At 29.0% G+C, this 225,979-nt stretch overlaps 18 protein-coding genes and 1 pseudogene across 18 annotated transcripts; 8 read left to right on the top strand and 11 right to left on the bottom strand.

The window, feature by feature from the left end:
- The first annotated feature begins 40,314 nt into the window (after nt 1-40,314).
- Nucleotides 40,315-41,825, top strand: LOC145751475 (eukaryotic translation initiation factor 2 subunit 3-like). Its single transcript, XM_082567642.1, has one exon. The coding sequence runs from the start codon at nt 40,409-40,411 to the stop codon at nt 41,810-41,812; it is 1,404 nt and encodes a 467-aa protein (XP_082423768.1). The 5' UTR covers nt 40,315-40,408; the 3' UTR covers nt 41,813-41,825.
- A 412-nt stretch (nt 41,826-42,237) lies between these two features.
- LOC145751483 (uncharacterized) lies at nt 42,238-43,890 on the top strand. Its single transcript, XM_082567655.1, has 4 exons — nt 42,238-42,534; nt 42,630-42,781; nt 42,872-43,048; nt 43,169-43,890. The coding sequence occupies exons 1-4, from the start codon at nt 42,292-42,294 to the stop codon at nt 43,272-43,274; spliced, it is 678 nt and encodes a 225-aa protein (XP_082423781.1). The 5' UTR covers nt 42,238-42,291; the 3' UTR covers nt 43,275-43,890.
- A 910-nt stretch (nt 43,891-44,800) lies between these two features.
- Nucleotides 44,801-51,072, bottom strand: LOC145761592 (uncharacterized). The gene is made up of 11 exons (XM_082574593.1): nt 50,944-51,072; nt 50,609-50,774; nt 47,613-47,743; nt 47,267-47,426; nt 46,896-47,074; nt 46,604-46,718; nt 46,434-46,514; nt 46,036-46,269; nt 45,828-45,965; nt 45,486-45,715; nt 44,801-45,349 (listed from the first exon to the last, which is right to left on the bottom strand). Exons 1-11 carry the CDS (start codon nt 50,975-50,977, stop codon nt 45,327-45,329), a joined length of 1,491 nt encoding a protein of 496 aa, XP_082430719.1. The 5' UTR covers nt 50,978-51,072; the 3' UTR covers nt 44,801-45,326.
- A 4,686-nt stretch (nt 51,073-55,758) lies between these two features.
- LOC145760038 (uncharacterized) lies at nt 55,759-68,130 on the bottom strand. The gene is made up of 9 exons (XM_082573905.1): nt 67,915-68,130; nt 66,695-66,759; nt 61,192-61,333; nt 59,794-59,882; nt 59,544-59,661; nt 58,930-59,024; nt 58,398-58,492; nt 56,609-56,745; nt 55,759-56,450 (listed from the first exon to the last, which is right to left on the bottom strand). Exons 1-9 carry the CDS (start codon nt 68,036-68,038, stop codon nt 55,960-55,962), a joined length of 1,356 nt encoding a protein of 451 aa, XP_082430031.1. The 5' UTR covers nt 68,039-68,130; the 3' UTR covers nt 55,759-55,959.
- An 840-nt stretch (nt 68,131-68,970) lies between these two features.
- On the top strand, nt 68,971-73,821 carry LOC145745577 (CAAX prenyl protease 1 homolog). The gene is made up of 12 exons (XM_082563696.1): nt 68,971-69,082; nt 69,279-69,425; nt 69,650-69,736; nt 70,143-70,259; nt 70,410-70,562; nt 70,791-70,932; nt 71,190-71,311; nt 71,625-71,679; nt 71,875-72,002; nt 72,300-72,443; nt 72,552-72,668; nt 72,740-73,821. The coding sequence occupies exons 1-12, from the start codon at nt 69,005-69,007 to the stop codon at nt 72,851-72,853; spliced, it is 1,404 nt and encodes a 467-aa protein (XP_082419822.1). The 5' UTR covers nt 68,971-69,004; the 3' UTR covers nt 72,854-73,821.
- A 6,509-nt stretch (nt 73,822-80,330) lies between these two features.
- LOC145763601 (layilin-like) lies at nt 80,331-82,522 on the bottom strand. The gene is made up of 6 exons (XM_082575086.1): nt 82,345-82,522; nt 81,847-82,254; nt 81,635-81,682; nt 81,212-81,377; nt 80,914-81,050; nt 80,331-80,635 (listed from the first exon to the last, which is right to left on the bottom strand). Exons 1-6 carry the CDS (start codon nt 82,418-82,420, stop codon nt 80,556-80,558), a joined length of 915 nt encoding a protein of 304 aa, XP_082431212.1. The 5' UTR covers nt 82,421-82,522; the 3' UTR covers nt 80,331-80,555.
- Nucleotides 82,523-88,607: 6,085 nt separating this feature from the next.
- Nucleotides 88,608-93,796, top strand: LOC145751752 (uncharacterized). The gene is made up of 12 exons (XM_082567889.1): nt 88,608-88,761; nt 89,049-89,229; nt 89,373-89,502; nt 89,674-89,776; nt 89,955-90,113; nt 90,312-90,528; nt 90,649-90,811; nt 91,167-91,305; nt 91,485-91,725; nt 92,072-92,205; nt 92,317-92,552; nt 92,660-93,796. The coding sequence occupies exons 1-12, from the start codon at nt 88,608-88,610 to the stop codon at nt 92,948-92,950; spliced, it is 2,148 nt and encodes a 715-aa protein (XP_082424015.1). The 3' UTR covers nt 92,951-93,796.
- Nucleotides 93,797-94,787: 991 nt separating this feature from the next.
- On the top strand, nt 94,788-101,007 carry LOC145760726 (uncharacterized). Its single transcript, XM_082574535.1, has 20 exons — nt 94,788-94,869; nt 95,240-95,362; nt 95,704-95,837; nt 96,383-96,549; nt 96,853-96,956; nt 97,080-97,362; nt 97,434-97,468; nt 97,545-97,659; nt 97,747-97,862; nt 98,039-98,243; nt 98,350-98,563; nt 98,649-98,889; nt 99,012-99,128; nt 99,223-99,600; nt 99,724-99,867; nt 99,943-100,150; nt 100,236-100,345; nt 100,418-100,488; nt 100,566-100,755; nt 100,910-101,007. Exons 1-20 carry the CDS (start codon nt 94,788-94,790, stop codon nt 101,005-101,007), a joined length of 3,135 nt encoding a protein of 1,044 aa, XP_082430661.1.
- An 873-nt stretch (nt 101,008-101,880) lies between these two features.
- Nucleotides 101,881-115,352, top strand: LOC145752345 (uncharacterized). The gene is made up of 30 exons (XM_082568620.1): nt 101,881-102,129; nt 102,225-102,267; nt 102,449-102,505; nt 103,008-103,079; nt 103,477-103,663; nt 103,960-104,075; nt 105,164-105,282; nt 105,598-105,712; nt 106,218-106,306; nt 106,444-106,686; nt 106,925-107,001; nt 107,288-107,385; nt 107,701-107,929; nt 108,566-108,727; nt 108,944-109,171; nt 109,272-109,339; nt 109,579-109,720; nt 109,888-110,178; nt 110,336-110,515; nt 110,939-111,020; nt 111,205-111,259; nt 111,351-111,401; nt 111,729-111,804; nt 112,035-112,153; nt 112,285-112,344; nt 112,517-112,592; nt 112,730-112,863; nt 113,036-113,253; nt 113,486-113,673; nt 113,920-115,352. The coding sequence occupies exons 1-30, from the start codon at nt 102,086-102,088 to the stop codon at nt 113,970-113,972; spliced, it is 3,672 nt and encodes a 1,223-aa protein (XP_082424746.1). The 5' UTR covers nt 101,881-102,085; the 3' UTR covers nt 113,973-115,352.
- A 127-nt stretch (nt 115,353-115,479) lies between these two features.
- Nucleotides 115,480-118,786, bottom strand: LOC145755462 (deoxynucleotidyltransferase terminal-interacting protein 1-like). The gene is made up of 14 exons (XM_082571703.1): nt 118,516-118,786; nt 118,153-118,329; nt 117,977-118,066; nt 117,783-117,900; nt 117,624-117,703; nt 117,488-117,547; nt 117,307-117,402; nt 117,181-117,239; nt 117,040-117,100; nt 116,908-116,979; nt 116,779-116,831; nt 116,474-116,604; nt 116,290-116,383; nt 115,480-116,182 (listed from the first exon to the last, which is right to left on the bottom strand). Exons 1-14 carry the CDS (start codon nt 118,618-118,620, stop codon nt 115,996-115,998), a joined length of 1,383 nt encoding a protein of 460 aa, XP_082427829.1. The 5' UTR covers nt 118,621-118,786; the 3' UTR covers nt 115,480-115,995.
- A 776-nt stretch (nt 118,787-119,562) lies between these two features.
- On the top strand, nt 119,563-126,075 carry LOC145754802 (dnaJ homolog subfamily C member 16-like). Its single transcript, XM_082570930.1, has 14 exons — nt 119,563-119,866; nt 120,229-120,352; nt 120,572-120,745; nt 121,120-121,304; nt 121,726-121,861; nt 122,125-122,252; nt 122,602-122,738; nt 122,946-123,147; nt 123,329-123,517; nt 123,878-124,026; nt 124,278-124,439; nt 124,674-124,823; nt 124,964-125,064; nt 125,262-126,075. Exons 1-14 carry the CDS (start codon nt 119,639-119,641, stop codon nt 125,690-125,692), a joined length of 2,496 nt encoding a protein of 831 aa, XP_082427056.1. The 5' UTR covers nt 119,563-119,638; the 3' UTR covers nt 125,693-126,075.
- Nucleotides 126,076-126,636: 561 nt separating this feature from the next.
- LOC145753859 (alkaline ceramidase 2-like) lies at nt 126,637-129,563 on the top strand. Its single transcript, XM_082570377.1, has 6 exons — nt 126,637-126,826; nt 127,030-127,144; nt 127,333-127,474; nt 127,891-128,028; nt 128,181-128,306; nt 128,491-129,563. Exons 1-6 carry the CDS (start codon nt 126,722-126,724, stop codon nt 128,672-128,674), a joined length of 810 nt encoding a protein of 269 aa, XP_082426503.1. The 5' UTR covers nt 126,637-126,721; the 3' UTR covers nt 128,675-129,563.
- Nucleotides 129,564-137,932: 8,369 nt separating this feature from the next.
- Nucleotides 137,933-140,256, bottom strand: LOC145760580 (uncharacterized). The gene is made up of 9 exons (XM_082574522.1): nt 140,114-140,256; nt 139,831-139,934; nt 139,607-139,770; nt 139,396-139,521; nt 139,236-139,329; nt 138,989-139,110; nt 138,575-138,678; nt 138,257-138,437; nt 137,933-138,119 (listed from the first exon to the last, which is right to left on the bottom strand). The coding sequence occupies exons 1-9, from the start codon at nt 140,254-140,256 to the stop codon at nt 137,949-137,951; spliced, it is 1,209 nt and encodes a 402-aa protein (XP_082430648.1). The 3' UTR covers nt 137,933-137,948.
- Nucleotides 140,257-140,459: 203 nt separating this feature from the next.
- Nucleotides 140,460-144,919, bottom strand: LOC145763888 (serine/threonine-protein kinase PLK1-like). The gene is made up of 11 exons (XM_082575440.1): nt 144,689-144,919; nt 144,473-144,622; nt 144,067-144,192; nt 143,719-143,906; nt 143,403-143,531; nt 143,061-143,239; nt 142,636-142,794; nt 142,451-142,528; nt 142,052-142,257; nt 141,764-141,895; nt 140,460-141,564 (listed from the first exon to the last, which is right to left on the bottom strand). Exons 1-11 carry the CDS (start codon nt 144,857-144,859, stop codon nt 141,358-141,360), a joined length of 1,725 nt encoding a protein of 574 aa, XP_082431566.1. The 5' UTR covers nt 144,860-144,919; the 3' UTR covers nt 140,460-141,357.
- A 993-nt stretch (nt 144,920-145,912) lies between these two features.
- Nucleotides 145,913-152,537, bottom strand: LOC145745117 (forkhead box protein K1-like). Its single transcript, XM_082563115.1, has 13 exons — nt 152,119-152,537; nt 151,526-151,619; nt 151,139-151,362; nt 150,826-150,931; nt 150,504-150,587; nt 150,053-150,154; nt 149,620-149,822; nt 148,940-149,074; nt 148,388-148,590; nt 148,169-148,246; nt 147,767-148,015; nt 147,422-147,502; nt 145,913-147,300 (listed from the first exon to the last, which is right to left on the bottom strand). Exons 1-13 carry the CDS (start codon nt 152,469-152,471, stop codon nt 147,287-147,289), a joined length of 1,926 nt encoding a protein of 641 aa, XP_082419241.1. The 5' UTR covers nt 152,472-152,537; the 3' UTR covers nt 145,913-147,286.
- A 1,170-nt stretch (nt 152,538-153,707) lies between these two features.
- LOC145763403 (cytochrome P450 1A1-like) lies at nt 153,708-157,034 on the bottom strand. Its single transcript, XM_082574843.1, has 9 exons — nt 156,721-157,034; nt 156,403-156,554; nt 156,132-156,234; nt 155,780-155,889; nt 155,440-155,564; nt 155,191-155,324; nt 154,563-154,707; nt 154,330-154,490; nt 153,708-154,244 (listed from the first exon to the last, which is right to left on the bottom strand). The coding sequence occupies exons 1-9, from the start codon at nt 156,985-156,987 to the stop codon at nt 153,915-153,917; spliced, it is 1,527 nt and encodes a 508-aa protein (XP_082430969.1). The 5' UTR covers nt 156,988-157,034; the 3' UTR covers nt 153,708-153,914.
- Nucleotides 157,035-157,322: 288 nt separating this feature from the next.
- LOC145761180 (aquaporin-8-like) lies at nt 157,323-159,411 on the bottom strand. The gene is made up of 5 exons (XM_082574565.1): nt 159,146-159,411; nt 158,901-159,027; nt 158,363-158,550; nt 157,947-158,081; nt 157,323-157,807 (listed from the first exon to the last, which is right to left on the bottom strand). Exons 1-5 carry the CDS (start codon nt 159,346-159,348, stop codon nt 157,699-157,701), a joined length of 762 nt encoding a protein of 253 aa, XP_082430691.1. The 5' UTR covers nt 159,349-159,411; the 3' UTR covers nt 157,323-157,698.
- Nucleotides 159,412-162,057: 2,646 nt separating this feature from the next.
- LOC145760489 (uncharacterized) lies at nt 162,058-200,286 on the bottom strand. Its single transcript, XM_082574428.1, has 75 exons — nt 200,151-200,286; nt 199,756-199,989; nt 199,376-199,522; nt 198,788-198,956; nt 198,202-198,387; nt 197,805-197,964; nt 196,908-197,133; nt 196,487-196,703; nt 195,892-196,062; nt 195,452-195,658; nt 195,136-195,282; nt 194,767-194,915; nt 194,161-194,297; nt 193,801-193,976; nt 193,338-193,529; nt 193,124-193,245; nt 192,460-192,787; nt 192,117-192,272; nt 191,708-191,930; nt 191,119-191,367; nt 190,399-190,580; nt 189,829-189,981; nt 189,290-189,448; nt 188,728-188,863; nt 188,342-188,446; nt 188,053-188,147; nt 187,748-187,903; nt 187,226-187,460; nt 186,693-186,808; nt 185,947-186,185; nt 185,397-185,554; nt 185,106-185,242; nt 184,454-184,701; nt 183,954-184,092; nt 183,327-183,662; nt 183,039-183,101; nt 182,484-182,727; nt 182,107-182,230; nt 181,714-181,867; nt 180,970-181,173; nt 180,340-180,531; nt 179,992-180,125; nt 179,160-179,584; nt 178,836-178,954; nt 178,323-178,508; nt 177,903-178,091; nt 177,177-177,392; nt 176,433-176,595; nt 175,871-176,042; nt 175,313-175,421; nt 174,873-175,061; nt 174,097-174,288; nt 173,436-173,609; nt 173,023-173,243; nt 172,702-172,801; nt 172,330-172,467; nt 171,751-171,857; nt 171,377-171,485; nt 170,969-171,133; nt 170,429-170,647; nt 169,838-169,934; nt 169,498-169,650; nt 169,084-169,217; nt 168,537-168,737; nt 168,118-168,185; nt 167,757-167,969; nt 166,933-167,150; nt 166,591-166,694; nt 166,264-166,404; nt 165,769-165,909; nt 165,245-165,485; nt 164,391-164,580; nt 163,016-163,160; nt 162,583-162,737; nt 162,058-162,287 (listed from the first exon to the last, which is right to left on the bottom strand). Exons 2-75 carry the CDS (start codon nt 199,987-199,989, stop codon nt 162,081-162,083), a joined length of 12,906 nt encoding a protein of 4,301 aa, XP_082430554.1. The 5' UTR covers nt 200,151-200,286; the 3' UTR covers nt 162,058-162,080.
- Nucleotides 200,287-201,288: 1,002 nt separating this feature from the next.
- Nucleotides 201,289-203,003, bottom strand: LOC145757243 (uncharacterized; annotated as a pseudogene).
- Between the last annotated feature and the right edge of the window lie 22,976 nt (nt 203,004-225,979).

Below are 225,979 nucleotides of genomic sequence, written 5' to 3'. Positions count from 1 at the left end.
CGAACCATAATAAATATGAACTTTTGTATATTTAAACCTAATTTTAACAAGCGAACACGCACTTATTGATATTGTAATATAAAAGTAAACTAAATTTAAAAGCAAAATACCGATCTTAATTTTTTAGTAATCAAACAAGTATTAAAATATAATAATAACAAAACAATTAAAATAAAAATTTTACACATTTTTTACTTATATTTTAACATTTTACTTAAATTTTCAACCAATATTTTTTACTTTAATGGACAGCAAATAGGACGATTTTTGACGGCGACCAGAACGCTATTAAATTATTAAAGCGTTAAACTCACATTGATTCATTATTTTATAAAAAACAAAAATAATGATTAAACGATATTTAGATAGAGTTAAATCTTCATTTTAAATAGCAACATACAAAATAATAATACCAACAACATATTAAAATTTCAGCAAATTTAATCTTTAAATTTTAATAATAAAATATATTAATTAGTAATTAGTGATAATTAAATGTCGTTAATAGGAGGTTTGCGATTCGTTGGGATAATAACAAACATACTAAAAATTCAGAACTTTTAGTTTTAAAGAACAAAAGTTATCGTCTTTCAAAATTCGTCAAATAAGAATAAAAACAACTAGATTTATTTGATAAATAAAATATGGTTCAAAATTGTTTGATTCTTTTTAATGAATATAATTTATTTAGTAGGTTTATTAATTAAATTATAAATTTAAATATGAACTTTTTTATATTTAAACCTAATTTTAACAAGCGAACACGCACTCATTGATATTGTAATATAAAAGTAAACTAAATTTAAAAGCAAAATACCGATCTTAATTTTTAGTAATCAAACAAGTATTAAAATATAATAATAACAAAACAATTAAAACAAAAATTTTACACATTTTTTACTTATATTTTAACATTTTACTTAAATTTTCAACCAATATTTTTTACTTTAATGGACAGCGAAAAGGACGATTTTTGACGGCGACCAGAACGCTATTAAATTATTCAAGCGTTAAACTCACACTGATTCATTATTTTATAAAAAAAACAAAAATAATGATTAAACGATATTTAGCTAGAGTTAAATCTTCATTTTAAATAGCAACATACAAAATAATAATACCAACAACATATTTAAATTTCAGCAAATTTATTCTTTAAATTTTAATAATAAAATATATTAATTAGTAATTAGTGATAATTAAATGTCGTTAATAGGAGGTTTGCGATTCGTTGGGATAATAACAAACATACTAAAAATTTAGAACTTTTAGTTTTAAAGAACAAAAGTTATCGTCTTTCAAAATTCGTCAAATAAGAATAAAAACAATAATAACTAGATTTATTTGATAAATAAAATATGGTTCGAAATTGTTTGATTCTTTTTTATAAATATAATTTATTTAGTAGGTTTATTAATTAAATTATAAATTTAAATATGAATTTTTTTATATTTAAACCTAATTTTAACAAGCGAACACGCACTCATTGATATTGTAATATGAAAGTAAACTAAATTTAAATGCAAAATACCAATCTTAATTTTTTAGTAATCAAACAAGTATTAAAATATAATAATAACAAAACAATTAAAACAAAAATTTTACACATTTTTTACTTATATTTTAACATTTTACTTAAATTTTCAACCAATATTTTTTACTTTAATGGACAGCGAAAAGGACGATTTTTGACGGCGACCAGAACGCTATTAAATTATTCAAGCGTTAAACTCACACTGATTCATTATTTTATAAAAAAAACAAAAATAATGATTAAACGATATTTAGCTAGAGTTAAATCTTCATTTTAAATAGCAACATACAAAATAATAATACCAACAACATATTGAAATTTCAGCAAATTTAATCTTTAAATTTTAATAATAAAATATATTAATTAGTAATTAGTGATAATTAAATGTCGTTAATAGGAGGTTTGCGATTCGTTGGGATAATAACAAACATACTAAAAATTTAGAACTTTTAGTTTTAAAGAACAAAAGTTATCGTCTTTCAAAATTTGTCAAATAAGAATAAAAACAACTAGATTTATTTGATAAATAAAATATGGTTCGAAATTATTTGATTATTTTTAACATAAATTTTTATAAATAAAAAAAGATATGCATAAACATTAACTAAGAATATTACAAACCTTTGATTTTTAATAAACAAACAAGCATTTATATATATAATACAAACAAAAACTATTATTTAACCCAGTTTTAAATTGGTGATATTAGGATATAAATTAAATTTTCAACCAATATTTTTTACTTTAATAGACAGCGAAAAGGACGGCGACCAGAACGCTATTAAATTATTCAAGCATTAAACTTACACCGATTCGTTATTTTATAAAAAAAAAATAAAATAATGATTAAACGATATTTAGCTAGAGTTAAATCTTCATTTTAAATAGCAACATACAAAATAATAATACCAACAACATATTAAAATTTCAGAAAATTTAATCTTTAAATTTTAATAATGAAATATATTAATTAGTAATTAGTGACATTTAAATGTCGTAAATAGGAGGTTTGCAATTCGTTGGGATAATAACAAACATACTAAAAATTTAGAACTTTTACTTTTAAAGAACAAAAGTTATCGTCTTTCAAAATTCGGTCAAATAAGAATAAAAACAATAACTAGAACAATGGAAATAAAACTAGTCCAGACCCGCGACCTTAAAATTAAGTTAGACCCTAGAACAATAGAAATAAAACTAGTCCAGTCCCGCGACCCTAAAAATAAGAAAAGATAAAACTTATTAAACAAAGAAAAAATAGAGCATAACCAACGCGATAAAAATTCGTTAAACCAACACAAAATTCCAATTTATGTATTAAACTTTATAATATAATTATCGAATAAATGTTCTTTACACAATATTATAGAGATTTTATAAAATTTATCATTTGTATCATGATTTTAAATCAATAAAAATGTAAAACCAAATATTGATTTGATTTTTAATAAAAAACAAGCAATTAATATTTATTATAAACAACCAAAAATTAATTTTTATACCGTTTTTGAGTAGAAACTTTTACACACATTTAACTTAGATTTTTATATTTTACTTATACTTTCAACCAATACTTCTTACTTCAACTCAGACAGCGAAAAAGACGATATTTGACGGCGACCAGAACGCTATTAAATCATTCAAGCGTTAAACTCACTCTGATCCATTATTTTATAAATAAACCCAAAATAATTAAACGATAATTAGCTAAAGTTAAATATTTATTTTAAACAGCAACATACAAAATAATAATAATAATAGCAACAACATATTAAAATTTCAGAAAATTTAACATTTAAATTTTAATAATAAAATATATTAATTAGTAATTAGTGATAATTAAATGTCGTAAATAGGAGGTTTGCGATTCGTTGGGATAATAACAAACATACTAAAAATTTAGAACTTTTAGATTTAAAGAACAAAAGTTATCGTCTTTCAAAATTCTGACTAGAAAGAATAAAAACAATAATAATAATAATAATAATAATAATGATAAATAAAATATGGTTCGAAATTTTTTGATTATTTTTAACATAAATTTTTATAAATAAAAAAAGATATGCATAAACATTAACTAAGAATATTACATATCTTCGAATAAACAAACAAGCATTTATATATACTATACACACAAAAACTAATATTTAACGCAGTTTTAAGTTGTTTATATCAGGATATAGATGATACCAAATTTTAAATTCCTATTTTAATCAACAAACAAGCATTTAAATATAATAAACAAACAAGAATTAATTTTTATTTCATTTTCAAGTTATAAATATTATAACATATAACTGACCAAAATTAAAAAATCTAATAACAATCATTAAATTTAAATAAACAAACACCTATTTATTAGTAATTAGTGTTAAAAATTAAAATTTTAATTTATTTTTGAGTTACTAATATCATAATATACAATTGACAAAAATTTAAAAAATTAACAACAACCTTTAAATTTAAATAAACAAACACTTAATAATTAGTATTTAGTGATTAAAAATTAAAATTTTAATTCAGTTTTGAGTTACTAATATCATGATATACAATTGACCAAGATTTGAAAAATTAATAACAACCTTTAAATTTTAATAAAGAAACACCTTTTAATTAGTAATTAGTGATAAAAATTAAAATTTTAATTTATTTTTGAGTTACTGATATCATGATATACAATTGACCAAGATTTAAAAAATAAATAACAAACTTTAAATTTTAATAAATAAACACCTATTATTAAGTAATTAGTGATAAAAATTAAAATTTTAATTTATTTTTGAGTTAGTAATATCATAATATACAATTGACCAAGATTTAAAAAATTAATAACAACCATTAAATTTTAATAAACAAACACCTATTAATTAGTAATTAGTGATAATTAAATGTCGTAAATAGGAGGTTTGCGATTCGTTGGGATAATAACAAACATACTAAAAATTTAGAACTTTTAGTTTTAAAGAACAAAAGTTATCGTCTTTCAAAATTCTGACTAGAAAGAATAAAAACAATAATAATAATAATAACTAGATTTATTTGATAAATAAAATATGGTTCGAAAATATTTGATTTTTTTTAACATAAATTTTTATAAATAAAAAAAGATATGCATAAACATTAACTAAGAATATCACGAACCTTTGATTTTTAATAAACAAACAAGCATTAAAAATATAATACAAACAAAAACTAATATTTAACCCAGTTTTAAGTTGGTGATATTAGGATATAAATTATAGTAAGTTTTAAATTCTTAAAATTGATTTTTATTAAATAAACAAGCATTTAAATATGATAAATAAACGAAAATTATTTTTCTAATATGTTTTTTAATTACTTATATTATAAAATACATCATACCAAATTTTTAATGCTTAAAGTCGAACTTTTTTAATGAACAAACCAGCATTCAAATATAAAAAACAAAAAAGAATTATTTTTTAATTCATTTTCGAATTATAAATATTATAAGATAAAACCGACCAAAATTTAAAAACCCAATAACAATCTTTAAATTTAAATAAACAAACACCTATTAATTAGTAATTAGTGACAAAAATTAAAATTTAATTCGTTTTTGAGTTACTAATATCATGATATACAATTGACAAAAATTTAAAAAATTAATAACATTCTTTAAATTTTAATAAACAAACACCTATTATTAAGTTATTAGTGATAAAAATTAAAATTTTAATTTATTTTTGAGTTAGTAATATCATAATATACAATTGACCAAGATTTAAAAAATTAATAACAACCTTTAAATTTTAATAAACAAACACCTATTAATTAGTAATTAGTGATAATTAAATGTCATAAATAGGAGGTTTGCGATTCGTTGGGATAATAACAAACATACTAAAATTTTAGAACTTTTAGTTTTAAAGAACAAAAGTTATCGTCTTTCAAAATTCTGACTAGAAAGAATAAAAACAATAATAATAATAATAATAAATACACTGACAATAACAATATGTTTCGAAATCTATGATTTCGAACCATAATAATAATAATAAATACACTGACAATAACAATATGTTTCGAAATCTAAGATTTCGAACCATAATAAATACACTGACAATAACAATATGTTTCGAAATCTAAGATTTCGAACCATAATAATAATAATAACTAGATTTATTTGATAAATAAAATATGGTTCGAAATCGTTTGATTCTTTTTCATAAATATAATTTATTTAGTAGGTTTATTAATTAAATTATAAATTTAAATATGAACTTTTTTATATTTAAACCTAATTTTAACAAGCGAACACGCACTCATTGATATTGTAATATAAAAGTAAACTAAATTTAAAAGCAAAATACAGATCTTAATTTTTAGTAATCAAACAAGTATTAAAATATAATAATAACAAAACAATTAAAACAAAAATTTTACACATTTTTTACTTATATTTTAACATTTTACTTAAATTTTCAACCATTATTTTTTACTTTAATGGACAGCGAAAAGGACGATTTTTGACGGCGACCAGAACGCTATTAAATTATTCACGCGTTAAACTCACACTGATTCATTATTTTATAAAAAACAAAAATAATGATTAAACGATATTTAGCTAGAGTTAAATCTTCATTTTAAATAGCAACATACAAAATAATAATACCAGCAACATATTAAAATTTCAGAAATTTTAATCTTTTAATTTTAATAATAAAATATATTAATTAGTAATTAGTGATAATTAAAAGTTGTAAATAGGAGGTTTGCGATTTGTTGGGATAATAACAAACATACTAAAAATTTAGAACTTTTAGTTTTAAAGAACAAAAGTTATCGTCTTTCAAAATTCTGACTAGAAAGAATAAAAACAATAATAATAATAATAATAATAATAATAAATACACTGACGATAACAATATGTTTCGAAATCTAAGATTTCGAACCATAATAATAAATATAATGACAATAACAATATGTTTCGAAATCTAAGATTTCGAACCATAATAAGTTTGATTTGCTTTTGATAGAATTATATTATTTGTTATTTCAGAAGAAGCAGAATCCTGGCATAAATTCAATGATGTTGAATATTATTTTAACATGATTGGAAATAACCATGATCAAGCCAAGCAAGCTTGTTCTGACAAAGGAGCTGAATTGGCCATGATAAAAACAAGTGACGATAATGATTTTCTCTCAAACATTGCTGCAACTATTAATTGTAAGTTAATACCAATCTTAGTCTTCTTTAAAGATTTATTTGCTTCAGATAGGTGATAAAATATTTTTACAAAAAGTAATATTTTTTTGAGAACATGAATTTTTTTTAGAATTTTATATTGGTTAACAAAAATGCCTTAACTTAATGTGAATTAAATATTTATTACTATATAACAAACATGCAAAAGCTATGGTAGGTTTTAAAAATTTTTCTTCTGATGCTTTTTTTTCTCCTGATGACTTGTAGTTTTTAAAGTAGGTATTTTTAATTAAATAAGGTATTTTATATTAAATATAATTTATTTAAAAGTGTTGTTTTTTTTAATTTTTTAAGCTGGAAAGACAAGCTTTTACATTGGTCTTACTCTTGCTGGCTCCTCATTTGTTTGGAATGATGCGACTTCTGTGGACGAGACTTTTCAAAATTGGGGATCAGGCGAACCAAACAACATGTAATACCTATAATTTATTTATATTTAATGGCTTAAAAAGTTATTTTTACAAAAAATATAAATTTAAACTAATTTTAATACATGAATAAAGGCTAGGTAATGAAAACTGTGTACGCACCCTTCCTGACCCTACAATGCCTTGGAGAGATTACCCATGTAGTTATACATACCCTTCCATATGCCAAAGAGAAGCAATTGATAGTAAGTGTTGTTTAAAGTATTGCCATAATTTAAACATTACAAATAGCAATATGCATATTTTGGTTTAAATTTAACTGCATGTATGCTGTCATCTCCAAAATGGTATCAGTATTTACTTTGGCATGATCAAATCTGTTTACTTAAGCTGCGTAATACTACTAGGTTATAAATATTAATATGACAAAAGCAGCTTGAGATGTGGCGTATTTGGCTCCTTTAAATATGTTGTAAAAAAATTACCTTAAAAAAACTTACAAAATTTTTATAGAAGATCAATGTCATGATGATCAAGGAGGACCTATCAGTGGAGATCCATTCGAGAATCCTAATGACTGCACAACGTTTTACCAGGTAACTATGGTGCACAATTGAAATTTTAACCATTTTTTTCACTTTTTTTTTTATTTGTTTGTTAGTGTTCAAATGGAATTTTAACTTCACAGAATTGTCCCTCTGGTTTGTTTTTTAATCCAGATCTTAAAGTTTGTGATTACCCTGAAAACGTTCCCGGATGTGAAACAGGTAATTTTAATATTTTACATGATATATATTTTTTTATGAAAAGGTTTAAAATCATTTTATTTTTTTATACTGTTTTAATTAGATGTTTGTGCAGTCTTTAATTAACAAATTTAATATTCTTTATGATAAGAGAAAATAACTGTTGTTTGTATAAAATTTAAAACGGTTTTTGTTGAAAATTATTTTTTGTTTAATATACCAATTAGTTTACTTTAATATGTTATTGCAAATTAAATTAATTACAGCTGTTAAATCAAAATCTAGAAGTCAAAAATCAGGTAAAAATTTTTAAAAATGGTTAATAAATATAAATACTTGTAATATGAATACTTAAATAAAACGATTATTTAAAATTTTTTTGGCTTATATTCTATAGTTACTGAATATATTTAGATTTATGTATTGAAAATGGAAAACCTGCAACCGGGCTTTCATTTGCAAAACCCACTGATTGCTCAAAGTTTAATCGGGTAACGTCTAGGGATGGGCCAATCGAATCCGAGTCCGAGTACTCGGCCCGAGTACTAAGCATATTTTAATACTCGTGCTCGTCGAGCATTTTTTAGTACTCGGACGCCAAGTAATGATTTTTCATTTAAGATCGAATACGATTTACTAAATATAAAAAAACATGAGGTTTGCCTTTTTCTAATAATTTTTAATCTACTCTCAATTATATCACGTTATTTAAGCAACAATTGCGCAACGAATACACTTTTTACTACACTTTTTTTACTAAATTTTACGCATAATAAATTTGAGACTTATACATTTTCGTTTGGACTTAAAATGATATTGCTACCAGCGGTAAGTAGTTTTGCCAACGTTTTAACACTTTATAATCCATAAATACATGTTTTTTGGCAAATTTTGCAGTTTTAAAATTATGCGGGAAAGATTCTCGTGAACAGTTATATACGTTTAAAGACGTCATAACCGAGTACTCGAACTCGGCCGAGTATCGCGACAAAATACTCGGGCTCGTCGAATCCAAGTAATTTGGATTTCAGCCCATCTTAGTAATGTCCTTTTATATTTCCTATTTTATTAAATTGCAACTAGAAGATTTTTGCAAAGTTGTAAATGTAGTTTTTAATACAGGTAACACATTTAAAATGAAGAATTTTTTTACCATTGCCTAATCTTTTGTGCCCAATTTTTATAATTTACGATAACTACATATTTATTATGTAAATAAATTATTTAGTGTTCCAAAGGTGACCTAATAGAACAAAGCTGTCCTGAAGGCCTGGTGTTTAATCCAGACATAAAAGTGTGCGACTTTTCTTGTAATGTACCAGGATGTTAATTTGAAACTGTTTTTGATCCCCAAGCCTTTCCAATGACAACGATTTTTGCCATCTGTTAACTAATGACTTTTCCATTACTTAACAGATATACTTTTTTTATTTTTATCTTTATATTTACTATACTTATTACTTAAAATACAGGGCTTTTGTTAGATGCAACAACTATTCTCAAAGTTATAATATTTTTAATTTTTTTTGTTATAAGTCTAGCGCTTTGTAGGCATAGTAAAAACGGTCATGTTTGATATGAAAACAATAAAAGCCTTAATAAAAGCTGTCATATTTGGTATGACATAATTGTATAATTGGTTTTTTGAAATTACTTTAAAGTGATAATTAGTCCAAACGTAAAATCTAAAGTTCACCTAATTTTGTCATTTTAGCCCAATGACGACAAAGTTTGCCTTAAAAAGATTTTTTTAATTCATATTTTATTTTTTGTGAAAGATTAACTTTTAATCTTAATGTCAGAATACTGTTATTGCAGCCAATTTTTTAAATAATTTGAATCTGCGATCCAGTCTCGAGTAATAGTTAAGTTATTTAGTTGTTTTTGGCCTACTCATAAATGCCAAAGTTGCACACGACAAAACTTTTTACACGATTTAAAAGTCAAAGATCAGTCATACCTTCGTGCGGGTGTGCTATAAAATATAAATCATAAGTTAAATGTGCAGCATTAATAATGCTTTCCATTACCATTCGGCCAAAGTCGTGAAAAACAAATTACGTTGGTATTTTAAAACGTGAAATTACTTTTGGGAAAGGTACTTTTTTATTCATCTATCACACAACTGTCAAAGTTTATGTCAAAATGTGTCAAGATTTTAATAACTAATTTATACAACGTGAGTGAAAAAACTTGACTTTTTTGCATAAAAAAAGATTTAAATAGTTATAGTTAAAGACACTAACTATCAATTCTAACTTTTTTTGCCAAAATATTTATTATAAATAATGGCTGCTTTACCCCCAAAAAACTACAAAACCGCAACAGTTTAACAATATGTTAAATTTAACAATGTTAAAGTTTTTGTTTTTTGTGTTGTTTTGTTTTCCGTTGTTAGCAAAAGCTTCATATAGAGGTAAGTTGTATTGAAGTATCATAGCGTTTTAATGTTTAAATGTAATTAGCCAAAACAGTTTTTAATTGTTTTGTTTTAACAATAAGGACAATATTTTTCTTAAATTTTCTGTTAATAGGGATTTTGTTAGAAACAAATTTAATTCTAAAAATTTATTTTTTGAAATGAAATAATAAAAAGTGAACAAGATATTTAAAAATAATAAAAAACAATACTTTTTATTGAAAAAATATCGTTTATCACTTTAAAGTTTTTTGCTTTAACAACGTAAAATTTTCGATTTATGCAATAGCTTTCAAAATTGAACATTTTGCAAAATATATGTTATTTTAAATAAATTTTTAATGAAAACGCGCTTTAATTATTTGTTTGACAATTAATTGGCTTTTACAGTTTTCCGACATCGGGTTGGCCTAAAACGATCACTATAATTAAGTCATACCTTTGGCTTTTAAAAGCTCGCGGTTTTAAAAATTTATTTTTACAAAATTGATAAGCTAAACGAAAGGGTAATAAAAAAATATTTTTTTTAAATATTATTAGGAAAATGGCAAAAAACTTGAACTTAATTTTTTTTATTATGATTTTATGCAAAATGAAAAGTTTAAAAACACTTCCTAATTTCGTCGCCTAGTCCAACCGCTAAAGTTTTGGGAATGCTTAAAGGTTAAAAAAAGTATTTGTTTCTGCATATTTTTCGCAAAAAAGATTATGTTCAACTTGCTTAAAATTTTTTTTAAGAACATTTTTTATTTTAACGCGAAAAAATTATTCTTTTGGCTATACAGCGGAAGTTTCTTACAAGGAAGCTAAAAATTAATATCTTCCTTTGCCCGAAACTATTGCTTGTGTGGTCAAAAAAAACATCGGGGGAGTTCAGGATTAAAATATTAAAATAATATTTTTTTTACCTCAAATTTTGTTTACTTTTTACTTTAATAAACAATACCCCTTTATAATTCGTTGAGTGTGATTACCTTGAAATTAAAAAAACTTGTCACGTAATTGGACTCGATTTTGTATTATTACAGAAAGTGCATCAGCACTTTCGTTTTTTGTTTTGCTGGAGCGATATTCAACCCAAAATAAAAATCTAACTTTTCCATTGGTTTCGGTTTTAATAATTGGAGCTAACGCGTGCTTTGATGGCTTTTTCGATCAACAGTAGGGTTTTTTTTTTTTTTTTTTTTAATAAACCAAATTAATAAATATTGTTATTTAACTTTTACTGTTTAAAAAAGTTGAAATGCTTTTGCAACCTGGTAGCCTTTTACATGAGCTTTCAAAAATTCGTAGTTATATTTTGATTTTTCATTTAGGTGTTAGAAGTGCAGATGGTTGGTATGATTTGGGAGATTCTCAATATTTTATGGGAACCAGCAAGCAACTTACGTATGAGCAAGTAGTACAAGAATGGGATGCAATGAATGCTGTTCTTGCCATGCCCAAAACCAAAGATGTCAATGATTTTTTTATAGAAAAAATGAGGGCTAACAGTTAGTTTGTTAATTAATATTGTATAATAAATAAAAGTATGACAATCAAAGGGACAGCCTAGGGTTTATTTATTTGTTTGTTTTTTTGAAATTTTATCATGTTTAATTTTTTTAATATTTCAAATATAAGATCCATCTAATGGGGGATACAGTTATTACATTGGACTTACAAGAATAGCACCAGGCAATGATGAGTCTTCATTTCAATGGGCTGATTTACGTATTTTAACCAACAGTCAAGACTTTTGGGAAGATGGTGAACCAGATAATGCTGGTGGATATGATAATTGTGTTCAGATGCTTTATTATAATTATGGATGGGCAGATCGAGGTTGTAGTTCTAAACTTTTTTATACTTGTCAAAGAAGTAAAGAAGGTAAATAGATTCAGCTTTAAGAATATTAATTTGCCAGTGGATTTAAATTATTACAGCAACATATATAATATATTTTAATTTTAAATATTTTTTGAAACTTTTTTTTACAAGCAAATTTTCTAAATATTGTGTTTGTTGTTAAGTCACCTGCATGAATAATGGTCAACCAGTTAGTGGAGATCCATTTGAAAAACCTGGTGATTGCACACATTTTTATCAGGTGCTAATCCTCAAAATTTACTAAATATTTATGTATGCCTCTTTTTTATTACAAAATAGATAAAAACTTCATACAAATAATGTTAACAAGTTACAGAAAAATACAGAGTTAAATACTGTTTTTATTAACATACATTATATTTGTTTAGTGTTCAAATGGAAATCTTAATATACTGGAGTGCCCACCCACCTTAGTTTTTAACCCTGATGTAAAAGTTTGTGATTTTCCAGAAAATGTTCCATACTGTGCAGATGGTCAGCATTTACTTTGTTTAAATTTATACAGATATAGTTAGCTTTTTTATTTGGATAAGTACTTAAAAATTAATTTTGTTTGCAGCTGTTGGTTCTCGTAAATCAGGTAAATCGAGAAATGTAGGTTCAGGAAGAAGACGAAATGGTATGTCAAATATAAAAACACTTATATTGAAAATATGATATTACTTTTTAAAAAAATCTGTAATGGTATTACATGCGCCAAACTAAATTTTACATTAAATTTTACAAAAATTAGATCTAACTTTGTGGGTAAATGAATATTATATATGTTTTGCAGTAAGAACAGAGGAGTGGCATGAGCATAGTGGTTTTGAATATTTTTTTAATCAAAACCTGCAAGATTATAATCAATCTAAGAAAGCTTGTATAAATAAAGGAGGTGATTTGACCATGATTAAAATGATGTCAGTGATTTCCTTCTATCAAAGATGTCAGTGATTTCCTTCTATCATCTCTTGGTGGTAAGTTTATTTAATTTAAATTCAAATTTTAATTTTTAGGATTACTTATTTTGTTTATAATTAAGTTTACATATTTTGTTTATAATTTTGCAGTAAAATTCAATTTTACAAAAATAGTTTGTGATATTAAAATAATTTATGATATCGACTTTAAAATTTAATTTTAGCACAAGGCATTTTTTTATAGCTTAGTTAATCAGGTCTAAATAAAACTAACTTTTTTTTGTTATGTTATACTTAGACATTGTGGGAAATCTATATTTTGGTCTTACGCGTAGATGGACTGGTGCCCCCAATCGGAATTCTTCATTCGAGTGGAATGATGGAACTAATTTGGAAACTACTTTCACAAATTGGTATTATTGGGAGCCAAACAACGTGTAAGTATATTTTATTCCATAAATTAAATTTCTTTTTGCTTTTAAACCTCTTTTCAAGACTGAAACGAAATGTTAAAAATATGTTTATTTCTTAGGATGTATTATGAAAATTGTGTTCTTGCTCATCCTGATATGACATGGTTTGATGATCCATGTGATACTTCTTACTTCTCTATATGCGAAAGACCAGTAACTGATAGTATGTGTTGTTGAAAGTGTAATAGGCATTATACTTATGCTGTGCAATATCTTAAATAAATGTTCCCATTCTTAAATGTACTTGAGCACAAAACATTAATAATTACATTTTTGCAAAATAAAATAACCTCACCTTGAAGGCATATGTATTTAGTTTTTTTATGGGTTGACTTAACAAAGTCAAAAATTACTGATTATCGACCTGCTTTGGTGTGGTGTTAAAATCGAAGAGTATAGAAAGTTATTTTTTAATACCTGACAACATCTCAATAAATGTTATTTTTGTAGAAAATTCGTGCATCGATGATGATGGCAAACCCATAAGTGGAAATCCATTTGAGAATCCTTATGACTGCATAACATTTTACCAGGTAGATATGGTGCTTTATTGTAATTAACGTATATTTTATCTATTTTTTAATATTAATTAACATATGCAGTGTTCAAATGGAGTCCTTAACACACTGAATTGCCCACCAGGTTTAGTTTTTAATCCTGATCAAAAAGTTTGTGATTTTCCTGCAAATGTTCCAGACTGTGTTCCACGTTAGTTAAATTATTTTTTGTAAATCATACTAAATATTTAAAATAAAAAAAGAGAAAACTATGAAAATTAATTATATAGAAATCCTAAAAAATTATTTATATGACTTTTTAACAAAATTGATTAATAGCTGTTTCATCAAAGTCCAGAAGACAAAGACCAACGTAGCAGAGAGGTAGTTAGTGTTAACTTTATTTCCTTTTTTATATGCCCCTATAAAAAATAAAAGTAACAAAAGCTTTGTGATTTTCCTGCATATGTTCCGACTGTGTTCCAGGTTAGTTAAATTATTTTTTGTAAATTGTACTAAGTATTTTATATTTTATTCAGAAAATGTTCGACATTGTTTGTTAATGCCTAGTTTGGTTTTATATAGCCTATTTAATTATTACAAATTTTTTACAGCTGTTTCTTCAAGATCTAGAAGTCGAAGACGAGGAGGGGCATGTAAGAAATAAATAATAAAAAAATATTACATTAGGATGCAGTTGTAAAAAAATGTTTTAACTATAACATTATAATAAATTTAACAGGGTCGTTTATAAATTTCAATCTTGATAACATTTATGTTAATAATAATTATTTGTTGCAAAAATATTTCGCCTTTTAATTTAGGTGTTAGAGATGATGATGATTGGTATGATTTGGGAGATTCTCAATATTTTATAGGAACCAGCAAGCAAATTACATATGAGCAAGTAGTACAAGAATGTGATGCAATGAATGCTGTTCCTGCCATGCCCAAAACCAAAGATGTCAATGACTTTTTTATAGAAAAAATGAAGGCCAATAGTAAGAACAACAGTTTTTGTTTGTTAAATAAATGAATGTTTAATTTTAATTATAATTTGTTAATGGACCTTTTTAAATTAAAATATATTTTAAACCTGTTTTTTGCATTTGGAACATAAGATCCATCAAATGGAGGTTACAGTTACTACATTGGACTAACAAGAATAGCACCAGGCAATGATGAGTCTTCATTCCAATGGGCTGATTTACGAGCCTTAACCAACAGTCAAGACTTTTGGGAAGATGGTGAACCAGATAATGCTGGTGGATATGATAATTGTGTTCAGATGCTTTATAGTCAGTATGGATGGGGAGATCGAGGTTGTAGTTCTAAACTTTTCTATACTTGTCAAAGGAGTAAAGAAGGTAAATCGATTTTAACAAAAAAAAAACTAAATTTACTGATTGATGTTGTATATAATACAAATTTTATCTTTTTTAATTTAAATAATTTTTGTGATAATAGCATTTTAAGATCAAAATTTTTAAAATATTTTGTTTGTTGTTAAGTTACTTGCATGGATGATAACCAGTTAGTGGAGACCCATTTGAAAAACCTGGTGATTGCACACACTTTTATCAGATGTGATTTCACAAATTACTATTTCACAACCAAGCTTTTTTATTTTGTTTAATACCGTTAAATACTGCCATATAGCGCTTTTTTTTACAAGATAAAATAAGAACTGTAAACAAAAAATGTTTAACCTGTTGTTACAAGGAAATTAAAAGTTGGTGATTTAAATTTTTTCTGGTTACATTATTTTTGTTTAGTGTTTGAATGGAAATCTCTATACACTTGAATGCCCATCTGGTTTAGTTTTTAACCGAAATCTTAGATTTCGAAACATATTGTTATTGTCAGTATTATTATTATTCTTCCGATTAATCTTTTCCAGTGTCTTATAAGCCGTAAAATTTAATACCTCAAAAATGGATTTAATATTTAATTTTAGTTTGTTTATTATATTTATATGCTTGTTTGTTTATTAAAATTTAAAGTTTGATATTAAACATTCAATATTTAATATAGTGTATTTTATAATATTAGTAAATTAAAAACATATTTAAAAAATAATTTTCGTTTGTTTATTATATTTAAATGCTTGTTTATTTATTAAAAATCAAATATCGATTTTAGGCATTTAAAACTTTGTGTAATGTATATTTTGATATCAACAACTTAAAACTTGGTTAAGAAATTAATTTTTGTTTGTTAAGTATATTTAATTACTTGCTTGTTGATTAAAAAAATAAAGATTGATATTTTGAAACTTTTAAAATAATTTTGTTCTGAAGTTTTCTTAATTCAATAATTTAATACGTTTTTAGTCTAATAATTAATTACGTAATATTAGATTTATTAATTTAGTTAATATTCATAATTAAGTAATGTTTATGCATAATTTTATTTATTAATAAAGATTAATTTTAAAAAGGATCAAATGATTTCGAACCATATTTTATTTATCAAATAAATCTAGTTATTTTTATTCTTACTAATCCGAATTTTGAAATCGAATTACTTTTGATTTTGTGTATATAAATTTTTAAATTTTAGTATGTTGTTTATTATCATATTTTTGTTCCAATCCTTCTATTTTGATGATTTAAATATTATTAATTAGTTATTAATAGGTGTTTGTTTATTAAAATTTAGAGATCGTTATTAAGTTTTCAAATTTTGGTCAGTTATATATCATAATATTAATAACTCGAAAATGGATTAAACATTTAATTTTTATTTGTTTATTATATTTAAATTCTTGTTTGTTTATTAAAAAATTAAGTTTGATATTAAGCATTCAAAATTTAATATAATGTATTTTATAATATTAGTAATTAAAATACATACATGTTTAAAAAATAATTTTTGTTTGTTTATTTTAATAAAAATCAATTTTAGGAATTTAAAATTTAGTATAATGTATATCCTGATATTAATAAAATAAAACTGGGTTGAAAAATTAATTTTATTTGTATGATATATTTAAATGCTTGTTTGTTTATTAAAAATCAAAGATATGTAATATTCTTAGTTAAGGTGTATGCATATCTTTTTTCATTTAATAAAATTTATGCTAAACATAATCAAATAATTTCGAACCATATTTTATTTATCAAATAAATCTAGTTTTTATTTTTATTCTTACTAATCCGAATTTTGAAATCGAATAACTTTTGATTTTGTGTATGTAAATCTCTAAAATTTAAGTATGTTGTTTATTATCATTTCGTGTTCCAATCCTCCTATTTTGATAATTTGAATATATCACTAATTACTAATTAATAGGTGTTTATTTATTAAAATTTAGGAATTGTTATTAGGTTTTTAAATTTTGGTCAGGTATATATTATAATATGAATAAGTCAAAAATGGATTAAAAATTTAATTTTTGTTTGTTTATTATATTTAAATTCTTGTTTCTTTATTAAAAATTAAAGTTTGATATTAGCAATTAAAATTTAGTATAATGTAATTTATAATATTAGTAATTAAAATACATATTTAAAAAAGAATTTTTGTTTGTTTATCATATTTAAATGCTTGTTTATTTATTAAAAATCAAATATCAATTTTAGGCATTTAAAACTTGTGTAATGTATATTCTGATATCAACAACTTAAAACTGGGTTAAAAAATTAATTTTTGTTTGTTAAGTATATTTAATTACTTTTGTTGATTAAAAAATTAAATATTGATATTTTAAAACTTTTAAAATATTCTTGAATCCAATAATTTAATACGTTTTCAGTTTAATAATTAGGTACGTAATATTATATTTATTTATATAGTTAATATTCATAATTAGGTAATGTTTATGCATAATTTTATTTATTAATAAAGATTAATTTTAAAAAGGATCAAATGATTTCGAACCATATTTTATTTATCAAATAAATATAGTTATTTATTCTTACTAGTCCCAATTTTGAAAGAAGATAACTTTTGTTGCTTAGAGTTTAAAAGTCTGAAATTTTAGTATGTTGTATAAAATCATAATGTTTTTCAGGCTTCCTATTTACAAAATTTAATAATCACTAATTACTAATTAAAGGGTGTTTCTTTATTAAAATTTAAAGATTGTTATAAATTTTTCAAATTTTGGTCAATTGTATATCATGATACCAGTAACTCAAAAATAAATTAAAATTTTAATTTTTATCACTAATTACTAATTAATAGGTGTTTGTTTATTAAAATTTAAAGGTTGTTATTAATTTTTTAAATCTTGTTTTGTTTAATATTTTAAAAACAAAACTGAACTTTTTTTATATTGGTAAATATACGTTTAAATGTGTTTTTGTTAGAGCTTTAAATTGTTAAAGATTATTTGTATTATATTTTGTTTTAATTGACCATTTTTTTTATAAAAACTTGTTTTAATAATATTTTTTTAAATATGTAACAGCTGTATCGTCAACATCAAGAAGTCAAGGTCGAGGAAGGAGATGTAAGAGATAACTAACATATTATTCTTTAAATAGTATAGTATAAAAGTATATTATTTAAATATATTGAACTTATTTGTTACCCAATACTAATAATTAACTATTTTTTACATTTTTTATATTGTAGGTTAGGTAAGTCCCTAGTTGATAGTTAAACGGTTTTGGACCCCTAAGCTTTTCCCATGACAACGAATTTTGCCATCTATTATCTAATGATTATTTCATTATTTAACAGATATGTTTTATTTTTTCTCATAACATATTTTTATTACGTAATTATAAAAATAATTTTATTCAAATTCTTGATACAAATATTATTATATTTATAATTTAATTTTTTTTATATTTCGAATTTTAGTAGGCCTACTTATAAAATCTTTTTTCTTGTGTTATGACAACAATTTTTAAAATAAAAATCATGGGTGTCACTTACATATTAGTTATGCTTTTTACATGCTGTTAAGTTGTATGTGTACTAGGTCAACCATTTTTTTAATAAGCTCAGCTTTTGATGTGAAAAAAGTAAATTGTACTTAGCCAAAAGGTTGTAATATAAAATTCGTGTAGTTTAGTATTTTGACCAAGGAAATGGTGTTTTGGTAGTCCAAACTACCTTACTGTGATCGAAGTTATGAAAAATTTGACCTACAAATGGTTCATTCCAAAGTTAATAGATAATGGTGCAACTCGGAATATTGCGCATCGCAATAAAAGATTTTTTAGTTTAAATTTTTCTAGAATAATTTAGTAACTCTGTAAAAACACTATATAAATACGGCTCACTATAATTTATTGAATTTATATTAAATAAAGTTGTCAACCACAAAGACATTTTTGGGATCGCTGAAAAACGTGGTATAGGCTATTAATGTTAACAAAAACCGATTACTAATAAATAAACGCGAATAAAAGTATACAGTACTTGGGATCAAAACGTATATAAATTTTTGTATAGTTTTAAAACTTTGCTCTAATTAAGCAATTCTTTAAATATCGCATAACCTATAGCTTTTAAATTGGACTTTCACGTAACAAAAAAATATTTTTACTTCGCCGTTAAATGTTATATTAATTTCGTTTGTTACTTTCTTTGTATAAATAAAACTCTTAACACTATCAAAAAAACGTGAAAAAATAGTAAAAAAAGAAAAACCATTGCGTTATTTAACACTAAAAGTTTTTCGGTGTCAACTAAGTGCGCTTTATATTCGACTGAAATATTTTCCGCCAATCAGAAAGTTAAGCCAAAAAACATTGGTGCTTTAAACACTAAATGTTTATTTTGCAAAACACGGCTTTAGCATCACAAATTTAAAATTCTTGCTGTTCATGGAAAGAAAAAATCGCCTTACGCAAATAATATGAAAACAAAAATTAGAAATTTTTAGCTTAAAAAACACGCTAAATTTGCTTTTAATAGGTGCAAATTACCTTACTTTAAAATAGTTTTTTATCTAATTATGCAAAGTGAAAATTGAGCAAACAGTTAAATGAAACTGTTGATGAAAACGTTATAGTTAATTACAAAAAAAATTATTGTACAAAATTTTTATCATGTTACCATAGCTTAAAGTTACGTTTACATAAATATTGTGTAAATATAAGACATAATTTAAATTTTGTCGTTAAACTTTTTAAACTGATTATTGTTTTCATTTTCAATGAATTCTTTTTAATTAATTGTTTTTATTTTTAATAAATTTTCTTATTACGTAAACATTATTACTATAAAAAAACATTATTACTATATTTTTTTATCGCGTATAAAAATTTGGACCTTGGAATATTTAATTCGAACAACCAGTTTACAACAATTATAAAAATTTTGTAATATTTTTATGTCTTACCTCTAATTTTTTTAAAAATTTTAATTAACAACCGAAAAAAAAAATACAGAAACCCCATCCTTTCCTGTAAAAATATTATTGAAAATAATTGTATTTAGGTAGAATTAACGCTTTGTAGCTATAATAAAAATGTTTGATAAAATAAATTCACAAGGGTATTTAAAATTACTAAAACTGACAATAAATCTAGTCTTAAAATTTTGCAGTTTATTTAATTTTGTGATTTTTAGCCTAGTGACCACAACGTTTAATTTAAAAGAAAGCTTTTTTAGTTCAAACCCTTTGTGAAATATCAACTTTTAATCTTAATGTCAGAATACTGATATTGCAGCCAATTTTTCAGCTCATTTGTTTTTGCAATGTAGTCTTGAATAAGAGTTACTGTGTTTAGTTTTGTTTTTAAAATTTTTCATAAATGCTAAATTGGCACACTATTGACATGATTTAAAAGTCATAAATCAATCGTCTTTACTTCGTGCAAGTTTGCTATAAAATATAAATCATAAGTTAAACGTGCAGCATTAATAATGCTTGTTAAGACCATTGGCCAAAATCGTGAAAAAACAAATTATTTTGCTATTTTAAATTCGTGAAACTGCTTCCAGTCAAAATATAATTTTAAGTCAACTATTAGATAACTGCCCAATTATATGTCAAAATGAGTCAAGATTTTTATGATTAATTACACAACGTGTCTTGAAAATTTTAACTTTTTTACATAAAAAAAAGATTTAAACAGTTCGTTAAAGAGATTAACTTTCAATGTTCACTTTTTGCTAAAATATTTTATATAAATAATGGCTGTTTTTACCTAACAAAACTACAAAACCGCAACAATTTAACAAGAGAAATTCTGTTAAATTTAACAATGTTAAAGTTTTTGTTTCTTGTGTTGTTTTGCTTTCCGTTGATGGCAAAAGCTTCATGTAGAGGTAAGTTGTATTAATATATCATAGCGTTTTAATATAATAGCCAAAGTTTTTTATTTTTTTTTATTAGGGTGAAAATAGAACACTAAATAAAAATATTGATGATGTAAAAATGAAAATACGGGTTTCCAGCATTAATAAAATACAATTAATTAACAGATAGATTTTCTTTTTTTAACGTAATTTTCTTTTATTTTACTTAAAAATGTCTTATTTAAACAAAATATTATACAGAAATTGTAATAAAGATTTTTACATAAAAATAACAAAACATTTTTTTGTGCGAAAATGTATAAAAAAAACGTTATTGAGCTTTAAATTGTTAGGAGTTCGGTTCTAAAATTATTTTTCTTAAACAACGTAAAATTTTTGATGGACGCTGTATTCGTCAATTTTGAACATTTTGTAGCAAGGGATTTTATTTTAAACTAAATTTGTTACATATCATGCTTTACTTACATTTTTTACTGGACAATCGATTGGCTTTTACAGTCTTCCGACATTCAATAGTGTTTAAAAGTTTTTAAAGGCAAGTCCTACTTTCGTCTTTTAAAGTCGCGTAATTTCAAATTAAATTTTTACAAGTTTTAAGAGTTATAGGTAATAAAAATCATCTAATTTGTTACATAGTTAACAAAAAATTGATTTTCTGTTATCAGGATTTTCACACAAAACCAAAAATTAAAATACTTCCTTATTTCGTCGCTTCACTGTAAATCAAAGTTTTAGGGGATGTAAATCTAAAAACATCAAAATATATTTATTTCTGCACATTTTTTACAAAAAAATTTAATTTAGTTTGATTTAAATATTATCTAAAACATTGTCTATATTTACTCAAACTATTTTATTATGCTGAGCCAATTTCTATGCTGAGCAAACTTTACGGACGAGCTAAAAAAAATTTGGCGCCGAAAAAACAACATCGAGGCCGTTCAGACAAAAAATATTAAAACATTGTTTTTTTTCATTTTTTTATTTGAACTTTTTTTATAAATCCTTGATTTATAAAATTATTTCATACCAAAGCCTTTATATTTTAAAAATAAAAAAGTTAGTTTAATCATAATTTAAATAATATTTATTTGTTGGTTTAACCATAATCTTAAATGTATTTATTTTGTTTAATAAAGCTGTTAGAGATGATGATGAGTGGTATGATTTGGGAGATTCTCAATATTTTATAGGAACCAACAAGCAAATTGTATATGAGCAAGTAGTTCAAGAATGTGCTGCAATGAATGCTATTCCTGCTATGCCCAAAACCAAAGATGTCAATGACTTTTTTATAGAAAAAATGAAGGCTAACAGTAAGTACAACAGTTGTTGTTTGTTTAATTAATAAATGTTTATTTATCTATAATTTTTTAATCGACTTTTGTTTTTTTTATAGATTTCTAAATCTATTTTTTTAAATTTAAGATCCATCTAATGGAGGTTACAGTTACTACATTGGTCTTACAAGAATAGCACCAGGCAATGATGAGTCTTCATTTCAATGGGCTGATCTACGGGATTTAACCAACAGTCAAGACTTTTGGGAAGATGGTGAACCAGATAATGCTGGTGGATATGATAATTGTGTTCAGATGCTTTATAAAGATTATGGATGGGCAGATCGAGGTTGTAGTTCTAAACTTCACTATACTTGTCAAAGAAGTAAAGAAGGTAAATTAATTTTAACAAATAAAGCTAACTTAGCCACTGATTCGGCATATTTCATCAAATTAAACTTTTTTCAATTGAAATAATTTTGTAATAATAGTTTTTGTAATTAAAATTTCTTAAATATTGTGTTTGTTGTTAAGTTACTTGCAGGGATGATAATGGACACATAGTTAGTGGAGATCCATTTGAAAAACCTGGTGATTGCACACATTTTTATCAGGTGTGAATTTTTGAAATTACTATTTTATACACAAGCTTTAGAGTTTGTTTAAAACTATTTAACATTTATGTTATAAGAAGTAGAATAAAAACTGTAAACAAAATGTGGTTATTAAAAATTTAAAGTTGAGAATTTAGTTTATTCTGGTTACATCATTTATGTTTAGTGTTCAGATGGAATTCTTGACATATTGGAGTGCCCACCTACTTTAGTATTCAACGAAAATTTAAAAGTTTGTGATTTTCCAGAAAATGTTCAACGTTGTGAAGACGGCGAGTTTTGTTTTGTTTAATAGTAAATACATAAAACAGGATTTTTTATATTTAAATGTATGTTTAACTATCTTTTTCTTGTGTTTTGAATTCCTAAAGAATAAGTTAGTTAAGAAACTCCATTGAACTGACATTTTTTTATGAATACTTGTTTTCAAAATATTGATTTATACCAAATTGTTTACAGCTGTAACATCTAAATCAAGAAATCGAAGGGAAGGACCTGGATGTAAGAATTTTAAACGCTATAAAAAAAAATTATAAAAAAAAGAATTTCAATTTAAAACATTTGTAGGATAACAATGTTTTACCTATAACATTATGAAAGTGCTTTAAATTTTAAAAACAGGGTTTTATAAACTACCATTCTAATACTTATTATGCCTATGATACTTTTTAGAAAAATATTTCAAATTTTAATTTAGCTGTTAGAGGTGAAGATGTTTGGTATGATTTGGGAGATTCTCAATATTTTATCGGAACCAGCAAACAAATTGTATATGAGCAAGTAGTTCAAGAATGTGATGCAATGAATGCTGTTCCTGCCATGCCCAAAACCAAAGATGTCAATAACTTTTTTATAGAAAAAATGAAGGCTAACAGTAAATACAACAGTTGTTGTTTGTTTAATTAATAAATATTTATTTATCTATAATTTTTTAATCGACTTTTGTTTTTTTTATAGATTTCTAAATCTATTTTTTGCATTTAAAATTTAAGATCCATCTAATGGAGGTTACAGTTACTACATCGGTCTTACAAGAATAGCACCAGGCAATGATGAGTCTTCATTTCAATGGGCTGATCTACGGGATTTAACCAACAGTCGAGACTTTTGGGAAGATGGTGAACCAGATAATGCTGGTGGATATGATAATTGTGTTCAGATGCTTTATAAAGATTATGGATGGGCAGATCGAGGTTGTAGTTCTAAACTTCACTATACTTGTCAAAGAAGTAAAGAAGGTAAATTAATTTTAACAAATAAAGCTAACTTAGCCACTGATTCGGCATATTTCATCAAATTAAACTTTTTTCAATTGAAATAATTTTGTAATAATAGTTTTTGTAATTAAAATTTTTTAAATATTGTGTTTGTTGTTAAGTTACTTGCAGGGATGATAATGGACACATAGTTAGTGGAGATCCATTTGAAAAACCTGGTGATTGCACACATTTTTATCAGGTGTGGATTTTTGAAATTACTATTTTATACCCAAGCTTTAGAGTTTGTTTAAAACTATTTAATAGTTATGTTATAAGAAGTAGAATAAAAACTGTAAACAAAAATGTGGTTATTAAAAATTTAAAGTTGAGAATTTAGTTTATTCTGGTTACATCATTTATGTTTAGTGTTCAGATGGAATTCTTGACATATTGGAGTGCCCACCCACCTTAGTTTTTAACCCTAATATAAAAGTTTGTGATTTTCCAGAAAATGTTAAACAGTGTGAAAACGGTGAGTTTTTGATTCGTAGGAAATTTATATTATAACTAGCTAATTTGTATTTAAGTTAAGCATTTTTGTGCTTTTAGCACTTTAAGATTAATGAGCTTACATAGTTTTATTCAATGGACCAGTCTCAAGTTAATAGTTTATTTTTTGTTGAAATGTTTGGTTTTTAATAAAAAAAAATTTACAGCTGTTTCGTCAGAATGTAGAAGTCGAAGACGTGGAAGTGCAGGTCTGTATTAAATAATGTAACGTATATCGTCTCTGCCGCTTATCCATACTATAACCTCGCAAAAAGTTTGGCATATAATATTTATTAACACAACACAACAACTTCACACAACCGTTCAGGAGATTGTTAACAAAGCAACTCCATAAAACATAACTTAAAATCTTAAAACCTTAAATTGCGCTAAACAGTGACGCTTTTATTAGCGGGTCCAAACAGCTAATTAACCCAAAGGCGAAGTAAATGGTGCGAATAGTTGAGGACAAACTAAGTGATAACGCCATTCGTTACAATACAATATATATATTCAATTTATTTTAAAGCAACAATGTTAAAAGCATTTTAGGATAACTTATATTTAAACGAAAATTTTAATTAAATATTTTGCACCATTATTTTATATAGCGGGGCGAAACCATTAAAGAATACCAAATATATTTGTGATTCGAGTGATAATTAAAAATTTTAAAAAATTACAGCTGGTCAGGGCACTGATGATTGGTTCGAATTCAAAGGTAATCAGTATTATTTATCTTCTTCAATTACTAAATATGACTCAGCGGTCCAACAATGTGCTGCAATGGATGCGGTTCTTGCCATGCCTAAAACCAGTGATGTTGATGACTTTTTAACTGAGGAAATGAAGGCAAATAGTAAGTAAATAAGTTACTTAATGTAATTTTAAATATTATTTTTGTTTTGTAAAGTTTTATAAAAATAAATAAATATTAAAAAATGTTGAAATATTTTAGACCCATCCAGTGGAGGATTCAGCTATTACATTGGACTAACAAGAATAGCTCCAAGCAATGATGATTCTTCTTTTGTATGGGCTGATCTTCGTGATTTAACAAACAGTCAACAATTTTGGAGATCTGGCGAACCAGATAATGATGGTGGAAATGAAAACTGTGTTCAAAAGCTTTACAGCGATTATAAATGGGCAGATCGCGGTTGTTTAAGTGGTGTAAGATTTGCTTGCCAAAGAAGTATCGAAGGTAACCTGCTTAATATTAATGAAAAGGTTAAAATATAACTATTTACCTTACATTTTATTTTAAAGTTACTTGCATGGATAATGGACAACCAGTTAGTGGGGACCCATTTGAAAAACCCGGTGATTGCGCACACTTTTACCAGGTACCATTATAAATTTTACTCTAATTTTGTTTAAACTTGAACACTGTATTGTTTTTCAATAATCTGTCTTATTTTTGATATAGTGTTCGAATGGAGCTCTTATTACAAAAGATTGTCCATCTGGTTTAGTTTTTAACCCGGAACTGAAAGTTTGTGATTATCCAGAAAATGTTCCACATTGTGAAGATGGTGAGTATTGAATATTTATTTGTTTAAATATACATTTAAATAGCTTTTTTATTTTGATGGGTGAATTTTTTGTTTGCAGCCCTTGGTTCATGTAAATCAGGTAGATCAAGAAATGTAGGTTCAGGAAGAAGACGCAATGGTATGTCAAATTGTATTAAACAAGATTATGTAAAAAACTTGAAAAAAAACACTTTTAAATGGAATTGTTGTTCATCGGCCAAATCTTTCAAATATTTCTAATAAAAAAAATGCAATTTTTTTAACCTTAATTTTTACAAAAAAAATTTAGTCTTAACTTTTGTGGTTAAATGGATAATATATAATTTTTTTTGCAGTAAAATCAGAGGAGTGGCATGAGCATAATGGTGTTGAATATTTTTTCAATCAAAACCCGCAAAATTATGAACAATCTAAGCAAGCTTGTATAGATAAAGGAGGTGATTTGGCCATGATTAAAACCAAAGATGTCAGTGATTTCCTTCTATCAACCATTAGTGGTGAATATATTTAGATTAATTTAAATTTGGAATCATTAGGATAATTTTTTTATATAATTAAATTTTATTTATTTTAATACTAAAATCCAGTTTTAGAAAATAATTTGTAAGATTAAAATCATTTACTAAAAGCAATTTTAAATCATTTAATTTATTTAAAATATTTTAACATATTACAGTCAAAGTAAATTTCACGCAAATAGGTTGTAATATCAAAATAATTTATTTTGAATTTTTATTTTAAAATTTTATTTGAGCACAAAATTTAATATTTAAAAACAAGTTTTGTGTTTAGTAAGTCTAAAAAAATAACTATAACATTATTATATGTTTAGGTGAAAAAACACTGCGATATATAGGTCTTACTCGCACCTCAAGTGGTGCTCCAAATCAGGATTCTTCATTTGTTTGGGATGATGGAACTTCTTTGACATCTACTTTCACAAATTGGAATGGGGGTGAACCTAATAATGTGTAAGTATACTATGAATCTCTACTAACATACCACTTTTAAAGTTTTTTACATGGCTGATATGTTTTGACAAATAAATATTGTATTGTAGAAATGGCAATGAAGACTGTGTTCTTGCTAATTACGGTTTGAGATGGATTGATAATCCATGCAGTTATAAATACCTCTCTATCTGCGAAAGACCAGCAGTTAATAGTAAGTGTAATTGGAAGTACAAAAAGCATTAAACTTGATCTGTACAATATTCTGAATAAGTGTTCCTATTTGGATTTTACATTAGCACATAAAATCACCGAACAATTTTATTGCAAATAAAGTAGCCTAAACTTTAAGGGCTTCTTTGTATTGCATGTTTTGCCTAACAAAGTTATATTCTTAAATGTTGTCCTGTGTTGGTGCTTAAATCCAATATCCAAATATCTATGTATACTTTTTTGAAGAAAATCCATGCATTGATGAAAATGGAAATCCTATAAGTGGAGATCCATTTGAAAACCCTGATGACTGCACAACGTTTTACCAGGTACATATAGTGCCTTTTAATAATTATTAAAAAAACTTTTATTTTAACTCTGTTTTTTATTTAATAAATATGTAGTGTAGCAATGGAATTTTGATTCTTCATGAATGTCCCTCTGGTTTAGTTTTTAATCCTGATCTTGAAGTTTGTGATTTTCCTGAAAATGTTCCAGACTGCATTCCACGTTAGTAAATTTATTTTTGTTTTAAATTAAACATAGTTTTTTAATTTAAAAAAATTATTTCTAACATACTTAATTAACAGCTGTTTCATCAAAGTACAGAAGACGAAGACCAACGCGGCAAAGAAGTGGTTAAGTTTGAACTTTTTTTTTTCTTTTTATGCCCATATTAAAATTAGTATAACAAAAACTAAATTAGCATAACAAAAAAATTAGCGTGACAAAAACTAAAATTGCATTTTTTAGTTTTAATATATCTGTCATTCTTTGTCTGCTGTTTTTGTTTTTTTTAAATAAAGTAAATTTATATTTTAACTAAATGGACAAATGTTTATTGTTTTTTTAATAAATACTTTACATACATAAAAGTTTTATTTTAAATTTTATCTTTAACAGCTGTTTCATCAAGATCCAGAAGTCAAAGACGAGGAACTGCATGTAAGTAATAAATTATGCATGTATTTTAAGAAGCTATACATATTTAAAAATGGTAGTACAACTAATTATTTAACAAATTTTAAAAATTGAATATTTTGTTATTTGTACCTTTTATGTATTGTAAGAAATCCTTAAAGATTAAAGAATATCTAATATGTTGTTAATTTTTTAAATTTGACAACAATGTTAAATAAATTACAGGTAGTCAGGACAGCGATGGCTGGTTTGAATTCAATAATAATCAGTATTATTTATCTTCTTCAACTACTAAATATGACTCAGCAGTTCAACAATGTGCTGCAATGAATGCGGTTCTTGCCATGCCCAAAACCAGTGATGTTAATGACTTTTTAACTGAGAAAATGAAGGCAAATAGTAAGTAAATGTGTTACTCAATGTAAGTTTAAAAATTATCTTTGTTTTGTAAAGTTTTATAAAAATAAATAAATATTAAAAAATTTTGAAATATTTTTAGACCCATCCGGTGGAGGATTCAGCTATTACATTGGACTAACAAGAATAGCTCCAAGCAATGATGAATCTTCTTTTGTATGGGCTGATCTTCGTGATTTAACAAACAGTCAACAATTTTGGAGATCTGGCCAACCAGATAATGCTGGTGGAAGTGAAAATTGTGTTCAAAAGCTTTACAGCGACTATAAATGGGCAGATCGCGGTTGTTTAAGTGGAGTAAGATTTGCTTGCCAAAGAAGTATCGAAGGTAACGTGATAAATATTAATAAACTAAAATTTTGATGAATGTAATTTTATATTTGCTTTTGTTTAAAATGTGTTAGCTTAATTTTTTTTTAAATTAGTCTGTTTTTATAATATAACATTTAAAAAAAATTGTTTATAAAGTTACTTGCATGGATAATGGACAACCAGTCAGTGGAGACCCATTTGAAAAACCTGGTGATTGCACACATTTTTATCAGGTGTGTGAAATTACTATGCTATAACTTTGTTTATACTTGAACACTGTATTGGTTTTTACTAACCTGTATTATTTTTTGATAGTGTTCAAATGGAGCTCTTATTACAAAAGATTGTCCATCTGGTTTAGTTTTTAACCCTGAACTGAAAGTTTGTGATTTTCCAGAAAATGTTCCACATTGTGAAAATGGTGAGCTTTTAATTTGTTTTATATTTATTTTTTATAAATTTTATATCGCTTTAGTTTTCTTTTATATCAAGTAGTTTTGCTAAATTTACCATTTTTTTATACATATTTGTTTTCAAATTTTTATTTTTTGAATATTTTACAGCTGTTTCATCGAGATCTAGAAGTCGGGGACGCAGAAGCAAATGTTATTAAACGGTATATATTTCTCAAGTGAAGTATACACAAATAGATATATTTTATATAAAAACATCTTTAACTATTTTTTTACTAAATTTTACCAATTAACATTTGTTTTATGTTGTAGGTTAGATGTACGTTCTAAGTTGATAAATAAACGGTTTTGACCCTTAAGCCTTTTCTCTTGACAACGAATTTTGCCATCTGATATCTAATGATTATTTCATTATTTTACAGATTTGTTTTATATTTTTTTTCATTACATTGTTCATTAATCATCATGATACTATTATTTAATTCTTGTTACAAATATTACAATGTTAATTATACGGTTAAATTCTGATAACTTTTTTACATTTCGAATTTAAGTGTTTATAGAATTTCGTTTCTCCTGTTTCAACAACAATTTATGAAATAAAAATCATTGGTGTCACTTACATGTTAGTTATATTTAAAAGCCTTATCTGTTATATGCTGTTAGGTTGTATGTTTACTAGGTCAACTATTTTTAATAATAAGCACATTTTTGTGATGTAAAAGTAGTAAATAGTACTTAATGCCTTCTTCAAAGGGGTATAATATTATATCCCTTGGGTTGTAAAGCTGAAACCAAGATCCTGTAAACCAGGGTTCGGCAACCTTTTTCGCACTGCGGACCGATTTAAAACTGGAATCTTTTTCGCGGACCAGTCTTAAAAAACAAATTTTTTTGCATTTTCGGGTGAAAGAAATCAATCAGTTTAGCTAATAATGATGTTTTAAGAGCAGGAAATAAGTTTAAAGCAATTTATTCCTGCATTTAATCGATAATAAACATTTTTAAATGTTTCTACGACTAAGTAAGCTTACAAATCAAAAAGAAAAGATGTTTCTGTTTCTCAGCATTAAACCTGGAAAAAAATACGGCCGGGTAACCTCCTGCTCACGAACCGGCATGATGTATCTAAAAGTTAATAAATAAGATTGCAACACAAGACAAATCTCACCATAACACGTGGTTTTAAGCCTTATTTGTTACATGATGTTAGGGTGTACGTTAACGTTGGATTATTTTTAAAATTTGTAATTATGTTAATTTTTTTAAATAATGGACACTGTTTTTAATATGAAAGGAGTAAGTGATAAGCACCTTTGCAAAAATGTTGTAATATTAAAGTTGTAGTTTGTGGAGTTTAATGTTATGTACCTTGCGTGATAATGCTACTAGTCGGAACTACTTAACTATAGTTAATTCAATGGAAACAAATATCATTAAAGAGGAACTCAATAGAAAAATAAGGCTAGCTTATATGTTTTTTTGAACTGTCCTGTATTTAAAATTTAAATTAAAAATATTTTTGGACCTATACTAAGCCTGATTCGGTGTTTTGAACTTCGACGGCAAACCCTTTATGACGTCAGCTGGTTTGTACCTGAATTTGTTAGCTATACGTTATGGTGCAATCATAAGCTTTTTTAAAGTCGTAAAAACAGTGATGGGAGTAGTGTTGTTTTACAAGAAACTAGCTTATCTGTTCGTGTATAATTTAAAAACACTGCCAACTGAATAAGAGAGTCTAAGTTGCAAAGAAATTTTAAATTTTAAACACGCTTTTATAAGAACATTGTTTTTTTAGAACCCTTTATTCAATGTAGTTTGCCAATGGAAATATACTAAAAGTTGATAAGCGAATTTTGTGAAAATCAACAAATAATTTGGCCAGTTTTATTATAGTTTATACATACAAACACACAGTGGCATATACTAATTTCCTTTAACAACTAAACGCGGAATCACAAAGTTAGGCATAAAAACTTTTTACTGCATCTAAACGAATAAAAACCGTTTGCAATGTTGAACTATCCTTGGGGAAGCTTAAAAATGTTTTAATATTAGTTTAACTTTTCTAGAAAACTCGTACGACTTCAAAACAGCTTATGACCGCATGATAACGTATAGCTAACAAATTTGCGTACAACCCGCTGACGTCATAAAGGGTTTGCCGTCGAAATTCAAAACATCGAATCAGGCTTATTACAGACACAAAACTATTTTTAAATACAGTTTTAAACTCAGTACAGTTCAAAAAAACATATTTGCCTTTTTTTCTGTTGAGTTTTCCTTTAAGCGGTAAAGTTAAAAGTTTAACACGTCAAAGTATCGAAAGAAAAAAATAATAATTGATTACGGTAAAAAATATATAATTTATGATTAGGCATAAATTTGTGCATATTGTTACATAACATTAGGCTTAACGTAAAAAGAATGGTATTACCAATCAAAAATCGTGAAAAACCAACCACACTGCTATTTTAAAACGTGAACTGAATGCTACAACGGTTTATTTTCTGGTAATTAGATATGTAACTGTCTAAGCTTTTGTCAAAATGTGACATGATATTAAATAAAATTAAAAGTTTTACACACCAAAAACTAACCAGGGAAATATTAAAATGTCATTAAATGCGGACAAAGATGGGCAAAAATGCATCGAGCAATTACAAAGGTTAATTGTTATTTTATAACTCAGATAAAAGGTTAACTAAACTTTAAAGTCCTGTTAAATATACATAATTAAGCCACTAAAATTAAAATTAACGACTTCCATCATTTATCCTTGGAATGCACATATTAAACTACCAAGAGAACTAGAAATAGATCGGATCGTAGGTTAAAATAAAAGTTTACTTCCCAGAAAAAAGCTTTCGACACGATGCAAGCTAACAATAAATTTGTGCTTGTTTTTCATATGTCATTGAGCTAAACGTGATAAGTAACCTACATTGTAAAATACAAACTACTTAGGTAGTAAAACGTGAACCAAATTTTAGAAAAAAGTTTTTTTTTCGGGTTAATAGTTCTTTAACTGTCTATAAACGTTTGATTAATTGTGGCTTGACGTATAAAATAGTTAATTTATGTAAGGTTATGTAAATGTTTCTTTGAAATAAATAAAACCTTTTAAATTTCATTTTTCTGCCAAAATATTTCTTATAAATAATGCCTGTTTTAAACCAAATTAACAACATATCAAAACACAACACTGTAAATTTTGCAAATTACAACAATGTTGAAGTTTTTGTTTATTGTATTGTTTTGCATCCCGTTGATAACAAATGCTAGGCGTGGACGTAAGTTTTATATTTTTTGATGTTTGATGTACTACTCTACTGTTAGTAATTATATTTTATTTGTTTTATTGTAACAATAAATACCCTAATAACAAGACAAGTTCAGTTTTAAGTATCTAGAAAAAGGTTTGTTATATTATTTTTACTGTAAACCAAATTTTATTGTTATTATGAAAAAATTCAATCCTTAGCCTAAACATAATTTTTGACATTTTAATTTGACATTTTAAATAGAGTATTTAGTCTTAAATTGCAGTTGCATGTAAAATTTATCCTGGGCTAAGATTTTATATTTATATAAGTAGCATTTTTTATTCTAATAAGTACGTAATTTTTTTTGTTCTCATAAATCAGGTGGATCCAGGAACTTAGGTTCAGGAAGAGGACGAAATGGTATGTCAAATATAAAAACACTTGTTTAAAATAATGCAATAAAAAACTTTTACATTTTTAAAAAACTTTGCAATGTAATAGGTATGTATATTTTTCAAATAAATATTTAAATAAATTGAAATCATGTTAAAATTTAAATTTGCAAAAATAAAGTAAGCCTGACCATTGTGGGCAAATATTGAAATAAATATCAAATTTATATTGTAGTAAGGACAGAGACTTGGTATGAGTATAATGGTGTTGAATACTTTTATAATAAAATCCGGAAAAGTTATAAACAATCTAAGCAAGCTTGTATAGATAAAGGAGGAGATTTGGCCATGGTTAAAACCAAAGATGTCAGTGATTTCCTTAAATCAACCATGAGTGGCAAGTTAATTTAATTCATTTTAATTTTAAATGTGTAGGATTATTTTTTTTTATAAAATTATTGTTAACATAAAATTAAAATTATCGAAGAAATATCTAGTTTTAAGATAAAATCTGTTTAAAATAATTTACTTCAATACTATTCCAAAATTTAAATTTAGCACAGAGGCATATTTTTGTATTAGCTTAAGATTAATATTGTAGGTGAAAAGGCATCGCAATATATTGGTCTTACTCGCATCTCTCATGGTGCCCCAAATCAGGATTCTTCATTTGTTTGGAATGATGGAACTTCTTTGACATCTACTTTTACAAATTGGTATAAAGGGGAACCAAATAATGTGTAAGAATTTTAAATTTTTCCACCTACCCACCTTAACATAAATTTTTTTTTTAGTAGAATAATAAACCAGTTTTGAAAAATATGTTGTTTTTAATTGTAGGTATCATGATGAGAATTGTGTTGTTGCTCATCCTGATATGACATGGTTTGATGATCCATGCGACAACTTTTACTTCTCTATCTGTGAAAGACCAGTTGCTGATAGTAAGTGTTGGTAAAATGGCAATAAGCTTTATACTAATGCTGTGCAATATCCTAAGTTGATGTTACTGTTTATGATTATATCTTAGCACGTAAATATAAATGACAGTTTGTTGCAAAGTAGACTAATTTTTAAAGGATTTTCTCTATACAGTTTTTTGCTGGGTAAAATTAACAAAGTCATAATTATGAATTATTGTTCTGTGTTGGTGCTAAAATTTATGTACTTAAAACTAATCACAGTTTTAAAAAAATACAATATTTGGTAATATTTATTTGATTCTACTTGATATAGAAAATCCATGTATTGATGATCAAGGAAATCCTATAAGTGGAGATCCATTTGAAAATCTTGATGATTGTACAAAGTTTTATCAGGTGATCATATTGTTAATTTAATATTTAACCGCTGTTTTGTACAAACATAAATGTTTAATTTCTTTTTAATAGTGTTCAAATGGAGAATTAACTACACATGACTGCCCCTCTGGTTTAGTTTTTAATCCAGATCTTAAAGTTTGTGATTTTCCTGAAAATGTTCCTGGGTGTGAAACAGGTAACTTCAATTTTTTTTAACTAAATGGAAATAATTTAAATTTGAATATAGAACTTCACAAAACAGTTGTTTTTTTGATGGAGTAGCTTTACTCATTAAAATGCAATAAATTTTTACTTGTAAAACAAAATTGTTATAACTTCTGTGTAAAGTAAATTAACATAATTTTTGTTTTTCAGCTGTTTCATCAAGATCTAGAAATCAAAGACCAACAAAAGGAAGAAAAGGTTTGTTACACTATTTTTACTGTTAACCAAATTCCATTCTTAATATAAAATAAACAAATTCTGAGCCTCAAATTAAAAAAACATTTGACATTCAAACAATGTGACATAGTTCCTGTTTTAATATTATTAGACTAACGTTATTGCCTGATCACTCACAAACTAATTGGTTTTAAAAGAATGCTTTTGGGATTACATATAATAAATCCACTGCACTAAAGAACCAGTGATAATAAAGCAAAATACTAATTATGATCTTAATTTTGCATTTTACCACCATGTTTAACTACATAGCAGCTTTAAGATATGATGTTTAAAATATATATCTTTAGTTAATATTATGTATTTATACTGATAGCATTTTTTATTTTAATATGATTGGATTTGGTGTTTAGCTGTTGGTTCTTTTAAATCTAGTAAATCCAGAAATTTAGGTTAAGAAAAAAAGAAAAAATAATATGCCAAAACTTTTACATTTATGCATTTTTAATTGCCATAAAAAAATTTAGTATAAGGGATGTCCATATGTTTATATATTTCACAAAATATTTTTAAGCCATTAGTAAACCCCTAACTTAATATTCCAAATATCAAATATTTAAATAAATTGCCCCCACCTATCTAAACATTATTTGTTTGCAAAAATTAAGTAAGCCTAACCTCTGTCAGTATATAAATAGTATATTTGTATTGCAGTAAGGACAGAGACTTGGTATGAGTATAATGGTGTTGAATACTTTTATAATGAAAATAAGAAAAATTATAAACAATCCAAGCAAGCTTGTATAGATAAAGGAGGAGATTTGGCCATGGTTAAAACCAAAGATGTCAGTGATTTCCTTAAATCAACTGGCAAGTTCATTTAATTCAAATATACTTTAATTATGTGTTTTTTTTTAAAGAATTATTGTTATCATAAAATTTAAAATTATGAAAGAAAAATCAGGTTTTAAAATAATAACTTTTTAAAATAATTTACTAAACTTTTAAATAATCTAAAATAAAAACTTTTTAAAATAATTTACTAAATACTATTCTTAAGTTCAAATTTAAAACAGGAGCATTTTATGTAATAACTTAGGGTTATTATTATAGGTGAAAAGGGAAACCAATTTATTGGTCTCACTCGCATCTCTTATGGTGCCCCAAATCAGGATTCTTCATTTGTTTGGAATGATGGAACTTCTTTGACATCTACTTTTACAAATTGGTATAAAGGGGAACCAAATAATGTGTAAGAATTTTAAATTTTTCCACCTACCCACCTTAACATTTAATTTTTTTTTAGTAGAATAATAAACCAGTTTTGAAAAATATGTTGTTTTTAAATGTAGGTATCACGATGAGGATTGTGTTGTTGCTCATCCTGATATGACATGGTTTGATGATCCATGCGACAACCTTTACTTCTCTATCTGTGAAAGACCAGTTGCTGATAGTAAGTATTGTTAAAATGGCAATAAGCTTTATACTAATGTCAGCCAACATTCTAAAGCGATGTTTTAAATTCTGATTACATCTAGCACATAAACAACCTGAAAACTGTTGTAAGTTGAGCAACTATTTGAGGGATTTTCTGTACATAGTTTCTAGTTATCGGTTGTTGCCTTTTGTTGGTGCTAAAATTTATGTATACAAAGTTGATTACAGTTTAAAAAAATACAGTGTTTGGTAATATCTATATGATTACAGGGAACGAAATAACGGGTCGCTATTCGCTAAAAGCGAATCGTTTTTTAAAATTAGCGAATCGTTTTTTACAAATATATTAGAAATAGCGAATCAACAAAAAAAGGTTCAGGCAGTGATAAAACTCTCGTGTATATTTTTACGATCTATTTTACACCGGTTTCACACTAATTTAATTACATCATCATAATCCTGCGTAAATGTAGGTTACTATAGGGCATTTAATAACAATAACTTTCCATGTTTTGGCAATGCGTAAATTTCGCTCCCGAGATCGTTCAGTTGTTGCGCAATTTTTTAAATGCATAACACAGCCTTAAAAGAATTAAAAATGTCTCGTTTTTCGTGCAAAATTTTCTTAACGATTGTTTAACAATACGTTACATTTTAAAAATGCCATGACTTGAACCTAATAACTAGATTTATTTGATAAATAAAATATGGTTCGAAATTATTTGATTATGTTTAGCATAAATTTTTATTAATAAAAAAAAGATGCATACACCTTAACTAAGAATAGTACATATTTTTGATTTTTAATGAACAAACAAGCATTTAAATATATTATACAAATAAAATTAATTTTCCAACCCAGTTTTATGTTGTTAATATCAGGATATACATTATAGTAAATTTTAAATTCCTAAAATTGATTTTTGATTTTTAATAAATAAACAAGCATTTAAATAAAATAAACAACTAAAAATTATTTTTTAAACATGTATTTTAATTACAAATATTATAAAATACATTTTATTAAATTTTAAATGCCTATTATCAAACTTTTATTTTTAATAAACGAACAAGAATTTAAATACAATAAACAAACAAAAATTAAATTTTTAATCCATTTTCGAGTTATTAATATTATAATATATAACTGACCAAAATTTGAAAACTTAATAACGATCTCTAAATTTTAATAAACAAACACCTATTAATTACTAATTAATAATATTTAAATTATCAAAATAGGAGGATTGAAACACAATATGATAATAAACAACATACTAAAATTTTAAAAATTTATATACACAAAATCAAAAGTTATTCGATTTCAAAATTCGGATTAGTAAGAATAAAAATAAAAATAATAATAAATATACGGACAATAACAATATGTTTCGAAATCTAAGATTTCGAACCATAATTACTCTAAAAATGCGACCTCATTTTTAGCGAATCGTTTTTTAAACGTTAATTCGTACCCTGGATTAAACTTTGTGTAGATGATCCATGTATTGATGATCAAGGAAATCCTATTAGTGGAGAACCATTTGAAAATCCTGATGATTGTACAAAGTTTTATCAGGTGATTATATTGTTATTTAATATTTGACTAATATTTCATGTAAATTAAAATGTTAATTTCTTTTTAATAGTGTTCAAATGGGATATTAACTACGCACGATTGTCCCTCTGGTTTAGTTTTTAATCCAGATCTTAAAGTTTGTGATCAACCTGAAAATGTTCCTGGGTGTGAAACAGGTAATTTTAATGTTTTTTTAACAATGCAGTTATAATTTATTTTTTCTAAATTGTAAAAATTCTTATAAAAGTTATTTGTTTGTTTTGGGTGTTGGATACTCTCTAAACTGCAATCATATTTTACTTATATAAAGAATGTGTTGTCATTAGCTATATCCTATGCCATTACTATATCCGTCATGATAATTTCTATAAATAAACAAAATTGTTGTTTTTTAGCTGTTTCATCTAGATCCAGAAGTCGCCAACCACCAAAAGGAAGAAAATGTTTGTTACTTTGCTTTTATTGCTGATGAGATTTATTACCAAACTTTACTACTGTTTATAAATTAAATTATATTTTACAATAAATTTTTTTTAAATATTTTATTTGTGTTATAGATGTTGGTTCTGGACAGTCTAAATCATGCTCAACTTCAGCCCCAAGATTTGATGGTAAGTATAAAATATAATTTTTTTTTATAAAATTGAATATTAAATTATTCCAACATACTTATGTTATAATTCAGATACATGTATGGTAAATGGCCAACCAATTAGTGGGCCTCCTTTTCCAAATCCTACAGACTGCAACAAATTTTATCAGGTAACTTACTTGTTTAATCAAAAAAATTATTGTAAAACTTATAAGGCCCCATTTGAATACATGTTATGAACATTTTAAATGAAAAACTTGTAATAAGTATGTATTATTTTTCGATACTGTAAGATTAATGTTTAGAATAAGCCTACATGCACAAAAATAATGCATCATGTTTTTAGTGTTCCAATGGCTACCTCACAGAACAAAGCTGTCCTGCAGGTCTGGTGTTTAATCCAGCCCTACAAGTGTGCGACTATCCCTGTAATGTACCAGGATGTTAACTTGAAACTATTTTTACCGAAGCTTTTCTGATGACAACGATTTTTGCCATCTGTTAAACAATAATTATGTTATTACTTAACAGGTTCTTTTATTTCTTTTTCACCCTGTCACATTTTATTAGACTCAACTTATATTTAGACTGTTTTCTCATTATTTCTATTATCTTAGGTTTAATATGTTTTTTAGTCATAAACTATTGAAATCAGAATAATACTTTAATTTTTCCAACAAAAATTTAACTTTAAAAATAAGATGATTTTTTGTCTGAATATTTTTTGAACCAGAAATTCTTTCTCTATAATATATATTTTCAGTAAAACCATTCAGCAATCTAGCTACAAACAACATTTTGTAAGTCAACTTACAATATTTATGGTTAAACATCACCTTCAACAGTAAATACCCTAATATTTTAATAAATAAAGCATTGGTGTCACTTAAAACTTTTGTTATTATTTGATAAGTAATAACTAAATTAAATTATTTTAGACATGATTTTACAAGAAAAAACTTTTGCCTGTAGTGATAATCTCTAGTTAAGAATTTAACTTCACGTAGTTTTAAATCACAACATTGCAGCGATTTGAAAGAAAACAAGTTATTTTTGTTTATGCGCTTTCGCTTCATGGTAAATCCAATAATGTGCAATTGGAATTTTGTTGGCTAAGATTTTGTTTAACTAAAAAGAGGTGCTTGATTTAATTAGAGTTAGGCCAAACTTTATAGATATGAAAAAAGGTAGTTAAGATTATTGGCGTTAAAACCTGTACAGTCTTCGAAAGAAATATCAACATGTGCTTGGGACTCGCACCTTAGAAACTTACCTAACAAGGTTAGTTTGGGCTTATTAGTTTAGTTTTATATGCTCGCACACGCACAAACGGATTTTTGCGACAATTTTTTTACACATATTAAATGAATTTATTAAAAAAATTAAAAAATTATTATTTTTTTTAGGTACATTACCGTCACGGCCTTTTTTTGATTAAAAAGATTCTGTGTCTTTGTCCACAAAAATCTTGGAAACTCTGAACATGATGCAATCACTAAAAACAGATTTTACGTTTAGCACGTTTAATATATGTGCATACTGCATACTACAGGAATATAAGCTTCAATAAGATGTAATAGACAGTGTTTTTTTGTGAAATGGCGTGGTTCAAAAAGGTTTTTAGACAATTAAAACCTTCTTTGTAAGACATGCCTTTTTCTGTAAAAAGTTATTTTTGTAAACATTTTTTATTTTGGTGAAATAGTTGTAAACTTGATTTTATATTTTTGGAAGTTTTACAGTCAATAAGTATTTAATTCAGAAAATGGTAATGGAAATTACAGAACCCAACACAGGTCAACCTCATTTGGCAAAGCAGGATATTTCAAAGCTGAATTTAGAAGAACTAACACCTTTAACACCTGAAGTAATAAGTCGTCAAGCTACTATTAACATTGGGACAATTGGTCATGTAGCCCATGGAAAATCAACGGTTGTTAAAGCAATTTCTGGTGTTCACACTGTTCGATTTAAAAATGAACTGGAAAGAAATATTACAATTAAACTTGGGTATGCAAATGCTAAGATCTACAAAGCTGATGGCCCACGTCCTGAATGTTACTGTGCTTGTAGTAGCAACAAAGAAGATGAGTTTAAAGCCGATTTTCCTGGTGCCAATGGTCCATTTAAATTAGTTCGCCATGTATCATTTGTTGATTGCCCTGGCCACGACATTCTGATGGCAACCATGTTGAATGGCGCTGCTGTCATGGATGCAGCACTACTTTTAATTGCTGGAAACGAGACCTGTCCACAACCTCAAACTTCAGAACATCTTGCTGCAATTGAAATTATGAAGTTAAAGCACATTATTATTCTTCAGAATAAAATTGATTTGGTTACGCAACAACAAGCCAAGGAGCAATATCAACAAATTTTAAAATTTGTTCAGGGAACAGTTGCAGAAGGATCATCAATAATTCCCATATCTGCTCAATTAAAATACAATATTGAGGTTGTTTGTGAGTACATTGTAAAAAAAATTCCTATTCCATTACGTGACTTTACATCTAAACCAAGATTGATTGTAATACGTTCTTTTGATGTAAACAAACCAGGATGTGAGGTCGATGACTTAAAGGGTGGAGTTGCTGGAGGAAGTATTCTTAAGGGGGTACTTAAAATAGGTCAAGAAATTGAAATTCGTCCTGGAATTGTTGCTAAGGACAGTGAAGGAAAGCTACAGGTTAGACCTATTCTTTCAAAGATTGTTTCCCTTTTTGCCGAGCACAATGACCTTCAGTATGCTGTTCCTGGCGGCCTTATTGGAGCTGGTACTAAAATAGATCCGACCTTATGTCGAGCAGATCGTATGGTTGGCCATGTGCTTGGTGAAGTTAAGTCACTTCCAGATATATTTACAGAAATCGAAATTTCTTACTTTCTTTTGAGAAGATTGCTTGGAGTTAAAACTGAAGGTGACAAAAAAGGTGCCAAGGTGCAAAAACTTACCAAAAATGAGGTTTTAATGGTAAATATTGGATCATTGTCTACTGGAGGAAGGGTGTTAGCGATTAAAGCTGATCTTGCAAAGGTAATGCTGACAAACCCGGTCTGTACAGAAGTTGGAGAAAAGATTGCTTTAAGCAGGAGAGTCGAAAAGCATTGGAGGTTAATTGGATGGGGACAAATAAGACGCGGATATGTAATTAAACCTGTTAGCAATTAAGCTGGTGTTTTTTTATGGTGTTTTGCAAGTCATTTGACCAAAGAAGATTAAGTATTCATGGTATATACAAAGAACATCTTTTTAATTAAAAAAATTTAATTTTAGTTGGGATAATAAATTTTTTTATAAACAGAATAAGAAAAAAGGAGAATTATGTTTTTTTAACAGATGACCTGTTTTAACAATCATAACAAACTTTAGATTGTTTAATAGATTTTCTTCTGTTTATGTTCTAATCTGTAGTTTTTATTTTAACAAATTTTAATTTAACAAATTGTACAAAACCAGAAATTTAAACTTTCATAGATACTTTTACAACAGCTAATTTAAAAAGTTACATTGTGTATATAAATTAAAAAAATATTCTTTAATATACACTTGTTACTATAAATAAAATTAACTGGCATTCGTTTAACATGAAAATCTAGAAAATTTTAAGATAGGATTTTTTAAATTTGTTTTAATATACCAACGAAAACATGGCTAATTTGCAAGCTTATGTTGCTGAGCAAAATTCAAAAAAACAAAATAACATGGCTTCATTCATTTCGTCGAGTAGTGCTGCTTCCGACAATGAGTCTGATTCCGCCGGACTTCTTTCATGGGTCCCATCTTCTGTCAACATATCCATGCCATCTGTTTTTGGCAAAGAAACCGAAAAAAATGAAGCATCATCTACTTGGTTTACTGAAGCTAAAAAAGACCCCATGTGCCCTGCTTTGGTATGTAGCATTTTTTTCTAGTTGTTTATTAAGTTTAATATTATTTGTTATATTTAAAAAAAACTTTTGATAGTTAATTCATGCTACTTTTTAAGTCACGAAAGCAGCGTCTTTTTGGGTTTGCTGGTTGTATTGCCGGAGGTCTGTTTTGTTTTGGTTTAGCAAGTATGTATGCCCCTTTCTTGCTGTTAAAGGCTAGAAAATTTGCACTTCTCTACAGCATGGGAAGTTTGTTTATGATTAACAGGTAAAATTTTTAAAATTGTAACATAAAAAAACTTAGTTAAATTATATTAAATTTATTTTACAAAACTGTTCCTTTGGAATATTTGGATAGTTTTTCTTTTTTGTGGGGCCCATGGAATCATACAAAACATTTAATGACAAAAGAAAGACTCCCATTCACGATAGCTTATTTCGGCTCACTATTTGCAACTCTTTATTTTGCAATGTGGCTAAAAAGTTCAACATTAACAGCTATTGCTGCCATTGTTCAAATAATTGCTTTAGTTTGGTAAGTACTGCCGTTAACCTACTATTGTCTATATATAATATCATAAACAAATGATTATGTAACATTACTTACATTTGTCCTTTTATCTTCTAATGCTTGTATGTTAATTGTTTTCTTTAGGTATCTTGTAAGTTATATTCCTGGTGGGCAAACTGGGCTTATGTTTATATCCCGACTTTTTACCAGTGCCGTCAGCAAAACAGTAAGCAATACTTTGCCAACATAAAGATTCAACCAATGAATAACCATTCAACTTAGGTGCTTTTGTGTTTACATATTTAAATATATTTTTGCTATAACAATTACCTTATTCTGTGGTAAACTTACCAAGGGAAAAACGGCATTGCGGTATATCGATATGTGATTATTAAAAAAGCGAGTGGTTGTTTTTACACACGTTTTCCATTGAAGCATTATTTTTGTTTTGTTCTTTTGGCATTTAAAATTGCTTATCCTAAAACCCGTCAAAAAAACTTTCAACTATTAGGTTAAGAATATAACTTACCACTGAGTTTACCTAAAATGTTTGTGCAAAAAAGTACCGTCAGTCAATTATATTTTATGTTCTCCTATGTTTTAAGATTGAGTAAATATTTGGGTTTTAAGTGTAATTTAACGATTTGCTAAATCTAGAAGCTAGTTTTTATTGTATTTTTTGCACATCGGCACTGCTCGCTATTGTGCAGGCACAATTTTATCAACTTCCGTGCAATAGTAACAAAGGTGGGTAAACACCTTTTGTTATTTGTTTCAAGTTATGTAAACTAATATTTACATGAATTTGTATGTTCTGTGTTATATTTTCTTATTAAATCTAAAATGCCTTTCTTGCTAAAATTATATTAAAGTCAGTAAACGTTAAGTGTTTTCAATTGTTGACTAGAAAATACCATGCTTTCTGCGATAATTTGCCATCATTTGAATGCGCAAGATGGCGCTACTGGGTAGGTTTGGATCTTAAATGTAATTGTGTTAATGAGGAAAGGCGGTAGAATTGGTATGGCCTGTCAAGCTTTAACCGAGTTATATAATGGTCATGGCGCTTTCGGACCAAATAGTTTATTATTTAAGCCGACAGTTCAAAGCACACCCTTGCCCCCCAAAATATAAGTTCCACCAGCGAAAGATATGTAAAAACTACCTTTTAAGTTATTTGTTACCAGAACACAAACATGTTCACTTATTATTTATTAAACTGGTTAACCACCGGTTAATTATGTATTGCAGATAGCATTTGAGTATCTGGGCGAAGTTAATGTAAAGGTGTAACTTTAGATACACCTGTTTTTCTTTTCTGATTTAAGTTTGATTAGATTAAAATCAAACTTAGATTTGTCTGTATTGTAATCTTTTTTATTACAATTGTGTCATTGCGCTATCACAACTCAGTGTGCGTCACTACCTTTATATCAGATTTACTTTGTTTCATGCACTCAATTTGTGAGCAACATTAACACTTAGATCTTCACTCAGTAAACAAGTAAAATACCTGTTTGGTTTACAGTTAATTGAAAGATTTTACGCTAAATTAAAATTTTTTTGCTTTGGTTTACTGCTATTGTCAATCACAAGAATGGCAAAGTAATTACACTCTTTGTAATCGGCTGTTAGCTATCTTAACGTCATATCTTCAATTTATCCCCATAAAAGGTGAAAGTGATAAAAACTTCCAACAATGGCCTAGATAACATAACTTAATTACTACAGTTTTTAGCTTTTAGGTAAACCCGTAATAGTATAAAAATGTTGATCTAAAACATAAATTTTAATCTCAAATTCTATCACCATGTACGCACATACGACAATAAAATAAAAAAGATAAAAGCACAAAAAAGGAAGATGAGGGAACGATAAATTAAATTCGCAAATGTACAATGCAATAAAAAACCACTAACCAGATACTGTATTAAATGTAATTAAAAATCCATTTAAAAAAATCAGTAAAACGATATGTAAAAAATAGTAGACGATAACTTAAAAAATAAGTAACCACGGCAGGCGAGATAAATTATGTTGAAATGACGTCATAAAGCCTTGAACTTAACAGCGACTTTGCTATTCGGAGCGAAATTTTTGAACACAATGAAGTCAAACAAACTAGGACCAAACGTTTGTTCGTTTGCAAAATAGAAGAATGAACCTCTTGTGTTTTGCTAATTTTATATCTTTTTCTTTGATGCTTGACAGCACAGGTAAACAAAAGGGCTGATCCCCTTGTTTAATAATACACCAATGGTTTTTAATAGGTATTTGAAATGACGTTCTTATAGTTTGTAAATTAGACAAGGTAATCGGGATAATCTAAACACAAATAATATACATAATGCAACTAAAAATTAGCCATGCTTTTTTTTGTTAGTAACCTTAACTACAGAAAGATTTTAAAATTTTTTTCACGTGTTTAATGAATTAAAATAAATTCAAAATGTTTTATTACCTCCTTCAGTAAACTCATACAAAAAATTGTATTGCGTTCCAATTCCTAATTGTGCGTTGGTAGGAAAAGTAAATGCTTTTGGCATGAGTTCCTTAGGCCACCACAACAACGGCAAGTGATTTTGTCCAGTGAAAAATCTATTGAAAAAACGTAGTGGGGTACTAGATGTGCCTAATTCACTTGGCGGGGTTGAAAATTCAGCCCGGGATACAACTTCGTCTTGGTACAACCTTAGAGACAAATTAAAAGTTTAAAAATCAAAGTAGAAAAACTCTTTTAATTTAAAATCTTGTACCAAAATGATATTCCACGAATTTAAGAACATTTTTAAATTGCTTTCACCTGTCTGCTCGGCACAATTCTTTTAAAATATCATCAGTGAATCTGGCAAAATTTGTTGTATTTCGCACATGTATTGTTACGTCATGCGATGATGACGTATTTAACAAATTGGGTCCCATGCGTATTACATGAACATTTCTGTAAATATTAAATGTTTGGTAAATTGGGTTACATTTTAGCCCTATCTGAATGTGAAGTGCTATAGTACCTATCACGTAAACGTTTTAGCGCTGGTGCAACGTCATCAGCACTATCACCCGTAGTAAGAGCAACAACTACAGGAGTATGAAAGGGTCGGATCACTACGTCATCACCTTCACGATCAAATATATTTTCTGACAAGTAATTTAATGCTCTACCGGTGTACCTTCGATGTTTTGGGTAAGTAAAGATTCGATTTACATGTCTGATACCTCGACGAAAAACTCTTACATTTGGATATCTGTTAATATGATACAATGGTTATAGAACAAACTGTTACGGCAATTACTCAGAAATTTATAAAACGTATTCTACCACTTAGACTTTCTTACATAATTTAAACCACTTTAGGGGGCAAATATTGGTATTACATTGGACTTATTATATTTTACACTTATATATAACCTGTTAAGTTTGACTGAAACTTGCGTTCTTTCGTGGAATTGCACAAAAGCGATTCGAATACCTGATATTCCAAACTTGATTCTACGAAAAGGATTTGGTTTTAATTAAGTTTAACAATAGATACTACACATTTTAATCTCAGATATGTTGTTGTATATAGTAATTCTTACCGGTGAGTCACTCGACTGACAACAGATATCATAGATTCGAATTCCGCCTTGGTGGTTTCACCGCTTGTGTCAGCTAGAAACACAACATCAGCATGTGCTCGAGGAGGGCAGACATCTATACATAAAAAAGAAACAAATTTTAGTTATCAAATAATTTTTTAGTAAAAATCAAACAGAAGTTCGAAAATTATTTGTTGAGGTTGGCATTAGTGCCAACTGCAAATATAAATTGTATATGAGCAAAGATTCGTCGGGGTTATATGCTCACTTAACATTACAAACTGTAACTTACGTTCTGTAAGTAAACTTTTGTGATTGTAAACTCCATTATTGTATCTTCTTGGGCAGTACGGCTGAAAGTTTGTTTCAAGTTCGACCATAAATTCGATCATTTGCGACAAAGGTCTTGTTTCGAATGAGCAATGATGCAAAAGACTTCTGTAAAGACACATCTTGGCTTCGTTGTAGTCTCTAAGAATAATAATTTATTTAAAAAACTTTGCTGTTGTTATTAAAATAAACAGAATGTGGTATAATCTTGTTGATATAAAGTGCTGACTTTAGACCGAATGTCAAAGTATTTGTATTTTCTATGGTGTACATCTATAAACAATCTTAAGTATTATTAACACAATGCTGTATAAGAAAAATGATATTAACTACCTGCATAACCTCCAGAGTGAAGAATTGGATCTGAAGGCAAATTGATATGACGTCACACAATCTCTTGTAATGTGAGCATACAGGGGATTACAATTCGTTCCATCGTAAATATATTCAGGAATATCTAAGCCTCCGTTTTCACACCACAATTTCTCGTCGCCTAAGTTAACAAAATTAAAATAAAATCAAAATATTCGAGGTACACATTAAAACAATTTTTAAATGGAAAAAAATCGCAATATAAAAATAAATGAAACGATGCCTGAAAATAAAAGTTTATCTTATACAAATCCAATACTAAGTGCTAAAAACTGGTTAAAAAAACTGTTGTTTAATATTAACTTACCAAAGAATTTTATAAAATTGTTATGAACCAGCAATCGGTTTATGGGGCCAATAATTCTTCCCAAAGTAGATCCATCCATACAGCTATCAAATGCTCCCACCATACAACTCCGTAATTCAATATACAATGCTCTAAAACATGTGAATATGTTGTTAGAAAACATATTTATTTTTTTATTAGTTAGTAATGTATTTTTAAAATTAGGATAGCCAATATTTGTTAGAGTATTATTTACGAGAGTCAATCTACAAAATTTGTTTTTCCCGAATCTTTTATGTAAATTAAGTTTAAACTGTCCAGAATAATTGAATCGGTTTGACTCTCCGTTAATTTTCGGACTTTTTCTTGCGTGCCACATTCAAATTAAATGCGTATCATTTACATAATAAATATCTGATAACGAAAATTGGCTCAAATTTACTAAAAATTTCGGAAATGTAACATTAATTTTATTGTTTCAATTGTATTCATAAGACAATTGGGTTTATTGTTTTAACCCTTAGCGAATTTATTTTTGTCAAAATGGGGTAAATTCAAGAAAACAACAATTGAATTATTGTAAACAACAAACCTACGCAAAGTTAAAAATATCTGACGTTTTTACATAACGTTTTACCAAAATAAAATATTTTGAGGTTTTTTGCCAATTTAAATTTCTTGATAACACAAACAATAAAAGCAATGTCATTGCAAGAAATCATTAACTACACAATGGATGTAAACATAGTAACGTAATGTTCTATATTATATTTAAATTACCGCATTATCACCGGAGAAAAGAATAAGTCGATTGTTGTGGTCGAACTTATAATTTTGCGTTAGAATACAAAAGTGAACCTTTTAGTGTTTCAATTTGATGTAAGTGCAGGGCTAGATGCTACTTAACCGCAACTTAATATCTGATTTAGGACTCAATAATAAAGGGGCGTTTGTGCGGAGCTTCATTATGTCGCAAGAGCTTTTTCTATACGAACACGTGGGTCTAAATCCGGCGCTGTTTTATAACTGTGCAATGCATTATTCGAATCTTTAATCTGATTATTTATGCGGTTTATTATGGCAAATCGATTAAGCTTCTAAATCAAGTTTGTCGTTAAACATAAGATGTCGTCACTTTGACAATTGACAATTGTCGTCAATTTTGATGCTACCTGGAATTGGTAATATGAAAGTTTTTTGCTGTTTAAAAACAGAGCTTAGCGACTTTGCATTGTTAATATTATTAAATTCATCTGTTTATATTACTCTCTTTATATTTTAAATATTTATGATAAATAAAATTTTGGTTTTTGATTCGTTTTTTTTTTTTTATTTTTTAATAAAAATAATTAAATAAATTTTTTTTGTAAGAAAAAAATATGTTTTAATACTGTTCACGTATAAAGTTAATATGTATATTTTCAACATTAATAGACAGAAAATTAGTTCATTAAAAAAATTTTAAAGTTCGCAAAAAAAACTCAAAAAATGCTTTATTCGATTAAAAAATAAGGCAAACCAAAAAACCACTCGTTTTTTTGTTATTTTTTTTTTTGTTAAACGTTTTAAACCAAAGCAATTTTAAATATTTTGTTAATACCAAGTGGGTAAGTTATACGTAGAAGGGATATTTACTGGTAACAAACACTGTATACAAGTTATGAATTTAAGATTGACATTGCCACTGTGGATGACCTTGCTTTGTGGTAGTACTGAATAGAAACTTAGCATAATGTTTATACCTGAAATTGATCCCAAAACAAATTGATTGAACCCGATTTCATAGAGACTTGCGATTTTTGGGTAAAAAGATTATGGTATTGTTTTAAAGTTTACGCATAACATTTTGAGTGTTAAAATTTGATGTGCCAGCGTTTCGATCGATGCGGATTTTAATCTGTTTAATCTTAATCCGTAAATTAAATATTTTCAAAAAATAAAAACGGTGCGAAATTCCACATATTTTAGGGGACGAGACCTTCGTTATATCGTGTTGTGTTTGTTTATTCAATTCGTATATGGCATTATTTAAGGCATTTCGAAGGTCGGTTTTCTTAGATTATACCAAACAAAGTATGTTTTAAAGCAAACTTCTATTGACGAACTGAAGCCTACGAGGTTTAATAACTACGGATTAAAGTGTTAGGTTATTGTCTTAAAGCGTGTGGGGAAAGTTTTGATCATTAGATTTGGGCCGCAGAGTGATAAACATTAAACAACGTATCGTCATCTGTGCCTTAAGGCCCTAGCGTTGAAATGCCCGCCTATTATATTGCAATAATGTTCTTTGTTTGGCAATTGTTTGAACAAAAAGATTAAAATCTGTGATTCTTGAACGACGAAACTACTTTAGCTACACTGTATATCAGAAAGATACTGCCACTTACCGTTTATCTTATATAGGAGTTAGCCTAAATTTTTGTAAATTTTGTACCAAAAAATTATTTGTTTCGATTAATAAAATTAATTTAATATTTGGTTAAAAAACTTAAAGAAAATTTATAAAATTGACCGTCATTTAAAAAATATTTATTTATTAAAAAATCATTTTATTTTTTTTTAATATGCAAAAAACATTGCTTTAAATCCATTTTTGTTTAACAAAAAAAATAACTTTGTTTTTATTATTTTTTAAAAATTATAATTTATTTAAAAAAAACATCCCATGAATCATCTAAAAACGCCCAAATTACATAGCCGACTTAAATTGGAATATTTATGTGTAATCTTTTATACATTTCCTTCTTTATTCGTGGATTTATTTTTAACTTTTTACATTTTGATCTTATATGTGTTATTTTTTTAAAATAGGTAAAAACAAATTTATTTTAAAAATACATCAAATATATAAATATTCGCATATTATAAATTAGATTTAAAATTTTTTATTGACACGCAATTTAATAATTTGAGTAATTTTTTATGAAGTGTTTTTAAGTTGTTTTTTATTTAAACGATTTTTTAAATGTTTGCAATTTTTTCTAAAAATTTTAAAAATTAATTTAAAAAAAGTATACCTGCAATTAGGAGCTCTCTGTAGCCCAACTCTGACATTTTTAAAGAAATCTCGAGAGCAGTTTTCAGTTTTTGCGTAATACTCGCTCCCGGTACATTTTCCCACAAAAAACTTCAACCCATGGGGCTGTTCGCCCTTTGCGGTGTTTATTAGGCAGGCAAATATTGCTGAACAATATTTAAAAAATCAAAAAGATATTTTTAACTGTCTTCACGTAAATGCAAAATTTTTAAAACAAAGTTTAAATTAATTTATTGTTGTAAACAATTTTTTTAGAAGTTTATTATTTATTTTTATTTTTAAGAATATATTTAACCACAAAAACACATTACTTACCGAACAACGTACAACATATCGATAGTCGGATCATTTTGAACAGAATATCCGTGAAATATCCAAATTACTCTCGAGTTCAAAAGTCTTTTTAACGAATGTCTTACTGTATAAAATGTCCCTGTATTTATCTACTGCGCAAAATACGAAGCAAAGGCTGGTACGGAGGCGAAGATAAAAAAAAATCGCTTTTTTCTTGCCTATTGGCTAAATACGCCATTTTTAAATTGTCTGCGGCTGCTTTGTTATACTAGTCGATTGGAATACAATTTATGTCTATATTTGTGGTTTAAACTCATTGTAACTCTTAAGTGCCATAATTAATTGTTCATTTTCTATTTTAAGACAGACATTACGTAACGGTAAGTAGAACTGGCATAGTAAATGTAAATATAGCCATGGCACGCCTTTTTAAACGGCCAGACGATTACTAGACGTTTTACGCACATCTTTCCGACGCTTTTACTATTACGTTATTTTATAATGACAAATGCATATTTTTAGTGTTTCAAATTTCTGATGTTAAATTTAACTTAAAATTTTTTTTTTACATTAAGCAAGTCAAAGACAGCATTGTGTTGATTACGTAATGTTAAATATACATATATATTTATTAAGGTTTACGTGCCTGTATTTTCAAAAAAGCTTGAATTTTTAGTTATAAATTAAATGGTTGGTATATTAATATAAATTTTTTTTTTTTGAATAAGATCTTAAAATGTCCGTTAAAATTTTTTTTTTCCGAAAAGTCCCAAATTATTTAAATGAGACCTAAATGACCTCTATCTTGATTTTAAATAATCGCGTGCCAGGCAAGACGCATTACTGACCGTTTAAAACAAAGAAAGCTCAAATTGCCACGCCAAATATGCCTTAAAATCCTGCACTGCTACATTTGTGGTCGTAATTCGAAGAAAACTTGATTTGCAAATCGATCTTTGGTGGATTAAATTCGAAATCCAGTAAGTTGTTTTGATATTGGTGTCAACAACAACATAAACATTAAGAAAAGCTGCAAGTTTATAAATTTGTGGTGACGGCGTAAAGAATTTTGATCCAGTTTTGTGTTTAAGACAACAGATTGATATTTGTGAAAAATTAAGAGTAAACAAATATTAATTCAGGCGATTAAATCGGTAGTAATTAATCGCTTTTTAAAAACTTAAATTTTAAAGCTTATATCTTTTTTTTTACATTTTTTTTGTGAAAATAAATTTAAAAATTCACTAAACTTTCTTTTGTTTAGATTACGTTTAAAATAATAAAAATAAAACTGCTCGCTCAACTTTACGTTTTTTATTAAAGAACAAGACAACAAAAACTGTTTAAAAACATACAAGTAAACACAAGAAAGAACAAAAGATTCGTAACCATTGGCTACAAAAGTAAAATAACTCATTAATTACCACAATTCCCTAAAAAAATGCAAAAAAAAATCACTAAAGAAAGAGAATTATTTACAACAGTTTTATACATACCTGCCTTAAATCCTACACTTTAAAGGTAACAGTGTCATTACTGATTTCTAAAAATGAGTTTTTATATTAGTGTTTTAATAACAATCAAAATATAGTATTTTGGGCCTACTGTTTTGTATGCTTCTTTTAAAATATTTGTTTATTTTGTTTTAAGATGTTTAAAAAATGCTTAATTATTTTAAAATGCATATTATCTTAACCTGAGCAGGGTCGGTGTTTCTTTTTTACTGTCTTAGAATACCGTTGCACTAAAATTACAACACCACAACCGAACAACATTATTCCATTTGCTAAGGAACCCACAATCAATGTTAATGTCAAATATGAAGCCTGTTCTGACTTATGATGCAATTCTGCTAAAACGCATATTATAGTGTTTTGAAAAACATTTAACAATGGGTATAGGGTAATGTGGTTTATTTAATTAACAAGTAAGCAAGTTAATTAAATGTAAAAAAATGTAATCTAAAGTTAAAAAAAAACTTAGACACCATTAGTTAAATGAAAATATTTTTATTAATTGAGTTTTTTGAATAAGTGGTACAAAACTATAATCTTACTTGCCAAGCTTGTAGTTTGTGGAGGTAACTTCATACTAATACTGCAATGATGATTGTTAATGTTATACTCTATAACATTTGAGTTACACAATGATGTTGTGCAGCAGCATAAAGCTTGAGGACCTATATACATAAACTACAAATTATTCCAGCTTATACCAAAAAAGCTTTAAAGGACCCAAAGATTAATATTTATGACACATCATTTAGAACTTGCTTACCAAAAGGGCATTCTGATTCTTTTTCTGTGTAGGTTGAAACACAATCTGTTTCTTGGCAGGTTAGATGATATTGTGATGGCGAATCTCCCCTGCTGGGCTGGCATCCTGTATAGTTAATACGCATTAGTTTTACATTTTAAAGTGTTTAGCAAAATACACACACAAAAAAGATCTAGTTTGTATTGTTTGTAATAATATTTAGCATTTTGTTGAAAAATGGGTACAAATTACTTATACAGGATCGTGGTGTGATCAGAACATTTTCTACACTGTGAGGTTCTGGGTTCGATCCCTAGTGATCGCGTGCTGTATAGCACTTGAGTAAGGCGCTATAAACGGTATAAATTCCTGCTAAGGGTGATTATAATCTATAATATCCCAAACTGCCACAGGCAACTCGACACTGGGTCGGGATAATTGTTGTTACTCTATGTTTACGTCGCGCATTCGACCTTCTCACATTGTGGATAAAGATATATACAAAAAAATTGTCGATTGCCATTATTTAGTCCATAAGCAAAATATTAACCAAATGTAAAAAGTAAAATTTGTGGTAAAGTAAAACCAAATATGATTTATACAAATTCAAATGAAAAAAACAGCGTGTATACAAAAATTTTATTAGTATACCTTGTTTGATAATTAGAACCTCAGATCCAGGATACGACTGTAGCCAGGTTGTTTCGCAGACCTATAATGAAAAATTAGGGATAATCTTTTTATCCGATCCATCATATTTGTGAAATTAATAATACATTTAAGGCAAAACTAGAAAAATGTGTTGACAGATTAAAATAATATTACATAAAACAAGTTATTCTGTAAGCTGTTAAGTAGTTAATTACCTTTAACCCAGTACAAATTTCCGTCTCGTTTGTAGGAGAATAACCATGGTTGTAAGACTTTATCGGATTAAATTTTGATTTCCAACAACGAAACTCTTTGGAATTCTCGGAAAATACAATTTGAAGAAAACAAGAAAAAACGAACAGATTCGATATACACCACCAACTTTCTAAATTATCATAATAAAACTATTGTTAGTTTAAATATTAAGACATACATTAAACAAAAGCAGAAACGGCAAGTTTCTTTTAGGTTGTCCAGTAGCGTGGTGCCGGTTATGCCAGCGGACCACATGTCATAAGGTTTCGGGTTTAAACCGAACCGTTGCCATTTTATTTGTCCTTAAGCAGATAGCTTGAAAAGCGTCCCAACACCACACTTTTATTAAATAAAAATACATAAATCTGTCATTTCAACGTGATGGAAAGAAATTATTAAAAAAGAAGTTTTTTTAATTTTTTTTTGGAAAAAGTTTTTACATGTATAAAATAAAAAAAAACTATTGTGTTTTAAATTATTATATACCTTAGTACGTCCCACCTTTCAACAAAACAAAAATAAAGCTTACCTGGTTTATTATTGTAAAATTCCATTGCTGTATTTAAAATTCTTGTCAGCTAAGGTAGCTTGTAACCTGACAATTCTGTTTTCGAAACTATACACACTGTTATACGATATTTAAAACTGCTTTTTGTATACAGAACTGTTTTTATTATGCTCTTACTGATACGACAATCACTTACTCCCAAATTTTTGATAAACAGATTTTGAGCTTTCTAAATGCCTCCCTAGTAAGCACAGGTGGTCGCGGCCTCTTACGAAATCTAAAACAAAAACGTTGAAAAAAAATGTAAAAAAAACAAAATCAAAATATATATCTAAAAGTTAATATAGTTATTTGTAAAAATGGCGTTACATAAGCACTATTTGTTAAAATTAGGTTTTGTTGTTTTTCGGTTAACTAGAATGATTAAAGTTCGACGCTTCTTGGAAATGAACTTCAAAATTGTTTTGTTTGCAAAATGGCGAGGTGTTTTCCAACACCAGTAATCCAAGTTCAAAATCAAAATAACACAAGTATCGTTATATTTTCCCACGGCATTTTACAGCTTGTCTAACTTTCGCATATTGGTTTTATGTTAGTGTGGTCACTTTAAAGACATAGTGACTGACATATTTTTAGCATGTGACAAAACTGCTCTTTTGTGGAACATGTAATGATCTTGTGATGTGTACGTGCACTATTGCATATGTTGGGAGATTGCTAGAAATCACATTTAGGGCTATATTTACAGTACTTTGTTCTTTATTGAAGGAACTCTTAATTTAGTATTATTAAATTACGGTATTAAAACACAAAAAAAAATCAAAATAATTTTATTTGTTGCGACATATAGATGTTTAATAAACCATTAGTGGGAGTATAAAAAATCTGTTATCATTTTATTTCCCAGCTGTAAATTAATAATAAAAAAATTGACATTTTTCTGGTAATTTATCACCCAACAAATGATGTAATGAAACGACCTTCCCACTTTTTCTTCGCGATTAAATTTCGATCAGAATTCTGAGGAAACGCGTTATCTGTGCAAGTTATTAAGGGAGTAACTTTTTGAATTTTAAATCATAGCAGATAAGAGAATATTTGACTAATAAAATTTCTACGTTTTTATTAATAAAAAAATGATAAACTACAGTAAACTATTGGCAAAAAGCAAAAAATTACAGTATTTAATACTTATATACAAAAAATAAAATAACGTAAATTACAGAAATTTAACTAAATTAATTATTACTAAAAAAACATATAAAAATATTTTTGTACTTAAAGTAATGTTTGTGTTAAAAAATTCAATAAAATTGCCTACAATAATAATGGTTTATCTAAGAAATGTCCAAACCAAAATAAAACCATTAATAGTATTTTTGTAACTCGATTTTTACTTCCGCTAGGGCGCACTCTAGAGTCAAATCAGCAAGGTTAACAGCCACTTTTTCTATTTTATCGTTAAAAAGTAAGCGAGATTTAGTATACCGAAAATTTTCGTTTTTGTTTGGATTGACATTTTCGAACATTGTCTGCTTATCTTCATCAACTTTGACGTCATATGCAGCGTCAGTTGAGCATGACGACCGCCTTTCACAGCGCAACGTTTCAGACGTTGTTTCAACTTCAGCCACGTGTTTTACGATTCCAACACGGTCGCAGTGTGCCACCTTGTGATCAGAAATAGTTTGTCCTCGCGAGCGATGGGATTTTATTTTCTTGGTCGATTTAATTTTCTTTTTAGGCTTTTCAGGGGTATTTGCTGCAAGGTTAGATATGGTTTTTTTCTCAACAGCAGTGTTGTTAACGTTATTTAGATTTGTTAGCTGGCCTTGCAGTACTTCATCACCACTTGCATCTAAACATTAAAATAAATACTTGTAAAAAAACTAAAAAAATAAAACACAATTTATCACGACGATTTTTTAGAAATTAAACTTTATAAAAATTCATAAAAGCAATTCTAATCAATAGCACACAGGATCCGAGGTTTAAAATAAAAATATAGGTTTTTACCTTCTATGTCACTACCCTCGTTTTGACCGTTTGGTTTTATTTCTTTAGATTGCGGAGCGTTTTGATCCCGAAAAAAGACCGATAGTTTGGAAGGTTGAAACGAAGTTGTTCGTTTCCACGAGTGCTTTTCACAAAAACTTGAATACAAATTATGTTCGTTAAAATATTTTAAATATATGTAGCCAAAAGGCACATTTACATATACAAATTAAAATCCTATGAATAAATTAAAAGCGGGAATTTTTTTTTGTTTTTTTAAGAGCTGTTTAATCGTTAGAAATACACAAAAGAAGTCAAAAGTGGTAGACAATGTTTGATTACATTTAAAAGCGTAAAGTCTACGAGAACAAAAAAGTCAACTCATAGAAATGTAACAAGCCTTAAGTCATTACACTTTTGAATCCCACCGTACGGTATTTTATGTGAAATAAATCCACAAAGCCCATAATCAACCTTAATTTGACATACACAAGGTAAATAGGCACCAACAACGTAATCCCAAAACAACATAACGTACCATTATCCAGCTATAGTGATTTAAAAGATAACATAGGATTGTATATATAAAAAAGGGAAACCAATTTTTTCTATATAAATTTGTGTGAGTTATTTTTGTGTTATTTTAAATAAGGACGCAAAAAATTATATGAAAAAGAAGGGTGATCTCTTATTGCCCTTTCTTAGTAACGCGGTTTAAAATTATATAAAAATATGTTTTAATACTGTAAAGGCATATACAGGTTTGTCAATTAACATTTCGTATACATGGTAAAGTCAAATTAGATTATAAAATAGTGAAACAACATTAACTGTTATAACAAAATTTAAGGTATTCATAAGGTCCACCTAATCTAATTTTCAAGCTACGTTAAAATAGAACGGAACTGGTAAACATGGTGCGATCCGGACTTAATTAAACGCGCCACTGGTAGTCAGTAGGCCTTTCCTATATTGCTTAGCCTAGATACCCCCAAACGCCGACCATTCAATTTCAATCCAGCGTATAAAGAAAGTAGCTTTTATCCAGTTATTTTTACACCTGGTGCCGATACGGTGGATGACATTGTAAAAAGACCGCGTGGCCTGCCGATCCCCCGCCCTTGTTTTCAATTAATGCGTCACAATACAAAACAATATTAAAAAAATCGTAAATATATGACGATGCTGCTAAAAGTTTGCTACATTTTTCGGCTAATAAAAAAATGCAAATATTGGGTTAAATTTTTTTTTCTGAGTTTTTAAAAAAATTAAAAATTTGGATAAATGTAATATTTTTTTTTTAATTTTGGATGATAGACGCATAAATGAAAGAAGCTAGATATAGAATAATTCTTCCATATTAAAAGAGTTACCCTTTGTAGGTTATTACTGTAAAGTTTTATTATCATGCAATACTTAATGTCACTCATGACCCAAAACGAAGAAATTTAAATATGACATTTTTTGTATATGCCAAATATTTTACACCTACACACTTAATGGGGTTTTATAATCCAATAGCATGTAAACTACCACCCTAGTAAAACCCTAGCTTAACTTAGTGACCTTAAATAATTGTGCATATGCAATGCTTATATAAGCGAAGTAAAATGAAACATTTTTGGATTTCCGAGATTTCCGAGTTCAATTTACACAACCCAAAAATCTTAATTTAAAAATTTTTACGTTATTTTTTATAAGCCTGTTATTTGTCAAGGCAAAATTATTTATTTAGTCTGTAGTCACCATAGCACAAATAAGGCTGAAAATTCACGACGCGAAGCAGCAGTAAGCTAGCGTGAAGCGTTACCTCTTACATGTTCCTTCCAGCCACGTGTCTATTGACCTGAAATGATATTTCATACTGTGGTAACTCGTGCTCGTAAACTTGTACGAATCAAATATCTAGAAATATGAACAATGGGTTTTTAAATTTTGTGAGTACGTTGTAAGATTAAAGTAACACGCGATTTAAGTTAAGGTTAGCTTTTATTGCCAGGACCCTTAAAATCAGATATTTTCGAAAAACTTTTTTTTAGGTTGATAATGAAACATGGATTTACAATAAAGAATTCATGTTGTGCTTTATTTTAACTCCTTTAGATTTATCAGACCTACTATCTTCACATAAATAATACATCCACGTGTATATTAAATTATACAATAATATCTATGAAAAATATAATGAACTGGTCACAAAGGATAATTATGTGCTTTATTATTATTACCAAAGCGCAAATTAGCCTATGGAATATAGTAATATAATTTATGGTTACGGTGATATTTATTATACATTGATGACGCGCCAGTTTATGAGAACCGTTGGCATAGCAGTTACTAACCTGTACTTTTCCTTTGTGCCAACGAGCTCCTATCGTCTTCACACCATCACCTGCCCACACCTCCACGTGGACAATATTGTGAAATTGCTTTTTGCCTGAAATCGCAAAATTAAGGTTACCCAGGTTATATTAAGTCACACGTACATAGTAATATAAATATTCCGTCTAACATTGGCTTTGGATTCCATAGGCCGTTGCTCAAGCATAAATAACAACCCGATTTTAATTAAATCGTGTATAAATAATATAAAATTTTGCAATAAAAAGCAAAAGGGTGTAACACAATTTTTATTTACTTGAGAGGGTGGATATTTTAAAATAAATTCTGCTACGTAATGGATTCAGAAATTGGCTCCAAACAGGATACAAAAAAATAAACTTGTTAGAATTGGCACAATACTGTTTACTACAATCTGTGACCTTTTAACAGTCGGGGTCAGACATATATTCCCCGGTATTACCGTAAAATAAAAAAAAATCCATCTGACATTTGATTTTATGTGAAATTTGAACTGTCTTTTTTCACAACATAAAATTTAGCATTACGAGCTCCTTTTTAAAAAAATACTTTACACTTGGGTGCTATATAGCCTTTAACAACAAGTAACGCCTACTCTTTTCGTTGAAGTATTCTCCAGAAATAAACACGAGGTCGCCAGGCCTCATTTTCGCTTCACTATTCACCACTAGGGGCAGTGTGTCGTACATGTAAGCCTGATTCCATGGCCCTATCTTGATATAAAAAAATCAGATTTTTGTTAAAAATTAAAATGTAATTTGTGGGTGACAGTGGTTTAACATAGTATTTTGTGACATGTGGAATTTTTTTTACATTTATGTTAATTTGTTTTTATTTTATCCAACCTTAAAACGAAAGTCTTTATGCAAATCTCGTAAAACTCGACGTATCAACCCACAACAATCAAGAAATAAATGAGAATTGTATTCTAAAGCTAAAAAGAAAAAAGAAAAAGTTTTTGTTAAAATGTAAGACTTCCCACCTGCTGAACAGTTATAAAAACTTATGAATATAATACAGGAATAATATAAAAGTCATTGAGGATCTCGTGCATTTTTTCCTAATTTATGACGTCACGTGGGAATATGGGAATAGAGTGCATTGCACATGACGTTCGTAAATAACTTTATAATGACGGTGTTTAACTGAAATAACACCTTCCACGCGGCAGCGAATCACTGGACCGACGCATTTCTCTTGAGAACCTTACTTAACCCGAGCCCAAACTTGATTGACAGCTTGAAGCTCCGCCCACGCGTCGGGGAAGCGGCGCAATTTTCAAATTAATGCGGAAATTAGCCAGGGACGTAATCTGATGCCATGGTTTAAGGCGAACTCCTTTTTCAAGCTTCTAGCAACGAAAACGACTTAGTCAAGTGAATGTGTTCTAAATAATAAGTCTGTAACCCGGCTTGCGAAGATAAAGAGAGGGAAGCATTGAAAACGTTCTTAAAAATATATTTAAAAACCAAAACGAGTCTAACACAATTGTAAGCACGTAAGAAATAGTTAAACGCAGTACAAATTCGCCTGATACCGCCTTTTAAAAATAGTGGAGATAAAAAAAAGATTTGAAAATGGATGATTGTCAAAGTGGCATGTATTTGCATCATCTTACTTCCTTCCCTGATTACGGTGCCATGTGTGCAGCATATACATACGAGCACTCTGTTTTCCTACATAGCTATATTACAAAAGAGAAAGAATTCGAAATAAATGGTAGAGTTACAGAACCCAACTAACAGTAAAAATCACGTTTTTTCCTTTACCCCAACTGACTTAGTTTTTAACTTTCATGACCTATCTAAGTACCGATGTGGTGTAAGAGTTCTGTTTCACGAAAAAAAAATTTACATTATTGTCTTTTTGGCTATGGCGTCATTGTAACAACGTGTTTAACAATGCTTTTCGGTTGTTATACCAACGTAAACAAATTTTCGTTTTTAGATTTTAAGTAAATTTATTGATTGGTCATTCATAAATGGGAACGTTAAAAAATATTTTTAAAATTATAGATTAGTTTTTTTTTAACTTACAAAAACAGTAATTTTTACAAGAATTAAAAACATATGGTAGTTTCCAACAATAAAAAATTAATTTTAACATTTTTTCTCTAAAATTTATCACCTTAATTAAATACTGTTAAAATTATTAATAACTTAAATAAGTTTTTTGTAACATAATTAGTATTAAATAGTTGATTTTTTGGTTTTATTTTACTATAACTACACTTTTTCACTTACTTCCGGGTTGATGGTACTTTTTCTTATACGGAACACCCCTGTATTTCTTACACTGCATCAAAAACTTCTTGCGTAATAAGTTCATCCGCACGGGGTCGCTTTCTTTCGGAGTGATCTCGTTTTGAGATGCTCTTAATTCAGCCTAAGAAAATTTGTCGATATTTAAAAAAATATGTTTTAAATAGAAAAGCAAAAGAAGCGAAACACATTTTATTTTGAAAATATCATAAATATTAATTAAACATTTGAGTTAAATAGAAAAATCGATTTTGGGATTAAAGAAATCAACCTTTTCCTAACAAAAACTGTGTTTGCCAGCAATAAATACAGCAAAGCAAAATCGTATTGTATATACAAGCAAACAGGCCATTTACGATCGGTCTATGAAAACAAATAAAGCACCGAAAAGGCCCTAATTGTAATCCGGGTTCAGTTTCCGAGATTTCTCCATTCAAAGGTAAACTAGGTCGGGTTTCTTTTTATTGCGTTTGGTTTCTCGGTAAATATAATGGCTCGATATGGCCACGGGGTGGATTTGTCACAGGTAAATAAAAAATTACGTCACTTTACTTTCTTGATTAGGAACAGGGTATTCAAATCGGTAAAATAAATATAATCTAATCAGTTAATTTTTTTTTAGGCCCAAGTTTGCTGTAACCACGAACACCAAGTCTTAATTAATATTATTTCATGCAAAAATTAAAAAAAATCATAATTTGATTGGTTAGGATGATAGGTGCGGGTTAAACAATATCGTAGTCGAGCAGACCGATCACGTGACATGCAAATCCGGGAAGTTCCCAGATTTTCTTGTCACGTGGTCTGAACGGTAGGATGTCGCTTACACGTCCGCATGGGTTAAGTTTGCCAGTTAAATCACTTCAAAACTATGACACAACACTACAGTAAGTTTTCTAGCATCAGCTATTTGTATAACGCAAGCTTACTAATACACATTTAAATTTTTAGGGCAAATCTACAATACACTTTTAACGGCAAACATATGCCAGAAATTAGTTTAACTACAGAACTGTATAAAAGTTGATGAAGTGGCATAGCTGACCGCATCTTTACCAGACAGTGTTAGAAAATGAACCTACAGTTCAACTCTACAGCACTATGTCATAAAGATTAGGCAAACTACCAAACAATATTTTAAAACTTCGGTATTTAGAAATTTAGCCACTGGTGCACTACCTGTTCTCCTTAGCAAGACTAAAAGACTTGCCATGACGTGTGTTTGTCATATAAAGAGCCACAAATTCACCGTGGCAAATCAAAACAATTGCTCTGCACAGGGTTTATATCCGGGCGTTCGCATAAGCCACGAGTAAGACAAGCAACTTACCGTATAACAACATTACGCCGGGCCCAAAACTAACAGTCGTGATACAGGTGCGCGCAAAAGCAAGCCAGGTTTGTATTAGCTAGCATAGTCAGCGAGGCGTTGAATGAGGTCTTACGAAGCGAGGCTTTTTGTCACGTATCGCATTTTGAGCGGCATGGTAGCGACAGATCCAAGCACAAAGGGGTCAAGCGCTATCCCTGTCATCCATAGTAATGGTAAGTAATGAAAGGAAACCTAAAATCTCTTACAGTAAAATAGAAGCCTAATCGTTGATTTTAAACGTTGAAATACAACTCATACTATTTACCTTACAGCTTTTCTGTCTACATATTGATCGCAATAGCACCAAAATGAAACTGTTTGAGAAACATAAATGTCGCCTTTTTATATCGTCCTTTAATAACCTGTTAAAAATCGAAAGCTGTGAAATAAAAGGTTATCGCTCTAGTTATTGATCGCCCCTTATTTTACATTTGCCGAGTACCAATAGTTAAATACAGGTAACGCTCAATTCACACACTAATTAAGGCATACACAAACGGCCATGGGTATTAACTCATCATAGACATCGAATAAAGGAGCATCTTTCGCATAACCAACATCTGGTTTAACTCGAAATTTAATAAATTTTCGCAACAAAGAAGTCGGCAATTTACTTGTATTTATGGGTTCGCTTGATTAGGGGTGTTCGAACCAAGACAACAGGATACTGGTGACGTACTGGGGATATTATTCACGCTAGCTTAGTCTAAATCGGTACCTATACGACGACGTGGCACCGCCATGCGCACGATATATTTCGCCGTTTTATTGTTCCCGGTTTGCGCGCCAAAATGTCGTTCACTATTATCTTACTACACGCGTGACCTAACCTGAATTCGCGTTGCTATGGCAATTTCATCATACCATTTTAAAATTGGAAATTTTGGAGGTGCTCTATTTAAACAAAGACAAAAGCAACGCCACACAGTCCTAGTTACTGGAAATCCCCAATTTTTAACTTGTTCTCACCAAGTTGGTTATAACTTACGACACTTAATATGTTAAGAAAAAAAGTTATTCATGAAATGTATACGATTGAAGATATGATGTGCAGTCATTATAAAAGAATATCTGCCCCTAGGCTAAATCACCACGTCTGTCTAAAAACATTTCCCTTAACAAAGTAAGATCCCTACCACATTGTCTATACGACTTGACTTAACCTTTGCGTACACTGTCAAATTTGACTAAACATAAGCCGCAAAAATGTACATAAAATAACCGCAAAAATTTCTAAAAACTAAACTAACTGGGTTTAAACTAACAGTTTAGTATAACGAATAATTGTTACATACTTAATCAAAACAAAATTTAAAATTTAACGTTTTACTGGTTTAAATTGATGCGCACATAACTAATGTGTAACATTTTAAGTTATTTTTTTTATTTGCCCTAAATATTGCTGATAGTGCCGAACTTAAAATCATCATTACCAGGCAGTATTAGATGCGATACATTCTACGCTCCAAAACTTCCAGGTAAGATGTATTCAAGGACGGTCCAATAACCACACACAAAAAACCTTGCTTTTTTCCCTTTCTTTACACAGACCCGAAAAACGGTGATACGGAAAGGTAAACTAGATTTTCGCGCAATTTTTTGTGTGGAGGTTAGGAGAAAATAAAACTCGTGTATATTTCTTGGCTAAAATATGTTAAAAAGGTTATTTTAAGGCATAGGCACGCCCAAATTTCACTCGTCTTAATAAAAACAAAAAAAAAAAAAAAAAACCGTCTACGATCTGCGTAAGCAATTTAAGCTGACGTCACGAGGTTTTAAATTGATCGGACGGGGCAGAGGTTTATATTAAAATTGCTTGAATAACGGAGACGCGCGCTTTTGTCGAGGGAAAACAAAGTGGAACTTATGCAAACAAATCCATGGCAGGAAAGCCCACATAAACGGATAAAGGTAGATTATTATAGGTTCACAAAAAAACAGCAACGATTTCAATATAATAAAATTTGGCCAAACGTAAAATCTCTTACGTCTTTACATTTTACATAACCTGACCACTTTTGGAATTATATGCGCTATAAATAATATTGTTTTTTTTAATATTGGTTAATTTATAAACACTCTAACATGACTAAAAATACACAATTAATTTTTACTTATTTTTTAAATAACTAAACTGTAGGACTAAAATTTATTTTCTGTGATATTAAAATAAATTGATTTTTATGTTTCTATAATAAAATAATAATACAAACACTGTTCCATTCGCTAATTATTAAAAAAATACTTAAAATTGCATCTAATAGTTTTGTTCTGAATACATAAAAAAATAAATCTTCGTATTTTGTTTGCTTATCTGATAGGTACTGCAAATTGTAAACACACGCAACCTATAATTATTCGACCCTCTCAAAAGGCGGCTGATACACAAAACTGGCAAACTACTAAAACATAAAACCTCGTGTTGACCACGTGCTTCTATTGCCTGCGTAATAGTATGTTTACTGAAGCGGCCAGTCTCTCGAAATACGTATTTTCTCTTTTGTAAGGGCCCGCGCAAACCAACACACACTAGGTATTCGAGAGAGAATGCGGAACAATACATCCATTCTTAACAGCTTAAACGGCCTAGCGATACTCCAATGGAAAAACCTTGCGCGGTAAATAACGTCGAATCTACCGAATGGTGTCAAATTGCGTTGGATTACCATACCGCTTTTAAAAATAACCACGCCGCCTTAAGTTAAGTAAGGACGAGTTTTTGTAACGTAATACCTGCTAAAAAAAGCGTTAAGCTCGTTATTTTATAAATTGCACGGGGCTATTACGCGCTATGTTGCAGCGTAATGACGTTAATCGCAGTATTTTAACGTAAGTTGACATAACACACACCACTGAAAATAACCGAGTGTGGTTTTACACTTAAAACTCGCTCTATATAACCACGGTATCCAACCAAACACAAAAATTAAATCAGACTGGCAGGCAACGAAACTAAGGTTGCCAATCAACCGAGGCAATGGCCTTCTACAGATCAATCTAATTAACAGGCCAGCCATTTTTCAATTTGGGAAAGCGTTTACCAAATTACCGGGTCCAGGTGGTAACGGTCTCAGGAAAACAGACAAAGTTGCTAAGTAAACAAACAATACGAACACGGTAAAAAGGTTTTATATCCGGGATACAGGCCTTGCGACCACGAGTACCCTCGATTTAATATAAAAGGTGCGATACAGGAAATACGAAAATCACCGTCGCTATAATATGTACACCACAAAAGCAATGACTCCCAATTAGACTAACGAATTTCTAACTTTTAGTTCAATTCCATTCATCCCAAGCATTTTGGTTAAATAATTTTATTGGATCGTGTAACATGAGGCGGGGAAGTTTGTAAGGTCGCAGAAATTCGATATTTTAATACGTAACTCGGCGCGACCAAACAACCTTGATGACGTACAAGAATAAAAATAGCCATCGAACAATTTTTAATGTTTTCTGGCTCTATAGCTAACGTACAAATTCTTACTGCCTTACTGAAAGCGTTTAAATTCTGCACTTATGTCAAATTTCTAAATATTTAAATCCTTACATCTTTTAATTATCTTACTTGTTGGCATGCATTCATCTATAATATTTAAATTAGATAAAATAAGCATAGCATAATACTCTGATAATGTCTCTTATAACCATTAACGAATTTATGGCGGGAATATAAGTAAGCAACAACAAGGTTTTAATGTTTGCCAAGGGCGACCTAATCGTTTTTTAATGACCATCATCACCTTAAAGCAAGACCAAATAGTTTATTTACTATGTCGGTAAAGAAATTATAAACCTACTTCTACTCTACTCTAATGTTAATAAAGCATCACACATATAACTAGGTTAGATTTTTAAAGAACAATTTTTTTTAATACAACATGAGAATTAAAATTTTTTTTAAGAAATATATTTTTTTAAACCTTGTTATTTTTGCCATATACTGTAAATACATTTTTGTCAATTCGTTTATTAAAAAAAATTAAATCCAACATAATTATGCACATAAAACAGTCACAAAAATACAATTTTACAAAAAAAATCAAAAATGCATAAAAGAAATTAAAAATTTTCAATAAATTTGGTCTTTTATTAACTTCTTATTTTTAGTACCTGTTTTAATCGACGAAAATTATTAAATGCATCTTGTAATGATGTTGACGACTGCTTAACATCACCTAAAAAGTTTTAAAAAAAATTAATTTAATTTTTTTAATATTTATTAAATTCAATTTGGATGTTTTTATTAAATTTGCAATATGGTAATTACTTCATTTTAGAATTGTTTTTTTTTTTCCTTATAAAAAATGTTGATATTAAATCTAATTCAATAGTAAACTAGATTTATTTGATAAATAAAATATGGTTCGAAATTATTTAATTATGTTTAGCATAAATTGTTATAAAAAAAAAAATATGCTTACACCTTAACTAAGAATATAACATATCTTTGATTTTTAATAAACAAACAACCATTTAAATATATTATACAAATAAAATGAATTTTTCAACCCAATTTAATGTTGTTAATATCAGGATATACATTATACTTAATTTTAAATTCCTAAAATTGATTTTTGATTTTTAATAAATAAGCAAGCATTTAAATAAAATAAACAAACAAAAATTATTTTTTAAACATGTATTTTAATTACTAATATCATAAAATACATTATATTAAATTTTAAATGCCTTATATCAAACTTTTATTTTTAATAAACAAACAAGAATTTAAATATAATAAACAAACAAAAATTAAATTTTTAATCGATTTTCGAGTTATTAATATTATGATATATAACTGACCAAAATTTGAAAACTTAATAACGATCTCTAAATTTTAATAAACAAACACCTATTAATTACTAATTAATAATATTTAAATTATCAAAATAGGAGGATTGGAACACAATATGATAATAAACAAATTTTTCTAAAATTTTAAAAATTTATATACACAAAATCAAAAGTTATTCGATTTCAAAATTCGGATTAGTAAGAATAAAAATAAAAATAATAATAAATATACGGACAATAACAATATGTTTCGAAATCTAAGATTTCGAACCATAAATATTAGTAGTTCATATTAACGCGAGCCCAAAATGACAGCATTGGTGAGCTTTTTAGTTTTATATAGAAATGTTTCTTTGTTTTAATATTATTTAAATATATTAAAAACCAAGGGAAACTAAGGATTGGATCACTGTACCAAATGTTGTTAAGTTCTTGGTTTGTTAAGTTGGGGTTCCCACAACCACCACAAGAATAAATATGAAAAAATATTTGAATAAACATAAAATTGCTACATGAACAGGTGAAATCAAAATTACCTTCTTCTTCAACAAAAAAGGCAGAATTGTAATTTTCTGTCATTTCAGTTTCTTTTGAACATGAATCCTTTCTCCTTAATTTTCTTTTTTTTCCATTTTTAGATTTTTCAATTTTTTTTCCCATAATGAATGTATTCCATTGTCATAAAAGTCAAATCTGACTTTAAATGATACTTAATGCTTAAGTCAGTAAGTAATTTATTATACTACTCTATAATAAAATCTAAATAAAGCCAAATGTTGATACAAATAACCTAACGATAGTGCAAAAGAAACGTTATCACCAAAACAAAAAAAGTTTCATAACAATCAACAATAGCTTTAGATGCTTAGTAATAGCAGTCACGTGATTCAACATTTCGCGGCAAAGTTCAAGTTAGTTTATATAACGATTAAATTAGTATAACTACTTGGTAAATTAATATTAGTTTTTGCCAAGATTTTTAGTCACATTTTATTTTTTATAACTGCCTTAATTATTGGTACCTGGAGGCAGGTAAATATTTGAAGGATAAATATTTTATTACGTACTGATCACTAAGAGGCAGTGTTAAAACAAAACCGAAAAATCCCACGTGTAAACACCGAAGTATTTACTTTAATATAAAGTATTTTAGATTTTGTTTAAGTTAAAATGATTTTTTTTTATAATTTTACTATAAGTTCATTACTTAAATTAAGTAAATTTTTAAAAAACTAAATGTTTTACCTGTCAGCTGGTTATAAACTTATTTTTTACTTCTTGACTGGGTATCTAAATTTTTGGCTCATTTTTCCTCTAGCGGCACAGTTAAGTTTTAGGTTGTTAGTTTAAAACTAAAAATAAAACAAGAAACATTAATCCTCAACTGCTCAATATTGTTTTAAAAGCAGATTAAGGATATTTGGATATAAGCAAGGTTATTAAAAATAAATGGTTGATAGTCAGATAGTTAAATAATACATTGTTATTTAAATAAAATGGTAGACGGAAACATACATGGTTCTTTACTGACAGATTGATATTTTAATTTTATGGAATGTAAGCCACTACTAACCCTCCAATTCTTTTTTTGTAGGTTAATTGCTAATATTTAGTAAATAAGTTATTATGGTTGATGTGTTTGCAGCAGTTTTGGGATTTTCTTGGATTGTTTATTTTTGGGAATCTTATCTTGGAAGTCGACAAGTAAGATCAAATGTTTTTCATTTTAATAAATAAATTGCATTTTTTTTATTAGTTTTTTATTTTCTGTTTTGCAGTTTCGATTTTTGAATAGCTGTTTTTGTTCTGATGTTAAAAAAAGTTATATTGACTATTTTGTCTATTTTTGTTTGTTGTGTCATTATAATTTTTTTAATAAATAAACGAAAATCATATTCAGCGAAAAATCTATAAAACTATTAATCAACCACCACCAGAGTTAAAATCAGTGTTTGACGATGAAACTTTTGAAAAGGCTCGTAAATATGCATTAGATACCAGCAACTTTGGGTTTTGGAAGGGTTTATATTCCCAGTTGGAAAGCACTGTAAGTAGTTTTAAAAACACATAACAAGGCCAATTAACAAACAAAGTAAAGTCATATTTCCATTTTTGTAGTTTTTAAAAGAATAAATATATAATGACATTTTTCTAAAGCAATTTTTTTCCTAAAACTTTTTATTTATTTTTTTTATGCAAAAATTTCTTATAATAAATGCAATTAGATTTTTATTGATTTATTTTACAATAAAACATTGTTTGGTGTTCTAGATGATTTTATGGTATGGTGGTTTGCCTTTCTTATGGATGATTTCAGGCCAGATTCTTAACCGATTGAATTACGGGAGTGAATACGAAGTGAGTAGTAGTAGTTTTATTTAATCATTTTTTAACTTTAATTGTTATTTTTTAAATAAATGCTCACTCATCTGAGTAAATAAAATTATTGTAAACTGGGTTTATAAATGGGTGAATAAAATTGTAAACTGGGTATATATATAAAATATATATATATATATATAAACATTATTTAATTCTGGATAATGTTTTTTTTATAAATGACACGGGTCTATTAGAGCTTTTTTGCAGCGTAATGACGTTAATCGCGGTATTGTCATTTTTTAATTTGGGAAAGCGTTTACCAAATTATCGGATCCAGGGGGGGACAGTCTCAAAAATCTTTGTAAAAAATAAATGCACTCAAATGTATTTTTTTTGGTTTGTAACATAGTCTCTATATCAAACAAAATATATTTTTTTGTAGATTTTGCAGTCGCTTATATTCGTATTGCTTGGAAATATTTATGGTTTAATAACTGATCTTCCTTGGTCACTTTATTCAACATTCGTAGTGGAAGAAAAACATGGTTTTAATAAAATGGTAAAGTAAAATCCTTTTCTAAAAAATTTGCTAATCTTAATATTTAGTGTTTACTGGTAAATTTCAAACATAATTTATGTACTCGAAATAAAGTCTTCTATAAACAGTATACACATGTATATATAAATATCCTAATTATTTTTGTTTTAGACTTTAGGGTTTTTCTTCAAGGACCTTGCAAAACAAACTCTAGTGTCACAACTTATAACACTGCCTCTAATGGCCATAGTGATCTATGTTGTCCAAGCTGGCGGGGAATACTTTTTTGTTTATGCTTGGCTTGTTGTTTTTATTATTTCTATGGTAAGTTTGAATAGTAAAACTTGGCAATGTAATCGTATAAGTATATATATATATATATATTTTAATAAACAATTGTAAATATTTTTGTATACACAGAAAGTAATTGAAATGATGTGATAAACTATGTATTGGTGCTGTTAAAAGTGACCTTGTCCAACTTAACAAACAAAAGACTAGTTTGTAAATGAAGATTATTAATTAAACATATTATTTTCAATTTATTTTTAGATATTGATGCACGTTTACCCAGAATATATTGCACCGTTGTTTGACAAATACAGTCCACTACCCGATGGTGAACTTAAAACTAAGATTGAGGAGCTTGCTCAATCTCTCAACTTTCCTTTAAAGAAACTTTACGTAGTTGAAGGTTAAAAATTTATTTAATTTTTTTAAATTTCCAAATAAATAAATAATTTTTTGTAAATATTATGTTCTTATTTTGTGTTTATTAATTGTTAGTATCTTTCGGGTAGTAGTTCCTAAACCTTAAAGTAAAAATAAAAAACACCTAACTGCCTTTTAAATAGTTAATTTACTAAAAGTATTTAGACATTATTTAACGCTATGCTTCAGTTTATACGATTTGCCAAAAAAAATTATATAACATTATTGCTATTATTTAAGGTTCAAAAAGATCGGCTCACAGTAATGCATACATGTATGGGTTCCACAAAAACAAGAGAATTGTTTTGTTTGATACTTTGTTAGAGGACTACACTCCTGTTGGAAGAACTGAAGATAAAGAAGTAAGCATTTAATGCAGAAACTTTTTTAATTCTAATTTTTTGTTATATATATAAATTTATTATTTTGATTAATCTTCAATGTTAGTAAGTTGCACTTGCATGTTTGTTATTAGAAAAAATAATTTTCTAGATAGTTCATGTTTAACCTTGCAGTTTTGTTGTTTAATTAGCCCTAGTCAGTTTTATAACCTAATTGACTTTCTTGCTTGTAAGGTTCTGACGATGCCTTTTATTCTTAAAAGTAATTGGCTTAAAATTAAAAAATAGTAAAAAAAATTGTTTTTGTTTGAAATTCTTATATATATTTTTTTAGTGTAAAGCTGAAGATAAAACGAAAGAAGAAACTCAAAATGAGAAAGTAACGGAAGGTGGAATATTTTATTTTTTGTTTCGATATTTTGAAAAATTTTTTATTTCTGTTTTACATTAAAATAAGGAATACCACTTTCTTTTATTTAACAAAAAAAATTCATTTTATTATAAATTTTTAGTAGTTTTTTATAATTCAAAAGCATCATTTTAAACCTTACTTAAAGTACCTTAACATTTCGATTTGAATTTAGAAACTAAAGAAGAAAAACCAAAAGAGAAGACGATAGGATGCAACACTGAAGAAGTAGTAGCTGTTTTGGGTCATGAACTTGGCCACTGGAAGTTTTCGCACATGGTTAAAAACCTTGCCGTCATGCAAGTAAGATACAAAGTTTGTTTTATTTCAATATGGTTAAAGCAATCGTTTCAGCTGTTCAGGATAAACTTTTTTTTTATTAATTTTAAAAATTATCTGGGTTTTAAATGTGGAAGTCCTACCTATAAATTCACTTATTTAAGCATAATATGATTTTAATATATATTCTTGATGTGTGTTTAAAAATTTTAAAACTTGGTACTTTAAAATAATATTATTTTAATATTAAATAAATACCTCAGTTTAAAATTTTGTTATAAAAGTTGTAAAGTTTTAAGATGAAAATTCTTGTTTCTTCAGGCCAGCATTTTCTTCTCGTTTTTTGTATTTGGAAAGTTAATGTACAACAAAGGAATTTTTTCTGCATTTGGATTTGTGGATGAACAACCAATCTTAATTCGTCTTTTTATTGTTTTTAGTTTTATTTTTTCCCCAATCAATGAGGTAATGTTAGTTTTATCACATTATTTTATTATTTTACATACAAAGTACACAACGAACTAAAAAATAGTCGTTATTAAATTTTTTTTTTGATTGAACTATGATATATAGGTTGAAGCTTTTTTGATGAAAATATGCAGCAGAAGATTTGAATTTCAGGCTGATGAATTTGCTGTTAATCTTGGCAAGCGAGAAAAACTTAAATCAGCTTTGCTGAAACTTTTTAAGGTAAAGCATTATTTCAAAATTTTTTTTCAAACTATCAAGGAGTTTAACATCTTGATTTTTGTACTTTTTAGGATAACTTAAGTTTCCCTGTGGCAGATTGGCTTTATTCTACTTGTAATTTTTCTCACCCCCCTTTACTTGAGAGATTACGGGCAATGGAAAAGTTTAAATCAAAGAAAGAGTAATTTTTGTAGCAAAGTCCTCGATTTTTTATCTTATATTTTAAATATTATGGTAACTTAAATCCTTGTAGTTGTTAATTCTCTATCTAACGTTCGGATTTTTAAGCCATTTAATAATTCTTCAAAATTCACCTAAACTTTCGTTAAAATTAGCGAAATTTTTAATTCATTGAAACTGTTTATATTGGATGTCAAGTCAAAAATCAGAAATTTTTAATTTTTTTTGAGAGTGGGATTATTGGGTGTCAAGTGTTTTAATGTGTGTCACATGGAAAGGTTTAAAGTAAGTTTTTAAATTGATAAATTTGTATTAAATTGACTGTTTTTTGTAGTACTTTAGTATATAGACTCCGTTGCTTCTGTTGTTGTTTTAAATATCGGTAATAATATAAATTCTGGTCAGTTTTTTTTTATTAAAAACCACAAATTTTAATCTAAACCAAACCCGAATTTTGTAATTCAAACATGCAAAGTATTACATGTCCAATTTGATTAAATGCAAACCACATTATTGCACGTTAAGGGGGATGTTGTGCCTTAATTCATCTAGTGTTTGACTTAAAACAAAATTTAAGTTTCAACAAATTAAAATACTAATTATATATGTATGTTTCGTGCAGAAAAGTAAGACAATAATATTTTATTATAATTGGAAATTTTATTTTTTTCGCGTTAACAAAGAGGTTGCATTACATTCAATACAGATGAAAAATTTTTTTTAGAGGAACAATTTGTGAACTCGCATAAATCTAATTCTATTTACAAATAATTATTTAAGATTCAAATTTTTAAAACGTTACATAGTAAAAACGAACTAATGTTAATTTCCTCTTCTTAAAGTACTCTTCTAAAATATTTACAAAAAAGATAATTTTAATATATTTTGTTGAACTTGCACGTTATATTTGTTGACTTTGGTTTTCATAACGTTTGCCTTAAGCCTTAAATAACAAATCAAAGAAACCCTTGGACCGAGTTGTTTGATAATTTGATCGGTTTTATTAGTTTGAATAGTTATTTTCAACCGTTTGTCGTCAATAAGCAAACACGAAAAAGAAACTGTTTATTGCTGGCCTTGCTCACTCATTACATCAAGCAAAAACTGATAATGTTCCTGAAAAATAAAATTGATATTTTACTAGTCGAACTTTAGTATAAGCAAATAAAGTATTTAAGATGATTAATTGTTACCCTTGAGTTTGCTGATAATGGCATGTCTTTTCTGATTTGATGAACTATGTTAATGACTTGTATTGCGTTATTGTTTCGATTGTTATTAAGTCTGTACACTAGACTTAGTAAACACAAAAATGTTCCTGTTCTAGCCATGTCAACTCTAAAAAAATAGCAATGTTTTTTGCACAAGTCTATAAATAATTACAAGCAGGCAGATAAACTATTTTTATTACTTTTAATGAAAATTACTTATTTTATAGATTGATTCATGGAATTTATAGGTTTCATGGCACAATAAATTTTTAGGTATAACTTTGTTAATGTTTGACGCATTTCATTTCCAAGTAACTTACCCACAGTGCACCAGTATAGAATTGTTTTCCGAGTCGTAGCTTCTATCTAGATGATTAAGAAATTTATTAACCTGACTTATACTTTCTGGAGCTTGATTCGCAGGCCAAACGTTTAACTGAAGTTGTACAATGGGAATCTTCAAAGGGAAATTTGCATTATTAATAAAGTTTTTAAGCCCTTTTTTGCAATAGCATAACTTGTTTTTTTTTGCTTTACCTCTTTGCCGTCACAATTAACACGAAATGATCTTTTTGTCATAAAGTTTAAATTTTCTTCGTTTGTCATTCGTACCGTTATGTCACCGTAATACTTTTTATCCCCAATTTTTTCCGGCCAATAATTAACACAGTTTATCTTAAATAAACAAAATAATATTCTTAAAAAATCCGAGTAGTAACAAAAAGTTATATTGATTGTCTTGTTTATTTTAGGAATATATTTTATTTTATATCGGGTTTATAAAGGTAAACAACACTAATACCACTCCATTTTCCTGTGGATTTGATAACATAACTATCACACTGCTTTGGTAATGCACAATGCACCGCCAGAAGTTGTCAATCGTTTCCCACATAGTAGGTCCTTTTACTGCCAGTACTTTTTTGTATCCACCACAATTCTATTAAACATAAAACACATTATCAGTATTACTGTATTTAAATAAAGTAGGCCCTAACTACTTCATATAATCAACTCACGACTTAACGACTTACTGAAATTGAGCTGCCCTTGTATTTTCTTTTAGGCTGTCCTTTACGTGCTGGTGGAAGTTGTAATGTCGTTTCGGCCCCTTTAAGAATAATAAGGAAATTTTTAAAAGTAGTTTGTCATACATGTTCTGTTTTAGTTGTATTTAGATAATTTAGTAAGGGTGATGCAATAGATTTAGGTTGTTACTAGAGCGTTTTTGGTTCCATGTTACGTTAATATACTCCAAAGATTCTAATGCTTGCAGTTCACCAGTTATTCCATTGGTATTGTCATTAAGTAAAAACCATTCAGCAATTAGTTTATGCAGAAAAATGTATTCGTCCTGTTAAATAAAATCTGTCTTTATTTGCTGTTTGGTTTGTAAAAAAATTGATTGGATTTTTTAGATAACTAGGATATTCCTAACAGTTTATCAGGAAAAGGTATGCTTTCACTTACGTCATTGGATATCAGCTCTTCAGATTGTTTGCGAACAATCAAAGTAGTCTCAAACACGTTTGCAGATTGACTTTCGTGTGCAACAAACAGAGACTTGTACATTGCAATAAAACAACCAGTTTGCTCGATGCAATTTCTAAATAAGCAACAACCGTGAGTAAATAAATACGAAATATACAAATAAAAGTTTTGTCAATTAGTTTTGATAAAATGCAGCCAGGAAATAAGCCTAATACCTTGCTTGGATAGCAACAAAACTGTTTGGTTCTCTAACGTTTTCGCAAGTACCCATTATTTTATATAGAAAACCGGTAAAGTCTTCCGATGCCATTATTGTTCTGATATCTTCTTTTTCTGTCCACTGGAAATGTGTTACTTTGGCGGTTTCCTTAAAATAATTAAAAAGGTGTAAAACTCTTCAAAGCCTTATTTTTCCTAGATACAAAAGATTTTAAAAATGTTTTGACTGCTATAAACTATTTTTACTTTAAAAAAAAGAACAAAATTTAAAAAAGTTTTTTTCAAAAAGATTTTGATACCAACCGCTTCATATTCATTTCTTTCGGAAACTTCAAAAACATTTTTTACAAAATTAACATCAACTGATTGGGTTAAGTTTTTGACCATTATCTCTCCGTACTCGTGTATTTTACCAAGTTTAGGATACCACTTAAAACAATGTAACATTTATATATTTGCTTTGCAACTGTGTTATTGATAAATCAACACTGGTTAATAAAAGTTCTTCGAATTCAGGGTTAATATTTAACAGAAAACTTCTCCAATAAACAAACTTTAAACGCGTATAGGCTTTAACATAATTTTTAAATAAAAAATTTATTCCTGTCTTTTTACGTTTTGTTGTTCTGTAGTTAAACAGAAATCTACAATAATTTTGCAGCCTTCACTGTGAATCGCCGTCCAGTATTCCTTAGACGTTCTTAGGGTGGGATAGTCAAATGTAATAAACTGTTCAACAAATAACTGTTTTAGTAATATTATTCAAGTAATTGAACGGTTTAAGAAAGTTTGTTTGTGCTTACCCCAACTATATTTCTATCATTTGTTTGAGCTTGTGCATCGGGGTCTGATAACTTGATAACGTTTGTTTTCACTAAATTACAAAAAAAGTTATAGTGTTTGCAATTTTTAGCACTTTTGTTATCAAATTTTTATAAATACAATAATTAAATTAAATACATGAGGTAAACAGGGATATTTAAATTAACTTACGCTCGCCCTGCTCGTCATAAGCTGTATTAATGTAGGCTGGCTGATTCGCACCTACTGTAGCAGTAATATTCTACGAAAAGATAAATTTTACTAACTGTAATTTAAAACTACCTTCTTAAAAAAATAATAATTTAAAATAGTTTTTGATTTAAAAGAACAAACATTTTTTTTGCTAAATTTAATTTTATCAGAGATTTTTTTAAATTAACAATTTTTACCCGAAATTGATTTCTCCATTCTTGGTAATCATTTCTCTGAAAATCTTTGCATTTTTGTATTAATATGGGGGCGGTCAATTTATACTTTTCAATGTTTTCTTCGATAATTATATCAGTGTATTCGTTTTCCATTTCAAAGTCTTCGAATGAGTTTTCATTTTGATTTTTTACTGAAGCAGGCCTAGGTTCTATTTATTTTTAAAAGGATTTTTTTTTGAAATATAAAATTAGATATAATTTTTAAAAAAATGATGTATATTAAAAAAAATTATTTTTGACATTTAAACGCGCTCATCATGTTTAGGAGATAATTTTTAATACAAGTAATAAAATACCTCGGACGTAAGGATTGTGACTTCTCTGTCTTGGATTTTCATTTTTTCTAGAATTCGGTCTAAAATTATTTTTGTTTTTACCCTTACATTTTTCGTAGTTAATTTTTTTTTAATTTTTTTCTCATTTTAGCATTTTTTATATTTAAAGAAAATTGTCAGTTGTATTTCATAATATAATTTAATTAATTTTTAAAGGACGCTCTTCTATAAAAAAAATCACCAAACCTTCTCTTTTTACAATAGCAATAAACTATCAGCAAAACTATAATAAGTAACAATAGAAATCCACCAACTCCTATAACTATGTAATGCCAGAGTTTCAAATCTAAGTGAAATAAATTTGAGTTAGTCTGCAACCATTTAAAACTCAGGAGTACGTAAATGAAATGAATTGTTAAAGTATACTTGAAATTTAGGTTGTTTCATTAGTGAATGATAACTAGCTCTGTTCGTTTATTTGTTATTCGATTAAATTCACACCTGTTACTAGGGTATCGCAGTTAGAACCCATAAATTCCCCCGGACATGCACATTCATACGAAGTATCGTTTGCTGTACAGGTTCCATTATTTTTACAAGGTTCATTATAACAACCGTCTAAAATAATCAAGTTTTTTTGAATCGTAAAAAATTTGAGCTTCGTAATGCTAAGGATTTTAAATTCTAAGAAAACTCTAAAACATTTGGAAAAGGTAAATTTACTTTCACTTTAAAGTGAAAGTTTTTAAGTTTTTATTTTTTGTTTACAGTACGATATATAAAAATGTGTCCCATAAATATTATAAAAAATACATTTGAGTAGATATTAAACTTAAATAATTAAAATGAGTCAAAAGTCACCTTTTTTGGTACAGTTTTTCTCCCCATAATATCCATCACTACAATTACATCTAAACGTATCGTTAACGTTTTCACATATTCCATTTTCGCATAGACCAGGATTTATATCGCAGTTATCTAAACACAGTGTTAATATATACTTTGTGTTGTTAAAGACAAATTTTTGAGTTAAAAAAAATAAATTTGTAACCCAGCTTTTGAAGGTGGCATTTTAGGTTCATTTGGATTTATAATTCTTGTTTTATTTTGAAATCTTTTAATAATTAATCTTGCGAAATTTAAATAATAAGTTATAAAACGTTTGACATTCTAAAGGTAAATACAAAGTCCGCTTTAAAGTGAAAGTAGTTAAATTGCTAACCTTCGTTTGCCAAATATAATACAAAGTTTTATAAAAACTGTAAAACATAATTTTAATAAAAATTCGACTTTTAATATCAATTCAAACAAGTTAATAGATTTTACTGAAACAGAAATAAACCTTTTGTGCAGTTCTTCTCCCCAGAATACCCGTTGTCACAGTTACAATTATATGTATCGTTTAAGTTCACACATTCGCCATTTTCACATTCAGAGTTTATATTGCAGTAATCTAAACAATAACATAGAAGTTAACAATTGCGTTACTCTAAATAATTTTGTTAAATATGTATTCGTTAGAAAACTGGGTCGTGGTTCAAGGTGCTATACCGCTTTTTTAGCCAAGTCAAACCTAGTCTTATATCATATATTTTATCCTGAAATAGAAAAGACATAAAAAGAAGTCAAAATAACGGAAGTTACTTTTTCTAAATAACAAATATTTATAGCTTTTTTAGATGTATAACATGCAATTTAACCTGTTTCATTGCAAAATTTTCCAGTTGTGTTAAACGGGCATTCACAAGTGTAATTGGCCAACCCAACTTTACATTCTTGATAAATTTCGCAAGGAGCATCCGCACAAACATCTAACAATTTATACTTTTTTTAAATTTAATTTAACATTTTGACTTGTTTATAATAAATGCTGCTAATCTAATAGTAAACTAAATTAGATTTAATAGTAAAACCTTTCTGACAAATGAAGGATTTAAATTCCCAATCTGTTTGGGGTTCGTCGATCCAATAACCAAGCGTGTTGGTTGTTACATTTCGAAAATCTATAAATTCCTTTAATGAATTGACTATAATTCCGTGTTCTTGGGTACCGCAGTCATTTGGTTCACTTGAATACCAATTTGAATATCCAGTTGAAGAGCAATTAAAATTACACATAGATCGATCTATGCACGGTATTTCAGTTCCATCAAGCCAGTACCATTTATTAGTAGTTTTGTTTAAATACCCCCCAACCCAGAAACCATATGGATATCCATTAGTTACGTTTGTTGTGTTTTCTTGGTCTGCCCATATTTTAAGTTGATCATAAATAACAGATTGTGTTTCTTTGTTCTTAACGATAGCCAAACTTGCATTGTCGTTTTCGCATTCTTGTTGCGATTCATTAAACATTAAAGATACTCTGTAGAACTTTAGAAAAATTCCATTATGGAATATTGTCGCGTTTGGAACTGCAAAAATAGTAAAAAAATGTTATAGTTTTGAATAATAAACTTAACAGTAGCCTAATTGATATTTTACAAAGTGGATGTTGCGGTAAGACTAACATACGTAACCTATCCTTGTATTTATTCCTAATACTTATAGATTGACGAATGATCTTAGGTTTTATGTAATTGAACTATATATAAAACTACCTTGTTGGCAATATCCTTGAAAAATAAATATCCAAAAAATACAGAAGGCCAGTGCAAGCACATTAAACGACAACTTCATTGTAGATCGAAAATATTTAAAATTTTACCAAAAAATACTTTTAGATTTGCATTATATCTGTAAATGTAAAATTCAGTAATATTATTTATTTATATTTCTAACTTTCTTTTATTAGGCACTGATTATTGAAGTTGTTGATTATCCTTTGATTAATCTCTATAACTAATATGCCTTAACAACCTCAATCTCTGGCTGGCATTCATTATTAAATCAATTTTATTTTCATCGAGCAACAGGTAAGTGTGTTTGCAAAGTGGTGTTGTTTAAACAAATGGTGATATTGCGCGACTGAATTTACTGCCTCATTAAACGGTCGTTTGAAACATGAATTTTTTATTTACATATAAAGAACGCGAGATGGATATATTTATAGCAAAAAAGTTAAAAACAATAACTTACAAATTGATGATGATATTATATATATAGTAAAAAACCAAATTTAACTTTGTCAGCAACAACATAAAATTTTAGAAAAGATAAAGTTTTCTTAAAGTTAAAGTTTTAACTCTAAAGTCAACACCAAAATTAAAATCGTAAACTTATTTAAAAATTCAGTGGTAACAATCAATAATCAACGTTCATTTAATTTTGTTCTGTGAAATTTATTTCGATATACCCACCATCTTGTTTCCATTCTACTTCTTCGTAGTGCGGCTCGTCTGCTAAAGAAAGTAATTTAAATTTATAATCTTATTGTTTGGTGTCTACTGAAATCACCTAATAAAAATATATTCTGAACCCGTAAATGTTTACTAGTCTCGTTATTATATTTAAAAGGCTTTAGAAATTATCATTCAGTCAATACATTTTATAGACTGATACTGCACGTAAACTATTTTGATCACTTATTTTGGCTAAAAAACGGATTCGCTTAATTTGATTTAAAACAAATGAAAAAATATTTACAGAAAAATTATTTATAAAAATAGGTTATCTTTACCAATCATTTTTGGTGCAGCTCTTGGATTGTTGCGTGCTACATTAGCGCTTACATATGTTCTGTTGTCATTAGTTATAGATTGTCGTGAAGTAATATTTCTCCATGCCGTTGTAAATGAAGAATTGTTTTGCGTGTAACTAAAAAGAAACTGTATTTAAATAAAGTAAAACAGGAATTCGCCGATACATTATTATAAAAGTTAAAGGGGATTTTCCAGAGCAAAGTTGAGGTAAGCGGGGGTTAAAAAATACTTATTCTAGGTAAATGACGTTTTTTTATTCCTATTTTGCTAACTTACTAGGTTTGTAGTTTTTTAACCCCAATGAATGTTAAGATAAGTAAGAACGTTGCTGTAATAACCCCAATTGCAATGAACACCGTGTTAAATTGGGGACTTGCTTCGGCTGTTGTGAAAAATGTTGTTTCAGGTAAAGAAGGAGTAGCGATTGTGGTTTCTGGCATAACTGTGACGTAATAATGGCATGTTGATAATCAAGTTTAAAATAAAAGACACTCATTTTTTATATTCTACTTATAAAGTGACATATATTAAATCATACAAATAGTAAACAATACTTTAAATTTAAATTTGGGTGGCATTTACTTGCTCCAAAGCGTAAAAAGTGACTACGATAGCAACTTAAACGGGGCTATAAAATAACATCTATCTCCTGTTTATTTAGCCCAGGGTAAGGTTAAAATAAAGTTACAAATGTCTTACCCATACTGAGGGTTTCGTTTTGTATTGGGGAACAGTCCGAACAGATTTCTAAAATAAACACAATAATATTTTAAGTGAAACAGCATGAAAATTAAAACGGGTTTATTAAAAAATGTGTAATATTTGAATTTTAATTATTTGGAAATTTATCAAAAAATAAAAATTTATTTTCAAAAACAAACTTTAAAACAAAAGTATTGTATTTTTATTACCTTTTTCGCAAATGTAGTAGTTGTTCATATAACAATTTTCGTCATACCATTTGCCGAACGCTCCAAGTTTAGAGCCTGCAGTTGAAAACCCGATGTAAAGGCAATACGTAAAAAACTTGAGTCCGTTAGGCTGGCGATTCGCCCAATTCCTATAAACAAGCGGCCTGCCATTGGGCCAATACCAGTTATTAGAGAACCTTTGTCGAAAAGCACCAGTCCAAAAACCAAAATTCGTGTTTGAAGTTATTTGCATTTTTCTTAGTTGGTTTTCAATAGTTAACTGTTTTTCTGGGTTATCTATTGACGCCAGTATGTATCCATCTTTGTGACATAAATTCTGTGCATCTTCATTATCAACTAATTGTAGGTGAAATATTATTTTCATGTTGTCAAAGAATATCGTTTTATCTAAAATCAGTAATAAAAAAATAATAAATATAAAAACATAATTCATATAGAAACATAATTCAAATAAATTTTAAATAAAAAAAAACTTACCTGTTTTGTTGGCTAACGTATTGTAGTTTGCCACCAAACTAAGCAGTAAAACAATCGCAATCAGAAACTTAGTCATTTTCAAAATTCAAATTTGATATTAAATAATCTTGCTATCGAATATAACTTATAAAAATTTCGTGTAATATTTTACAAATACCATTTTTTCGAGTTAAATGTATAGCTTGGTCTTCGTTGGAAAAAAACATATTTTTATATAACTTTCCACTAAAGTGTATCGGATATTACACGTCCATTTAAACGAAATGAGTCAATGTTATTTTAACATAAAATTCAATTATTGCAACCTAGGTTATTTTTAAATTCTGAACAAAACTATGCATAAGTGGAAAAGCCACTGAAAAAAGTGTTGAACAAAATTTATTAAAAAGCTGTCCATTATCATCATAAAAAACTTATCACGTTTAGGTGTTATTAATTTCGCCTAATTTAAAAAATCATTTTTTTTAGCTTTTTCAATATCGCAATTTGAAAAATTAGTTTAAGTTTTTACGTGTGCGGCTGCGATAATTCATGGAATCCCACGCACAAATAATACCAATAAATATATAAAAATTGTCTATTTAGGGCTGTTGTGTCATGGCCTTATATTTATACTTGCATTTTTTAAAGATTGGCACTGTTTAAACGTTGTTAACAAATAGCTACCGCAGTTAACATTCTGTTTTAAAACAAAACCTGAAAATCATTTTTAAACGGTGGTTTTACTTTATATATCGACTATTTTTATGTCACAGGTATTATAAAAAAGGTGTTTATACCTAAACTTTAATTTTTCACAAATGACATGGGAAAAACAGATGGTATTTCAATTTACATTTTATCAACAAAAAACCACACATACACACGTTTAGTTATTTACAATATTTGAATCTTATATATGCAAAAAACACTCAGAAACGCCATTAACAAGTACAATTTTTTAAATAAAGAATTTTAATATACGTTTAAATGAACTGTCAAAATATACATTGAATACACAGTGAATTGCAATTGAATAGGCTTTTGTAACTACTCGATTGTTGCTGCAACAGAGTCGTAAAATGAAGTTGGGCAACATTGGTCAACCCGGACCACAGTGCATGGTTTATCGAACATGTTAATCCAAGAATACAAGTAACTGTCGTGCATATCTCTGTTCAAATCGGCCGTGGTAACATGTTTTGTATCTGCTTGCTGCAATCATAGGAGTTATAAGGCAATTTGCATATATTTAAATCAAGTTTTTTTTATTTACTTTGATACATTATTAAATATAATTGCCCGATACTTAATCCGCTAATTGGGCTTGGCTCAACAGAAGGTTATACTAAGTATAGCGGCTTACTCAAGGGCGCTACAACATGGAAGCAGCAAAAATCAAAAAAATGGTACTAGTATTAAGCCTAGAGTTTTAACCACCACATCAATACATCCACCAAAAGGTTTGCTTAAAAGTATTAACAGAATGACTTGTTAACTCACCAGTTCTACGCCGGCATAAACAGCAGACAAGCAATTGGGCTTTCGCTTAAATTTTTCCAACACACGTACGGTTCCTTTACATATCTTTCCTTTTTCCGTGAAAACCAAAACCTAATATAAAAATAAAGTTAAAATTTATACAGATACAATTAACAGCCCATTATATGCAAAACGCTGGCAACAAACATTGTTTTTTTTTTTACTTTTGCGCTGACATTGATCCCCATAAAGCTCTGCAAGTGAGGTGTAGGTGGGCAATCGTCTTCTGAACTTGAATCACTGTCATCATTACTGTTTAAGTAACTGCTTTCAATTCCAGACAAAACCTCGTATGAAGTATCAGTGTATTCCGAAGAGTTGCTATCGTTCGAATCACTCTCAAATTCGCTGCTGTCTGAGTCTGAATCTGTTGAACTATCGTCATTGGGCGTCAGTTCTTCCATGCTATCTTCACTCTTAGTTTAAAGTTTAAATGTTTACCTTATTACCTTATATTGGGCCCAATTTTTTATTTTTGTTAAACTGCATGCGAGAACGGTAAACTAACTTACCGAAAACGACTCATCTACTCGTACATTAATCTTAAAGCATTTTGATTTTTGACATGGCTTGTTGTTTATTTTACTTTTTTCTTTGCAGCATCCAGCAGAGCTTTTTCCCGATGTCGGTTCCTTCGCTTTTGCCCGATTTACTTTACCTGTAGCTACTTGCTTGTTGTCGTTGATGTCCCTTGATTTAAGCTGTACCTTTTTAGAGAGGGCTGGTAATGCTTGTTTTGCTTTAGCATTTTTTGCAGCTGTGCTTATACTCTTAGGGGTCTTGACTTTTGGTGCAGCGGTTTTTACTTTAGGTGTAGGAGGCTTTGCATTCGTCTTTTTTGATGTAGTTGGCTTTAAAGAAGTGGCTTTTGACTTGCTGATCTAAATAATAACATGTTTGTTAATTAACACGCATAAATCTTTTTTTATCACGAAAATGTACATGTATTCATATAAATATGATGCATTAAGGTTTGCTATCAAATTAGCTTTGACTTTTATTTTCGATAACGTTGCAATTACTACATTACTAGTATTCTGTTCTTTACTTTACTGTCCTTAAGCATTTGTAGCAAGCTAACGATCATGAAATTCTCAGGAATTTCTCGTAATCCCTTTCTTGGAATGGTTGTTTTTTTCCGACAAATTGCACATTTTATAGAATTTTCCTTGGACGCTTTGAGACAACCTTTTATCACAACACAAAATATTTTTTTCATAATCAAAAATGGTAACAGTTTAATGTATAATTGTTTTACTTTAAAAAATAGTTTCACCTTCTAAGCATTTATGACAGAACGAATGCTGGCAGTTTAGAACTCGTGGTTTGGTAAATTGATCGCAGCATATTGAACACTGCAGGTAGTTTTGTTCTAGTTTGGTCTCAATCGATGCCATACTGGAAACTGAAAATTAATTAACAAAAGAAAACAAAAATAAACTTATAAATTAACGTCTTGTCGCAATTGCTTACATTTTAGAAATGGATTTCACAAGTTACATTTTTTCTGTTAAAAAGCTGGAATTTGGCTAATCATCCGACCTTCGTTTTTGCCTTGAGTGTTGTGTTAATTGGCGTTTTCGCTTCAATCAGTTCCTTAAATTTTCAAGTGTAAACTTCCAACCATGTAAAATTTACAGTTTAAAGTTACGCTATACCACATACATAAGTAACTTGTTTATGGTTAGCCTAGTTGTTAATTAAATCAACTTTAAATACATAACGTATATAGTTGCGTGTTTGATCGGAATAGGTTTTATATTTTCAAGTGCTGACTACAAACGTAAAACATTTATTAAAATATTCCTCGCATTGAAACTCTATGATGTTTCTATTAACAAAGGTGTGTTATAACATTATTACATGCACAATATGGCCTATTTCTTTCAATAAGTGATTTGTTATTTTATTTTTTATTTTTTTTCTATATTACCTTAAGGTGATAGGTTTTATATTTTTTATTGGGGAAGGATCGTGCTGTTATAGCGTGTTTTAAGCTATCCGTAAACGCCGGGCTCAAGGGCGAATAGTGGGACGTTGGTGAGGCTCGAACCCGAAACATTTCGGCTCGTAGTCCGACGCCATGACCGGTTCGCCACACTGCCGGACAGATTTGTTTTTTTAGCAATAAAATGTTTTACTTAACAGACATAAAAACGACGGGTGTTGTGTTAAAAATCTACTTATTGCAATGTATATTTTATAGTTATCAAAGTTATTTAGATACTGCTTCGATCACATCCTTTTTATTCAACTGATCGTTTAATTTTAACAATAGGATTAGAATTCCTTAAAAGAGGTTAGTTTCTTGTAATCGGAAACGTTTAACTAGAAATCTATTTCCAGTTGGAAATTGGTGCATACCTTCGTTCATTGTGAACATAAATTGTTGCTTAGTGACTTGAATAGGTAATATAGTATGCGGCCGGGTGTACCAGTAAACCGATAGTAGTCGTACCGGTGCGATAAAAATGCCTTGAATTAAAACAATGAGAACCATACCAAATAAAAAGTAATGGGCATTGTCTAAGTTAACAATGTACCACATGTTTTCTACCATTATTCGTTTTTAAAAGGCTCATTATTTAACTTTTATTCCCAACAATAAACAACTATTTTTTTTTTCTAATGCAAAAAAATACTTTCTAAGTTTCATAATAACTGTAATATCGACATTGTATATATGTCAACCTTATGATTTTAGGTTATTTTTGTCAGATAAATTTTATGGTAAGGATTTTGTCTACAATAAACAACGACACACAAATAACAGAACACACGAGATCTCCAATTTCAAATGTATTGTTTTATTTAACCATTGTTAAATGATTTGACAGCTAAGGTCGAGATGTCAAATTAATTACAATGAAACTAAGCAATAGTTTCTTTTTCTTTAGTCAGTTGCAGAATCAAGAAATAAGGTTTAAAACAATAAAAAGAAATAGAAAAATTTTTGTTTTTTTGCAGTTGAAGAAAAGCTTACAATCCAAGCTTAGTTCTTCGCCAATGACGTCTCTTGGCATTGTATCTAAAAAAAATAAAAATAGCAATAATTTTACAATGCAGCAATTCCAACAAATCAGAAATTAAAATATACTAAACTTAGTGGTGCAAGTAATAGGGGAAATATGTAAAACAAACTATATGGTAATATAAATTATTTTTGCAGAGAAGAAAATTTAATTTTTATTTAGAGATCTGGGCTAAAGGTCATGGGGAATTTATAATTACCCATTTTAACTCATAAAATTATCAGATATACAGGTTATCACTTAAAGTTTAAGGTATCAAGGAAGTTGCTATGAGATATGCATTTTCTGATTTATGTGACTAACTTTAAAACTATTTTAAAATTAGTTTAATAATTCCAGCACAAAATTAACCCATATATACCAAAAATAATAACAATAATTGACAATATAAAATAAGAGGTGACAAATATATATATCAAGAGTATATATTTATACAAAAATATTTAACATTTTCTTGTTAAGTTTACAAATTACAGAAACACATCACCATACCTTATTTTATTTCCAGTCTTCATTCGAACCCATTGTGGAATTGGTCGATTCTGGTTTTGTTTTTTGGCCAAATGCCTTTTAATGCGAAAGGACTTATTCGGTGCCTGAAAATAATAAGTTCATATTTTACAATTGAGTTAAATTTGTTTGCGAGTTAGGTTTGTTAAAAATAGCAATTACAAAATTTTTTAGAACGGTCTATTACTTTTATTTAAATGGTTAAATTTTAATAAAAACGTAAGCTTTCATTTATATTTTTGTTTACATGTGTTTTGTTGTTAAATGGTTTATTAGGTTTATCCAAATAAATCCGTTAAGTTTGACTTCGCATACATAATTTTCGAAACTAAATCACCTAATGGTAATGTTGGTAATGTGTTTTATTTAAGAAAAATAGTTATATTAATGCTAATAAGATTAAAAATGTTGTTTTCTTACCATTTTCTTAGCCTATACGTCTACTCTGCCAAGAAAATCGAAAAGATAGAATTAGACTCAGAACAGACAGTGATAAAATTATCAGCTGTTTTATTTTATTTGATTTCTATAGTAACTTTTTTTTAGTAAATGTTAAAATAATACATATAGCAATAAAAGCAAACACAAATTAAACTAAAAAACTTACATTTACGTTACTTTTAATAACTAATATAAAAAAGAGTATAACTGATATTAATATCGGAATACCTTTAAAATATAATGATTGGGGAATCCCCGAATAACATAGTTGTTCATTGACACTTGATACACGTTGAAGTGTGTAAACTATCAACCAATGGGATTCGTTCATTTCGATCACGTGTTAGTTGCCCGGAAATTTTAAACGCTATTTTTGAATTTAAATGGAATTTTGACGTTCACGATAATATCTGAATGTTTTTAAATATGAAGGGCCACAGTCGGTTGCCCGATCGCTAGAGCGTTGTCATAACTGAACGTATAGTATAGAAATAAAGTGCATTGTATTAATTCATATTAATTGGTTTTTAAAATATGTTTTTAAATAAAACTTAAACATTGAAAAATCACAGAAATATGTAGAAGAATATACAATTTCAATAATTAACATTAAATTAGATAGATTTAATTTTATTAATAACTATTTTAAATAAATTTTTTAAGAATTTAGGCTGCTAAGGTGTTATTAAAAATTTACCATTTTAAAAATGAGATAAATTTAATATAAATAATTAAATAAATTTAAAAAAAAAATAGAATATGGATTTTGAAGAGCCAGATTTGGAGGATTTAATTCAAAGTGATTTAAGATCAGAAATGAACAAAATTTTGAATCAATCTGATAATGATCACAAAAATGCTGCTTCAACAAATTGTTTAACAATTTCTTCCCAGTCTTGTCCTCATACTACCGGTAAGAAAAACAAGTATATAATTTTTTTTTATATTTAGTTAGGTTTTTTGGGCATCAAGTAAAGAAATAAAAAGATGTACAATTTGAATTCTAATAATTTGGCAAAGAAAAAATGTCAAAATTAATTATTTATTTAATATTACGTTTGGGATAAAACTATTTTTTACTATTTTCTTATATTATTTGTATACATAGTTTTATAAATACCCTTAAAATTGCATGTTAAAATAATTTTTTGTTTTATATAATTTGGTGTTAAATTATTTTTGAGTTTTTTTTTTTCATAGAATCTGAACTTGAAAAAGTAATGAACAGTATTGATTCAATGGTGAAAAAAGAACCAATCAATAAGGAATACAATGAAATAAACAACACATTTCCACCAATATGTGGACCTTCCAGATTACAAATTATTTATCAACCCAATCAAACTGAAATATCTAAACCAAATAATCCCGGGGAAATAAGGTTCATTTTAATTTTATTCTATAATTTTTTTTCGTAATCATAGTTTTAGAAGTTTTTAAGAAATTTTATGTTTAAAAATTCTTTTCCATTTTTACTAGATAATACTTTTTTATGATTTATTATTTTTTCTATTTTTTTTGCAGTGGATGTTTTTCTGTTAAGCAATACCCAAATGTTGAGGCAAGTGAAAACTTGCCTGTAGAGTGTTTGGTGCATAAATCAGAACAAAACGATTTGTCGAACTTATCTTGGTTAACTACAGTTGACGTTCAAGTGGGTCAATATTTAAAAATAAAATTAATAAAAAAAATTTATGATATATTTTTGTGATCAATTAACAATTTTTAATTTATTATCTTTTTAAAACATAACCTTTCGGTCGTTTATGTAAATTTTAAATTATTTATCGGAATCTAATTTATTATAATTTTAAATGTTTTTTAGCAAGCCTTGCAACGAGGGCCTGCTACTGCTGGTGCACCACCTTCAAACATTTCCGAGCAATTTCAAGTTATGAACCAGCTAAACAATCAAACTGTTCCAGGTGGTAAGTAAACAACAAGAACTAATATAAAGATTTCTTAATAGTTTAGTTAACTATTAACTCTATTCAGTAAATGATCAATCATTATTGATTAAGTACCGGTAATTTTTTTAAATTTTTTTTTATAATTTTTAAAGATGATAACATTTACTATCTGTACATGCTCGTCTGTTTTATTTAGGAATGACTGAACTTTTAAATAGTCCTACCACAACATTGTCTTTTCCAATTTCAAACAAAGACAACATACAAACAATCAACCAAACAGCAATTTTAGTGACCAATGATACAAGAGTTCAAACACGTTATACTCCAATCCAGCCAAACCCAAACGTTGATGGTAAAACTTGATTTTGTTGGTTCTAATTCATAAATTATATCCAAGTTCTTTTTTGTTATATTGTAGGCTATTTTATGTTTAATTGCATTAATTTTTGGGGTCAAGTTGCTTTAAAGTTGTTTTATTTAAAACTCTAAAGAATAAACTTGTTAAAATTATTACTTTTTTGGAGTAATCTAACTTTTAACATTATTTTAGTTCATCAAAGATATATGTTACACCAGCAAGGTGGTCATAATGCCCATCCCCAACAAATGAATCATATGGGTCCACATAGATATGGCCCACATGGGGGTTACCATGCTTACCCCCCTCCTCCATATGGTTCCCCAGCTTATATGCATGAAGGTTATCATCACAGTAGATTTCATAACCAAGGTCAAAAAGTTTTTCCAAAACCAGTTTATTCCTATAGGTAAGTTGGTTTTGGTTAAATACAAAAATTACAAAATGTTAATAAAATTCTGTGTTAATTGGATTTTTTAACAGATTTAGCCTTTTATTCAAGATGCTTAAAACTTTTTTTTAATTACAGTTGCTTGATTGCTATGTCTTTAAAGAACAGCAAAACTGGTTGTCTACCAGTGTCAGATATTTACAGTTTTATGATGGAAAACTTCCCTTATTTTAAGACAGCGCCAGATGGATGGAAAAATTCAGTTCGCCACAACTTGTCATTAAACAAATGTTTTGAAAAGGTATTAATTTAAACTTGGTCATTGTTATAACCAGTCGATAGCTTGTCTCAAGGTCAGAATTTTAATTGTCAAAAAAAGGGTTGCAACTCTGTACTAATATTTGCCAACAATAAATACCCAAACAGCAGTTTTAATTATTTTGTAGGTCTAAATTTGAACATACATATAAGCACATTATATATAAATAGTTATGCAATGATTTGTAATAATTCAACAATATTTTTTTTTCTTTTAATTATAGAAAAAATTTCTATGTAGTTTAAAATCATGATCGGGATGAATTATTAAGCAGTTTATTATATTATTTTTTTGCCTGAAATATTTTGTATTTAAAAATCTCAAACAATTTTTCAAGGTTGAAAAACCTAATGGGACTCAAAGAAAAGGATGTTTGTGGGCTCTTAATCCAGCAAAAATTGGAAAGATGGAGGAAGAGGTTCAGAAATGGAAGAGAAAAGATCCAGATGCGATTAGAAAAAGCATGGCCAATCCTGGTAAAAAAACTGATTTATATAATTTTTTGTTAAACTTTCTTTTTAATTTGGTATTTGTGAGTATTTTTTAATTTATAGTAGAGGTAGATAACTTAGAAGGGAAAATTCTGCTGCAAAGCCTTGTCATGTTAAAAACTATTTTTTTTAAGTAATCCAAAATAAAATAAATTTTTTTGCAGAGGAATTTGATCGGGAGATGGAAGAGTTGAGAAGATCAGATGAGGAAGCAGCAAGACGAAGAATGTTAAGTATGTCTGGTCATGGTTTATCAATGATACCTTCACCTCAAAGTGGATATTACCCCAATTATCCCCGACATCACATGCATGGGTCTCACACCAGACACATTCATCCAGGGGGGTCAACGTCGCTTCCCACAACCCCACAACATTATCACCCCCAACATAATACTCCTTACAGGTAACTGTTTTAAAATTAAATACTTTTTTTTATACTAATGTGTGTGTTTTAAACTGAAAGTCATAAAAATGTTATTTATGTAACCTGCTGTTATAGTTAACTATCTAACCACAGTATAGTAAGGAGTTTTAAACACTTGTTACCATGTTACCTGGAGACAAGAGTCCGATCTTTCTTGTTTTCTTGCTGTAGCACCCTTAAGAAAGGCACATTAAATGGTATTCACTTCTGTTTAGTTAAAATCGAATTATATCCCAAGCTGCAAAAGTCTACTGCAGACTAAGTCCTACTAAAATTAAAGACCAAACGTGTAAATAAAGTAAAATATCTCATTACAATCTTGCAGACATGCGATGACACCTGGCCAACGTATAGCTTCAAATAGTTCGTCCACTTACCATGCATTAAGTGGAAACAATTGTCGACAACCTCGCCAATTATTTGGTTCATCAACTCCCGAAAACCATAACTACCCGATAGGTAACAATTTACAAGAATACATTGTTGATAAAATTTAATAAATGATTTATTGTCAAAAGTGTTTTAGAATTGGTTTTCTGAGCGATATTTTTAATAAATTTTTTTTTACAGGTATGCCCGATATAAGTAGCACTCCTAACTCTGCACAAACTTCCACAGGTTTTACCCCCATACCTTCTCTAGCTACCCTTCTTAAGCACTCGTCCGTGTCTTCTACGTTATCAACTACGTCATCATCTGGTAGTTCCGGATTGTTTGGTTCACTCGCTGACAATATTTCGGGCTCGGGTCATGACCTTCATGACATTGATCTTGATTCAAGTTTGGTTGATCTTTCTGTGTTGCAGGTAAACTTAATTTTATCACTTTAAAAAAAGATTTTGATTTTGGACTTAGGCAAAACTTGGTAATTTTTATTTATTGACAATTCAAAAATTTTGCTTTAAAATGTTAGGGATCTTTGTGGGATGACGCCGCATCCGTTCTGGCTCCTCAGAACAATCATCATCTTGGAGGAGGCGGTGGAGGAGACGCATCTTCCTCGGACACTTTTGACGAAAGAGGAGGACACACGATGTCCTCCTTGTTGGAGTCTCCACCATCAATTCGCATTATCGAGCAAGCTGCGACAGTGCCCGATAATCCAGTTTCACAAGGTGATGTTTTCGGACCACCTGGAGCAAGGTTTGGTGCTAACGAAATGTCTTATTTTGGAAATAATACTAAAACAGTGATGTTACATTAAAACATTATAAAAATAAACATTTCTAGGTATTTATTAAAAAACATATTTTTTTTCCATTTTTAAAGTTTTTTCCTAAAAAATTATTGTTTAAAACTTATTTATCTAACTACAAATAATTCAAGATTTTTTTTTTCACGAAAGCATTTTTTTTCAGACTTGGTTTAAAACTTGCCATATTATAATGCGACTTTATACATAGTTTAATAAAGGTCGCTTTGCTGCTTTTTTGTTAAGTTTAGGGTTATTTTGCTACCTATAAACAAGTGTTTATGCTTTTAAATTCTGTTAAGTAAAGCTTTCTCTTACGCTAGCTACTGCGTATTCAACAACTGCTAAAAATATTTTTTTAATTTTTTGGACTTATGGTATAACTATGTATCATGGTATTTACTTTAAATGATTTTAAAATTTCAGTTCAAAGCACATGCTGCAGAATTTTTTAATTTTTGCTTCTATTTTATGTTTAATTTTGCTTTTAAATTTGTTTTTAATTATCATGTTCCACGTACAGGCTGTTTGGTTATAAGTATTTAAATGAACGTTGCAATATGTATCATCTGTTTGTTTTTTTTAATAATTGTTTTGAAACTAAATTTTTTACTTTTTTTTATGTATAAATTTTATTTGAACTGTAATTTTTTATTTTTTAAGCTATCTCATAATTATGTATCTTTGGACGTTCACTGTGTATTTTTAGTCTGCAAGTCCACTGTGCTTAACAGAGCCAATTTTTTAGACTTATTCAGGTCACTTTATAGACCAAAAGTTTAATTAACATAAGTGCATTACATTTTGTTAAGATTAGAAAATTTATTTTTTTTACAGATTTTAATATATATTCTTAATTTTGCACCCTTAATTTTTTTATCTCATCTAGAAAGCAATTAATGTTAGTTTAATGTTTTTTTCTTGTTTTTTGGTACTTATACTAAAAAGCGAAACTTTTTTTTTATCAACAAATATATATTTTATTAAATATTTATGTATTAGTTCTTTATAAAATTTTGAAGCCATATTATAAAGTACTGTGCACGAATTAGCTCTTTATTTTGTATACTTGTTTTTTTTTACTTAAAAATTCAAATTTGAATATAGTTATTTGTACTGGTTGTTAACTCTTTTATATATATTTAACGCTGCTTTAAATATGGTTTATAAATTGATTTAAATATTGTTTAGCCAAATTGTGCCTATTAACGTAATATTTAGGGTTGATGTATTTTTAAAAATATATATGAAACTGTTAAAATTATGTTGTTTTTTTTCCAAAAAAAAATCAAAGACTATAGTTGGGTTATTTAAACTTTATTTTTCAAAATAAAAACAATAAACACTAAAATGAAAAAAAATTCATTTGGGAAAAATGAGTCAAACAGCGTTAAAAATACGAACACAAACAATAGCCTTACCAAAACGTAAACATAACGATTAGTAATTCATGAAGTGACGCAGTTTAAATGATGATAATAGAAAAAAGTGCGACCGTACCGTCACATACACAAATCCGGTAAAACGTGTACATACAATTTAACTATTACATAATTGAATAACAACGGATAAACAGTAGGCATACTGCTGTAACAACGAAAAGTTATGTAGTTGACTCTAGGTCAAAAACGACTTATAGAGAGGTTGGTAAAAAAGCTGCGCGTGGTTTCGTTTAAAGCGATTATTGCTTGAAATTCCACGCTTGTTGAAACACGTGGTGAATTTTTCAGTGAAGTCGTAGAGCTGTTTTTTTATATCATTTATTTGGTCACAGCTAGGTTAAGGTTGTAAGATACTCGTTTCATTTTAATTATTATTATTATTTCAATTTAATTTTTTTTTTTTATCGATGAATTCGATTTTCTCTAATTTCAACTTACGAAGAGCATTAGCATGGTGTGGCATTCTTTTAATACTTGCTAGAAAATCAGGTATGTGTTATCTAAAGTTTAGGTAATGTAAACTTCTGGTTTAAGTGATAACATAGGTTTTTTAATGTACTTAAAATAGCACATATCTACTAAAATTAAACCTCAAAAAAAAAAATTTATATCAAAATTACCGAACTGTTTTTTGAGCAAAAATCATTTGACTTAAAACAAAAAGGTCGATTACGCTAGTTTACCAAATGACATTTTCTAACCCCAACTTGTCCCAACCCTCCGGAAAATGACATTTAATTTAAAAAAATGTTGATATAAAATCTTAGCAAAATGTAGTTTAGTAATTTTAGTTCATTTTTTGTTCATGTTGGCTGATATCTAAAGGTAGTTGATTTTGATAAGTATTTTGTTAATTTAGCGAGCGAGTCGCAAAATGTTTGGACATGTGCCGACGGGTTACAAGTTATATCAAAATCTTACAGATGTGATGAAGTCGTTGATTGTGAGGATCGATCAGATGAAGGAATCGCAAACGGATGTGGTGAGTGTATTTAGTTTTTTCTCAAAAAGTGCAAAAACTGGAAATTTATCCAGGACAATCTATTGGATAATGACCATGTCCCTAATGCAATGGAAAAGTTTTATTAAGACTTTGCAGTAACAAAAAATGTAAATCAAGTATCAATTTTATAAAATATTTTACTGGTAATATTCTAAATGTTAAATGTATTTGGCTTACTAAAAACACGTGTATAGAACATTCAAGAAATACAATAAACTCCTTTTATTTTTTTGCCTTTTAAAGCAGTTACAAGGTAATTGGTTGTCTGATTTGATAAAGTTTTTAAAAGTATAAAATATAAAATTTTTGCATGTTTTTAGAACCTAGAGATTGCTACACATATGAATTTACATGTGACAACAACGAGTGTGTATCACAGGGACTTGTATGCAACGGAGAAGCAGACTGTGGAGGTGGGGACGACTCGGACGAAAAAATGTGCCAAAGGCCACCGGTTAGTATAAATCGCTTTTATTTGATCAAAAACCATTTTACTGAATGGACGTTTGACCGAAATCTGTATGCCCCAAAACACAAATTTGGCGACTATCAGGCAATGCATGTTGACATCAGCTTTCCTCTATATTCTTTCTGTTTCTTAATTTCCTAAAAAAAGGTTGACATATATTTTAGTAAAATGTGATTTTAAAAATTTTTTTTTTTGGGGGGGGATGTCAATTCGGTTAAATGTTTTCGGTAATATGGGTTGATGATACTAGTTACCCGAAGATTTTATAGAAACTTTGTTTTAAATTCAATTTAAGCTGACAATGTTTAATGGTAATGATGTGTAATGCGGTATAGTAAATTTGACTAATAATTTCGATTTAAAATGTAAAAAACCTTGCTAACGATGTTAACGTACAGCATAACATTTGTTAACTATCTGACTCAATGTAAACATGATTTTTTATTTTTCAAGTTATTTAGATATACCTACTTTGCATGATTATCAATATTCAAAATTAAATTTGCTTTGGTATTTTAAATTCTTTTTAGGTTATCATTTTTGACGAAATTCACGGTGTAGGCGATTCTTTCACATGCCTAGACGGCAAGCGTATCCCTAAACTATATGTTTGCGACGGAGAGTTGGATTGTGATGATAATTCTGACGAGTTTAATTGCTCTAAAATTTTTCAGGAATGTCCAGAAAATACCGTAAGGTAAAAAAAGACCAAGTTAATCAACATTTTAAATATGCAAGACTGTTTTGGAACTTTCCATCGCATTTTGATGATCTAGAATACATTTTTTCTTGCTCTTAATTTGTATAGGCTATACGAAATCTAAGACCCTGGTTTTGGCGGTAATGGTAGTACTAAGGCTAATAATTAAAAAAGCCCTAAAACTAATGGTAATAGCGGTATTATGCATTGCAGATTTAAAAGATGTCCTATAACATTATTGTTTTAAAATTTAATTTTTGTAGTTGTTTAAACTAACTTTGGTCTTTGGTAATATTTTAGATGTAATTCTTCTGGCGAATGTATTGAACCTCAATGGAAATGTGATGGCGACAGAGATTGTGATGACAATGAAGATGAATTGAACTGTGGTGTGCAAAAGCCGAGTACGTGGTTGTGTTATCACCAGTTGTATATATATATATGTGTTATTACAATTTAAATTGGCAAGGCATGTAAAGATTAAATTATAAGCCTTGGTAATAAAAAACAAATGCTTGAACGTTTAGAGACAAAATCTTTAAATTCAAATTCTGGAACAAAGCCTTGTGGCATTGACGAGTTTTCCTGCCAAGAAACCTGCCTTAAAGTTTCAAAAGCTTGCGATGGAGTATTTGATTGCCAAGACGGGAGTGACGAAAGTTATCTGTGTCACTTTAATGCCTGTCGCTTAAGAAATAATGCAAGCTTGTGGCCAGATTTTTTGCAGTTCCGAACACACTTGTTGGTGTGTGATCACGCTTGTGGTAATACACCAGAAGGGCCTAGATGTTATTGCTTTGACGGATATAGGTAAGGTAAAATTTTACCTACTTTAAATGTTAAAAAAAAAAATCTTTACAGTTACTTTTTTGGTTTTTCAGTCTTGCAGATAACGGCTACACTTGCAGACTAAAAGGTGATTTTAAATATAAAGTAATTTATTTAATACACTTTGTTTAATATTGATAGCACTTGTTAATATATTTTTTTAGGCAATTTTTCATCTTCCGTGTTGTTTGCTGCTGACAACGAAATTCGAAGTCGTTCGCAGAGTCATCACAACATACATTATGACGTCATAGTTAAAACTACAAATCCAAATGCTAGGTAAACGTTTTACAGTAGTTTAACAGTTTACGTTTATGCCCACAGACCCTTAAAGGTTTTATAACATACGATCTAATAATGTTACAGCATAGTTTCGCTGGACTATGATTTAAAAACAGACTCATTGGTCTGGGTGGATTCTAATGCAGGTGTAATACAAATATTCCAAAGCGATTGGGAAAGTCCAAAAGTGTTTTTAAAAGGTAAAACATAAAACTTACTATATTTTTTCCAATTAACTTCCAAAATAATTCAAACTTTTTTTTAAACAAAAATGGGCAACTAACGAAATAATATCTTAAAAAACTTAATATATTAACTACAAAAACGAAGTACATTTTTTGAAGATCGCCAAATTTATTTTATGTATAATTTATAGTTAAGGGTATAAAAAGTATGAAACTTGATTGGATGTCAAGAAATATATATCTTGGATATTTTCCACCTGGGTCCACAAGTGGGAAAATTGGCGTCGTAAGCTTTTCGGAAGATTCTAGAAAACAAAAAGCTGATTTAGCTTCTATCTGTGACGTCATCGCCGATCTAAACATTCCTGTTTCTATAACAATTTATTTTCAAAAACGGTAATTTAATAATCGTGAAAATTGCAACTTGAGAATTAAAATCTATATTTTAAAAACAAATTTAAATATATTTCTGTATTTGAGTATAACAAGTTTCATCGTACAGAAAAATAATCTTTGTGGAGCAAGATAGTACATTGCAATCTTCTAAAATAAGAATGTCGAACATGGATGGTTCTTCTTTACGCAACGTTGTTCAGTCTGAAAACTCGATCAACTGTGTCGACGTCGATCAAACCACTGATGTTTTGTACTGGACCGAATCCAATTTAAAAATGGGCAGCATAAAAATGATGTCGTTAGATAGTAGAACGATAAGGGTAAATTATGGCTTATAAACCTTTGAAAGCTTTTTTTAAAGGATATTTGTTTGCCTGTAGTTTTTAACAATATGTGTTACTGTAGGTTTTGCTATCGACTAAACTAAATAATGCATTTGTGCGATTTCCATTCTCGTTGACTGTATTTGAGGACGTGCTGTACTACACTGATCAAGCAACAAAGGAAATATGGGCTGTGGATTCTGTGACCGGCAAATCTGCTTTTGATCACAGATTGCATCAACCTTTAATAAAAACTCCCGCGACCAAAAACCTGCTTGCAGTAACAATCTCTCACCCAGTAATGCAATTAAATGGAAATCAAGGTAAATATCTTGTTTAGAGCTGTCGTGAATACGCAACTTAACTAATTTCCTTTATTAAACTTCAAATTTAAAGTTGGATCTTTTATAACAAATAATCGAGATCAACCTAATGCTTTTTACAGGACCAAGTGAATGTTTTTCAAAGGGATGTAGTCATGTGTGTGTTCTCTTACCATTTAGTTCAACTTGCCTTTGTCCCCCATTCTCAAAACTTTCAACTGATAGAAAAACGTGTAATGGTAAAGAAATTAAATAAAATCTAAATTTTGCCATAATTAACCTGAATTAGTTAATTTTTTTTAAAACATTTATCTTTGATTTTCTTTTTTACAGTTTTGCCAATTTCAACTACAACAACCATTGTACCATCTTTGGAGAACATCACGTTAGCCTTTACAAAAGAAAAAAATGATATAACTACCACAGAAAATTTTAATGATTTAAAACCAGGAACAACTAGTTCTTTAACAAACACAGTTCATACTTTTGCATACAATCAATTTAGTGAAAATACGGCAACGATGGCAACTACATCATTAGCCAAAACGCATTTGACAACAAAACCGAAAAAATATTTCGCAAAGTTAGCTGCATGCAACAAACCAATTGCAAGCTTAACCAATAGCTTTATAATTAACAGCTTTGTGGCTTCTTTATATCCTAATGGACAGGTTCTTCATCTTAGATGTCATGACGGGTGGCATGTTAAAGGTGACTTGTAATTGATTGTTTTTATTTCTATAAATGTAACTATCGCAAAATAGATAAGTTGAAAGGATGTTCTAAAGTTATAATAACACCATTAGACTACAACTAAACATTTATATGTAAAAGGCGATGTTTCTCGTTACGATTATCTTCTAACTTGTGACGACCTCGGCGTCTGGCAACCTTCGGACGAAGTGCGCTGCATTCCTTATACTTGCAATAAACTAAACTGTGGACCTCATGGAACATGCGTTAATGATTTAAACATAAGTACGCTATCTGATTTTAAACATTTTGTAATTGTGAAGCTTTCAAACTCGTACTTTTATTGTTTATTATGTGCAGAAACATCATGGTGCAAATGCAAAAACGGTGACCTAACCACCTCAACTTGTCCAAATTACTTAGTTAAAACGCTTGTAACAGTCAACAATTCTACAAAGGTATCCCTTCCTTATACAAAATATCGGCTCGTGGGAAAACTAGTGGCAATTGTAATAGCAATGATTGTTATTATCTGCATATGCTTTTATCTATTTCGAAAATACTACAGGTAGGAACCATTATGTGTAAATAGCGAGATAGTGTTTGTGTGTTAAAATGTCAGTTTAAAGTAAATTAAAATGTTGTTATTCCAGGAGGTCGCCAGGTACAACAGTGAATCTGCATTATCTTGCTGGAAAACAAAAAGATGGACAGGTTAAAAGGTTGGCCACTATTACTGAAGAAGACGAAAAAAAGATTAAAGGTTACTGTTTGAAAATTTAAATTAGGTTTTGTAAACCTGTTACTTTCTAATAAAACCTTTTGATATGTTTAGGTAACAATAATTGCTTTGCTAATCCCAATTACAGTTCTCCCCATGTGAATAAGAAGGGTTACAAAAGCTTTGTAAGTATTTTTTTTAACCAACTACTATAAAAGGCTACGAATTAACTAAACACAGTTTGATTACTGAACTTTTGTAGACAACAAAGCTAACTAGTTCGCGTGACAGTGGGTTCGATCGGTCAAGTTCTTCCAGTTCTGACGACTGTTCCAACTCGGACCCGTCGGTTATACGTTCAAGTTCTGGCAGTGTAAAAAATACAGTTAACACCATCAAAATTGTTGATAATAGCAACGACGAATATCTTGGAAGTGTTGAAGTTCTAGAAGGTAAAAAACGGATTTATTCTCAGTTACGTTATCATTATAAAGGCTAAAATAAACCATTTTGTTTTGTTTGCCAAAGTTAGTTTCTAAAATTATATATCAGTGTGATAATTTAATCACATAACTATTTTTTTAACTTTTAATATTATTTTTTTAGCTGCGCCCTTGCAGCACACCAGTTTTCGCCAGAAGTTTTCTAACATGTTTTATATGAGGAAAACCGAGAGTCGAGAACACATGATTACAAGCCCTTAAACTGTTCCTAAGCCTAATAAATTATATTTATAAACTGTATGTTTTGTATTCAAATTTCTTATGTCGTAGTCAAATTACAACTTCCGCTGTTATCATTTTGAAAAAGATTTGTAAAAGGATTCGTATAAAGTTTCAGACTGTTTTACAGCCATTATTTTTTGATCATTGAGTTAGGCAAGCCATTTAACAAAACAATGATTTATTTTTTTAATAAAACGGGCAGATTGAAACACACCATTTTTTTTAATTTAAACGAAAATTAAAATAACATTAAGTAAAATATATTTTTGTGTTGTTTATGGTTAACTATTACATTTTAACTGTTCGAAACAGTGGCCGATTTTTTTACAAACAAGTGGTTACGTTTTATATAATAACCAATGACAAACCTCCAATGTAGTAAGGGTAAATAAGTGCCACCGCAAAATGCAAACCCTGTTGCCGTTTAGTCAAATTAATTTTAGGTAATATTTTTTTTCGGTTTGCGGTTTGGCAAAGAGTTAAAAATACAATGTCAGAAAGCACAGACAAAAAATGTGATTCGAAATAAAATGATGAAACCGGTAAATTGCATACTCGTATTCAAACATTTATTTAGTTTTAACAATATTGATATTTTGTCTGTCGTGTCCAGACGTTTCGTTTAAAAACAAAACAGGCAGAAATACACACAATACTACTGAGTTAGGAAAGTTTAGTTTGCTGTCTGCTTGTTATTCAGTAACATACTTTTTGAGTTAGCTGCTTCTGCTTGGGTTATAATTATTTCTTATTTCAGATTTTAGTGTTAATGCAGCCGTTTTTGGCTTTTAGTCTGTCAGTCTGTTAGTCTATTAGTATCAATCACTTAATAACTTTTGTTTAACAGGTAAACCTACATTCTAGTTTACTAGTTGGGTAAACCTGTTTAATAAACTGATAAACAAGCTTTTAATAGTCATAGTTTGCTTAACATTGACAAAAAGACAAGTTATCGATTTTAAATGGTATTTTATTGTCAAGTTCCTGGCATAAAGAACCACAGAATATTTTATCAACAATCATTTTATTATTATTTTGATAAAATATAAATTATTTTATGATGTCGAGTGGTGGAAAAAATCGGAAAAATAAGCCTGCTAGGTAATTACCTAATTAAGTATTTTTGTGTTTAACACCACATTTATGTGCATTTTGTTTTATGTGCTTTTAACATGTTATGAAACAATTATTCTTAGATCCGGCAGCAGGACCAAACCAAGTAGCCAGAATTCAATTGCTGTAAGTTAATAAATTTCCACATTATTTTTAATTGCAAACAACGCTAAAAAATGAAAAACACCCAAAAGCCAAATTTCTTTAACTAAGTTTACCTATGTCTAATAAGGGCATATTAAAATTGATTTTATTTTTTTGTTACCTAATTACGGTAATGTTTATTAAAATTTTTTTTTGTTATTAGGCATGTGATGGTGTTTATGGAAATCCAAGATTGGTACATTCACTGATAAGCCTTGTGGTAAAAAAACATTTCTTCACTCATTATAATAAAAATACTAAATTTAGATTAAGAGGTTCCATGATTTTGTATTAGTAGGATACATCTGTTAAGTAGCGTAAGAATTAATTTATTTTATTTTTAAATGTCTGAAGTTTAGTTGCTAGGTGAAGTCAAAACACCCAGGGCAACCTGTACTTGTTAAATTTAGTTATAAAAAAAAATTGCTGCCTGTAGCAGTTTTGAATGGTTTTAAATAAAAGTACTTTAATTTCATAATGTATTTTTTTAAAAGTGATATTTTTTATATCCTACCTTTTTTGCGACATTATCTTTTAACACTGTTTTGCTTTTTATATTAAATATTTTTCAAAGTGCCACACTATTAACCTAAAACACTTTACAAGACATAATGTAAGACTTTTTTAGGGGCACAATATTCTCAGAATAAATAAATAACCAATTAAAACTTTTCATTTTCTTCGGTATTTACATAATTTTATTGTTGTTGTCTTACTTTCAGGGATCAAAATGTACAACTCAAGTAAAAAATGGAGGAATTTATAATGGGATTTTTCACACTTTTAGTCCAAATGTGAGTTTTGATTTCAAGCTGTGCTTAGTTATTGATTTCTAACAGTTGTTTTATTTGTGTAATATTTAAGTAATACTTTTGTATGATTAAGAAGCTGTTTTATTAAACATTAAAATGACATTAAATTATCTAAATTGGACTATTTTCTTTTATTTTTAAATATGGAATAAATATTTAACAATCGTAATAAAAAAAAGTGTTTTAAAACCCCAAAATTATATGCAAATTGTTTAATAATTTATTTACTAAGAGTAAATACAAAATTTTTAGTAAAGCATAAAAGGTCTTTTTTCCTTTGTTCAAGTTCCTATATTTGCTCTTAGTCATTTCGTACACAAATCTAACAATATTTCAGTTTTCAACATATCAAATATTACATAATTGTGAATGTATGTAGATGGATTTTGTATTGGGTGCTGCTCACAAAATCGAAATGCAAGAAAACGAAGCTGAACCAGCATCAATTTATTCTGTTAAGCCAGTCAGTATTCCAGAAAAAGAAAGAATTGTGGACCAACTTATTTTTAAATCGAAAGATGTGGTTTGTGCTATATTACATGATGTCGATTTAAATTATGCAAAAGGTAAGGTTGCTGAGGTAGACCAATAAATAAATAAAGTTTTTGTAATTTAACCGTAAGTGAAGCTTGGGCAATTTTTTTTTATAATTAATTTAAAAAAAATTTCAATAGAAGTAAATTTTGGAATTTTTGAGAATTTTTTATGTATATTTATTTTTTTTGAACTCTAGTTATTTTAAATGTCAGAAAAACTTTATTTTAATAAACCTAACATAAAATCTTTGAATAAAAAACTTTAAATAAAAAAAAATTTATTTTAATAAAGTATAGTTATCATATCAGCGTTTATTTTTTTGTAGCTCCAGTAAAGTCAAATGGTGACACCAATGAGTTACGAACAAATGGTTCGTCAGAAACCAAACATCTTGAACTTTGGGATGGTGGTGGTGATTCTGTGGAAATTGGCGGATTAGAGGTAATTTTTTTTGATATTAACTTAAATTTTGGTAGAGCGCGCCAGCTGAGGGGCCTATATGTTAGTTGCCAGTTACGACCATTGTATTGCATTAAATAGAATGCACCCCCTAGGGCAGGCAATTCACCAGTCTAAAAGTAATGAAGTTTAATCTATCCTGATGGTTATATGTTATTTATAGACCCAAAAATAAAAAATAAACTGTTGTTTGTGGTGCTTAGGTCGAAGTGCTACACACAAATGTTTTTTTTAACCATGTTATGTCAAGCGATTTGAAAGTGGCCAACTAAAAAGTAAAATTCAACCCATAAGGCTTTTCTAGTTACTTTAAATGTTAGTGGTAGGTAATAGATGTGGGAATACAGATTACCACAGAGATTGTTTGGTATTTGTATTTGTAAGTATGTGGTTAGAAGTTAACCTTTCAAAAACCTTGCTTTTTGATGTGATTATAAAGCTTTAAAGAAATTATTTTTCAATAGTTTATTCTAATTTATGATTTATTCAAATCTATTTATTGGTTTTTAATCATTATATTAACTGTATAGTTGCTTAGCAAATATGTAACTTCAATGCTTTTCTACAAATTGTATATACCTGTATAACTTTATAAATAGTTTCACATACTTTTATTTATAATTAAATGCTGAGTAATGAAAATTAGAAATAAAAAAAGTATAGTCTACAAATCTTGTGAACGAATTAAGGAGTGGGTTCTACACAGCTGCAACTTTATTAAATTAAAATTTTGTTTACCAAATTTCACTTATTTTAATAAAGTGCCTAATAAGATGCAGCTGTATAAAACCACGAAGAAAGAATTACCAAAACATATATTGCCATAAATTAAAGTTCAAAATTATATTTTTAAAAATTATCAAATTAGACTTTTTCTTTTATGTATTCTTGTCAAATGCGCCTTGCCTTTTAATTGTTGTAATATAGTTAATGAATGGCAAAATGGCATTTTTTATTATTTTGAAGGCCTTTTAATTAGACATCGTCCTCTAACCTTCATTTTTTACAGATTTAATAAGTCAATTGGATGTTTTTAATTTTTTTTATTGTAATTGTCAATTTCTTTTCAGGATGACTTAAAAGGAACAGGTAATGGAACTAATGGATGGGCAGCTGAAGATATGTTTAAACTCAACACAGATAAATATGGAGTCAAATCAAGTTACGATCCTAATTTGCCTGAATATACGTTAGTTTTTAATTAAATATTAGGAACAATTTCTAAAACAGGTTTAAAATTCTGTACAGTATTTTCTGTATTTGTTTAATAGTCATGTTGCTACATATTGAAACTTGCACCAGGAAAAAATTAAATTATTTTTATAAAACTGTGAGATGTTTGTTTTAGAGGTCTTTTGTTTTTCTAAAACCGTTTGTACCAAGAAGTAATAACACTCTCTTTTCATTCTTTACTTAATTTGGTCTTTAGTAATTTTTTGTTTGTATTAACCATATTAAGTAGCAATAGTTACATAAATTTTTTTAAATATTTCAAATACTCTAGTACAAAATTGGAAGATGAGGATACTAAAGAATATGCCGAGAAATTAGCACGAGCAGATAAACTTGCTAATGAAATTGAGAAATCCTCAAGCTATCAATCTAACATTAACATGGAGGTAATTTTATTTAAGATTTGTTGATAATTTTAATTTATTTGCATATATTTATATTTATACCAGGGTTATTTAAAATTTGCCATTTAAAATGGTATTTGCCCATATTATTGAAACCATTCGACCAAATGGACATTTTGCTAAAACAAAAATTTTGAAAAAGAGACATTTTTACCAGAATTAAGGTCAACATTTTTTTAGAAATTAAAGGGCATTTGCAGTAGAAAGTCAGGGTAAGCTGGAGTAAAAGAAAATATCTTATTCACTGTAAAATAGCATGGCGTTTTAAGCCATATGGTTTAGTTGAATATTTTTAGTACATAGTTTTTGTTAATATGACAGTAAATTTTAACAAAAATGGTGCGATTGGCTTTTCTATTTATTTTTGGTTGTTAAAAGAATGTTTGAGTTTAATTACCACCGGAAAATAACACTTTTAATCCTTATAACACTTTTAAAAACTAACCGGAGAATAACACTTCTAATATGTTTTTTTTATTTATTTTAGATTGATGATAGTATTACGGAAGAGGAACGCTTTAGTTCTGTGTCTCGTGATATTCCAAAAAGTGATCGTGAGAGAAATAACCCAAGCAGGTGCAAACATTTTTTTTAATTCGATTTACAAACTTTACAAAGCAAACATTGAATTTACTATTAATAGCAATATTTATTCATAAATAATTCTTTTTTAGCTCATTTTTAACTTTTTTTAAAAATTTTGTTCATTTTAGTCAAAGATTTCAGACACGACGTGTGCGTAGTACTGGAAGACCTACTCACCAAATAAATCAACACCAAGGTGGGGCTCAAAGGAGCTCAGGGGGGGGTCCTCCCCCCTCGAGTGGGTACGGTTTAAGCTCTGGAAGGTCAAACACACCAACTAATCAAAGTGATTCACCCACCAGCCCGGGAGGTAATCGGCCTGGTTTTGGGCGAACATCATCGGGTGGGTCTCAAACCCATGTCCCACCCAGGTTTATAAAATTGTTTTTGTAATTGTTTAAATACCTTAAAAAGTCTTTTTTTAAACCTTAAAATAGTTATAACATTTTTTAAAACAAAATTTCTCTTTTTACATATAAAAGTGGTATTACTCGGCCTTTTGATATGAATAAATTAATGTACATTCTCTAACTTAGTGTTACCCCTAAACTAAAACTAGTTTACAATGTACTAAGGTGTTGGTAAGCTTATATTTTTTATGTGATTTAGGTTTAATAAAGCCCATCCAGGACATACTTCTTATCCTAGAGAGGAAGAAAGAACTTCGAATCGATTACATGATAACAGTAAGTCTTGTTCAATATTACTTATAGTGTTAAATTTGTTTATCTATTAAAAAATATATATAATATTTTAAATTTTGACAAAGAATTTAAATATTTTTACAAACAAATAATAAAATTTCTAGTACTCTAAAACTGGTAACAATAGTAGGTCTGTTAACAATCTTTTTTAATTCTCGTCTTCTTGGTTTAACAGTTAAGGTAACTGTATATATCCTTAAACGAGAAGATAAATGTAATCACTTGATTTTTGTATATCACTACGATCATGACTTTGTTGTATTTACAGCTTCGTTTCATAGTAGTCAAAAATCTCGACAAGGAGGAAATCAATCACGAGGTTACAACAGAAATCATCCCTCCCCAACATCGGAGTTCACCCACCTGGTATTCTTTTATTATTTTTAACAAAGTCTGGAGTAACATAATGCTAAACATAATTTTTTGTAAGCAGTGAATAATTTTCGTGTTTTATAATAACGGTAAAGAAACTGTTAGTTAACCAAAAGTTTTGGGTAAAAGTAAGCCCATGATGGCAATGTAAATATAATAGGTTTTTTGCCTATTAATAAATTTCTATTTGATTAAGGTTGCAAGTAATTCTTGCACTTTTTGGTTTAAAATGGGTAGTAAAAAGCTTGGCAGTTCACCTTACTTAATATTTTTACAATTGAAATTACAAATTAAAAATTAATTTTGTAGCAAGTTAATGAGGCACAAAATCAACCTCCTTCTCAACAACAATCCATCTCCAGAACCTCTTCCTCTTCTTCTATAACTCAACAATCAAACTCACCTCAGTGGGGCTCCAAACAACCCCCTGCTGCTCCTGTCCCTGAACCACAGCACATCCACAACCCCATGCCGATGGGGTTGAACCAAGTAGCTCCAGGTGTCGGTCAACCTCAGAGATACCCCCAAGCAGCCAAAGGTAATGTTTTTTTTAATGTCGAAATTATAAAATATGTTTATGTTTAGGTAAGATGAATGTCAAATCTTTAGTGTAGAGTTTAGTGTAAACAATTCTGAGATAAATCACCCTCCATTCAGGCTGCATTTTAATTGTTGTAAAATGGTTGCAACTTAAAAACTAATTTAGGCCAGCAATGCTTTACTGCAAACCACAAACATCATTTTTTAAGGCTATAAGTTTTTTTTTACTACACTTCATTATATTTTGATTAAGATATCACATAAGTCTTAACAAGATTAATAAGCAGCAGGCTAACAGTAAATATTTTGCATAAATCATCAGGTATTATTTCAGTCAAAGCTCCTGCTCAGAAACCGTGTATTGTACCTAGAATATTAGTTAGAAATCCTAAACTTGCCAAAGAAGATGAAAAAGGTAGAACAGTTATATTTTGAAAAAAGCCAGTTGTATGTTAGCATTATTCTAATCATCAAAGTTAGAGATATTTATAAAATAATTTAAAAATTGGATTTTGGAAATTAGTGTTTTAAAAAAAAGGTTGATTAGAAAACTATCTAATGTTTTAGAATTATTTTTTTATAAACCAATTTTAGAATTAAAATTTTTTTGAAATTAAACAATTAAACAATTTAGGTTCTGACAATGCATCATCATATTCGAATGTGCTCCAAGGGGCTCCCCCTCCAAATAAACAGGGAGTTTCCCAGACAGGAATTCCCCAGATTGCAGGTGGGGGCTATAATAACCCCCGTATGAGACCTCATCCCGGGGTACGATATGCATACATTCCAAAAGGCAAGTACAAAATCTTAAAATTGTTGATTAAAATAATGGCTAAATATCAGCTTTAATGCATTTATTGTAAAAAACTATGATACAAATAAATAAATAAATAAAATATGTCTGATTTTTGTGTGTGTTAAAAAGCAATAACCACCTTTCTAGCATTGTCACATTTTGAGATAAGCTGAAATAATTTTTTTGCTTATACTTGACTTTTAAAATATTTAGGGCATTCACCACCTGGCGTGCCATCCCAGGTGCCAGGTGGCATGATGCGGCCACAACAACAACACCAGCAATCAGCACCTATTATCGCCCCCAATGTGCCACCACCTTTAACACAGAGATTCGTTCAATTGGCACAGGGTTCGCAACCAACTACTCCCCCTGTTCACCCATTCCAGCAACACCAGCAGTCTAATATAAGAAGTGCAAGAAGTGTTGCACCTACAGACGGTAATATATTTAAAGTTAATTTTTTATTATAAATACCAACAATACAATTTATGTATAAACTTGTGAGTTTTTAAACTTTCTCATATTTTTTTTTGATCAGAATCAAAACCTAAAAAGAAACCGGAGTCCACATTTCAAGAACTAGTTGAATTTGGAAGAGATTTTAAAGTAAGTTCATTGATCGCTTAATTTTACAAAAAAAAAAGAATCGAAACTTCGTCACCAATACAGTAAATATTATAAATCACTCAAAAGTAAATTATTTATATTTTAAGCAAGTTTTTGTAAGTATATTTGTAATATATTGCAATGCTGTTGAGCTTTGAAATTAAGTATGTATAAATATTGTATAAAAATGTACTTACTTTAAAACTTAATTTTTATGTGTTGTTATTTTTCTTTTTCAGTTACAAGAAAGTAAAAGTGTGTCAGATGGTCCAAAAACAGTGAGCAAATCGTCTTCCACTGGCTCGAGTTCAACCAAAGTTCAACCGAGACCTCTTAGACCTGCTAGCAATCAAACAACTCCTCATCATATTGTGCCTACAGGTATGAAGTGATAAAACAACAATTTAAGATGTATTCATTTTTTTACTTAGTTTTCGCGAAAATGTTCATTAAATCAAATTATTTTGGTGATATGAACAGATACCATTTAACTTTGAACCTATTTTTAATTACTTGCATTTTTTTTACACTGATGTTAATGTTATTAGAACAACAACACCAGCAACCACAGCAACATCAACAACAAGATAGCCAACATCAACAACCTAAAACTACACAACAACAAACACCACCGACTATTCAACAACTACCACCCCCACAACAGCAACAAATTCCCGCCCAGCACCCCCACAATTCTCCCCAAATTCCACTTCAAATTTTGACAACGGGTGATCAGGACCCTGGGATGTTTATGCCTGTCATACCTGGACACCCCCAGCCCCAACAAATGATACCCATAGTTGTACCCGGGGGAGTTTATGGGTCTCCAAATATTGGAAGTAAGTTTTTGAGTTTGGTTTGGGTAACTTTTTAGCTGTTATTTTTAACTTTATTTCTATAAAAAAAAAATTGTTTTAAGATAATAAAAGGTTTCATTAGCTTAAGTTAAATTAGGTTTAAATGAAAAAAATTATTTTTAAAATCTAATTCCCACAGATACAGCTATGGCACCTACAAGTCATCCTATTCCAACTCCTGCTATCAACGTGGTCTCTTCAGCTAGAACCAGTGCCGTGGCACCTGCTGTGAACACGATCAGTGCTGCCAAAGGTTTTGTGTCACCTCAACACACCACAGGACCTGTTAATACAGGTGTTGATACCCAACAACATACAGGTAAGACTGTGCAGTGGTCGTCAAAAAGTTTCTTTATTTTGCATAAAAATTTCATGTTTTTTTTTAAAAGCGTGAATCTTAGGTGACTTTTGTTTTTACGGTTAGTTTACTGTATTATATAGTTTACATATTTTTTATCTCAAGTCACCTTATAAATAATCATGCATTTGTTTCTAGATCTTTTAACAGTATAATGTTCATAAATACTAATTTTTTTTGGCAACGCTGATATTTAATTGTTTAAAAATGTTGTTGTACTTAAATTTTTTGTTCTTTTTTGTATTATTTTTATATTTTAATTTTGTTGCAAAGAAACAATTGTGTTTTTTGTAGTTAAAATTTAAACACAAAATATTAATAAATTAAAATTATCTTTATTTTTAATATTTGCCCATTTTTTTAATGTTTTTTTTATTTTAACAGATGGTGATGCGGTGGTGTTATCTGGTGGGGATGTTGGTTTATCCACAACCAAAGATGGTGCTGCTCCACAAACACCTGAAAGGTAAAATTATTTTCTTAGGTAAAAAATTATATCTAAAAATATATCAATTAAAAAAAATAGTTTTCCAAAATTTAGTAGTTGCTCTCTGTTTGACATCAAAGGCCTAATGTATCAAATGTACTTTCAAACTGTGTTTTGAAGTGCTTTTAATTTTTTTTAACATTTGCAAAAAATTTGGTTTTAGTGCCCCACAACTAAATCCTGATGCCAAAGAATTTACTCCAAGGTCATTTGCTCCTGTAAGTTGTTTGTATGCTTTGTTTTTAGTAAACGAAAAATTTAACTCATAAAAAAGCAACTTTACAATTAAAATAACTTATTTTAACATAGAAGCCTCCCACACCACAACAATCACCAACTCCTGTTGCTCACCAAGTTCAGGTAAACTTCTAAAATCCACATTTTAAGAATCTTAATTTGGGCTAATAATTTATATTTGATTTGTTTTAATAATATGTTGTCTAAAAATGTTTACTTATTAGACACAACTATTTTTAGCTTAATATTTATGCAACAATTTTAAGGTTTAAATAATTTCTATACATTTCATACTAAGTTAGAAAAAATCAAAAAGTATAAATGGTCTAACATTGCAGGACCTAAAATATATCTAAATATTTTTCAATAAAATTTTTTAATTAAAGGTTGGTTGTATTAAAAAAATGTTGATTTAAAACTAACAACAACAATTCTCGTTATTTTATTCAGCCGACTCAGCCTACCTACTTTACTGCTCAGCCCATTCCTCAAAATATTTTCAACAAACAACTCAATCATAAGAGAGGTACTTAGTTAAAAAAAAAAAAAACTTGCAAAAACTTAAAAAGATGTGCCTAATTAAATATTTTCGAACAGGATACTAAAAAACTATGGTTTTTAATAGACTTAAAATAATATATCAACAGTACAGCTAAAATTGTATTTATTGTTTTTTTTTTTCAATGTATAAAATTAAAAAAATTAACATGTTTGTGTCTTGGTCAAACAAAAATTATTTTTTCAACTTTTGTTTAGTTCCAAATCCGACTGTGTTGAGTCCCAATGCTCAAGATCCCCACCTAGTTGGTCATATGACTCCTCAAATACACACAACTACAGCAGGCCATGCCTACATCGGCCATTCACCTTACTCAGTAAAAGTTTTACATTTTATTTTAATAATTTATAAAAAGTTGTTTTGACGCTGGTAAAATTGTGATTATTACATATAGATTTATTTGACTTAGACTGTGATAATTTTATTAAAAATTGTTAATATTTTTAGAATGCTCCTATTATTATTGCAGCAGGTGCACACCAACCTATCACCGCACCTCCACCCCAGGTACAAATATTCACATAGTATATGTATGTAGCATAAATTTACTGACTAAATTTACCGGGATTTTTGTTATAAGGTTCTGTTCCATTTACATTTAAACTGGTGTGGTAGATTTTAATTACTTATACATTAAAAAAGTTTCTAACTTTTAACTTTGGTATTTTTTTCATTAAAGCAATATGAAATGTATCCAATTCACCACCAAGTTGCACCCAGAAATGTCCCATACTCTGCTGATGGACAAGTATACAGTAAGATATTCAGTTTGTTTTTTTACTATTTTACATAAATTTCAATTTTTTAAAAAATTTCTATTGTTACAGCAGTTGTTTTTGTATTTGCAAAAAAAAATTTATTAGCCTAAAATTTATTTTTGTTGTTCATTTAGTTCAACAGCATCAACAGCAACATCAACAACAGCAACAAGTACAACAACAACAAATGCAACAGCCACCACAACAACAACAAACTGGATACATACAACAACAAACAAGACCACAATCAGCTCATACTCCTAATGCTGTAGGTTCTTATATAAAAACCATAGAAAATGAAAAATAACATAAATGGTGTATTATTACCTCAACATTTTTAAAAATATTTAAATAGATGTTGAAAATCTATTTTTTATGATTTAGCTATATGAAATCAATATATTTAAAAAAAAAATTTTAATTTTTTTTTGTAAAAAAAGGGTCATATTCCACCTACAAGTCCAGCCTCTAACACCCAACAAGCTCAACAACAGCAACTTGCTACAGTGGGCCAGGGGACTGTCCCTGTTAACCCTCCTGGACCCCCGCAACTCCATCCACCTCCCCAAAATATGATCGCACAACAATATAACTATCAGATTGCCCAACACCATCCTGGCCAGCATTCTCTTCATGGAAATCAAATAATGCCAAGCAGGTGAATTATTTAAAAATCCTTTTACGGTTAAATCCTTTTGCGTTATACCAATAGGTTTAATTGCCAAATATAAAAAAAAGTCTATGAGAATCATAAAAAATAAAAAGCTTTTTTATTTTGATTATTTTGCAAAAAAAAAAGGTTTAATATTTAAAACAATAGTTGCAATAAAAAAAAATTTACAAAAAAGTCATGATTTTTGTAAACTTTAATTTATTTTATTTTTAAAAAGTCCGCATGGAGGTTACAGTAGTTTTTCCCAAAGATTTTATGTGCCCCCAACTAACCCCCAACATCAACATGTGACGCACAGCCCTGCTGGGCAACTACAACAAGGTTACATTCAACAAAATGTGGGTTCCAATCCTGGGCAGATGCAACCAAATCAGGGACAAATGTACCAAGTCCAAAGACCACATTGTTAGTAGAAATTTGTTTTTGAAAATAATAATTTAAAAGTGTATAAATGCTAAATTCACCTAATTTTTTTTGGCAATTATAAAAATTGGTATTTAAATTGAATTTAACAAATTATTATTTTTGAAACTTCACTATCTATGAATTTTGCTTAGCTACATTTGCTGATTGTATCGGCCTCATATTTCTGTATACTGAGCGCTTTAATATGGTGTATTTACTTTTAAGAAAATTGATTTTGGTTTCTAGATCACCCACCACAAATGATACAACAACAACAATACCAGCAACAACCTAACTAAAATTTATTCCTGACGTCGTTTTATTGCTTCCTGGTCTAATATTGTGGTTTTTTTAAATATCATGTTGTCTTTTGTTTCAAGAAAACATGAGTTCTTTTTCCGTTTTCAAGTATTTTTCTCAAAGGGGATTTTAGGTTGTTATGTGTAACTTTGTTAGTAGTAGTTTTGCTGTTTTGGGCTCCAAAGCTTCTTACCTCTATAACTAAAATGTTAAGAAGCATTTTTTGACTGTATGGGTAGCTTTCCATATGGGTAACTTTTACCTGGACACAAGTTTTTGTTGCAAACTACTTGGGTAGCTAATAAAAATATCATTGTGTAGTGTGTACAAATGAAAACATAACAATGATAATTTTTTTATCCAGTTTTAATGTTTTAAGGATCATTTATTAGTAGCAATGATTTTAAGGCAATGTCATTGGATAAATATTTCATGAAATAGAATTTTTTTTTCTAGTAGGGTCTCTTTTTGTGATTTATATTGACTTTAAGTTAAATTGTCAGTTAAACCATTTTCTTCAGTTATACCAATTTTCTTTTTTTTGAAATTAATGTTTTAGTTTTGTTTGAAAAATTATTTTGAAGAAACAATTTTGTTTTTGTTAGTTTTTTTTTAGTTTTCAACAATGCATAACAAGTTATGCTAATGTTATTATAAAACTATTATTTTGAGATAAACCTGATAATTTTGGAAGCTTTGTTGTATAATATAGGAATGTATTGTCACCATTTTAAAACAAATTTGTGTTTAGGCTAGTTAAACTAATGAAAGGTTAGTTGTTAATTTTTGTATGCTATTTTCCACCAAAGGTGCTCTATTTATTTATCTTAATATTCAATATTGATAGGCAAGTTCTAGTCCCAATTTGTATTTATTTTTTCCGCTAATTTTCAAACTTCGTAGATGGCTGCTTTTGTTTTATTGAATGTGTCCTTTTGTGGAATAATTTACAATGTAGCAGAAGTGCATAATGCAAAATTTCGTTTTTTTTTTCTGATCTTTGTCAACAATACCGGAAAGCATTTAATTGCAAATAACTTTAAATATAGTTAAGTAACAATCAGGATTATTCCAAAATTATTCCCATTTTGGGATTTTTTCAACCTTACTGAATTGTTATCTAAAGCACAGCTAAATACACATTTAGGTAATATGTCATTTTATGTGTGAATTCCAGAATTCTGGTTAAACATTTTTATCCCCTTGTATTCTTTAATGCATTTTGCATTGCTATATCTGCCTAGCTTAATAGCAAAACCTTTTTGCTGTTCTGGCTTTGTAAGTCTCCTCATATCTTGCCTGTTATCTTTTGGAAAACAATTTCTTACAATACTGAAAGTACTATTTTCTAAACTTCAAAACAAATTGTACATTTTGAAAGCAACAGAATTGTTTGGTTCTATAAAAAATAAATTTATACACTTGGAATTTCGCTAATTTTATGTTATGGCGTACATAATTGTAGTAAAAGTGTTTCTAAGAAAATAATTTTTTTAAAGTGTTTTTTTTTAAATATTTATATTAATATTATAAACAAGGATAGGCATACTTTTAATATTATAAACAAGGATAGGCATACATTTTGTTAAAGATTTATGGTAACCTTGTAACAAAAAGAGTTACTTTATAAAGCCACCTTTTTAAATTTTTTAATCCATAAGATCTTGCATAATTATGTAGGATCGTTAATATTATTTTATTTTTTTTTGAAGTTTAAACTAGGAATTAGAAATGAGTGGAAATAAGAGATTTATTTTAGCAAGCAGTTTTTATACATTACATTATTACAATTACCCTTTTTATACTAAAACAACAGGACTGTATTTTTTGGAAGAAATTTTTACACATAGGAAAGGGAACGTGAACTACTTGTCAACACTTTAAATATTACCTTACAGATATAGGCAAAATGAATTAAATCAAAAGGCAGAAAGCGCAATTATTAAAATATTAGTAAAAGCTTTTTACCAATAGCAAAAATATTAGCACTTTTTTTTTCAATCTGTGTAACATAGAAATTACTTAGGTTCTTGGATAAAATGGACTATCGGTATCTTCATCAGAAAAACTTTCGTTTTCACTTGTGTAAGATGATTCTGCAGTTTTTAAGTTGTTGCTATCAGTTTGTTTAGTGTTAGCCTGTGGGCAACCCTCATCTGCTGATGCAGAAGCTGTTATAGCTGTAGCTGCTGCCTGGGCTGCTTGTCTTCTGCAATTTTAGGTGTAATTTATGTAAAAAAAAGTAGATTAGTTCTACATTCCTTTCAACATAAACTTTTTTTAATTTTATAAATTGTAGTTGAAGGTTAAACTTACACATCTACTTGTCTTCCAGCAGTCAAAGTAATTGTCTTAGTTGGAGAAATATTAATTGATTTTACCTCCCTGCTAACCGACAATGGGGAACTGTCTATATTTGTATAAAATAAATATCAATAATATAAAACCAGTAAAAAGTATATTAAATAAAAAAAAAACTTATTTTTAATGTTAAACCAACCCTCAGTTTTTGGTCTCATTTCTTGCATTTTTGATCGTTTTTCAGAAGCCATTACTTTTTGCATTTTCTTGAGTACATGATCTGGAAGCTTAAAGAACTGTAGTTCTTCTGGCATTACACCTGGACTATCCCTTTAACACATGGTAAACAATATTTATTTTAAATGGAGAAAAAAAGTACAGTGACACATACTTTTTAATAGACAACTCAAGATTATCATTAACTGGAGAGTTAAAAACCTTTTAAAAGTTGAGAAGGATGGCAAAAATGTACTAAAAAAGTCTATATGTATAAAGGGAACTTACTTATACTCAGTTTCATATAAATTTACTACATCCTCAGCCAGCATTATGAAAGCCTGCAACATTAAAAAAAGGATTTAATAAAATGTTAAATGCTGAACATTTTTATATAGTTATTAAGAAAATACTTACATTTTTTCCACCAGTTGCATTCATGCAGTTATGTTTTACCATCCACTTTTTATCTTCGTGATCAGAAGAGTACTGTAACAACAAAACACTTTTGTAATAAAATTATAAAAGATCAAGTTTAAAAAATTTTACCTTAAACAGTTCAGGATGTTTCATGTAAATTCTACCTCTGGTTGCCCCAAGACCAAGTGCTCTGAAATGTAAAAAAGAAAATTGTTTACAAATTAATAAAGCTTGGGGTTATTTAGGGAAAAATTAAGTGATTGAGGGTACCTATTAGCTCTTGTGCCCATAACGAAGTTGCATTCAGTGGTAAGTGCAGATGGGTCCCACTGTAAAAGAAAGCAAACCAGTAAAAATACATTATGTTAGTTTAAAAAAGTTTAAACTAATACATACACTTTCGATTTTCTTTCTTATTGCTTCTTTAGGGTTTCTATGAGGGCTGCCATATCTCCTTGGGGTGACCAATGGTGTCGTATTTCTAGGGCGTTTCTGAACAATTTAAATATAGTATTGTATTGATATTTTCTAATAAATGGGTAGTAAAATATATTTTATATTAACACTAAGGTTTTACTTTCGGCACTGGACTAAGTGATCTTCTTTGTGTTTTTTCGTTTCCAGGAACTTTTAATCTCTGTAAAATTTTAAGTTTAGTGCCATGAACATTACAAAAATATCATATAAGAGTTTTAGTTTAAAAATTATTATACCCTTTGCCATGGAAAATCAGGACTTGCTGCTCTTCTTTTTCCATGAATAACATGACTTGGTATTGTTGGAGGGAGTGAATCTACATAACACAAGTTTTATTAACAAATTAAAATTTTATAGGGGGAAATTTACCAAATACGATATATATTATAAGCTACCTAAGTTTTGAGATTCATTTGTTTTTTTCTGATTGTTGTTGGCTTTGTGCTGTGACTTGTCTTTTGTACCAAACAAACTCATTGCATTTTCCAATGAATCTTGACATACTTTTGCAACCTTGTTAAAGTATTAAATGAAACTTTAAAATACATTTATTTATGATATTAAAAATGTTAATGTTTGAGAATTTTACCATGGCATCCACATCTAATGTTTTAGAGGCTGAATTGAAGGGTCCACGAGCCATATTTTCGCATGCATTTTCTGCTGCCTCTTTAAAAACCTGTAACAAATAAAAATAAACTCATAAATTATTATCTTGAAATTTTTTTTAAATTAATATACAATCCGATCCAAATCATTATATACCAAAATGTATTTTTGCAGAACTTCGATTATATCACAATTTATAGCAGGTTGCAATACAGTTCTTAATAAATCCATTGACTTTGCAGCATTAGCTCTACATACTGGTGAAGCTCCAAGATGTCCATTCTTTAACCTAATGTAATGAGGTTGTTCTAATTGTTGTACATTGAAGGGTTGCTATAAAAAATCACATCGTAATGGAGAAACAATTAGGAATTTTAAATACTGCATATTTTAAAAGTAAACCACAAATATCCGAAAAATTTCAATTTTGTTGAACTAAGTTGATATTCTAGCTTGTAACATTATTACTATAAGTTATTTTTACTATAAGTTAATTAAACTGATACAAATTATACTTACAATATTTTTGTTGTTAACTTTAACGCTTGCAGAAGGTACAATGTTATCTTCTTGGGGCCAGAATGTTTTTGAACAATATCCCTTTGGAACAAATACTTCAACCATGATAACAATAAATAGTCAATAACTAGGCAAATTAAACGAACTAAATGTATTCTTTTAATAAAATTAAGGATTTTAACACTTTGCTTGCAACTTTTGTAAGCTAACAAATTATGAATAAAGATAATAATTTGATTTTTTAGTTTAAAAATTTTATGTTTACTTTTTAAAGACTTCGACACATCACGTACAAACGTAAAGGGAATTTTTGTACAGTAAATTTACATCTTTATGTTTAATAAAAAGGAGGAAGTTAACGTTATTTTTATAATTGTTTGTTGCTGTTAATATTTAAAAAATATATATAGTTAAATTTTAATAAAAAACAATTTGTTTTTGTTTAATATGAGCCAAATATAAATCTTTACTTTTATATGGAGGATAAAGCAAAAATAATAAAATTTTTGACTTTATGCATGGAGGATTCTGTTATTAATTATTTATCCTCAACGTGAAATGCCAAATTTTTAATCGTTTACACACAACTTACTTGGGTCTCTTTTAATTTGGTACCTAAACTGCTAAATCAGTTTAAAGAGCTACTATTTAATTTAACAGATTAATTAAGTTTCTCTTGTTGAACTTAGACTGTTTATGACACATAAAAGCAGTGGAAATTGCATATAGAACCTCGTCTGCTCGTTTAGTCTGTTAGTCAGTTATTTTTGTTAATTACGATTTACGAGTAAGTTAGTAACGGAAATGGGCACCTCAACCAGCAAACCAGACAAAAAAGCACAAGAAAAATGCCTTAAAATATACGTCATTTATTTACGACTGGATTTTTAAGCTGTAAAGCTAATTTAATATTTAAATTTTAACAGTGTCTATAAAATATACTGGATTAAAGGGATATTGAACAAATATAGACTGGGTTAAACCGTAACTAAAATAAAAATTTTTTAATACATGTGATTTATTCGACTCTGTGTATTTTTAGGTGCCAACATTTTAATGCATATTTTTAAAACTTGTGTTGTTTAATTACATTGGCTGATTGGTATTTTTAATTTATTTTGCAATGAAATTTCTCTGTTTTGCATCATGTATTTGTGCAACTTTCTATTTCAATCTTATTCTGACATGCACTGCCGAATTCGATCCATATGCAATTTTAAACATAAGAAAATCTGCTGATAAACAACAAATTAGAAAATCGTACAAAAATCTTGTGAAAGAATGGCACCCTGATAAAAATAAGTCCCCAAATGCTCAGGAAAAGTTCATACAAATTCAACAAGCATATGAGGTTAGTAAAAAACTTATTTTGATTTTAATAACTATATTTAAGTATTGGTTATTGCATATTCTGTTGCTTATAATATTTAAAGTAATACTAATAATGGTGTTATAACATTGTCAAAAAAATTTCAATTGGCACATAAATAATATTATTACTATAAATGGTGTCATAATATTGTCATAAAAATGTTAAAAAACAAAAAAATTCAGTTGCTGTTTGTGTTTCTTGTTTTTGATTATTTTATTTCCATATTTTTATTCGTTATTAGATTAAACTCACTTAAAACTGGGCCTTAATACAAGATTTCTTTAATTTAGATTTAAATAAATTAAAAAAGCAAAAATTAAAAATATTTATGTCTGTTATAGATTTTATCTGATGATGAAAAAAGAGAACAGTTTGACAGACAAGGATTTACAGATAATGATGCAAAGCAGTGGCAACAACCTAGACATCACACTTTTCATCCCTTTGGAGACATGTTTGATTTTGGTATAACAACATTACTTAATTTGTTTGTTAATTGTAAAATCCAAATTAACAATTCGTTAACCTCCGCATTTGGAATGGCTGAAAATTTTTGCGTAAAGTTTACTCATAAAATATATAGGCCTATACAATTATTAGCCTAGTTATTTTAATTTTTAAAGTTTAAAACTTCTGCATAAACACTCCACCTACCCACTAACTGAAATATATTTATCTTTACAGATTTTGAACATCAGTCAGCTCGTTCGATATCCACCTACAAATTTTTTAAACAAGTCTTACCAAATAGTCATGACACCCCTCAAGTTCTTTATGTGTATTCTACTTTTTGTTCACAGTGTATAGTTATTTTAAAATCTTCTTGGGAGCGTGCTGCTAGGGATTTGGAAAAGTTAGGTATGTGAAAAACAAAAATTAAAGAAAATGAATGCTAGTATTTAGTTATGTTATAAAATTACACCATTTAAGGTGTCTTATATTTTTATATAAATATCTTGTAACATTTTATTTTTGTTGTTTGTTTTTTTAATGACCCACGCTTTGTCTTTGTTGAATGTTTTACACAGAGTTCAATTTAAATATTATATATACTTGAATAGGCCTAATCAATTTTTTATGGCTGATTGAGTAAAATGGTATTTGTCTTTCTGAACATATTGATTTTAAGATAAATTTAACATTTTTATCTGGAAGATTAAAAAATTAATTTGCTAAATCTGGTAACCAAAATTAAGTTTATTATTGCACTGAAATTTTTTGTTGATTTTAAGGACTTGGAGTTGGTGAAATTGATGTCACATTTACAAAAAGAATTTCTTCCCATCTTCGTGTAAGCAGTATACCAACCACCGTTGTTGTGTATAGAGAAAGAGTTTCTTATTATAAGGGAGTTGTATCCTATGAGGGCTTAAAAACATTTACTGCTTCACAATTGCCTTACAGATATGTTACTATGGTAAATTTTTAATAAATTTTTTTTATTTTTTAGTTCTTTATCCATGATAGTTTAAATTAATCATTCTTAATGTGACTTGATTTTTAAAAATATTGATAAAAATAGAATAATTAATTTTGTTTTGAGTTTTAGTTAGGATGTGCTTGTCACTTGTCATTCTAGTTTAAATAATTAGTTATTACCTTTATTTAAATTAACCAGTTATAACAAAATGTTGGAAGTAAACAACATATTTTAAAGGCTGAAATTAATTTTAAACTTTGACTGTATTTAATAGATTTAAAATTTAACTACTTGAAAAGAAAATTGTCAAAATTAATTCTTAGTAGGCTATTAAACATTTTTTAAAAAAAGAATTTTTATTTTTTTGTTTACTCATTTTTATGTTAATACTTTTTGGTTGAATTTTTTTTTTTAACAGGTTACATCAAGCAACATGGCAAGGTTTTTAAGTGGAATAGAAAATGACGATAAACCTCGAGCTATTTTGTTTTCTAAACAAACGAACCCAACTTTACTCTATTTGTTGATGACTTTAAAGCACCATGATTATATTGGTACAAAAATAAGAATACTTTGTTGACATATTAGTTAAATATAATTTTTTAATTTTTAAAAATTTCATTACCAAAAATGTTATATATACTTAGTTTTTAAAGTATATACAATTTTTAAACAGTAAATTTTACTGGAATTAAATTTACTTAAACTGACTAATATTACTATTTTTTACGGTTGTGATATTAGTTGTTAACCTTTTCTTATAGCAAAATTGCTATTTTAATTAAAAATTTTTTATCTGGTATTTGTTTATTTTCAGAATTTGGTTTTGTGTCATGGAGTAATTCCAATACTCAGAAAATAGTTGACAACTTGCATGTTACTAGAAAGGGTCCAACACTAATGATATTTAAAGACAACTCTGATAAACCCACTGTTACATTACAAGTAACTATTTTCACATAGTCTTTTTTTTATTTATTTATAATTCAACTGGGATGGTTGTTTCTACTACTTAAACATAGAATACATTAATTACTTTGACCTAGAGTTGAGTTGCTTTTTTCAGTTTGCAATATTAAAGGTTATGATTGCTTAATAATAAACCTGCTGTTTTACTGCTGTCCCAGCAAAAGTTAGTACTGTTTATAGCGCCTTACTCATGAGCACTACAGCATGAAAGCAGTGGGGAGCGAACCCATGATTTTATGTTGTAAAAAAGTGTTCTGACCACATACTGTTTTTATTTTTTCCATTAATTATAAAAAAAAAATTTTAATTAAAATTGTTATTTGAGTCAACCCAAATGCCACATGGTGCAGTGAATGATTTGTTAACCTTGCATCGATTCATGACCGTTCCTCGAATCACTTCACAGAAAGTTTTTGATGAATTATGCAGCCCACCAGATACCCATTCCTCATTTCATGTTAGGTTGGAAAAATATCTTATATATAAAAAGCCATGATAGCTTAGTAAAAAACAAAATGATCTATATATATATTGTTTAAATATAGCTGTCTAAGTAGAAAAAAATTATTTTCGGACCTTATTTTTTTCTGCATTATTTATTAATTATCTTGAAATGCATTTTTTTTTCACAAACTTGATTAAATTCTTAATTTAAAGTCTTTTTTTTAGAATTTGTGCCATCTTAGTGACTGATTATTCCCACTCGAACTACCGCAAAATTGTTGAAAACATAAGATCTGTTGTTGGTTCTGTATTGGAAGCAGAAGACAACCTTTCTGAATGGCTTCAATTTTCACATGTCGTAGCCTCAAAACAGACTGCCTTTGTTAAGTCTTTAAGTGGTTCAGAAACAATGAAAACATCACCAGAAGTAAGTTGTTGGCACTTGAGCAGAAAAGTTGTTGTTTTTTTATAACATTAAAAAATTTGTGCACTTAACTATCATACCTTTAATTTATTAGTTATAATATATTCATACTTTTTAGTGCTAAATTACTAATTTAAACCCTGTTAAAGTATTTTTGGGGTTATGTTACAAATTTTTTTTATAGTTATACTTGGTGTGGAGGAGATCAGATAAACGAGGTATGGTAACCACCTATCCTGCTGCATTTTTGGAATCAAATAATCAACTTGAATATGGATTTCAAAAGTTTCTGGCATTGGCCTTAAAAACATATCAGCATCATCAATTTGAAAGAAATGTTAAATTTCTTCCAGTGGTTAATGAACTTGCACCAGTAAGTATTTAGAAAATATTTAAATGTTTGTACTAAATTTTAATAAGCAATTAGAATATATACAAAACTTAGAAAAAATTTGATTTTTTTGTCTACCCAACTTTTGTATAATATATTTTTTTTTTTGAAAAAAATCTTTTTATTTGTATATTTTTTTAACATATGAGTCAAAAATGTTGTATATAAATTTAAGTTTATTTTAGAACATAATAGACAAATGCTGCTATGTGTAAACAAATAAAACCAGACCAATATTTTAATTAAATGGTCTGCTTACTTGAGTCATACTTATTTTAAGAAAGAATAGTAATTAGTGTTACTCATTTTGTCCAGTATTTATTCATTCATTTATTGTTCTAGAGTCTTGTATCTCGTATGTTCTACATGGCTTTTGAGTATTCTTACAACACTTATTACTGGCTGACGATGAGAAATGAAATAGAACTTGGAATTTTGCTGCTGATTTTTTTCTTTCCATTGTACCTGATCTTGGGTAAAAAATCAAATGGGTAAGTGGTTAAGTTATAAATTTTTAGATTAGGAAAAGATGTAGAAAATTTAAAATTGTTTTTCTTTTTGCAATAGGGTCTATTTTAATATTAGTGTTTAGTAAATAGTTTAGTATTCAAGGTCTCTTATAATCTAGTTTTTTGCCATAAACAAAAACAAGACAGGGTTAATTCTAAAGTGTTTATTTTTGTAGTGTAAATGAACATGTTTTATTTTTTTTATATTTTTTAAATTATATTTTAACATTTAGTCGCTCTTATTCAAAAAACCAAAGTGATACTCAAACAAGACAAGGGGAAAATAATAGTGAATATACAAGTAGTGAAAGCGAAAAATCTGCTAATGAAGAAGAACAAGTAAATCAAAATAAAAAAAGTGAACCCGTTTCTATTACAAGAAAACCAAAAACAAAGTAAGTAAATATTACATTAAAACAAATTTGTAAATAAAAGTTAATGTTCATTTTTGTAAAAGTACATGCAAACAAATCTGCATTTAAAAATAAAGTACTATATTTAAAAAATTTTTAAATTGTATTAAAATATACATTTCTGCATTGTAACTGGAATAACAACAGTTATATTTCTTTAGAATAACTTTTTTTGATCACTAAACTCATAAAATTATTTTATTTCTAATTTAATAGAAGTGTAACTGAGCTCACTCACTTAACATACAGTGGCCAAATTTTAAACCAACAAAGAGGTCACATGATTATTTTATTTTTGAAAAAATGGGATTTGGATAATGATCATATCTGGAATGGATTTCTCGATGTGACTAAATTTCACCTCAAGTAACTGATATTTCGATTTTTTTATGTATTAAATGCATATTCCTTTATATAATGGAGAATAGGTCAAAAGTTGGACTTTTTTAATAATTTTGTTTTGTGACTATGCTCAAATGCATTTTTTAAAATTAATTTTATTGCAGAAATCCCAGTTTACAAGTGTCATTTATAAACCTTGAAGTTTATATGTCGTGGTATCTTGAATTAAGAAGGACTTCATCTCCTCAACCTCCCACTATTCAAGGTAGAGTTTCTTTTAGTTTAAATATTAATCTATGTCAATAAAATTTGATTGTAGTAATAACACAACAGTGTAAATTTTAAAATTAATGTAAAAGTTTTTTTCATATTTTTTGTTTTGTGTTGTCTTTTATTTGGCTTACAAAAAGTTTAAAATGTTATTTTTTTGAATGTTAATCAATATTTTTTAAATTTTGAAAGACTCTAGAAATACTGAAGACATGTCATTACTTCATAGCACCAGCGATTCAAAATTTGAGTTAAAACCAAAGATTACCGGAAGCCGCTCTCATGGTACAGTTTTAGCCATTAATGGCTCCAAACATTGGTACTGTATATTTGTACCAAGAGAGGCAAGGACATCTACTAAGCCTGTAGTAGCATCTAATCTCACAAACTACAACAATTTTATGCAAAATGATGAACATGCACACATGATTAATTCTAGTGATTTTGCAAGCTTTAATAATGGCGAAACTGTTTATGATGACCCTCTGCCTGATGGTTATCCAAATGATTATTCTGAATCACTGTCGCGTTGGTTAGATCGTGTATTGGAAGGCCAAATGCCAAGGCTGTATGTACACCAATGGCCAGGACTCTATGTCCGATCTGATGATGAAAATGAATAAAATAACATTTTATCTCAATTAAAATTTGAGTTAATCATTTATTAGCTTGAAACTTATAAATTACTTTTTTTAAATTGGATATCTTTAAATTTATATGTTTTTTATTTATGAATAACAAAACTGGCAAATTGATTCTTTTATGTTTTTTATTTTGTATTTATTAAAGGCATTCCCCTTACTGCCAAATTTTACGTTTGTCTACCTTATATTTTTGTGGAACTTTGGTAGTAATTTATTCCAAATAGCAAAAACATATGTAGAGTATGTTTTTTTTAGTCTTAAATGTGATAAATTAATTAATGTTTATGTCGAATAGTGTTCGTGGTATTTGAAAACACTTTAAAATAGTAATTTATTTGTGTTATGCATGTTGTTAGCTGTTACTTGGGGTGCAATAAAATTGCTTTATAGACAAGATTGTATTATTGGAATTATGAATATTAAAATAACAGGTTATTTTATGCAATTACAAAAGATAAACATCATAAAAAGGCTATACACTTCAGCATATTTACTATTCTTATGTTGGAAAAATAACTTGCAGATGAAAAAAAACATAATTAAAGTAAAAGGTTATAGAAATACGAACAATAATTTTAATATTTGTTCAAACTAAAATTTTCACCTTAATATTTTTACAAATTCTAAGTTTTAACTAACTAGAAAATAATACCGGTTACCAGCAAACTTTGTTGAGAATGTAAACATTACGTCACTAACGCAATGTGGAGAAATTCAAAACAAAGACACTAATATCCGAAAATTGCGCTGAAGTTTATCAGCTGTTACATGAAATAAGTAGAGCAATTATTATTGAACAGTGAAATTGTTAAGAGATTGACCTATTTAGACTCAGCTAATTATATTTTTACTGTTTTATTAAACAGAAAAAGGCTTTTAAATTTAAAATACTTATTTCATTATTTTTATTACGAGACAGAATTTACATGCCTAGGCCAATTTAAGCTGGCTTACGTTCATTGTTACGTGATGTTATTTGTTTTGTAACTTCAAGTAAATTGCCTTGATATGAGTACGTCAATGTGGAACGATTTTATGCCCCTTTCCTCAGAGGTGGATTGGTGTGAAAATAATTATGAAATTTTACCAGTCATTGCTGAGTTCTGGAACACAGTAAGTTATTGTTTAAAAAGCATTTTTTATGAATTTAATTGTAACAAAATATTTTTAATAGATTTAGTTTCAGTGATTTTGCAAAATAAATTATGTATTTACATACATACATAAAAATTGTATTTATTTCATAGTTAAATATGCAAATTAAGTATTATATTTCAATGAGATAATTAGGTATTTTATGTTTTTTAATTTTACAGATTAGTAATTCAATCTTTTTTATTATTCCTCCAATCCTAATTTATTTGTTTAAACCTTATGCCCGACAAGTTTGTAAATCTGTTCACCTTGTGTGGGTTTTACTTATTTTAGTTGGTAAGTTTAATTTTCACAACTTAATTTTTTTATAAATTTGAAATAAAATTAAATATTTAAAAAAAAAAAAAAATTTATGTGTACATATATATATGTTTAATAACCCTGGCTTAGGGATTAATTAAAAATTTTATAATTGCTAATTTATTTGTGACTTATAATGAAAAATTAACACGACATATTTTTAGGTGCTGGGTCTGTGTATTTTCATTCAACTTTAAGTTTAGTTGGTCAGTTGATAGATGAGTTGGCTATTTTATGGGTTTGTTTGGCAGCAATGGGGACTTGGTTACCCAACAAATATCTACCACTTGTATTTCAGCAAGACAGGTAAATAATAAAAATTTACATAAATAAACTTTTAAGTATAAAAGTAACATAGTTTAGTATCTGCGTATATTACAAAAACCATTTGAATATATGAATATTTTTTTTGCAACCAAAGTTACAAAAAACGACAAGATTTTAAAAATTTAGGTTGATATTTTTAGTGGTAGAATAAGTGGAAATAAGTAATAAAAAATGCCTAAATGTTTGTAAATTGGAATTTTAAGCATATGGTTCTCATTACTTTTTAAAGTATACCAGTTTTCTAATACCACAGCTTATAATTGTTTAAATGTTAACTTAAATTAAAATTTGTATACCGTAAACTATTTTGGAATATATTTTGTTTGATGCTTACACACATCACAAACAAAATTGAAAATAGCAATAACATATATTTTATAATTAATTAATTTTAGAAGGAGGTATCATGCTTTCATGAGCGTTGTTGCAATTCTTTGCTCAGTTCTTGCTTGTATTAAACCAGAATTAAATCATGGGTTACTGTTTTTGTTTGGAATACCAGCAGTTGGTCTGTTAGTTATAGAAATAAGAAGGTAGGTACACTAAACATAAATTTTTGTACGCATTTTATGAATTTTCTACAATTTTACAAAAAAATGCATAACAATTTGGTAACAACAATATTTTTGCCAATTTTATATAAAATTATTAGTAATTTTTAAAATCAAATTATTTTTATTTAAAGTTGTGAGTGCCCCACCGTAGTAAGGGTGGGGACCATGTCAGCAATATGGTGGTCAATGGCAGTTGTTTGTTGGGTTGCTGATCGATTTCTCTGTCATCTTCTTAAGTTTCCACTTCACAGTGCATGGTGAAACTTTTAAAGTTTTTAGATTTTTAAATTTATGTTTTTTTAATATCATATTTATATCAAAGATTTTTAAAATTTTATTTGAAATAGTAAATTGTATTTTTAAATATTTTTGTTTCTATTCACATATATATACAGTTTCTTCAGTTTAAGCTTATTATTTTATAATTTGTTATTTTAACAGGCATGTATTGGTATGTGTAGCTTCATATATGGCTTGTGTCTGTTATGCTTATTTCTATGCAGCATATGAGGTACCCGAACAATGTCCCCAGCTAAGGTTTTGGCCCCATGATCGCCACACATGGTTTGGTATTCCTTATGTTTCACTTATGGTAGCGTCTGTAAAATCACACAAAAATTTGTAAATGTTATTTTATTGTTTTTATTGGCACTTGAAATATTTTTAATACACTTATTGCTTTTACAATAACCTTTTAGTTTTTTTTTCATTAGAATATTGTTTTTTATTTATAAATTATCTTTTTAGTTCAATGTTTTTGTTCAAAACCTCAGTCAGTTTAATCATATTATGAATAATAACACAATTTTGTAATTATTAATTTATAACATTATTTACACACCACACTTTATTATACTTTAAATCAAATATTTTTAATTTTTTACCTAAAAGTTGCACCACTAAATTTAAAGTGTTATGTATTTGTATTTAATGTTGTCAAATTTTAAACCCTTTTTTTTTATGATTTAAAACTATTATCTGACACTACCATATTATTATAAATTTGTATGCTAATTAATATTCTTATGCAATTGGTATAAATTTATATTTTATATTGCGCAGAAGTTACGATATAGTTAATTAGTAATTGTTAATCATAATATATATTTTGACAATTTCCTTTCCAATTTTTTTACAAAATTTACTTAATAATTTTTTTAAATAGTTCTGTTAACGTTGATGATCTTTGTGTTAGAACGTGAGTTCTTCCCGTGTTTAGTAATTGTTGTAATCGATTTAAGTTAAAACCTATATATGAAGTTTAAATTTGCACATACGAAGTATTACACTTGTTGACGGTTTCATGCAAATTTCATGTCAACGCTTGCTTAAAATTTAGTTCTGCAAATGCGTAAATTAATTTTATTTAAGCATCTTTCATTAAATTTGTAATATTTCTAAATATTTTTTCCGTTAACTAAGGCTTTGTAAATTGTTAATTAAAACTCTACTTTTTTTAAATACATTTTTTGTTAATGTTCATAAAAAACTAAAACATAATATAAGTTTTTGTCTTATTGAACAAAAGTCATACATCGTATAAACGTTGTCGTAATACGAAATGTATTAAATTGTGCAAAAACAAAATTTAGTGATTTGATTATATTCGCAATGGTCTCTAACATTGAAGACAATTATTTCCAAAAAATGGTAAAAATAATAATTGTTGAAGCATCTTTTTATTTCGTAATAATATCGGTTTATTGACATAAATTTTGCCCTTCATAGGCTATTTAGGATATTGTATACAAAAAACGCCACATAAAATTTTATAGGGGATTTTAAAGTCAACTGTTTCAAAGCAAACTAGCCGAAAGGTGTACCCCGTGATTACGATAAGAGAGAATTGTTTTGTTAACCCGTTAATTGGACCTGTGCGGTTTTAAAGAAACCTTTAAATTTTAATAAACTAACACCTATTAACTAGTTATTAGTTATATTTAAATTTTAATAATTAAAATTGATTTTTAATCAACACACCAGCATTTAAATATATTTAACAAACAAAATTTAATTTTTTAACCCAGTTTTAAGTTGTCAATAAAAGGATATACATCAAACTAAATTTAGGATAAAATTTAAAAACCTAATAACGATTTTCAAATTATAATAAATAAACAAGCAATTGGTAATAACTAAATTTTGAAAATAGGGGGGTTGGAACACAATGTTATTTTAAACAACATACCAAAATTTTAGAACTTTATATACACAAGATCAAAAGTTATCCTTTTTAATATTAGGATATTAGGAATATTAGAATATTAGGAAAATTGAATAATTTGTTTTTGTTTTCCTATATAATCCAACGTATATTAAATAACGAAAGTGTTTGCCTACTGAAAGTTTAAACTAAATAATTTAGTTTTACAATCTGTAAAGAGCGACCTTTTCATCATAAATATAATGTGAGAATATACCCGAGCGAACGATTAGTATTTCTATTTTTTTAACTTAAAAATATTATTTAAGGCCTTAAAACTTCCTTAAAAAATAATGCAATACCCAGTTTACACCTATTTTATTTTATTTTTGTTTAATAGTTAAACAAAAACGATAAAATTTGTTAATATACAACGTTTGAAATTGCCAAAATATTTGGCAACTCTATGGTGGTCTTGGCCCCACATTTCGATCAAAGTTCTCAACTTTTTTCCAAATTTCGGAATTCTGACAGCAAAAACGGCGTTATGATATTTTGTATTTGGCAGCCCGTGGGGCTAATTTTGGTTTAGCCCTCACATGTTTACGCTACGTTTTTTGAAAATTTTTGCGTATTTCGTGGCCAAAATAGGCACTATTTTTTAATATTTTAAATAATTTTAGCGAAAAACACCACCATCTTTCAGGCAGAGAGTAGCAGAGAATTTTGCTTGGGCGGATAATTATAAAAAATAGTGATTCCAAATATTTTTTGATCGTACAATACAAAAAAGAACGGGGTAAAATAGCCCCTTCAAAAGGATCAAAATAAAATCAAAACCTAATGTATAATAAGTTAACAAGGTACTTAACACTTTAAAATTAAAATAAAATTAACCAAAACATTAAAAAATTGTTAAAAACAGGAGTAAACTTTTGTACTGAACTGAAATACGTGTTATTACTGACGTCACAAATCGGAGGTTTTGACAACTTACCTATCATGTCGCTTCAATTCTTTTTTATATTTGGTGGAGGACAACGTACCTAACCATGACATACTTTCAAAAAAGTGAACAAAATATTAGAAAGTGGTCAAATACAGGTGTAAACTTCGTATTTTCGTAATATACGCTATATAAGTGACTTCACGAATCGGGGGTTTTGACAACTTACCTATCATGTCGCTCCAATTTATTTTTGATATTTTGTAAAAAACAACACACTTAATTACGACATAGCTTCAAAAAAAGTGAACAAAATATTGGAAAGTAGTCAAATATAGGTGTAAACTTTGTATTTTCGTAATATACGCTATATAAGTGACGTCACAAATCGGGGGTTTTGACAACTTACCTAGCATGTCGCTCCAATTTATTTTTGTTATTTTGTAAAGAACAACGCACTTAACCACGACATATCTTCAAAAAAGTGAACAAAATATTAAAAAGTGGTCAAATGCAGGTGTAAACTTTGTATTTTCGTAATATATGTTATAGAAGTGACGTCACAAATCGGGGGTTTTGACAACTTACCTATCATGTCGCTCCAATTTAATTTTTATATTTGGTGGAGGACAACGTACCCAACCATGACATACTTACAAATATGTAAACAAAATATTAGAAAGTGGTCAAATACAGATGTAAACTTTGTATTTTCGTAATATACGCTATATAAGTGACGTCACAAATGGGGGGTTTTGACAAATTACCTATCATGTCGCTCCAAGACAAACTGTGATAAATATTTTGTGCTTCCTTTAATCTATCTCCTGATGCACCACTTTTTAAAACACAATCTGAACCAGCAAGATCAATTAAATTTAACTTTCCTGTAAAAAATAAACACAAATATATTGGGTAAATTACATAAACAATACAAAAGTAACAAAATATATAACAAAATTTAAAATAACTGAAATATTTAAAGTTTTTAAACTTTTAAATAATCACCTAGGGTTTCGGAGCCAGTTGTTTTATTTTTTTCATTCACAGTTACAGTAAGTACGGCATGTGATTTTGAACTATGTTCAATTATACTGGTAGAAGCAGTCTCTCTTCTATTATGACCAGTTCAAAATACCTTAAACACAATTTGTTAAGTTTTTTTTGTCATATTATATTGATTTTAGAAATCAAAGGGAGTTTCGAAGAATATAGTTAGGGTAATGGGGTTAATAAAAATTTTCGATAACAATCTTAATCTTTTAAAATTAATATTGAAAACCAAATTGTATTCCGATATGGTATTTGTTTTTCATACATCTATTTGTCAAACCGCCAGAATCGATATATTATATAAATCTAGCAGGTTATGTTCAGTAAAAAGTCACTTTTCATGTGTAATATTTCAATGAAAACCCTAATCTGGTAATTTGAGCTTACTCCTTTTGTAATCAAATACTTGCATAAGATTCCTAAGCGTCTCCATAAATTATAGACCTTAAAAAACTATGGTTAAATAAAAAAATCTCTTAGTGTTTCCACTAAAAATGTTTAAAAATACCTATTGTTTTTTATTAAATTTAATTTCAAATTGCAAAACCTAAACCATTAACAACAATAACAAATAACCAAACTTTTGATGTTTTTTTTACAAGTTGCTGAAGATTGAGACCATTCCTCACACTCATTATAAACACCACCTGCAGGTTTACTTGTAGTAGTTTTAAATACTAATTTAATTGCTAATGTTGTAAAAATAGTATTGAACGAAAAGGACAACAAATCAATTAAAATAGTTTAGTTTTGTTAGTTTTTAATAAATATATTGTTTTAAATGGAAATTAATGTTTACTGAGCCGTACACGCTTTTTTTTGGTTATCCTCGATATTACTTAAGTAATAAAAGCATAAAGTTAAAAGTTAAACTTGTGAAAAAGACTAATTGTTATTAAATAATATATATTAAATAACAAACTACATTAAAAATGCACTACTTATCATTTTAAGGCATTGTACATCACAAATTTTGCAACTAGCTCTCGAAATCGAACTAGAGGGTTTCAGCTCGATTAGGGTTAGAGCAAACCAGGGTTAGCGATTCCAACAAAAATTAAATCGAGTACGCAAAAAATTTCTAATTTTTTTTTATGTCTTATTCAAGGGTGCTACCATGAGAGCAGTGGGAATTGAACCCACAGCCTCATCATGTATAGCAAGTGTTCTTACGACTACACCACGCTGCCGGTCTAATTAATATAACTTGCAACTTCTGTAAAAATCTACAAAACTTGGTGGCTTCTTCCCATGAAATTGAGTTAACTGCACCACTTGGTAAAGCATAGCATAACCCACTGTAAAAATATTTAATTTCATATAAATCCGACAGTGTGTTGTAATGGTAAAAACATTAGGCTTTACTACATGAAATCCTTCTGACCTTTCTGCTTCTATGCTGTATCACCCTTAATATTAAACTGTCACAGTTAACTTAAGACTGGGTTTTGGAGCAAAATATTTTCTCTATGTTTGGGCTGTAACACCAACCTTAATAAAAGACCAAATCAATAAAAAAATGAATTACTTTATTTTTTGCTCCCAGCTAATGAAGTTGTAAAAAATTTTAAATCAAATAAAAAATACTGAGTTTTACTTATACCCATTCATCAGGATAATAACAAACAAAATCCATTTTTATTTTGTTTAACTTTTCCACTGCAATTTTACCATACTTGTATATTGGTTATACTGCAAAAATCACCTAACCTAGCATGTCAGAAGTAATACCTTACAAAATAATAAAAAAATATTATTATCAGAAGAATTTTATAATATTAGTTATCATTCTTAAAAATTAGGCAATGTAGTATTTAATAATTGCTGAAAATAAGAAAATTTTGTAAAGAGGATGATTTTACACTTGTACTTGATATATAAAGATAGTATGCTAATAATATTTGTGTAAACTTTGATTTTAGTGTTACTTTTATATTTTTAAATACTAAGGAAGAAAAATAATAAAATTCAAAACAATAACGTTGTATTTTTTTTATAATGTAGTATTTTTATATACGCTGTTAAAAATTAATTTTAAATAAGTGTTTACAAAGTTATTTTTTGTTATTTTAATTTTTTTGCGTACTCGATTTAATTTTTGTTGGAATTGCTAACCCTGGTTTGCTCTAACCCTAATCGAGCTGAAACCCTAGCTAGTTCGATTTCGAAAGCAAGTTGCAAAATTTGTAAGGTAGAAAATGCCTTAAAATCATTAGTATCACATTTTTAATGTAGTTTGTTATTTAATAGATATCATTTAATAACAATTAGTCTTTTTCACAAGTTTAACTTTTAATTTTATGTTTTTATTGTTTAAGTAATATCGAGGATAACCGAATAAAAGAAAGCTTATACGACTCACAGTAATTCCTTTTTCCGTATTTTTTTAACTAGCCAAGAAGGTAAATTTTTTTTGGGAATTTTAGGAGGATGAGGAAATATCAACTCCTGCCTTTAGTAATGCATCAACACAAACTTTATCAACTGGGCAAATACCCACTATTCCTCAAATTCATGCTTCAACAAATACTGATTTGGTTACATGTGTTGAAACAGCAATAAACACAGACCATCAATCTTATACTCAACATGACATTCCAAAAGTAACAAATAGTGGGTTTGCTGTGACAGTAATAACCGAATGCGTTGATGGACATTTATACAAATGGCGATCACAACCTCTTACAAATACACGTTTTTTTTGTAATTTACTTATACCTTCATCTTTGCTTGTTACCAAAAACAGCTATTCTGCATTTATGAACATTTGCCAAACTCTAAAAATTCAATGTGAGTCTATAACAAACTGCTACAATCTACAGCGATTATACATTATACCTGTTGTTAAACGAATGTGGACAAAGCACAATATGGACCTTCTGGCAATGATAGCTTCTAAAGTGAAGGTAGTGTCGGGAGATTGCAGATTTGATAGCCCGGGCCATAGTGCTACATTTGGGACATACACCCTTCTTGATCAAGAAACCCGTTTAATATTGGTACAAAAAACTATTCATGTGGCAGAGGTGAAAAATAGTTATTGGCTTGAGATCGAAGGATTAAAGCAAGCACTAAATTATCTCAAAGTAAGTAAACATATTGTCCCTTTACTAGTACAAATATTAATTTAACTTTTTTTGTACCAGGAATCTTGTTTACAAATTAATTGGATTGCTACTGATATGCATCCTGGAATACAAAAGATGCTCAGAGATGAGTTTCCCCATATAAACCATCAGTTTGACCTATGGCATATTGCAAAAAATTTAAAAAAGTGACTACTGAAATCTAAAATCCTATGGTTATTAAGTGGACAAAAGCAATTATAAATCACCTATGGTATTCAGTTTCTACATGTAATAAAGATGCAATCTTATTAAAAGAAAAGTGGTGTTCTTTGGTGTATCACATCCAAAATAAACATAGTTGGATATTTTATGAAAAATTCCATGCCTGTGAGCACCCACCATTGATTACTTTTGAACAAAAAAATAAAGAGTGGTTAAACTCACAAAGCCCGGCTTTGGAAATTATAAAAACAGCAGTACTAAGGCCAGCTTTTTTGAAGTCTCTTGAAAGGGTATTTAATTTTTCTATACTGTTTAAAAAAATCATTTTATTTTAAAACAAACTTAAGATGTTATATATATTATAATATCAACTACTAAACTAGCCTTTGTTTTAAGGTCACAGAGTTTATACACACTGGTGAACTAGAGAGCATACATGCTTTATATACAAAGTATTGTCCAAAGCGGCATGGAAGCACGTTTACACGTAGCCGCAATGGACCACAACCATTCTGTAAATCGTGCGCAAGCCCAAACAAGCAGTGGTGATCCACGCTACAAAATACAATTTTCAAAACCTGCAGGAGCCTATGTCGCCAAAATTATTAAAACACCAAAATCTTACAAATTTCGAGAAAATTTAATAAGGGGAATTTTTGAATATAGTTGTGGTAAGAATATTCATATGCATTTTTGAAATATAAATTTTTTTACTACAAAAATGCAATAATAATACACAAAAAATATTTTTAGAAGATATAGGTGAAGCAGAAGAGACTGAAAAAAACCTAAAACACTTGGGCAACATGCTGGTGTTGAATTTCCAGAACGAGAAATTGTGATCAAGTCAATGAAAAGTCGATTCATCTCTAAAAAATAAATATTTTTTTACCTTTTATCGTTTTGTGTGTTTGTATTTTCAATGTATATATATATATATATTTTCATAATAAAAATTTTAAACAAAGTTATCTTCACAGATAGTTAAAAATTTACCCTTGCGTAGGCAAACCCTGTGTAAACTCCACTCGCCTCAGGATATATAGATCTAATTTTTTTTGTTACACATGAAGGTATAACATGGCGAACTCTTTTACCAAGTTTCCCCCTTGCCCATAAGGTAAATTGGCGGTAGCAACATAAACGATAAGCTCTGTAGATATATAATATAAACATTTGTTATTTAAAGTTTATAATTAGCAATAGAACATTAAAGTGAAAATATTAAAAAACAGGTGTACCTTGAAGTTATAGGTCTTGCCATAAAACTATCGCCGTGAAATTCATGCATTGTTAACAATGCTACTTCGACAACTTCTCTGTTAAGGCAAACAGCAACAAATTCTGGATTTTCTGTGATGCATTTAAAACCAGCTTGTGTAGTTTTTTTAGGAAAATGAATTAAATTCCCTACAGCATAAACATTTCAGTTCAATTTCCATTAGGCCGCAGTTGGAACAAGTGCACCAAGACAAATTGTTGGTTCTTGTTAGTAAATCTTCGGGATTATTAATTCCATTGTCACTTTCACTATCTGTTTCTGCTTGTAATGTTTCTGTAGTTTTGGTTGGCTCAAATGCATAAGGTTGTATACCTTGCAAGCCTTCATATTCAAAAACAGTGTCAGTCATGTCTGCTGATATTGAAGGAGTAAATTCGTGTTCCATTATATTTAAAATTCTGTTATCAATACACTATTAAATACTGACACTTAGTAAAGCTACAATCAATTAATTATAGTTAAAACTAAGAACTACATGAAAAGATATATACCAATTTTAATAGTTTAACAAACTGACAGACTGACCGAGTTAGATTGACGGGCAAAACCAAGTTACCCTGACAGACTGACCGAGTTAGATTGACGGGCAAAACCAAGTTTGTCTAATCTGCTAATAGCTGTTTAAGTACAAGCTCTAAAAAACAGTCTGGCTAGGCCAATGTTTTAAACTTTTGGTTCCCATACTATACAAGTATTGGTAACAGGTATATAAGATAACATTTTTCACGTTTCTACCCAAAAAATTTAAGTTAAACTTGACATTTCACTAATTAAAAATTTATAGCCATAAGAAACAACGATATTGAAAATCGTCTTCCCTTACGATGACGTCACGTCGGTAAACACTTTTTTTTTGTGAAAAAGGTAACCCCCTATAACTTTTAAACCAGAACCCCTAGAAAATCCGTTTTTTGAAATTAAATTTAATAAAATATACTTATTTTTATAAAATAGGCCTAGTTTTGCCTTTAGTTCCCCTTTAAGAAAAAGGCACAAATTGTTCAATCGCACTTTAGCTCAGGAATCAAAAATCAGTCAAACGAAAATTGTAAACAAACGTGTTTTGATTACAGAAACCACAACAGGCGTTGATTACTAATTGTAAAGTGATATCGACAAAACTAAATTCTCAACGCTTTTCTTTTTTATTGGAAAACATTGCGTTTTACTTTAAATATAAAAAATTTAACTTGAATCTGAAACCGACATCTCGTCCAATTCTTCAGTAACTGTAGTGACGTCACTGCTACTAGTTGTAGCAGTCGTTTCGTCATCACTTTCCACGTCAGAGTCAACTGCATAACTCCGTGAAAAACAACTGTCTGAAGTTTTCTTGATCAACTTTTGAAAAGCAATCTAAAAAACAATAACACTTGATTATCTTTCTATCTTTTTACATTTTAAAGAATATTCTATTCATAAAAAATTGAAAACATGTACAATAGAACTATAAAAATAAAATATTCTAAAGAAACCCGGCATATTATACGAACCTGCATTCGACTTGGTTTCTTTTCAGTTCTTGCCCTAGGATGAGGTCGGGATGGAGTATGTAAAATTGCAAGTTGAGTCTGAGACGGAGTTTCAGGTAGGTAAAATCCAAGCTTGTATAAATCAGCTAACCAGCAGTTAAAACGATGAACACGCTCTAATGATCTTTTCTCGATTCCAAGTCTTTTTTTATAAAACAAATCATTTAAAATATTTTAATAAAATATTATATAACATGACAAAAAAGCCTACTCAAATTTTATTTTAGAAATTGCTTGTATTTAAAGTTACCCACTGCAAGCAAGTTTTGATAAATTTACCTGTACACATGCCTTGCCAGAGGTTCAGTATTAATATTTCTAACAAGACGAAAATATACCCAATACCATATCCAAGTCTGGCACATGACGTCATTCTTGTCACACTAAAATGGAATTTTAATTTAAAGGGTAAAAATGTAATACAAGCATTAGGTGTTATTAATTTAGGTCGTGTCAACGATCCCAACAGTTGTAATGTTTTATGATCCAGAAGTTTTATGTTAACATTGTTTACTGCTGTCAGAATCAACACACATTGTCGGGGGATAACCATGGGTTAGTACACCGGGAAGACTAACGACAATTTTGACCGTAAATTCGGTTATAAATCAACATGAGCATAACAGATAGTATAGGTTCTACAAAATCCAATATAAAAAAAACACATTTAACCCTTAAAATTAAAAACTATACCTGAAAATTAATTCCTTTAGCAGCTTGATAAAACTTGATTGGTTTGCCGGTTCGAGGTGAAAGATAAGTGTGCATCCACATTTGGACCTCTTCAGACCCCCTCCGGTCTCCTGATGGACCCGCTATAGAACATTTTTGTTATAAAGTAAGAAAAACAGTTGTTAAACTATTTTAATTGTAGTCTACGTTTTTGTAATAAACAACTTTTCAGGAAAATCAAAGTCATTGATAGGCTATAATAGAATACCTGGATCGACATATTCCACATTTACATTCGTACTTGTTTCTTTGATATATGCAACAGTTATGTGTTGCGGTAGTCCAATCAGGATTATGGTGTCCTAAAGCAAAATAATGTGATATACATTTGGCTACAATACCACAACAAGCAAAAGTTAGAGATTTACCATATATTGCCTTCGCCTCCATCTACAAGGTACAAGTATGCTGGCCGGTGCGATCTTCGGTCTATACACTCCATCATCTGCCGTAAATCGAACGTCGCAGTCCGGGCATGGGTCCTCGTCCAGCGGCTATGATTAATTGACAAGCTTTACATTATTGCTATCACCTAAATATATCTTGCACACAATCTTTTTTTGGACCTTGTAGTAATACCTTGTCGTACATTGCTTTCCAGCGTGGATGTTTCCACAGGTCATAGTTAACACAAGGTGGAAGCACAGAAACGTTAACGTGATGTCGCTCCAGAAATTTTTTCATGATGCAATTTGATTGATATTGCATAAGACGCCATTTCTCGTACAACGATATAGAACGTCCTTTAAATAAAAATAAATCAGCATATCTAAAAATAAATTTTTAATTTGAATTTATTTTACCTCCAGCGGCTCGTAGTTTAGCTCTGCGTGGAATAAAATGTCGATTTCCTGGTGGTTTTGATTTGGCGTAACCACCATAATTTGATGATCCTTCTATTTCAAATCTGATGAACATAAATAAATTTTTTTTTTTAATTAAGGTTTCTCTTTAAATTACTTTACTCTTGATTTACAACGGTAGTTTATGACCGTAGACTACATCGTAAATCAACAAGTTTAGCTTAAACGTTACAGGAGTACCCTAAAATATATCAAAAATTTGAAATTACAAAAGAATACTAACCTTGGTTCTTCCAGATAGCGAGATGTTACACATCTTGCAGCAGATGGCGTTAGATGCTCGGAAGAACATGTTTCTTTGGATGATTCGCTTTTCTGACAGCAAGAAGATGAAACCTTGCTGCCGGCGTATTCTTTTTTGCTCATTGAGCATGCGTGTTTCTAACCTAATTTCTTGCTTTTTGCGTATTTCAGTTGCTCTCCCATGTCATAGGAATTTCCTAGGCTATCTTTTTTAGTAAATTTTTTCCAAAAAACAGACAGCGTTGGTCATTTTTAATCAATAGATAATTTTTTCAAAACTCCATACGTTTTCTAATAGTGACGTCATAAATAGACTTATACATAGACATGTTGTATGTACTTTATTATAGTCAGCAACCAAAGAAAAATATGCGTTTAGTAATCAAGGCGGAATGGCTATAACCGCGAGTTCATAACATTCTCACTTCTATGAACAAGAACAGAAAACACAGTTCATTGAAAATAACAAATCGGTTAAGGAAAGAAAAATTTGTTAGCTACGAACAAAAGAAACGAAAAAAAAAGAACTTCAATTTCACATCACATGATCCGGAAACGGAATTAACTGGCAAAAGACGTTCCATTTTCCAAAAAGGTAGAAATAAATTCATAGTTTTTTAGTTAATTACATAAACACGTACACTATATGGACGTTGGGCAGTGGTAAATTACTACAAAAACACGCACAGAATGCAGGAAAGTCAATACAACTAATCAACTTGCTTTTATAAAACATTACAATTAGAAAACCCACAAATTCTTTGCCCGAAAATACGATCATTTAAAAAAACAGATTGGTTTAAAAATTCTTTCACCAATTTAGGGAAATCTATGCCAATATGAAGTATATACTTAAATTGACATAAAATGAAGAACAAAATCACTTTTAGTCATGTTAAAAAATTCTAATAAGATTACATTACATCACCTATTTGCTTGTTTACCTAGCATAAAACATATTCAATGTCGTTTGCATAACACGTATACACTTATTTGACCACATAACAATCCAAGCAAAAATAAAGGACAAATAATCAGCCTTAAAATATTAAAAAAAACAAATATTGTTCTATAAGCTAATTCTTGCTGAGGGTGTATAGAAAAATGTTAAATAAGCGTTTTTTTTTTCAGGCATTACTTTAGGCACCTAAATTGCAGTGCATAGGTATATGTGCCTTGCCCTGACTCAAAAAAAATATGTTCAAAATAAATATCGGAAACAATTTAGTTTGTTTCCTTGTTGCGAGCAGTGGTAGAATGACCTGACTGAAGTTTTTCCAGCATGGTGCGAGCGTATCGAAGTCGATGCGAGAGCTCCTTGCAGCATCCATGCTTCTCCAAGAGCGAAAGACGGAATGTGCGGAAGCGTTTGCTAGCATCAATGTATGTAACAGCACACATAAGTGGGCATAAGACAATCTTAGTGTGATCCTAAAACACAAAAGGGAATGTTTAAGTAAAATAAGTAGCTTAACAATACAACACTAAAGTTATTACACAATTGACTGAAGTAATAAATTTTTTAAGATTTTTGAATTTGCCACATCAACCACTTATTTGAAAGTAAATTCTATTAAATCGATTATTTTTTTTTATAATTTGAGTTATTAATGCTCGGAGGTGTACTCACATTAAAAAAATTGATCTGAAGAGTCCCATTACTGAGATGAAGAATAATTGCACTTCGAGTCCGGAACCAGGTTCGAAGAAACGGGAGGCGGGAAAATTGATCTCCTTCTTTTGGAGACATTCCTGCTCCAGCCTGCTCGAATTTTTTTTTTTTAATTAGAATAGAACTAAAAAATTTTGTTTAAATAGTAGCAAAGATTGGAAAAAAATTTTAAATTAATTTTTTTCTAAATTAAACAAAAAATATTTTATTTTTACAAAATAAAGGTCTCTAAAATCCAATTTGTACCTTTAGCAAATGTTCAGACATGTAGTTTCGGAAGTATTTAAGCAAAGTGACTTTTTTCATCAGAGCATCAGGGTAGGATTTTAAAGTGTGATAAGCCTCTGTCATGTCTTTGTCAATATATTCAATTTGGTCACTGTTGTTGTACAACAAAAGCCGAGTGCAATCGTTAAACAACACTCCGTTGCTGTTGTCGCAAAGATTGTAACCTGTAACAATAGAAAGAATATTTAGTTGTGAATAAACTTAAAATTCAACATTTTAAACAAATATTTACAGCTGATACCAAATGCTATGTTAAAAATAAAATATTGGTTAACAAAAAATTTATTTTAGTCAAGATAATGAGTGACGAGGCATAATTTTGTTTGTTTAACAAGATTAAAGACAAAATTTGTTTACCAAGTCCATATTTGTCTGTGTAGTCAACCCATTTACTGATCCACAAAACTGGGTGAGCTGCTGGATCTTCAGCTTCATCTAAAATTGTGTAAAATAATTTAATTGAAAAAAATTCTTTGAATCAGAATCAGACAAAAATAGGCCTATAAAAAGCTAAGAATTTTTACATTATATAAAAATCTTACCCATATCAATGTTTGGCCGTTGGGATGGGTTTGATTCCATTAAAGTCTGAAGTTGCTTAGCCAAATCACTCATGTGGAAGTCCGGTGACTCGTTGTTTCTTATATCACCTCCTACCTGCTCACATTTACCACTTGGTGCAGGTTGGTGGGTTCCTGGTGCTGTTAATAGTAAAAAAAAATTAGATGTTGTTGATGGAGTGAAAACTTTTTTTGGCGAATTTAGTTTTTTTTAGTGTTTTATATATTTTTAATTATTTGAAAAGGCCTTTTAATTTTGATTTAAACATTTAATTTTAAACTTTAAAAAAATTAAATTAAAATTACTAAAAATATTTAGATTTGTTTAATAATAAACTAAAAATGGGTATTTACACATTTTAAAATTTGGTTCAACAACTTAATCAAAAATAAAAAACTGCTTTTACCATTGTTGATATCAAGCAGTGGTTTTCTCTGTGCAGTCTGTAGAAGTTCTGGGGCAAATCGAGGAGCCATTGCAAGACAAGTAGTGGGTAGACGGGGTGGCAAATACCCACTAGTGAAAAACTCATCTTGAACAAGGGTAACAACTGAAGGACGAGCACAAGGGTCACTTCGCAACATTCTGCAAAAAAATAAAATTTATTTTTTAATTAATAAGAGTATATACCTTAATTTAAAAAAAAAATTGTTTTATTTTCAAACCATGATTCCACAAAAAACTCATAAAGAAAAATTTCACTAATGAATAAAAATATTAGCAACTTAGTTGTAAATATTAAAATTACTTTGTAATTAGACTCCTAGCTGGGCCTGTAACATAAGTTGGAATTCTGTACTCATTTTTCTTAATTCTTGAGTAAGTTTCCTTTAACGATGTAGTTTCAAATGGAGGCTTTCCAACTAATAGTGTATACCTGTTAAAATTATAAAAGTTCATTATTATGATCCAAGTAAATTGGTTCTGAAGTTTAGATTGTTAAATTGGAAGGTAATTAATTCTTCTTAAATTTTATGTATAAAATAATTTATTTGCCACTTTTATTATTAGATTAAATAAAATATTGTAAATTTTTTTCACAACCTATATGTTCTTGTACTTACATAATGCAACCTAAAGACCAGATATCTACTTCATAGCTATGACCTTTTTTGTTTAAAACCTCTGGTGCGATGTAGTTTGGTGTTCCACATAAAGTTTTCTTTCGCTCTCCATCGAACCCAACTCTAGTTGCCAAACCTAAATCTCCAATTTTTATCTCCATATCATCAGTAAGAAAAAGATTTCCAAGCTAGAATAACATTAAAAAATTTTATATATTAAGGTAACATTTCTGTTAAAATTGTGAACTATTATACATTAGTGTTAAGTTTACCCAATATTATAATTACAAGTGAAAGTGTTAACTTTTAACAATATTTTAAATATAAACATTTCAACAACCAAATTACCTTTAAATCCCGATGAATAATCTTCTTCTCATGCAAGTATTGCATTCCATTAGCTATTTGTTTCATGTAATATCGAGCTTCGGGTTCAGTTAACGCTTTTCGTCGTTTGTGCAATTCCATCAGAGACTGTTAAAAAATTGATATTAATTTGGTTTGTAATTTTTTGAATGGATTTTATGTTTTTTTTAGGTTTCTTTTACTTTAAGAGTGTATTAAAGGAGCAATTGCAAGCTATTTGTAAATATCAAGGTGAAAAACAATTTAAATATATGGTACTGGTTTGACTCAAAAACCTTTTTAAACCATAACCTAATCATGCAGTGACCCAAATGCATTAAGACTAATCTTTGAACAAGTTAGTCTACGTTAAAATAAGTTGATCATTTTGTTTACTTTATAATCTTACCCTTCGTCTGCAAAGCTCTAGAACGACATACACAAAATCCCTATCTTCGAAAAAACCATAAAATTTAACAACATTTTCATGAGAAATACTGCGGTGTAAAGAAATTTCTTGAGACATTTTATCTTTTTGGTGAGGCTTCACAAGAAGAGACTGTATAAAAACAAAATTATTATTTACACAATTGAATAAAAAACAAATGATTTTTGATAACATTACCTTTGCAACAATTTTTCCTGCATAAATCTTGTTTGTATCAAGATCGGTTATTTCAAAGCATCTTGCGAATCCTCCTTTTCCAAGAAAGCGACCTTTTTGATACCTTTTACCAGTTGATGCATCATGCAATATGTCAGGAATTTCTTTTGTGGCTGTATCTTTTCGAGACATTTTCAAAAATTATAAATAATTTTTTTAAATGTATTATTGCTATAACTAAAAAATAACTTATTTTTGCACTAAAAGATAAATGAAAAACGTTAATTTAGCAAATACATCAAAAAGTTACGGACTAATAAACGGTCAGTTATTTAGTTCAGTTAGTTGGTTAGTCAGTTAGTAAAAACTGAAAAATTATTTTTTTTAAATTGCGCTGTACATCTGTAGCTCCTTTCCTAGCAAACACATACAAAACTGCCTTAACATATAGAATAGCAATACAGTTATAAATCTTAAGTAGTCGCTTTAACCAATAATATGTTTTTGGCTAACGGTCAAACAATAGAACAACATAAAATGCCTCTCTTTAACTGTTCAACTTAAGTGTCTGACGCGGTGGTGATTTAAATTCATTTGAAAATTCGCTCTTACGGTAATGGAGCGTTCTGATTGGTCGAAAGTTGGCGTTCCGCTGGTTTACATAATTCCCTTTTTTTCTATTTAATGAGTTTGTTATTTTACGGTTTGGACGCTTCCAGCTGGCTTGCGTTGGCGTAGCTACGAAACCGCCGTCCTGTGTTTTATTGTTTTGCAAGCATATTTATATTCCTAAGACATAGCTGTAATTAAAATGTTATTGTGGTATGCTATAAATAAATATTATACTAATTGTACAGATATTTAAATAAGAATATGTTTTTTATAGTTTAGCGCACAACAAAAACTGATTTCCTACAAATATGGTCAGTAATTTTTTTAAATTACGGTAGATAGTATATGCAAGCTAATATTGGCATGCATTTGTTATCTTATAACCACTTTCCTGCTTTCTTGTAAATTTAAAACATTGACGTTGATCATAAATAGTTTTGGTAAAGTGATTACCCAAAAAATAAACAACACTTACGTTATAGCCATAAGCCAAATAAACTCTGTGTTACTTTTTCGAATTTCCGATATTCTCATTATAACAAGGACTAAAGCAACTTGACCACGACCTTTTTGTATATAAATCCTCTTTTCTATCCACCTGACTTTACCTTATTAGATTAATAAAATAAAAAATACAGGTGAACCAGGTTTTATTTGCAACGATCAATTAATCTCCAATCAAGTAAGGCAAATATTAGTTTTGACCAAATCAACAAGAATGTTTTGGAATATTGTTACAATTAAATTAAAATAGTTGTCAAATTAAAAGTGCTTTTTTATTTTGAGTTTTTTTTGATGGGTGCATTTCTTTGTACAAAGTATTAACTTGATTGCCAATAATTAATGAATCATTTTTTAAATATGTCACCATGTAGCCAAATTTGAAAGAATGTGGAACAGTTAACAACAATTAACACATGGAAAAAACATTAAAATCACAGACACTATGGCGTGATTTTATAATGCAAACTACCTTTTATAAAAATGCACTTTCATGAATAAGCAAGCAAAGTATTAAAGTATGTATAATACAACAATGTTTCGGGCCTGGGCCAGTTAAAAAAAACTTAAAACAACGCAATACAATACAACTTATGCCAGGTAATACCTTAAAGAACCTTTAATGCATGCTATTGGTACTAAAAGTTTTTGGTTTTGTTTAAAAGGCTGTTTGTGTATTTAAATATGCCAATATTAATGCCGTAATGAAAAAACTTAACTTTAAATGCACATTTAACTTAGAAGTGCATATTTACAGGCCAAGGAAATGCCCAATTTTTAATAGCACCAGGTATTGTTTACCAATATTGAGTTTAAAATTTTGTTTTCATAATTTTTTTAAAGTTATTGTAAAAATAAAATAAAATTCAACGTGCCTGCAACAAAGCTGTATGTAAAATTCTACAATCATCGAAAATATAAAAAAGCACAACATTGAAACTCAAGTCCTAAAAAATAATTAAGCCGCTACAATAAAACTAAAACAGGTTGCTAATCAGGTCACTAACACCTAATGACAAAGATCGCAATAATATTTACAAATCAGATATGCAGAAAGCATTTTAATAAACTTCTGGGTTCAAAAACTTTTATTTAATTTAGTTTTGAGGTGGTTTGAAAGTATATACTTTAGTCGAGCCAAAATTAAAAAAGTAAATTTAACTTTTGTCCTGCATTTAAATAAATCACATAAACTGTCATAAAAATGTTAGGTATTCCATTAATTACACTTTAAATTAGCTGCTGTGGTAAACCAAGTAGCAGCTAGGTTAAATATAAATCATCTTACAATATAATATAACAACGCCTAGTAAGTGTAAAGTTAAATAGCACCACAATATGTTTGCCAAAAATTGAGCAAAAATCAACTTATTGGCAAAAAACTTTAGATGCTCTTTTGGCAGGTATCTTAGGATAAAATTGTTGTTCTGATGTAATTAAGCATGGAAACAAATTTTTCCATTTATTAGACTGCTAATTACTATTTATGATGTTCACAACTCCTTTTTACTGTGTGGTACCTAAACAAAAAAAAATCCATAAAAAAAATTTTATTTGAAAAATACTTTAACATTGTTTTAAATTTTATGGATAAAGTTTAATATAATTTTAAAAAAAGGTAAAAACAGTTAACAAACTTACTTTCAATTTTAGGTTTCTTGATCGGAATTTGGTCATTGTCGGTGTTTTCATTTACCCTTTTAACTAAGAACTGCTGAGTTCCTAAAAAGTAATTTAAGTTTAAACTGCTATACGCTAAATCATAAATTAACAAAAAATAAGTAATTTTTTCCAACATTTACTTTACTAGTAAACTTTAAAATATTTTATTGCATTACTTTAAGGCCTAAAAAGTGTAAATCTAAACCAGGTTGCTTATGAAAAGGGTCTCATACAAAATTTATCTTGGATTAATAAAACTGGAAAAAAAAGAATAATTTAATGAATTTTTTCGCAAAAACAAACAAAACTTATGTTGATACTTACCCGGTACAATAAATGGTAAACTGGGATTATTTATTTGATTTTGAGCTGCAACCAATGTTCCGATGTTTATCGGAATTCCTTGTTGCATATGTTGCTGTCCAACCATTACCACTTGTTGTTGTAGATGTTGTTGTTGCTGTTGAATGAGTTGTCGTTGTTGGGGGGTGAGTGTCGTTAAGGTCGGGGTATTAATCGCGCTGGAGGGGGGTTGTTGCATCACAATTGATACTTTGGATGTGTCTATTCCACCTAGTGTTTAATTCAAAAACACAGTCAACAATCAAGTTATTTCAGGATTATTTTTAAACTACCAAAACAAGAAATGGAAGTGAAGAAACTAAATTTAGAAGCTGAATCGTATTGACAAAAACACAATTATTAAAATTATCAAACCATACAAACCTGGATGAGAAAAGGACACTGCCGGTGATTCACTTGTTGCCGAGTTATTATCTTGTTTTATCATTGAAACATGGCTACCTAGAATTTAACATAAAAAAACTCAGAAAATTGTAAATAAATTTTTTACTCAATAAAAATTGTATATATACAAAAATGTAAATTTTCTATTATTTAAAAAAAAATCTTCTAAAAATACATAAACATCAAAATACATTTTACCTTGGTTATTAATTGGTTGCAATGGCCATATCATTTTCGACATGGAGTTATTCGAAATTGGAACACCAGTAGAAGATGTTAAGAAAGTTGCAGGCCTAGGTGCAGCTATTGAAGCGTTAACTGTATTATCAGGAAAACTTATAGAAGTTGATGAACTGATTTGTTGTCCATTATTTGGGGAACCAGGTGCTGATTGAGCATACCTGAATATTTAAAATAATACTTTTTAATGCAAAACTTAAAAAATCAAACCCCAAACCATTCTGGTATACACAGGTAAATATTATTAACATAATAAGATAAAATTGGCTCAATAAATTTAAGTATACAACATACATGATAAACCTATATATAATGAAGCTTTGCTGGACATGTATATATATATACATATGTCCAATTTATAGCCCTGCAAAATAAATGAAACTGCCGCTTGTGGTGTTCGGGTAAATTATTGTGACAAATGTAAGTTGTGAGTTGCGACCATATTTCGACCATTATAATTCTGACCGTAGGTTGGGCTATCAACCAGTTTTTGTAAAGTAAGCAACAAACCTTGAACTAAAATGGATTAACTGGTGTTTTGGATCGTTGTCGTAACTTTTCAAGGGGTGGTCTTCGTTACTGTGCTGTACTGGTCCTTTTCCAACCCCCATTGGTGGTAAGTGTTCTGGTGATACTGGTGCACTTCTGTGAAAAATATTTTAAGTTTTTATTTGTTGTATTTATTTTTGCATTTATTTCAAGATAATATAATTCCTGCTACTGTAAGAGAAAATAATCAATTATTACAACATTAACTGTTATGATTGCTTAGCTTTTGTGTATTTTTATATTGATATAAGGTTTAAACTCACCAATGAAATCGACTTTTAAACAGAAAGATAAACAACGTGGAAAACTGATTTAAATACCACAAAACCATAAGGCGTGCCAAGTAACTTGAACCACTAGACTTCCGAGTATTGGTTTTACAGTAAAACTTTACTATGTTTACATACTTGAACTTTAATCACATAAATATTGGAATATAGTGGATGATAATGTTTAATTAAAAAGCTTAAAACACTGCCATCTGTGGTGTGCAGGTAAACTATTACAGGCAAATATTAGTGCGACTGTATTGCCACAACTGCAATGCAGACTGTAGGACAGGCCATTAACCAGTACAAATAATGTAAATAATAAAAGAATTCTATAAAATAGAAACTATTCTTTTTTGTTAGTTTTATTACCTTGTAATAGTTGAAACACTAGATGTAAGCGGAGCACTAAAACATGGGATTGCTCTCTGTCTTCTTTTCCTCCAAGCTTGCTCTACTAACTTTCTTTCCGAATGAGGATCAACTTTCCAGAATGATCCTTTTCCTGACTCCTCTTGAGATCTTGGAACTTTTACAAAATAGCGATTCAGCGAGAGATTGTGACGAATGGAGTTCTGAATAATTTATGTGAATATTTAATTTGTGTATCAAAATAAATACAAAAATTATTTGGCAATTATGTATAATAACATCCTGACAATAAAACAAAAGCTTAATAAAATTAGAATTTATTTTATTAAGCTATGTTACAGTGCCTTTTTAAAATATAACGGAAAAAAATCAGATATGAGTTATAAAAATTAGGTATGCAGTATAAGAATATGAACTATTATTTTCTAATTACCTGCCAGCCCTTATCTGCAGTTCTGTAATAAGGATAATGTTTTGTGATGTGGGCATAGATTCCACTCAATGTTAATTGGGTTAAGGGAGCAGAGGAAATCGCCTATATACGTAAATATTTACATTTTAAATGAACAAATGTAAATAAGACTTTTAAAATGCGAGTATGCAAAAGAGGTAATAATACAATAAACACAAAACGGCAAAGATACCATGGCATTTATATATAAATTTAAGGGACTTAAAACATAGATACCACTTAATAAAGGCATATCAAAACATTTAAATCCATGACTACTCGACCATAAAATAACCAAAGATATTTAAAAAGCAAAATTACAAAAAAACATAAAAAATTTCTTAGCACAAACATTTAAAAAATTTTATACATTGAAAAAAGACACAAATTTTTCTGCACCAAAGTTTTGTTAACAATATACAAAAATAAAAACCTGGATAATTAGTTGAGCATATGAGTAAGGTGGTTTTGCATCTGCACCTTCACCTTTCTCAGGATGATCATCTGTGATCTGTTGCTGTTTACAAAAAAAACAAAAATGATAAAATACCCTGAAATACTAAAAAATTGTTATTCAACATAAGCTTAAGTTCTAACTATAGGTATATATATATATATATAACATAACGCAATGATAAAGTAGATCTACATAATAAATACCTTAAACTTAAACAAAGATTACACACCAATGACACCAATACATTACACTTAACCAGTAAGTAAATATTTTTGAGTTTAAAAATGTAAACACTCACACTTGCAGCAATTGCAGAAGCAGCTGCTGTAAGATTGTCTGTGACATTTTGAGATTTGTAAACAGAATTGTTTCTACCTGGGCTAGATGGACAGGAATTTACAGCACTGCGACAAAAAAACATTTCAAAGAAGCAATAATTAACTTATAAGTATACCAAAAGGTTATAACACAGTCACAAGCTTGAATTTTCTCTATATTACAACAATATGTATATACCTCACTTTAATAAAAAAAATTTTAACAATTTTTTAAAATCTAAATTTTAAACTAATAATTTAAATACTCCATTATCAAAAAATTAAAATCCTTACCTTATTGTTCCAGTGGGTGAGGGTGGAGCACTTAAAAACCCACGAGGATCTCGAGGTAGCAAATATTTAAGAGGTTGGGTTGATGCCACTTTGGTGAACTTTTCTTTTATAGCATTTTCAGTGTTCAGGATTGGTGAAAGGGATTTCGTATGTTTTAGTGGAACCGGTACACTAACTGGAATTGGAGCAGTTTTTGATTCAGCATGTTTTGGGCTTTCAGTGGCCTAAAAAATAAAATACAAATTTAAAATTTGTCTTGTTTTTTACTTTAAGGAAAAAGGAAAACAAAATTGAATTCCACAGAATTGTAATAGGCGGATAAGATTTTAAATGATATTTCAAAAAAAAAAAAACTAAATAATAAATACAGTTTACAATTTATTTTACCTTTTGAATATTACTTCCATTATGTTGACTGATGTCAGGTGGGAAAGGAGTAAAAGATAATCTGATGCTGGTGCTAGGAAATCTAATAACACATCTGTAACAAATATATACAATAATTAAAACTTAAAATTAATTTCTAGACCAATTCTTAAAAAGGTTTATTAATAAAATTACCTAATAAAATAAGAATAATAGACAATGTTAAAAATTATGATGAAAAATAAAAATTTAAAATGTAAACAAAAACAAACAATTATTTACATAAAATAATAATAAAATTATCGTAAATAAAGGACAAAAATAAACTAGTATAGTATTTGTAAAAAGTTTTTATATTGTAGAGTACTATTTGTTGTGGTTACTATCGTATTTAATTCATTGGATTTTACAAATATGAATGTAGTTTTAGGAAATTCTAGACGCTAAATTTCGCAATATCGCACTTCTGGTAAACACGAGGCCATTTTCATTGGCGTTTGTTTACGTGTGTACCACGTGACCGACGGCGGCCAATCGCTACTACGAGACGCTTCACAGTTGATCGCTCAAACTACGCCCGCACATCAACAAACACGCCAGACAGGCCGACTTACGCTTTATCTAATGGCAAAGGCTCCGCGCCTAAACGTTGAAACTGCCCATCAACGAACACACCATTCTTTCCCATACACCATAGAAAGAACCTATTCTTGTAATGTGTAATTTTCAGATGTTTTCTAGATACGTACGACGAAAATCCAATATTTACATCAACCTTGCCGTGCGAACTGTTTCGGCCTATGACAACTTTGTCTTTACTGATCCAAAACTCAAAATCAGCTCCTGTCAGCTTTCCAATAATCTTTCCTTCATTACTAGTATTATCATGTGTCTCTTCTTCATTTAACTTTGGTATTGATTTTAACGCTATTAACGGTGTAGAAACGTTATTAGGTGATGTTGACATAATTCTACTACTCAGCCACGTTGTTTCGTAATGATGACCTTGTTGCAAATAAAAACAAGCGCTCGCTAGCGCCAAATGTGGTAAAAACAAATAAATAAAGTAGGTCATGACGTCACAAGATAAATACCACAGCTTTTATTTTTATAAATCATGTAAATGATAGGTTTTAAAAAAATATGATTTAGGAATTTTATTTATTTTTATTATGTGCAGTATTAAGTTGTATTTAAAAAAAACATTTAAAATTTCTAAGCCAAAATAATAAATAAATTTACAAGCTAATTTGGGTAAATATATATCATTTTCCAGTTTTCGCATCTATGCCTTTAGTTTAACAATGTTTTTATTATTTAACTAAAAATGGTAGCTATTAGATGTTTCAAAATTAATTTATATTCTATTTTGTAGTAGAAAGTTATAACATTATTAGCAAACGCTTTTTAATTTTTTATCGTTTAATTAAAGTAAACAACAAAGAAAAACAATTTTTTTCTAATATTTAAAACAAAAAAAATTTTTGAATTTATTTTATTTTTCTATTTATTTTTTTTCATTTTAAATGTGTTGTGTATACGTTTAAAAATGATCGATTTGTTATATATTTGTTATAATTAGACAAGGGCAAATTCAATACCAGCTGACTTTATAAAATTTATGTGCAATATCCTTTAGACATTTTTATACTATCAATAACGACTTCCTCTTAATTATGTGATTAAAATTAATATTTAATTTTATGTAAATGGTAACATACCGCAAATGGTTAATTTATTATTTTACATGCAGTATTTTTGTAGATAACAATATTCATTCTAATCGGTTGTCTTATAATTTAAACCTTAAAAATTATAACTTAAAAAAGGTGTGTTAATATAATTAATATTTTTGTATAAATATTATTATTAATATTTTTAATGAAAAATAACACATATTTCCATTACTTGACAATATGTTACAATACACAATTGCACTTTATTTATACTAAAATCTTAAAGCTGTTTTAGTTTGTTTAGTATATTACACTGTGTATATTTGCTACCTCTATAATTACCTTGCGAAACAGCAATGTAGTATGCTCAACAACGTGTCAAATGCAATATAAGGCCATTATAACCAACATAAATAGTTTTTAGTTATACAAAGGTTGCTGTATATTTTTCGTGTTTATTATATATATTTACACACAAAAAAAGCAAAACAATACTAAAACCTAAACTTCTGAGGTTAATTACACTTTATATAAATTACAAGTTCAAACTAATAATACATTGCCAAAAAAGTGCCACCAAAATAAATATCATTCGTAGAACTATTACTAAAACAAAACTAAATTTCACATAAACTAAACACAAGCAATTTAAATAACAAAATTATTCATGACAAAATATTTTAACATTAAGTAATTACCGCACTGTTTTGTGCTACAAAAAGAAGGCTCTAAGTTTATAAGACTTCTTTAGTAGCTTTTCTTTTTTCCAGTGTAACTTTATAGGCTCCGGGTATAAGAAGTGGCCCGTTGGTAACAGGTTTTGGATTTATTGGATTTAGATCCGAAAGTTTAAAGCATTGCAAAAACCCAGATAGTAAAAGAACTTGGGCGGTAAGGGCCAAGCTTTCTCCAGGACACTGACGGCATCCAACGGAGAACATGATTACGTTCCGAGATTTCACGAATCTTCCTTGCTCATCAAGATGTCGTTCCGGACGGAAAGTTTCTACATCCTCCCCCCACACCGCGGGGTCATGATGAAGACCCCAAATATTAATAAAAACCTGTTGGTTAATAAAAACAGCATACAAATTTTTGACATGTAAAAAATAAGTTTTTAAAAAAACTTTAATAAACTTATTATATAACCTTGTTATCTTTCGGAATATCAAATCCACCTATTTTCACTGCGGCTTTAGTTGTATGCGGAACACCTAAAGGCAATATTGGAATTAGTCTACAGGTTTCGTCGATACACGCTCTCACGTAATGTAGTTTGTCATAATGCTCAATAGTTGGTACATCATTTCCTAAAAGAATGTCCTTGTATTAACATATAGGGAATAGTTTATGTGAAACATAAAATTTTTACATTTTTTTACCTAGCACACTTTGAATTTCGTCAAAAAGTTTTTCTTGTACTCCTGGATTTTGTAGCATCAGAACTAAGCTCCAACGGAAAGGTCCTGAAGCTGGTTCTACTCCTCCAACAACTACATCTTGGTAAAGATGTATCAGCTGATCAACCTTGTTTAATAGTTAAAAAAATTCAGAAATTTAAAAATTTGCTATTTATAATTTTTAGGGTCACTTGTACTTAAGAGTTTTTGGAAAATCTTAGGGCCGTAAAGAGAGAATAAGCGAAGAGAAAATCAGCTAGAACCGTAAAATACGATAAAGAAAATAAACTAGGCCAATATAATATGAGAGGTAATTAGGTAAGACCGTAAAGTATGAGAGAGAATTAGGCAGTATTGTAAAGTAAGAGAGAGAATTACCTAGGACCGTAAAGTATAGGAGTTTTTCTGAAAACCGTGAAGAACAAGTGATCAATTTTTTCATTATATTATCTTAACAAGAATGTGCTTTTAAACACCGAAATATTTAATCAAATACTTCATAATATTTAATAAGTTATTTAATATCTTTTTTAACGAAAATTTGTTTATCCTGCTATAAAAATATAAAACGGTAGTACTAAACAACAAATAAAAAAATTAAATATTTTACATCATAAAAACTTTTTTCCTCTGGTGTTAAAACTGGATTTTTTATTCGTTTAAGAAAAGCTTCTGTAACTGATTTAACTTCGGCATTTTCATCAAATTTTGGAGTAGCCTTTTCTATTTGACGTTTCAGGATGCCTAAATAAAAACAATTCACATTTAGGTTATTGCAAACAAATCAAGCAAAATTAATTTTAAACAAAAGAGTTTTAATATTTTTAACACACAACATTTTTTTGGTTAATATACATACTTCTCAAATTGGATAACAACGATCCAACTTTTTCGGTGGCACTACTAAATGGAGGAAAAAATCTTAAAAATGGAAAAAAACCAACAACGCCAAACAAATTCGCCATTGATGGGTCATTGCAGAATCTGAATTTTCGTAAAAAATAAATAAAAAGTTTATTAAAGAATTTTATTAATAAAGGTTATATGACCCTATCTTGAGTTATTAGCAAATTTTTTATTTAAGATAAGTAGCCTAGACATAAAAAAAAACAGATTGAAATATCTCTATTTCATAAAACAACAACTAGAATATTATTATAAATTAGTTTTAAATATAGAAAATTTATGACTGTTTTTACCGGTCGTAAGCGACTGAAATTGCATCGGATAAAGGTCGGTTCGAATAATCGACTCGATAACCAAAGAAGGTTTGATTAAATATGTTTGCAAAGTATTTGACAATCACGTCCTAAAACAATAAAAAAAAACTTAATTATACAAAAAATTTTATATATCTTTTTGTAACAAAAATTAATGTATAAAATTTTTTTTATAAAAAATTTGGTTAACTATTTAATGCTTTACAAATTTTCACAACCGCTAGTTACAGGCATAGATATTACTTAAAAAATAAGTTATATACAAAATTAAAATTAAAGCCCCAAGAATAGTAGCAAACCATTATATATTTTTTTAAACAAAGAACCATACATGGTGGTCCATGTTTTTGCCAACATGCTTTTCCAACGCTTCAATCAAGAATTTTGTCTCTTCTTCAACGTAGCTCGCTACTTTCTTGTTTTCGGGGTTAATTCTAAACAAGTAACGTAGTAACGAAACCCATTTAAGTAGGACTTAAGAATCATCTATCTTTGCTGTACAGTATTATATTTTTTTGAAAATTTTTATTTTTTTACAAGTTTTACTATTATATATTATACATTAGCAAGCAAAACTCTTAATAGTATTTAGTATCCAGTACTTGTGTAAAGTTGTAATCAAAAAATTTCTTTGGTCCTTCCATCGAGGGCCGCTATCGATCAACGAAAGGCCCAAGCTACTATCACTGAAAACAATGTCGTTCATAAAGTCGTATGGTCGACCACAAAACTTGTCACCCTGAGTTACCATTGCCTAATAACAATTAAAAAATCTTTAACTTAAACATTTGTTTTGTTAAACAACTTCGTAAAAAAAAAACTTTTCTATTAAAACTAGCCTTTACAATCTGCAATTTTAAACATTTTATAGATCTAAAGTTATAATATAGAAAAACTGATAATTTTAGTTACGTTTTTACCTCCTTAATGGTTTCGTATCCATTTAAAACTACAATATCTGAGCTACCTAATTTCACAGAGTAAACATTGCCATATTCCTTGCTCCACTTTGAAAAGGTTTCGTGCGCGCTGCCTTCGATTTTTGGTATAATGCCCAAGACTGGGTAGCCCTTCGGCCCAGGCGGATAATTAACCGGGCTTGAAAGCCAAAACTTAATAGCAAGAAATACAGTCAAGCAAATGCCCGATATTGTGCCGATAAGGATGAAAATATCATCTGAAGTCATTATTCTATTTTTAAACCCAAGACAGCAAAAATTATTTAAAAAAAGGAATAATTGTGATTGCCAACAAAGTTAAGCGTCTCTGTAAACTGTATATTGAAATAACCTGTCCAAACTGATTTTCAATTTGCTGAAATTAGGCGTATCCTCGTATATTGCCATTATTTATACATTTCCTTTATCTATTTTAACAAATCTATTAATCATAACTTCCTTCCATGCTCATAAATAAAGTTTTTAATTTTAGTAATACCAAATCGGTGTGTTGTTTATTCAAATGATAAAAATACTGTTTAGAGTCAGAAAAATAACTTTGAACACAAATTTTTTGCGGCAAAAGTGCATTAAATTAGTTAATTTATTATTTAAACAATAAAATACATTAATTAAGAAATATAACAGAGAATAAATATACGCTTCTGCGTTGCTCTTGCATATTGCCAAAATCATGATTAGACCAAAGTCTAACTTTGTTAATTTTACATCACACCTAACTTTACTACTACATCCCTCTGTGAATTTATTACTATATATTTATATATTTATATATATACATATTGCCATAAAAGAATAATATTAACCAATCACAAACAAAAGCGTAACTTAAAGAAATTGTGTGTAACTACAAAATGTAATGCAATCCTATAGTGTCACTTATGCACACAATCTGAGAAAATTTTAAAAAACAATTTACAAGAAAAATAAAATGTTAAATTAAATTTTTGAGGAGGTTGTTTTACTTTCCATGTTTCGTTCTTCCAATACATTTTGCTCTTCTGTACTTTCTCGAAACAACAACCTCGCCTTTCCGCCAAAGAACAATCTTTTAAAAAGATTGTATTAATTACAGCTAGTTTAACACAATTCACATTGAAACCACCGTTTTTAGTCACAGTTAATAAAAATTCATTAAATATCTTACACGTTATTTTTACTCTTAACCTAAGAATATGTTTAAATACCTAAATACAAGCCCAGAGAAAAGCGCCCCTAAGATGGGACCGACCCAATACACCCAGTAGTTTGTCCAGTTTCCAGATACCACTGCCGGTCCAAAGCTCATGGTTGGATTCATGCAGCCACCCGATACATTAAAACTATGTACAAAATAAATAATAAAGATGTCGTCACAAACAGAAAAACGATTATGTAAATATGGCGTGCATGTATTAGCTTTATGTTTGCAATTTTTTTTCCAATTAGGTATGCCGCTCTTACACGCCTTAACACGCGTAAAGTTACAATCCGATCTATAGCCTATATTATGTTTAACCATATGATATTCTCGCATCATTTAATAAAATAAAACTACCAACAAATAATTCAACTTGGTCTATATTTTAAAATAATCAGGGTAAATAATAATAAATAAACCTACCCTGCTAAAATATCAATCATTATTGAAAATCCAATTGCAAATGCTGCATTAACGGTGCCTAAATCAACAGCTGCTATAAGTACAGCCAACGTAAGAAGGGAAGTCAATACGATCTCCATAAGTAATCCTTGACCAACAGTAACCCCTGCACCAAGTGCAAAGGAACCTGTTGCTCTGCCGTTAGCGACCTATACAAAATTGATGTTGATTTTAAAAATGTTACCCCAAAATTTGGAATAAAAAAATCGTGTTACTGAAGTAAGTTGCACTCCTAAGTCATATCCTTATTTAATAATCATAACCTAGGATATAAAAACGTTTAAACGTTAGTCTTTTAAAAATGAAGTTGTGTTACAAAATGGTTTCGATTTGCTAATTCTAGTTAACCTTATTTTTAAATCATAATAGTGTCATTAAACAACAAGGCCTGGTTATAAATTATCTACCTATGTAACTGGGATAAAAATGTATGTATAAATGCTGCGACCGTTGCTACTTAAATTAAAGTTATAAAACAAATGAACTTAGGTTAACTTACGTAAGCCAACCCAGCGCCAGCCATAGAGCCTGTCAGTTGAGCAACCAAATAAATAGGAACCATAAACGCTTTTATACCACCTCCCACAAATACAGCAGTTGTTACAGCAAAATTAACGTGGGCTCCACTAAACAAATTAAACAAAATAGGTACATTTAAAAAAAATAGGTATTAGGTTTATATATTAATTGGCTGTAAACAGGGTCCTACTATCTGTTAGTTTAGTTAATTTTATTACACCTTACCTAATGTGTCCGATTGTTATAACTAGAATGAGAACTAGAACGCCATCGGTAATTGCTGGTATTAAAGCCTTTGATATATTTCCATCCCCAGAAATTGTATTCACAGCAGAACTGTGCATAAATGCGAACAAAAGTTGGCCCAAAAATTCAGCAAGAAATGGACGAAGAATATTGAAAAACAAGTATCTCCCTTGTACACCCATTTTATTAAATAATGTGGTTATTTTATTAATATAAGCGAGTCTTTGTAATACTTGTTTACGAAACTAAACCTATAATTTAGAATGATAGACTCAGTTATTACTATAAGAAATACAAAAAATACAATAAAATGCTAAAAACAGCCTTGTCTTTAAATCAATTTACTGAATAACAAACAAAAAGTAATTAAAACTTTCAGTCAAAACACTAGAAATTCTAATACAAACTCAACGACATCCGCTTCAAAATGTAACAATTTTGTTAAACACAATCAAAATAGGCAAGATAGGGTTTTTGTATTAATAAAAACGATTCAACAAACAGCTTTCAAAGAAAATCAATATTATTTAATATTTTTTTTATCAAATAAATAAAATCTGCTAAGCGCTTATAGCTTAAAGTAGAACCTTGCAAACAAATTATTATTTTTTAAATAGGCTAAGCGTAGCCCTGTTAGCTAAAGTATGCTGTACATTTTACTTTCAACTTTATACAATATCGTATTGGTTTCTTGATAATAAAGCTGCCCCCTTATAAAGTTTTCCAAATCCGCAAAATTTCCATCATGTAAAAGGCAAACTATTTCGACTGCGCAACTCGCAAAAAAGGCAAGGACGACGCAATTATAGAGTAAGGGCGGGTGTAAAGCAAACAATCAAAATTGCTGTATCATCAGACCATCAAAAGTTAACGAAATTCGTTATTTTAAGACAATGTGTTAATATAGTACGCATGTATATGAGTTATTTAACAAAAAATGTTTTGCAAATGGTATTTTAAATTGCATGATTTTTACATTTATTATATGACTTACCTAATTTTTATACGAAAGCAGATGCGACTGTCGGAGACAAAAAATATTTTATTAGATTTACCCGAACTTTCTGCAAAGGTAGATTACACGTAATACACTTTGCATGTTGTTTTTGATTCTTGCAATAAGTGTTTCATGAGTGAAGTAGTTTCTGACAAAGCTTAATGGCAATTGGCTGTACCTATAAACCACATTGTGATTTTTTTATACCGGCTAAAATTTCCAAAAGCACACAAGCGTTAACAAAGTTTTAAAACTATAAATTACTAAGAGAAATGTAGCAAACAATCATTAAAACTTATGTTAATCCATGATTAAAAACCAACAGCAACTGTGACAAATCAGGCTAAAATTAACCAACCAGATATGATAAGTCACCAATCCAATTACTACAACCCCAACTTATTTAAAAAATCATATTAACGACATAGTGCTCGCTGAGTAAATTTACGATGATTACATACTGCTGTGAGATTAAATATTTGTTGACACAATGACCTTTAAAAAGGAGTTTGTTGGTATTAAAAAATTGCAAACACATTTTTATTAAATATGAGTAAAATATATTTTTTGAGATGTAATTTTTCAACATTGTTTTTAAAAGTAATTCTAAAATACGTTAAAGTGATTTAAAAAAAGAATGTTATAAAATTATTTTTGTTATAAATAAAACGAAAATACATTATGTAAGGCTTTTTACTTTTTTTACAGAATAATTACAAAATTCTTTAAAATAAATTTTAATAATTGGGTAAAACAAGCAAAAAAATTAAAGACATATTTCTAACTGGTTCTTTTTCCCAGAAAGTTACTCCCAAAGATTTAAAAACGCGCTACTTATGACGTCATAACTATTCTTATGCCCAAATTTCGAATTATAATTTCCCTATACTAAAATGGTATTTACTGCCAGGTAAAATAATATGGCTAGAAACAAAGGTTAAAAAAATTTTTTTTGCTTGTTACTATATTAGTTATACGTTCTTTCAACAAGAAAATAATTCACGTTTTAAAATCAACTTTACGTATTATATTTCTAAAAAAAAACGTGTCACCGATTTTAATTGCTGTATCATTGCACGATATACTGCAAAGTGTTTTACTTAGAATGTAATTCCACGGACGATGTATCGACGATCTAAATTCTATGTGCCCAGAATTTTAATTAACACAAAATTTAAGCTGCAATCGTTCAAACCCAATGTTTCAATCGCTTGAATTGAGTTAATATACGTCAATCTAATAAAACATCCTTACACAAGAATAATTTAAAGTCTAGTTATAATATTGTTATATTTTAGGTAAATTACTATAAGTTATTACGAATTGCTTTGACGGTTTGTGAATATTAATTTCACAACAAGTTTGAAAAAAGCTGCTTTTAAAATACACTATAACATTTTATTTGTTATTTTTGTAAATGTTTTAACTTTATGTAAATATTTAAAATATTTTTTTAACCTTGCATATAAACCAAGTTTGAAACCCAGCATAATGCAACTCCCCTAAATATTAAGGCGTTAAAAATGCCTTTTTTATAACATAACATTAAAAATAGGCCTATAGAATAAAAGGTCAAAAAACGATCATAAAAATGTTAGTAAAACTCATAGCCTTAATATTTATGTAGGTTGTTATAGACTGCCAATAAACAGCCCACATTGAATGGTTCATTATTACGTTGTTAGGGCGGATACTCGGCATAAAAATCATTGTTGAAATATTTCTGAATAAACAACTTCTGTGACTGCTTAAATTTTGCATTTGAAATTTTTTCTTAAAATTGTTCTAGGCAAGAAAAATATATCTGTTGTTCATTTTATATTAAAATAAATTAAAATAACAAATTTTAATATTATTTATTAAACAAAAAAACATTTTAATATATAAAGTGGACCACTATATAAATATGATCGGATCTTAGGCCAGTTCACTACCCATAAAGCGAGATTGTTTATCTGCATTTGCATGTCTTATTACATCAAAAATCCAATCCATGTAAGTAGAAACACGGGCAAAATATCTCGGCACGTTTAAGCGAGTACAAGAACCTAACTGTTGTCCTGTTATACCAACTACATAATAATTCCCGTTCCACTCACAAGCCAAAGCTCCCCCGCTATCACCCTAATAATATAAACATTTTAATTTAAAATATCCAAATATTTTAAAGGGTTTAGTGTTAGTTAAACCACAGCTGTTCTTAATGATGTATGGTAATTTACATTACAGGTTAAATGGTGATAGATTCGAATCTCGGTAATATCATTATTTTATGTACAGTCTTATGTGTTGATATTTTTTCACAAATTTTTAATCGATAATATTTTAAATTTTTATAAAAATGTGGTAAAAGTGAAACAACCTTTTTTAAACTAAGTAAAAGCTGATCTCTGGTATATCAAACAAATAAATAACCTACTTTACATGGGCTTTGTCTAGTACCATCAAAATGACCAGCACATAGAATAGAAGTGGTGTTAATACTACGACCAAATACCTCAGATGATATCCTGGAACACTGACGATCTGACATGGTTGGTATATCAATCGTGGCTAATACCTCTGCTAGATCACCTTCACATATTAATGTTAAGTTTATTAGCGTTGACTTTATAGTTTACAAATTTTAAAAATAAAAATTTAAATCTGTTTTTTTAAACGTGCCAGTAGCGATAGTCACACCCAGGACCCCAAAATACAAAATTTATAGGAATATTAAATATCCTGTCACGAGTTAAAATTTATAGGGCCAAAAAATTTTAACGTTATATAACATTTTTCTTTATTTTAGTTTTACAGACAATACAAAAAAGAAGCTTTACTCTGATTGTCGCATAACAAACAAAACCCACCAACGTCATCTTCGCTTCCCCAACCAGTTAATTTACAATAAGTTTTCGGAATTTGAACTCGAGATTCGAGGCCGAACTTAAATTCTCGCGGTGTGTTTAAACAGATTGGATAAATCGAGCTAGACCACGTGATCGAATCTGTCGTCTAAAATTTGTAATAATATTAAAATAAGAACGAGAAATTTTTGTTTCATTTTTGTTAAAATTTTAAAAGTTTTTTTCTTAAATTTAATTTTGTTTATATAGTAAAAATTATAATCGCTTAGGTCTGCACAAAAGTTAAAACAGTCAAAACATAATACACTGTTGGGTAAAATCACGAACTTTTATTAGCTAAGTGGTTAATCATTATTCTGCACAGTGTCACTAAAGCAAAGAAACTATAAAATTGTGGAAAGTTGAAAATTCTAAGTTAGTTCACTAAAAAAAATTATAGCGGGATAGTAAATTTTTATACGAATATTTTTTTGATGTTTTGCAGCTTTCTATTTAGAAAAATTAATTTAAAATGTATTTTCTTAAATAATTAAAATCATTGCGTTGGTCATTATTATTATTTGTTATTAAAATAATTAATTTTTTATTCAAGTGAATTATATTTCTTTCAATTTATATTACCAAATAGCCTATTAAAATATTTTAATAATGTTATATTACATACAGACCACAGAAATCTAGTAAAAACATATTTTATATTTGCTTACTTATTTGGGCGTCAAATCAAATACAAATATTCTGAACTTTTATAAAATATTTGCCTAAGTGATTTATTACAATTTTTGAACAGTAAATACTTTATCAGTTTAAGGTTAACCAAATGTCATTATCACATTTCCGTGTATGCTATACAAACAACATAAACAACATTAAATATAATTAATCTATTGGACCACAAAACATTAACATGTAAAATTTTGTTTTATTAATTGCAAGCATGTAAGCAATTAAATAAGGAAATGTTAATTATTACTATTAATGTTATAACTGATAAGATTACTTTATTGTTATAGATATATTTATATTTTTATATTAATATTCTCGTTGTGGAAAGATGTACTTCACGACCTAAACATAGAGTAACATCCGCTACCCCGACCCAGTTTTGAGCCTTCTGGCATTTTAAGAGATTATAAATTATAATTGCCAGATAATTATAAAATTATAATTAGATGTTGGCTCAACAAAAGCTCACACCGTTTATAGCGCCTTACTTAAAGGCGGTACAGTATAATAGCAGTGAAAATCAAACCCTTGGTCTCATGAAGAGAAGCCAAGTGTTCTGTATTGTATATATCAATATATACCTTTAAATGAATTATTGAATTAACAATTTTTTTTAAACTGATATACGATTTTAATAAAATTAGTTGTATACCTGTAATATAGCGATATCGCTTTCCATTTCACCATTGTAATTTTCATGAACAAAAAGTCGACTTATTCTATATGCAAAAGCTCCACTTTCACTGTTGCTTCTACTGATATTTGATTGAAAAAGTTGGTTTATTGATTTTGTAATTCTCCATAATTCAGAATGGCCCATACCCAATGCTAAAGTGTTAACACTAAAAAAAATTTCGAAAGTTTTTTTTATAGGTAAAAGACAATAACTAACCTAGCCAAAAAATTAACTTTTAAAATTATATTTTTAAATATAGAACCCGTGAATTATACAATTATTTTAATTCTAACATTCTTTATGTGTTTATTAATCCTCGACGTGTGAATACCGACAACAAAGAATTAATATTTGATGACTTTTGTTAAGTTTTGAATATTATTGACTGGGCATTATATTGTAAAGGTATTTTTTACCGAATATATTTTTTGAGCTACAAAATGTAGTGTATACAAAATTATTTTTAAAAGAGATAAAAAATAGCGAGAATCAAACTCAAAACCTTGTGTTGAAAAGCCTGGTGCTCAGACTACCAGTTATGTCATAAATAATATTTTTTAAATTCCAAATTAATAAATAATATTTTTTTTCTTACCTATATCGCCTTAAGGTAATGGGTTTTGTATTTTTATTATAGAAAAGTGTACAGTTGGACGTGTTTAAATAATATGTAAACGCTGGGCTTAAGTGCAAGTGGTGTGGAATTGGTGCGACTCAAACCCGAAAACTTTCGGCTCGTAGTTCGATGCCATAACCGCCTAACCACGCCACCAGACTTCAATGTATATTCTATTTGTAAATATAAAACGATTTCATTTAACAATAATTACCTATTTTGGTCTTGTATAAAATACACACAATGTGCTGCAGTTAGCGCATATCTGGCCTGAATAATTGCAGCGCCACATAGCGGATCACCACCTTCTCCATTTAAACGAATAACCGACGAATATAAAACTGCTTGCCAGGGAGCTTTATCAATGCTCTCTTTACTGCCACCGACCAGACGCGACGAAACAGAATAGTTGTTACCTTGATTTGTAGTAAGCAAGCTTGCACTATTAAAGCAATCTGTAAAGAAAATAAAAGTTATATTAAAAATCTGTACCTATAACCAATAAATAAAATAAGCTATTCTATTAAAATCTATTGTAAAAGTAAGCTTTGTAAAAGTAAGGTTTTTAGCCTTGACTTTAAAAACTAATGCAAACACTATAGCTACAACAATTAGTGTTAAGCCATTTTCACTAAAGGTATTTTATTTTTTTTGTTAAATACTGTTTTATTATTGTACTTTCCTATAGTTCTTTGATAAGCCATATTCTTATACCTCAAAATACATAATATCAAATACCTGTTAGTGGAGCGGGTAATTGCTCACTCAACCATCTTGCTTTGAAACCTCGTTTTCTTGAATCAATATTCCCACTCTTAAACTTTAACGTTAAACTACCATGCAAGGTCATGATTGGCCCGATTGTGTCACGAGATCGACCTGCGTTATGTTAGTAAAACTATTAGATAAAGAAAAAAAAACTAATGTTTTTTTAATATTTTTTAAGAAAATATTTTGCTTTTTACTTTTTTAGATTCAAAATTTACCACAAAAAATAAATTTAAACACATGTAAAACCAATAAAGGCCCAATCATTGGGTTCCGGGTTCAATTCCCACAGGTTTAACTTAGACAGTCCTTCAAATAAAAACAGTGTGTTAATAAATTAACAATATTCTTGAATTAGAAATATATTTAAATAAATAAATTTACCAATAAGCTGGCCTTAAAAATAGGCTATAAACTCCATTTAAAAAAAATCAAGAATATATACATTAAAGTAAAGATACATACCACATATTGTAGCTAGTATGTGAGACGAATCCACTGTGCTTTTATCACCTTCCATTATCATAAGATTATCACGATCACAATTTCCCTTTCCTTCCACGATATCAACATCACTCATCAATAACCTTAATATCCGGTCACGTGCTTAAGGAAAGTCACGTGGTTAATGTTTTTTACATTACACGCAGAAGAATATATATTGTAACATAAGACAACAGAATTAATTTATATTATCACCTATCAAAAAATACAAATATTTAACAAAAGTTAGTCTTATTAACATCATTATTGTCACTTAATATTAGTATAAATACATTTGTTGTAAGTCACCTATAATTGTCCATGTACATATAACATTACGTGGGTAGTTCAAAGGATATCCAGGACTTGTAATATAACCTTCGTTTAACTCTATTGTTTCATTGCACATTTGACTATTTAAAAACATAACATTTTTTTCTCTTAATAAATATTAGTAAAGGATTTATTTAAATTAGGTAACAAGATTTAATTTTTTGTTAAGACAACATGGCCTAAAAAAATACTATTTTAATACATCAATAACCATAAAAATTATGCATAACTTTAAATTTATAACCAAAAAAAAACTAACTTTAAAAAATTAAACTAAATTTTTACGGAATTACAGTAAACAAAAAAAATAATAGTTACCGACATATAGCTTGGACATTCGTCGAATTTAAATTATAATCAAGAAAAGAATTTTTCACTTCAATCCCCTCCCAATCTAAGTTATAGTTTTTAGATGTAGAAACTAGAATTGGAAGTTTTGCAATAGAGTTGTCGTAAGGGTTATAAGCTAGCCATAAATTTTCTGTACCCACTTGTGAAGCGTATTGACGTAAACTAACATCACCACAGTGAAAATGCTAAAAAATATGTAAAAGATTGTTATGTAGAATATTACTAACACATGACTGACAGCATAGTGTTGGGGTAGAAAACTTGTCTTTACGACATTAGATTCCAAGTTTAAGCCTCACTGCTCTCATGCTGTAGTGCCCTTGGGTAAGGCGCTATAAATGTTATAAACTCCTGCTAAGGCAACACTTCAGCAGCTTATAATTTGTAGGTAATTATAATCTACAATATTCCAAATTGCGTAAGGCAACTCGAGACTGGTTTGGGAAAAAAGGTAAATGGTGTTAGGTGGTTGGGGCTGTGAACATCGCCAAATAAGATTTAAGTTATTTGACTAACACTTCTCTCATATTTTTTCCCCATTTCTTCACAACCATCATTGAGTGAGCCGTAAATGAGCATGTATGCAATGGAGATCAAACCCAGAACCTCATGCCCAGGAACTTAAGTGAAAAGTTCCAAGTAATACACTATATTTTTAAATAGCTCTTAAAATTTCAGGAAATTATTTTTTTTAAGTTGTAAGAGCCATTTAAAACCTTGTTTTTAAAGTATACAGTCAGTATTCGTATGACAAAATAATAAAAAATGTTATTAAAATGTGCTTTGATTACCTGGTTTGTGAAATGTTTATTACATGGTGCTAAACCCAATCTAAAATTTGATTCTGATCTAGTTGGGGTCCAACAAAAACCTGGAAATTTTAAACTTTCAATTAAACCAGAATCCAAGTCCTTCCATCTCCATTGGTAATCAATTGAAATTTGTTCGTTTAAGGAAAAAACACAATCCTGATCAATTTCTACAATCATCCCATCTTTGTTTGACTAAAATATTTAAGTTAATAAAATTAATAAATAAATATATTAAACAAAAAAATTGTATTAAAAAAGCTTAAACTGACAAGCATTAAAAAACGTTCACTATTGAATTTTAACTTAAATAAAAATGTTTATTGCTGAAAAAACAACGTACCTTTAAACATATAATATTGTCATTATCTTTTTGTTTTTGTTGTATAAAAAAAGGCCCCAATTGTTTATCTAAAAATAATCTCAAAACATTTAAACCTTGTTTTGCTTAAAAAGATTATTATATTTTTTTAGATTGCAGTAAAATAGAAAAATTAATACATTATTATAAGGTCTTGGGTTTGATCCCTATTGCTTTCATGCTGTAGCCCCCTAAGTAAGTTGCTATAAACAGTATAAACACATGTTTAGCTAAAAACTATTAGCAGATTAATTATTGGAAAGTTATAATCAATAATAACTGTTGCTGCAACTGTAGACTGGATTGGGGTAACTAATGTTACTCTTTAGGGTGTAAAGTCAACCTTTCCACATCAAAAATAAAAAACACAAAATTTAAAATTATAAAAAAAATGATTTTACCATTGTCAACACCACCCGCACAAGTTGGTTTTGTATGGGACCATTCCCCATTTGATTTACACACCAGTTCACCAACTCCCTCCAAAGACCAACCATAGTCACAGTTAAATGAACACCTGCTTCCTATTTCCTGGTAAGTCCAACCACATTTGATTGGAACAATCGATCCATGATCAGGTAGATTTATGGGAGGACATGACTCTATAAAAATTTAACTTTGTTTATTTTTTAAGGATAGACGTTAACTTATTGTAAGTTTATATATCTTTATTTCGATGTTAAAAGGCCGACCTCAGGCTCTAAACCTAAAGTAACATCATACTTTAACCAAGTCCCGTGTTGCCTTAGGCAGTTTTGGATACTGTTAAAGAAGAAAAGAGTTAACCCTTAAATAATCTGCAAATTGGTGTTGGGCTTGGCAGGTGACCTTTAATAACATACTCATAGGCTTTATGACATTAAAGCAATTTTAAAAAAGACTACACACTTAATTTGAACCTTATCATAGTTATAATGTTTTAACAACTAAGTTGAATTATAAATTTACTTGAACAAGATGGAATGCCACCTTCCCACTGTCCTGTGATAAGACAAACTCTTGTTTCTGGCCCATTCAGTTTATATTCTTGCTTGCACTTTACAGTTATAACTGTACCCTCACCAACTGCTATATCATTTATACTAAAAAAGTATTTTAGGTATGATAATAAACATAGGTTTTTAACATACATTTGCATTGCTGTTGGTCTTTGAAATAAAACATGTACTGTTAGTAAGGCGCAAGAAAATTATCACGGGCAAATTTAACATCAAAGGCTAATTAAATTATATTTACAAAACATTTTTTAAATTATTCACCGTATAGGAAATAAAACAGAAATTATGATTAAAAAGAAAAAAAAAGTATTAATAAACAATAAATAATTACAAAAATGTAATAAAAAATTTAATTGTTTTTTACATATCCTTGTAAATAACTTCTTCTACACCAATATCATTGCTGTGTACAAGTGGACAGAGTGCAATTGGAACACACTGTGGTACTTCATTACTCCAAACTCCATTGGTACATGTAAGTTGTTTATCACCAACTAACATAAATCCATCATTACACCTTAACAAGAAATTTTTGACCAGGTTTTAGTGGAGTTTTTTTGACAATAACTTACTCATATTTTTTAGAAAATTTTTTGTGTTTTTAACTGTTTCAATACAAAAATAAACTACTTAAATTTTGAAATTGGTTAACTTTTTTTAATGGTTATTTTTTATTTTAAGTATTTGTTACGAACTAATGTTACCTAATGTTACAAGTATTTCCGTTATAGTTGTTTGCTTTTTTGCAACGTTCAGGAAATAAATTTCCACTAGATGGTGGAATCATTGCATTACAAAACACTAAAAATAAATTTAAATTAAACTTCAAACATAAATAGGAAATTTTAATGTTAAATATTTACTTCAATTTTAAATGACGTAATTCAAAATAAAACTGTTACTGCAAGTATTAATGCAAAGGTTGAAAATCAAATAAATGTAAATCAAACACAAATAATTGAAGTTTTTTAATAATTTTTGCTGTTACCTTATATCAGGAACCCCGAGCCAGTCTTGAGTTGTATTTTATTTGTTACCCTTACCCAAAAATTTTGTACCCTGATCCAGTCTTGAGTTGTGTTTCGCAGTTTGAATTATGATAATTATTATTGCCTAATAATTTAATTCCAGATTAGATTTGGGCTCAATAAGAGATCATGTTTATAGCACTTCATCACTGGCCCAACAACATAAAAGCAGTTCAAATTGTACCAAAAACTTTTTGTTGTGAAATCCAACCACTACACATAAAATATTTCATCTCGAAATAATTTATATAAGTTACAATTACATACTTAAACATGAAGCTTCGTTGCCTGACCATGTCCCATCTTCCATACAAGTTCTTACACTTGACCCAATCAATTCAAATCCCACGCCACACTTTATATAACATTGTGATCCTGGCACATTGTTGGGACTGTGGCAGGATAAGGGTGTAACAGTTATACCTGGCACATAGTTTAAAGAGTCACATTGAAGTTGGCAGGTTGGAATGTAGTCCAACCAAACACCTTAAAATTACATGAAAGTTTAATTTTTTGTAAACCATTTTTTTTATAAAAAAAAAAAAAAAAAAAATTAAGATTTGTAAGACAAATAAATCAATATCATCCAAAAGCAACAGGAGACCACAATGTGTTGTTAAGAATTATTAAGTCATATAAATTGTTCTAAACACATTAAAGACAATTAAACAATAAAAAATACCTAATTGTTAAAAGGCCTTTTAACATAATATTAATTTTTTACCAATTTAAATTAAAAACATAAGTAAATTCAGAAATAAATACATAGGTTTAGCACCAAAACAAATAATTTATGCAAAAACTTACCTTCAGCATTACAAGATACAGAAGGATTTCCAATTAACCTATGTTCATCAGAGCATGTGAACAAACAAGTAACACCTTCCGATACTGAAGTACCCCGACTACATAAATATGGCTTCATCATTAACGCTGGGTTACTTATTTTGATTGCAGGACATTGATACATACCTTTGTAATACAACATAAATAAAACTTTGTTATATTTTTAATTAAAAATATTACGAAAATTTATTTAACAGATAAAAAAATGAAAATATTTAAAACCTTTCTAAAGTATTATTTCTATAAAAAAATTTCTAAATGTTTTTTATTTTTTTATGCATTTTTATGCATTAACTAAGTGACAAAAAATAGTTATAATTAACAAAACTTTAAATTTTATATATAAATAGCACTGAAAACATGTTTTACCAATACAAGTAGGTAGTGGTTGAGTCCAAGTTCCATCATTTAAACAAACTGACTTTTCAGTTTGTTCAATTGTATATTCGTTATTACATTTCACTGTACACACCAAATTCTAAAAATTGTTAATAAATACTTTTGAAGCTGAGCTTTTCTTCAGATTTAAAATTAACTAGTCTATATTGAACACCTTTATTATAAAAAAAATTAAAAATATTTTAAGCAAGAACAATTTTTTTTGCTATTTATTAAAAAATTATTATTTTAACTAAATACATTATCACAAAATTATAGCAATGACCAAATTCACTTTACAAAAAATGTATTATAAATGTGTAACAACATGATGGATTTGGTTATTGATAAATATAATAAATTACCTTTACTATAGAATTTTGCTGCAGGCAATCAGATGGGAAAACAACAGAATTTTGTATTTGAGGAAAAGTGGAACAATGCATATTACTTCTCATTGAACATACTGTACCTATATATATATATACCTTTACAAAACATATAACTTTTTAAACAATATATACAGTTTTTAATAATTTAGTTTTGTGAAATACCAGTCCATCAGAGCAAAAATATTAAAACATTGGATTATTAGGTTAATAAAAAACTGAGGAGTTTCAGGTTTCAGCCGCAGCAATGCCACACTATTCCCCCTTGAGCATGAGATTTGCATAAGGCTCAAACATGTAAAAACATAAAAAACCTTAAGGCACAATGAAAAAAATATTTTGTGTCAAATTAATGTCCCCCAAAAAAATTGTACAAGGACATGTTTTTACTAAATTTTATATATTTTTACAATGCTTTAAATGAAGTTAACTTTTTAGACAACAATTTTGTTTGCTTTAATATTACCCAGATACCTACATTACATTTTTACCTTTGTTTAATATTCAGAACTAATTAGTGTGTAGAATGTTTAAATAAAATATTTTTTATTTTACCTTGTCCAAAATAATGTCTTGCGAACCATTGTGAAGTGCCAAGATATTGAGTTTCCATGACAACATCATGCAATAATGAAGAATCCCGATATTCTGAAGCCGACATCTGAACTCTTGATCCAACATCAAGAAAAAAATCTTAAATCAAAATTATAAATATTTTTCGTTTAAAATATTTAATGGCAAAAAGTAATCACAAAAAGTTAAAAAAATGTTATAATTTATTATTAACAAAATTAATTATTACAAAAAATTATATATATTTAAACAAATACAAATAACTTACATGCAAAAAATTTATTTATTTATATACAAGAAAAGACACAAGTTTTGGAAACTAAATTTAATAATTTCTTTGTTTTAAACACAAACCAGCATGTTTAGTTCTCAGACTGTAAGTAAATACTCCAGGTGAAATTCCACAATAAAATTCTTGAAATAAATTAAATTCAGAACATGGTTCCAAAGTCACCTTAATGTTTTTAAAAATTATTAAACAATTTTGACCGTAAAAATTTATAAATAATTTAAAGTTAAAACATTAATATCTAAATTAAATAAACTGTCATATACTATAAGAAGCAGGCTATAACAAATAAGAAAAATTTAATTTAACTTTATTATTATAAAAAAAAAATATATTTTTTCACATATTTATTGTTTTTTTGTTACTTAAAAGCATATTTTACTTACACTACCCCACTTCTCAAGTTGATAAGTTAAACACAATCCTGATATAACATGAAATAATTTTAAGTTATCTGAAGTCCATTTAAACAACTGTGAACCGTCAGCAATTTTTGATGACGTACAAGGCAGTTTGGTCACATGACCTGTGAAGTCATGAGGTGCAGTGAGGCACATCTCTATGTGGGCAAACCTTTGCTTAGCGACGATTCGAAACTGTGTGTCTCCTTTTTAATTCAAAAATTTATTTTAGTTGATACATAGTACAAAAAAACTTACTAATTACAAAAAAAAACTTACTTAAAAAAACTTACTAATTAACAAACTCATTTTTGTTGTCTTTTAAACGAATAAAACTTAAAATATTAACTGTAAGTTTCTAAAAAATTCTGGACAACAAAAACTATAGAAATACAAACTTGAGCATCTCGGCAAGGGGTTACTCCACTTTCCATTAGTCAAACAGTAAAGTTTAGCACCAGGAAGACCAAGTAATATATATCCAGGTTTGCAGGTAAAAGTACAAGTGGCAGACTTACATGGTATTGGGTTGATATAACCATTTATTATAGAGAATATGGCTGGACATTTGGCTAAAAAATAAAACCTATTTACTACTTTTTTATTAGGTTGTTCAAGCACTAATACAAAAATAGAAAAATTTACAAAAAAATATTACAATAATGCAACAGGGAAAATTGACAAAATCAATTTAATAAATGAAAACATGCCATTAGTAATATTATTTACACAAATAATTTAATATTATATTATGGCATAGTCACCAAACGCATTGGGAAAAAAACTATCCAATATTTGCAAAACTAAAAGCTTATGGCATTAAAATAATATTCATTTATTTTTGGTTAACTTCTTGCATTATTACTGTAAGTCAAACATCAAACCTATGTAAAGCATTTTTTTGGTCCATTTTCTTATAGAACATATATTTATATCCACCATTAGTCACTACTAAATCTCTTATTATTACTATATAGCAAGTTTTTTTATGATGACTTAAAAATTTGAGAAAATAAATTAAAATATACAAACAAATATAAATACAATTTACAATCTTACGTAAACATTGGAATCCAATCTTTGACCATCTTCCCCCAACTAAACATTCTCTTTCTCCATTTCCACTTAACTCAAAATCTTTCCGACAAGTTGCTTTACATATTTTACCCACAGGAGCAAGGTCAAACACACAATCTGGGTCTTCATAAACTGCGCCGTAGGTTACTTCATCTTCCAAAGAGTCACACATTTCTAAATATATAAAAAGACTTGTATACAAACATTTTTTTTTCTATTTCTATCTAACCTAGCATGGCCAACTTTGCATATTTCATTAATAACAAGATCCACAAACAAAATACAAGTCTTGTTGTTTGTTTGGTTATAGATATAATGAACTATTAACTAAAATAATAAATAAAGTAAGTATCACTTTTAATACCTACACAGCATAAAATGAACACTAGATAGAAAATTAAATATTTTTTGGATTATTTTTTATTATATTATATTTTTTTGTTTAATAATTATTTTTTTTGTTACAGAAATTGGATTAAACCAAATTTACTTGCTTAATAAATAAAGGCAATTTAATAATGTTAATCAATTGTACTTTACAGTTGTTTTAAAAAAAATAAGGACTGTAAAATATAAAAAAAATGCTTGAAGTATAAGAGAAAATTAGCGAGAAAGTCAAGTTAGAGAAAGAATTAGCAATACTATATAATAAAAAAAAGTGTGAAAACAACTACTTGTTTCTTATCAAAAACATGAAAAAAACTTTAGAACAGAACTTGTATTTTTACTTCATTTAACCCAAAACCAAGAAGACTAACCTTCACATATAGGTGGTGAACTGGACCAGAGACCATTCCCCATACAAATAGTGTACAATGATCCTTGTGGTATAATGTCAGGGTTAATACACCTAAATGAACACTGTTGACCACTAATTATAGGTGATGTTGTGCAATTTTGAGGGTTGATTTCAACCCCTGGTATTAGTGTAATTGGCAAACAATCACCTAAAATGTAATTTTTTTAAAATTTTTATTTTTTTTTTAAATTCATTGAACTTTTTATTACTTATTACATAAGTTCCAATACAGTAATTATTTTTTATAAATAAGTAACCTTTTTTAAACTACAAACAATATTAACACATTTAAAGAACCAGAAAAAACATTTAGAAAATCCCAATTTGCCAAAGTTTAAGGTTTTCATAATAATGTATGCTCCTAGATACATTTTTTTTATAATAAACAATTTGACTTACTTCCCGGCCTTCTTGAGCACAAACTAGAAAGTGTAAATGTGTTTAAATCGAAAGTAGAATAATAACTATGAACATCATCCCATTTCTGTATAACTATTTCTTTTAAATTCTATTAAATTAAAACAAATATTTTATTAGGGCCAACAATAGCGCACAATTGATAAGATCAACAACTAAATAAAATATTTAAAGAATAAAAATATATTTAACATAAATAGATGATGCCTATAGCAATTTCACTAAGCAAATTTTAATATTTTGCTGAATTTTAATAATAAATTATTCCGATAATGTCACTATGTCATGTATAATATTTCGAAGATAACTGTAATTATGTAAAAAAGTTAAAAATTTGATTTAAAATGTTTAGATTGCAACTGTTTAAAGACTTTTAAATCAAATTTTTTAATTTATTATAAAATTCAACATTTTGTGCCAAATTCTCTATAACATCAAACTTCACATGCTTCAATTTATATGCTTGTATATAAAAAATTAAAAAAATTATTACCAAAAAAATTAAAATGTTGATGCCTATCTGTTACATACAATAATTACCCTGTAGTATGTAGTTGGAGAAAATGTTGTTCCTTTTAATAAAAGTTGAAATGGATTTTGTAAAGAGCATTCCCAATGTTGTAAATTACTTAGTGTATCGCATAGAATCACTCTTAATTTTTCACCATCGCTATTTGATCTTACTCCCATGCACTTTCCCGAATGAGCATTTCTATAAAAAAAAAAAAAACAAACAGTAAATTAAAAAAAAATTAAACAATTTTTTGTAAAAACACTTGGCCTTTCTATGTAAGTCCCTGGGTTTAAACCCCATTGATTTTAGAGTGTAAAGTCTTTTAACAAAGCATTGTAAACAAAGTGAATTCTAGCTAAGCTAAAATCAATAGAAAAAATGATTATTAGTTATAACCAATAATATTCCAACATCCAAACTGCCACAGCCTACTTGTGGTTGGGTCGAGGTATAATGTGTGATTCTATGTTTAGACTGTAACATTGGCCATCACAGCAAAAATAAATAAATACCACAAAAAAGATTTAAAATAAAAAGTTTGATCTAAAACATTATTTTAAAAGTCTAATAATTTCATAAACAGTTTACTGGATGTTAGAATTTCCAAGCCAATGCCAAGCAGCACTCCTTGAATAATTAGATTGTTCTAGACATCGATCTTGAGGTAGTTGTATTACTAGGTTATTGTGCTCTAATAAACACACTGATTCACCACCAATGTTTTGTAGTATATACATCGGTACGCCAGTCTCTGTGAAAGTAGACATTGAAAATATTTACACATTTTGTTTGTTTTATTTAAATCCGTTCAGGTAAAATAAATTTGAAGCTATATTTTTACTGCAGTCGAAATCAAACCAATATCCTTACCAGCAGCGTGGTGTAGTGGTAAAAACACTTGCTACTCCACACATGGGGTCGTGGGTTCAATCCCAACTGACCTCATGCTGTAGCCCCCTTGAGTAAGGCACTATAAACTCCTGCTGAGCCAGCACTTAATTAGCAGTATAATTTTTAAGCAATTATAATCTATAATATCCCAAATTGCCACCGGCAACTCGAGACTGGGTCGGAGTAACTCATTTTACTCTTTGTTTAAGTCGCGCATTCGACTTTTCCACATCGAGGATAAAGATATATACAAAAAAAAAAATCCTTACAACATGTGGTCAATGGTTCAATTTCCTCCCAATTCGCAATGTTTTTTTGTTTATCCTATAAAGTCAACCTTTCCATGTATACAACAGTCAAAAAAATAAAATTTACCACCTTTATACCTACAAAACTACAACCTAATCATAACAATTTAGAAACAACTTTTTATTTTTGTACCTATACATTGAGGTACTGCTGGCTTCCAAACTCCATCATTTCTACAAATAAATTTTGAATTTTGATCCGGTGAAAACCTAGGTTCACAAACTACATGACAACTTGCACCACCAGTAAGATTGGTAGTTGTATTTAAAGATTGATATATTTCTGTTTCAACACCTTTTATATTACAAAATATTGCTCCATTCTCAATAAATGGTACTGGACATATTCCTAAAAAGATTATGTTTAGAATATCATAAATACTATCTAAATTATGTTATTTTGTGTCTGTATAATAATCACCAAATCATTCTTTATTTCAATGAGGTGATTTATTACCAGCATTAAAAGGTAACATATTGTACCTGGAATTTATTAACAAAAAAGTTTTTTTTTACTATACTGACATACAAAACATATTTAAAATACTACTTTTTTTTTTTTTTTTTCCGGGCTAAAATTTTTATTTTTTTATCCTTGATGCGGTTAGGCCTGTCAATAAAGTTACATTTGTCATCCGGAATTAGTCTTGAGTTGCTTCAGGCAATATGCAATACTATTAAAAATATTGACCAATAAATAATCTGTCAGTTAGTTTTGGGTTTTGCAAGAGTTTTTACCATTTATAACACCTTACTCAAGAAAACTGTAAAATAAAAGCTGCGAGGATCGAACCTCAGACCTCATGTTTTAAAGAAATGTGTTCTAAACACAACACCATGCACTGGCTAACTAACTTACTATTACAGGTTGGTTGTTCTGAACTCCATTTTCCACTTGATTGACATTCCAAAGTTTTATTTCCTTCCAACACAAAACCCTCAAAACAAGCAAACACACATTTCTCTCCAACAGTGATATGTTCAGTGTAACATGAAGTAACAGGATAAACATAACCATTGTAGAAGTTATTCTGAGGTTGACATCTTCCTTTAATATTAGATTTATACCATTTCAGACTGAATAATGTTTTTGTATTAAGTAATTAATTTTTATTGATCAAGCAAGCTTTGTATAAAAAGTTATAAATCTCGGTTTCTATGAAAAAAAAAAATTTAAAGCACTTATTCACATATTCACCAATATCTACACTACAATATATATTAAAAAAGCTTTAATGTTTTGAATTTTACATACTTCAATGTTTCAAATTTTACCTACTTTTACAGATTGGAGAAGGTGATGACCATTTTCCAACACTATTACAAGTAGAAGTTACTTCACCTTCCAAGTAATATTTGTCTAAACATGCAAAGGTGCAAATAGCACCATCACCCATACTTGCTGTGGTACAAGCTAATGGCCTTACCTCTCCATTTAGTGGAAAAGTTATTGCTGGACATTTTTCTGTAATATTAAATACAATATTTTAATAAATATCAACAAGCTACAAAATTTAAATTGCAAATTTACCGTAAAAATTCCTATTAGGCATATATTAAACCAGCATTGCGGTGTAGTGGTAAAAAAACTTGGCTTTACAACATAAGATCCTTGATTTGACTTCCACTGCTTCCAAAATGTATTTAACAAATGTTACTTTAAGCAGTACGCAGTACGTCAACCTTTATCCATTAAAAATAAACAAATAGAAAAAACTTTTTTGTAACTAAATTTTAAATATTACGTAAATATTTTAACTTTAAAAAATGCTTTCAAGTTAAACTAACTCACTAATACAAGTTCCTAAACCCTCACTCCACTGACCCTCTTCTAAACACTCAATTGATTCAACTCCTTTTAACACAAACTCTGACCTACATGTTAACTTACACACTGTTCCTATTGCATTTCTATAACAACATATTTTAATTTGAAAACTTCTTTGTCTTCAACAAAATATAAATCTTAACTTGTAAATGCTAACCATTTAAAATCTAATTAAACTCAAGGTTTCACTTTTTAAACAAACAGTCATAACTTAATAAACTTTAATAAAAAAATAAGATTGGTAAATAAAACCACAGTTTGAATGCTATTAAATTTAATTATAAACACAATTGAACTGGTAGTATGGTGCAATGATAAAAACACTTAACTTCACAACATAAGGCCATAGGTGTAATTCCCGCTTCTTTTATATCTAAGCATCCCTTAGCCAGCCTTTTTACATTAGGGATAAATATATACAAAAACAAAAAAAACCTTTGTTCAATGCAACTGGGTGGACTCAAAATGCTTCCATTTATATATTTGTTCTTAAATCCACTGCAGTAGACTCCACAAGTTGGTGATTTGTAAACATAATCCTTGTAAATATTAATGTCAAAATCCAGGTCGTTTACTTGCTTGGTGGGTATCCATTTTCCATGGGTGCATGTCACATTGGAGGATTTTTCTTTAAGAAAATGGGTATTAAAACACTGAGATGTGCAAATTGTTCCAGGTATTTGAGGTTGTTCAACGCATGATGTTGGTGTTACCTGCAAGATTTAGTATCATATTAAACTTTTTTGTATATCTTTGTTTTTGATGTAGAAAAGCCAATTCACAGGATGATCATTAGGTAACATTTGTTACCTTGACCCAGTCTTGAAATGCTTGAGTTTTAAAAATTATTAATTTTATTGCAAAATAATTAAACTGCCGGTTGGTTTTCGACTCGACAGGAGTTAGTTTTGTATAAAGACATTATCCAAAAGCCTCCAACATAAAAGCCTAAATTTTTGTAACATTAATTTCCACAATGTTTAAAAAAGAGTTAAACCTTATCAATTTTAAATAAAAATGTAATTATAAAGTTACCTAATTAAAATATACTTTATTTACTAAAACATTATATTGAAGTAAGAATGACTTAATTTAAAAACGAAATAATAATTACACTTACCAATCCATTTAAAGGGTTCAATAAGGATGGGCATAGAAGTAAACAACTAGGTTCTTCCCCTGACCAACTACCATCAGATAAACATGATAAATGAACTGTAATGTCATAGCCTTGTTTGTCAAACAATAAACTGTCTAAATACAAAAATGTGTTTTACAATAAACTATATATTAAAAAAGTAATATGAACATATGAACAAAAGTTTTTTTTAAATTAATTGCGCACTTAAAAATTATTATTTTTTCTATTTAATAAATTATCTTTATATACTTTTAGTTAAAAAATAACTTGAAAAAAATACAGTTAAATACAGAAATGTTAAAAAAATTTTGTTTTTATTTTTTGTACCTGCAGTAGTTAATTCACAGTTTTCAATTGTATCAGTTTTATTTTCACAAAATTCTTCACTTTTTATTCTTGGAATGCCAAAGCCATTATGACAAGTAAAGGAACAAACTTTTCCCTCAATTTGAGGTAAACTCAGGCAAGTTGGGTCAATCACATCAGCATTGTCTGACTCACTTAAAACTTGACAAATTCCTAAATCAAAATATGTGAAAATCAGATAAATTAATAAATAACAAAACTTTGTTAAAATTATAATAAAATCAAATATGCAGCAAAACTAGTATATAAATACAAAATTTATAACTTAGCGTAAAAAAGAAAAAGTCAATGTTAATATTAAGAAATTAAAAAAAAAAATTTATGTTATTAGAAAATTAATAAAAAAAAACCTTTTATACATTAAAAAAAATTAAAAAATATAAATAAAATAGAAAATATAATTTATGCACAAAGTTCTTATTCTTTTATTGTCTGGTGACCATGATTTTTTAAATAAGAACACTCACATTTTTTTACTTAATTTATAGATTTGTTTACTTCATAGGCAAATACAGTCAGATATATAATTGATTGTATTTTAAAATTGTTACTTTCACCACTACATAGAAAAACCAAACTAAACATTTTTACTTTTGCAAGTAGGTTGTGGTGTGTTCCATTCTCCATTCATCATACAAGTGAGGATTGATGATCCTTCTTCCAACCTCCATCCAACATCACATTCCATTGAGCATGATTCACCTCCTCTTACTCCTTCATCTTCTTCTCCACTTGTGGTGCAAGAGGAAGGATAAATCTTTCCATGGGGGATAGAGTTTAAACTTTTGCACAAAACTGTAACAATATTTTTTTTTTTAAGTCTTCTTGGTTTTCATAAAAATTTAATTTTTAGAAAATTATTTTAGCAAATTCTAAATCCAGAATTTGATATTTAATGATATATTTTAGAAAATTGTCACATTATGTCTTCAACACAACACACTTTTTGAAATATTTTTTAACAAACATATGGATAATAAAATTTTAAATTGGTTAAAATTATACAAAAATAAAAATATGCTATAATATCTCAATAAAACAAGGTAGTAATACCAATTACTAGAAAATTATCTAAGTAGTTGACATGAAAGTGTTTATCAATACTTAAAAACCACACAAAATTTATAACAGCTTTAGATAACATTTTTTATTTAAGTTTAATTACTATGGTTAGAATTTTAATTGTCGTAAAATGGTTGAAACTCTGAACTAATATTTAGTAGCGATAATTTACCTGCGCACCACAAACCGCAATTTTAACTTTTTTGTAGGTCTTTTAATTAACTGAATTTTAGATGTCAATATTTAGAGATAAACTAATTAAATACTACTTACTTGAACACTGTGGTATTGTTTCAGACCAAACTCCGTTATTTTGACACGTAATTACATTACTTCCTCTTATCTTATAACCAACCTCACATTCGAATTTACACTTCAAACCAGATGTAATATCTTGTTCATAGCCTGTACATGTGGTTGGATATACCTAAATAAAACACAAATGTTTACACCTCAAAAAATTGCAGACTTTAAAAACTGAATTTTTCAGTGTGTATTAAAAAGGCAATCCTCCAAAAAACAACAAAATTATTATAAAAATAATAATTGATTTTTAGAACTGGGCTATAAAAATTCCAATAACTCTTTGTTAAAAGATGAATATTTTTTTATTGTAATCCAGAAACATAGGTGTAAAACAAACATATCAAAAACAAGGCTATTTACACTTCCATGTTGTGGTGGAATAAGTTCTGGACAAACACCAAAATTTGTCCGCATTGCACAAACAGTAATTGGTGGTGAATTTTTTAATTGTGTGTATTGATCTATAGAATAACTTCTTGCATACCTAAAATATATATTTTAAAGATCAAAAATTTAAACAAATAGTTTTTACATAAGCATAAGTTAAATATATTTCAAAAAAAGTTACATATTTCAAATACTATATCCAATTCTATAAAAGTTACTTCATTAAAATTTGTTATCTAAATATACAAACCAATGCTTAAAGTAAAAAGAGATCTATTTCAAAATAAAATAAAGTTAAATAAAAACTAAACAAAAGGTCTTAACTAAATATTAAACTTTTTTTTTTATACCAGCGAATATTATCTGTTGACAAATCAACATCATCTATATTTTTAAAATAGATTTGTTTGGTTGAAGTGAAACCATAATCAGGATAAAAATTTGAATCGGCGATACGTAAAAACCATGATGAACCATCTTTCAAAACACCATTACATGACCACTGGTTGTTTGTTGTATGATTTTTTACAGGGTCACAAGCACTGGTTAGTAATTGTTGCCCTGATTCTAACTTGTTGACTGAAAGACATTTACCTACAAACAAGAACTCAAATAAAAATAAACCTAAATCTTATTTGTGTGAAGTATATTTAATTTATTGAACTTATAGAATAAAAAGCACAATTTAACAATTTTATAGAATTGAATGCACAACTTAACCTGCTCACAAAATTACTTTAAGAAATACATAAATTTATATCACCTTTCTGACTGTATTTTATATCACACAAATAAGCAAGCAAAACACACATATGTTATGAATTAAACATTAAAAAAATCATATTTAAAAGCAAATATATAAAAATATAATACAATTTATAGAAAAAAAACTTAATATATTTTACCCGTAACTGCATTTTTTAATTTATTGGAGTCATACCAAGCCCATCTTTGATTTGGACTATCACCTTTAAATAATTAAAAAATTTGAATATCATTAACGCTTAAAAAAACAAATGGCAAATGAGTGTTTATCTAATTAATGTTTTTTTAACAACAATCGCCTATTTTACAACTAATCACAACAATATCTATACAATCATATTAAAATTTATTTTTTCTAAAAGAAATTTATTTTTATGATTAATCAATAGCAAAAAACAAAGAAAAAAAATTGTTAATTACCAACATACCTTCCATACACTCCTCATGTGATATTTTTTCAACAACATCATCTTCATTAACTGACAAACAAACCTCAAACCTCTGTGAGGTTCCAACTCTTTTTAACAAAAACATCAGAAACTGAGATTCCTCGTCACAATCTGATTGTTCACCCTTCCATTTATTACCCACACATTTTTGAGTTCGACCCCCTTTTGCTGATAACCCATACCCTGGGTGACACTGAACAATGCATGTTGCTCCATCTGAATGATGAGTTGTGGAATGGTCATCACAGATTAGTTCTGAGTTTGAAGGAGTTTGAAAAGATGGACATTGCAACCGACAAACAGGACCGAAATCATCTGTAATTAAAATCCAAATAATGTTTTTGTATAAAAATTTTTTTTAGCTGTAGAAAGGCCTACTTTTAAAAGGTCTATATGTGAAGTAACACCCAACTTTTAGTTGACTTTTGCAGTTTAAGATATATTGATAATTTTTTGTTTGTTTAAACTACTTAAAGGCAATCAGACCAAAATGCTGCTGTAACATCTGGTTTTTAAATGTTTTCAAAAATAAACAATAAATATCTGATTAAGGCTGTTTGTTAACTATAGCAACATACATCTTCAAATACTGAGAATTTGTTTTACCAGTAACAGAATTTTTCCAAGTTCCATCTTCTAGACATTCTCTACTACTTTCCCCATGAACAATATAACCAACATGACACTGTACTGTACAAATAAACCCTGACCTACTCTCACCCCTTGAACATATAATTGGTGATATCTAAAAAAACTTTATTATAACAAAACTAATAAAGGCCTTGAACTTTGTTAAATATTAAAATAAAAAATTTTTAAATCAATATAGTGTAAATAGACATTACAAGCCTACAAATTAAATTACAAATTATTTTTTTAACCATTACCATATCTCTGAACAACCACCTATGAAAAATATAGCTAAATGGATGATATAATTTATTTATATGTAGGTCCAATTTATAGTCTCGCAAAACGAAAAAAACTGCTGTTTGTGGTGCGCAGGCAAACACAAATTAAGAGTTGCGACAATTAAAATCTAGATCAAAGGGTTGGCTACCGGCTAGTACATGTAAATTAAGGTCAATTCCAAAAAGTCAACCTACCAATCCAAAATTTGGTAAAGCAGGACACACTCTTGTACAAATAACATTCTCATCTGACCAAGTTCCATTTTCATAACAGGTAAGAGTAGATGATGTTGTACTTAACAGTGTTGTAATACTTGAAAGCAGATAACCCTCATTACACTGTAGTAAACATACTGTGCCAGGTTTAATGCTGTCTCCAGGTTGATGACATTGGTTTGGTGATATTGTAGAGTGATCAGGTATTGGTAAAACTTTGCAAAATTCTAAAAAAAAGTAGTTAAAAAAAGTGTAAGATTTAAACTTGATTTGATATTTACAAATCTTGAACAGGTGCAATAAATTCTTCATTTTAAACACTTTTATTACTTAACTGGGTGTGATTCCACCGCTTTTAAACCTTAGTGCCCTTGAAAAAGTTAAACTTCTGCTAAGCCAACACTTATTCACACCTTAATTATTTGGCAATTATGTTTTATAATATCCCATACTGCCAAATTTACCTCAAGACCGGGTTAGTATAACTAATGTTACTTTATGTATAAGTCATAAAGTCGACTTTCCAACATCGAGGATAAATAAATATGAAAAATCTATATTTTAAAATTTTAATGTCCTTTTCAATGCTTAGTTTAGTATTAAAAGGCCAAATGTTATATCATTAACTTACTTGTGCAGGTAGGTGACATGTGTGACCACCTTCCATTCCACTGACAAGTACTTATATGGGAACCAACTAATTCATATCCAAACTCACATGTAAAATTACAATAAGTTTCTTCAATGTATGTTGATGAACTGCAATAACTAAACCACAAACAAATTTAACCAAAAAAAAAACTACAAGCGATATTCAAAAAAGTGATTTTTTTTACATTTAATTAATACAAAATAAAATACAGCTACTATTTAATTTTTGATACTTTGAAATCATTTTATTTTAAAACTTAAAACAGAATACCTAATAGCTCCATGTTGAGGTATAAAAGGTTGTGAGCATGTAAGTAAACAATCAAACTCTAAAACCGACCAAGTTCCTTCCTTTCTACATGTTGTTGTTGGTGCTGATTTATTTACAAAAATATAATTTTCTTCACAACTAAACTCGCATTTTGCCCCCTATATAAATGTAAGGAAACTTAACATTCGTAACTCAACAATATATTTACAAGCTAATGAAAAAAAAACAATAAATAATTCGTTCCAATTACTTTTATCAATAATATACTATATGAACTGATAACATAGTGTAGTGGTAAAAACACTTGGCTATACAACATTAACCATTAGTCCAAACAACAATGCCTCTGTTTCGTAGCACCTGTTAAAAAGATGCTATAATTAATTAGTACCAACTTCAGTTGAGCTCAAAACCAATTGACAGGTTAATTACCCTGCAAAATGCTTTCAATAATATCTTAAACTAAGAAACTTAAAACTGGGTAGGGGAACAAATGCTACCCTAAGTTTAATCCGTAAATTAAATAAAATAAAGTTGGAAAAAGTTTTACTTGATCTGACCATTGTTCACCACAAACACTTGGTATTAATCGACCGCCTGGGGGCAGAACACCTGCTAGTGGTGGACAAAGATGGGTTGTCAACTTGGTCGAACATAAAGTTGAATAAGTCTCCATACCAGGGGTCAAAGTTGAAACCCATGATGTCATAGGAGTGATGACATCACCACCCTTACCCTCATAGTTGATTAAACTTGGGTGAGCAAGATGAACTTCAAATGTTAAATTTTCTAAAAATGTCAAAGTTGGAACATTTGAATTAAGTGTATAAGGTCCTAGAACCAATTGCTACTGCACACATGCAGTAGTTAATATAAATAGCTTAGCAAGCCTGTAAGTTTATTATTGTAACGAGTATGCCAGGCTAAAAACCTAATAGTTAATTATCAGGCAATTAGTTTTAATGATTTGCGAAACTGCCAAAGTCAACTTGATAAAAGAACAGGGTAACAAAATTGAGTTTTTAGGCTTTAGATTGGCTTCCAAGATAAGAGATATATAAATATAAAAAAGAGTTAAAATGTGTATAACAGATACTAATATCAACATAAATCAACCAAAATTCCAATTTTTTTAAAAACTGGTCCACAAACGAAACCTTTAAATAAAATATTTATAAGAAACTTTATAATATGTAAAAAAAATATTTATAAAAAAACTTTATAATACGAAACCTTTAAATGAAATATTCATAAGGAAACTTTATATTTACAAAATCATTAAAAAAGATTGTTTACCTGCTACCATCAAAAGATTTTCAAAAATTAATTTAATTTCAAATGGTTTAAATGGGTTTTCAGAACATGTCCAAAGTTGAAGTTGATCCATAATGTTACATTCATGTATTTCAATTCTAAATATTTATAAGTTTAAGGTTAATTGGCTAATAAAATAAGGGCTCGTGTTCTAGTTTGTCAATTTTTTTTTCAGTTTTATGTCTTTGTAAATATGTTATGGTAAAACAATCAGATATCGTCATTATAATTATCTTTTAAAATAACTAAAAAAATACCTAACTAACTTGGGTCCCTAAAAAATATATAAAATGGTTATCAAATGAATCACATGGATCAAACGTAATATATATAGGATACTTAGTTGATCGCTACCTAGGATTCTGGGTGAAAATGCAACAGTTTTTATATTAAAGCGCTATAAAAGTAGGGAATCAAATATTAGGCCACATGTTAACGACTATGCAGTGGAGTCATTGTTTTAACATTGTTAATTAATATATAAAAAAAAATTATAAAAAATAAAATCCACTTGCCTGGAACCATGATTAGAGCCAGTAGAAGCTGACAAACAATAAGAACTTCCGGAATGCCGAAGTGAAGAAGCTCCTTCCCACGACCATAAAGAATCAGGGTTACTTTCCAAAATCTCACTGCAGTTTAGCAAATTAACTGCCGGGTTTCTAACAACATTTCCATTGTGCGATAAACAAAACATGCCAAGTTCATTGCCATTGTACAATGCAGTTCTGATTTGGAATTCTTGTTTGTCTAACAAGTTGTTAAAATAAAAAATGCATAAATTAATTACCAAAAAAATACTAAATATAACATAGTTATGCAAGACTCCATAATATAGATCATTTATTTTAGGTTATTTAAATTATAAAAACAAAGATTTCACATTTTAATAAAATAACGAAAAAACTTGATAAAAAATGGTTGGTAAAACTAGTTCATCAAAAGAAATGAATCAATGACCACTAAACTTCTTAATAAATGCTACAAATTGTTATTTAGATACACACAGATATAAATGAATATAAGGTTGTACTTACATACACAATAAGGCATTGTATCGCTCCAACCACCATCAGCATTACAAGTCAGTCTTCCATTCCCATGTGATAAAGTAAAGTGAGGTTCGCAATTAACATAACATATCTCACCCTCCGTCATCCCAGTACATTCATCACTAATGTCTGGACATAAACCTAAATACATAATAACAAAATTTTAAAGGATAAAATTTTAAGCATAAGTCAAGCTTGAAATAAAAAAATAAAATTACTATATTTTGGTTTATGGATCTAGTATTAACCATATATAAGTAATACCAATATATGTTGACACACATATTTACGTTTACAGCTTGGTGGGGTGGGCCATGTATAAGTACGGGCTAAACAGTGAATAACATTGTTTGTTGATATCTTGTAACCAGTTATACATTCATACCTTTTAAAAGTAACATATATATATTATATAATTGTTAAAAAATAGGACGCATCTGCCCTATGAGCCTGCCCAGGGTCCATTTTTAACCCATATTAAATCGCTTGTTGTGGTATGTATTATGTATGTTTGCAATAGAAAAAAAAACACAATAGGTTTTAATAGTTTTAATCTAAATTTAAATCTTGTTTACTTACCAAGCACAAAATCTTGTAAAATTACCAGCAACCACACATAAACCTTGTTCAGTAAATTTACCGAGTGTTTGTGGGTGAGGGGGAGCATCAGGACATTGTGTTTCACTAGCAAAAAAAACATGCAGCAGAATTTTAAAATAAAAAAACAAAGCACAAAAATTTGGTTAACAAAAAAATTTTATTGCTAGAAATATTTGTAAAAAGTTGTATTTTTTAATATAAATTATTAGTCTCAATGTTTTACAAGTTTTCATAAAAAATTACTTTACTTCAAAATCTTTAACATTTATATTAACGAAAAACGTTTATATTAACAAAGTTTTTAAAAGGTATTTTAAAAACATTGCTTTATATACCACAAACTCATTTTAATCTGTAATACTTACTCATAACTTCCACTTTCAACAGGAGGTATATGACAAGTTGGTATTGGATTGTCAAAACTCTGATTGCCTAAACAAGTTCTTTGTAGTACACCTTTTGCATAATAAGGTGGCATGCATTCATAATAACATACATCATCTAAAAATCATATCAAAACTATATTAAAATTAAAATACATTTCTAACTGAAAAGCTAAAAAAAATAGTTTTGAAAATTCAGGTCATAGCTGAGTGATTACCAAATTAAACATCATGTACAATTCTCGTTACTTTTTTAAAAATAATGTTTAATAACATTGACCTTTACAATAAGGTAAAAAACCATTGGCAGGCTAGTTATTAAACAATACACAAGATTATTAATAACCAAAACGATGAAAGAAACTCTAGACAAATGTTATCCAGAAAGTCAGTCTTACCACATTAAGGAATAGCTAATATAATAAAATGTTGACAAATATATAAATTTTTTATAAATATGACAAAGTTATATTTGCTTTCTAACAAAATTTTAATAAAATTTAAAACAAGTTGCAAAAATACCATATTTTACACAAAATATTACCTTCAACAACAAACTGTCCTAACAGATCTTCATCAAATGCACAGTTGATCGAAGTAAGAAAATTTTTATTGGTTGGTGTTGGATGTGAACAAATATTAACACAACTTGGCACTGCACCCGACCAACCTCCATTTACACCACATACACTATAACTTTCACCTTTAACATTAATTATTCTGTTTTGTATAACTCAATTAAAAAAGTATTGCCTTTAAAGCGACACAAACTCTTACTAAGCACCAAATTGGTCTTTAACAATTAAAAAATATAATAAGTTAATATACAAAAACTGCCAACTTGTAACTAGGTAGGGGTAGCAAATGTTGCCCCTTTGTTAAGTCATTTAGCCTATTTTGCAAAGATAAAATATTATAAAAAAATAATCAAACTTTCATACAAATGAATTTTAAGGAAAAATTATTTAAACATTGTTTTAAAAAAAATTAATTTAACAGCAATAATTTTTTGTGAAATGTTAGTAAATCACTAAAAAAATTAAATGTTTAAATAAACTTAAATTTGTTTTTATTGAAGCATACCAATCATAGTTAAAGATGATGATGAACAGTAAAATTGACAAAATTGGTTGAGAACACCATAAACTCCATCCTTACAATGTGGTGAGATTATTGTAGGGTTAAATACAAGAGGAGGACAAGGTTTTACACATTCCACTACTTTCCTCCACTCAACTACAACAATATATAACAAGTTTATATCCTGGTGATTAATCACAGATAATGATACAAGACAAATACTACTTCTTTTATTGCTAATACTTCTTGTTTGCCCATTCTATAGGCTACACATTAACTGTTACAATATGGTCGCAACTTTCAACTAATATTTAATAAATCTTACAAATGGCAGTTTATTTAATTTTGGTGGCGTGTAAATTAGACAAACATACATATGTATATGTTTTTATTTGTTCACTTAGCTTAAATATTTATAAATAATTATAATTTAGTAAGTAAATTCACATGCATAATAAAAAAATGTTAACTTTAATTAAGGTAGTAATGTTATTGTAATACGTTTTTTCAGTTTAGTTAACAATACTGATTTTACTAAATAAAATAAAATGAATGAAAAAATTTTAAACCTACATTCGTATTTCCATTGATTGTTATTTGAACAATGTACATCAGTGGTGGGAAGTAAAGTTTCATAAATCAAAAATCCTTCATCACATTCCACATGACAAATAGTTCCATGTTCAACCAGTGAATTAGTGGAACAAGCCATTGGGATGACAGTAGAATGATGGGGAATCTCAAAAGGTGCACATCTATAAAAAAAATTTAAAAACTTTTTTCGTTAGAGTGTTTCTTAGTAGGCAAAATACTGATCATCTATCTTCAACCCTTAGTTAAATTTATAATGCTTTTAAGGTATATTATGTTAGCGAGGCCAGGCCAAAGAAGTCATTTTGCTTTAATAAACTGGTTGTAAGATATAAATCATTTTAAAAGACCAGCGGCATGGTGTAGTGGGTAGAATACTAAGCTTCACTACATATAGTCCCTGGTTTAATACCTGTTTCTTTAATGTCAAAGCTTAAAGTTAGTGCTACAAATATAAAACTTCCACCAGGCTAAAAACCAACAAGTAGATTATTTATTAAGCAAATATAATTCATAAAATCCAAAACTGCCACAGTGAACTTGAGGCTAAGAAATGATATTCAATGTTACTCTACATTAAAGCTGTTATGTTGTCCTTGAAATAGAAGGTCTTTTTGCACTTAAATGCAGTTATTGCTTCTAACCAAACCAAATTTATGATGTCAAAAACATTTACAATAACACCAGTTCTAACTTTTTTACTTGTTTGTATGAAAAGAACAAATAGATCCATTTAGAGATTGATTAACAGCATTTATTCCCAACCAAGTTTCACTGTATTGTTGTTCAACATTATTTCTATAAGCTTTTCCATACAAGAACTTGGTGTCTTGGGCAGTGACATAAAAATCATTATTTAAATTTGATAATATAAATCTTCCTACACTAGTACATGTCCACCGCTGATAGGTATTATATTCTGAACATTGTTTTAGCACTAAAAGAGTAGACCTGTTGAAATGAAAAATGTGGTATTAAAATAATGGTTTAACTATGCGTTATTAAATGCAGCTTACATTATTCAAACTGGCAGAGTGGTGTAGTGGTAAGAACACTTGCTACACCACACATGAGGTCGTGGGTTCAATCCCTGCCACAGGCAACTTGAGACTGGGTCGAAGTAACTAATGTTACTCTATGTTTAGGTTGCGCATTCGACCTTCCCACATCGAAGATAAAGATACGTACAAAAAAATAGGTATGTTTATGCAATTTAAAATAAAGTTTTTAAAAACTGCATTTTAAAACTGCAACATTTTTTAAAGTGTGATAAATATGCTAAAACTTTCACTTCTTAGCATTGCTGTCCTGTATGGAAAGACATAAACCAGATTCAACATGACTCAGTTGATTGCTTTCTTGCCAACTCCACAAACTATTAGTATTATTATAACATGAATGTAGTAAAGATTTTGACACATAATATTCTTCTGATGACTCGGTTAGTAATGATTGCAAGCAAAAAGAACTGTTGAAGATAGTTGCTTGGTGTATTATGTAAAATTGTGTCTGTTCTAAAACAAAGGTATAAATGTAATGGAGAACATCAAATCACAAATGTTTAATAAAAATACTATCCATAGGGTATTAATAAAATAAATGAATTAAATAAAAATATTGTGTACAAAAAGTAAAATAGTTTTAAAAGTTGCTTAAAAATCAATATATTCAAAAACAAAGTTTGTATTTAAAAGTTAAACCTGTGCATGTTAGATTTGTATTTGACCAAGTTCCATCATGTTGACATGTTGTTAAAGTTGTACTGTTAGGACCATAACCTACATCACATTTTAACTTACAAACTGTTCCTTCTATTTTGGAAGTGTTTATTGTACAATCTAAGGGCTCTAATGCACCTTTTAATAGAAAATTATGTATTATTTATTGTTTAAATGGCAAATACTAGACTTTTCTTTAGTAAGAAGTCCAATAGAATTACACTAAAAAGATTGTTTATTATTAATGAATACAATACATGTAATAAAAAAATAAATTACTAATGATAAAAACAAGCTTATAACAAAGGCTCTAAATCTAACTTACCATTTGCAGGTGATGGAATGTCAAAACACACTGAAACACACATCGGTAAACTTCCATTAAACAAACCATCTTCCATACATTCCCTTGTTAATACCCCTGTATAAGAGGCTATCTCAATTTCAGAATTTATACCCACAATTGCTAGTGCTCTGTGTACTTCACTGCCGCATGTGTAATTACATATGTCACCTTGCCATACTAAAGAGTTAGAGCATTTGACAACTCCATTGTCACCCACTGGAGGCAAGATATTAGGACATCCTCTTTGGCAAGAGATGTTACCAGAAGACCAATTTCCATTGCTAAGGCAAGTTAATTCGCTGACATTCTAAACAATATATTTATTAATTTAAGAGGTTTACATAAATAAAGTTGAAAGTTCATTTTTATCTAAAAAAACATTGCTCCAATAAAATTTAAGTTTAAAGTTAAAATGATACAATAATTACATTGGGTTTTACTACATGAGGTTCTGGGTTCATTCTCTACTGCTTGCCATAAGACCCTTGGGTACTGCTATTAGGCAGTTTAATAATCAAGCAAAATATGATTAAAAACATCTAAGATCAGGGTAACAAAAGGTATAAAGTAACCTTCTTCAAAACTAAAAATAAAATATCTAAAAACACAAACAAAGTAAAAATACACATTTTAAGCTACACACCTTGACCATAAAAGGTAGTTGACATTGTAGTTGGCAAACATCATTTATAGAACTTCCATCATGAGTGCAAGTTGCAGGAAAAATTATTCCATTTGGTACAGGAAGTAACGATTTGCACTGCACTAAAAATCCACAACATAATATGACAGTATTAGTAAAATATTTTTAAATTTTTAAACAAACTAAAAACTCAAAATATATCACATTGATTTACGTGCACAATGGGGCGGTGGTGAACTCCAACTACCAGAAGAAAGACATGTAGTAGATATATCTCCTATTAATTTGTATTGTGTTAATAGGCAACTATATGCACATATTATTCCTTCATCTTGTAGATTATTCTGACAAGAAGTTGTTACATTTCCATTAACAGGTGAACTTAGTGCCGGACAGGCTGTTACACCTTAAAAAATATGCAATTTTAATGTTATAAAATTGTAGATTTATGGCTTTAAGTATTACATGTAGTAAGTTTACATCTATATGTTTTCTTAAAGTATTTATACCTTTTCTTAAACAGTTGAACATATTTTTTTCCAAAGGTTAAAAAACCTTTATTATATTGAGTGCGAATAAATATAAAAAGCTAAAAAACTTTTTTCGACTTAAAAAAATTATAGATTTCCTAAAAAAGTATATACATTATAAAAAAAAATAAGGATGCAATTATTTACAATATGGGTAAGTTGCAGTCCATTTTCCAGAATTACAAAAACGTAATTTATCACCAATTAATTTTCTTCCATCAAGACAAACAAAATGACAAATTGTGTTTTCATTTACTGTTTGATTTAAATAACAATCTGAAGGTAATATATTGGCATGTAGTGGAAGATGAAGTCGTGTACAGCTGTTTTAAAATATACAAAAAGTTAGTTTTATTTTCAATAATTTTGTAAAAAGGTCTGTTAGTACAAAAGCTCTTAATAGTAATATTCTTCACATAATGGTGGATAAAATATGTCCAATTTAAAGGGCATTACAACACAAAATAGCACCATTTTTATTTAAAATTAAATATTACATTTTATTACCTGGTATTAGAAAACATATCATAAAGTGAATGTATTCCATCAGAAGACACAGCATACCAAGGAAGAGTAAGATCACTACTTGTAAGAATTACTTTTCCAATAGAAGCATGACCATACCCAAGTTGTAAGTTTGTTGACTACTTTCCAAGAATAAAAATTAAAAATGTACTTATTTAAATGTGACTGAGTTAGAAAATTTATATTTTAATTGGCATATCATGGTAGCCAAATTTAAGATGACTTGTACTTTGAAGTCCTGTAAAAAATTAGAACTGTTATGTAAAAAAAATGTAGTTTGTACCATAAAATAAAGATTCTTTGGTACTGGAGATCACAAGTTTGTTATACATCGGTATTAAAAACCAGCAACATTTTGGACTGGTGAGTTAACAAGGCAAATATTGAGTGCAACCATATTACAAAAAGTGGTAAATTACCTGGAGTTAACAATATCAAAAAATGGTAAAGGAAACCTAAAACTAGGTTGGGTGTCATCATAATACCCCTTTTTTTGGGTTGAAAAGTCGTCATTCCCACGAGATGTAAAAGTAATAATTTTAAAAAATGTATTAAAAACTTAATTAACAATAATTGAAAATGATTTACTGAAAGGGTTATTGAAACTCCATTGTCATCTTCCCAAATCCAAGCCTGTTTTAAATCCTCCACATCACACTCTTTTAACATCACATGAGAGTCCTCTTCCAGATATTCTCCACTTAAACATTTTCTCAGGCCAACATTTTCAATTAAACCTAAAACATAATTAAATATTAATTGTGAGAAAAATATCCCAACAAAAAAACGCAAAAATAAATTTTTCTAAATTATACGCAACTATATAACTAAATACAAATGAAACAACAATAAATATTTCAGAAAACTTAGGGTCACTCAGTTAACTTTTTTATTGATTTTATGCAAACTGTTACATTGCAGTCCAATAAAAAATTAAATATTTTAAATTTGATCAACCTGATGCAAGAATGGTCCAGAGTTGATTGCGATTGCTTATTAGGCAGTTAGAAATTTTTTGTTTTTCAACATAACCAGTCACTAAGTTAACATCCAAACATATATCCCTTTCAAGGTAAGTTTGCCTAATCATAAACTGTTTCTCAGCTAAAAACAACATTTATTTTACTGCTTATATTGCATAGTTCTTAACCAATAAGCCTGCATATAGAACATTATCCTGTACGACTAAATAGCATTTAAATATTACTCGACAATTTTTAGAACCAAAAATTTAAAAAAAATTCAATAATTAAAAAGGAACTTTTTCTGTTACCTTCACAAGTTGGGGAATAGCCTGACCAAGTTCCATCAGATTGACATAATCTATTCTTGTTTCCATGCAAACCATAATCAATCTCACACACATAACTACATTGTTCTCCCTCGAATGTTAGCTCAGTTGAACAGTTAAATGGGAAAATAAGAGAGTTAGAAGGTGGTATGAGAACTGGGCAACGTTTCAAACATTTACCAGGTGAACCTAATAAATAATTAAATTTTGTTTTCGATAACAAAAGTGTCAATATATTCAATTTTGTATTTATATTTTATGCGTCAAAGTTTTTTTGAATAAAAGCAGCTTAGTTAAATACATAGGTGATACTGCAATGTAAAGTAATACATAACAGTACATACCAAAAATAATATAGACAATAACAAATATTATAGAAAGCAAATATGTATATAAGCCTACAAAATAGTATTAATGAAAACCTGTCCAAGAACCATCAGTTTGGCATTTAACAGAGCTAAGCCCCCTTAATGAAAATCCATCACTACAAAGAACATGACAAGTTGTTGTTTGAGCAACATAACCAGTTTCTTTGTAACATTTTTCTGGTGCCATCATACCATTTGTGGGACTGTGCAAAGGCACACAACCACCTTAAAATAAATTAATTTTGTTTCTAATTTGCACCTAAGTTATAAAAGTTTGGTGTTGAAATTTGATTTCGCTGTGAAACAAATTTAAGCATTAAATGACCTGTAGTGTGGTGTATTGTTTAAAACAGTGGCTTTACTACATAAGGTTCTAGGTTTGATTCTCATTGCTTTTATGCTGTAGCACCTTGATTAAAGCGGTATAAAACAAGACGAGTTCTATCCTGTTAATCCAAAACCCAATTAGCAGGTTTATTAACAGCAATTACAAACCATAAGACCCCGAATGCCTAAGTCAACTCAAGACTGGTTTAGTTTAGGGGAACTAATGTTAATCTATGTTTGGAATCAGTTTGAAAAGCTTTAGTTTTTTTAGGGTAATTTTATAGTACGAATTGTTAACAAAAAATTTAAAATTTCAACTTACGCAAACATCTATTTAAGACTTCAGGTTCCCAAGTTTGATTACTAAGACATACAGTTGTTTTAGCATCACCTGATAAATAATAACCTTCTGGGCAATTTAATAAACATTTTTGACCCTCAGTTAAATAGTATTTATTATTTTTGTCAGAGCAAATTGTTGGTGTGGCATACAAAAGAGGAGGTAATGTTAGTGGCTTGCAAATAGGAATACAGTGTACCTAAAAAATCAATAAAAATTTTATTTAGACTGTATGTAGTTAGTACCGTATTAAACCTTAGCTTAACATAACGATATAAATAATATAATAGTACATAAAAATTGTCCTATAAGTCACGTAAATTTTTTTTAGTGTACATAAAATTTTAGCACTTACTCAAAAAAGTCAGTAATTTTAAATAAAATGTAATAAACAGTTTTAAACCTGATTCCCAGACCATGAACCACCAGCACCACACAAACGTTGTACAGTGCCTTCCATTTTATACCCTTCAAAACAAGTATGTAAACAAACAACTCCTTCCATCACTACTGCATTACGGCCATCAATTAATTCATTCTTGGTACATAAGGGTGGAAATATTTCCCCATTACTTGGACTTATTAGAGGTGGGCATCCACGCCGGCAAAATGGTGGCACAAAATTCCAACTACAATATATTAAAAGCTTAAGTAAATATATTGTATACAATTAAACATACTCATTTTAAGTGAATATTTTCAGCATACAAGATATTTAGTTACTTAATATTTACAGTCTAATAATTTAGAACCATAAAGTAGAGGTAAAAGTTACAAAAATAATGTTCGTTAATACATAACAAACATTTTTTTTTGTATATATCTTCATCCTCGATGTGGGAAAGTCGAATACACGACTTAAACATAGAGTAAAATCAGTTACTCCGACCCAGTCTCGAGTTGCCTGTGGCAGTTTGAGATATTATAGATTATAATTGCCCGATATTTATACTGCTGATTAAGTGCTGACTCAGCAGGAGTTCATACCGTTTATAGCACCTTACTCAAGGGCTCTACAGCAAGAGAGCAGTGGGGATTAAACCCATGACCTCATGTGTGGTGCAGCAAGTGTTCTTACCACTACACCACGCTGCCGGTAAAATAATAGTAATTTAACATAACATATGTAGTGATTAAAATAAGTGTTAGAGGACATATAAAGTTAAAAGTACACAAGGGTTTCAATAAATTTATAGGTATTACGAAATTTGGAAAAGAAAGTTAAGAAATGTGTTTAAAGGACATAAACAACAACTTATCCATAGTATTTTTAATGAATTCCACAATTACAACAACATACCTGCCATCTCTATCACACAATAAAGTAGGACTACCAGCCAAAGTAAAACCATCCAAACAAGAAAAACTACAAATACTTCCAGAAGAAAGAAGAGAACTACTTGAACAAGTAGATGGCCAGATTTCCCCATCCTCTGGTATACTTAGTGGTGAGCACGTTTCTGAAGTTTTATTTTTGTTTTACCATTTTTATCTAGTCAATTGCATACAATATTTGGCAGCATTTTAAATGTCGTAATGTGGATGTAACTTGCAATTAAAATATAGGTAGTAATTTACGTGGCAACACAAATGGCAGTTTTTTTTTATTATAAAAGCATTTTTATTAAACATACATACAGCGAACACATATAAAACTGTAATTTTTATTATTGGTATTTATTTAAAGTTATTTTTACTTTTGCACATATGTGACATTCCACTCCACTGTCCATCATCTTTACAAATTCGTGTTCCCTTTCCTTCCAATACATTACCAGGTTCGCAATAATAAAAACAACGAGTCCCAGAGAAAGATTCTTTCAGAAAACAAGACTCGGGAGAAATTTCTACATTTGGAGCTCTTGGTAAACTTAAACATTTGGCTAAAAAGGTATTTAACATTTTGAGATTTTAATAAAATTAACAACTGGTCGACAGGTTGCTTAACAAACATCAGTTACCTCGACCTAGTCATAAGTTGCCTTTGGTAGTTTGGAACATTATAGATTATAACTGCCTGATAACTAAACTGCTGATTAAGTATTGGCTTAGCAGGGGTTCATACCATTTATAGCACCTTACTCAAGGATGTTACAGCAACGCAGTGAGAATCAAACATACAACCTCAGGTTGTGTAGCAAGTGTTCTTACCATTACACCACGCTGCAGGTTTATATATAGATATATATGTTGTCCACTAAGCTCCATTAAATATAGATTTTAAATATTTAATTAATTAGATAAAAATCTAAATTGAAAACAAAATCAGTTGAATTAAATGACCTTTACAAATAGGAACCAAATCACTCCACTCTCCTGATGAGAGACAAGTTAGAATACTTGGACCAACCAGGAAATAGTTTGTATTGCATGTAAACTCACAGGTTGAACTTAAAGTATTATTGTTGTCTTCTGTGCATGAGACAGGTGAGATTGAACCATGACTGGGAAACTAATTACATTTATTTTTATGTTATCTAATAAAACATAAATAATTATTAAAGAATAGTTATAATTAAACAGTTATTTATATATCAATTTAGTATTGTTTCAGAATTTGTAATAGCAAAAAGTGATTTTTGTCGCCCTGGCAAAGATATTTAAACTGCCTTTTCCAGTTTTTAATATTATTGACCTTTTGATTTTTTTGCTACAATTTGTAAACAGCAAAAAACATTCAAAAATCTAATGGGGTGATATTTAGTGTCTTAACCACTGCTATTTAATAAAATCACATTAAAAAACCTTTAATGCATTTAAGTCTTAAACATCTCAAAACTGGGTTAGAGTAAACAGTGTTTCTCTATGTTTAGGTTGTGAAGACGAACTTCTCCATAACAAAGATAAAAAATATAAAAAAACGACATTTACCTTAAGTGAACTGCAAAATATATTAGATTCGAAATGTTCTTCAGGGGATTTAATGTTTGGACCTTTAACAAGATTTAAATTCAGGTTGTTTTTTTCACTTAAAAAACTTTCGAAGTTAGAAAATGATCTCATTTCAATAAAAGGTGTCTAAAATAAGTAGTTTATTAAGACTAGTGAATAGCATAAACTATAGATGGCATTTTAATTGTAAGCTTATTAATTAAACATACATATATTGTCGACTACTTTTCATTTTATATAGATGCTTAAAAGTAACTTCATACAAAAGAACAGAATTAAACAAAAGCAACAACATAAAAAAACTACACCAATATTTTTACCTAAATTGTCTTAAAAAAATTGTCTAAAAATTATCTTACAGCTTGAATTTCAAGATCATTTAACTCTACTTCCAGCATCGAGTTGTAAATAAAAGATTTTTCAAGAAATTCTTGTATTTTTTCTAAGGTAGAGTTTTTTGTAGCATTTAATGTGAAATGTGTAAAAACTCCAAGATCAGTTACATTAACAAGTCGAGCTATTTGATCATCAGAAAACCAAGTAACTTGAAAAGCATAATTGGGCTTTGAAAAATGTTGAAAACTATTTTCCATCTACAGATAATAAAGCTTTTTTTGTAAAAAAAAATAGTATATATAACACTTTTTACAAGTTAAATTGTAACTGTTTATATCAGACAGTTACAACTAATTGTTTAAAGTAAAGTTCAAATATTAATAAATACTATAATTAAACAATTATTTCAAGAATTTACACTTGTGTCTATTGTTTTCTTTATCTGATCAGTTAAAGTAATGTTATCAACCAAAACTTGGTAGTCCAGCTGAGTTTCCTTAACTTTTAATATTCGAATTCTTCCATAAAGTTTAACGAGTTCTTCCTTTTTATCATTAGTCGAACTCAAGTATAAAATTACTCCTATCAAATAACAAACTAGTTTAAATAATCTGCTTTTCATAATTTCACTTAAAAAATTAACTCGCAGATCCCTAAGCAAATAAATAACCGTATAAGTATTTTTATCATTTTGTAAATTTTGTTGTCTTGCAACACAGAATAGCATTGTGCTATTATTACTCGAACTAAACAATGATAAATAAGTTCAAAAAAATGCAAACCTATTGTTAATCCAGCTATTACAGAAAGAACTCCACCAATTCCCACAAAAGAGTAGCATAGCCTTTTCTTTTTATTTTCATTCATGTCAAAAGCGTAGAAATGACATTTTATTTGTATAGGTTATAATAACAAACCCAGCCCATAACAATTTAATAAAAGCAACTGATTTTTTAAGCTAAAAATAAAATTTTCCTCAACTTAGTAAAAAATTAGTTTAAAATACTTTATTACACTCTTTTAGATATTGTACTGGCCAAACAGTACCAGTTTTAAACAGGGCATATAAGGCTACCCCATAAAAGTAGTGCCTAATGGAGCTACCAATTTAAGGCAGGTTCTAATGAGGCTACCAGATCAAGGCAGGGTCTGTTTAATAAATTTTGTGTTAATTTAGTAAAACAGTTTATGACAGCGTGGTGTGCAAGCGCACGGCTTGAGGCCGATTAAATTGATATTGCATAGACACAATTTGGTATGTTTGAAAAATGACAATTAACTTTTTTGACTAATTGCGGACAAATTCTAACTTTGGTCATTTACCGAATTACATTAGGGACGGCTTTAGAAAAACAGATGTTTCGATTTACAAATTTTTCCTACATAAAAATCAAAAAAAAATTAAATAAATGATCATCTTTAAAATAAGGTATATATAAAAAAAATTAAAAACGCATTATTTCAACAATTTTATTTTAAAATATTATTTAGTTTCTCAAATAATCATATATGTAAAGTTTATTAAAATCAGATTTAAAAATTCCGTTTGAGTTTACATTTGATTAATAAAAGTCACTGGAAAAGCTTAGCATATATTACAATACATTTCTGGTAAATTAAAGTTATGCAAGTCAATTTACAAACTAAGGCAAAATGCAACAGTTTGTTAATGTTAACAAAAGAACACAAAATAGGGGGTTATTCGTTTTTATTTATTTAGGTGATTTTTGTGCTGTTTTAATAGTTTATTTCGGTCCACCTTACCGATGCCAACCCTCGGCAAAATATCAATAAACTCAAGTCCCCCACGAATCTGTCTGGCCTCGAAAACTTGTTCATTGTAAAAAGTTAAAATCTCCTCCTGGTTTGCGGATTCATCCACAAACAACAAATGCTTTTACAACTTCGGAATACTTTGAATCCGGAACGCCAATAACAGCAACGTCTTTAACATGTGGGTGTTTTAATAATACAGATTCAATCTCGGAAGGATACATGGCAACAGCCCCTACACCCTTGATAATGTTTTTAATTCTATCGATAACATAGAGATATGCATTTTCGTCAAAATAGCCTACATCACCAGTGTAAAACCATCCTGCTGAATCCTTCGTAAACCGGTCATTACCTTTCGATCAAAAATATTCCTTCATAATCAAAGGGCTTTTGGTTACAATCTCTCCTGGTTTGTTAAATCCTAATTCAAGACCACTAACAGGGTCTATAATACGAGCTTTAACATTGGATACAAGTTTACCTACGCTACTTTTAGGAGATTTTTTAGTAGCATCTAAAGAGACAATACCAATTTCTGAAACTCCGTACAAACTAAACATTAAAATTTCTAATTTTTTCTCCATTGTTTCCATCATATGAGCTGGAAAGGACATCCCACCAAAACATATAAATTGCAGCGATGCTAGTTCCGAAACTTTTCCGTTGTAAATTATGTCAATCAGCACTGGCATATTAGTTATAAACATTATGCTGACTTTATACTTGCTTACCAACACGTAAGTTTTAGACAAACTTAACTCAGGTGCTGTTACCATTTTAAGTCCCATAAATAAACGCTTAAACAAAGCATAAATTGCCGCGTAATGATAACGTGGAAAGGATAATAAGCCACAATTTGTTTGATCAATATTAATTCCATCATACTGATCAATGACAGCATTAATACTGTAATGTGTGTGCACGATACCCTTCGATTCCCCGGTTGTTCCACTTGAGCTAAAAATAGCAATTGGATCTTCGTGAACGTCTATCATAACGCCCACAGGAAATACCCTTGTTTTAGGGTCAAGGGTCGATTGAAGGTCACAAATTTCATTAAAAGTAAATACCCGAACGGATACATTAGGTTTTGGAAGGGAGTTTTCAGTAACAATTAAAAAAGGTTTTAATGATTTAATACGTGTTGTAATTTTTGTACTATCGTCGTCCAAATATAAAAAGTTAAATATAGCTCCACAAACTGATATTGCAATTATTAATGCCAAGTAATCAGGATCTAATGGGACAATGAGCGTAACAACGTGACCTTTACGAACACCAAGTGACCACAATGTGGCAGCATAATTAATGACGTCACTACAAAGCTCGGCAAAGGTAGTTTGTTTTCCATTATTTCCATCAACCAAAGCAATCCGGTTTCCGTAGGTTCCTAATTTTTCCAAGAGTCGGGTTCCAACTGGGACCTCAGATATAACAACATCGGGAAACGAGCTTTTAAAAATCATTACAGTTTTACAAAGTTTAAAATTCAATATTTACAACAACCTGCATAAAAAAAAATCTTTTTAACGAACCAACTTAAATTAAAAAAAATTTTGCTTAAATAAAATGTTACATTGTTTTTATTTTATATATGTTAGTTATAAAAGGTTACATTTATATTGTACGCACACGTTAAAAAAAGGTTTATCTAACTGTAGATATACAATTATTACAGTACTTATAAATAGTAGGCACACAAGTTATAATGTACTTCTAACAGACATTTTAAGTTACGATACAAAGCACTAGTTTGTTAATGTCTACAAAACATAAAAATATATACAAAAAGTAAACAATATGCTGTTCGTAAACGTCAAGGTAAACTTGTTAGTAGTTTATTAATTTTCTTTGTGCAGTTTTAATAGTTTAATTTCGCCACCTTTATCGATGTCAACCCTTGGCAAAACATCAATAAACTTAAGTCCACCACGAATTTGTCTGGCCTCGGAAACTTGTTCATTGTAATAGGTTAAAACCTTCTCTTGATGGTTTGCAGATTCATGTTCTCAAACAACGAATGCTTTTACAACTTCGGAGTATTTTGGATCACGAACGCCAATAACAGCAACATCTTTAACATGTGGGTGTTTTAATCATACAGATTCAATCTCAGATGGATACATGGTAACAGCCTCTACACCCTTAATAATGTTTTTAATTCTGTCGATAACATAAAGATATCCATTTTCACCAAAAAGCTTACATCACCAGAGTAAAACCATCCTGCTGAATGTTTTGCGCTGCTTATTGGACAATTTTTATTGGTGTCAATAGAAAGTACTCACGATTCTGTAATAGCGTACGAACTAAACATTGAAATTCCTAGTTCACTTTCCATTTTTTCAATCATTTTAGCTGAAAAAGGCATTCCACATAAACACTAACGCTTCAGCGATGTCAACTCTAAAACTTTTTCGTTTTCGATTACGTCTATTAGCAACCGAGCATTTGCTATAAACATTATGCCTACTTTGTGTTTGCCCACCAATTTATAAAGATTAGATATTAATGATTGACTTGATATTACTTCCTTTATTCCCTGAAATAAACGCTTAAGTGACATAGAAAGTAAGCCATGGTTAAATCCACTAAAACACAGTAATGCACAATCTGTTTTATCAAAATTAATTCCTTAACACTGATTCAAAATAGCATTAATACTGTATTGCGTTAGCACAATACCCTTCGATTCACCCGTTGTTCCACTTGAGTTAAAAATAACAACCGGATCCTCGTGAACGTCTATCATGACCCCAACGGGAAATACTCTTGCTTTGGGGTTAAATGTCGATTGAAGGTCACGAATTTTATCAAAAAGAAATACCTAAGCGGTTACATTCGGTTTTAGGATAAAAACTTTAGTATTTATTAGAAAAAGGTTTCAACGCTTTCATACGTGACGTAATTTTTGTACTGTCGTCGTCCAAATATAAAAAGTTAAATATAGCTCCACAAATTGATATTGCAATTATTAATGCCAAGTAATCAGGATCTAATTGGACAACAAGCTTAATAACGTGATCTTTACAAACACCAAGTTACCACAATGTGGCAGCATAATTAATGACGTCACTACAAATTTTAGCAAACGTAATTTGTTTTCTATGATTTCCATTAATCAAAGCGACCCAGTCTCCGTATATGTTCCTAATTTTTCCAGTAACCGGGTTCCAACTGAGACCTTAGATATAACAACATCGGAAAACGAACTTTTAAAAATCATAATGCAGTTTTACGAACTTAAAAAAATTAAATCTAACAACAACCTGCATTGCAAAAAATAATATTTACATAGTTTTCTAAAAACCTAATTTCGATTGGAATATTAGGTATTACAAAATCCAACACAGTTTTAAAAATCATATGTTTTCTAAGTTTCCTAAACAAAATAACCTGCTTTCCATTTTCTAAACACAAAAATATTTATTTGTAATAGCAGAAAAAAAATTAAATAAAATATTGTGTTTTTATTTTTTTAACTATTCTCTTATATTTATCGCGTGTATTCTATTTCATTCAGTGTTAGCAGTTTCAGTTGTTACTTGAAATTATTTTTTCACGGTTGAGTTAATTAAAAACCTCAAACATTTCAGGTATAGGATTTTTGTGCAAATATTTTCTATTTTAAAAATTTTCTGCAAGATAACTTTACCTGGATTCAAGAATTCGGGTCGAAAACCACAACTTTTTTATCAAATATAATTTTTGCACTTCATATTTAAACTTCAATTTTCAACGCGGATTTTTTAAACGTATTAGTTTAATTACAGATGCTTAAACTGTAATTGTTGGTGATATAAAGGTCAATTAACTTATTTTTTGTTTTATCAAGGTACCAAACTAACTAGAAAATAATTTGTTTTATTTCTCAGCAAAATGTCAATAAAGTTTTATTCAATATTTTTCGTAAAGTTTTTAAGCTCGCTTTTTGCGGCCAAATCTCTAAAATTATGTTTTTAAAAAAACTGTTTAGCTTGATACAAGTAGTGTTCTACATTTATTTAATACTCAATTTAAAATATATTAAAAAAAATAATAAAAACCAAATAATAAATAATTTAAACAAACTTTAAATTAAACAAATTAAATGCATATGCACAGATAAGCTTAATTTGGATGCTAGTTTAAAGTTTTATTCTAGCACCAAATATGCGTTTCTTTATTTAAGCGTTAACTTCTCTTTGGGAAATTTACAAAAATTTGAAATATTTGCAACCATGCTTAAAATAGATAAAAAAAATTTAGGCAGTGTTACATAAAGTTTCAAATGTTTTTGGTTAGTTAAGCTTGTTGAAAAAAACCCAGACCCAAGTTGGAAATTCCAAAAAACTTTTTAACTAAACGCTCTCTTAAAAACAACCATTTGCTAATTTTAGACAAAAATTTGCAAAAAAAAAAACAAAGGCATACAAACAAAAAAGTAAAACTAAATTAAATTAAAAAGCTTTGTCGGATGGTTAAGAATCCATTTGCCTGCAGGTTGTTTTGTAAATTTTACTTATGATTTTTGAAACTTAGCATGATGTTAAAAAAAAAATTAAAAATTGTTTTATGTAAGGTTTATGTTGTTATATCTGAGACTAGACTTTTGGACCGTAGTTTGATGCCATGGCCGCTTTAACCACAATAGCTTTTTTATATCCCATTAGGGGATATACTTTCGATATTTTTATCGAATAAAGGTGTGCGGTTTAGATCGCGTCTGAGCTATCCGTGAACGCCGGGCTGAAGGGCGAATACTGTGGCGTTGGTGCGGTTTGAACCCCAAACCTTTGAGCTCGTAGTACAACCACATGACCGATTCACCACACTATCGAACATAACAACACTAAATTTTTTGAAATCATAAACAGTTATCATTAAAAAATAATGTAGCTTAGTAAACGATGCTATTTGTGGTGCACAAGTAAATGTTCGTGGGTAAATATTAATGAAGAACCATATAACGAGAATAAAGGCCTGACGGTACGGCGGGCTATCGCCTAGTTCATTTAACGTTCAAAGATTGCGTTGACAAATTAGTTCAGTTATTGCTGGTTAGTTTATGAACTAATTGCTAAAAATTTATTTTGATTTGCCTAAATCTTTAAATATCACATGGAATTTCAAGTTAAATTTTTTATAATTTTTATGCAAGCTATGCAAATAGGTTGATCAAATTCACAATATTTAAATTATTTATACTACTTCAGTGGAAAAATGTGTGGATGTCTCAAAAGCATTTGCAGTGTAAGTGTTTTTTTTTCGTTTTTCTAAAAGAATGTTTTATATAAGTATTTTTTACATTAATGTTAAAAATATACCAAGATTTAGTTTTAATGTTAAAATATTGCTTTATAGAATACCCGATTGGTTAGCCATTAATCGCTTCAAAGCGGAAAAAAGGTGGAACCATTAACCGCTATTAAGCGGGTTAGAAGATGCGCTGCGTCTGCTGGGGTATTAGATTAACACTTAAAGCGGTTAATAGAGCTACTCAATAGTCGCTTTAGGTTTACTTTAGGTCTTTAGGGTGTTGTTTAAGTGTTTTTTTTTAACCGGCAGCGTGGTGTAGTAGTCAAAGCACTTGCTTACGTTACTAAGGTCCCGGGTGCGATCCCATTAACAGCACTTAACCAGCAGCTTAAGTTATAGGGCAATTAAAATCTATAAAATCCGAAACTACAAAGAAACAGTTGTTTCTCTACGTCTAGGTCGTGTTGTTTACCTTTCAAGAACGAGGATAAACTTATATACAAAAAAAAATTATGGACTATTAGTTTTTTTAAAAAGTATTATTGATTAAATAAAGATTTGGGTTAGGGTATTATTTTAAAATATTTAAAATTTAAATATTTTACATTTTTTTCATTAACGCTTTAAGCTTTAATACAATACCCCAGCAGACGGAGCGCATCTTCCACCCGCTTCAAAGCGGTTAATGGATCCACCTTTTTTTCGCTTCGAAGCGATTAAAAGCTAACTAATGGCGTACAAACATATATTACAAATTAACAAAATAATTTAAATGCTTTAAATTTAGTGCTTTGGAAAATTTTTGTGTTGCTGTTGTTGTCCCAAAAAAGACGATGATTGTGACTTATGTTTCTGTTGTGATTTAGACGATTGAGATCGATGACGTCATCTAAAAATGTTCCAAAACACAATTACGCTTATATATATCAATAACATTTATTACACTTCGCGCAACTAACTTGTATATGCTTTTAAACCCATTTAAGCCAAATATTTTTCGAGGGAGTTGTTTTGTTATGATGTTAACTACTTCTTAACTTAAATTGAACATACACATAATAAAATTTTTAAAAAATATGTGGTTTTATTTTTTACGATTTAACTATTATTACTGAAATCGTTTGTGATGACTTTTATTATGTTCGATTATAGAGTTTTGGTCTTAAGAGTGTATTTAAATTTTTACTTTTGATGCGTGTACACAATAACTGCTTGTTCCACGTGAGTTAAAATAGCAATTGCATCTTCGTAAACGTCTATCATTACCCCACAGGAAATACCGTTGTGTTTGAGTCAAGGATCGATTAAAGGTCACAGATTTCATCTAACTGATTACATGCTTTTAAAATCATAAATAACTTTTCTAAACAAAAAATCCTGATTTTCTTTTTAAAGCAATGAAATGTACTTGTTTTACTTTATTTTAAGGTGGTAAAAAGAATAAACCTAATTGCAACTATTTTGTTCTATTTATCGCGTGTATGCTATTTCATTTAGTGTTAGCAGTTTCTGTTGTTACTTGAAATGTAAATTTTAACGGTTGAGTTAGGTTGATTAAAAACCTCAAACCCATCAGTTAAAATTGCACTGCATATCCCAATTTAACTTTGAAACACTTATTTTTTAAACGTGTTGGTTTAATTGCAGATGCTTAAACATTATTTTTTGTAATATAAGGATAAATTAATTAATTTTTTGTACTAAATTAATCAAGAAGTTATTTTTTTTGTTACCCAACGTAACGTCGGAAAAGCTTTTTTATGCAACTTTTTCATAAAATTCTAAAGCTTACTTTTTGGGGCAAAATCTTTTAAAATTATGTTTTAAAAAACTATTTAGCAATCTTATAAACTACACTTTAAAGAGTTTAGTTTTACATTATCAAATATCAAATATAAAAGATTATAAACAAATAATTAAAATTAATTAATAAATAAATATTATTTATAAATTTTAAGAAAAAAAAAGTAAATCTTTATATAGTGTTAAGATATGCTTAATTTAAATGCAACAAAAATTTAAATATTTTTGGTCAATTTAAGTTATTTTCGATTAAAAAAAACCCAGACCCAAATTGGAAATTCCAAAAAACTTTGTTTATAAACGCTGACTTAAAAACAATAATTTGCTAATTTTAAACTTAAACTCGCAGTGGAAATATAGTAGCTCACTAAAAGAGAAATAAAAATAAATTTACCAGAAGTTAAGATTCCTTTTTTACTACAAGTTGTTTTGTAAATTTAACTTTTGTTTTTATAACCTTATTAATATTTTTAAAATCTCGTTTCTAGATGCTGATAAAATAAAGGTATATGTTGTTATATCTAAAGCTTATAAATTTTCAATATAAACAACAGGGTATCATTCAAACATTCATAGATTAGGTTAAAAATATAATACCTTAGTTTTAAATGGCACTGATTCTAAATATTTGTGTAAATTTGACAAAATCTTTATATATCATCGTTAGGAACTATTTTACAAAAACAAAAAATTTTAGTAAAGTTAAATCTTATTTTTGTTTAATTTAACAAAACTTTAACAATTTAAAGTTTTTAAAACTAAAGGGGAAAATGTGTGGAATTCTTAAAAGCATATGTAATGTAAGTGTTTTTTTTCTATTTTACTTAAAGAAAGTGTTTTTTCGAACAAAACTTAAAAATAGAAAATATTTCATTTTACAAGATTTATAATCTAATACTTTTACTTTTTATTGCTAAAATATTGCTCTATAGAAAGTAAAAAAAAAATCTACAAATAAAAAAAAAAAATTGTAATTGTTTTAAATTTAGTGTTTGGGAAAAACTCTGTATTGTTGCTGTGGAAGCGCTTTCTTTGTTTGTTGTCCTTGTTGTAGCGAAGTTGTTTGCTGTGTGGCCCTTTGTGAATGTTGCTGTTGTTGTTGCATGGGCGATTGAGATCAATGACATCTGAAAAATCTGAAAAAGTTCCAAAAAACAATCACGCTTATATAAAGCATAAACATTTTGCACTTTGCGCAACTACTTTGTATATGCTTTAAAATTTTAAATCAATTTAAATAAATTATTTTTCGAGATTATTGTTTTGTTCGAAGGTTAACTACTTATAAATTTCATTTTGACATACACATAATTACTGAATTCGTTTTTGATGACTTAAATTATGTTTGATAATAAAGTTTTGGTCTTAGAGTGTATTCATAGTTTATATCCTTGCTATACTATAAATTATCACTCGTTTAAATAATATCTTAAACTGACACTTTTGTAAAATATTCAACCATGTGAGTTCATGGTCAAATACCTTCACGCTTGACCGATTTTATGTTCTTTCGTTAGCCATGTATTGCTTAAGGTCAGGTATAAATTTAGTTTGTTAGTTTTATATTTTTTAATCTAGTCTAGTTCTATCTTTCTTTTTATGTACATTGTGTAAATTAAGTATAAATGAAAAACTGAATTACCAAACCAACAAGATTTACCATAATGATTTATAACTGGGCTTTGTCTTAAAATAGCTAGGTAGGCATGTGTTTTATAATGTTTTCAATACTGTTGATTTAGGTGTTTTATGATGTTAACTGTTATTTAAAGATAAATGTGTAGGTTATTTTGGATAATTAGTACTTTAGTAGCTTATATATGTTTGTTTTAGAAACCGTATTTTTCATTGAAATGTGGGTACCGTTTTTCGTTAGAATTGTGTTGAAAGTCCTATTGTTGCGTCGTATGAAGGGCTGACAATAATAAGTTCAAAGAAAGTTAAACTGGTGTGATTAATGTCTAAACGAGTTAATAACTATAACTAAGTCTAATATTGGTAAGATATTATTTTTTTACTCGTCTGAGTGTATTAAAGCCACACTTACTGCAAGGACGACGTAACAATTTTAATAAAATTAAACAACCTATTTTTTAAATTGAGTTAACTGTTCAAATTGCAACTGGTATAAACCTGAATAACTTATAATCTCTTATATTCAAAAAACAAGCCAACCACGTTTAGATAAATAACATATAAAGCTACAGTCTTCTGCATAAGAATTTCAACTTTTTAATTAGGCAACAATTCTGTTACAGATATTAGTAGTTTAATTGAAACAAAAGGTATTTACAACATTAAAATACTTTAAAAGTAAAAAATGTCTTATATAATACGGCTAAATGTTGCTTTTAATGTTAAGTTTGTTTTCTGCAAAAAAAATTAAAAAAAAGTACAACAAACGGTTCCGAGAGGACAAAATAAGGTCATTTTCCTATGTCTGCCATTATATGATCTTACGACGATGACATCGTGCGTCACGTGACTCGCGAAAGTTGGGACTTTTCCTATTACTTTTAAATCCCAATATCTCAAAAACTACTTGACCAATTTTAAAAAAAATGATATCCTCATTTAATTTGGATAAAATCCAACATAATTAAAAAAGAAACTTTCCGACCAAACCATCTCTTTAAGTATTTATATAAAGAAATTAAAATAATGACATTTTGCCAAAACCCAAATAATTCCAGGACAGGACAATTTTTTTTACAGGACAGGACATTTTTTTTAAAGGACAGGACAATTTTTTCAAGGGACAGGACACTTTTTTTTCACAGGAGATGACAATTTTTTTAAAAGACAGGACATTTTTTTTAAGGGACAGGACATTTTTTTCAAATGACAGGACATTTTTTTTTAAAGGACAGGACATTTTTTTAAGAAACAAGACATTTTTTTCACAGGACAGGACAATTTTTTTAAGGGACAGGACAATTTTTTTAAGGGACAAGACATTTTTTTAAGGAACAGGACATTTTTTTTTCACAGGACAGGACATTTTTGTCAAAGGACAGGACATTTTTTGGACAATACTAAAATACGGGATGCGGGATAGTGCGGGGCCTTATATAAACGTTAACGAAAATTCGCAGAATGCGGGACGGAACGGTATTTTTGTACTTTACTGCGGAAAGAATGCGGTGTTTGCCTAAAAGGCTAAGGGATGATGCGGATTAGCTATAAAGGTCGAGGAATGATGCGAAATCAACTATAAAGCACAAGGAAAGATTAGGGTAGGGTATAAAAATTCCGCACTTTCCGCATTCAGCGATTTTTTGTTAACGTTTATATACTGCCCCGCACTATCCCGCACCCCGTACTTTAGTATTGTCCAAAAAATGTCCTGTCCTGTGAAAAAAAAATGTCCTGTCCTTTGACAAAAATGTCCTGTCTTGTGAAAAAAAAATGTCCTGTCCTGTGAAAAAAAAATGTCCTGTCCTTTAAAAAAAATGTCCTGTCCTTTGAAAAAAAATGTCCTGTCGTTTGAAAAAATGTCCTGTCCCTTAAAAAAAATGTCCTGTCCCTTAAAAAAATTGTCTTTTACTGTGAAAAAAAAATGTCTTGTCCCTTAAAAAAAATGTCCTGTCCTTTGAAAAAAAATGTCCTGTCATTTGAAAAAAATGTCCTGTCCCTTGAAAAAAATGTCCTGTCCCTTAAAAAAATTGTCCTGTCCTGTGAAAAAAATGGTCCTGTCCCTTAAAAAAATTGTCCTGTCCTCTGAAAAAAATTGTCCTGCCCTCTATAAAAAATTGTCCTGCCTTGCAAGACAAAATTTTGTCAAAATGCCACCTCAAATATTTATGTCGACAATGTACAGTCTAGAAGTATGAAGTCAGCATAATGTTTATAACAAACGTTCCAGTGCTGATTGACATAGTTAAAAATTACAACTTATATGAAAGAAAAATAATGAAAGTTAATTAGGAATTTCAAGTTTAGTTTGTTTAAAACTTCAGAAATTGGTATTATTTCTTTGGACGCCACTGAAAAATCTCCTAAAAGTAGCGCAGGTGAACTTTTGTCTAACACTAAAGCTCGTATTTTAGATATTGTAAATGGTCTTGAATTAAGATTTAACAAACCAGAGATTGTAACCAAAAGCTCTATGTAACCAAAAAAGATTGTAACCAAAAGCTCTATGATTATGTAGGAATCTTTTCGACCAGACGGTAATGACCGGTTTACAATGGATTTGCCAGGTCGGTTTTACTCTGGTGATGTAGGAGGCTATTTTGACGAAAATGAATATTTTTATATGTTATTGACAGATTTAAAAACATTATTAAGGGTGTAGGGGCTGTTGCTTTATATCCCCCCGATATTGAGTCTGTATAATTCAAAAAAAACATGTTAAAGACATTCTGTTATTGGCGTTCATGATCCAAAGTATTTCGAACTTGTAAAAGCATTCGTTGTTTGTGAACCTGAATCAACTAGTTAAACTACATAATGAAAAATCATTTACCTAAATAATAACTATATCGATTGAGAAACAAGATTTAGTTTTGTTATACTAAGCTAAGCAGAGATTTACTTGGTAAAACTCACCTACTAACTGCAACTAACCTACCTACCGGCAAATATGTTTCTAGTCTTTTTGTTGATATCTTTTGCCAAAATTGCAATACAATAATGTTTTGGCCTAAGAATAAACCTATGTTAATTTTTTTCCATAATATATACCTTCTTAAACTTTTATATACAATTTGTTTTGTTAATAAAATAAGGCTTTAGTAATACCAAGAAATGCAGCTGTCCTTGTGCTTTAGGTTTAATTAGACGTGGTTTGCCTCGTGCTGTACGAAATAAAATGATACACTTCTTTACGGGTACCTATAAACTATACTGGATCGAATGGATCGAATGGATCGAATGGATCGAATGGATCGAATGGATCGAATGGATCGATTGGATCGAATGGACCAAATGTATATTAAATTGTTATCGAATGGACCGAATGGACCGAATGGATCGAATGGATCAAATGGACCAAATGTATATCAAATCGTTATCGAATGAACCGAATGGGCCGAATGGAAATGCATCAAATTCAATGAAATAGAACAAAAAGAGTTAACGAATCAAATGAATTCGTAATGCATTGCTTACATCAATTTATTCAAATAAACAAAAGGTAGTATGTGAACCATGTATTATATATAGTGCAATGAGTTGAAATGCTTTACCAAACACAGTAAGACAAACAACAAACAAAGCGTATAATAAGGCAACTAAACAAGAAAATATAATCGGTTTTTATATAGATCAGCAAAGGAATACAATATATCTAAAAGGGGAATCATATATTAAAATACACAAAATAGTCGTGCTAATCAAAACTAACTATCTAACTTATAACCAAACCTTCCCAAGGATTCAATCTACCAATAGTAATCCGTCTAAGTGTGCTTTAATCATAATTGAAACTACAGGAAATAGAAAATAAAAGCGACACGAAATATATATTATGAAACGAAAACTTTAAAGTATAATGAACAAAAAAAACGGCAGCGTGGTGTAGTAGTCAGAACACTTTATTACAACACACGGTCCTGGGTTTGATCCCCAGTGATCTTATGCTGTAGAGCCCTTGAGTAAGGCGTTATAAACGGTATAAACTCCTGCTGATCAAACACTTAATAAGCAGTTTAATTATCGGGCAATTATAATCTATAATATTCCAAACTGCCACAGGCAACTTGAGACTTGGTTGGAGTAACTGTTGTTACTCTATGTTTAGGTCGCGCTTTTGATCTTCCCACATCAAGGATAAAGATATATACAAAAAAAATCAAGTATGAAAGCGAAAGTCTAATTTAATGTAAAACTTACTACGGCCTTACTTGTTTATAAGTTTTGACATCTAGCAAACCGACCAAAAAGCTATATTGCTGGTTATTTAAAGCAAAATTAAATAGGAGGAAAGCACGTACAAAAAATAAAGAAAATACAAAACATAGTAGATAAACGAAACAACATATGCGTTATAAATGGTGAAGGGAGTGAAAAATTTCCCGCAGATGCGATCAGGGCGAATTATGAAAAGCCGAAGCTCACTAAAAGTGACCTACCGGTAATAAATCAAATTTGAAAACTTTAATAAAATTTATAATAGACATTACATATTGATAATTAATATCATAGGGGCAAACAAACTTGTTGGTAAGGAATGTGTTGCTTTAAGCTAGTACATTTAAATGAATCAATTTCAGAAAAGCAGTTAGTCTGCAATTCTTGTTTGAAGTTAGTTCCAAAATTCGACTTAAAAAACGGGATTCGACTCTCTATATTTTTTATGACATCACAATCGACTTTAATCTTACTTGGACAGACTAATTTGAATTTTTTTGTTAGCCTGCTTTTGTATGTTATTATCATTTAAGTGCAGTTTTATCAGGTATAAGAAAGAACAACGCTAGGTATCGGACTATCTTCCCTAGCATAATCTGACTTTAATTTAACTGCTATTCCTAGCCTGCTAAAATATGTTATATTAAAATAGTTGGATTTTTTTTAAATTCCTAAAATTACGCGATATGTTTTAATAGTTTAATAGTCAACGAACAAGTTAGTATACCTTAGAAATAAATGAATTTTTTGTTGTAGTATATTTGCTTAGTAGTAAAACCAAAATACATTTTTCATTAAAAATAAAGACGATGAATAAGATTAAAATAAAGCAGTATCTTTGCGGAAAGTGTCAAACGCCATGTTTTGAAAACACAAATTGCGTATTGTGTGAAATTTGTCTGATATGGTTTCACACAACCTGTGCGGAATTAACTGAAGATGATTTTAAAATATTAAGTGATTTGGACGGGGTTGAATTTATATGTAAGGACTGTAGAACAACTGACGGAAATTTTAATTACTGCACTGCAGCCATGCGACTACAGCAGGTGAAATCTTGATTTAAATTGATCATTCAGTTCTTTATAATACTATGCATTTTATCCCCATTAGACCTTATGTCGAATAGCCTATTGCACTATATTAAAAAATATATGAAACACTTTGCACAATACATCTCTATGTAGTATTTAAATGGCTATTTTTTAAATTATGTTTAGGCGGCTAAAAACAAAATGTGTGCGTTAAGAAAAGCAGCTTTGCGTGAACAAGTTTTTATTGGTAGAAATGTGTTGCCATTTATAAACCATGAACCATCACCAATAAAACTAGTTCAAGATTCAATATCGCAAAACATAATTGATAAATATAACCTCGAAATCTTTGGCAAAACTCCAATATACACTTCTCCCGATGGAAATTGTTTGTTTAATGCAGCATCTTTGTGCATATGCCAAAATGAAACGCTGTCTTTAGAATTGCGCATTAAAACATGCATAGAAATGGTTTTGAATGAGGAGATATATCGTACCCATGAACTTGCAAACGATATTTTTATTACAGCCCCCGATTACGACGTTGCGTGTTACCAGTGTTGTTCACCTGGATCATTTTCAATTGCATGGACCATGCTTGCGCTTACGAATGTTTTGCAGCGGCCTATATTTAGTGTATATCCTCCTTGTAATGGAAATGCGGATCAGGTTATTAAAATCCTTAATCGCAAAATAGAGGCAATCAATTTTAAATCTACGGAACCAATACACATAATGTGGACAAGAACAAGTAAACATCACAAAAAAAGTTGGCTTCCCAATCACTTCGTTGCTTTGGTTAACTTTAATTCAAACTCCTCTTCTTTGTCAGACAGTTTTGAAGAAAATACTATAGATGATTTGCAAGATTATTTTGCACCGTCTTTGGAAAATTTTAATGCTAAAACAAATAATGACTCTAATACTTTAAACTCTGAATTATGTGGAAGGCTTCCATATGATTGTTTTTTACCGACTAAGGATGTTATTCTTAAACTCACTTCTTGCTCATCTGGTCTGCCAAATATTCCTTGTGGTAAAAAAGATAACCAGTTTTATTTTATTAATAACTCAATCAATGTTTCGAAAACTAAGGTTGGTTTGCAAAAGTCATTTCGTGACGACTGTGGGGCATGGTTAAACCCCAGAAACAGTCGCCCACTTTACATACAAAAGGAAAACAACATTCTAGAAATACGTAAGCAGCTTAAGATGTATTGTATTAGAAATCCCCGAAAAAAATCATACCTTCCAATTGAGCCCCAGCCAAAACCGGAAGAAGTGATTCAGTTAGGCATTTACTATTCAACTTTAAAAAACAACGATTCTTTTAAACGTAAGGTTACATGGATTATTAAATATCCTCAAGCTGTAAGCGAAATTGCCATTGTTGAATACAAAGGCGTTCACCCAGGTAACATATCTCATGGTAATTCAAAACGAAAACAAAATGTTTACGTGCGAACACCTACTGAAATTCTTGAGGAAATGAGCGATAAACTATAGGAAAAGGAACCGGCGCAAAAGATCTATATGACGATATGCACCAAAAATGCGATCTTCCAAATGGCCCACGTGACCTCCATCAACTACATCAGAAAAAATACAACGATAAAAAAAACAAGAATAAAAAGGAGGGAAAGCAGTGCACTAATAACCATTCCGATGAAATTTTAGAAATTATCAACATGTCTGTTACCCATGAATTTGTACGTAGAGTAACGCATGGAAAAAACTAGGCCACTACTGTACAATTATTTACTGACGAGCAACTTGAAAATATTAAACGGTTTTGCATTCCTGGATACACAGTTTTCGGAGCTGACAAAACCTTTAATCTGGGAAAAATATACATTACAGTTACAACATTTAAAAACCTAAGCGTGGTAAGATCCGAAACGAGCAACCATCCAATATTTTTGGGCCCTTTATTTTTGCATAGCAAATCGGACTACCGAACGTATTTTGATTTTTTTGGAAATCTAAGCACTCTTTTGGGCGATGATTATACGCAGATGGTTTTTGGGTCGGATGATGAAAAGGCAATGCACAAAGCTGCTCTGCAAGCTTTTAATGGGTGCCACCACGTGTTGTGTAGCAAACATTTAAAGGATAATTTGGTCCACTATCTAAAGGATGTGATCGGAGCTAATTCAGGTAGTAGAAAGCAGATATTAGAAATGATTGAGTCCCTAATCCGCTCTCAAGATGAGGTTGAATTCAATGCTAAAAGCATAGAATTTCTGAAACTTTTTAAAGATAAGTTTCCCACTGCCGAAATTTATGTCCGTAGTCGATTTTTGCCGCTGCTTAAACAACATGTGTGGCTTCAAAAAAAAGTTGTCGGAGGGCCTTGGACGAATAACAACTCCGAGTCTATAAATCACGTTTTAAAGGCGAAAGCTCAATGGAAACAAACCAAACTTCCACAACTAATAAATTTGCTATTCGGTGTAGTACAGACACAATACAGCGAACTCCGAAGTGCTTTGGTGCAAATAGGGCCTTTCGAGCTCACAAATAGATATGATCAATTTAAAATTTCAATTCCAAATTGGGTTTCAAAAAACGATACGCAGAAACAAACATATTTTGAATCTTTTTTAAAAGCTCCTCATAAAGTGAAAAAGTCAGGAGGAATATTTTCATCTGATGGATCCTTAATAACCCTGAAACCCTCGGCAACAACAGGCAAAAAAGTGGGCCAAAAAAGTAGACGGCGTAAATTACGAACAGTGACTACTACAAAAAATGTCAAAAGCATAAAAAAAGAAAACTAAGTAAAGACGCTTGACAAAAACCTAGCTTTTTCAACGTTTTGATATTACTTTACGTTATTTTCCTTATTTTATTATTTTCCAATAATTGAACACATTTACCATACCATTTTGTTAAATTTATTTATATTAAACTTTATCGAAATTGCGCAGGTATTGATATCACGATTTATACTTGTTTTTTTAGAACAGGCGGTTTTTATAATAAAATTTTTTTTAAATAAAGTATTTTTAAATAAATTCGTAAATTTTAATTTAAGACAGAATATAGCTACAATGTACATTTTAAACGTTTAATAAATTTTTTCAAATACTGCAGCATAACAATGTTTATTTTGTGCAAACTTGTTTTAAATAGTTTACAAGGCGTTAAGATCGTTTGTATTCGATATTTCGACTCTATAGGCCTATCGGAACTGTATTATTGGTGGGTTAATTAATTTGGTTCACTCGATATAATTTGATCCATTCGGTCCATTCGATAACGATTTAATATACATTTGGTCCATTCGGTACATTCGATAACAATTTAATATACATTCGATCCATTCGATCCATTCGATCCATTCGATCCATTCGATCCATTCGATCCATTCGATCCATTCGATCCATTCGATCCATTCGATCCTGTATAGTTTATAGGTACCGCTTCTTTACTGCTATTTTGCCTTTCTTTTAAAACAACAGTAACTGTTGTTGTGTTTGGCCTGTTTAATAACTTTTTGTTAAGTTAATTGCTAAAGCAGGTATATTTTGTTGGTTTAGATACGTTTATGGTTAAATGCCAGTTTGTGTTAGATGATAGTTTAGTTATTTATGATATTGTAATATGCTTAGTATTGCAATTTGATTAATTTAGTTTTTTTAAGGTCAATCGTAAAAAAATATTTTTTTAAGGTAAATGTTTGATTTGCGTTCGATGTCAACCTAAATAGACTGCTATATCTAAAAGTGAAGTAATAATTTTACACGACACGTTAGGTAGCTTTAAATAGTATGAACTAATTTCTGTTAAACCGAAACTTCTTTAATAAGGCGTAATATTTTATCACATATATTTAATTAAATAATTTCCATTTACACAAAAATTATTCTTACCTATTTCTTTAGAATGCAACATTGTCTCAAATCATAAGTATTGTTAGTTAACCTGTATAAACTTGACACAGGGAAGAACAAAACAACCCTTAGAAATCTATAAAAAAAATTTCACAAAGCCGCATGATGTCACAAGAGCCCTTTAAAATTATATTGTAGCACAGGCAGTTCGCACCTCTAAACATAAACATATGAAAAGCAAATTCAATGTTATAGAAAAACAAGCAAAACCAAGTTCCTAGTTCGGATTATCCAAGCACACGTAAAGGAAGCCCAGGTATGCCTTATTTTTACACAAAAAGATAAATTACAACTTTATTGCATTTGTTTTAAAATTACAAAATAATATGTGTTGTAACCTAAACTCCGGATATATAAATATAGATTGTATTTTAAAACTGATATGTTTTTTTTATAATAATACTGGACATTATCGGAACATAAAACTTTGATTATTTTGTAATCCCGTTCTTAAATTATTAGTATTGTTAGTTAAACAGTAAAGTCTCAACACAAAGAAAGACAAAACCTTTTTTTTGTTGTAACCTTTGTGTACGGTTGAGTTAAGTGCTTCCTCATAGGAAGACCATGGTCAACTACGTTTATTTAGCAGGTTAAAGAACATACGCCGTCATAGGGAAATCATAAGCTGTCATAATCTACGCCCCACGCTTCTCACGTATGTCTTTAGACGCGTGCTGCCATATAGACTTACCTTCGTAGTCGCTGACCCGTTTAACCGCCATAATAAGCTTTGTCGCCGGATTTAATCTATCGCTTATTTATTCTATTGCTTTTACCATCTTGAATAAGCGGAGATAAGCCATTCATTCACAAATTCACAAGCGATATTGTATCAACAAAAATGGTTAGGTTATTGTTGTTAGACTAGGCGACGTCTTTTTTAAAGGCCACCAACGCAGTTTAAGTTTAAGGTAATGGGAACCTTGACATTCCACGATATAAAAATATTAGTTTGTTATTAAATGGCCGACACACCTTTTCATTGTAACATTTTAAAAGCTCTTAATTTTTTTTTATTTCCGAATTCTTAGAATTTGTTTGGCTAAAATTTGTATAGGCTATCGTGCGGTGCGTGTGTGAATTAAGGCTTGAAGGTGTTAATGCTGTTCTAATGTTTCTTGTGAGATCCGAAACAAACTTCGTATTGCTTTATCCAGTTCAATTAGACGCGTAATCAAACTATCAAAAACACCTGCAATTTGCATATCATATTTTTGTCACGAACGCACGCCAAGGGTGTAAGCATTACATCATTTATTTGCCACAAAATCAACGGATATTTGTCACTTGCTTGTTTTACCCGGTCAAGTCCACACAACGATATGACCAAACCAGGGTTAAACAATGCATAGGTTCTGGGTGAATTAGCGCGCAAGCTTGCTAACAGCTGACAAGCCTGATAAGCCGCGCGTCGTAGGTCATGGGTTGCTGGGGGTCGTGAGAATTTGTTAGCGTTTTGTTCTGCAGGCTTTAATCGACAGGTAGGAAAATCCATGCTATTGATCACAGACAACTGTCTCCATGACTGTTTGAATAGATAGCACACGTGACAGTTTGTTGTCATTGCGCTTACCGTCCCTTCTTTAAAACAAGCTTGCATACAGCAGAATACTAACCCCGAAGTGTCTTGTTTTTATAGATACTGTTGCCGAGGTGTTATAGTAATCCCATTCTCGGCTTCAGGTAAAGCTCAATCAGATCGAAACACAAACCCGTTAATTACCATAAACAGGCGACCTTAAGTCTAAGAACCTGTTTTAAACCGGAATAGGGTTGTACATGTTTATTTGGTAGGTCCTTAGTTCAATCTTGTTATTTTACTTGACCAAAATAGCATTTTGGTATAAATACGTTTACAGTTCACACTTAAAAACGAAACACGTGTTTACAAAGCCTGGATAAGAATTTTGACAACACTTTAAAAATAGATGTTTTCGTGCTCATCAATTTGAGGCTCTGGAATTCATTTAAGCCGAATACTGCGCGTGGTTGTGGGTTAAGGGCAACGTTTTTTTTGGGGAAATGTAGCTAGTGAAACAGAATGCTCGTCGGTCGGCAGTGCGACTTCTCGGCGTCTTACAACATTTACTTAAACCGCAGCTGTATTTGAAGCTGGAAAGACACAGTGTTACAAATGGGACTTCAACAGGTGCCGACTGATTGGCCGTTTTTAACTCTTGATGTTGACGACTCGCTGTCTATATAGCACCCTTGTCTTTGCTGCCAAGCCGAAGCCCATAAATCGTATTGCTATTTGAAAACGAATTGTTGACAATTTGGTTTAAATTCAAGTGATAAAAACGTAAAGTAGATGGTGATGATTGGTAAAAAAGCAATCTTTAAATCTTTCTAAATGTGTGTTAAAAATTTTTGACTAAAGGTATAAGTGATTCTGCGTATTTTTGATATTTTTAAATCAAAATTTGGTAAACAGCAGTTGTTGTCTCACTTTAGCTTAAATTACAAAATGTCAGAAAAATGCAACGTATTTTTCCTTCTACGTGAAACCGCTTCGACCCCGCCATATTGTTGAATACAACAGGTAAGTGTTACTGATACAAGTTATGTGGTTTTCTTTTATTTTGTGTATCGAACGAATGCCATGAAACGACCTTTTTGATACTCGAAATTTTACGCTCCTTTCGAAATATATTAAGGGTATCGCAAAGTCAATGGGATAACTTTTTCTTTTGTGCTGCGACGTTCAGGTCGTTTCGGGGCATTTCGTTTTTCAAATTTCAGTTGATTGTATCCGAACCAAAAACATTTGCCTGATGCCGTCAACCCGCTACGCTCAATTAGTGATAGGGATTGGAATTCGGATGCACGGCGGGAAATTCCTTAACGCTTATTTAATTAACGTAATCAAATTTAGCTTGACAGGGTATATACGTAACAAAGCGAATTTCAAAAACTGCTGTAAGCGTTAATTTTGTAATTTATGTATATTATTGAATTTCTATTGGTTGTAAAATTCTGTAGAACAAAATTAAAATGCTTTGATTGACATTTTCCAGCTTAAGGGATTACAATTCATCATTATTAGTACTTCATCTCACACACGAGCCAAATAAGAATATTTGTTTATCGCAAACTTAAGTAATTCAGTAATTGCTATAATGAATTCAGTCTTTATTGTGCAAATATAGTATAGGATTTTTTAAAGATCTATCTCCCATTGCATGACCGCTAATGTTTGCCTAATTTTGGGATTTTATCTATACGTATAGGCATATAAACAATAATAGACTATACGAAATGGGTGGCAAATTTTACTGTAGTCTACTAGACGGCTAGGGGCGCCAATGATGTTCATTAGACAACCTAATTATCGTTTATAACGTGATGTGAGGATGCAAGTTTGTTTTCGTTTATGGTTCTTTGATTTTTATTATATTTGTTGTTCAGTGAGTCAAAGCGATAGTCACCAAAACAAATTTACAAAACGCTTCCGTTGGAAAGCGACCTGGAAGCGATTTGCGCGCTTTTGCACGTAGGTAAACCCATTCGCAAGGGTCGCAGAGCGGAGCATCGTAATTTTCTTGCGGTGCTGATTGAGTTTAATGTGCGGTGATGGTATTTGTTGGACCCGCATCATTCAACACTTTCTCGTGTCGAGAATTGTCCGCTTTAAGGTGGTTTGATGCCTAAATAATTACAAAGACGCTCAGACCCACCACTGTGCTTTTGCCATTTCTTTTATTTTATGTAAAACAAAAGTCACGTTCTTGTTTATTTAAATAGGGCGCGCGTCACATTTTATGAATACGTCATAGTTTGAATTTGTCTGGATTTAGTTGGAATTTGTGTAATTGACATTTACTGGGGATATTTTTGGCTTTGGATATTAAAAAGGGCGGGGGTGTTGCCTAAGGTTGGACGTTTTTCTTACAATATATCGACGTGTTTCGTTATTTGCACTTCAGATCTAGACTACGTTGCGCCACCTTTACACCAACCTACCCAATAAATATAAATTTCACCTTGTACTGAAAGTATAAGGTTGTTATTGTTGTAACATATACCTTGCTGTTTACCTGTTTACAATCTGTGGTTGGTAAGGCGCCGTCTATGTTTGCAAAAATAACTGTCTTCTCATAGTTGAAATTAATTAAAACTTTTTGGGTGGGAGCTCGCGTGACAAACACACAAGATTGAAGATATTGTTAATTGGAATGCTCAAGAATACACAAGTGATATCACGCGTATTTTATCTGCCAAGGAGTTTCGAACTGTCGCAACCACGGCCTTGCTGTAATAATATCTTTTATTAGTTTTCGCAACAGAAGTGAAGTGTTTCGCGCAATATTGATTTTCCAGTACCAACTAATTGCGAGACGACCGCAGCCGCGGCCCATTGTCCATCTTCCACGCTTTATTAAACGGCGACCTGTGCTCGTTTCAGGCCTGCACTAAGCCCGATGTGCCGCGAAACAGGCTCGCTGTCACGTTTGGGTATTTGCTCTTGAAAACTCGGAGTTTTGCGCGATCCGTGGCCGAGACGTGTTCGAGGTGTTTAAAGCCACTGTTCGTTGCTTTTTATCGCCCACGTATTTGGAAATCTCGACAGTCCGAGTTAATTTAATCAAATCGCATCGGAAATTTGAAATGGTTTCGCTTATGCTAAGAATTACGTCATTGGTAAATGGGTATTTCGCCACAACTGGATGTAAAGGCAAATAGAATAAGTAACAGGGTATGTATTTAACACATAGCATTAGTTAACTGTAATCACGAAAAAGGTGGCAGATTAATAGTTTTATTAATGCCTATTTCACTAATTTGTCAATTTACATGACGATGGTTTTAACTTTAAGGATTTTTTTTAAATTACAGGAGACACGAATTTTGGACCTGAGGGACGGGTGGGCTGAATCAATACCAAAATTACTGCATTTTCTTATAGGACTTAAAAATGTAAACTATAACACCTTTTCTTCTTAAGATTTAAAAATATAAACTATTTTATTGGCCATAATATAACACACAGAGTTCTAAATATACGGTTGGTTCATTGTAAGAAAGGGCATGCACAATATAACCAGATTTGTGGGGAATGAATACCTATTATTATAGATTAACGGTAACACATTAATCATTTTACCTGATTTAAATTAAATCCCAAGCTTAATTCTGTCACGCAAAGTTTACAACGGGTCAGTCATTACACAAGGATCAATAATGCTTGTATGTTGTACCCTAGGTATTGCATTTAGTCAAGCAAAACAGTATTAAAAGAAATCAGCTTAAATCCGCATTGAGAAAATTTTTAGCGAAATTCGTTTGCCTAAAACATGAAGTGTTTTGTAACGTGATAAAAAAGCTCCGCATTTGTCGGGTTAAATCGCATTACGACTATAGTATCTTGATTGACAATTACAAATTGCTTTAAATACAACACACACACACGGTTTTGCAATATTTCCTTGTGTAAATACGTAAACACTGAACAGTAGGCTGCGCGTCTTGATTGTAAAAGAGAACCGCGCCTTTCGAATAACTTACAAGATAATATCGGCCCGGAAAGGCTATCGCTTGTTTTAATGTACAGGCCGGTGTATGGTTGCTCTGATACCGGATTACCTACCTACTGGTCTTGGACAAAATCAACCAAGAAGCAATTGGCATTCCTAGAGAATCGTAGGCGCCGTGGAGACGGATAGAGCGCATGGGAGATAAAGCACGGCCACAGCCTTGTTGATTGTAATATTGAGATTTTTAACCAAAATCATAACCCCGTTATGATTGATATGAAAACTCGGTAGTCGTGTTGACTTACTACTAGCCAGCCTAATAAACTAGTCTTCGACTGTCGTACCTCCGTTAACCAAGTAATTAAAACTTGCGATTATACCACAAGTAAGCATTGAATGGACAAAAATTAAGCGCCATCTTATCGCGGTGTTTATCAATCTTCAACTGTGTTTGTCCATACCCTTCCCAGCGTCAAATTGTCAATTTATTTATCAGTTATTCACTTTTTTTCGATCAGAAGCGCGCCTAATTAAATTTACTGTCTTGTTTAGCAAAAGTTATATTTTTTTCAAAATTTTTTACTTTTTTATTTGTCAGTTAAAATTAACTTTTACTTAGTCTGAAACGAATCGGGTTTGAATTATCGTTTATTTTCATTTTCAATTATAGCCCTATGTTTAAATAGTTTTAACTTAAAGCCCATACTGCGAAGTTCACACTTCGGCTAATAAAATAGTTCAATTAACTCTTGTGGGTGGTCCAAATTGTGTACACTTTCAACTTATGATTTGTTGAATTGTAAACCGTTAATAAAATAGAAAACAAATTAAATCAAACTTTGTGTGCTTGGCCATTTCCAGCAGAGTTCAGCTGACGGTGTTAATAAAATTTGGATTAATTTGTCCAGTTCTCGCCAGACTGAATACGACTTATTCACCTTAAAAACGTAAGAATAAATTTTAAAGCTGGCGTCGTACTAAAAATCACGGTAAATATATTACGTTTAAGCAAATGTCAACCGTGTTAAACACCGAATTTGAAATGACTACGGAATAAATTATTTTTTTTATTTACCCAAAATTAAAATTAGCGATTTTCAGCGACCTACAGACGCAAATCTGTAATAAAATTCGGAAGTGGTATGTGTCTTAATGCCATTTTGTACGACA

This window comes from Corella eumyota, chromosome 1 (genome assembly GCF_963082875.1).
Source record: "Corella eumyota chromosome 1, kaCorEumy4.1, whole genome shotgun sequence".
Classification (NCBI taxonomy): Eukaryota; Metazoa; Chordata; class Ascidiacea; order Phlebobranchia; family Corellidae; genus Corella; species Corella eumyota.
The sequence above is the reverse complement of the archived record's forward strand: the minus strand, read 5'-3'. Positions and strand labels throughout refer to the sequence as shown.

Coding starts and splice junctions, on each gene's coding strand:
- LOC145763888 (XM_082575440.1), bottom strand. CDS start 144,859: ATGTCTCGAAAAGATACAGCCACAAAAGAAATTCCTGACATATTGCAT. Junction 144,193..144,472: donor TAGAGCTTTGCAGACGAAGG/GTAAGATTATAA, acceptor ATTTTTTAACAG/TCTCTGATGGAATTGCACAA. Junction 142,795..143,060: donor ACTGCTTGATATCAACAATG/GTAAAAGCAGTT, acceptor TACTATTAACAG/CACCAGGAACCCACCAACCT.
- LOC145745577 (XM_082563696.1), top strand. CDS start 69,005: ATGGTTGATGTGTTTGCAGCAGTTTTGGGATTTTCTTGGATTGTTTAT. Junction 71,680..71,874: donor AAATGAGAAAGTAACGGAAG/GTGGAATATTTT, acceptor ATTTGAATTTAG/AAACTAAAGAAGAAAAACCA. Junction 72,444..72,551: donor TTTTTTCCCCAATCAATGAG/GTAATGTTAGTT, acceptor TATGATATATAG/GTTGAAGCTTTTTTGATGAA.
- LOC145760726 (XM_082574535.1), top strand. CDS start 94,788: ATGAATTCGATTTTCTCTAATTTCAACTTACGAAGAGCATTAGCATGG. Junction 95,838..96,382: donor AAATGTGCCAAAGGCCACCG/GTTAGTATAAAT, acceptor AATTCTTTTTAG/GTTATCATTTTTGACGAAAT. Junction 98,244..98,349: donor ACAATTTATTTTCAAAAACG/GTAATTTAATAA, acceptor TTCATCGTACAG/AAAAATAATCTTTGTGGAGC.
- LOC145751475 (XM_082567642.1), top strand. CDS start 40,409: ATGGTAATGGAAATTACAGAACCCAACACAGGTCAACCTCATTTGGCA.
- LOC145760580 (XM_082574522.1), bottom strand. CDS start 140,256: ATGAGCAAAAAAGAATACGCCGGCAGCAAGGTTTCATCTTCTTGCTGT. Junction 139,330..139,395: donor GGAGGCGAAGGCAATATATG/GTAAATCTCTAA, acceptor ATTTTGCTTTAG/GACACCATAATCCTGATTGG. Junction 138,120..138,256: donor AGAAACCAAGTCGAATGCAG/GTTCGTATAATA, acceptor ATTGTTTTTTAG/ATTGCTTTTCAAAAGTTGAT.
- LOC145763601 (XM_082575086.1), bottom strand. CDS start 82,420: ATGACTAAGTTTCTGATTGCGATTGTTTTACTGCTTAGTTTGGTGGCA. Junction 82,255..82,344: donor TACGTTAGCCAACAAAACAG/GTAAGTTTTTTT, acceptor TACTGATTTTAG/ATAAAACGATATTCTTTGAC. Junction 81,378..81,634: donor AAACGAAACCCTCAGTATGG/GTAAGACATTTG, acceptor ATTACGTCACAG/TTATGCCAGAAACCACAATC.
- LOC145763403 (XM_082574843.1), bottom strand. CDS start 156,987: ATGACTTCAGATGATATTTTCATCCTTATCGGCACAATATCGGGCATT. Junction 156,235..156,402: donor TTGATTACAACTTTACACAA/GTACTGGATACT, acceptor TTACTTGTTTAG/AATTAACCCCGAAAACAAGA. Junction 155,565..155,779: donor ATTTCAGTCGCTTACGACCG/GTAAAAACAGTC, acceptor ACGAAAATTCAG/ATTCTGCAATGACCCATCAA.
- LOC145751752 (XM_082567889.1), top strand. CDS start 88,608: ATGGATTTTGAAGAGCCAGATTTGGAGGATTTAATTCAAAGTGATTTA. Junction 89,777..89,954: donor CAATCAAACTGTTCCAGGTG/GTAAGTAAACAA, acceptor TGTTTTATTTAG/GAATGACTGAACTTTTAAAT. Junction 92,553..92,659: donor TTGATCTTTCTGTGTTGCAG/GTAAACTTAATT, acceptor TTAAAATGTTAG/GGATCTTTGTGGGATGACGC.
- LOC145745117 (XM_082563115.1), bottom strand. CDS start 152,471: ATGTCAACATCACCTAATAACGTTTCTACACCGTTAATAGCGTTAAAA. Junction 149,075..149,619: donor AGTGTTTCAACTATTACAAG/GTAATAAAACTA, acceptor TATTTTTCACAG/AAGTGCACCAGTATCACCAG. Junction 148,247..148,387: donor GCAACCAATTAATAACCAAG/GTAAAATGTATT, acceptor GTTAAATTCTAG/GTAGCCATGTTTCAATGATA.
- LOC145751483 (XM_082567655.1), top strand. CDS start 42,292: ATGGCTAATTTGCAAGCTTATGTTGCTGAGCAAAATTCAAAAAAACAA. Junction 42,535..42,629: donor ACCCCATGTGCCCTGCTTTG/GTATGTAGCATT, acceptor CTACTTTTTAAG/TCACGAAAGCAGCGTCTTTT. Junction 42,782..42,871: donor AGTTTGTTTATGATTAACAG/GTAAAATTTTTA, acceptor ATATTTGGATAG/TTTTTCTTTTTTGTGGGGCC.
- LOC145753859 (XM_082570377.1), top strand. CDS start 126,722: ATGAGTACGTCAATGTGGAACGATTTTATGCCCCTTTCCTCAGAGGTG. Junction 127,145..127,332: donor GGTTTTACTTATTTTAGTTG/GTAAGTTTAATT, acceptor ACATATTTTTAG/GTGCTGGGTCTGTGTATTTT. Junction 128,307..128,490: donor TTTCCACTTCACAGTGCATG/GTGAAACTTTTA, acceptor TTATTTTAACAG/GCATGTATTGGTATGTGTAG.
- LOC145760489 (XM_082574428.1), bottom strand. CDS start 199,989: ATGGAAAATAGTTTTCAACATTTTTCAAAGCCCAATTATGCTTTTCAA. Junction 183,102..183,326: donor ACATGAGGAGTGTATGGAAG/GTATGTTGGTAA, acceptor AATTATTTAAAG/GTGATAGTCCAAATCAAAGA. Junction 169,651..169,837: donor GGAAATACTTGTAACATTAG/GTAACATTAGTT, acceptor TTTCTTGTTAAG/GTGTAATGATGGATTTATGT.
- LOC145760038 (XM_082573905.1), bottom strand. CDS start 68,038: ATGGGAAAAAAAATTGAAAAATCTAAAAATGGAAAAAAAAGAAAATTA. Junction 66,760..67,914: donor CTTTTTTGTTGAAGAAGAAG/GTAATTTTGATT, acceptor AAAACTTTTTAG/GTGATGTTAAGCAGTCGTCA. Junction 56,746..58,397: donor CTGGAAGGAACATGTAAGAG/GTAACGCTTCAC, acceptor TTTGTATTCAAG/TTTTTGTGAAAAGCACTCGT.
- LOC145755462 (XM_082571703.1), bottom strand. CDS start 118,620: ATGGTTGAAGTATTTGTTCCAAAGGGATATTGTTCAAAAACATTCTGG. Junction 117,403..117,487: donor CACTTAGTCCAGTGCCGAAA/GTAAAACCTTAG, acceptor TAAATTGTTCAG/AAACGCCCTAGAAATACGAC. Junction 116,384..116,473: donor AATGAGACCAAAAACTGAGG/GTTGGTTTAACA, acceptor ATACAAATATAG/ACAGTTCCCCATTGTCGGTT.
- LOC145761180 (XM_082574565.1), bottom strand. CDS start 159,348: ATGGGTGTACAAGGGAGATACTTGTTTTTCAATATTCTTCGTCCATTT. Junction 158,551..158,900: donor CTGGCGCTGGGTTGGCTTAC/GTAAGTTAACCT, acceptor AATTTTGTATAG/GTCGCTAACGGCAGAGCAAC. Junction 157,808..157,946: donor TTCTCTGGGCTTGTATTTAG/GTATTTAAACAT, acceptor TCTTTTTAAAAG/ATTGTTCTTTGGCGGAAAGG.
- LOC145754802 (XM_082570930.1), top strand. CDS start 119,639: ATGAAATTTCTCTGTTTTGCATCATGTATTTGTGCAACTTTCTATTTC. Junction 120,746..121,119: donor TAGGGATTTGGAAAAGTTAG/GTATGTGAAAAA, acceptor GTTGATTTTAAG/GACTTGGAGTTGGTGAAATT. Junction 124,824..124,963: donor GTGACTAAATTTCACCTCAA/GTAACTGATATT, acceptor ATTTTATTGCAG/AAATCCCAGTTTACAAGTGT.
- LOC145761592 (XM_082574593.1), bottom strand. CDS start 50,977: ATGATCCGACTATCGATATGTTGTACGTTGTTCG. Junction 50,775..50,943: donor GATATGTTGTACGTTGTTCG/GTAAGTAATGTG, acceptor AATATTGTTCAG/CAATATTTGCCTGCCTAATA. Junction 46,515..46,603: donor GTCAGTCGAGTGACTCACCG/GTAAGAATTACT, acceptor TCCTTTTCGTAG/AATCAAGTTTGGAATATCAG.
- LOC145752345 (XM_082568620.1), top strand. CDS start 102,086: ATGATGTCGAGTGGTGGAAAAAATCGGAAAAATAAGCCTGCTAG. Junction 105,283..105,597: donor CCTAATTTGCCTGAATATAC/GTTAGTTTTTAA, acceptor CAAATACTCTAG/TACAAAATTGGAAGATGAGG. Junction 113,674..113,919: donor CCAAGTCCAAAGACCACATT/GTTAGTAGAAAT, acceptor TTTGGTTTCTAG/ATCACCCACCACAAATGATA.